The 288,358-nt window shown below is 44.8% G+C and overlaps 1 protein-coding gene across 1 annotated transcript; it reads left to right on the forward strand.

Annotated features, from left to right (window-relative positions):
- Nucleotides 1-3,183: 3,183 nt before the first annotated feature.
- On the forward strand, nucleotides 3,184-229,668 carry LRRTM4 (leucine rich repeat transmembrane neuronal 4; the record flags this gene model as incomplete). The annotated part of the gene is made up of 4 exons (XM_082495845.1): nucleotides 3,184-3,187; nucleotides 5,285-6,831; nucleotides 148,919-148,993; nucleotides 229,447-229,668. The coding sequence occupies 4 exons, from the start codon at nucleotides 3,184-3,186 to the stop codon at nucleotides 229,666-229,668; spliced, it is 1,848 nt and encodes a 615-aa protein (XP_082351971.1).
- Nucleotides 229,669-288,358: the final 58,690 nt, after the last annotated feature.

Here is a 288,358-nt window from a genome sequence, read left to right on the forward strand (position 1 = left end):
TCAGGTTTCTCTCAGCGGCGGGCAGAGATTTGGTACCTCGCGCTGCTCTGAAGAATTGGAACAAAACCACAAACAGGCGTTTTCATCCTCCTTTCTTCTATGAGGTTTTTTTTTACCATTTAGCCTGGTGAAAACTTTCCCATTTCTTCCTCTTCGGCAAATGTTCGAATGGTTTTGTTTTCTATTTTAGCAGAAAATTCTTTAAAAAAAAGTGTGTGTGGCATTTATGCTATTGAGTGAAAACTCGCTGGGTTTTCGCTCAGGCACTAAAGTTTTCTGGTTTGGAATTTGAGAAATTTTCCGTTATGGTATCACAGGATTTTTATGAAAACAAAATTATTTAAAACTTTTTGTAGGGATGTGGGGGTTTGAGTCTCAGTAAGTATATGGCAGTAGGACAGCTTATGGCAGCGCTGCTTCAGCTCTCGTAGGATCAAAGGATCCAGGAAAAGACATCCCCTGAAAATTGGTAGTTTTTTAGACATCACTCTCCTCAGTCCACTCGCAGATCTGGCAACGTTTCAAATGGACTCTTCCTGGAGAATTATCAATACAAGGTATAATAACTGCACACTTTAGCTTTTTACCTTTATTAGGAAATTCTATCATGAATAAATATGAATGTTAGCTAAAGTGATACTGACTGTAATGCAGATGTAGTTAATAGAGGTATGGAAAAAAGTACTTTCAACATCATTTATGGTAATTAAGTTCTGAATCTTGTTTGAGGGAGGTGTGTATTGCTGGCCAATTCGGAGTAAAAATAGTGATTAATGATGATTTTTTCTTATGCAAATTAACCTGTGATCTATAGATAGCAACAAATTCTTCTAACAGGACAAACAGAACCAGGGGTTTTATTCAGAAGCTTTGAGATGTTGTAGTCTGGATGCAGATATAGGGGATGGAAAGTTGGCTTCTGTGGATTTTGCGGATTCTGTTTGTTTGTTTATCTTTAAAATGGAGTTGGACTACTTTGCCCATTCTGCGTCCCGAGCTTTTTGCGCCGATGGAGTTCCTGGAGGGCACCGGGCACTGGGGCCGGGCAGGGATGACTTCATTTGGAATGGATTGCAGGGGGAAGCTGTGGTCTTTTTACCTCAGCCAGGAATGAGGAGCTAAAACGGGTCTGAATCTGGCCTTGAGTTTCACACAATTTTAATTTTTGTTATAGCGTGGAGTTCGGAGGAGTAGTACGCAGACACCTCAAGAGATACGGGCTGTAAGATGCTGAGCAGGGTGCTCCTTAGTCATAAGGATAAATATTTAAAAAATATTTTAAAAAATAAATAACACATAATGGTCAGCTCGTGGCAGACTTCTTTATAAAGTACGTCTGCTGGTTTTGGCATCTGAACTCAAGGTTTGGGGCGGGGAATCGTTTTCAGAATACCCGCTGTCGGTGTGGCAGAGGGAGAGGAGGGCGCAGCTGGACGGACAGCACAGATAACCCAGCTCGAGGAACCCCGCTGAAAAACGTTACGGTACAGTACAGTGCTGCCCTCCGAGAAGCCAGAGTCTGCTTTGAAACCCAAATTGGTACACGGGTGTTTGTGTGGGGCTGCGCTGAGGCTTAGATTCTCGGCTGCTTCTGGTTAACAGGACTAACCCGGACCAACTCCGAGGAGCTCCGTGCGGCGCTGCACTGGCTCCAGGTCCCTTTGCCATCCTCCTGTTGAACTGGGTGAGATTGAATCCAAGCCCCCGTGAGCTGGCCAGACGGACAGCAGGAGGCGAAACGCTGTGGAAGTGTCGTAGCCTGGATGGCACCGCAGGGTCTGTGGCTGAACTCTGCTGAGAGCCGGAGCAGCGCTCTCGGCGGCGACAAGTCCCCGCTTTGAAACGGGGGAGAGCTTGGGGGTGGGGGGGTGGGAGGGCTTTAGAAGGAAAAAAGGGGTCAGTCATTCTGCAGCTTCAGTTCTGCATTGTTTGTCACACTCACTGAAAAGGCACTTAGGTTAACAAAAGGAAAAACAAGCTGTTTTCAGTACGTTCACGTTCGGATTTGGTGCAGGCAATTAAATGCCTTTGGCGCGGATGATCAGTTTGTACGTTCCCTCACCTCCCCGACCCTTTCGCACGACTTTCGCTTTTAATCTGCAAGCGTCCCTCTTCCTGTTCTCGCCCTGTGAATAGGGGAAAATAACAACAGTTTAGAATTTGCCCAAGAAAAATATACAGGTCAGGTGGATTACAAAGAGATCAGGTTGCCAAATACCCAGGGAACAGGTGTTTTATTTGGTGTTTTATTTAGTGTTTTACAGGGGCTGCCAGAAAATCCACAATATAAACATTTAATAATCTAGGGAAGGCAGAGGGGTCCGGGGCGGGACGATGGTGGGCAAGGCAATACTGTGTCTTTAATTTTCTTTTCTGAAGGAAGAAAGTCTGCATAGCAATGACAGGCTCAGTTGTTCGTGCCTTTAATGTGTGATCTGTTTTCTCCAGTGGAGGGCACTCAGTGTATCACAAACTAGAACATTAGCACCAACAAGCTCCGAAGCATCCTCGCTCTCTGGAAAGCCTTCCGAATTAGACAAGAGCTGCCTCTCAGCACAGCTACAAAACACTTCAAACCTGCCCAGCTCAATGGATAAACCTGCCCTGCGTAGCGTTTGAAGCGGGGTCTGGCCCAGCCGAGGAGGCCTGCCTGCGCCGGGAGCCGAGGATGGATCGCTGTGGCTGGGAATGGCAAAAGGCGGCGGAATGAGAAACGCTAGGTACCGGCGCAGGGTTGCTCGTTTCTCCCAGCGAAGTTGGTTTGCCTCCGTGGTCTGCGGTAGCTGTTACTTGCCGATTGCCACTTAATGCTGATGGTTCTCTGATGACTTACACAACGGCTCTCAGAGCTTAGAGTCCCTCCCTACCCCCCCCCACACACTCCCCCCCTTCCTTCGTCCTGTCTTCCCCACCCCCAACCCCTTCCCTATCCTTTCCCTTCCTCATCCCCAAAATTCTTGCTTGTCCTCTCTAGGGAACTTTGTGTGGGTTACTGGCATGCACGCTGGATGGCGGTGATGTGAGTGGCAACTGTGCTGTGACATGAAGATTCTGATGGTTTAAAGAAAAGAGACCGGTTTTAAAAAGCGAGACAGAGAGGCAAAGGAAGAGCAGAAAAAGGAAAGAGGGAGAAGAACACGGCTGGAGAAAGGGAAAAGGAGGACGTCCGTGGATGACAAAAGGATGGGTAAGTGAACTTTTCTTGTTTGTTTGCTAGCACGGCTGCAGCTGCAGGGTATGTTTTTCAGTGGGATTATTAGCTGTTCAAGAGGGGGAAACAGCCTAAACAGCAGCGGTGCATTCCTTTGCCAGGTGACTCACTGTACTTGCTATTGTATTTTTAGATCATGTATCCCCCCCCCCCGCCCCAGGCACACACACACCTTTCCTCCTGCAGTGGTTTTATATGTAGTTAATCTGTAAATGCCTGCACCGAGTTAAGGGCTGTAGAGAGTACGTTCGCTGTCTGTACAACCCACCCACACACCTGCACACGTATAGATAAGTACATGTATGCATGAGGCACACTCAGACAAAATTTTTTCTGGGTTTGTATCCATATTCCATGAGCCTGGAGTGGTATTATTTAGGCTGTCAGAAAGGACTGTTAACACTTTGCAGTTTGCGGGAAGCAAAAGGCGGGGGGGGAGGGGGGAGGTGGATTTTCTTGCATAGGTGGTTTTGAAAAGGCTTCTTCGGTCTTTGAAAAGATACCCCTAATATTGCTGCGAGATTTCCAGCAGGCGTTTGCCAGTCTTATTTTTTCAAGTGTGACAGGTTTATTTCCCTCCCTCCTTCCCCCCCAACCCCCAAGTCTGTAACAGCCAGAACATATTTCTAGCTGGCTGCTGCTGGCACAGAGGCAGTCGCAAAAGATGAGGATTTAACTGAAAAATCTAAGCGTTAAAGTGAAAGGCAGAGACACATAGTCAGGGGCGTTTCAGATTAGGGATTATTTTGCAGGATGGCCCCTTGATTTTAAAATTGGATTAGATAACTGCAGCACAGGGTTGGGGTTGTGTGTGAGAGAAATAATAAAGTAATTATTTGTCGAGGAGATACCAGCCCTTAAAATATTCCCTGCTGGACGAATGCATTTTCATTCTTTGCAAGATTGCAACTCTGGACAGAGGCACCAGTCCTAAAATTATTACAGGCTGAGGGAAGTGTGCGTATGTATGTTGGGTTTTCTGACAACCCCTCTGCCCCCTTTCAGAATTATTCAAAGAATGTGGAAAATGTGCCTGTCCCCCCCATAACAGCATTGCTGCTATATGATAAATTTGACATCTCAAATGCAAAATCTTAAAATCAGTATATCTGTGGAAGAGAGAGGGGAGTTAAAAGCCAAATATACCCCTTTAAACTTTCTGGTTTTTCTGCTGCTCCTAAGGCAGCATTTATATGTAAGTATTTGTGTGTATATTTTCGTAGACCATCTAATGTATATGCAGGAAAATAAATGCTTAGGTATTTGCAGCTACATCTAGATAACTATACATGAATATGTGTTAAGACTATGATTCATTTGAAAGAAATATGTCTTCTACCATTATCTTGGTATTGGGGTCCCATACTGGTGCTATATGCTGTACTTCTCTATATGGTCGAACTTTGTCTCTCTGCATCTATAGATGTATTTTAGGTACATAAAGAGAATGAGTAAACCTACTCTTAGATCACTCAATGCAAAAAGTAAAGCCTTTACTTAGCGTCTAATTTTACGATAAATACATGTTTTAAAGATGGGTCAAACTTTATGATAAGTACATTTCTCACTTTTTGCAGTAAATTTTGGAGGAATTGGACTTGCAATTGCTTTTATTAAGGAACACGTTTAGCAGCACGTAAACACCAGCAGCTTTGGCTCATTTCCCTTCCAGCACTATGGAGCATTCAGCACAGTGACTTGACAAATATGTTTATTGTTAAAACCTCAGCATCTAGCGATAAGGATATACCAGCTACGCTGAGAGATGATGTACAGGAGAAAAGCGAATAGAGAACAGGCTCTTGGTTCTTCTAAGGGATCATAAATCACACAGAAGTAATTGAATAACAAGAGTGGTACCGGTGACGGTGCGGGTAGGAGAGACGGCAAGCCAGAAACTCAAAGGACAGGAATTTACACGACAGAAAGTGCAAGACAGAAGGCAGACAGGTTGTCTTCAAAATCCGCTGCTTCGCTAATGCTTTATTTGAAACCCCATTGACGTTAGTAATCTGTTGGCGATTTATTCTGATAGCTTTACAATGCACATTTGTTTTCTTTTTAATATTGTAGGTTTCCATTTAATTAAGCAGCTGAGAGGCATGAGTGTGGTGTTAGTGCTACTTCCTATGGTGCTGTTTGTTATGCTTGCGGGGGCTCAGCGAGCTTGCCCCAAGAACTGCAGATGCGATGGCAAGATTGTGTACTGCGAATCTCACGCATTCAGAGACATCCCTCAGAATATTTCTGGAGGGTCTCAAGGCTTATCGTTACGGTACAACAGCATTCAGAAGCTTAAATCAAATCAGTTTGCGGGCCTGAATCAGCTCATATGGCTTTATCTTGACCATAATTACATCAGCTCCGTGGATGAGGATGCATTTCAGGGGATCCGCCGGCTGAAGGAATTAATTCTAAGCTCCAACAAAATTACCCATCTGCACAACAAAACGTTTCACCCGGTCCCCAACCTCCGCAATCTGGACCTCTCTTACAACAAGTTGCAGGTGCTGCAGTCTGAGCAGTTCAAGGGCCTTCGTAAACTCTTGATCTTGCACTTGCGGTCTAACTCGCTGAAAACCGTGCCGATCCGAGTTTTCCAAGACTGCCGAAACCTTGACTTTCTGGATTTGGGCTACAACCGCCTGCGGAGCTTATCCCGTAATGCTTTCGCTGGCCTTTTGAAGTTGACAGAGCTCCACTTGGAGCACAACCAGTTTTCTAAGATCAATTTTGCCCACTTTCCACGCCTCTTCAACCTTCGCTCCATTTATTTGCAGTGGAATAGGATCCGGTCTATTAGCCAAGGGTTAACGTGGACTTGGAGTTCCTTGCACAACTTGGATTTATCAGGAAATGACATTACAGGGATAGAGCCTGGGACCTTCCAGTGCCTCCCCAACCTGCAAAAGCTGAACCTGGATTCCAACAAACTCACCAACATCTCTCAGGAGACCATCAATACGTGGATCTCGCTCATCTCCATCACGCTGTCCGGAAATATGTGGGAATGTACTCGAAGCATTTGCCCCCTGTTTACTTGGCTTAAGAATTTCAAGGGAAATAAAGAAAGCACTATGATATGTGCAGGCCCTAAACATATCCAGGGTGAAAAGGTGAGCGATGCTGTGGAAACATATAATATCTGTGCTGAAATCCAGGTGGTGGTTACCGAGAGATCGTACCAGACACCCAAAACCCCCCCGAGACCCGTCTTCATTCCTAAACCTACCGTTTCCAAACTTGAAAGCAATCAGCCGACATCTGTTATGCCGAGCCCTTCTGCAGACCTCCCAACACCTGGAGTGGAACCAGAGTATGAGCACGTTTCCTTTCACAAAATAATCGCTGGGAGCGTGGCCCTCTTTCTCTCCGTGGCCATGATTTTGTTGGTTATCTACGTGTCGTGGAAGCGCTATCCAGCCAGCATGAAACAGCTCCAGCAGCACTCGCTCATGAAGAGGCGCAGGAAAAAGGCCCGAGAGTCCGAAAGGCAAATGAACTCCCCTTTACAGGAGTATTACGTGGACTACAAGCCAACAAACTCTGAGACCATGGATGTATCGGTCAATGGATCTGGGCCCTGCACGTATACCATCTCTGGCTCCAGGGAATGTGAGGTATGAACCATGATCCTCCTAAAACCATTTCAGCTGCTGGGAAGGAGAGGTAAATGTTTGAAGCTCTTGAGGTGTCTCTAAACGCTAGAAAGATTCATGAGATTATTATTTTATTTTTTTTTTTGCTTTTGGGTTTGCACAGTGTGAAAGCTTATCTCATTAAATAACAGCAGCCAGGGAAGTGATGGTGATTACTTTGAATAATTCAGACTTATAAAACAAATAGATTAAGTTGAAGTAAACAACTATGGTAAAGGCATCTGGAGTGTTATTCTCCATTTTATTAGCGGGGACTACAAGAGAGTCCTATATTGATGTGTTGGTAGAAACAAGAGGAGTTGAAGAACACTTTGTTTTAAAATAAATGTGGAAACCTCTTTACTCCAGACCTCACATCAAATCTGGAGGGGTTTATGGTCTATTTAAAAACAATGCCAGAGATTTTCTGCGTTTTCTGTCTGGTTCAGGAGGAAACCGGGGGTCAACAGGACCGGAGCACAACCTTACAGTGGGCATGCACTTGTTTTCCTGGAGAAGCAGGAGCATACCAGCTGCCTTGCTCGCTCTTCCGAACCTCAGCCTTGTAAAGGCCTCAAGTCAAACAGTACATTCCCAAATTCTGGGTTGGGACAGGGGGATTCTTGGGGTTTTTTTTATTTCATTTTAGTGATAAGTGAAGACTTAGCCTGAAAGACAACTCTACTGTAGTTAATAGCTTCACGCGCTTAAGGCCGCGTTATGGTTTTGACTCTGCAACACGGGGAATACAAATAGCAAAAGCTCTCAGTGCTGCTTTTGTCTGTTGTTCAACTTTGGCAAAAAAACCCAAACGTATTTTTTCATTGCTGTATTGCCAATGACTCTATTAATGTGTAAGTAAGAACTGTTTTTACTTGTGAATGCCATTGCTTATTCATACCTGGTGAGGAGGATTTGTGCGATTACATTTCAGTACTTGTTACTTAATCCTGCGCGTGATGTGGTGGTATTAGGGGACCATGGTTGGTGTTGCTTCCTTGGTTGTGGAAATCCTCCCTGAGAGTGCGTAATGTACCTGTTGAAATCCATTTATGCCAATTGGGTTTGCCTATGGTGGATTTTGACCCACGTCTTTGGCAGCCAGGTGGTATGGAAGGTGCGCTAAAGATGAGCAGTGGTGAGCAGGCTGCAGTGCTGGGATCCTCATTTTTTAAAAGTGGATGTTTTCACTTTCTGACAATAGGGCACCTTTAAGATATTTCATGCTTGGCACCTACCTGGTTTGGGACCATGGGATAAGAGGAATTAAAAAAAAAAAAAAGGTGTATGTTTTGGGGTTGCTTTCTGTGGAGCAGTGATCTCTTCAATAAAGAGAACCACCTGTCATACCCTTGGCATTTCCACCGCTATCATGTGAATGAAGGTGTGGTTTTTTTTTTTTCCTGTTAGCAATGCAAGTAGAAAGTAAGTGATGCTAACAAAGTTATTTTGGATTTTCCCTGGCTGTCACAAGGAGCATTAATCTGACCCGAAAGGCTGTCTGCTCTTCATGTTCAAGTTTGACACCGCTGAATTTTCATTAGCTTGAATAAAATGCTGATTAATTTACACCAAGATGATTTGGAAGACAGCTGAATCTGCACGCCGTAGCTGAAAGTCCATGTAATGAAACCATAATAGGTAATGGAATTTGGATCATGACTGTAGAGCACAGAAGATAGGGAATATGTGATGTTGCTTGAGAGACTGAAATTCAGATAATTTGGATTATGGTAGATAATAAGTTGAAGAGTCCTACCAGGTAAAGTAGCAGAAGGTCGATGTGGCGTAAGTTCCTCAAGTTGGTGTTGACCGTCACACACAACATGAAACACAAGGGGCCCCCAGTTCGCCTGGTTTCCAGGTGCCATCGAGTACCAGAACAATGTCGATCTGCTGCTATGTTCAGGTCAAGTTGAGCTGGTGCACAGCTTCGCGGAACTCAGGCCGCCTGTCGGGTTGGCTGTGGGATTCTTGGTCACGGTGTAAACCGGTAAGACTGTACCGAACATGACGGTGCTATGGCAGGCTGTGACGGGTAGAAAGATACGCTCTGTATGTGCGTGGGGATTTCGTATGCGTTGGCTATTAGTGCAGAAGAATGCGGAGACAGAAAACAGCAGATCATTGAAGGCACATGTAGCAACCATAAGCCCCCGCTGAAATACTATCTTCAGTGTGGATTTAACATTCTTCGTCTCCATAGCTACAAGGTTCCACTTGTAAAAGGATAGATATGCACTGTACAGTACTTAAAAATGGTAAGAAAAAACAATCCTTGGAGTGTCTTCAGCAGTGGAAAGGTTTTTACGTTTGGGGAAAAAAGAAAAGCAAATGGCGTATCTCGTTATTTACTAATTTACCTAAATGTACGCGCTTGGGGGAAAACTATGATTTGGTCCAAGTGGGGCGTAGCTCGGGCCCGTCCTCCCGTCGGCCTGACTTGCGCCTTCCCTGTGCTCAGACTGAGGTTTCTCCCAAAAAAGGACCACCGAGAGGGCAGCGGAGTGTCTGGTTACCAAAACGAAGGCAGGCAGGCTTTCAGAATTGATTGCTTTTATTTATGGAGTTTATTTTTTTCAGTACTATTTTTCGAATGATTGTCTGATTTCACGTGTCTACCCCCCCCCACCCCCACCCCCGCCTGTAAGCAGCTGAGGCGTCCAAAACCAGTGTGTCTTTCAGGGGGAGAAATAATGGCTTAGTCCCGTTTTAACCTGGGAAAGACACTCTCTTGCTGGGCGTTGGTGACCACGAACCGTTTCCGAGCGTGGCCCAAGGCCTTGTGAGCAACCCTGTTACCTTCACAGTGATGGTTTTATTTTGAGAAGCGTCCGACTCGCCCACGAACCGCGTATTTTCCGTGGCAGACCTGGCCTCGAAACAACACGCTTAGCTATTTACGCAGGTTCTTTTCTTCACAGCAGCTATGGGGGTGAGCAGGGGAGGTCTTTGTTGTTGTTGTTGTTTTAAGTTCGCTGAGATTTCTGGCGCGTAACACAGCCACAGAGGTGTAGGAGAGCTGCCCTGCGTTGGGTCCGTGCGCGGCAAGCAGGGGAGTTGCGGCGTGCGCGGCTGCTTTTTCGCGTCCGGGCTTTGAGTTATTCCTTGTATGGCAGAGAGCGCCAAAGTCAGGCTGGCTGTGAACGGGAGCAACTTTCTTGGCATCGGTGGGATTATAATCACTGACACCTGGCCTATGGTATTCCATTTAGTCTGTTGGCAAGGGTTTCTTAAAAAAAAAACCTGGATGCTTATGATTTTGGCTCTCGCCACCCAGTTAGCAGACTGCTGCTATCTCATTTTGGTATTTGCTTTGCTTTGTGCGCGTGCATCTTATTTCCTCTCTCTTTCGTATTTATTTGTACATTTGCTGAAGATCTGGGAGCCATAAAAAGCAATTTCATAAGCCAAGCTGTAATATGATCTCTTTCCTACACATCACACACCAAATATCGGTGTATAGCACACTGTGAAGGTATACGGGGAGAAGGAAGAAAAAGGTTTCCTCCTTTCCCCTGGAAGGTTATTCATCTCCCGTTTCTCGGGCTGGCAGTTACAAAACAAACAACAACCGACCAAACAAGTGAACATCTTTTCGGTGTTCACTGAGCAGAGTGGATGCGAAGCCCTTTGAGAGACGGTTGACACAGCCCCTGTGAGGTTAAGTTTTACACTTTTGCTTCTCGATGTCTAACTGTACCCCGGCGCTTGCCAAACAGCCCCACCTGTTCACATACGGCCGCGGCTCTGCTGCGATGCTCCTGTGTTTTCCACTGGAGTGAAAACCAGGGCATTTGTCACTTGTATTCATACATGCTAAATCAGTCACGCAAAATTATGTTCGCTTTGAATTGTGCTTCCTCCCCTCTTGCCAGTGGGAAGAAATGGATTGATAAAGGGATGCAGCATATGCAGAGGTGGTGGGCTGCTGTTGACCTCCTCCTTTTGAGCCTAATTTAAAAGGAAATGTTGACATGCCGCTGTTGTTTATTATTTATTTGTTAAACACCGTTGCTGTTTTGCTTTGAACAGGATGCAAGAAGGAGAAAACAAAATCATCTCCGTGGCCCAGATACTGTTTAGTTCGAGGTTCCAGTTCTGTGAAAGGTGTTCATGGTTCTGGAACCCAACTTTGGAAGGGCTGCCCAGGGCTCAGCATGAGCTTATGGGGTATTGTGACCTCATGAGAGAAAGCACTCAATGATTAAATTTCTCTTTTTTTTTTTTTTTTTTTTTTTTTTTGAAGAGCAGTGATCTTGCTTCCTTTGGTCATCAGCCCTATGTTTTTATAAGGACTACTTAGCAAGGACTTTGTGGCAGAGCTGTAAGTTCATCACAGCTTGAGGGAAAGGAGAAGGAAGGGGATTCCACAGGTAGTGCGTTACAAAGAGGAGAATGTGGGAGGTGATGAGTGGGGAGTATGGGAAGCAGTAATTGTTAATTGGATATTCTACTGTCGGCATTTTAGGGCCAAAGCGGTGCGGTTGTCTTTCCGGTGACCATGTTTTGGAACACCGCAGGATGAGCATTGTTAATTCAGCTTTCTCGTGTCCTTGTGTGCTATGGCTCCTCCTCTGCCTCTCTTTCTCCACCTCTCTGTGATTATAAATGGACTTTAAATTTTTGTTTGAGTTGTAAACTGAAGGGTGAATCAATCTAATGAAACTCTGTCATAAGCTTCGTGTTTGTATAGGGAGAGTAAGCAAAGGCTAAGCTGGTAGCGCTTTTCCTCGGTGCAGTATATCTGGAATAAATATGTCAGAAGCGGCTCAGAGGTGAAATCTTTTGGGCGCGGGGCCAGTGAGAGGTTTGAGGAGAAGGTAAATTTTAGAAATGTCTTCAGGGTTAGGAGCAGAGGTAGAAATCTGTGTTTGTTACCGTTCAGAGGCTGGGTTAGCCTTGCATGCTTGTCATTGCAAGTATAATGTCGGTGTACAGAAAGCTGTGCTATAGAAGTACAAGTGATGTAGCAATAAATGCAAAGGGGCACATTTTCCCGGGCTCAGCACTTGTGAAGTGTGAGATTTCCCAAAGATATTCCCAAAATGACTGACCGTATTTCCGGAAGAACTCAGCCAGCTGTGCATCAGCAGCAATTGAGACACTGTAAATTTGAAAAGGGAGCTGCAGAAGGATGCTGAACACTTCTGAAACTCTTACTCAGTCCTTATTTAGGTGCCTGGGTGAGAGATTAGCTTGTCTGAAATTTGGTCTTGCGATACAGGTGCTGCTGAGACCTTGAAAGGGGTTTGCTCCGAGAGAATGCAGATAATCAGTGGTAAAGAAACTGAACCCACATCCTCCAAATTGCCACTTGGGCTCGGGAACTTCCCTAACTGCATTTCAGACATTACATTTGCTCCGCTAGGTCTCATCCAGAGGCCGACAGTTTATCGGCAGAACTCTGCAATTGCACTGAGGATTTGTAGTCTGAAGCATAACATCCAACTGGGAGAGCAACTGATGGACCATCCTCCTCCCTGCCTTCTCTTCGCCTCTTTTTCTACTTCCCCTAATTTTGCCGCTTTCTAGAAACTTCATGGTTTGAGTTACGCGCTGTGAGGACTGCTCAATTGGAGAGCTTGCTGCTTTGTACAAGCTTTCTACAAGAGAAGAAAATACTGGTATTCCTGTTACAACCATCGCTCAGGCCCTGTGAAGGACTCCTGCATTGCTGGGATTGTGACGGATGCAGTTTGCCCTCTCCATCTCTCTTTTCCTTTCTCTCTCCCCTTCTGCTTTTGCTCAAACTCTGTGATGTGCTGCCAGTATTTTAAGGAGGAGAAAAAAAAAAAAAAAATCAATTTTAGTCCATTATGTAGCTCATGCCAGGAGGGAGAACGCTAACAGAAACAGTGAAGAAATCTGTTGAACCTATTCATTTGTGTTGTTTTTTTTTTTTTTCTTTTAAACACACACCAAAAAAATAATAATTAAAAAAACCACACAGTCTAAAAGGGGCAAACGATCTTATTAGTAAGTATCCTGCTGCTGGAAATGTTTCTCAAACTCTCCTCCAGAATAATAGAGTCGATGTGATTCTTGATGTTAAGACTTACCTGAACTCCGCGGGCTGTTGGAGCACCGAGCTGGCTGGGCTGGTCCCCGTGCTGCACGTCGCCAGAGCTCTGCATGTGCTGGTTTGCTGGTTTACTGGTTTACTCTGCTTCTTGGTGGCGATGCTCACCTGCTCCTTTCGGCAGACGATCGGCCCTGGTAGGAGAGCACGTGGCACGTTTCAAAGCCGTTGGGACTGCGGTTGAGGGCTCCGCTGTCTGACGCCCGTGGAGATGCTCTGCCCGCTCCGGTCAGGAGACCGCGGCGTTTCCAGCGGCAGAGAGGGGCGTGCAGCCCTCGGTCCTGCTATCCGTGCTGCAAACATTTTGACACGGAAAATTCCCGTGTGGTTTGTGTTTTGTAGCACTGCTAACATGCTGGTGTGCGGTCAGCTCCCGCCAGGTATTTCAGGACCGACCGCGGATGGGCTGCGGCAGTAACCGTTTTTGACACTAATCAGCTTTTATCACATCTGCCTGTTGCGCAGCCAAATAAGCTTAGATTGCGTTTAGATCTCTCCATCTACTCAAAAAGATGACTGGATCAATTCTGAGGGATTTCCAGGGAGTTGCTGTCTCTGTTCCTAGCTGCAAAATTCCGACTTTGGCGGAAGGCAGAGCGTGCGGCCGAGGGACGGTGTGGAGCCTGTTACTTGATGGGACTGTTGGCCTCTTGGCCTAATGCACTTGTTTTGTCTTTGCTTTTTTAAGTCACAGGGAAATAGAAAGCCTCTCCTGGTAGCCATACCGGTCATTCTGCTGCCATGGGCTCTGGAATGGGAATTGTTCCACCCGCGAGAACGGGGAGGGCAAGAAAGGGCAGAAAACGCTGCTCGTCTGTAATCTCTCACCGTCTGGGGTACGTTGTAGCTACAGCAAAATCTCCACTGTTGTTTCTTAGCTCAAGTATAGATTTATTTTTCTGGTTCTTTTGATACATTTAAATATAATTGGCTGGAATGTGAGAAGTCCATGGATGCTCGCAAGCCAGAGAATCTTTCCTAAAAGCTCTGTGGTTGCGCGGCTGTGTCTCTGTCAGCGGGAACTTCCTACGGAACATGAGAGGACTTTGCCAGGGTGCTTGAACTTCTCTCCTTTGTGCGACAAAAAAAGCAAGCGCTTTTTTGCATCGTAATTTTTATCTGAAGTTCTCAAAACTCATCAGTTAAGTAACGTTATCATAATTTTTACTTCCTCTGTCGTATAGATCATGACTTTATGCAACAGCTCTTTCCTATGAAGGTTCCATTTTTTTTCCCATTCTTTCACCATCGCTGTATTATTCAGTTTCCTCTGAAATGAAAAGAACAACAATAAGAAGAAAGAGAATATTTCTGGGTTTAGCCCATAGGGAAATTCACTAGCGTGATCACTTTGTTTACGCTCAAAAGCGGCGTGTTGATGTTGCGTGCTTGTATGTGTGTTGTTAATGTGAAGACCTAAAGGGGGAAGACTGAGCTTAGTCTTCATTTTGAGACTGAATTTTGTAAGTTCTTTTGTCACATAAAACTACTGAGTATTTTCTGTCTGAACATTTCAACTGCACTGCAAAAGTGTTACATCAGGAGAAAAATTAGATGGTTGTTAAGTCACTTTGTATTAAACGCATTGTGGAATGTGGCGTGTCCTTCATCACAACAGGCAGAGCTGAGTAATTATGTAGTGTACAAAGATCTTTTGATACATTCAGCATTGGGTGCGTGTGCAGTGCTTCCAGCAGCATACTGATATAAATATACATTGTAGAAAAAGCAGTCTCGATCTCCAACTTTTGACAGACAATGAAAGAACCCTTTTTAAAGCAGAAGGTTCATTGCTTTTTTTTTTTTTTTTTTTCCTGTGTAAAGTCTGGTCAAGATTTTTTTTTTTTTTTTTTTCCTGGTGTGGAAGAAGTAGGCTTTTCCTATGCGTTACTTGTGTTTTAATCCAATTAAGCAGCGGGCAATAGAAAGTGAAAGAAGTTAAGCTCAATGTAATGGTAGTGGTATTACTATGACTATTTGTGTTTGGGTGGCAGCTGACAACTCCCAAGTTTAACCTCCGTATGAAGATACTGAAGGAATCAGTTTGTGTCCGGGAGCGTAGGACACAGCAGGTCATCTAAAGAAGCAGGCGCAGAAGGAGGAAACGGAGACATGAAGAGCGAGTTCCTTGCAGGAGAGTTGACCAGTGAGTACTGCAATCTGGGTTTTAAGAACCCTTTGACGATACTCTGTCTATTGGATGACTCCAGCTCCGTCTTGCGCAGAGAAGAGGCCGCCCCGTGTTCAGCATTGCACTGTGCATAGGTTAAAACTCACTCCTGGGCATCAGGCCAAGGAGAGACCTATTTGGCACTGAGTAGAAGCTTCAAGCTCTCCGTGGGAAGGTCATTCTCGCTCTTAGTGCCTTGCGCTCTCATACACCCTAACTCAATTTTTTTTCCAATGCATAGAGTGTCTTTGATGGATAGACTTGAGTTGTGTGTTTTTGCTCATTTTCAAACTCAGTTCTCATTAAAAATCATCTTCTTCTGCATGATGGCCTCTGAAACCCCAGATGATTCTTCACTGCTCTCATCTTTCACTAACACATCCGTTTGGATTATCTTTGTGCTGTGATGGATGCTTTAAAAGGAACCAACAAGGCCATCAAATTCTTGCCCTGGTTCAACTAGCATTTGTTAATCTTCTAAATCATCTTGGGCCTGAAATGTGCTACTTCTTAAATTTAGAATGATGTGATTGCCTGAAGCCTCTCTATGTGTTAATTAAATCATCATAATTGTGGTTTCTTGAGACTGACAGGTTATAAATAGTTTTTCTTCCCCCCCTCCTGCAGCGGTTTGGTATGAATGACGGGCAAAACAGCTATTGTTTAAACTCTACATCTGATACTGTCCTTCCCATTCAGACTCTCTTTCTCTGCTATTATTTGATTGTCCTGAAATAATCGACAGTGTCATTCTTAAAGGCTAGTTAATTACCATGCACTTCTCACATTATGTGAAGATGAGAGAAATGATTTTTCTGGGTCATCATTATCCATTTAATTTAACAGAATGTGTATTAAGGAGTACCGAAGGGCAGGGCAGATGTTCAGCGTCTGTATGTACACACACACACACACACACACACACACACACAAACATAGGTTAGAACACACAAAACAAGTCCTAAGACTAATACATCTTAGTAATAATTTTATTTCCGTCTATAATGGCATGTCTCATCCAAGATTCTGTTGGAACAGACGGCTCAGCGTGGTGGGCCTTCCCCTGGAAGGTGTGTCCTGCTCTGCTGGAACTGGCCAGAGGCAGGACAGCTTCATAACAATACACGTTGTTTGGAAACAAACTCTGATCACAGTCCTTTGCAGTCTTAGTACCGAGAAGGAAAAAATGCTACAAATACTGAAGTTGACCAAGAATTTGTACAAAGCTCTCTACTCGACTTTTGATCTTCCCCAGCTTCAGAGCAGCTCTGTCCCACGTGTGTGAGAATGAGGTAGAAATGATGTTAGTGGGAACATCCTCAGGCTTGCGTTATGCATAATGCCATTAGCAATTCTGCATAATCCATTAGCAATTCTGCATTGCTCCCCTTTAATGTGGGTCTGCACACTGTTTACAGCTCTAATTTGTGGAAGAACCTAAGGCTAGATCTTAGTCTGCTTCTCTGGATCCTCCTTACTCTCCCAGTTATACAAGGAAACCGCACCAAGGTCTTCTACTCTTGAGTATAGAGATGTGTCATGCTGACCGGCATGATTCAGCGTTAAATAAGATTCAAGAATATATAGGAGAGAGCTCCTATGGAGGAAGCTCAACCTTTCTTTCCAAGACTGGAAGATGTCCTTCCTCCTTGTGAATTTGGCAAGCGAGGTGCTCCACCAGTCCGCCGTGGCTGGAGGCCACAAGATTTAGGAGCCGTTCTGAACTCTGCCGTTAATTTATTGTGTGAGCTGCGAGAGAACGTTTCTGTACAAACTGTCGGACTGTCAAAAAGAAAAAAAAAAAAAAAGCAGGCAAGGTCACGTTGCCTTCCATTAGAATTTGAGCATTGAAATCAATCCTTAAAGCTTTGAAAACTTCTCCTGTCTTCTCGTGGTCTTTGCCCTCCCCTCCGCTTACGCCGAGGGCCGGCTGGGGAGGGGGGGCTGTCGCTGGCTGCCTCCCCCGGGGCAGCGCGGGGTTGGGGCTTTAGCTGCTACTTCAACATGAAAGCAAAAAGTATTGTCTGGAGCCTTAAGGGACTCCTACCGAGTCTGTTTTGTTCCTAGCATAAAAGCCGGTCTGAAGTGGTCTGCTCTGTCTCGGGGTGGCATTAGCACATGCCTATTTAGCTCTTTTAAACTGTCTATACTATATTCAGATGCAACAGAGACTGACTTACAGCCACGCAGGTGCTCCCTCGTCCCAGTAGTTTTCTGCGGCGCACTGAAATTGCATGATTTTAATGTAAATTTCTGATCCATTTCCTTCCCCAACCTTATCATTTTCTTTCCCAGAGCCTCTAAATCATACCTTCGGCTTCTGGCATTAAAGGCCACGGCGATGTCATGTGCAAAGTGAAATGGGGAAATGGAGGCAGTTTGTGTGGTTTTGCCGTTGGAACCCAAACTGTACAAATCAAAAAAGGAAGCAGCCCACTGGCGATTTGAATTCTTAGAAATTTTTATGTGAAAACAAAATCTACGGGTATTTTCTTTGCTGCCTTTTCTTTGTTGAATATATTAAGAGTCCCAGTGTGCACAAAGCTTTGACGACCTGAGGAATTGATTAACCTTCTTCTATTTATGATTAGCTCCCAAACATTTATTACATTAGCTTCTGAGAACAAGGTCCAGACTTCTTTGTTTTCCTGTAATAGACAAGGGACTAGAATTAACATTGCTTCGGTGAGTTTTCCACGTAGGTTGTAAGTAAAAGGAGGCGTAACGGTGCGTATTCCACTGCCTCTCCTGTCTAGTGAAGATTGGAGGGGGGATATTTTACCCCGATGCACAAAAAATTTCAAGTGGAGAAGAGGCAGTTAGCCATCTGCTTTGTCTTCTTTTATAGCGAGGGCCACAAAACTTCCCAAAAGTTACACTGTTAATAAAACTAATAATTTATTCTGACAAAATAGTGCCTCCAGAGAGTCGCTTGAGGACCTACAGAGAGAAAACTCCGCTTCTCTGATAATTTGTTCCGAAGGTCAATAACCTTCACAGTGAAAAATAACATGTCCAGCTGTTAAAATCATTCCTTTCTCCGCAACGACATTAAGCTAATCTGAGAGGATGAGGTATCTGATACGCACTACGTGGCTGAGGATAGCTGTGTACGTTATCCGGCTCAGTGAGGAGCGGTTACAAACAAAACCGCAGAAGATGACGTGGAGGCCAGCACGCTGAAGTAGCCCCTCTCCTAGCTTTCAGGAAAATGACATTTTAATTGAGTCAATATCGGAAAACATACCTTTAGCCAAACTGCTGAAGTAAGCAGTTTTCAGCACGTTGCTCCTTCTGTTCCTTTCCCCCTGTTTCTAACTAGATCTCCAGCTGGTGATCTCTAACTCAGGGTCCGGCCGTGCTCTGCGTTGGAGTTCTCCACAGGTCTGTTGTGCGGGGACTCGCTGTCCTACGTGCCCAGACCCAGAGGAGACAAACGGAGACATCTGATGAGATAGATTGATGTCTGTGTCAAGCTCCATGTTTGTTTCAGTGGAAGAGTGATAACAATCTCAAGGTAATGGCATTAAAAATGCTTAGTAGTTTATCATATTATCATACTATGAAATACCGTTTAAAGTACATCACTGGAGTAGTGTGATGTAAGCTTGCATTAACTTGGAAGTCACCAAAAGATTTGTGTATGCTAAAGTCACTGTAAACAAAGCTCAATATTCTGTTACTATATTTTAAGATTAGTGCAAATTCTGAAAGTTGTGTTTCCTTTATTAGTCAGTGTATTTTAACAAGTTGTTATATATATATAATTTATATAATATATAATATATAAAAATATATATTATATATAATATGTATATTATTTATATATATAATATATATATAAAATTCTGTGATTCTGTGATATATGTTATAGCAGCTTTCCAGTGCCCAAAGGGGCTCCAGCAGAGCTGGGGAGGGACTCTGGATCAGGGAGGGGAGCCGTGGGACGAGGGGGAATGGTTTTGGACTGAAAGAGGGGAGACTGAGATGAGATATGAAGAAGAAATCCTTTGCTGTGGGGGCGGTGAGCCCCTGGCGCAGGGTGCCCCGAGAAGCTGTGGCTGCCCCATCCCTGGAGGTGTTCAAGGCCGGGTTGGACGGGGCTGGGAGCACCCTGGGCTGGGGGGAGGTGGCCCTGCCCAGGGCAGGGAGGTGGAACAAGGTGGTCTCTAAGGTCCCTTCCAACTCAAACCATTCTGTGGTTCTGTGACACCTGCTGTCCAACTCTAACGGGCTTTTTTGGCTTGCTTGCTTTAAACCAGCAAAGACTTTTTCACCCCCTACTCCCAAAATGTGGTGAGTTGTTGGTCTCAACTACATGGAATTTTATTGGTTTGCTTTTAATCAACTGCTACAATGGGGATATGAGTGCTAGCGATTTCTTGAGCTAGCTATATACCCATAAGAAAACAGGCTCTTGAAGGATAGGTGGTGTTCTAGAATAAGTATATTTAAGAGCTTCTGTCAATGCAGAATTTTGGTATCTGGAGGAAAAATTGAAGGCATTTGTCAATGATTCCAAGTCTGTCTTGTTCTGCAGAATTAACAAATGTTCCGGTTATAGGTAGTTAATTAAAAATCATTGATGAGTCCAGGAATTGTACCAGTTTTATTTCTCCCATTAATTTGACATGATAAACTGCTGAAGATGGATTCAAAGTTGATGTCAGAAGAGAGTGGTAATTTACAAAACACTTCCTGGAGCTCTCAGTTACTTCAGCAGTCAGGAGTAACTGAGATGCCACGTAGGATCAAGCTCTGTTAAAAACCATCTTGTAGTACTTCTGAGCTGCTTCTGTGCCTAGATCTTTCTCCCTGTCTCAGTTCATCACGCTTTTTTCTCCTTAAAGCACATGTCTTCTACCTAGCTCTCGGCATTGCTGGAATCATACCTTAAGCATTGTGTGATGCTTCGCAGCAGTATAGTTCTGTCTTGATTTGGAAAGTTGGACTCAGCACCCGCCTTACGTGGGCAGCTTTTAACCTGGTTTACTGTTTACAGCTGCTATAACTTCATAAGAATGCCTGTTTCTTTTTCATTAACTATTCCTCTACTTCTGAAAGCTGCAGAAAGAATTTGCATGATGTATCAGCTATTTACATATATATCCTTGGGACTGTATGCATCTCAGTGCATATATTATACTAAGTGGCTTAATTTTTAGGCACTTTTTTCTTTTTGGGTTGGGTGGTTTTTTTTTTGTGTGTGTGTGTGCAACTCATACAGTGTTTCTGACCCAATTGATCATAATGTCGTCTTTAAAAACTTGGCAGTTTGAGGGGAGAGTGGCAGTTGCCATCTTCTGGGAGCAGATGCCATTGATCCAGTTCACGACCTCCCTTTGTCAGCCAGCGTACAGCCGGTAGGTGTACTGTAGCAGCACAACGCTGGGTCTCTCTCCTGTAGATCACCCACTCATTTCAGTCAGTTAATTGGAGCATGCGAGGTTTTTGAGCACGTACCTGTTTGCTGGGAAGCCTACAATTAAAATGGATCCCCATAGAGCAAGTCTACGGACTGTGTAACTCATAATCACGTAATTGGGTCCTATGGCAGCGGAATGCAGTGGAGTGGCTGAAGTGAGATTGGGAAGGGGGAGCGAGCGGGGTGGAAGGGGCTGTGGAAGGCTGCGGCCTTTGCTGTGCACGGCAGAAGGTGGAGGGCCGGAGCAGAGGTCAGCGGTTAAATACTGAGCTTGAGATTTCCTGTGCTGTCCTCCACTACCAAAGGGATGTTAGAATCACAGAATTGTTTAGGTTGGAAAAGATCTTTAAGATCATCGAGTCCAACCATCAACCCAACACTGCCAAGCCCACCACTAACCCATGTCCCTCAGCACCACGTCTACACGTGTTTTAAATCCCTCCAGGGATGGTGACTCCACCACTGCCCTGGGCAGCCTGTGCCAGTGCTCGACAACCCCTTCCGTGAAGAAATTTTCCCCAATATCCATCCTAAACCTCCCCTGGCGCAACTTGAGGCTCTTTCCTCTTATCCCGTCGCCTGTTCCTTGGGAGCAGAGACCGACCCCCCCTCACTACACCCTCCTGTCAGGTAGTCGTAGAGAGCGAGAAGGTCTCCCCTCGGCCTCCTCTTCTCCAGGCTGAACCCCCCCAGGTCCCTCAGCCGCTCCTCACCAGACGTGTGCTCCAGACCCCTCACAGCTCCGTCGCCCTTCTCTGGACACGCTCCAGCGCCTCAGTGTCTGTCTTGTCGTGAGGGGCCCAAAACTGAGCACGGTATTCCAGGTGGGGCCTCACCAGTGCCGAGCACAGGGGCTGATCACTGCCCCCGTCCTGTTGGCCTTCTTGGCCACCTGGGCACGCTGCTGGCTCATATTCAGCTTCCTTTTCTTTATGCTTCTTTATATTCAGGGTGAGACCCTGAATTCGCACATACTGGGTTTTTGGACTGCCAGTTAGTTTTGTACATACAAATTCAGGTCTCCTGTGCTTATCCTTCTCCATCTCTAAAATTAGATAATGAAGACTTCCATTCTCTTTGTAGGTGCTTGCAGATCTGTTTAAAAGTTGAGAATGGCATTTCAAGTTTTATTTTCTTAAATTTTTATCATGAGTTTAATTGCAGGTCATGAGCTGGACAGTAGAGCTTGGAGGAAGTTATTGCAGGACAACAAAAAGACAGGTTTTGTGAACAGTTTTTTTCCAGAAATATCTTGAGGATTTGATATCCTCATCAAAACTTGAACCTGCAAAAGGTACTATGGAAGGTATTTGTTTTCAGGAAAAACAAACCCCTACCAGCCAGCATATCCCTAAGCCAAGAATTTTCTTCCCTTGTTTTTTTTTTTTTTTTAAAGTACTTATCTCTAAAGTTTCATCATGAATGGGTGTTTCCTATGGATGCTTTAATTTTTGAATAGAAAAAGCTTTTTTCACTTAAAATATCAGTGACCGTTTTAGTCGGGGCTGCTAAAGGGAGGAGTTAAATATACTGACTTCTTTCACCCTCTCTTCATTACAGCTGTAGTTCGAATTCCTGTTCGTGGTCACGGTCCTACTTTGTGAGTTATCTTACAGACACAGAACATTACTATAAAGTAAATCCTTACCTGAAAAGGCTGACAATCTCTCTTTTAGTTTTAGATATAACAGCGTGTTAGTCCGTCGCTAAGCAGAAATATCAGGACCTGAAAGGAAAAAATATTATTCCCTTAGAAAATGTGTCAGGTGAAAAAATGGAAATGATTTCTCTTCATTCCTACCAAGTGTTAAGTCCCTTCCTTCAGCCGGGGGATGCGCAGAAGGTTTTTAATCTTGCCTGCTATTAATAAAAAAAGCCAAAGCTTGTGAATGCTTTAACTCTTTCATATTCACTGTCTTAAGTAATGGTTAAATATTAATCAAAACTAGCAGCAAACTGAATTCAGCTCCAAGGAAAGAGGGGCTTTTCTCTCATTCATTCCCCTATGTATGTATAAAACAGCAGTATCTTCATTTACAATTTGGAGTCGCGCTGTTTCCTGTTCATTTATTGCCGTTACTTTTGGCGCGAGCAGCAAAGCGGTTATGTTGCTGTGGGCAGGTTCCGTCCCTCCGCAGCCCCTGCCCGGAGCCCTCCTGCCACGGGGCACGGCCGCGGCACCGCCAGCGCCCGGGCACGCAGGGAGGGAGGGAGGGAGGGAGGCTGTTGAGAGCAGGCTGGGTCAAATACTGCTCCTTGCTATATTAAAGCACTTTCCTCAAGCAGGCAGAGCTCTTCTGGTGCCCTGATTAGTGCCTTGATTGGTGCCCGCAGAGACGCAAGGTTTGGAAGCGTCACCGGTCAATGATAACCCCGTGGTGAGAGGCGGTGTTGGCAGCGGGAGGTGTTTTATGCTGTATGTTCCGGGGGGTGTTGCGTGCGCATGTCTTTAACAAAAAGCAGCAGCAGAGAAAGCTGATGTGTCTTAAATATATTTATATCTGACTGTCTAATTCAAGATCGGGAGTGTAATGAAGGCAAGGCTTTAAGACAAAGAGTTTGTCAATGTGACAGATCCGGTATTGAGGTTTATTACTTTGCACAAAAAGTGTCGTCTTAAGAATGAAGATGTCCCGGTGACTTCACAAGCGTTGCTGTGGCCTTCAAACGTCGATCCGGCAATCGAGTACGCAGGTGATGGGCGCAGTAGAACTTCCTTCAGAGAAACAAAACGAGGAAGAAAGCCAAGTGATGCTCACTGAAATTTCTACTCGTCCGTAGGAAGCAGTGAGAAGAGTGCCACGGGGTTACAGGCGCAGCTATGGGACCTCGTAATTTCAGCAATAATATAGTCCCGGGACTCTGGCAGTGTTGGGATACAGCACAAACGATTACTTGTGAGAAAGCAGCGTAAGCAAAGGAAACAAGGAGGTAAAATCTGTACTTGGAGAAAGTGACCATACTGACCGCTGGGTCACACTGCCCACAGGGTCTCCAGGTCAGAGGATTGAAAATGGGAACAGCCGTACAAAACTGAACTGGGAACACGGGGGAGGATTGTAAGGAGGCAGTAAGTGGAGAGGGCTGGAGGGACTTCAGCAACACTCAGAGCTCTATTTGAGTCGTTGTGGGCCAGTTAGTAAATTCATAGTCTTGGCTCGGTTCAAGCAGAGATTTTTTTCCTTTATTTGCTTAGTTCTACATGCAAAATTCTCAGTAGTAAGATTCTGTAGAAGCTTCCTAATGGTTCTGCCTGACTATAGCAGTAAAGGAATATACATTTCTTAAACCGTTTCATCTACATTTCTGAGTGCCGTGTTGTTGATAGTGTGAGTTTTTGTCACCTGTGAAAATGACTGCCGTATGATGGTCGGTCTGTATATGTTTGGGTTTTTACCTTTGAGCTTCTAGGCAAACCTTTTCCAGACCTGGCTGCTCCGTCGGAAGGTCCTGCCCGCCATCCTGTAGATGCGCAAAGCGTGCTGGTTCGCCTGCAGCTATCTGTGGGAGTGTAAATGCAGACGCAGCAGATATCTGCACCAGCTTTGTATGTTCAGAACATACAACGCTGCTTTTCAAAATTCTTTTCATCCTCTTATCGGCTTTTATTTCCGAAAGTAATGCTCTTGTGCTCGTGGAATGTTTTGATAAATAATTTTTGTAATATATATTACGAAATAATTTTGGTAATATTTTTTAAAAATAATATGGAAATAGTAATAAAATAATGGGAATAATTTTGGTGGTATTTTTAAAAAGCTTTTAATGTCAGGTGCTCAGATGGTTTATCCCTACTGTGAAGAGCTGAGGAACAGAGAGAATGAGTGACCGAAGTCTGGTTTTCCAGTGTGTCCCATTTAAGACCTGCGAGCAGGGGGTTTCCTGCCTGGTTCTCCAGCCCATAAACCATGTTTCTTAGTAGCGTAATAGCGGTAATGTTTAAGTTTTGGTGTGCGCTTATTATCAAGGATGCGAAGTTAAATTAGCACATGAGTATGTTCTTTCACTGACATACTTGAAATTACGCTGCTAAATTCCTGTTCAGATACATGAAGGCCTCAACTGAAAAAAAAACCAACCCCAAACTTTTCCCTTTTATTTTTTTCTCTTTTTAATGTGTTGTTGTTTTGACTCTGCAGTGGGTGGGCGGGTGGGACAGGGTATGGGGTAGCCAGAGTTCAAACTTAACGTAGAAATTAATTGGTTGCTATGTGTACATTTTGTAAGAGGTTTAAAAACTCCTAGTTAATCATTGATGGATTTTAAAACAGGATAAGCTCATAAATAAGAGGTCACATGTGATTTCTGATAGTTTCTTACAGCGGGTATTAATTATTTAGTAATTCTTGATAAACTATTTACAAATGCGTGCCAGATCTGAAACATCCTCAAACGCGCTGTGGTCATAAAGCAAATAAAAACCTCCGAAAACGAATATTTGCTTCACAGAAGCAGCGGTTCGCCGATTCAGGGAAAGCGAGTTGAAACATCCGGTGAACAAAACGTAATTTATAATGGTTCCTATTTGCTACTGAGATGAAGAGCAGAGACACGGGACCGTCAGTTAGCCGGGCCCCGGGCTGGAAGAGCACGGAGAGAGGTGACTTCTGAAAATATTTGCCTGCACATCTCAAATTCCGCTCTGCCCCCACCCGTGGTGGAGGTCGGGTTCACCGCGTCAGTCGGAGCGAGACGGGGTCGTGAGGAACGCGCAGGTCTTGCCAGGAGACTCCGTTTCCCTATAGCCAGGAAAGCTCTGGAAGCGTTACAACTCGAAACCGCAAAAAGCAGAAGCGAAGACCATCGTTCCTCTCCCAAAGAGCAGAGACACGGTGTGGTGGTTTCGGCAGTGACAGAAATGAGTCAGGTGAAGTAATTGCCAAAAATGCCGCGCTCGTGAGCAGCTGCGTTTGTAGAAGAGCCAAGCGGGTGGTGGTGTCCGTGTCACTTAGGTACGGATGTGGTACTTATAGATAACGTCCACGATTTGTTCTTTGAATTCCGGAGTCTTTACAGACCTTTCAAAAACAGGAAAAGAAGAAAAATCAGCCTTTCTCTCTGCTTATGGTTACTGAATCAATATTTATTTATTGTGATCTCATTGAAAGCCGGCGTTTCTGGCTAGTTTTCACCGTGCATCAGGCTGTGGCTTTGTTTCAAAGCGCTGCAATGCTCTTTTCCTTTCAGGTAGGCGCTTAAATATTTTTCCCCTCTCCTTGTGTTGATTGCTAATTATGTGGAGGCAAGGTTTGCTTTGTTTCCTTTTAAAAGCCTTTGCTTGGGACTATTCCATCGTCATCTTTGAATCAGACAACAGCGTGAATATCAAACGGAGAGCTGTGAGGAGCTTTGCTTGCCACCTGTCTCCCTTCCAATGAGTCAGTTCTGGTATTTTTTGTTATTTATTTCGACTTCTTCATCCGTTTGATGTTTTATCGTCTGAAGCACCTCTTTCCTCCCTTCTCCCCTTTTCTTATTTGGTGCGTCTTTTTACCTACCTCTGAGCCTCAGCTGATTCCTTCAAGGAAGGTGCTTGAACTTGCCAGATTTCTTTACAGTAAGGATCCTCAGAAGAGGCTGCTGCTGCTCTATTGCTGTCCGGTTTTATCTTTTTTAAAAGGCGGTTTGAAGTGATATTTCCCTCCTCACGTTTTACAAGGCTATCTTAAATTTTCTAGCAGAAAATCCACTTTATCCGTGAAAAGTTCGATCGTGATTTTCCCCTCCCAGTTTTCCTTTTCATGGCGATAATTTATATTTATTGTAGTGTGGCATCACAAAGGCTCGGCTGAGTTTGACCCCCCCTCTCCCCCCATTCCAGCTGCTGTATGTACTTGTAGACTGTCTCTGCGAGGGTGAAGTCTAAACAGCCAGTAAAGATACTTACGGATTGTAATCAAATTGTCCCTTGATTTTGTTAAGTGCAGGTCTGTACAGGCAAGCGGAGACAAAGCTGAGCTCAGTCCGCGCGCTCTGAGCTGGCGTGGCGCGGGGCGGTTCTACACCGGTTAACAATATTGCTGCGTCAGCACGAGCCGAGGAGCAGCGTGCCCAGCGCTGGCGTGCCTTCCCGCGTTCCCGGGGTACGAGCGGCACCGCTCCTTCTCCCTGCTCTTCTCCCTCCCTCCTTTCACCCTTCCTGCTCAGCTCACCCCCCCCCCCCCAGACAAAGCCATGTTTTGGCAAGAGGAGGGTTTAGCCCCCTGTTCCCACCTCAAACCCACCGTGTGGTATTTGTCCCGCAGCCGGACAGGTCCCCTCTCTGCAGAGAGTCCCTCTCCTTGCGGTTCTCAGCCTAGTGACTGGGCTAGCAGGTTTCTGCGTCTTTCTACAACTTTTTGCTCTTGTGCTATTAACCTTGTGCGTGGGCCTATAAATTTGGTTCTCATCATCTCCTGTCTCATGTGCAGAATCCTGTTGGAGCCGAAGTGCTGCGTAACGGCTTCAGCCATGTAGATAGGCAGCAGCATCGGGACTTACCAGGTTTAAACTAAGTTTTCTCTTTAAGCCATCCAGACGCCCGGTATCTCCAGTCTGATTCCCATTTTAGAACTCACATTATACAAAATTTACCGGAAAATAACTTTGTTCTCTGGAAGATAATATCTTCCAGGACATCTACAGAGCTGCACCGAGAAGTATTGCTGCCTTCCTTCAGAAGCGTTTGGGAAATTCAGATTCAGCACAGCTGAGTGGAGCCCACCGTTCGTATTCGTTATGCCAACAGCGCGGTCTGCCCGTGGCACGAGGGATGCGTTCAGCAGCCGGCTGAGCCGGTCCGGGGGTGGTCGGGGCATGCAGTCCGGTAGGCGTCTGGGTTAGCTGTGAAACTCCAGTGCGTCTGCCCAGTCGTCTTTGGAGAGCCCGTTAACCGCGGGGATGACTGAAGGCTTCAGACCACATGGGAACGTGCCTGAGCTTCGCCTCCGATGCCTTTGGTGCGACGCCGGGTCTCTCCTGCCCAGCCGTTCCTTCAGGTACCCGGGCAGCAGGGTGCGCAGGAGAATCTGTTAACGAGCACACCGTGGTGGCAAGTGAAACATGCCGATTAGGAGATGATCTGCCTACTCCCAAGATCTGAGGAGTGAGTACTCTTCCCCTTCATTTGAACTGCTTTAGAACAGGCTTATCACCAAATTGTAGTTTTACGTATATGTGCGATAGGAGAAATGGGACAGAGGAAGTATTTATGGAAACGAAGCCTAAAATAAAAACTGGGGTGTGCCGTTCATCCATTCCAAATTTACAGAAAGACCTTGAAAGCCTCTTTATAATGGGGGGGGGGGGTACCAGTGTGTGCTGAGCCATTTGGGCCACGGCGTTTGTGTGGTGCTGAGCGTTGTGTGATCAACTCCTGATGGAGTCATGGCAGAGCAGAAAAATAGCTTAACGGCAGCAAAGTGTCAGGCAGAGAGGAATGGCATCAGTCGTAATTGCGGCTGACCTCTTGCAGCGCGTTGAGTCATCACTGCTTTCTAGTAAAAACTGTAGGATTTGGGAGAGCGCAGAGCCTGGTGGAAGCACTCAGCCCCCATCGTAACCGGAGTGGGTGTGGGGTAATCCCCTCCCCGCTGAGGATGGGCGCCTGGGTGTAATGCACCGGGTATGGGTTAATAACACCGTTTATCGCCGGGACCGTTCAGCCCGGCTGGAGCATCTCTCCGGTGCCGGTGCCCTGGCTCCTTCGGGAGCGCGCGGGGCTGGGGAAGGGGGTGGGTGCTGAGTGCCTCTCTCTGAACGGCGGCTCTGCCGCCGGGCGCTCCGTACCAGACCCTACCTCCAATACCAGTGCTCTGTGTGGTGTCCTGCCCTCCGTGGAAAGCACTTGCTGATCCTTAGGTAGTTCCTTAAAGGCTGAACGGAGCCGTGTTTCTGCGCTGGCGCGGCCCCCCCGGAGCGCCGGGTTCCTCGCCCGCGGCAGCAAAAAGCAGTAACGCTCGCAGGAAGAGTCCAGTGCAGAAGCAGCACTTCGGCAGCTTTGCCAGACGTACCAGGAATTAGGGAGTCAGTTATTCCTTCCAGCCGCGGTTCGAAGCGTGCTGGTGGGGGGGGGGGATGGCCGGGCTCCGGTACCTGCCTGGTGGCTCCGGAGCTGCCAACCTGCAGCGCTCCATCCTCCCACACAAAGCGTCCGTCTGCTTCGGTAACGCTCTCCCAACCGCGTCTGCGGTGCGTTGCAATCTCTGCTAAATGACATGCAAATGAATAAACAAAATAATACAGCCTGTCCCGAGCTGTTGATATTCATCGCAACGTATCCAAACAGACGATAGCTATGTTCTCTTAAATACCCCTTATGTCATCAAGGAAGTTGAGAGAAATTTATGTTCCACAGTTTGTCTGTTCTCCCCTCACTGAGGGTCTCACCTCTTCTTTCAAACCTAAAAGAAAATACGAACTTTTTGTTTTCTTTTTTTGTCTTCAGAGAGAAAAACAAACAAACAAACAAACAAAAAAAAAAACAGAATTGGAAAGCGGCGTTGTTCCTTTGGAGAGCGCTGCCTTGGGAGCCACGGGGATGGGTCCGATTCTCACACCCCTCTTCACATGGGACCAAATGGCTTCTTTCCCTGGAGCTCCCCCTGCCCTTTCGCCCTCTGTCAGCGGGACAGCCAACTTCTTTGGGACGGGGCTGTGCGCCTGGGTCTCCGCTGGGACCTCTGAAGGCTACCGCAATAAAAATAATAATAAATTTGCCCTTTTCCCATTAGCCTTTAGCTTTTGCTGCCGTTTAGAAAAGCAGGCAGCGCGTAACCGTATGAAGATGTCATTTGCAAACGTTTACCCTCTCCAGCGCTCGCTGCGGTTTCACGGGATGCTCTCTAGAATCGCATCGCTAAGAAATAGGCATCATTTAGCGCGTTCGTATGCCGGGACTGCCTGATCGGGATTAGAAGAAGGCACGAGGGAACCCAAACTAACAAGGTCTGGAACAAGGGGGCCATCAAAGTTGTTTAAAGGAAAATTAAGGAGAAAAGAAGAGACACTTTAAAAGACTTCCTTATCAACATCACCCTCTTTTTTCTGTCTTCCCATGACTTCTGTGGGCCTGAGCTGTTTTTTGGGTTGTTTTTTTTTGTTTGTTTGTTTGTTTGGGTTTTTTTGTTTGTTTTTTGGGTTTTTTTGTTTTTTGTTTTTTTTTTTTCTTTTTTAATCGTGTGGTGGGCTTTGGCCTTTCTTCTTCTAACGGCCAGTACATTTTAATTGAACAAATCTCATTTTACTTAATGCTTAATAAAAAGATTTAAAGACAATCTATAAATAAAACTGGCGGTTATGTGGATTTTAAATAATTAACCTGAGCGTTCCCTCGAGTGTTTTACACGCTACGGCGCATACCTAGTAGGAAGCTGAATCTGCTTTTCGGAAAGCTCCGAGACTCGCTGGAGACACGGGAGCCTCCAGGGCTCGGGCCCGAACTTTGTGTCACGGGTTGTTCCTGGCCCTTGGGCGCGCTGTGTGAGCAAGAGAGAGCGAAAACTCGGTCTGCCGCTCTGCCAGTTGTTTTCCGAGTTCCGCGTGGGTTTTGTTTCGCTTCGTATATAGGCTAAATGAGCGTATTTCTCCCCATCACGTACTGAGTCAGGTGCGGCTGGCAGAGGGCTGAACTGCAGCGAGCTGCCTGTTGCGCAAGGGAAGCGTACTTGTGCACGGTTGTGACCGCAGCTGAGCGTGGTCGTGCCTTAGCCTTTGCGGGAATTCCATCTTTTGAGAACAGTAAGACTGAGACCTTACAGCCGCGCTGCGGGTAAGATGCCCGGTGAGCCCCCGCACCGCCGGCCGGTACCGAGGCCGTGCGCTCTTCCCACCGGGATGCTTTGGGTGGGAGGTTCGGCTTTTCCAGCAGGGAGCGCGTGTCTGTCGGTTGCATGCCACGCGGGGACGGTGCCTGGCGAGGCTCTAATTCTCCACTGCCTTGTTACGCTGGTCTTGCTATTGGTTTTAGCATTGCTGCCGTAGGTAGCACAAGAGGAATTACGCAAAGGGTATTTTTGGTCTATGTATAAAATTCATTCTGTTTATTCTTCTTCTTATTATTTTTGTAAAATACTAAACTCAATTGCAGATAGAATAAGCCATCTGGTTCCTGTCGCAGCTACTGTATATTACATACGTACGGGGAAATTGCTTATTGATTTAGCCAAGTGTGAACAAGTGCTACGAGGAAACCACAAAAGTATTCGTAATACTAATAGGGACTATCCGAAGTGACGTGCTGCGCTTGATTCTTGGCTAGAGGGCATCAACTTTTAACCAAGGATTGAAAAAAAAATCAGTTACTTCTATATGGATGACTGCACTATTAAAGCTTTAATGAAAAACGTCTTGGAGGAAGAAAGGCAATACACTTAAAGACAATATCGTGTGTGTATATTTTATTGACCTTACTGTACTTTATGTGCTAGAATTAGGTCCAGCTCCTGCAAAGTCTTTAAGTTATATACGTCAGCTGAATCATCAAGAGAGTATCGCTGTTGGCTGCATAGTGTTGTTACAGCATCTGCATACATATATTTAACCAATTATTTGCATGACCTGGATGTTATTTTTAACCAGTTTGACAGATGAAACCACTGCAAGAAAGTGGTACAGGGCAGCCTCGAAATTGGTGTATTCCTGCAGTGATGAAGCATCTCAGTTTTCAAATGAACTGCTCTCGTGGGACTGAAAGCCAAAGAATCGCAGTACTTTTGGGGGAGGAAAATTGGAATAGAGACTAAATTGGAGGAGGCTGTTTTGTTGCGAGACCATTTCAATCGGCGACTCACAAAAAGGTGCGGAGTCTGTAAAAAGGACCAGGTAACAGAAACCCGCTGGGTTTGCTGTGTGGAGTTCCTTAAACATTCAGAGCTGTGACCGGAACTTCCCGAAGGAATCTTTTCTTTGGACTTCTGTGCTTTCCGCTTGTTTCTGCATTTGTGCTATGGCTGCGCTCATCTCACAGAGGTTTATGCGCACTGTGTTCTCCCAACGAAGTGTCATCTCATCTTGAAGTAATGGTCCTGTCGCTGCCGTAACTGGGAGGGAAGTAATACTCACGTGTAAACAATAACGGCATTTTGTCATGGTTGCCAAACGGTTTCTATTTAGACTTTCTTGAGTGTGAATGATTATCAGTAGAATTGCTTATATATCAATATATTTTTCTCCGTTTTAACAAAGTTTGAAAATAAAAATGCCAAATAAAGGTCAGAAACATCACCTGATTGGGTGCCACGAGGTACAGGCTTTTCTTTCAGCAGGGAGGAATCGCTTAGCACAGCGCTACCGGGATTATCGTGCAGCCTTCGCCACCTGTTTTACAAGAGCAGAGATTCTCCATCTTTTTTCCTTATTCTTCACCTTGTTTGGCATTGTCTGCGTTTTACTTCAGAATAAGCTTCAGCCTCGTCCCTGTTAATGTCTGGGGGCCATTTCCTTGGTTGTACCTGAAGATGTGTGCTTCTGGCTTAAGTGTCCAGAGAGATTTTCGGGAGGCCGCTATAAGAAACCTACTTACGGATGCTCTGGATATTTCGTATTTAATTTAGGAAGCAGGCAACTGTGGCGCAGAGTGGCTCTCATCTGATCTGACTCCTCGCAGGATGAAATCTGTATGTTTGTGTAGGATTCTGTAGTGGTTTTGCTCCTAAAATAATGTAATTAAACAGCTAATTAATTTTGTGTTACATTTGCTGATAGAGATTACCGATCTTAGCCTTGCTGTATGTATGTGTAGAGAAGAAGGAGGATGAAGTTTTCGGCGCAATGCTTTAGGGGGCTGCTGAGTTCGGGTCTCTGCTCTCCCCGCGGTTTCTGCGCCATCTCGACGCGGTCCCCGTTCCCCGCTCCCCAGTTGGGTGGTGGCGCTGGCTTTCCTCAAGAGGCAGGGCTGTGCCCGGGGACCGGCGGGGAACGCCGGGTTGTGTGCTACCCACTTAAACCGTGCGACTTGATGAAAGAGATTAGGACAGATTGTAATGCCAATATGGCCGAGCGTGTGTGAATTTATAAATGGGTTTGTACGCAGGCGCTGGGCCGGGCTGGCTGCCGGATTTTTGCGAAGTGGAGTCGGCTCGTAAACAGACCCAAGTAAGGTAAAGGCATTGTTCAAGCTAAAGGAGTAATTTTGACTCCCACGTTAATACTGGTGGTCTGTGACTTAATACCTAAATGAGCAGGGGTGCTGGAGCACAGAGCGGTTGATCCGGGCTCTCGGCGTACGCAGATGCCTGCACAGATCCGACTTCGGACTCACATTTTTCCGTAGCCGCTTTGCAGCGTAGTGGCTGCCCGTTGGCGGGGAGAGCTGCGCTCCCGCAGCGCCGTGCGGCGGTCTGAGAGCGGCCACTGCGCTGCCCGTTTCTTCTGTGCCTTCTCCCCCCGGCTGGGACCAGATTCTGGGCTGAGGTTGGTATTCCCAGCGCGTCCCGAGGGCATCCGTGGGTACCGCTGCTTTGCAGCGTCCCCCGCTGCCACCGAGTGCGCTACCTGGAGAACGGGATGCAGCGTATTAATTGTCCCGTGGCTCTCAAACTGGCTGAGCTAGCGTTGCTGAGAAGCAGGGGGAGTTCTCCTGGCCACGCTTCCGCGTTAACACGGTTATATTCCTTTCTGGAGCTGATCTGGGGTTTGTGCTGGTCGGTTGAGCTTGTTTGGGGGTCTTGAATAAGTTGCCACACTGCAGAGTGTCCTTAATTGTCCAAATGGGGAGCTTGTGATAAGAACAGAATGCGTACGGCTATGTTAGCGTACCGGGTCACTTAATGAAAGTAACGGTGACCAAGGGGCGCCCTACCTGCAGTACAAAGCAGAAATCAAGAATAACCCTAGGAAAAACCCAACAACTCGTGTCTACGTCTTCCGACTTGAGCCCGGGGTGGGGAAGGAACAAAGTTCGATGTGGAAGAGCCTGTTGAGGGGAAGATGCACGAGTTTGCTCATGGTTATGTCCTGGTGAGACTGTGATGTCACTTGATTCATTAAAATGCTCCGTCAATACGTTTTAGCTCGGCTAAGGTGCTGCACCACTGGGTTAAGCACAGTGTGGCTGTGATGCTCTTGGACCCATAGTAGCTGCATCGATGGCTATAACGTATTGATGAAAAATCTAGGGGGAAAAGGAATGCATTTGCTGCAAACATATGCAAGCGCAATTTTCTAAATTCTTAATTTGGCCTTGCAAATGTGCCAACTCATCTCTTTCTTCAAGCAAGAGCTGCGGAGCCATTACTCATTGTTTGCACAGTTCAAACTGAGCAGCTCCGCGCTCCGGGTGCTGGTGCATCCATTAGCTCTCAGTTGGACCAAACCCGCGCGAGTTTGCCTGTTGGCGTCGAAACCGGGACTCGCCAAGGGAGATGTGAAGTAGCCCAATGCGCCTCTCAATTGTGGTAGTTTCCCATACAATTAAAAACAAAAAAAAAAAATACGCCGGGATAAGATTGTGGAGTTAGAGTCCCAGAAGAATCCAGATACAGGAGATTAATGGCAATGACTCATCTAAACATGAAATATTTGATTTTCGTTTTCACACTGCACTTGATTTAGGAGGCATTCATTTTAGCATCTGTCAAGAGTAATGTATGTACACAAATAGACTGTCAGGAACTGAATGTGATTGCGAGTTGTGTAATGAATCTCCTCTCTGACTTCATTAAATGGAGGCCAGAACCCTTTATGAATCCGTGCGAGGTAGTTTTAACAAACAAAGAAAGTGTAACAACTGTCTGTCTTCAACGTTCCCCTCAGCCGCGTGTGGCAAAGGGCGTTGGGAGGTCCGCACTCCTCTCTCCCGGGGTTGCAGCGTGGGATGCTCCCGGAGATGTTCCAGAGGCCACAGCCCAAGCGTTTGGCCTTTGCGGAGGAAAACGGACGCGCGTTTTCTGCTGATCCGGCATAAAACAGGTGTGCAGTCCGTTCTCTTCCGTGGCTCGTTTACCGAGGGCCCAGAACTATTGAAAAACGCAAATGGTGAAAGTTTTGAAAGAAAGCTAGATGGTTTTTGATGAAAATCCTCATGAAAAATAATGCTTTTTTCTTTCAGCACAAAAATGCAGGCGCGTTTGCTTGCATTAGTGTCCTTTGGACTGAGTTTGACAGCTGTAAATACCAATATACTGTCTTCCAAATGGTAGTGGGCTGCTCTGACATTGCAAATTTCCACTACCTTACTTCTTGTCTCTGGAACCGGGGGAAAAATAAACGCAATGCACTATCTGGAACGGCCGTTCGGAGCATATTAACCTGCCGTGTTTATGGCTAAGTTACGTTTGTCTTGTGTACAGCGGAGATTTTATTAAATTAAAAGCCTTTCTTCATGGTGATGCTGCACTTGCGCAGAGTTCCTTCTTTCCCAGTCCCAGAAGCAGATATTAAAGCTTTTAATATCACAGAGTTTTTTGGGGTTGGGTGTGGGTTGGTTTCTTATTCTCCTTTCCGGAGTAATTGAGCAGTAAGTTGGTCAGGCTTGGGCAAGTATAGACGTATTTAGTGGCTTTTGACTTTTCTGATCTAAGTCCCATCAGTCTAAGGTCTGTGTGGCTTCATGGCTTCGGGAGTGTGGTTACCGGAGGGACCGAGCCTCCGCGGTGACACCGTGGCCCGTGGAAGCTTCTGGGATTCTGTCAATCCAGGAGTCCGTCTCATCTTACCCGGTGAGCTTTAGCTGGTGCCATCTCGTGTGGGGCAGATGAAGTCACACCTCTATTTCAGAGGAGGATCCTTGAAAATGGCAATAAATCATCTCGCTTTTAATCTGCTCAGCAACAAGGGAGGCGTTAATACTTCTGCCTCGTGCCTAATTTGTGCTGTGAGTTTTACTTTGTGACAAAGGATCAGCAGATACCATGTTCAACTGATCACAGCTCTTGGAGAGAGTGTAGGTGATATTGCTCAGAGTTACGGTAAAAATAATTTAAAACTGAATGCTCCACTTAGTTAATAATAATGCTTAAGCACATTACATCTTCAAGAAGCTGTACAAACATTAACTAATTAGTACCCCCAACTAATACATAATACTCCATCATGGTATGTAATTATGTATTACTATTAGAGCTGGAGGAATAAATTGTGAATAAATTATCCAGCAAAGTTTGCTTTTTTTCCCCCCTTACTGTTGTGGATTTCCTTGCAAAATATTCCCGGGTGGTGTGGCTGCAGTTGGTCCCACCTTTACCATAACGATGCCAAAGGTGTCCTTCATATTCCATGGGCTCAGTTCCTGCAGCCGCCTGGTGCGGGTTGGCGACGGTGACGTGTGCGGTAGCGGCACGTGCAGGCGCCGGGGAGCGTCGGGGCTCGTGGTGCCGCACGGTTGTACTCCTTCACCCGAAGGCACGTTGCAATGAAGGGGAAGAACGAAACGGTGAGAAGGGAAACGGATCCGGAGGGAGGGAATAAGTGATCGGCCCACGATCGTGGAGCGTGGCGAGTAAATCCATGCTGTGTGATTGCGTTGGAATTAAACGCAGCTCTCCCGAAATCCGTTCCCTCAGACAACGCCTCTTCTTTTAATTGGGTCGTAACAATTTATCGCCGTGTCACGGTAGCTCCTTAAGTCCCCCAAACCTCGGTGTTGTTATCTCTAAAACAGGTCAGTGTTTACGGCCTTGCCGTGGGGGCGTTGCGAGGCGTGAAGGCGCATCGCTTTGGGAACAGAGGGACCTATTCACACGGGGCCCCTGTGTTTCCCAGGCCCGCAGTCGCTGTTTCGTGCGGAGATGGCTTTGCCTCTGGTTTTACAAGCTGTTTGCAAATAGCCAACGTGGCAACGTGCCTGGACGTCCCAAAGCAGTTCCGCTTTACCCGTTCCTGAAGTGCGTCCTCCAGGAGCCTTCCCGTTCCGCGGTGTGCAGTGGTACGCACACACCGGGAGAGAAGTACGATCTGTCAGTACTTCTTTTGCAAACGCCTCTGTATTCATATTTGCTATTTAGTTGTTGTTGCTTTACCCGCGTTTTTCGGAGCACGAGTGAGGTTGGAAGTGTTTAATCTCGGAAAAGAGATGACTAAGACGAAGCATGATTAAAGTATTCTCAATAATGACTGATTTGGAGAATAGTTATTTGGAGCTTCTCTGCTGTCTCGTGACTCAAAAATTTGAAGATAGTGAAACTGAAAGATCTGAAACTAAAAAAAAATACTTTTTTTCACTGAAAGAAGGAAATCTGTGGAAGTCATTGTCAGGAGATGTCCATAGATCGGCATTTCCTTGCTTTAAAGAGGACTGAACAAGAAAAACTAAAAGTGTAATTGATAATGTTTTAAATATATGCACAGATACAAAATGTCGTTCTTCACGTCTAAGCCAGTGTCAGAGCACGAGGAAAAAGATGACTTTCTTGTTTGGTAAGTTATTTTTCATTCTCTTGCTGTAGAGTTTCTTGTGGCCTCAGCTGATCTCTCCACGTTTGTGTGACGGAGCTGAAGGGCTCCGGCACTTAAACACTGTGGTAGTTGTTTTGTGTCAAGCGAGGTTGTCCCTTTATGGAAAATGCCACTATATACGTATTTCTTATCGCACCTCCTCTCCTGTCTGCCATATTCACACTTTTTGTTAACAGTTGCTGTGATTTTGGTCTGCTGTTCAAAGCCCTACACTAAAAATTGCCACTGTAATTTCCTGTGTGGAATGCAGATGGAACAGAGGGTAATGGATCTGCCGGGAAACCTCTCGTTTCTTCCTTTTGTCGTTTTTTCTACTCTGTTTTAAAGAAGAGGAGGTGAAAATACAAATATGGTCCCGATGCAGTACGTTAGTCTGTGAAAGCTGCGGGGCTTGTTGTGGAGGGCAGAGCATCATCGGGTAACCACAGCGACCGGGGGGGTGGGTGGTCTTTGCAGTGGGTATCGCAAAACGCCACTTTCTTGTCAAACGCAGTGAATTTATAAATATCTGCCTGGAACGTACTTTCCAGAATTGTTCCTCATAGTTTGACACTGACTGATTTTAATGGTGCTCCATTAAAAAAAAAAAAAAAAGAAAAAGAAAAAGTATAAAAAGATTTTATTGAGAAAATAAAAGGAAGGGCATACATGCCTCAGAAATAAATGTGTCTGATCTGATTGCAGAATTCATGTTTGCTCCACACAGGTGTAGTTAGCTGTCTGATCTTCAAAGAATTTCAAAGAAAAAGGCATTAATTAATCCTCAAAGTAGCTCTCATGCCTGAATCTTGTCAAGAAGTAAACTGTTAAGTGACGATGGGTCAGAAGTCTCTGTGCCGAGGCAGCTTCCTTTCCCGAGTTAAAGGAATGACATCTGGAACCACATAATTAGAATCCGGAGCATCTTTTTGGCCTTCACCAATTTTTCTGAGGGTTTTGGGTGGAAAACTTGCTGTTTAGTGGCCGAAGAGTAGGATTTGACACCAAAGAATGAGCGCTCGGAGGTAGGCATCAACTCCCGTGCCTTTGGGGAGCCAGAGCTGATGTCTGAGAAGCCCCAGCTGAAAACAGCGTGTCTGGGTGTGAGGGGAGCGGGCTCCGTCGAGGGAGATGACCCAAACCCCCCCGCACGGTCCCGGGGTAGCGATGGGGGTCGTCGTGTCGCTGCTGTGCCCCGGAGCGTGACGCGGCGGGGGCAGAAACGCGGCGGCTGGCGCTCTCCCGCCTTTCAGTTCCACTTGTTTTGGCACAGTGTGTCTGAAAAAGATGTTCATAACTGCCTGTTGCCTTGACAACCACAGGCTAAGAGATGATTGGTCAACTGATAAATATTTTTAGGATTAAGCACAATTTATAGCCTGTTGCCAAATTTCCCGGGGAATAGGATATTCGAGAAGATCAGAGACCTGTTCCTGGTGTTTGCATAGACTACCCAGACTTGTCTAAATCAAAATTTGTTTTGTCTTAGTTTTGTGCTCTTTGCTGGTTCTGGAAGCTATCAAATCCAAGCGCCTTCTAATTCCTAACAAGAAAAAACCTCCCCGTATGTACGCGTGTATGCATAGACACGCTTTGTTTCTTCCACTTACAGTAGTCCCAAAATGATATGGGAATATTACAAAGGGCTCACTCGGACAATGTTAAATTAAAGAAATGGATGCTTTTTAGTTTCCCTGGCTATGAGATGAGAGCAATCATGCTTATTTCTTTTTGTCCATATGGAAATTCACTATTATGTGCATCTGTCGTGGATACTAATGAGGGCTACTTAAAAACTTAGGCTTTTGACAAAATTTGTGGTAACGCTCTGAATTTCGTGGGAAAAAGGAGCAAAGGTAATCACTTGTGCATTTTTTTCTATCCTGTCCTACTCAAATATTACGTTAATAATATCTCTGAAAGTTACTAAAATTTGGGATGCCTGCAGTTCCTTGATTTAGGGAGTTCTTTGAGTCTAGCCCTCTTATTATTATTTAACTCTCAACGTTAAAAAAGCAAAGCTAGCAATAACAAAACCCAGGTGAACAACTCTCTCCTGTCCTTTCCCTGCCTTGTTTTGATTATTGAGCTTATAAGTTACTTGGAAACAGAAAAATTCTTGCTGTGTGAGTGGCACAAAGGGGAGTCCTAATCTTGTTCAGTGATTTAAATCTGCTTTGGTTAAAATGGTGTTTGAATAATCTTTGCCCGTTGTGCTTTTTTCTTTTGCCTTTTTTATTCCTTGGTTTGGTCGTGTGGCTCTGATCAACTGAAGCGCCAGAAAAATACGGGCTGAATCTGCGGCGGTGTCTCGGTATCGGAGTTCTCGTTTGGTTTCAGTGGGCTGAGGAGTGCCAAACGAACGAGGGGTGTTTGCCCGGAGCTGCAGCAGTTCTGGGGTACAGCACGGACTGGAACAGAAATCGTTGAAGTCACGGCTGGGTCCCGAGCGGGTTTAAAAAACTTCCTACAGTAGAAGGTGAAGGGATAGGCAGCTGAAAGCAGGAAGATCTGTAATTTTATATTCCCTTTAACAGGTACATCTTTTTTTTCCGAACAGAAAGCTTTGGCACAAGGAAAGACTGTATTTTTCTTAAGAGCGCAGCGCTATTGATGTTATTGTTGCACTTCATCTATTGGGTCAAGCTGCTTTAACACCTGGCTCCAAATTCAGCATAGTCGAGAGAATACGATCACCTTATTTTCTTGCATGAGCCAACAAACAGATTTTATTAAGTCAGCTGAAGAAACGTAGGAGAAATTCCCGCTGCATAATGTGAAGGAAGACACAGCTCAAACCATCTTCTGTGCTTTGAAGGGCAGGTTTAATCAAGCCTCTCTTCTTTTGGCTTTTTACCTTTCGTTTCATGTGTTTTGGTTTCTTTACCTATCCTAAAGACCTCCGTTGATCAAAAGTTCATAAAAGTGGTCCGTGTTGGCCAAGTAGAGATGTAGCTGAACAGCAGCACTGAAAGGTCATATTAATTAAGGGATGGAACTCGGCAAAGCTGTCTTAAATCCTTTCAAGCTGATAGAGTCGTCGTCGTGACAAATTAAGGCGTAGCTCTGTTTTTCGGTACCAAGCTATCATTTGTAGAAGGTTCGGTGTTAACAGGGAGTTGTAAAAATGAGATTCCTTTATTTGCCTGGTTATCTTATTGCAGATTATGGTTGGGGGATTTCTTAAGGACAGGTTTACAAATTTTGTGTTGAGCGCTTAGGGGGAAGAGAAAAAGAAGCCTCTGTTCTATGTGCTGAGTGCCAAGCACTTGCAATTCAAGCTTCAAGGCTGCAGATTTAATTGACTTTCTTAACCTAATTTTGTTAATAGTTTAAAGTCATTCAGTCACTGTTTTAATTTAATATTTTATTTTTACATTGAAAAATGAGCCTAGCTAGGGAGAAATCTATACAGGGTCTTGTCTCGCTTCTTCCAATTAGTCTATAGCTTGCTGCCCCGAAATAGTCTGGCGGGGTTTTTTCTTTCCCGCAGGCTCTTTTGCACCATGGAAGTGGCGGAAGAGTTAGAGAGAGGGATGCTTCGGTTCCCTAGAATCCCTTGCAGCTTTTGGCACCAGATCGCTAAGGGCGGATGGCGGCAGTTGGAAGCCCAAAGAGAACCAGAGGAGGCCAAGACCGCGGTGAGCGTTGCCTGGGTGGGTGCTGTGCTGACCAGGTGTAGCAAACCTCAGCAGCTCGCGTCCTCAGGGAAAGCTTCTTCACTTCAACAACGAAAAGGCGAACACAAGCGTCGGAGTTGTGTCTTTTCAGTTTTCTTATTAGGCTCGTAAATATGTAAAGTAGATGACACCTTTGGGCTTAAGGAGTATTTATAAGGAAGTCTTAATTGGAGGGGTATGCACGTTTTCAGGCTCCTACGATAAGGTCTTCAGAAGAGTTTATGTGGCTTTGGAGTACGAGTCCTTTTATTGTAACGATCAAGAATCTTTAGCACTTTTTAATTTTGTTTATCTGCGGTTTACTGGCAGATAAGGCCGTCAAGAGTTAGTAATTAAGCAAGACTCCCACGTACGTATTAACTGCAACGGGGAGTAGCCCTGCTGCCCTGCCTTGGGGTGGGTGGCTGAATCTGGATCCCCGTTCCAGACGGAAGGTCAGTTCCTGCGGCTTCTCCTTCCGTCCCATCACCAGCATTTGTAAAGCTGTTTTGTTCCCTTCCCCCCCCTCACGGAGGCTTGGATAATGAAATGCCAGTGCATAAAAAAATCCAGTGACAAGTAGGAAAGAAAAAGCAAATCCGAGAAGGTGGTGTGACAAAAATCCGCCGTGGAAGAGCATCGTCGTGGCCCAGCGTGGGAGCCCTCCCGCGCCCCGCCGCGCCGCAGGGAGTGATTCTGAGGGTTATTGAGCGCTGTAGCCTCCCGGTGCGCGAGCCCAAAGTTATTTAGCCCAGGTCTTGGTATAACTGGGATGCATTTCGAATAAGCAGTGTTCGCTGGTCCTCGTATTTCTGCCGGGCTGTGGTCTCACCCTAACGCCGTTGGGTGGCAACGCCAAACGTGCCTCGGGAGAACACTGAGTAGCCAAAGGCAGAAAGAAGTGTGTGTATTCACTGTTATAGAAGAGAGAATCCCTTTTACAAAGTACAAGAAGAAGGACTGGCGAAAAAAGTTCAGATGACGCACATCCTATTTTTGTGTCCTCTGAGGGAAACGAATGTTTTCGGGTTCTGATGTATGAACGAAATGTTTCGTTTCGAAATGAGCCACAAAGTTCTTGAGATCTGCTGGCTGGCACGTGTGTAATTTGTCGGAGTCTCCCGGGACTTCTGGGAGTCACGGTTGGGATAAAGTCCGGCTGCAGGACGGGACCGTCGGAAGAGGTGGAGGTGTGGGGTTTCCTAACTACAGACTCTAGAAGGGACGGACTTGAACTGAGATGCTTCAGGCATTCTTCAATAGGTTTTTGCTGAAGTTCTTGTTCTTGCAAAGGTTTTCTTTCTTTGGTTTGAATCAATAACAAATGCAAAAAAAAAAAAATGTGAATGCTCTATACGACAAAAATTCTATTTTTCAATCAGCCATAATTACAGTAGATTTTAATTTTAGCTGGTGCTTCAGGGGATGGAGTTTGAAGTTTTACTGATATAAGCTGAATACCGTGATGGGGAGAGACAGGAAGCAAAGCCGGAGTTTCACTCTGTTTCAAACTGTAGAGGATTAACAGTATTCTGTCTGGTAAGATTGATTTCTCTTGAATTTCAGAACCTGAAAACCGTGTTTTATATTGTCTTTCCCTTCTGTGAATATCGTTTAAGGACACTGAGATACGTTCAAAATATGTACTCCTTTACGTTACTGAAAACCACCAAAAATTTGCGTAGATGGGATAGTTTCACATACCTGGATTTACCCTAACAGAGCCGCGGCCGTTCACACTAGCTGTGACCTTGACCTGGAAGTTTGTGAGGCTCTGGCTGGTGCTGTGCTCGGTCTCGTTAGCCCTCTGCTTCTCCGTGGGCTCCGTTCACAGCTTTCCCCGCAGTGACGGCAGCGGATGGTCCTGCCTGTTACACGGCGCGTCACGATGGTGTCATACAGCATTGCTGTTCTGAGATCAGAAACGATGGCCTTATTTCCCGTCAAACTTAAGGTGTTGGGTTTGACCTCTAAAGTCTTGAAGGGCTTGAAATTTGCCTGCGAGTTCACCTCTCCCACAGCTGCAATCAATAGAGGAACTCAAGCTTGAACCCTCCTGATGTAAATAGGAGGGAGCTGCTGGCAAGAGCACATTTTCTCAGAGACACAATTATCGTTAGAATCCATTCCGTTTTCATCTAAGGCAGGCAGAGTTCATTACGAATCGGAATACGCTGCAAGATCTATTTATTTCGCTTGTGCAGAAAGAGGGGCAGGAGCGAGGCTAAATGCTTGTGTTGCTCAAATTGATTTTGATAGTCTTAATTCTGAATAATTATTTCCTGGATATAATGGAACAGATATTTTCCTTCTAGCTGCTCTGGCTGACCCTGCTCGAGCAGGGGGTTGGTCTCGGTGATCTCAAGGCACCCGTCCAACCCAAATGATTTTGTGATTCGGCGCTGTCACCTCCTCTGTCCTAGATCCAGTGTGTTATTTTGGGAGTCTGTTGGAATAAATGTTGCTCATTCTGTGAACTTAGCGCTGCCGGCTATGTGTGCGCGCACACGTTTGTGTTTGGCTGCTGATTCGTTTGGGTATTTCTGCCTTTGTGTTTGCTGACACGAGGCGACCGGTTTCACTGGACTGGTGACTGCACTAATCCCAGTTGCGGTGGAGAAAAGCTAGACCCTTGTACGCGTTAAGCTGACAATGAGGTTGTGCTAACGAGGACCTCGCTACCTTCCCTTCCCTGCTGTCTCTCATGACGGTGTAGCTGAGACCTTGCTTTTCAGTGCACCTATTGCTTTTTCGGTGATGGTTGTTTACCTCCGTCATCATACTTTCCTCCTACTTTTATGTCAGCCTACTGAAGAGAGGCTTCTTTTGCTTTGAACTAATTCTCCGCCTGTGTTTCCTGGCTGTGTAGAACGTGAAAATGAAATCATGTGTCCACGAGGTTTTGTTGCTGGCTGTAATGGAACCAATATTCCATTTGACGTGAGTAGAGGAGCAGTAATAGTCCAGTAGGGAATTCCGCGAAAGGAATTTCTGTGGACAGGAATCGATTACCTGCCTGTCCTGGCTTCAGAGAGAGCGCTTGCTTATTTTGAAGCTGGAGCCAATACCTGTTGGGTGATTTTGGCTGTATTTGCCTCCTTTGATGAAGAGACACAAAACTTTGTTTTATTTCCCTCGTAGCAGCCCTTAAACTGGCACTTCAGTGTTACGGCAGCTCCTCTTTGCACTGTATAAATCATCATTTGCATGTAGCGTCCCGGGTGTACGAAGGAGAAAATTCTTGTGCTCTGAAAATGATGAACAAGTTACGTTTCAGAAGCTCGAGGAGCGAGTTAACGTGTTTACCGACTGCAGTGCGTTACGGATGTAGTTCTTCATTGCTGACTGTAGGTATTGGTTAGACCATCATTTCTGCACCCACCTGTAGCTCTTCTGGCTCATATTCTATTAACTTCAGTGCATATTCTTTTTTTGTTCTGTCATTCTGTTACCAGGAAAATATCACTAAAAGGATGAACGCTTACAAAATCAGAGTGCAAAACAACACAAAAGCATCTATCTTAAGTAGAATATAGTAGAATAATATGTATGACAACAACAACAAAATGTATTTTACTGAAACCCGGGCTGGGTAGCATTTATTGGGGGGCGTGTGAACATATCGCTCAGGTTATATTAGCATTTCAGGGTTCTACCTCAAGTTGGATCACAGAACACGGAAATAACCCGTGCCCTGATATTGCTTACCAACGGCAAAAATGAGAGGACTTGAGCGTAGAGAGAGCACCCAGGCAAGATTTTTAAATTTATTTGAGCAGGAATGGGGGGAGCTGATAATCGGTCCTTCAAAGGATGTAATGCTCTGGCTCTGAGCAGCACCCGTAGCCAGGCGGGCAGCGATAAAGGAGTGTTCCTCCTTCACAGCACATTCATTATTTATCTATTAGCTTTAATTATAATTAAGATTAGCTCTTGACTCAGATTTCTCTTTAATCCTTTTCCAAAACCAAACACAGTTCAAAGCTTGGTCTGCAGTGATTGATTTAGATTTAACATGAATGTGGGGCTACATAGCAAAAATTTTCAGCACTGAGGTCCCGGTTCCTGCTTTTTCCCTTCTGTCTTTTGGTCCCCTTCGTTGGCCAGAACTTGTCATCCCTCTTACAGCTCTCTGTGGTGCAAGAATTGGCTCCAGGCGCCTGTCCTTGCTCTGTCCGTAACGGCCACCTTTTAGTCAAAGCCACTTCAGCTCAACTCGTAGAGGACGCGCGCTTTGTTTCCCCTTGCTTGATGTGAAGTCCTTTATGGGGGGGTGGGGGAAGTGTGAAATTTGTGTTCTGTCAGAAAGATAATGATTAACATCCTGTTTTCACAGCTCTAAAACACAGCTCAAAGTCTCAGGGCAATGAATAACATGAATAAAATAAAGAAATAAGATGCTATCTCAACTGCTGCTGTTCAATGGCCGAAGTGACTGCAGCCAATGCATTACCTACAGTGAAGTGGGGAGGCCAAAATCCGCTGGTATTTGGTGGGAGAGACTGTGGGATTTAGGTCTCGCAGATACTTTAATTCTTTTAGTTCTTAATTAAAAAATAAGTCTTGAGCACATATTGGTGGCCGTATGCAGCTGTGAGTGATGAGGATTCCTTTATGCCCTTTGTGGTCGCATTTCTTTTCTCTGTTGGCGTTCTGCATGTGCCGTTTTGGTAACCGGCTGAGTGTTACGGGTAGCTTGGTCCTAACCTAGACTTGCATCATACCAGCGACCTTTAAAAATCAAAAAAACAAAGCAAAAAAAACCAACCAAACCCCAACCCAACCATATCATTTGTAGGTAAGCCAGGGAAAGAAGCAGATGGAGTCGGTTGGGGTCAACTTTCGTTCACAGCTCTGAACCCTTTATGCCTCCGAGAACCTTGCGCTGATCCCCCGTGCTTCAGTGCTCTGCGCTTGACATAGAAAGAGACACATAACGGTCCAAAAATGGGTGCTGTTAATATTGCAAGACTCTCAGTTGATGGAGCCCATGGAAGTACGGTGTCTTCAGAAACAGGCGAGTAAATGGACTTAAATGAAGGAAAAGGCAAAAGGTGTTTGAAAGCTTCCTTGTGTAAATTCAGACTCTTTTTGGATTTAGTTACGTTTCTAAGGCTGGGGGAGGATAGCTGTTAAAAAGAATATGAATTGTAAATTCCTTTAAAGAACACTTAGAATTCTTTTTCCTCCTTAAGACATAGGAACAGAAAGGGACCCTCTATAAATCTGATATAATGTGCAAGATGCATTCCGGAAAACGCAAGTGTAGTGTTTCATGCCTCGGGATGGCATTGGAAACACTGTGATCATTACCAGTGCTTTTAGTTTTTTCTACTTGCCGTTCTGTTCTAGTAGCAATAGGAAAAAAGACAACCCTCAGACAGGTTTTTGCAAAAAAAATCTGTTAAGTACCCTCCTCCAGTTGCACGGGCTGGGTGTTCCATATGTTCTGACTCAGGCACGCTTTGGAAATGGGAAGAGACTCTTAGAGGGGATTTGTCACAGCTAATAAGGAATATCAAACGTTACTGCAAAACACTGGAAATTTGGAGTTTTGCTCCTGAATCTTCTTTTAGGTTCAATATAACTTGGATTTTTTTCACCAGACTGCCTCTTCTGTGTCACAGGTTGTTCAGAAAGAGGCATCGCTGTTATGAAAGTAGTTTATATAAGGATATTTAACACTGCTAAAATTGCGAAGAAATTATTTGTTCTATGGGATTCTTTAGGTATTTTTGAAACATTAAGCCTATTAAATAAGCTTTCAGAAATACCTTTTGCTCTTCATCCCCAGAGAAATTAATCTGAATAGCAGAAAAGTTTCTATTCCAACGTATAGCTGACTTCTGTCTCATAGGAAGGGAAAGAGCTGATGTTCAGACGTGTTCCCTAGAAAGATCTGCAAAACTGGTATCCCATGGTGCTGATGTACTGGAGGATCAAAGAAATTATCAGCATGTGTCAAAGTAGAAGGAAGTCTTGACCGTACAGTATAGAATCAGATTTTAAGCCATCCTTAATTAATGATTGAGATAAAACATGGGTTGGGAGATCCAATTAAGCAAGAAGAGTAATTCAGCCAAAGACAAAAAGGTGTTGCTGCAGCTTGAGCTCTGGTTTACAGAGGCTCGTTCTCTTTCTAGAGCAGTTGAAAAACAAGTTAGTAAAGAAAATTTGGGATTTCGGTGAAGATTCAAAATGAAATGTGGTGATGCAGAGAATGTCTTCCACTCAGAGACATCTAGTGGGTCAGCAATGAAGTTACAAGTATACTTAATAACAAGCTGGGGGTGTTGAGGGGGGGCTGGCTGTATGTTGAGACTGCTGATGGTGGTGCTGAGGGACATGGGTTAGTGGTGGGTTTGGGCAGTGTTAGGTTGATGGTTGGACTTGATGATCTTGAAGGTCCCTTCCAACCTGGACAATTCTATGCTGGATGCATATGTGACCTCATGTTCGTATCATAGTAGCGTGTGGGGGCTGGTTCCATAAGTCCTAAAAAAGTTTTAAGTCTGTTGAAAGCTTAGCTGAGCTCGTTGTGCTGTCGCCTTGCACTGGTGGTGTACTCTCTAGGGCGCTGGAATTAGTGGCTGGAGGTCTCCCATCCCCAGCCCTACAGGCAGAAGTTTGCGTTTCCAAGACCGTCCAGAGGAATGAGGCAGGTGACAAGAGCGGCTGAAGTGTCACTGTTGGCCATAAGAAAACCTCGCGTACGGAGAATCGGAGGGTACCAGTAGAAGGAGGGGAGAAGTTTCAGGTCTCTGAGGCAGTTAGTGATACTGTCAGACATCAGCCCTTTTCTGATCCGTGCCGTGGGTTACTTTTATTTCTCATCCTGGAAAGGAGGTGTGTGACGGGGCTCCTGATGGGCTCCTGATAGGGAAAAAAAGTAACATAGACTTTTCCGGGTACTGCTTCTTATCCCGGAGCACATCTGCTCCTGTCTTACGAGCTCCTCTCTTTCTCTACGTTGTCATCTTTGAGCTGAGAGTCTCTTTAGCAGAAATCCTGGGCTCAAACTCGATGGTTTTTGCAAGCAGTCGCGCTGTTGCAGTACAAGCAGGAAGGCAGATCTGCTGAACAATGACTTCGTGCACCATTCATAAAAGAAAGCTTTTTCCGCTCGTCCATCTTTTCTTGTCACTGCTTTCCAATACCGAGGCTGATTTTATTTTTGTAAAAGGTACCGTGTTTATGATTTTTATGCATGCATTAAACAATAGGGCCTTTTAAAAGCAAGGTGATAAATTTGTTAGCCCCACGGTTACTGGAGCACTGAGGTGCAGCCGGACGGCCCCACCGGGCAGTGACCGCAAAACGCAGCTCTTGCGAGGGGCTGGGGCTGGAAGGGCAGCGGAGGCGCGACTTTGGAAGGCTCTCCTGGAGGTGAGTATTTACCTAGGTGCTGGCTGGTTTAGCAGTAATTTTGCAGTTCGTGACTTGAAAGCCCACAGGAGTTAGAGGACACTATGAGAAAAATGCTCTTCACAAATGAATGAGAGGGCTGAGAACGTCTGGTGAAGAATAGAGACTGATGGTACATAGAATCATAGAATCAGTGAGGTTGGAAGGGACCTTTAAGATCATCAAGTCCAACCATTAACCTACCCTGATAAAAACACCACCACTCCTAAACCATGTCCCTAAGCACCTCATCTACCCTTTTCTTAAACACCTCCAGGGATGGTGAATCCACCACCTCTCTGGGCAGCTTATTCCAATGTTTAATAACCCTTTCAGTGAAAAAATGCTTCCTAATATCCAATCTAAACCTGCCCTGACATAACTTGAACCCATTTCCTCTTGTCCTACATGAAATGGAGAAACCCCTTTCCAGAGGGGGAAGTTGCTCTGTGCTAAGCCTAAAAGTTGCAGGCATTAAATAAGGATGACGCAGTCTGTTGGTCTGTACCGAATTTACCTAACTGAGAAGCTCCCAGAGGAGTTCAGTGTTCCCCACGGAGATGAGGGCAACCGGTCTCCTAGAAAAGTTTTGCCCGGGTGCCTGGGGGCTGGGGGAGGAGGGGCGGTGATACAGGCGTTAATGGCACCGGGACCCTTGAGGGGAGCGCGGCCAACGGCTTTGAGAGGCTCTTCCGAAGAGAGTCAGGGAGGACCTTTGTTTCTCCCTCTTCTCCAGCACCAGTCTCATTTGGCACTTCAGAAACAGATTTTATCATTTGCTTTTTCCCTTCGCATTCGGGCTGGAAGCCAGGATGGCGTGTAGGAGATCTCCAAGGAGGGAGGTTGTAGAACAGACTGGAGGAGGACAGTTCTACAACGGGATCCTGAGTTGTTTTTTGTTTGTTTGTTTGTTTGTTTGTTTTTAAGATTTATAATTTTATAAAAGATTTCTTTCCAGAATAGGAGGATTCCTGGAGAGAAATAATTAAGCTTCGGATATAAGCCCTTAGATACTTAATGTGTTGGTATGACAAGATACTTTGTCAGGGAGCTCATTTCGTGTCTCTTTGCCCCATGTTTGCCTTGCGCTAATCCCGGCCCTCGGGGGTTTTGTGGGTTCCCTGCAGAGAGCAGGAAGAAGATACCGTCCCCCCCTTCCTCGCTGTGTGGCAGCTTCTGCGGGGGGCTCCGTTTCCTTCCTCTGAAGTACTTATGATCGGCACGGGCACAAATTGAACTTAGGGTAAAATCCCTCAGGTGCCTGTTTGGTGTGCGTTTGGTGTTCGGGGTTAAGCCCGTTGGTGTATTTAGAGTGGAGGAGGGATGTTCCCTCGAGGGTCAGCTGCCAGCAATATTCCAGCCCCCTTCGTAGCGTGGGGCGAGGCCGGAGCGTTTCATTCCTCATCAGCAAACGTCCCGCTCTCCCAAGGGTCCTTGAGATCTTTCGTCACATCTGCGTTTTTTTTCTCTTACTACAACACTCGGGTTTTGTTCCAGGAGCAGCGCGTCGCCTGTGGCATTTGTATGAGCGGAATGGCTGTGAGGTTTTGTCTGATACGGGTTTCTCTTGGGTGACTGGCCTCGGGGGATAAGGGACGACGCTTTCGCACCTCCGGTCTGGTATTGCTGGTCCGAGCATCCCTGCCGCTGCAGGTCCCTGGGATTCGGGCCTTACTGAAGTCAGGCTTATCAACACTATATCGAGTCAAATAGAATCCATGAATGAACCTATACGTATGTATCGTTGGGCTTCCAGAACTAGAAACTTTTCACTTACCTGTGTGCACGGACACGGCGTCTGTGTTGGTAGAATAATTGCCCCTAATTGCCGTTCTAGTCCTACCCGCCTCTCCGGAGTCAGGTCGGCAGTGCCCGGTCTGGGGCTGCCCGGGCGCCAGCGATGTACCTTCTTCCAGTGCCTAAAGGGGCTCCGGGGGAGCTGGGGGGGGGGGGACGACTTTTTACGAGGGCACGGAGTGATCGGAGGAGGGGGAATGGCTTCAGATTGGAAGAGGGGAGACTGAGATGAGATCTGAGGAAGAAATGTTTCCCGGTGCGGGCGGTGAGCCCCCGGCGCAGGGTGCCCCGAGGAGCTGTGGCTGCCCCATCCCCGGAGGGGTTCAAGGCCTTGAAGAAGCGGCCGCCTTCTGTCTCCCGGGCGGCTTTTCGGCCCGATCCCGTCTAAGGGCTCGAAAGAGCTAGGGAGTGTTGCTGAGACTGGGTTTTTGGGAACATCCCCTGAATTTGACAATTTTAGTTTTTCTCAACCCTCTTCAGTTTCACTAAACAAGGAATTTGGGTTTGTAAGGACAAAAAATCGTCGTAAGCAAAGCTTTCTGCTACAAAATACCATTCTTAACTTATACACTGCTAGGCAGGCAATCAAAGCAAAGAAAAAAAATCCCATTTTTAATCTTCTCTTAATAATAAAATATTTTTCCACGTGAAAGGATGTTTATTAATTTACATGAATGTTTGGATTTTAAAAAAATCAGCTCAGCATTTACAGCTTAAAGATTTTTTTTACTTCATGAGATTCTGCGGTTGCTATTCCAATATTGAAAGAGAGAATAATTATGAAAAATCAAATCCCATCAAGAAAAGAATAATTCCCCAGAGAATTCTACTTCAGAGTCGGGAAATTTAGGCTCGATTTCATATCTAGACCTGTTTTTTCTAGTAACCACACTTTCGTCACGATGAGGGGTGGGATGAGGGGTTAGAGTTGTTTGCTGCTTAATAGTGTTTAGGCTGTTAAAGACAGTATTTAAAAATTGGGCCATTATCTTAGTGCTGTCTTCTAAGGGCTATTTCTAAAGACGTTAAGGGGAAAAACATCCAAATTCATCTAAACAGCCCTTGGGGAATAATGGCATCAATTAGCATAGAATTAACAGAGAGCCTGTTAATTGTATTAACAGTTAACTTGCCAAACTTGTGAGGGTGACGAGTGTCAAACAAATTCGGTGCATTTTTTTTTTTTTTCCTCCTTCTCTGGTGCCGCACCTCCCGGGGGAGTGGTGCGTTCTCATCATCCTCAGGAGAACAAAAACCCTTTTAAACTGACTCTGAGGGTCTGTCAGTAGTGTGGGGTGGGATCAAATGCTTTGGTTGAAGATCCAGAAGCGAGTGGTGGTGTGTGGCCGGAGCAGAGCTATTCCCTTCCTCCCAGGTGCCCCATAGCCGGGACACCTTCATCTCTTCATTCACGCGACTGTAGGTGATTAACGGTGCCGTCATTTGTGACGCCTGAGTCGAATCTATTCCGTGCACGTTACCGTAATTAGGTCAGATACAATGCACAGGCAGAACACAGCTGTTTTACAAATTAATCATGGTTGAAAAGAGTCTTTCTTGTGAAAAACATTGTGTGCTGCTTTTTGTAATAGGGGAGTTTTTAATATATATAATCTCAGGTTCTCGCCCGTTCTTTTCAGGGCAGTGTCCCGCCGGTGCGGTTCAGCAGCAGCGCAGTCACGTCTGCTCTTCCCATCCCGCTCCATCCCCACCCACAAATCCAGCTCGAGGAGAGGAGGACTGGGACGAGATGGGGGGGGCCGTGTCGCGCGTTCACCGAGTTGTTTTCAGCTGGTAGTGACTCAGCCAGAAATACATCACCACATCCCAATACCATGGGGAGAACGAGGGGAGCGTCCCTGAACCTAATGGCACTGGGTTCTGCTGAGACAAATGTACGTTTTGTAGACAGGAAATATTTTTGATGGTAATTGGTTACGCTTTTAAAAAGCCTAATTGTCTTCGGAGGTTAAGTGCCCCTAAATGTCTATGGACTTTAGGCTCCAAACCCACGGAAATGCTTAATTTTTTTTTAACTCAAAGTAGAAGTGATTTGCCTATGCCATGTTCCTTTTGCAAAGTTTGTTTATTCACTGTGCAAATGTAGTAATTAATTATAATTTTACCAGTAACAATCACCCTTGGGTCTTATAAGAGAGCCGTGTTCTAGGGAACTTCATTGCGTGTTGTCAACAAGTGCGTTTAAAAAGTCAGCGCGCTCACTCCAGATTAGAGATGTTGCTTAATAAAAGCGCAGTACTTAACAGTTACATAAGTTACCCATTAATTTACTATAGGGAGTATTTTGACTTGCATCTTTTACAAACATTGATGTAATCTCTAAAGAACATCGTGTTTTAGATGAATGTTTTAAGTTACAACGCCCATAGCGCCGTTCAGTGAAAAATGAATGGGAAATGCCGAAGCAGACCTGAAACTGTCTCTGATCCGGAGGCTTTGCCCGGGAATGGACATGTTACGGTCAGCCCGGACCTGCGGGTGAGCACAGTGTGTATGGTCCCTGTCCCTCATGGGAAAGACTGAAGATAAGTATGACTAATCCCAAAATTCAAAGTTTATGTGCTTAAATGTATTCCTTAAGATCCCAAAGATAGTTTAAACGGACGGAGCTGGGAAGCGTGCAGTGCTGGATCTGAGGTTGCCGCCGTTTGCTTTCATGTTTTGAGGGTTTGGGGAACTCTTCTTTCATATTCACGGATTGTCTCCATACCTGTAAAAGTTAGACCCAGAGTCAAGTGTATTATGAGATGGAATAAAAGTTTGGGGGTTTTTGAGGCAGCATTAACCTTTTGTATAAGCCTCGTGTACGGAGTAGAGAAAATGTGGGCACGGATTCACTGCAGTTTCATCGCATGTTTCGCACGTGCAGGTTCCAGCCCGAGTGAAAAAACGAGGCTACAGTTGGCTTTGAAAGTGATATTGCCACCGTGAGTCCTGAATTAAATTGGGGCAGCAGAAAGGAGATGAGTTTCAGTACATAGCAGGTGTGAACTTGATTTATGTTATTCTCATAATGAATTGAAAAGCTCTGTTACAAACACTCGGGTTCCACAGGTGTTAGACTCGAAGGCTCAGATTTATCAACCTCAATCTAATTAAAACCGCATTAATACAATTGGCTTTTTGTATGGAAAAAGAAAAGAGAATTGAAAGGAAAGATAGGGTGGACGTCGGTTGAACAGGACGGCTTCGATAGCGTCGGGCCATTTCCAGAAGTGAAACGGATCCCCGGCCGGGACGCGGTAGGAGGAGTACGTTGGCATTGCGTCGGGGGCTCAGCTCTTGGCTTCAGGAGTCAGACGGATCGTTTTTATTAAGGTCTCTTCATTGCCTTCCCCGGTGAATCGGATCAGGTTAATAAATTCCCAGATCCGGCCGTCAGCTGTCTGCGCTGCCGATGTCGCAGGAGGGCGGACACTGGCATTGCGCTGGTCAGCGCTCTGGGGAAAAGCCCCAAACCCCAAAAAGTAGAGTTAACAGCAAAACTGTGCGGAGTTAACTGGAATTAAGTCAGTTCTGGGCTCAACTGCAGAGGGGAAAAAAAAAAAAAAAAATCTCGTCTTCCCTCCTATTTGAAATATAATGCATGTATGAAAATATCATTTATAGAGACATAAATTTTATAATGCTTTGAGGTGGATGTTGTCTAATTTGCATTTATGGGACTACAGGAAGACATTCTTGTCCAAATTGGAATATTGCTGTTTGGGCCTTACTCGAATCTCAGTACTGTTGTATACAATGATACAGCGAAAAAGATTGTTTTACAGGCTGAGTTCGGGTTAGTATTTCTCAGTGTCAACTATTGGGTTTTTTTTTAAGGGCAAATAAGTTGCTTTTATTTGGAAGGAAAGTAGTTTTTAGAAATAATGGTTTTATCCATTCTCAGATGTTCCTGATGAGCCCGTGATTTCCCATTTGATCACAATGGTACTTATTCCTGAAAAACACATAGAAAATTGTCGAGCTGGACCGGTTCCCTGATCCAGATCACCGTGCAGCTGCACAATCATCTGTGCCGGCACAGAGAGGTGGGACAAGTGTCCAGGGCGTCCGGGAGGAGGAGCAGCTTACGCCAGCACCGCTCCGGTCTCAGCCTCGCGTGGGAGGTCCGGGCCTTCTGCCTGCTCTGCTGTTACCCCGTCTTCTGAAAAATGAGTGGTACGGCGCTGCAGCATCCCTGGCTTTGCTCGCTTTAGTTCTCCTCGCCAAGTGCTGTGTGTTCGTGCTGTAGGACGGGCGGTGAGCTCTCGGGTTCCAGATGCGGGACCGCGTCTCTCACTCTGAAGACAGCTCTTGGTAGTCTTCTTGCATCAAGTTCACGCTGGGGGTTGAGAGTTAGAAGTTTGCAATTCAGCGGCTGTTCAAGCCAACCACAACAGGCTGAAAAACCTTAGACTAAGTTTTTCGGTAGGATATCTGCTGTTGTCTGCTTTTGACCCCAAACAGAAATATCTTCGGAGCCCTTCATCTGTTATTTTTATCTTTTTAGCTTCAGTTCCTGCTGGAGTGATGTGGCCACTGGCAAAGCAATAATTTTTAAAACATTGCGGAGTTTGAAGGGAGGCAGAGGGAACTAAAAGCAACTGCAATTTTAAGTTTGCCTCTGAAAGCGTAAGGACATTGAGGGTATTTCTTGTGATGGAAACTTTGTTATGGAACTCACGAACAGTGGTGTCCAGAGGTCTTTCTCAGGCACAATATGCAGTGAGGTTAAGGGGGGTTGTGAGGTTGCCTTCATTGGACAGAATGCAATGGACCGACTATTTGCATTTGGCAGTTATATGGAAAATCACAGTAACGGGATTTTTTTTATGAGCTGGCTTTTTAAGGTGCGCGTGTACCCAGGTTGTGCATGCCAGGCTACTTTCTGTTGGGAGGAATAGAAGTGGTTGGAGTGCGTGTGCAGGGATTTGTGCTTGAGGCAGATTTCCCCGCATACCACAGGTGGCTAAGCGAGCTCTAGATAACAAGAATTTAAAATCTGAAGGGTCTTTCTACTGCATTTGGTGTGGCACAGTAGAAGTCTGGGCTATCAAGGAATTGCTTGCAATAGCGCTAATTTTTCAGAGGCAGCTAACGATGTGGAGGACATAATTCCCTGTGAATGATCGTAGAATCAGAGTGCATAAATCTTTTTTTTTTTTTTTTTTTTCTTCTTAAAAATCCTTTGTCAAATAGACTTTTTTTTCCCCATTAAATTCTCAAATAAACTATATCCTTTTGCTCAGTTCCCTACTCGGATGCATTGTGAGCAAAGTTTAGTCTGGTTTAAAAGAGAGATAGACTCTCCATTATGCCTGGGGTCAAATAATCTGATTATAGAACTCCGGTCTTTCTACTCCATTGATCCAGTTTATTTTCAGTTCTACCTGTGCTGAATGGGTTGAATCCATTAGTCACTTCAGGGAAGGCTGTAAATGTTCTGTTATCGTCTGCGTGGCGCCGCCGGGGTGGATATTGTACACAAAAATCAGAAGGCGAGGAAGAGGAAACGTCTGTAGGTAAAGATCAGCCATTGCTTCTGGAAAAAAAATGGAAGCTGTTCTATGTGACTTGAGTTCAGAGGTGTATTTGAAATTACCTAATTTGATCGTTTACAGTTCAGCACACAAATTCATTCCTATTCAACAATAAATAAAATATGAGGTTTTGCTGCGCCTTCGTCTGTCGGTGAGGCTCGCTGCACACGGAAAGATCCTGCTTTTGGCCTGCCTGATATTGAACAAATACCACGTGTTAATTATGGTAAATCGTTTATAAAATAACACAGAAAGGGTATAAAATCCGGATAGGCTATATAGAAAGGTTTTGCATGATCTAATTTGCTTTAAAAATTATAACGTGCTAGATCTCATATCAAAATGTACATCAGTTCTTCATCTGACATACAATTTGTGATGCTCTGAATTAAGGGCGAGTCTCTGCTCGTCAAGGAGGGCAGTTAAAGCATTGTGTAGAACTTGAATTCCACTTAAAAGCCCAAAGAATAATGGAACCTTTTGAGAAGCTGACAAGAAGCATTTAAAACAAAAGCTTTTCAGCGTATTTTTTGCATGTTATGTAACATGAAGTCATTCTTTGGAACTCATGACTGTGAGATGGCTTTGAAATCAAGAGAGCAACAAGGTGTAAAAAATAATGTATTTTCAAAAGACAGGTATGTGATTAATGAGGTTACTGAGGATTAAAATTATTATTCAAAGAAGTCATGATTTTTGATAGGGAGGCCATGTCTAATGTTCAAGGACATAAACTAAATAAGAAGGGCTGAAGTCTGGAGGGTCATGGCGTGTGGTAGAAGAATAATAGCCAGTAAATTTTAACACATAACCGTTTCCAGCCAATTTCATGATAGGCCACATGTGTTTTGTGCTAGATGCACTTCGTCAGCTGCGGTTTGGAGAAGTACGGCCTTGGCCTAAGTTTCAGTTCCATTTGCCACCTGATCTCTTTCTGCCTCTGTTCTCTTCACTCTTCTCTCCTTTGCTGCTGTTGTGGTTTGAGACTGAACTGACAACGTGGAGATGAACGGACTGATACCAAAGCATTTTTAATGACGGGTGTATTTAATGTCAACGAGTGACACAGCGCCCTTGTTCAGTGGAAGAGATGGTGCAATTGTAGAATGGGTTGGGTTGGAAGGGACCTTGAAGACCACCCAGTCCCCTCCCTGCCCTGGGCAGGGCCACCTCCCCCCAGCCCAGGTTGCTCCCAGCCCCGTCCAACCCGGCCTTGAACACCTCCAGGGATGGGGGTCCACCATCCTGGAGAGAAGCTGGGCAGGCCAGCGCCGTGCTTTTGAGCCCCATCCCTGGTCTCACAGTGGTGGCCGTGGGGTCCAGAAGAACGTCGGGTGGGTCATGGTGGCAGTTCCAGCTGTGCGGTGTGTGTCCGGGTGGGGGGCTCTGGGGTGGCAGCTCTTTGCTCTCGTGCTCTCCCACTGCCTCTGCTGGAGTCTCTGTCAGGCCTCACCCCGGACCCCATAGCTTGTAGGGCTGGGTGGGCAACGTACAGTTCTGGTGTGCTCTCAGTCCCCCGCTGTCCCTCAGTGTCCCTCTGATGTCCCTCTCAGTCCCTCACACAGCCTGCCCCTCCGGAAGGTTCTCCTCGTGGTGGCAACGGTGCAGCGTTTAACACCTTAGTTAAAAGGAAGTAATTTGAGAGTTAACGAAGGTTAACCTGTCCCAGTGCCGAACTGCTACGGCTGTTCCCGCGGCACGCTCGTCTGAGGCGTATGGCCCAGCACGGGCCTCCTAAAGCGACAGCAGTAACGACCACCCCGTCAACTGCCTCTTGTGAGATATTTTAACATCGCCTCTGGCTTGACACCCTTCATCCAAGGATTTCAAAATAGTAGTAATAGTAATTTTTAAAAATACTATAAAAAAAATGAAGTACTTAGGTGACATAGGACTCCTCGGAGCGAGGCAGAAGATCTGCCTACGTTTTCCTTGCAGGTCTTCCTGACCTGGGGTCAGCCTGGCCAGTGTGTTCGCAGCAAGTAGAGGTTGCTTTGCCTGATTAACTCTTAAGCTCCCTGCTCTCTGTGAGCCGCGTAAGCAGGGTTTTTTTCACAGCATAAACAGAAGTAAACACCGAGGCGCAATGACTGTAAATTTAATTCTAAACTGCTCCCAAACGAAGACAAAAAGGAAGTGTAAAAGAACGCTCATGTAAATGCATGAGCTCCAAACAGCAAGGTCGCCAGAATGAGCCATTCAAATAACCGTCTTAACCGTGATAAAGGTTTTGCTTAGTTCTCATCTTCCCCACGAACGCTTGTGGCCGCTTTCTCAGGATGTGGTACTTGCGAGCCAAAGTGAACCAACCGTCGGTCAATCTCTGCTCCTGACAGAGGACGGCCTCAAGTACTTCCCATCCTCTCCAGAGCCGCGGTAGCATTAAACTTTGTAGAACAAATTGTGCCAAAGGGTAAATGGGCAAGCCAGATAGAAAGAAAAAAAAAAAAAACCACAAAAAACAAAACAAACAAACAAAAAAAAAACCAAAAGAAAAGAAGCGTTTGGCTGGGGCTGAGCACATTCTTCCTCTTCTCTGCCAGTAAATCAAAGAGCTTTTGACAATAATTGTGCAGTACTGTGTGTGGAATAACATAAGTACGTTTTTGCAGGGTTAGTTGTTTATGACAATGCTGTTGTAAAGAAAAGGCTTAATTTGGATACTACAGTAGACAAAACTGCTGCTGAAGTGACCACGTTGTCTTTACTTTGGGTGGCAGAACAAGGCTGAGTGGTAACGTGACTTTACTTGTTTTAGAATAGTATCCCACTGGGAACGTGAGGATGGGACTCAGGGAGCAGAAGACAGGTCCTCTTCCCGCAGAACGTAAAACCAACAGCGGCAAGACAGAAAAGTCCATTATTGTGCCCATTTTACAGGTTAAGAAGTGAGGAATATGAATGAAGAGAGTCGTACTGATTGAGTAAAGAGTGAAACTATCTCTGTCCTTCCGGGTAAGGTACGGGCGGGCGCTGACGGGGTTTCGTGCGTGCAGGCAGACGGGGATGTCTCGAACGCTTGAGGCAGCTGTGGTGCTGCGGCTCTGCTCGCTGCCAACTGGAGTGTCCTGGACACTGCCCAACCGGGCAAAAAGCCTCACACCGATGCTGATGAAGGGTGGAAATAACGAGGAGATAGTTTTGCTGTTCCCTTCCTCCACCGAACCGTCCAGTCCTGGACGCAGCTGGAAAGCGGGTGCTGCACAGGATGGGCTGACAGATCCCGGTATTCCTGTCGTCCGATTTATTGCTATTTTTCAAACATAACATGAGGTTCTCACTGAAATTTCACCCAACGTGTTATCTCAGAGAAAATCACAGGGTTGCATTTTGAATCGCTGTTGAAGACAGACGAGGCCATTTTGAACAGAGGCCAGCGTTTAAACTGGGTTTTGGCATTTACCTTTTATTTAACACGAGCGGACAGGAGGCTTAGAGTGACAGAAGATTTACAGCCATGATAAATGCCTAAGCACAGCCGTGTTCTGTGTCGTTTGAGTGTTTTAGGTACGATACTGTCTGTGCGCTTTTAGCCCTTGGCCGGAGGCTGGACTGGCGGTGCTGGGAGCCGTGGGCAGCCGCCCCCGCCAGACCAGCGGCTGTCGGCCTCCGGAGCAGCGCCGGGATGTGCTGCCGGCCTCGAGCCTGCGAGTGCCGAATGGTACTGATCCTACTAGCGGCTACTTCGTTGGTAAGAACGGGCAAGATAGCCCTTCTCCCCTTCCCCTCCCAAACTGACTTCCCATCGGATGCTTGGGAGGCAGCACTTTTCTGTCCCGTTGCCGTTCTCTTTCCGATTCCCGCGCGGTGACCTGCGGAGCAGTGACTCTCCTCATTCCCAGAGCCGATCCTTCCCCGCGCTCTTCTCCCTCCCCCTGGGTTTGTGCTTCTCCCGCAGCGGCCGACCCCCCCGCTGCCTTCCCTCTCTCCTTGACGTCACGTTGGCCGCTCGCTTCCGCAGCGGCAGGCGAAGCCTGATTGGGATTGCAGGATGTCGCATGCCGCTCCTCAGCGAGACCTGTGGCAGTTGGAGCTATTATTTAATTTCTGCGGGGGAAGTGGTGCCTGCCAACCTTGCCTCAGATTTTTTTTTTTTTTTTTTTTTTGTAATTTCTGCTGTGAACCGGTGAAAATACTGGCGTTAGAGTTCCACTGAATCCTAAGGGCTGCCAAAACTGCGTCACACGGTGCCTCGCTCTACTCTGTATTCATATTAATTTGCACTGAGACTAATTGGCTATGAAGACTTGATCCTTGCAAAGCACTGAGGCCTCTCGGTTCTGAAAATGCTTCTGTGTAAAGTTCATCAGTACTAAGGCCAATGCGTTCTGAGGACCAGTTCTTCCACCATGGTGTACATTAATTCCTCGGGGAGGTGAGTAACTAGGACAGATCTGGCCATTTGCCTGTCAAGGTGGCAGAGACCATCCTTTGATATCTTTTTTTCTTCTTTGGTGTTTTTTTTTTTCCTTCCTGTACGCACTGTAGTAGGTGTTCTGCGCATATGGAAGAGGTGCCTCACAGAACTTACTTTCAGGATATATTACCCAGGCAATAGATTCTAATAAGAACGTAAGTCAGAGCATTTACGTTACTGGTATTAGAGGGAGACAGAGCTACCCGTCTCGGCTACTGTTAAAATAGTTTAATATCTGCTGGAAGACGTTCAGAGATTACTCTGATGGGAAATAGAAGAACCTGAATAGACGATAAACACTTAAGCAAGTGAGTTATTCTCGCTGATGCTATGCCTGATTTGAGAAGGTTTACACTAGAAAATACAATAGCGGTGGGCATATCACTTTGAAGCAGACCATAAAAAGAAAAGCAAGTTTTCTTTCTTTCTCATAAACTGCCAATCTGAAGGCAATTACTGCAAAGTGTAAAGTTTTCCTTGAAATACTTGAATGGAAGAACAGCCTGCGTTTCACTTGGATCGTAACGAGAGTGTGTCCCCCGCCCAGGAGGGAACAGATGCCGGACCTCATCGGAGAGGTCATGAAGGCGATTGGAAGAGAAATGAATTTAAAAAGCTCAAGACGACCAGGCTGCATATTCGTCATTAGTTTTATAACTGGCAAAACAGGGTGCTTCCGGAATAATTAAGCACCTTAATACATAGCATAGAATAAAATGCAAATGTTGTTTCCATCCCAGTGCTATACGCCACCTCTTCTTGGGGAGGGCTTGGATTGAGTGGGAGATAGAAACCTTCCGAGGTCTACATAAAAACAAACCCATCCTTCCTTATGTAATGAAAACAAATGGTGCTGCTCGCATCTGGTTTCTCTACGCATTTCAAAGCACTTGATCAGAATAATTATGAGCAATGGTTAGTCTCAGAGCACTTTGTAGGGAAGAATTGGGGATTTTTCTTCTTTTAGGAAGAAGAGTCCAAGACACAGAAATGTTATGGCCAAAATTTGATTGCTACCCTCTTACAACTAGAGACACAACCAGAATATTTAAAGAGTTAGTTTCTGCTTAGTGCACTGAAGGAAATGACTGGATATGTTTTTTTTTAAAAAAAAAAAAAAAAAAAACCATAAAAAATAGGGTTACATTTTGGAGCTCGAAAGCAAACCATTGCGTGCAGGTTTTTAAATAGGGACCAATGGCCACTTTTGTATATTGAGTATTTGAAAATACAGTTTTTCAGGTTGCCAAGAAGCTGTCCCAGATAATTTCAAAAATGATAAAGCTGGAACTTCTGAAAACCGGGTTGTCACTGTTCCAAGTTAGACCAAACAGGTCCGGTAAAAACACCGATGTTCCCAGTTTGCTGTAGAGTCAATTAGTTACCCGGTCAAGTGCTTAGTTCTATGTACGTGGGGTTTGGTTGTTAAGACCAATTCTGCCCTTAGGATAAGTGGGTGAAGATAAAGAATGAACACAACAGAGATCGGCCCGCTGGGTTTTCTGCGCTCATACTGTGGCTAAGTTTATCTCCTTACGTCTCCGTACGTCTCTGGCATGGCGATGTCTTCAGGCGCATCAGTAGCAGTGCGGCTGGTCTGAAAGAGGGATGATTGCTAACTGAATGCCAAAGGCTACTGGAAAATGACCGTATTTTGAAACCTTAATGGAAAATTAGTTGTGAACTTCTTGGGAAGTCAGTGAGGAGACATAAGTGAACAGATCTACCGACTGGAAATCGTAGATAGTACTCTTGCTAACTCCCTTAGTGATAATACCTACCTTTTGCGATTTATACCTGTACTGCCTCAGTGTTCCTGTGATCTTATGTTGTTTGGTGTATTCAGTGCTCACTTCTGTGGATCTGATCCGAGACCCTGAAGTCGTGGTCTGAGAGCTCAAAGTCAGTCCTCTCTTGGATTTGTTTGGGCAAGAATTCACTCCGGGTAATGCTAGGCGCTTAAGGGAGGCATCTTGGGATCACTCCCGTAAATACGCTCTATCGTCAGAAGAGATGCCCACACCTCTAGTGGAATTACAGATTTTTAGGAATTGCTGAACTCTTCTCTGGAGGTAGAGAGGTTGGAGTAACGCGCTCCTGATGCATGTGCCTTGAGCTCTTCAACCTCGCTCAGCTTGGAGCTGGAGTCGTATCCACGCTCAGGTTCTGTTGGTGGTGTTCATTAGTTTGCAGAGGCTCTGGGTCGAGACTGTTTGATGTATACGTGGTAATACAATGATAATTCGTACTCATTGTAATTCTGGTACTAAAAATGTAGTAATTAAAATATCTAAAACAAAACAAGTTTCTGGAGACACAAATGAATAACCGGCATTGGCTTATCAACTGCAGTGCTGGTTGCGTAAAATCCGCTAGCAAAAATAACAGCCAAATGTACGATGAAGCTAAGCGGTAAGCTGCTCACTTATTATAGAACCATTAGTCATTTCATCACACCTCCAACCTTTCTTTTTTGTTCTTTTAATTTCTTCTGCATAGACTTATTTTTAGAGGAACTTGCTGCACTTGGATTCATGCACAGCAACACAGCCTAAAATATCATCCTTTGAATTAATTCTATTTTTTTCCTCCTACATCAAAACAACTAAAATTATACTGCATGGCATATCCCAAGCATTACTTCTACCCACCCTCTGCTTTTTATGTATGAAAAATATATGCAGTCAATATGCAATGGCTTGACTGGGCTGATTCTGGTTAATGGTGTTGAAAAATACTTTGTAGCTCTCATTTATACTGTGCTTTCAAGTTTTAGAATAATTCCTCTGGATGAACTGCCGAAGACGTGAGGAGGATCTGAAGTGAAGTTCCCTGAAAAGCACCTTAAGCCCGAATCTGGCGGGGATCCCTTCTGGTGGCTCCGACGGTCGGGCGGGTGGCCTCTGCAAGGAGCTCCGGGCAGATCTTTGCCTACCGACACGTGGGGGCTTTGGGAGACTTAGGAGTATTCTTTACTTATGCAGTTCTTTGGAAACTGTCTTGGGTTCCTTTAAGTTGAAATATGTTCTTAGATGTGATGCTCCATCAGTTATTAGTCAGGCAACTTCTGGTGAAATTCTGACCTATGAAACATGAAGAACACAAGCAATAGGACAAGATGAGCAGCATATGGTTTTCAGCAGCTGAAATATTAATTGATATAGCTCTTCATATTAATTTAGGTTACAGTAGCGTTCAGTTTCCAACTGATACGACGGCAGTCTCTTGAGCACTGTGCAAATATGAAGGGACAGTCTTATTTTTTTCTGAAGTGATTTGTATGCTGAAAACACTTTATGCTCCCAACCTGGTAGGAGCAAAACAAAGTACTTAACCTCGAATATTTCTGAAAGAACATCTTTAGAAGAGACACTATTTGTCCTGGGAGCATTTTTCTTAGACATATCATCTCACTTTTGCACTTTTATATAAATCTATAACAAATCTTTTGTCTGATGTTTTTCTAGCTGCAGCATAAACCTGGTACTTTGAGGCAGTCAAGTGCACCATGTAGCAACAGTAGGATTCTCGGACGTTGAAAAGCATCCAGATAGTCACCGAATGGGGATTATTGGTTATCCATCACCTTTGACATCACCTAAGTTCCTGCAGTCTGTCCTATGTCTCTGTTTGTGTGTAATAACAGGCTAAAACTAGTTTCCTGCTGAGATCACAGCCTCACTTCTAGAAGTTGTCCGAGTAAACTTACGGCCTGATCTGAGGAGATTTGTTCCCTCCTCAAATGCTCCTTCCTCTCCCAGTTCTATACAGGATTATTTTTCTTTGTCATAGTCTATCTAAACCATTAGAGTTTTTCCCTTATCATTGGTTCTGCAGGTTCAGTAACACCCCACTATCCATCATTTCTTTGTCTCCGAGTTTAATCGTTGATCATGTAATACCTTGCTTGGCTAACTGTCATTATCCTGTTTTTCCATCCTTCATCCTTGATTGATTTGATTGACCTTGATAAGGGTTTGAGGAAGATGGGGACAAGAAGGCAAGTGGCGGCGAGAACATTTGCACCGAAAGATTTATTGGGCGCTCAGATCTGTCTGAGAATAGTAGAGCAAGATCACTGGGGCATTCCAAGATTGGATCTTACAAAGAGATCTGCTGATCAAAGTCTCGGGTCAGTAAGCAGTCGTCTCTTGATTTTCATTTTCAGAAGTAGCCAGCATCTCCAGCTGCCCACAAGCCAGCTTTGAACAGCCAGCGTCTCCTCCCCCTCTCCTGTTTTTCTTGGATGTTCACTTGGCAGTTGACAGTTCTGATGACTTGCTCCTGCCTCTCCCTCCTCCATGTCATATGTCCCATCCCCATATATTTAAATCGAGTATTTATGTCCCCTGTGTGCATCCACTCTCAAGTAATTAATTCCTGCAGAAAAAAATTACTTAGGTATCCATCTAACTGCTAATTGTTGCACTTTTCAAGAGCGCATCCCTGACAGCGTGCAGCGTACGCCTGTACCAGTTTCTCCCTGTAGATTATTCCGAATGGCTGCTCGCTAAGGGTTTTGCAAATACTGACCACGCTGGGCATGCGGAGATGATGAGGATGCGTCTTGCAACAGTGAGTGCCTTTGCGTTGGCAACGTGGTTCACTGCTTAGGCCAATGGTCTGAGGCGGGATTCGCGTCCCCCACTTCCTTCTGCTCTTAGTGTTTCCCCTTACGGTGCCAGGGCTGGATGCTCCAGGTCTCTCTATATTAGGATGTCTGTGGTGGTTTTCTTATGAAGTTGCTCTGCTATTACCCAGTATCTGTGTGTGTTTACTGTATGTGTTTACTCAAGAGAAGTTGATTTATAGCCTTTGTTTATCTGTTTAGCTTCTTTTTTCAGCTACATAATAATTTCAACAGGTACTGTGAAGCGCAGTCAGTTGACACCTGTGAAAACAGGAGGTACCCACCAGGGCAGACACTCCGCAGGGGCTGGTAGCCGTTGCTTTCCATCTCCTACCGAGGTGGCTCCTTGCTGCGAGATTCCGTATGAACGTGGAACGCTGGGCAAGGCTCTGGTCCCAGTTTGTAGGTCACTGTCATAGAAGCCAAAGACTCATTGGAGAAGTCCTTGGGTGTGGAAAGAAGCAAACGGGCTCACCACAATATTTATGGAAGTGGTAAAATAGGGTATTTGCCCAAAGGCCGCTGTCGTCTCCCCGTGCAGTGGCTTAAGGCTCTGTGAGTTACATCGGGAGCAAAACACGGCCGAGTGATAAAAACCTGAAGCTTCAAGTGAAGCCAATTGCTTACGTTCAGTATCAAAATACGTCGGGCCCAATTTGCTGCGGCTGGTAACCCAATCTCGCACACGGAACTTCCTCGGTGAATTACAGGACCGCTAGTTAGCGGAGCGTGACCGTGCGTCTCGCGCTGATCGCTTCTGCCGGGGCAAACCTGCTACCTGCGACCAGAGACGGCTCGGAAAGAGCCATTAATCACAGCGCGGTCTAACGGCCTCTTTATGCCCACTGCTAAATAGAGGCAGGAGCCCTCTGTTCCTCTACATGCTTTACGTGTCAACAGAAGACGCACGCCGCAAATCAGGACTCTGTCCTCTGGTCGGCGGGGAGGGGCGGTCGTGCTATAACCGCCTTCGGAGTTCCTCAGACTGTGTATTCATGGAGGGACTTCTCTTTTCTTCTCGTGTCCTGAATGTTTCCTATGTCCTCGTTATTCCGGGTGGGAAATAAGTCTGAATCGGTCTGAAATGCAGCACCGTTCTGCAGAATCTGAACGAAGGCAGTGGCTTATTTCCCGTATAAATCTGTGGGCTGAAAGGTAGAACCGCGCCCGAGATGGAGCGCTTCCTGTGGCCTGCGACTCACTGGCCGGAGGGGGAATGCTCCCCAGTTTGGGAAGCCCCTTTAAACCTGTGTGTAGAAAAAGGGCACCTGTGAATACCTGTTCTCGTGCGAGTGAACAACGCGAAGAAGTAGGTAGCGGCACCGATCTGTGCTCTTTCTCTGGCACAACTGAGGCATGAGCTAGACGGTGCCTGGGCTCCGTTTCCGTTCCTGTTTGCCAGAATTAGGCTGGAGAGCAATTTACTTCTGGTACAAGCTAACGAAGAAGAATTACCCAAAGATGTCGGTGAGAGAAAGTGCTTCTGAATTTCTCTGTTGTTCCTGACATAACACATCTTGCACGCATCACCTTTTCCTTTCCTCTCCGCTCTAGCTCCCCGAGACAAAGCCCGGCTCTCCGAGGCGCTAGGGGCTGGCTTTATTGACGGCTGTGACAGACGCGGCGTTTCCCGGAATCAATGGTAAATGCCATCAGTAGAGACTTGAGGATGTGCACCGCGTATCATCTTTTTTGATGCTGCGTTGTCGGGAAGTCGTGATGAATGTATGACTGGAATTGAGGAATCGGGAGTTTCGCGTCTGTCTCTGCCACTGGTCCGCTGACCTTGAGCGAGTAATTATATTTCTTCAGATATCTGTTTCCCCGCTTGTAAAGCGGGGATGATGATAATGATTTTCACCGTGAAGTGCCTGAGACCTGCTAATGCAGACTCTGCCTGGCAGTGATGTGTTGTCCTTACGACTTGGAGCCTTAAAAAAAAAAAAATGTCCCCCCTCTCATCGAGGGCAGCGCGTGGGTTACTTTGCAGCAGGCAGAGCGTGAGCGTAGCGGCAGCTGAACTTTAAGAGAAGAGGCATTTCGTCGCCCTGCGTGTCGGCTGACGGCAGATGCAGGTGGTCAATTAGCTAGATGTGCCAGGGATCAGGAAATCAGACAGATCTGAGGACATGATAAGATATAATTGTAGTGCAGAGGAAAAAGAGCACACAATTAGAAGTGGATTCTCAAATTAAAGCGCAGCATGTGATGTGAAATCCTGTTCATACTCTAAAAGACTATCATATGCCAGTGGGCTATAGCATGTGTTCCTTTTTTTTTTTTTTTTTTTTTTTTTTTCCCCTTTCCTCTTTTTCTTCTCTTTCCTAAACCCTGCTGCTTGGTAACCGCAGTATTTTTGGGACTGATTCTTTTGCTAATTGCTAACCAGAAATAGCACCTAAGTTTGGCAGAGCTTTCAGGAGAAGAAGAATGAAGGCTTTTTGGGGGAGAAAAATTCAAATGTGCATAAAACTTGCATAAAAACCTGTTTTATTCGTCTCTCTGAAAATTCATCGCTCAGGCATATGCAGGATGAATACGATTATGACAAGTGGGAGAAGGTCCCAAAAAGCTGGGCTGCTTTGAAGAGGTTAAAGTTCTAGCTGTTCTCTTTTCGGCATTCAGATTTGGGTGTGATTTCTATCTTCTGTGTCTTCCCAGGCGTTCCCGGCCCGGAGCCTGGGCACGAGCTGACGGCCGTCCCGTGCCCTCTGCGTCCCGTCCCGACGTTGCTCGCGGGCTCGCGAGGCGGGCTGGTGTCGGGCTGGGGAACGCGATGCTGGCGTGTCGAGTCATTAGGGATGGAATGAGGGAGCGAAAGAGGATGGAAGGCCTGGAATCTCTCCCCTTCTTTAAAAGACTTGTAATAAAGTATTCGGAAGACCGCTTGGCCCGTACGAGCGTGCTGGTTTGGTCCAGCAGCTGGACCGGGTGACTTGGAAAAAGGAAATCTGTGATTTGGGTAGTTACGGGGTCTGCCAGGGTGCTGCAGGTCCGACCCCTTTGATGGGAATTCGGGATGCTCCCTGGCCTCTAAGTCTTGGCAGCCGGCACGTCGTGTTTTGTGATGACATAATGAAAGCCGGAGAGCGGCGGCCCCGTTATGAATCGTTGCCCTGCGTCTGTTTCTTTCTGTTGGCGTGCGAAAAACAAAAGCCATAACTATTCAGGGACCACATTATAGCCGTGTCACTGGTACTGGTGAGCGTTTCCTCACGTGAGTAGCCTCATTGACTCCAGGAGTTAAATGAGCCGCGTCGTTGGGCTTTTAATGCTTCTGTCCCTCGCTGCGGGCACAGATCGGCAGAGCCCTGAGAAGGTACGGCGGCGGGGGCACAGAGTTACTTGGAGGGTTGGAAGTTGGACGCAGCGGCGCCTCTTGTTGGAAAGTTAATAGAAATATCTGTGATTAAATATACAGACTGCGAGGCTTTTATCTGAGCCCGTCACTCAGTAGGGAATGCTATAATTATTTTGTACTGTAGGGTGATATAATATATATCCATTTTTATTTTTTCTGAGTCACATAGTTTTTATGGCAACTGCAGAAAAAGAAACCAGATAATGTACATAAAGGAGAAGCTGGAAATGAACCAGCTTTGAGCTGTAGCATCTGAAGATGTACATTTAAAGTAAAAGTAGGGAAGAAAAAGGATAAATGGGAGTTATTTTTGTGTAACATTATGTCCAGGAACAAATCAAAAGACCACACTCCTTTCTTATCCTAATTAACGTCAGATCAGGCAGCACAATTGATTTCTGCAAACTTTTCTCATGTTGAATTTTTTTCCTGAAAGTGGTTTTTTCCTTTCTGAATGGATAATTGCACGGAAACGGGGATTATACTGAGTATGTCTCAGTGTAACTTACCTATTGGCAGCTGTTAGAACGGTGCTAATCCACCTCAACAGATGCTCTATTATTTCAGGCTGCTTTGAGTGTTAAATTTTCGCATTCAGCTATTGTTGTTGTCATTAGTCGGACACTTCGAGTCTCCAATTGGAGAATGAGAGTTCCTGGAAGTGTGTCCTGTACACAAATGAAGAGAGTCCCTGTTTGTCGGGATTTGGAATTACGGCCAGTCAGGAAACCGTTTGGGGTTTTTTTTCTTTCTCCGAGAAAAATTATGAGGAAAAGCAGGGGAGATTTTTCTGATGTCTGCCCTTTTTTCCCCACCCTGCGTTTACAGCCCTAGTCCTCAAAAAAAAAAAAAAAAAAAAAGGCTTTGTGAAGCAAAGGAAAAAAAAAAAACCAAGCAAATCCTGATACCTTTGCCTAATGCAAAGCAAAGGTAATTATTTTTTATTTTTTTAGTGAAATTTTTTCACTGCCACCAAATTTTGTGAGTTCTTGATGAAAATTCTGTTGGATTTTTTTTTGTGAGTTATGATTTTTAATTAAAAGCTTTTAAGATTTATATTAATTAACTTTTTTGTATCTGGGAAGGTAAAAAAAAAAACAAAAACAAAAACAAATCAAACAAATAAAAAGAAACGAAACAGTGGTGGCTCCTGAACTTGCATAAATCCCAAGTCCCCCACGGGCATGAGGACTTTGTCAGGACGTGAGTGTGCTTTTGGGTAGGAGAAACGTGTTTTTGGGTTCCAGCTCCCTGTTGCCTGGTGGCCCAGAGCCGGGCTGTTCCCCCCGGCCTGTGTCGAAGCTGACGGGAGCAGAGGTGGCCCGTTGAGTTCGATGCCCCACCAGGGCCCCGCTGGGCTCAAACTGATGCCCGGACTCCCCCTCCACCCCATCACTGGAGGGTCTGATGGGGATGCACCGGTGAGGTGGAGCACAAGGGCTGCGCGGAGCCGACGTAGTCGGGGGTGTTTCTTGGTTTGTGGCCCTGTCCCCAGCTGCGCCGTATCCCACGTGTGCCCCAGAAAGGTTCTCTGAGACATTAAATGAACAAAATGGTTATGATACTGTTGGAGCTTAGGGAAATAGAGCATAACCAAGTGTCTCTAAGATTATGGCCAAAAAAAAAAATCCAGACATCTTCAGGAGATGGTGGTTTTTAAAAGACCCAGAGCCTGGAGATGGGAGAGAGTGAGGTCATCGGGTCCTCTCTCCGGAGGGCCGACCGCTGGATTCTTAACCGCACAAACAAACGCTGCGTGTTAATTCTACAATCGATAATTATAAGATTGTCTTCTATACACAGTCTCTGTTAGCTGGCTAACTGTTCCTAGTTTGATTTAAAACATTGTGCTGTAGCTTAGCCTTTGAAGCTGGTGTGGCTTTTCAGCAGATGAAGGTCCCCTCCAGTCATCTGGTTTGTAATGTTCTCATTATACGCTCATTGTCCGGCAAACCAGTTATTTGCAAATATGTGTATGACTGGGGTGAAAAAAATCTTTGAACCCAGTTCTTACTTGTAGAAAAACGCCGTTATCTTACTGTGGTTTGTGAAAGGGCCATCATGTGGACAGAGCATTAATTTAAGAGAGTCTCCGTTTAAGGGGGGTTTGGAACTCGGTTGTAGGCTTGTCCGTCTTTTAATCACCTGCGCTTGACTCTTAAGTTTAATTTTTCTTTAAAGATTGAATATAATTGAAAGCCTTGTTATGTTCATATACAGTACATCGATCTCTTCCCAAAGGCTCTGGAATTCGTGTTTGTATTCTGACAATCGGGATTCAGCGCAGCTGCATTGACTTGCGCGTCACAGAGCCGAACAACGCACCGAGTTCCGGCAGGGGAGGAAAGGAGAGGCTGTCGGGTCAGAGCGGGATTCAGGCACTCGGGGCAGGGGACTTCGGTGCCTAACACTGACCTTAAAAATGTATTTGGAAGCCTGATGGCTCGATGGTGTCGAATGTACGGGAAATATTCAGGTCACCTGCCTGATGGAATTTCTGGAAGGACCTGAGTATCTCGACCGTGTAATGCAGAGGGGTTCGTATTTGTCAAACGGGTGTATGGGATGATATGCTACATAGCAAATGACGGATAAACAGAGCCCGGTGTATTCGAATCTCCTTCCCTGAAGCTTTGGTTGTTCCGGGTGGAGGGATGTCCACATAGTATGTTTAGTTAAAATTCCCGAGCGCTCAGCGTTCCTGTCTGCTGGATAGCAGGGGGTAGATGCTGTATGTTAAGCTCAGCTGCTGCTGAGGTCTGCGCATAAGGGATGCGATTGTTTATGGTAAATTTTCCCCTTTTAACGAGGACACACTCTTAATGAGACAGTGTTTTGGAGAAGGGTTCATTAGTCATTTACTATTCCTGTCACAGCTGGGAGTTAAGCTGGGATGGCTGGCTTGGCATAAATGCACACTGTTGTGCCTCAGCGTTAGGACGTCTTGGGAGATGTTGTGACCGCGGGCAGGTAGGTGCGTTGGCCGGGAAGAGAGAGCGAAAGCTCATTTCCCATTGCTGTCGGTACTTCTGCCCAGCAAATGAGGGTGTGACTGGAAGGCAGGGAGTCAGACCTGCCGTCGGCTTTCCCCTGGATAGTTAAGGATCGCAGTTTTAAGAGAGGATTCTCCTGCGCTGGACTTTGGTCTCGATTGGGTGAGCTTGCGGGGTCCCTGGGTGTCTGCCCCAGTTAGTAACCTCGGAGCGAATGGGGACTGTCTATTTGTAGGAGCCATTCACGTGCTGGTTTTAGTCTGGTTAGCGCGGAGGACAAGAGTCGCGAATAGAGGGTTTGGAGCGTAAACCAGAAATCTGAGTATCCGCCTGCAGAATCGTTGTGCTTCTGCATCTTGCACTTGTGTTGTGAGGATAAGTCCAGTGCAGACTGTGACGTCTTCAGTTGCCATGGAAATGGAAGCTATATAAGTAAATTAGAAGGGTCCTTTGGAGATTGAAAACATGGAAGAAATCGGCTGTTGCTGATGGAAAACACTGGTTTTGTACAGCAACTCTCAGCTTATTGTTTGCAAAGGCACCGGTACATTGTTCGTTTCTTATTATCATTATTACGGTGGCACTCAAAGGGAGCGTCTCATCCTGAGCCCACTGCAGCAGAAGCTCTACAAACAGAGATCCAAGAGACGGCCCTGGCCCCAAAAGCTCCTGACGGACATACTTTGTGTCTCTCTGCACAAATATCTACTTGACTCAAATTATTCTGTCGGGTTCCCGTGCCCATCCAAGAGGAGTGTGAACTAAGACGTTTAGAGAGGAACGAGCTAAGGATAAACCAATGGCTGCCTCGGATATATGCGGAAACAAATCACCGAGGATTTTCTCATTGCTTTTTTAGCAGGTCCCACGCGGGAGGGGGAGGAGGTGACAGTCGGGAGAGCCCACTGTGTTCTCAGTGTCCCCGTGCACCGAGGCAGGTAGCGCAGAAGATCACTACGGTGACCAGGAACACAGTGAAGGATGACAAACTTAACAGATTTTTACCCAAATAGAGAACGACAGACTTGGAAAGAGAAGAATCATTCTGCTCCTCTGATCTGATCCGTTAACGTAGTGCTTAGACAATTTAAGGTGCCACCCTGAGTAACGAGCAAAGCCCCTCCAGGTTGCTCTGATGGGGCAGATGCAGCGGATCTTACCGGAGCTCTCACTAAAGGAAATTAATTGTTACGGACCGGTCTTGTCTATATGCACAGCAGCTTGTTGGAGTGGCCCAGAACTTCACTGGGGCTTTCTAGGTCTCGAAAATCACATCTTCATTCATTTGTTTGGGGAGCTGTCGGGGCAGGGGAAGCGTTCCAGAAAAACTTGCCCTTTGCTTCACTAAATTTTATTAAAAACAAAACCCTATACCCTCTAGATTTTTATCTGTTGACGTAATGTGGTGTTATAAATGAGCCAACCCCCACGGAAAAAGGAAGTGCCACACAATATCTTCAGAAAACCGGAGCGTGTTATATGCATCCCGCACTGTTCATCACTTTCATAACAACTTTATATTTTTCGGAGCCCTTTGTTAATTTGCCTCTTTTAAAGTGCAGATTCCAGTTTTGTTGTTACTTTACAAGATACCTTGATAGCTAATAATGAAAATACTTTTTCATCTCGAAAGTGTTTTAATGACAGAACCTGTGACTTGGTGCTTTGCTGAAAGCGATGCTGTGTTCACTGATGTTGCAAGCGAATAGCAACCTCCAGCCATGAAATAGGTTTCTATTAAGATATCTGCATTGTATAGATTGGTGAAATGAGAAAGCTCAACGAGCAAAGAGCTGATTTGAGATGCAAAATTAGAAGCTATTTTCTGGTTCACAGTTTGTGATTGTATCACTCCAGCTAATGTCGTCCCACATGGGACAGCTTAAAGATTACCATGTGAATGGGCTTGAGCCTGTGTTCGTGCACATAGAAGGAGAAAGATGTTGTCTCTACCTCTGGTATAAAGGTGTTTCTGTGGAGACCCGTGTTCCTCTTGACTTGTGTATTGTGTGTCTCATAGAAGTAGAAATTGCCACGGAAGGGAAAAAAATGGCCCCGACTTAAGAGTTGAGAATATCATTTCTTGTAGGAGGACACTGACAACTCTGGCTGAAAACCACTGAACTGGGAACCTGAGAGCAGGGTAGATGAAGTATTCGCTAGAAATCTGTTTTCTTAACAAATGCATGACATTGGAATGTTTAACAAATAGGTTATATGTTGTTTCTATTGCTTTGAGATGTTTTACCTTCAAATCGGTTGGACAAAGCAACCGTTTCTGAACTGAAGGGAGAATGCTGACACAGCAGTCGAAACGAGGCCTTAACTTGCGTGCTTTTGTCGGTGGAAATACAAGCAGTCCCTATTACCTCTGGTTTGTATTGCAGTGCTTCCAAGGGTGTTAATTGCTGTGGACCCCACAAGCCCGGAGTAAATGGTATTCTATGTGCAAGAAGCTGTCGTACCTTAGGAACGGACACAAACTGCCGCTGGGAGGAGAGCAGGGAGAGGGAGAGGTGAATTCGCCAAATCACAAAGATGATTAGCGCTAAAGAGACCAGACCTTTGAAATCTCCGTCTAGTGTGACCTGGGGACCGGGGGCACTGCCTCAGAAATGCGCGGTACTGTGCGACACCCGGCGCTCGGGTGGCCTTGAGGTAAGCGTTACTGCGGCGATCGAAAAATCTGACGCGTGTCCGTGGCCTTCTGCAAACTGCTCTCCCTTTCTTTCTCTCTCTTCCTAATATTGTTGCTGTCGTGATACTGTTATTGACAGAAGCTTCCCAAAATGTCTGGTTTAGCAGTGGTATATGCTGGTGAGCACAGGGACGTAGAGCTGAAAGGAGCAGTGGGGTCTTAGAACCCCATCGCCCATAATCATCAACAGAATGATCCGCGGGACCGTCTGCTCCTTCCCCGGGAGCCTGAGCCACAGCTATAGGGCTTATTAAACCAGTTGGTTGTTTTAATAAGATTACAAGTTTGGTAAATGCGAGAACATCAGTAATGTCAAGGTAACGGAAGACGATTATGAGCTCAGGTTGCAGTGTCAGCCTTGAACGCAGCAGCTGCTACGGGCAAGACCTGGAGTTGTCCTGACCTCACTCATCCACACCCCTTCGGTGGCCGTTCCAAGTTATGACCTGTGCTCTGTGCCCACCGTATCTTGTTATATCCCCGTTAAATGCGAACACCTGGAACCGCCATTGCTTTGGAAATCGCCGTCCTTTGCCAAATAATTTAACACAACAGCGCACATTGTAAATAAGGTGGGTCATGCAGAAAACTAATTGCGTTTCCAGTGGTTTTACAAAATGTTGTAGAGGTGACAGAGATCACACAGTAATTGCCACAGTAATCTCTCCTCTCTATGTTAGGTCATTGAGGGAAATCTTAAATTTACTCTTCGTTGCAGTCAAATATTGGAATCTAGCTGGCATCCCCCAGCCATCTGGCGTGCTATAAATCTGGCCAATAACATGGCTCTCCATCATGAAACTCTTAATTATTATTCAAACCTCTCTGATGAGGCCTAAACAAATAGCTTCAAGCAGGTACAAATCTCAAGGGAAGGTTAGGCACAGTATCAAAAGAACACCAGGTCCGATCCTTGGAAAGATAAACAGAACAAAGATACTTTACCCGGCAATAATTTAATCTTCCTTGATTGCTGATTGATTGGATGGATGTCACTGAAAATATGACACTTTGACAGCACCTTAGCCTCTCATCACTCATTTTAATTTGCACTCCCATATATTTCAAATATGTTCTCAAGGTGACTCCATGGAGTTTTTTTTCTTTTCCTCTTCAGAAATTAGAACTAAAAGAATGACGGGAGGACTGAAATTCAGGAAGTGCTGAACAGATTGGGATTTTTTATTTAAGCCATAGTAGAGAAATGTTGTTAGTGGAAAAATGAAACGCTTTAAATTTGCAGTTTCTGCTGGCAGAGAGAGGAAGAAAGCTTTTTTAGGGGGTGAAGATTCTTTGCGCGGTTTTAGTGTCGTATAATCAGCTTCTCCAAGGCGACGTGAATATAGCAGTACTCCTCAGACCTTTCTTCTTGGGAGTTCAAAGCACTTCTCACACAAGAAGTTTTGTGAAGTCTGAAGAAATACAAAGATGTCTTTTGGGGATCTCGGGCGTGGAGGTATCAGCTAAGGGGGGGTCTTCCTCTTCGAAACAGTATTTAAGGTTACGCTAAATTTTAGGTGTGGACTGAAGGCAGGTAGAAGTCAATGGGCATTTTGCTGAAGTACGTAACCGAGTGTTTCCCTGTGGTGGGATATTGATAGAATATGATATAGGGAATCCTATTTCAGATGGTCATCTTGAGAAACGGGGGTGGAATTAATGATTCAGATCTGTGGAGTGTGGCAATGACTTAACGTCCTAACCACTGCTGGCTGCGTCAACCTGGAAAAGACGCTACCGTGTCATTGGATCACGTTATGGGACTTCAGGAGAGTCTTCCACAGCCAACGCTGGATCGCACCTCCTTCTGGAGGGAGCAGGAGCTCTGGAACAGAGCAGATAACAGCATGGGACGCTTCAAGATGAAACCGCAGAAAGAATTTGGAAAGGAAAGTCCACTTTGATCAGGATTTCGGTTTAACACTTGAGCTAGAAGAGGTGTCCTTACCAAAATACAGAGCTATGAGAGAAACAGGCAGCTCAAGGGAAGAAACTTTCACAGAAATAGTAAAAGTACTCGTTTGGGGAGCAAAATTAAGTCTGTGTCTTGAGCGAGGATTATGACACTCAAGTAATCAATCACTTAATCAACAAGTGGAGCGAGTCAAGGCAGATCTGGGCGCTGCAGCATAATGCGTAACAGAAAACAACAATTTTCCGAGGCCATGACATGGCCATAACGTGTGAGGTGTCCGCAGACAGTGCTAAAAATATAGCGAGGGTTTTGCATTTTGTAAGACTTCCATAACTTGTAGCATATGTCTTCCTCGGGCAACTCCTATTAGCTTCTGACTGGAATATTGTAGCCCGGGGAGACTGGAAAGTCGTTTTCATTATTTTCGGAGTGCTGTTTCGGTGCTAGAGATACACATTTTTTTGCACAGGTAATACAATTATGGAAAATTGCAGCCAGACAGAATTGGTATAAAATGCAGATATCTGTATAGCCTTCTAAATTGTAGTGTTTGAGCACCTTAGAGATGATAGGAAATTAATAACACATTTTACAGAGAAAGTCACTTGATTTGCTCAGAGTATACGTGTCTGACTGGACCTGGAATTGAACACAACGGAGACCTACGCTGGGACTCGAGAACCTTGGTTTCTATCTTCGGCTCACCAGTATGAGGCGTGAGCCTGATCAGCTTATGGCAACGGCGCAATTTCCCCTTTTGTGAATGGCGATGACATTACAGAGCTCCTTTGGACGGCGCTTGGAGAGGGACGCACTGATTGAAATGTAAAAGTGTCGTTATTACTGTTTATTCTCCGAGTTACAAGCCAGTGCTTCCGTCACCTGCCAGCACCCTTCTTGCCACACGCAGAAAGAAGTTATAATTCTAATTCTAACAAAATTCCCGATGTAAATATCGCAAGGCCTTTAGTATTTGCCTCTACTTACTAAAAGAGCAAGATAAATAAAAATTAGATTAATAAGTTTTGACATTGAAAAGAAAACCTTTTCTTCGCTTTCTTGATACGCGTGTATTCATTATGCTGGAAAGAGGTAATTTGCGGTGGAATGTCCAGCCCAGGGCACGGCCGGGTGCTGGTGCAAGCTCTGAAGTGTAGAGATCAGCAGGTGATTTTAGTGTCTGAAAGAGGTTCTTATTCTTTCCTTTCTTTCTCTTGTTTCTCAGGCATGGGTGTTTTTGAAGCTTTGAAATTCTGAAATGCATGCAGCCAGACAGACTTTGAAGTTCTGACATAAACTAGAAGAGAATTTGGTGGAAGATGTGGGATTTCACCTTCCTGAATCTCCTAAGAATCTGTTTTTGAATTGTTTCGTCTGAGGCTCTTTAATTTTTAAAAATTTTCTTGTCTATTTTTCTTGTCCTTTTTAATGAATAATAGATCTAGATCATCCGTGGTGGACATGAACGATCTCTATATAATATGCCTTTTGGGCTGTGGGGCTGGAGCTAGGCTTGAGAATTGGGTAGCTTTGGGGCCAGGACAGAGGAGATGGCATCGATGGGTCCGTTGGGTTCAGGGCACTCCGTGTTGAGGGCACCCTCCTGTCTCCCAGCACGGTCTCCTTAGCGGGTACCTCGCTCATCCCCGTCAAACGATGGTTAGCTATACAGTTCCTTGTTTCATCATGTAAAGTTGCATCTTAAAATTACCTTTTCACTGTAACTTACACACTGGATCACGAAACGGAGTGATCTTTTACGTTGATTAGGACTCTCAACTCTGATCTGAGTTTGCGCAAACGAGTCTGTCTCTCATTCTTGCGAACACTTAACTCCAGCTCAGCTAATGAGGAACGAGGACATCTCTCCCCACTGTAAAAAGGAAAACAAAGAACGGGGATTATAGTCTTTGGCCCTGATTCAGGAAGACGTTTCCGATTACGCTCGCCTTAGAGCTGCAGTAGCCGTGCTCATAAGTATTCATGTGCAGTACAGCCTGTGAGAATTTGAAGTAGTCTTCGTGGGCAACTTTGATCATCTTCAAACTGTAAATTTTTTTTTTCTCCATGCTTCAATAGTCATGCCAGATTATTTTTTTTAAAGAAACAAACGTAGAATCAAGAAAGTCTGGACCAGTTGTAGAGTAACAGACAGATGCTGAAACTCCAGAAGCGCAGCTTTATCGAGCTCATGATCGCTGTTGTGTTACAATAATAATGCTTTGAATACTCCCTTTATCTACTCTCGGGCAATGCATGAAGGAAGAAGTCAAGTACATGAGAAGGTGTCTTCAACCTTCTATGTCTACAGAGCCACTCTGTAGCTCTGCAGTTACTTCTACTTTGCCTTTGCACTACCGGTAGTACCAATGTAATCTTGATCACATGTGGGTGTAGGATTGCGTTTCGTTCAAGCTAGAGCGAAAGATAATGGCCTTACTCCAGCCTCGCCAGCTGATGGACGCCGCTGGCTGTGGAAGGACAGGCGATACCCGGTCTGGGCGAAATTCGGAGCAGCACGGATAGGAAAGACAAACAGCATCCGATCTCACATAAAGTCTGTAAGATTTGTGTGGTTCAAACATCACGTTTTTTATAATCCGATTATACTCACACGACTGAGTTTCTCCCACATCATTGCTTTGCATCGCGTGGCCACTGCGGTTTTCATCTGCTTCTCGAAGCCCTAAAGCTAGATTCGCTCTGTCGTTGAACCGTGGCCTCCGTGTCAGCCCTTCTGCTTCTCTACCAAACCACACGTTATCTCCTGCAGGTGCCGTAAGACTGTTTATGCTGCCGGAGAGAAAACAGACATGATTTTAGCCAGGAGGGAGAGACAGAAGAAGAGGTTTGAGACACAGAAGTTTTAGAATTGTAGGTACAACCTTCCAAACTTTGGGTTTAATTTGCTTATTGTATGTTATTTGTATGGTAGGAACATCCTGTGGTTCTAAACAGACTTTGGAAATCCGTGGTATTTTATGCTGGTCAAACGAATCTCTATGCTTTCAGGAGTTAAAAATAAAAACCCCACCAAGCACTAAGGCAGTGTAGCGGATAGTATGAGAAGCGTGGGAGGTCTGTACCCAGCTCTGCTGCTGGTCTGTCGTACGTCCCTGGAAAAAGCCCTTCACAAATGTGTTCACCTGATTCTTTTTAGATTACAAATGCTCTGGAATAAAAATTCTCCTCTACTAAAAATTGGCACAGTAGCTCTCGTGATAGATGGGCTTTTGCTCTTTAGATATGAGTATTATTTATAAATAATAAATGAAAATGATGTTTTCTACAGTTTGCATTTGTTTCAATGAATGTTCCTTTTCCTCCTATTACAAGAACAAGTAAATAGTAATATCTGATTTATATGGCTTCTGTGTAATGATACATCTGACGGCTCTCTCCAGCAGTCGTGTGCAGAGCCTTGATTTCCCAACCCTGTAAATGAATAATGACGTTCTTTATTAATTAATCCTTAAAATGCAGATCATTTTCAAGATGCCTCGTTGGCTTCTGGTGTTTTATTCCGTTCCTGAGTTTTCCATTGAAGTTTTAACAGTGCGTTGATCATTCTGGGGATATCTGACAGCCTTGTGAAACTCGCTGGGAAGCAGAAAAATGGTTAAGAGGTGTGTTAATGCAGCTTTGGAAGCCAACACAGAAGTGTTGTGAACACAAGTGTGTTGACTAAGGAGAAGCGTGTGGATTGATCAGGCAGGAGTTTTAGTTTTTGACTTGGTCCCTGGCTCCTTGTGTGACCTTGAATAAATAATCTCGCGTGTTCCTGTCTCAGTAGCTGCATCTTTAAAATAAGTGTAAATCGAAGTCGGAAAGGGAGTGACAGTTTAATTACTGCTGGTGAAATGCATGGTAGTATTGCGGAGAAAGGTGCTGAAGAAACACAGAATACTCGGTACGTTCCATCAGTCAAAGTGAGAGGTTGAACGTAGTTCGGCAGTGTCGTCCCAGGGGCGTCGGAGAGGCCGCGGTGGCTCTCTAGGTGACTCGGACAACGCGTGGCCCAAGCGCGGGGTTGGTGGATTCCCGTGGCTGAAGCTCAACCCACGAAGCTGTGGAAGTTTTCTGTGGCTGTCAAAATGGTGCACAAAGCAACAGAAGAAAAGTCAGAGTCTTGAGAGTCTTTCCTTAGCTCTGATTGCACAGAACGCTCTGGTTTTTAGCCCAAATCCCACGTGAGGTCACCGCCAAAACCCAACAGCAGTTGGTTTTATCAGCAACGTATAAAACGGGGGACTTGGGGTGTGTTTTTGCAGTTACCAGACAGCTGCTGCTCTGAGTAGTAGTAGTTTATTGAATTGAATTATTTTTGGAAAAAAAACAACCTGTATTGAAGTAGTCTCACCACACACACAAGGTTTTTCCCTCCTTGAGCTGTACCTGTGTCTCTCTTCTCCTCCCGCCAATTGTCACCCTGTGATTGCTCCAGTGCATTACTACATTTAGCAGCTGAGTAACATATGGAAAATAAGCAAAGCAAGACGATAGTTACCCCGATGGAAAGGCAATAAGAAACTTCTGAGTAGTGAGTAACAAAGTATTCAACGCTGAATTTGAGTGTTGTGCTTCAAAATTCTAAGTTATTTCAACCTTAGGTAAGACGTTGGTTTCACACGCGATGCGTTCCTGCGTCACCGGCGGTATAAAGCCGTCTGTGCCCCGGGGTGGTTGTCTCTGGAGTCTGGAATTTGAGCGGGAGTTTATGTTGTGTGCGTGTTTGAAACCTGGTAGTGAAACAGCTCCGAGAATAATCGTAGAGTCTTTAAAATTTACTCTTCTTTTTCAACGTTGTCAGAAGGCACGTGTGGATATGAAATTTACAGCTCACTCAAGTTTTCCCTTGACGATTTACAAACCACGTACGGACGTTTTACCACTGAGAGGAGCTTACCGGAGCCTGGGGACACATAGAGCAAAATCTGAAGTAAGGGAACAAGAATTAAATCGTGTTCTGACATCATTTAGGAACTGCTGGCGAGGCGGACGTTGATGTTTCTGAGCTTAGTACTCGCCCATAACCAGTAGATGGAGCTTTTAGTAATAGAGTTTCTACGTGTTCCTCAATTATGAAGACTTCTTAAAGCACATTTTAAATGGACGAAAGCATATTAAGTATATACAGCTATAGAAAAGAGAATGCTACTTGTATGACAGCATCGTTATTTGTTTACGCTGAGTCCATCTTATTTTGAGAAGCGGCTCGGGAACTTCCATGCGGGCACGTTGGTAGAAATACTGGAAGGCGTTTCTGCCCAAGTTCCCAGGTAGCAGATAGGCACCGGGAGTTCGAGAGAGCTGAGCGTTCCCGTGAGCTGCGAAGTCCGACATGGTACAATGGTCAGATTTTCAGGGAGCATTCAGATACTTTGAAAATTTGCCTTGTGAATAAGCAATCGGAATTTAAAAACTACTCAGCATTCAACCACTTGTAGGAAAAAAACAAACAAAACTAACACTGTGGTTACGTTTGTTCACTTTGTTTAGATATGGAAACGGGAACCGACTACTTTGAAACCTGTGCCTGTAGTTTTGTATTTTGAGGTCTTTACTGTGCGGTAGCATACGAAAAGGAAGTTTACACCAAATTGAATTCCTAAGCAGTACAATTTTGTCGGTATCATTAGGTTGGTAAGCCCAGGCCATTGCTTCTGTGTAGAAGAAATACATTTTTTTAGACATAGCATGTGATCTGGCATGGAAGGTTGAATTATTTCAGCAGTTGAGCTTCGGTACAGCATCTAACGTCCAGACATTTCTAGCAGTGATCATATTCTGCTTTGCCATGCTTTTCATGATCGTAGGATTTATTATGTTGCTTCCTGACAGCGAAGCGTTCTCGTGATTACCCTGTCATGTTCTCCGTAAGGACATGGCAGAGACCAGAAGTGGAAAGATTTTTAAGACCATGCAGACGTCCTTTCTTTGCTAATTTAATTTAACATTTTCTCTAGCTGCAGTCGAACACATCCATGTATTTCCTGGCTTCTGGGCGGTGGTGAGCGGTGTAGATTCTGCAAACTTTCTGTTGTGCAAAAACATAACAAAACCAACTTTAAACTCAGTGACCTCGAAATGTAAGTCCTGAGCTCATTTGCTCGTGGTTTGATCTATTCTCCATCCTGTTGAAGCTATGAAGATGCTTGCCCATTGCTCTGCTTATATAATTGCTTTTTGGATGAAGGAACAGCAAATTCTACTGTTTATATAATGCTTTGGAGATAGGAGTTATGTGATCCGATGCATATAATTTTTCTAGATAAATTGTATCAACTGATTTTCTCGTATGTGATTTGACAAACGTGGCTACTGTGGCTAGCCGAATGCTGAAGGATACCACCGTTTGTGCCGTGCATCCTTTTGAAGGGGGCTAATTTATCACAAGTGAATGATAAAGATGTGCCCCTGGATTTTTTGCTATACTTTTTTAGGCTTCGGTACAGATCATTCAATTCAAGTCATGGCAGAAGTTCCCGACGGGATCCGGTGTGTCTCGTCTGTGTTTCAGCTGAAGCCAGTGCCAATTCTGGCACCGACTCAGAAGGTTCGGATTTGGCTCCCGTGGCTTGGATCGGTGCTAGAGAGATCAAAGAGGTGTTGCCTTCACAAGCAGCCCTCAGTGCTAGGAGAACTAGTAGCTCATTTCAAGGAGTAATGAGCAGATCTGGGACGTAGTGGTTCCTTTTCATAAATACAAAAGTCCGTGTACGTTCTGGTGTAGGGAACTGAAAGAGTCAGGGGAGAATAGTATAAAATAGATGCGATTTTGTGGAGTCTTGAAAGGGAGCAGGCAGAAGGATAGGAAGACCTGATAGTATTAAAGAGCCAAACAGCAGAAAGGGGGGATAATTTTTAGTCATTATGCACCAGATTTTCCAGAGAGGAAAGTATCTTCTGGATAAAGACTCCTGAAAGCAAATGGGACCTGAGTATTTTGAATCACGTAACTCCACTTTGGATTTTCAAAAGAGTTTAGTATGTGGGATGTTGATTAGAGCCCATCAGAAAATGAAAGGAGGTGGGGAAAAAGGAAATTATTTTCCTCTGCTGCAAGTTTTGATGAAAATGAAAAGCATTTTGCTCTCAGATTTGATTTGCTTAAACTTAGGAAACACAGGAAGGAACAGGGTTTTTTAGGAAGAGGAATAATGTACAAGCAATATAAAAAGCACCAGACATTAGAAGGAGTACATGTTTTGAAAAGCAGAGAAAGTCGATCAGATCGAGTAGACCTTTTTCTTTTTTTCCCCCTGGGTGATCAGATAACATCACGGTGCGGTGTGACCTTGGAGCACCTTAGCCACCAAGCAAGACGTAGCGGCACAAGGACACTGCCAACCAGCGCTCTTCATTTAGAAAAATGCTGAAATATGTAACACCTCAACTTTCTAGGTCTAGCATCAACATTTCACATCCTGCGTAATATTTGTGGTTTATTTTTAATTCAGGAGCGGTATTAAGAGTGTGAGAGCCAAGCTTTAAAAGAGCATTTACATATTCTTTAATTTCTGTGTCATCTCACAGCCTGTCTGCCAGCGACCGATGACAAGGGATGGGTGACTCTGGGCTGTGGTATAGAACTTTCGTAGGCTGCACGATTTATAGATCCGCGGAGATTTATAGTACCATTGGCTCAAATCCTCTCTCCAGGGAACATTTTCCAGAGCTAGGTAATTACCTGAGTTCTGAAAGCAATGTGCCATCATCAAATCCATCCTGATGTTCTCCTTCCCCTTATTCTTTTTACTGTAACTATCTCTAGTTTGAAAGCCAGTTTCTTTTTTTTTTTTTTTTTTTTTTGTGAGCCTGGAATAGCTTCCCTGCGGTGTTTGTCTTGGGTTGTGAAAAAATTCCAAATGCCAGCAAAGAGCATCGCTAACAAGAATTTACCTGTATGACTCAATGAACAGAACCGTCCCGCAACCATATGATCACGTAATTACTGCTGTCATATACAACAAAATACGGGCATGAAATACCAAGTGTTCGTTTCTGCCTGGAATTTCTTGATCCGTGTACGCGGCTCCGAGGGCAGCCGAATCGATGGGCTCGTGGCGTGCAGTCTCGTAGCCCAGCTGGGTGCTTGCCGGGCAGAAAGAGCCAATTATTGTCACGTTGGTTTGGTGGGCTTTTTTCTTTCTTTGCCGAATGTTCACATCGTTACTTGCGTGTTGCGAAGTGCGGTCTTGAAGTTTGTCAGGTGTGTCTTTGTACGTGCTTTTGTACTCCAGGACGTTCTCGGGACTCTGAGATGTCCCATTTTACTACCTGGGAAAATGACCACATGCGGTAGGCACGCGCTTGGCACGGTGTGAATTGAAAGATGTGTGTTCTGCAAGCTAAAAAAGCAGGTCCAATTATTAAAAGCGTCTATTAGCAAACCGGCAACGAAGGTATACGGCGCACACTTGATGGTGATACGTCTTTTATGCGTAACAGTCTTTGTGTTGTCCCTGGCGTGTCCAAGAAAGAGTGTGGAGGTGCTTTATCGTAGTCCTTTCCATCCCTTTCCGCTTCTGAAGCGAGCACGTAGGCAGATTAGAAAGATCATGAGATCGTTCTATTGAGGTTCCCCCACTAGAGAGCTACCGTGTATGGTCGCGGAGAAATTTCACCCAGTGAAAATTCTCAGAATCGAATTTGGAGTATAAATTCTATTTTCCAAAAGGACTTAACGTGCAAAGGGCCGGGATTCACCAGTTTTTATGCTTGTAACCTGCAGATGAGATCGATGGGAAATCAGGAGCGTCTGTTGAATGTGGCCCAGAGGAGTCAGAGCCTCACGAGGAGCTCCCTGGCTACACAGCCATCGGAAGAAGAGAACGTTATGCTGTGTGTGGGCAAGAATGCCCCAAATGGGGAAATCTCTGTCATCCATTTACGGTCTTTCTGAGCCGTCCGGTCACCTCGGACGGACTAGTCTGGCCCTTTGGTCTTTATTTCCGCTGCAGCCATTAGGCGAGCTAATAGAGATAAAACTTGTCCTTTTTGCCCTCTGTTTAGCATTGTGCCTCGAGCACAAGAGTCATTGAGCGTAATGTTCATCCAGTAAATACAAGTGAAAAGGATACTATTCATTTGCAGTTCTATTAGCGGAAGCTACGGTTAACAATTCAAATCTAGGGAGAAAGATAATTGCAGGAGCTGATTGCCAACCGTCCTCCTGTGTTGACTCACAGGGCAAAACGACTGAGAGTGAGAAAGAGAAGCTAAAATTATAGTACAACTCTCTGAGGAATATTAATGTAATAGTTTTAACATGATCCCGCTCACATTTTATCAAGTAATGTTAATAAAAAGGATGGCTCCGGTAATTTTTGCAAGATTACATTTTCCTTGGAATAATTGCGACTCGCCACTCACTTTGCAAACTAATGAAACTTTCACATTTCTGAATGTTTTTATAATTTTTGTTATTTAGGTGAAGATTATACCTTTGGGCTGAGAAAGTGCATTCTGGAATTTTAATCTTGTTTGCTAAAATATTTATGTGCGATACTCTACAGACGCTGTACAGCGAAGGCTCTTTCTTTGTGGGAACACGTACTTACGAAATCTCTGGGATTGCTTTGAGAGGCTCATTAGCTATGCGGAGTAGGTTCATTTGGGGTTAACGCAAATATAAATTTTTCATTACAGCCCCAGTCAAGAATCTGGGCCCCAGCGTGCCTGGCACTGCCCTTGCTTTGTAAGAAACGTATAGCCGCGTCCCTGGAGAAGTAACGGCCTGCTCGCTGGGTGGATTACTGCACGCAGATGAAACACATGAGGAGGCAACAACAGGACCAGCGGAGCTTGGCTAAAAAGCAGAATTAACAGTTCACTGCCTACACGGCCAATTTTTGAACGGTTTGTAGGCGCCGAACGGAAGATGAGTCGTAGACGGAATCTGCATGTCCGCTGCAGTGTTAGTATTCAGCCCGTGCTGGCAGGAAGGGAGCGACGGTGCAGATACTCTCAGCTTCGGCAGCAAAGTGACTGATTTAGGGACCTGAGCCACTTTCTCGGCTGCCTTAGAGGTAGGTCACGTAATAACTCTGTGAGAGCCTACAAGGCTGCTAAAGAAATAAGAACCGTCTGTAAGTCTGATCCGAGAAGCAGCAAGTGAATAACAAAGGACAACGTGCCAGCTACGTCCGACGTGATTGATTACGTGTAGTTGGGCTCTGCTCAGCCGGCGCTCCGTAGCCTCTCCGGTTCCTCCGTTGTGGGGATGTGATGTTCTGCGTGGTTTATTTCTCCAGCTGGAGGGGCTGCCTGTAGGTACAATACTGTTGGCCGGGCATCTGGCTCTTGAGCTAAAGAAGTGCCACCATCCAGCGAGCAACTAATAATAAGCTGCTCTTCTCTCAGCTGACGTACCTACAAACCGTACGCCCCGTGCGGCTCAGACAGACATTAACCCTTCCCTATGGTGGGGCAAGATGGGTGCTTTTTATGCTGTCATTTCCATGTCAGACTATATTTTTCTTCATTCCCAATGCATTTCTAGGTAAGCTCGTTTCGAGCTCTCCTGCTTTACCCCTTATCTTAAACCCAGCTTATTATTTGCTAACGCTTCCCCCCTACACGGCCAGAGCATTTTGTACACAAAACACACAGAACTAAAAATGTCTGTTAGGTTGACTTTCCCCTCCTATGCTAGGCAGCTTAATGAGGCCAGTCCAGGATAAAAAATATTAGCATCTGCTGTGTGGAGCAGCAGAGAAAGCTAATGCAATGCATTCAGGTAGGTCTTATGTATTCTGTCAAAAGAAAGTACCTCCTGGGTGTTCATTCCCGCAAATGAGATATAAAATAGTTTCGCCTTTCCCTGGGGTATCGGCACCGTTCGCTCCATCAGGCTGCAGTGGACATAGATCCATTAAAAGTTTTAAAACTAATCATCTGCTCGGTTATGATAGCCTCACCCTGCCTGGTAAGGTATTGTCAGCGCTCCGCCACTCCGTCAGCAGTGCCGGTTGGCCGTGGTTAGAAGCGTAGCTATTTTTTGCCGCTATTAACAATCTAGTTCTTCCAGTCTTGGTTCCTCCCTGCCACCTTCTGAGCACGCGTTAGATTCAGTTTTGTACCGTGTACAGTACCCAGAGGAAAAAGGTCAAGAAAGGATATTTTTTTTTTTTTTTTTTTTCTTTTCCAACATATATGTTCAGTAGCGGCATGGAGAGAGCCAGCCGGCTGGCTGGGGCAAACTGTTTTCGTTCTCCAGCGTAGCCGCAGTGGTACCTGCTGAAAAGCTGATGCGGTAGTACATTCTATGTTGTAAATTATACACAGCTCATTAGACCCCCCTGAAGAGATGTGAATTCTTTTCACGGGGTACTGAATGCCTTCCAGCTCTCATTGAAGTAAATAGAAATTAGAACTTGTAGGATCTGTGTTACGGGGACTTACTGCGTCTGTTGGTGACCCTCGTGCAAGGTGCTGTGTGGCACAGAACAAGTCCAAGCGGAGAAAAATGGGATGCTGACTGAAGATCATGATAGGTATGAAAAGTACTGTATTTTGAAGGTAATAAGCTTGAAGATAATAAGACTTTGAAAGCTGACCGATAGTTTTAAACAGCTGATATTTTCCCACATAGGAGTGGCCCTTTTATGCTTTTAAGGTGCGAAAGATATCCTGCATCTGCTTTTTACGTTCCCCAAGCCATTATTTTCTCTTCTCGTGAACTCATCTCGGCCGAATCTCAGCTTTAAAAGTCTGCACGTCATGTGCTAAAAACTGCACAGAACACAAGTGCCGATACTGTCCCTGGGATTCTGCAACTCTCAGTGAGACTTTTATTAAGAAATGAAAAGAGATTCTCATTTAAAACAAAGGAAGAAAAAGATGCCTCAGTACAGCATGCATTTCACATGCCGCTTTCCATATCGGCGGTCTTTGAAGTGAAGGTACCGATTCTGATCAGGACAGCAAACCATCTTTTAAAGAGGAGTTTTATTTGGCTGTTATAGGAAGGGATATTGTTAGTTTATGAAGAAATGTATTGTTTTCTCAGTGTGTGCAGGGAAAGGAGGGCAGGAAGCCTTGTTACATCGATTCCCAGTGCGAGTAATCTTCCTGGTTGGGATCCAGTAATATAACCCAAGGTGGTGTTCCGACAGCATCGTTGCAGAGAGTGCACTTCTTGGCTGTGTGGGGACAGACGGGCGCGTTCTAAACCTACACATATAATACATACCTGTGTGCCTGTACAAGACGCATTTGCATCCCGGTCATATAAAATTTCCTTGGACTGCAGTTTTAAAACATCTGCTACCAAATGTATTGCAGAGCCGAGATGCTCTGAGAATTACTGAGTAAGACCATTATTATAATAGCTGGCAGTAGTTCTTACCGCAGTATAGAAATATCCTTAGTGATTTACACCTATATTTCATCAGTTGTACCGGAATAGAGTTTTTTCCAGTATGAGGCCTGTATTCAGAGGTTGGGGGAGCTAAACTGAAATTAGGATTGTTTGTTAAAACGCACAAAGGGAGAGGAAAGCACAACATATTGTTACAACGATTAACACTGTGCACTCCATTAATGCATCCCAAGGCCAGAAGGGACCATTAGCACAGAGAATCATTTAGGCTGGAAAAGACCTTTAAGATCATCGAGTCAAACCGTAAACCTGACGCCGCACATCCTGTCCCGCGTCCTGACTCTGCAGGCTGTTCGTTCCGCCGGGGGCTCTTGAACCCGGTAACTTCTGTTCGATTAATGCAGGCTGCCCGGGCAGTCAGTCAGTCTTGATTTGAGCACTCCAAAAGAAAAAAGATGCCTCCGCTTCCCTTGGCAGTTTGTTCCGGTGTATAAATAACCGCATAAATCCTGACTTCTAGTTTGTATGAGTCTGGCATTGCACATCCAGCTACTGTTTCTTTTGATACTTTTCTAAACGGGATTTTAAAAATCTCTTTGGTACTCTCTCTTTGCTTTCTCACAAGGTACGTGTACACGATAAGCTAGTCACTCGTCTTTTTTAATGGGATAAATAGATTGAGGTTGTAAGGTCTCTTGCTGAAGGACGTTTTCTCGAGCCTCCCCAGTCATTTTTGCCTGTCTTGCTCTACTTTTCCGATTATCCAAAATCCTCTGCAAAATGCACTACCAAACTGGACATCGCTGCTGCATGCTTCTCCTCCATTCGGTACGTGCTTTTCCTACGTGTTCTGGGATCCTGCTGATCCTTCCTGTGCGGGCCGAGCGTTGAAGCCCAGGGTGGAGGGCAGTGGGTAGGGGAGAGGATGTGTAACTTCGTGTTTTAGAGGAATCTGCTCCGAGCAGCGAGAGTGGAGTTTGACCAGCTTAATGGGCTGAAACATGTGAGCCGAATCGGGAGGGATCTACGGCTGCAGTTGCGCGTGTCCGCTTTTGGCGTACGTCGTGTGGGTCTGCATACCGGTGTAAAGAGAGAGGGGGAACTCGAGATGTACACTTCACATACACCCTTCTCCTCACACAAACCCGTCTGCTGCTTCTGCTGGTGCCATCTCACACCCCCTCCGCTTTGCTGGAAAGCGAGCGTGTGCGTTACTGATGGAACAGCCCAACACTGACCGGCTGGAGAGCAGCTCTCTGGAAAGGGACCTGGGAGTCCCGGTGGCCAGAAGGATGCCCATGAGGCAGCAATGCGCCCTGGTGGCCAAGAAGGCCAATGGCATCCTGGGGGGCAACAAGAAGAGCGTGGCCAGCAGGTGGAGGGAGGTCATCCCCTCTGCTCTGCCCCGGGGAGGCCACATCTGGAGCGCTGTGGCCAGTTCGGGGCTCCCCGGGTCAAGAAGGACAGGGAACTGCTGGAGAGGGTCCAGCAAAGCAAAGGGCTGCGGAGATGATGAGGGCACTGGAGCATCTCTCTGATGAGGACAGGCTGAGGGATGTGGGTCTCTTTAATCTGAAGAAGAGAAGACTGAGGGGGGATCTCATCAACGCTTATCAATCCTTAAAGGGAGGGTGCCGGGGGATGGGAGCAGTCTTTTTCCAGTGGTGCCCAGTGACAGGACAAGAGGGAACGGGCACAAACTTGGCCATGGGCAGTTCCATCTCAACCTGAGGAGGGACTTCTCTCCTGTGTGGGCGGCAGAGCACTGGCACAGCTGCCCAGAGAGGGGGGGAGTCTCCCCCTCTGGAGCCATTCCAAACCCGCCTGGAGGTGTCCTGTGCCACTGCTGGAGGTGCCCCTGCTCTGGTGGGGGGTGGCACTGGGGGAGCTCCAGAGGGCCATTCTGACCCTCACTAGTCTGTGAGTCTGTGATTCTTCAGTGCTTTGACCGGTACTTGCAAAGGACTTTACAAATCTCGGGGCTCTGTATTACTTAAGGAGCCAATTCATCTCTAATAAGAGTTTTGCCTTTCAGTTTAGGAAGGACCCCAAACGAGCCCAAAGATCTGGATATCTGCAGCAGTGAGTCAAGGCAGACATTGATTTCAAATATGCTCTCAGCATCCAAGAATGTTTATTTTTGTAAGAGGATGAGTCAATACGATCATCTGATGTGTGTTATTATTAAGAAGGGAAAAAGAAAAGAAAAAAAGAGTAGGGCAAATGTCTGCATGGATAACGGAGACTTTCTGTGTGGGTGATAATGATTTTAAACCAGCCCTGACCACAGTGGCTAGCATTTATTCCCAGCAGCAGCCAAAAAAAGGGCTGTTTTCTAAGGACGCTGACCGATACTCATCCCAAACTCTAGCTGTTTGTCTCAGCACCGTGCGAGTCCAGTTTGGGGCTCTAAGCTGAACTTTTCCCGTGAGACCTGCAAACCTGACAGATCCTCTTAACCTTCCCTTTCCTTCTCCTTTTTGTTCCTTCCCCTCTCTGTGGTGAAGTTGAGTCATCCAACTGAAGCTAGAGAGACTTAATTTGTTTGGACTGGAGAATTACACCGTGGTAAGAGTGATTGTCGCCGAGTAAGTGGCTTAGCGTGCACAAATAGTCCCCAAAAGGTTTGCTCAGAATAAGGTATATGCTTAAATACCTTGCCGAACGAGGCAGGTAGGTCAAGCGGGCGCTGGAAACGGGCACCTTCTTTGATTCTCGGTAGTCATTTGGGCCAAAAGAAACGCTTTGCAGGAAAGTGGCTGCATTGGAGCAGAGAAACCCTGAGGGTGCTGTTGAGGTTCACAAAGTTTATCCGTGTTGTTTTCTGTGTTTAAAAAATTGTATTACTTTTAGCTTTGGTTGCTCTAATCTACAGGTTTTCAGCCAGAGTAGTGAAAGGGAAGGTTGGATGGAGTCGGTGGAGGTGGACGGAGGTGCTGTGCGTCCCTTGGGACGGACATCACGGGCGGCAGTCAGGCCAGGCCCTGCTCGGCGCGTTGCGACGGCGGAGGTCAGGGCTGGTGTCTCGGGGTGCCGGATTGACCAGCGTGCTCTGTCAGCTGGTATCAGCTCAGCAAAGCACCCGGCGTTTTTTCCCTGATGATTTCTTCTCTCTTCGTCTTGTCATGGAAACAGTGAAATCGGGGACATTTGGCAACATTTAGCAATGTTACAGCATTTTTATTTTTGTAAGGTGGGATGCTTTTAAAACATAATGCTCCTATAGCATAAAAATGTCATTTTTATGTAGGTCTTTGCAGAAACCGAGATAGACCAATATTTTCACAGGTGATCTCAGAGGTTTGGAACCTGGTTTTCAGCTCAGACTGCTTTTGTGTTGACATCCGGGTAGAATGAGTGCAGAGAATTTCAGAGAAGGGGTAACTTTGCAGAGAATTCCAATAATTATGGTCATTTGGTTCCAGGAATGTAGAATCCTGCCTGAAACTCAAATAGCAGGTGTCCTGCAGTTGAACATCTCCTTGTTTGGATGTGCGTCCGGCTCTGAGCACTTTGTAACCAGGACAAGAAACCTGGGGAAGAATAGCACCTTCCTCTGTTTATAAAGACAGAATAAAAAGGAAAAAGGGGTTAATGGGAGAGAAGTTTGCAGGAGATACTTTGAAAATAACCAGTTCAGCTGCAAGGTAAAATAAAGAATCCGGGGAAGGGGGTGGAAGCCCTCCAAAGCAAGCTGCTGTGTGCGTTCAGAGGCAGGCGAGAGTCTTCCTGCTCAAGAGCTTAAGCTAAAAAGAGCTTAATCAAAGTCAATGGACAATTATAATATTGGAACAAATGATGATAAAATACTGGATCTTGAAATTGGTCCAAGGGAAGCCAGAGGAGCCTAATGTTTTCCATAATTGATTTCAAGGCTCAGATGGGGAATACTGTGTATTATAGAAACATCAATTGTTCCGTTTTCTTAATAATTTAGACTGGCTGTTTCTTTGATAATGATGTTCTCGGCAGCTGTGAAAATAACATTCTGGGTAAACACAGAGTAGAGACAAATGTAAGTACTTGACATCAGAAACAGTTAAGAAAGGTTGCACTTTTTGCAGCAGTGTTAGGAGTAAACAAAAGAAAATACAAGCATTTGGAGTCCATTATTTAGTAATTTGTATGCGGCCGGTTTCTCAATTACTTTATGACTGCCTGGGACTGCAGGAGACACACTTAGGGATTTCATCTTCAAACTGGATCTTGCCAATAATACCTAACCTTTCTTGATACATCTCAAGGTATTTTACAAAGGAGACCAGTACTGTTACCCTCATTTTACAAACGGGGAAATTGAGGTATAGAGGCACATATTGATTTGTTGCCTGACTTTAGCCATGTATTGCCTATGAACATAGTGTGTCACTATGTCAAATAACTACATACTAATGATTTCTGGAGGTTGCTTTCATTTGTCTCTTAAAAGTAGCACAAGAATGACTGTTTTCCCCTTTAAAGTGACAACTTCAGATGACAACATCCTAAGAATGTGTAAGCAGGTGATACCAAGGACGCTGTTCATTGAAACATATTGGTGCCAGAAGTTGAATATTTCAAATACTTAGCAACAAAAGTACACGTATTTTAGAGCATTATTTATTAAAGAGACAGGCTCAAGGCCTAGATCGTTATCCCCACCCTTGCTGTAATTTGGGAATGGCTGCATCCATGTCACAGAGGTGTCCCACAGTCCAAACCACCTGAGATTGAAATAGGTATCCCAAAAGTTCAGCAGGATGATACCGGGTGTCTCGTTTCAGGAAGAGCTGGAAACTTCAGGGCCGATTATGAAATTGCAGAGTCACACAAAAGTTCAGAATTTGAAGTTTGGGATGTGTCAGTTGAGGCTTTTGTTTGTTCGTTTTGTTTTTAAATAAAACAAAACAGCTCTGAGAAACAAAGGAAAAAAAATCTTCAGTTTTTACTAGACAACATTGCAGAATATGAAACCCATCCGTATTGAATAAATACATGGACAGCAGTCTAATTGCCTTAGATTTTCCAATAAATTATTTTAGAAGTGAACAAAAAAAAAATACCCTTTGTATATTACACTATGCAACCCAGCTCAATATTGGGTTGCTTGTTGCCATAGCTGCAGCTCAGGAAAATGCATTTTTCCTCAAAGATTTATAAACAGAGGTTGCAATGTTTTAGCTCTGTGTAGCGACGCACAATATCCAGCCTCCCCAAGTCGCGTATAAATTCAGACACTGGGGAGTCCTTCAGATCGCATTTGAGCCTGGGTGTACACGCAGCACCACGACAGCGGCTCACTGGTTGTCCATTAATGTATCTTGTACTGTCCACTCAGAAGATGCATGTCGCCGGGGCAGATGCTGGGAACAGAGGAGGTTCATCATTTGAAACCTTAGGCGTTGTACTATTTTGCTGGGGAGTAGCCGGCACACAATAAGCTGATTTTCCCTTTTTTTTTTTTTTTTTCTCTCCCTCCCCACCCCCCCACCCCGGTCAGCAGCTCTGCGCTTTTTGCGCCAGCCTCAATTTTAGAAATCCCAGATACACTGGTGAAGATCACTGTTAGGGAGCTTTGATTCAGTAATGCCACTAACGTGCTTTGAGGTCCAGGGTGATACGGTTTCAGAAGGCAAAGCACATAAATTCAATTTTTTATATAGAATCATAGAAGCATAGAATGGTTTAGAGTTGGAAAGGACCTTGAAGATCATCGAGTTCCAACCCCCCCACCATAGGCAGGGACACCTCCCACTAGACCAGGTTGCCCAAGGCCACGTCCAGCCTGGCCTTGAACACCTCCAGGGATGGGGCCTCAACAACCTCTCTGGGCAACCTGTCCCAGTGCCTCACTGCCCTCACAGTGAAAACTTTCTTCCTAATGTTTAATCTAAACCTGCCCTCTTCCAGTTTGAAGCCATTCCCTCTTGTCCTATCACTACATGCCCCAGTAAAAAGTCCTTCCCCAGCTCTCCTGTAGGCCCCCTTTAGGGACTGGAAGGCCGCAATAAGATCTCCCCGGAGCCTTCTCTTCTCCAGCCTGAACAGCCCCAACTCTTTCAGCCTCTCCTCATAGGAGAGGTGCTTCAGCCCTCGGATCATCCTCGTGGCTCTCCTCTGGACACGCTCCAGCAGGTCCTTGTCCTCCTTATGTTGGGGACTTCCAAGCTGGATGCAGCACTCCAGGTGGGGTCCCACAAGAGTGGAGCAGAGGGGCAGAATCCCCCCCCTGGCCCTGCTGGCCACGCTTCTTCTGATGCAGCCCAGGATGCGGTTGGCCTTCTGGGCTGCGATCGCACGTTGCTGGTTATGTTGAGCTTCTCATCCATCATCACCCCCAGGTCCTTCTCCTCAGGGCTGCTCTCCAGCCGTTCCCCGCCCAGCCTGGAGTCGTGCATGGGATTGCCCCGACCCGGATGTAGGACCCTGCACTTGGCCTATATAAATATATGCCTTTTCTAGTACTTCTCTGAAGTGTATGTGAACAAATCTTTTCATTCGTTTGGGTTGTACAATAATAAAGAAGCCCCAGTAAGGCACCAGTGTCAACCCCACCTTCTCCCAGGAGACTGCGTCCTGGACCGGCTGCGTCTGTCGGGAGGGCAGAGCGGCTGCGGTGCCTGCGGGAGGTGGGGGCTGTACCTGTAGGACACATGCCTCAGCCGTGCCGACGTTCCCACTGGGAAGTGCACCTAGCGGGCCAAATTCTTTAGGAATTGCGGCCAATCAGGCTGAAATTTCCAGAATCTCTGCTCTTGTATTAGCTTCACTCCTATGGAAGTAAATGGGTAGAATAGTCTTTAGTTAATGGAAGTGGACTGAAGTGTTTGAAATCTTTTTAAAATCTTTCCTAAGCGTTTTGTCCTGGAGTTATCTCCGGAGAAGCGAGGCAGGTATTTTCGAGGCGGCCCGAAGGAGCTAACCTCAGCAAGAGCGCGTACAAGTCAGGGGTGCTCTGTGTTCCCTTTTGCAAATGCAAATTTCGGTCATGTTCTCATACCCCGTTTTTCATAGTTAGCCCTTTGCTTCAGCACAAAATTCTCCTAGAGGGAGGTTTCTTTTAAAAAGGAGTTCAGCTTAGCCGAAGCGCAGTTTATTGCTTGTGTCTTGTTTTATGAGTCTGAAACTCGTAAGACAGGAGCGACGCAGAGGTTGGAGTACGAAGGACGAACGGAGACACTGCGCAGAAGGACCCATTGTTTGCCGTGATATACATCACACCCCACTGATGCGTCTCAAGGGGTTTCTCCATTTCTTCCCCCCCTTTTTGAAAAGTTAATGAGCCAGAAGGAAAAAGGCTGCTAATGAGATGTTTATTGTCAGGATGATGGGTTGAGGGTATAGTCTGCTGATTTGTTGAAACATTTATGTTCTGGAGTATCATAAAACGTTGGGTTTGAGCAACACCTTTTGTATGGTCAGGGATGGATTTATTAACAGGCAGTGCACTTAGACCTTTTATGTATCTTCTTAACAACAGCTTGATTTATGTAGGCTGAGACTTGGCACATTTTTACTCTTGCCTTTTGCTTTATTTTTGGGAAAGCTCAGAAAAACATGGTGTGTATTTTTCCCAGGAGCTGGGGATTTGCGATTTAACTCTTCACTGGCTTCTGATTTTACGTGTTCAGGATTAGTTTCTGCTTACAATAAATACGTCATCAGATTAAGTGGATGCAACAGTTACTTCTGGCATTAAGCTCCGGGAATCGGGGCTGGGGCGGCGGGGGAGTAACCTCAATCAAGCACAGAAATGACAAATTAAGAACCAGTATCAGCAACCGTAACTCTTAATGTATGCACTGCAGTTCTTATTTCAATTCTGACGCGAATCTGATTTAGAATCCAATATCGTGTTATTTATGTAAAGAAACAGAGCTTTCTTTTATACGTCTGTGGTTGCACAGGAAGGTTTGAATTGTGTTCCTCTTTAAATTTCCCTGTGCCCAGTTTGCGTTGGTGTTTGGTTGCAGTGGGACCACTCTTGTGAGCTCCGGCTCTTTCCAGCGGTCTTCTTAGAGTTTGCATTTCACATCCTTGACATGAGATTCGTACCACCGCTATCTGTTCAGTCCCTGAATTAACAGCTTAAAGAATTGACAAAATCCATGAAAGTTAGAGAATAAAGACATTTTCTTCCTTATGTAGACATGAAATACTGCAAGATTTAAATAATAGAACATTTCGGGCTGGGAGACCTCTGCAACAGATGTCCCTGTGAAGCTTTTGGGCAGCTATTACTTTGTTCCAGAGAACGGTGGGGTTTTGATCCATGTCCTCAGAGTTCGATAATGTTTTTCCAAAAGCATATTTAAACAAAATAATAGTGTGCCTTCCAATATATTAATAGATTGCCAGACCTTGTCATTTCTCCTTCTTTGCCTGTTAAGTGAAAGCTATTTGTATTATCTGGTGGATACTATAATGGCTATAGAGGGGAAGGGGAAAGCAGCAATTTTTAATTTCAATTCTCGTGTCTCGATGTTAACTGTAAACCTGCGTTAAGTATAGAAATTACACAGAAAGGAGCTACTTTCATTAGTCTATCATATTTTCAAGAAGTAAGTGTTGCTGACTCATAAGCATAATTATATTGTTCTTTCAGTCTATTATATGCGAGGGAGAGAACAGAAAGCAGATCTGCTCTTAGGAAATGCCTGGAATAACCTCCGTGCTAGCTTTGTGCTTCGGGGGCCGCTATGGGATTGCTCTAAATTTGTCTGCCTGTGCCCCAAAGACAAGCCGGCACCTCCAGACCCTCGCAGAGGACAGGGCGTGCTGGCTGCGTACCCTCTCACCCACAGGATAAATAACATCTTCCCTTCAGCATGAATGGCGGTTCTCTCTTCTTTCAGCAGGCGCCTGGGTCGTACCGGTAGCAGATTGTCATCTTTTCCGAGTCAGCACAGACCAGGTCACTCGGCACCAGCGAACCGAGGGCCGACAAGTGCAAATCTTGCATATGCTTTTCACTCTGCCGTCGTTACTGTCAGCCTGCAGATTACCTAGAGCGGTATTTACATCCCTGTAGCACCAGTGAGGAGAGGCAGAAAGTAAGACGGCTGGTTAGAAATGGTTCTGCAAGTTGTTACCTGCTGTCCTCTGGGGTTCTATCAGCGAAGGGAGTACAGGTGACTCACAGGGACTGCCAAGTCGCAAGTAGAAAAGAGAGGAGGGAAAAGAGAAAAGAAATCTTTTTTTAAAAGGACTTTTTGATTGAGGAGAGGGGGTAGCACGCCAAGACCACATACTCTGACTCCCTGACGCAGACACGCTCAGAACCTTCTCTATTCACCTGAGAATGAGAAGCTTTTCTTCTCCAAATTCCGTGTGAAACGGACGTTGGACTGGTCTGCTGAATCAGCACGTGCCACCTGATCTGACTGTGGCTTCCCTTGGGGTAAGAGCTGTTAAGAGAGGTGATAGACACCGTTTGTTAGGGTCCCACTAGATGGTAGGGACGATCACCAGTTGTTTTATTTGATCATCTCTGTGTATGTGCAGCAGAGGGGCAGTGCTGCCTAGTAGCTGAGCATCACGTTGTGCCAGGGGAGGTTTAGGATGGATATTAGGAAAAATTGCTTCACCGAAAGGGTTGTCAAGCACTGGAAGAGGCTGCCCAGGGAAGGGGTTGAGTCACTGTCCCTGGAGGTATTTAAAAGACGGGTGGACGTGGTCCTGAGGGACATGGTTTGGTTGTGGAGTTGGCAGTGCTGTGTTGACGGTTGGACTTGATGGTCTGAAAGGTCTTTTCCAGCCAAAACGATTCTGTGATCAATTCCTGGCTTTGCCCCCTGTAACTGCAGCGTGTCCCTGGGTGTCTCAGTTCCTCCTCTGCATTTCATGTTGAGTCTGATGTAAAACTTTTGATTTCTGTGTGTCAGTGAGCAGTGATAGAGGAGATAGCCACAGCTAGACGGAGCTCTAGAGATATGGTTGCAATATATTAAACTCACCATGGTGGCATTCTGTAAAAAAGTTAATAGCAAAGACAGAAGGTCTTTAGGGAAGTGATCAAGTGTTTTCCATCTGGTGTTTGTATTCTGGTGATAATTGCAGCGAAGTGGTACAAATGGTTTGCAGTGAAATGACCATTATGGCTCTTACTAACTACATGCCCTGGTCTGTTGGCTGTGTTTGGGAGGGGAAGCCAAAATCTCTGCCGAAGTACAGACTGTACCTGCAGAAATCAGCTTGCCAATAGTCTCACTTAGGGAAGAAGGAGGAAACTGTTCCTTCTCTTCATGGATGACAAGAATAAGGTGACTTCTAGGAAGCACAAACCAGAAGTTTGAAAAGAGGTGGTGGACTGAAACCCCAAGTGGTGCTTGAATCCAGCAGCTGGATGAAAAGTTACTTGGGAGCCTAAAGAATATTTAAAAGAATACTCAGAAATAAACTACCAAAAAAAACGTTGCTCGACCCATTCTTGCTGCTGAGCAGGTATAATAAAAGAAGGAGCTTTATGATTATTGCAGTGAATAAATTCTAGTTTCCAATATACTGCTCCGTGGATTTTCTCATTGATTGCACAGCCCTTGTTTTTAACTTCTGACAGCCCGGTCTCCAAAGAAACCCAAGAGGCAAAACCAAAAAGACCCAACCCCCCGACCCTTTTGATATTTCTGAGATTAAATCACTTTGTGTTGAAAATGTCAAAATGGAATGTGTTTATCTTTTCAAAAACATTGTGTCAATTTTTGATGATGAAACTTTTAGTTGAGTTCAATATGGCTTCTAAGCACCCACCCCCTTAGCTATTTAATGATTTTCTTCCTGTAAAAATCTTTATTATCTTCACAATATCTGCGGCTATATCAGCATTTAGGAGCAGAACTCCTTCCTCGCATTTGTCTGTCAGCATTTCAGACTTCCTAATTTTTTTAAGTAATTTTTGTATAACTATGGTAAGAGAATCCTATTTGGTGACACAAGCGGTAATGCATGTACTGTTCCTTTCTTCTGAGGACTTCAGATTGCTTTAGTTGAGTACAGAAAAGAAGTATTTACTCAGTATGTTTGGAATATTGCAGACAAAAAGGTAGCATTGCTATATCTTAACTCAAACTGAACTGGCATGATCCAGTAGTCAACGTGATAGTCATTTAAAACCATACATCACGACAAAAGTAGTAACAATAATGAAAAAGCTTGTAAAATTACATTGGATTCTGTAAACATACTATCATCTTCCAGAAGTTACTCTGACATTTTGTAGTGAAGAACCTCTTCCATAGATTGCTTTGTCCACTGTATTCTGCTTAAGGGATTCATGACATAAGACACTTAATGGACATCTATGATTTAGACTTTCAAGACAGTCCTAAGGAATAATCCCAATCTTTTACTTTACTTCTTTGGGACTTGGCCAGAAAATCCCTTAAATTCTCCAAGAACCTTGTCTGGAAGAATATTCTGTATAATAGTCTGTATATAAAGTGCGTACAGCCTGTTCTCCAGTCTAGCTGTGACGATGCTCCTGTCGTGCACATGTGCATATGCAGCTTTTTGCCACTGTAAATCTCTGACCTTCACTGTAAATTGAGATCTGTATGTGTAAGTGTGTCTTTATATATGCAGAAACTGATCCCTAGCAAGAGTACCTATTGTTATCTATAGGACCTGGATTTAATTCCATGTTCTAGACAAGCCCTCTTGTTTTTTTGTTTTGCTGACTCTGCATTCTGTATCTCAGTAATTTTTCTCTTACAGGTGGGATGAATTCCATCTCCGCTGCTTCCCATGATAGCTATTATTTTACCTTTTAGCCTTAACTGCTTGAGTTTAGTGGGACATCCACAATTTTTCCCCCCTTTTTGCATTAAGCCGCTAAAAGGTTTCACTTTAGCTTGTCTGAAATTAATGTTCCGTTGAAAATAAATTGTCCTCTTCTCGGGTTGATTAAGGTGGCAGATCCTGTAGTATAATTGCCACTGCTGTTCAGCTGTTCTGAGCAGGAATAACCAACGTTAACCAGCTGCAGACATGAAGTTTGCAAATGACTCGACGCGGCGGCCGCGTCTGGCGGTGCCGTGTGGGCCTTGGCTGCCCGCGGTGGGGCGCGACGGCTTTCCTTCCCGAGATGGAGGAGCTTTAAGGTCATCCAGGAGCCACGACAAGTTTGAGCTAATTTATTATTTTTTTTTCTGGTTTGTGGAGTAATGGATGCGAGAGGGTCTCGCTTGCTCAGAGAGGAAGAATTCCTCTCCCGTTTACTGCGCAGACCAAACCTCCTCTCTCCCTGAGGCGTCGCCGTTGGGTAGCCATGGCGGGAGGAAGGACGCCTGCTCGCTGGAAGTCTGTCATGGGGGTATCGCCCTTCCCTCTTCGTGGGGGTGCGGGCACCTCGGGGCCCCTCCAGCCCACCCGTGTCCGTGGGTGAGCTTGCGGAAGGCCGTCCCTGGCGGAGGAGCGGAGGGAAGTGCGTCTGTGGTGGGAGAGCCCCTTCTCTCCCACCTCTCTGACTGGGAGGCCCCTTCTCTCCCCACACCTCCTTTCTGTCACCTCCTGTCTCACAGGGGAGCACGTTTCGTTGTCACGGCAGCGGATTCTTCCCTGAATTTTCCGGGAACTGTGTGATCTTTGGATGGAAGGTGTTGCGTATGGCAGATACGGTTCTTCAGCAGCTCGTTGCCTTCTCTTTAACTGCATGCTCCCTCTGAAGACAAGTAGTAGTTTAAAGGGTAGTCACAGCAATATCCAAGGTGGTTTAAATTGAAATGTCGATGTATTTTAATGATATGCTGAGGAATAGTCACATGAAATCATGTGTTTTATATAAGGCAGATAATAACTTTTCTGTCAAAACCTATTGACACACCTTTAATTTTGACTTATTAGCATCACGTCAAAACTCCTGATTGACTTTTTAAATTCCAGGCTTTGAGCCGCCTCGAAAACAATCCGTAAGACAGAACAAAGTCATTCAGCATCGAACTTGAGGCTTCGAGCTCATTTGGAAGTGTTTGCGTGCAGTCACCGATGGTGTTCCCGGTGTAGAGACAGACAAGAAGATGGTTGTGTCCCATCCGTGGTTGACTATTGCCTGGTTGTTATAGGAGCTGAAAGAAAAGGATTATCTTTGGTTTCTGTTTGTATCTGCGTACTGCGTGCAGATGGATTGCGGTTTCTGGGCAAAGAGGCATTGGGCAAGGCTGACTACCATCTCTCTTGGTTAAACAATTCTCACTCTTCACCTCTTTCGAAAACATTTGGAGTCCGAGCCATGCTGAGGGGAGCATAGAGGCCATTTAGTATTGACACTGACAAAGGTTGATTTCGGAATCCAATTATGATAGCTCATAATTGCAGCTGTGAATCCAACAGTGCCTCTGAATAGCTCCCTTAAAACACTTGGTCCTGTTTTAAACGACTTGGGTTTTATCCTTGTGCAAACGGGTCCACAAAGGAAGATTGCCAAGTGCAGAAAGGCAGTCTCAGCACTCAGGTTCCTCTCAAAGTCGTTAGGAGATGAGGCAAAATTTAATGCTTTGTCTTCCCTAAGCGTTCACTACAGAATAACAGATAGAGGCTACCGAAATCGAGCTCTCGGGGCCACAGGAATTGTGCGGTTTTAATGATATCCTAAAGCATGAAAAAAGTCCTTTCATATTTTTAACTTGTTGCCCAGTTTAACTCTCTCCTGGTTACCCGGACAGGAGGAGGGAATGGGAGGAGGCCTGCTGAGACCTGTCAGCTAGGGCTTGCTGTTGGTAAGAATATAATCTTTTAACAGTGGCTTAAAAATAGGTCTTTTTTTGTCTTTCTCCTCTGCCTATTCTGTTAACTCACCGAAAGATGCCGATGGGTGCTGCGTGCTCGTTACTGTGGAATTGCAAGTCTCTGCCGTGGGACTGGATTCTGCCAGAGCACAACAGGAACGGCTCTGGATCGGAAAGTCACGCTGCCGCGAGAAGACAGCGTATGCTTGCCATGTCCTCACGCTCCTTGGTAGCATGTAGTTCTTCTAGCGGAGCCAGGATATCGCCTGACTTGGCTTTGGGCTTGATTCAGGAGGTCTGTTCTCATCCCGCTTCCGTTCCTCAGGCGGGAAGTTTTCATTCTGGCAATGAATACAGCAAAGCGGGGAGAAAAGCCGCATTTAGAACTCCACATTCCTATTCTTACAGAGTAGTAGCAATTACATGGGTCAAATGTAGTATACTTCCCTCTCCCAGCTGTCCCTGCTTAAGTGGGGACATCATTTGCATCTTTTCGTCACTTGTGTGCTGGGGACTTGTGGAAAACTAAGACCTGGTGTTACTTACTGAACTGTAGTTGGAGATTTTCCCACTCGTGCTTGTCTAGATTAAATTAGCACCACTGCCATGTAGCAAAGATATTCAGCATATGATGTTGGTAATGTGACAACTGCATGAGATGAAAAAAAAAATCTCTTGATTTCCCCATGCATAAGGACACAGACCTGCTGGAGCGTGTCCAGAGGAGAGCCACGAGGATGATCCGAGGGCTGAAGCACCTCTCCTATGAGGAGAGGCTGAAAGAGTTGGGGCTGTTGAGCCTGGAGAAGAGAAGGCTCCGGGGAGATCTTATTGCGGCCTTCCAGTCCCTAAAGGGGGCCTACAGGAGAGCTGGGGAAGGACTTTTTACTGGGGCATGTAGCGATAGGACGAGGGGGAACGACTTCAAACTGGAAGAGGGCAGGTTTAGATTAAACATTAGGAAGAAATTTTTCACTCTGAGGGTGGTGAGGCGCTGTCACAGGTTGCCCGGAGAGGTTGTTGAGGCCCCATCCCTGGAGGTGTTCAAGGCCAGGCTGGACATGGCCTTGGGCAACCTGGGCTGGTGGGAGGTGTCCCTGTCCATGGCAGGGGGGTTGGAAATCGATGATCTTCAAGGTCCCTTCCAACCTAAACCATTCTATGATTTCTTTAAGAAAACACTTACTCTACTGTTCCTAGGTTTTCATTTTTAACATATGAAAGAGAACAAAATGTTTTTATTCAGGAGTTCAAAAAATGAGCTTCCAGAAGAACCTGGACATGTCTGGACTCTGGCGGCATTTGCTAATGATGGTCAAATGGGTGTCTCTGACAAAGGCTTCCATTCAGAATGACCCTTTGATCACTATTTTGTATTCTCTGTGTCTTTTTTAACTTTCAGAAAAGTGCCAAATCTTATTCAGTAGCAATGCCCAAACAGAAAGATCCATGAGACCTCACGTTAACCTCACTGGTACCTGTGTGTGATACACAAGAAGGTCCCGAGCCAGTGGTGATGGCCAACAATACAGATTTGTAGGTTAGAGAAGACTGACCAGAACACTTAGCGACGTCTGGTGGAACATAATTGCATTGATGAGAAAAAGACGTTATGACTAACGAGGCTCTCCTAAAATCCTGTTTTCCGAGGGGCTGTGGAAACTCATCATGCTGCAAAATGTGGAGTACTAAAGGGCAGCAGTGCTGGCGTGTCACTCTCAGCCTGCTGTTACCAGAGATGCTCAACAGCTTAACAAAATGTGCCATAATCTGCACTAAAAGCAGAAAGTGGGCCTTCTCCTTACTCCGGGCCAAATTGCCTGCTCTGTATGCTACAAAGCTCTATTAATTTCAAGAGTATTGCATGGGATGTAAATAGAGGCAGCCCATGATTTTCAGTCTCCAGTGTACTAAATTTTAAGCGTAGCTGAGCTCTGGGATGGAGGTCACTGCCATTACACCCCTTCATTAGCAGTAAATGCGTGTGCCAAAGACGAGGGCATAAGGCATTTGTTTTAAATGCTGGGGCTTAACATTAGCAATCACATAAATAATTCAAGTGTTGTGATGTCTGGACCTAAGTTTAATGTTTGAAACTACAGTTCAGCCCTGGAATTGAGTACCTCTTTAACATGTAGGCCGTAACTGCTGTGTTCCTGTCGAGCTGAGAGATAATATCCGAAATTAGAGTCCCGGCCTATCCAGACACACGTTGCCTAGGCAGTATTTGATCCCAAAGCCCCGAAAAGCTAAATGGATCAGACGTGCGGGTCAGATTTTCTTCCCACCCTCCCCCCACTTTGCCATTCCTGCCCAGCTGGTGGTGATGGGGCATATTGGGCGCTCAGTACTCAGCAGAGCGGTGCGGGGCGAAGGCTTATGCCGATGTCTCTGAGACCGCGGGTAAGTCCCTGTGTGGCAGTGCTTGTTTTAAAGCCGGCTCGGCTGAGGCGGTGCTGAGCTGAAGATGTCCTTTCTTTTAGCAGGGGCAAATGTCTTGCAGGTACCGCTGTGCCGGGGTTACCGTTCTGGAGGTCGCTTGTCTGTGAAAGTAGTGATTCTGCCTATCGAAGGTGGTCTTATTCCCGTTATTTACGCCTCTGAGGTAAGGGAGATAAAAACCTGCAGTGCCTTTCGAAAGCACACATTGTGGGTATGGCCAATGCTGCCTTTTTAACCTACTGTAGAAAAATACTACAGCGCGTTCCCCCCACGTTTTCACAGAGCAACGGTTGATATTCCGTAGCATCATTCAGCTTCAGCTCCTACGGGTTTTTCAGTGAAGACCAAACCCGGTGTACGCAGCAGTTGAAAAATGTCATTTCCTGTTGGCTCCACCCTTAATTCTGCCCTGATGCATTTTTCATTATCTGTTTTGTATGCGAGTCGCTCGGTGTGATAAATGCCTCTGAGCCCATAGGGGTTTACCGGGGCTGGGGAGGGCTGTGGCCGTTTGCAGCTAATCCCGCTGAGGTTCCTCCTCCCGCTACGGGACGGCCGAGCTGGTTCTGCAGCAGCGAGACCGAGTTTGTGCTGAGTCAGCAGCTGCTGCACATGCGGCTGAGCCGTCCGTGAGAGGGGAACAGGTTCTGTGGGAAAGGAGCTGCTTGGAAACTACTGCGCCCACGCTGCTCACGAATCTGAGTCGCGAGTATTTTGGAAAATGATCTTTAGCGTTCCTATTCCTAGCTAGCTCTTTTAAAACCCCTTCGTGAGGGGCTGACTGTATTTTCTTAAGACTTTGTTCTTCAGAACCTGCTTGTACAAATAAACATAATACTCCCAAAAGCAAATGAGATTTATATGAAAGAGTTCAATGAACAGCATTTTGAATGGGATCCATAATGGGCTTTTTAATTAAATGAATATAGTCATTTCATAGAGGCAGTTCTCATTAGTGTGGCAATATTGAGATGACCATTTCCTTCTAATTGCATTGTGTATTTATATAAGAGGCTCGGGTTTAGGTTTGAGTTGAATAGATTGATATGTGATTGTGTCTTGACACCTCGTGCACATAAAAAAGGTAAAATAGCTCTGCTTTCTAAATGAAGCTCTTAAATATTCAGTAAAACAAATGACAGTTGTTTACTGTAGCATGTCTTTGTGCATGTGCCCGTGGCAGGGTGTACCTCTTGCGGTATATATAACTCCGGCTATTAAATTCCTTTGCCCAGTAGAGTGAATATTATTAAATCCCATTGAGTTCCCTCTCTAAAGGAGATGAGACACGTTTTCTGTTGCGTGCGAGAGACTTTAAGGGACCGTACATTTCCACCACAATTCAGAAAAAAATGTTTTTCCTCACAATCTTTTCTCTTTTCCCCCTACTTTCCCATGTCTAACGCTTTCATGGTTTAGACCCAACCAGCAACTAGGACCACGCAGCCCCCCCTGGTCACCACCAGGGTAGGGAGAAGAGGGAGGAAAAGGCAAAAAACCTTGCAGGTTGAGATAAAGACAGTTTAGCAGAACTCCTCTTCTGTGGGAAGCTGAAAAAAAAACTTGACTTAATGTAAGCATTACTTAGCAACAACTAAAACAATATGTGTTATCAACAGTATTCTCATACTAAATTCAAAACACAGAAGCTACGAGGAAGAAAATTAACTCTATCCCAGCTGAAAGCAGGACAAACGCAAAGCGGTTACATCTTTTCCTTTACTGTTTTAACAGAATCATAATTCTGTCTTCCGAAATGAAAATTCCTTCTTTGCCAGCATGTATGTCTTTCTGTTCTATTTTTTAATACTCAAAGAAAGGAAATTACCAAGAGAAGTACTGACCCTCCTTGGATCAAAACCTGTGAAACCGTCAGGAAGTGACTTGTAGAAGAGGGTGAACTGTTGGGAGAGTGGGAACGCACGAGGAACTCCCTTCAGCGGCCCAAAGCCAACGGTAAATACAGTTCGGAGTTCCATACTGCAGCAGCCGCGCACAATTTCTACAGAAATCCGCAGAAAGCCACACTGCTGATGCATTCGCTCGGGTCACAGAGGGAAGGTCTCGGGTGGTCCTTTGGAGCTCACCAGTCGGCAGTTAAAACCACGCTCCGTTGTACGGTTCCGCTTGTGCCACGGGATCGCTCCCAAGGCTCCTGCCTGCAGGTGGGTGTCTTGAACTGGGCATTACTGGCAGCACGGGGAGAACAAGAGTTAATTGCAGGCCCTGTCCTTTCGCAAGGAGAGGGAACATTTATGTCCTATTCCTCCATCTTCTTTCGTACTTCTGCTTTAATTGGGGAGCTTACTTTGGAAATATAATGGGAGCGACGTGCAAAAAGTTCTTGGAGAAGTTTCAAGTCCTTTTTCGTTTCCCCAAAAGATATGTGTGCTATCAATTCACAGAATCAGACTCACAGACTGGTGGGGGTCGGGAGGACCCTCTGGAGCTTCCCCAGTGCCACCCCCCGCCAGAGCAGGGGCACCTCCAGCAGTGGCACAGGACACCTCCAGGTGGGTTTGGGATGGCTCCAGAGGGGGAGACTCCCCCCCTCTCTGGGCAGCTGTGCCAGTGCTCTGCCGCCCGCACAGGAGAGAAGTCCCTCCTCAGGTTGAGATGGAACTGCCCGTGGTCACGTTGGTGCCCGTTCCCTCTTGTCCTGTCACTGGGCACCACTGGGAAAGGACTGTTCCCATCCCCCCAGCACCCTCCCTTTGGGGATTGATAAGCGTTGATGAGATCCCCCCTCAGTCTTCTCTGAGAGACTGAAAAGCCCCACGTCCCTCAGCCTTTCCTCACAAGAAAGACGCTCCAGTCCCCTCATCCTCTCCGTAGCCCTGAATTCGCCAAGGCCAAGCTTACTGTACTTTGGTGTTGGAAGATATTATTTGAACAAACCCCTTACCAACGGTAACACCACATTTTGTACGTGACTTAATCCTGTTTCAGGTGGAGGGGTCTGGTACTGGTGATTGAGTCACCTCAGTAGCTTGTAGCAAGTTCTTTAAACGTTGATATACGTCGCTAATGTTCAGAAATGTACATCTGGATTCTGGGTGGTTTTCTGTTGTCAGAAGTCTAAAACCACAGTCCGCCTCCGGTGGGCGAGTGGTTCAGACAGTTGGAGCTGCGAAGCTGCTCTGCTTTAATGACACAGCTGCACAAGTGCTTTTATAGGAAGAGCTAAAAATGTCAAAGCGCAATTTAGAAATGTTAATTAAGTTTCAATCTTTGTGGACAACATTGTTAATCACAGTAACGGAGTCGAACAGCAACCCTTGGTGTTCTCTGTGTCACATCGTATTGAACAACAGTGTGTTCCCACTCCTACGTGTCACTTCAACTTACTCTAGTCAATCTTTCCCTGAAAAAATAATCCCTTAATATTGGTTCTTTGGTCAGAAACTTTTGTCAAAAATCCAACATTTGTTGGTAAAATTTAATCTTCTTCATTTTTCCTCTTTCTTTTTCAAGTTTTAATTATTACTGTTGCTTTGATGATCTCCCAGAGGCTATCTGCTTTTCAAGCATGAAGGTTCAGTGTTTTAAATAATAAACTAGTCTGGAAGAGGTGTCACGCTCCAGAAGTGACCTGGCGGTGTCTGATCCATACATGTCGTGTTGCTTTGGTGACGGGAAGAGGTTTGAAAAGCTCAACTCCATTTGGGGTGTGAGTGGCACCGATTTCACCGATTCACTTCCCAGAGTAGAGTTGGTTTAGTTGGGCTGAGCAACAAGAACCAGGATGAGACGTCCTTCAGTCTTGGGCAGTTGTGTACTTGGCACGTCTCATTCCAACCTTTGGTGCCTTGGGAACACACAGCCTGTGTGCGTGGTGAGGGGGGGAGGGAAATTAAGGTAAGGCAGTGCAGCCTTGTTCTCTCTTGCATCTCCGAAACCAGACCAGATGCGCTTTATTCCAGGTATCCTCAAGAAACTCCGGGCTAATTAGGAGGAAATCCACAAAATGAAGAGTTGACAGTCACGTCCATCATCCATGGCTTCTTCACAGTAGTGTTCAGGTGGTGGTGTCTGCGCTTCTCTGGCTGAGGCACCCCCGGCTCGGCGCGGGCTCCCGTGTGAGGCGGCGGTAGCAGCGGGAGCCGCTCGCTGTGAGCAGCTCGGGGCCGCACACCTCCCGTCGTGCTGTGCGTACGAGCGGAGACGTTCAGCTGTTCCCTGTCTTCAGGAAAAGCCGAGTGTGATTTCACACCGCCTTCCTCCACGTGTTTATCAGTGTCTCTCTCTGGGAACGCGTTCTCTTTGTCTGGAACGTCTCGGTGATCCGCAGAGGCGGGAGAGGAGGGAGCATGAGAGGAGGGCTGGAGGAGAGCGTTCTGTTTACCTTTTCCTTTCCGTTTCACTCCTCCTCATCATCCTTTTACTCCACTTTCAGTGGCACTCCTTGTGCCTCGGCATCTCAACACGCAGAATGTGGAAACACAAGCGGAGACTGTCGCTCCTTCATCCCTTCCGTGACCTCACCCTTCATCACCAGTCACATATTGGGGATGGCTGGGGTTTTTCAGGCTGCTGGTCTTTATAATGACGCTTAATATCGTGCAGACCTTTACACTGTGCTAACGATTCTTAAACTACTTTGAGTATATTTCACGTTGCTCGTTACGTCACCTCCGTGAGCTCTGAGCTAGGCCTGGATGAGCTTTTTGACATATACAGTAGTTTACTGATGCATCCATTGGGTTTTACTTAGAGCAGTATTGCCTTCTAATGTTTCCCCCCTTTAATTATTTCCATTACTCTGAGCCAACGTACATTATTTCTCTCAGCTGTCAAGCCCTTGCAGAGGGGTTTATCCTGCTAACTGTAATAACATTTCTTTCTTTTTATTTTTATTGAAGTTGCAGCTTAAATCATACTTGCTTTCTTCTCACCAAATAAAGGAGGATGCTAACGAGGCTTCCAGTATGCGCACGTGTATCCCAAATGCATTTTGCATGGATGCTTTTAAGCTGTCTGAAGGATAAGCGGAAGCAATTTGGGGGAACACTGTACTTTGTTTAAAAAAAAAAAAAGCAAAAACAACCCACAAACCCAAAACTCGACAACAACAAAAACTCACACCTTGGATTGTCCTTTAGGATATATCAGGCTTTGATTCACTGGTATATAAAAAGGTAAGTAAACGGCACCGGTGTTAGGGGTTTGCAGCCCCCCGTAGGGCAGGGATTGCCTTTGCACGAAGGTGTCTGCCTCTCCAGAGCAGTGCGCGCTTCTTTCCAAAGCCCGTGTGTGATGGGGGTGGGTGCGGGGAGGCGAGCAGAGCAAAGCTGCGGCGCACAAGAGGAACCTCTGCGACGCCGAGTGCTGTCAAAAGCGGGACACGGGCTGGCGTGGAGGCTGGGGGAGTGTGTGCGCCTCCCCATAGGATGAGGGGGAATGGCTTCAAACTGGAAGAGGGCAGGTTTAGATGAGATATTGGGAAGAAGTTCTTTGCTGTGCGGGCGGTGAGCCCCTGGCGCAGGGTGCCCCGAGGAGCTGTGGCTGCCCCATCCCTGGAGGTGCTCAAGGCCGGGTTGGACGGGGCTGGGAGTGACCTCTTGGAGCTGGTGGGAGGTGTCCCTGCCCAGGGCAGGGGGTGGCACTGGGTGGTCTTCAAGGTCCCTTCCAACCCAAACCATCTGTGATTCTATGACTAAGTAATAGTTAAGCACCGTATCCTGTCCTACTGATTCAGGAATTGCGCAGTCGCCACAGCCTTTCTGCACCTTCAGCAGTTGATCTAAGGTCTGTCTGTCTTATCTAGTTTCTTTCTAAATATTTATTTGCTTTCTATAGTACTTATCACTGTGATACTCAGACCGTAAAAGTGCTCCAGCAGAGAGTTTGCAAAACCTCGTGCACCTGCGCAAATTTATTCCACACTGCAAATTAACTGCTTTTGTAATACCACGACAGAGAGTATGAACTGCAGTATTTTTCTTGCTGGTAAATGCCGTTAGCCAAGCCGTTTCTGTTCCACTTCTTTGAGTGAAATACAAAAGGGTAGATGTATACCAAGAATTCAGACTACTGTTTTGCAAATGTCTTTGTCACACCCAGAAGCAGAAACACCTCTGGTTGCACTGGTGGGCACTGCGGGCAGCGCCTGTCTCTCTCACACAAAATTGTGGAGAGCCTCATGAAGAATTACTTGTACTGGTTGCGTAACGCCGGTACGATAACCCACGTCATGGTTTTCTTTCGGTTAATAAGACAGAGAATATTGTTGGTGGTTTTGTTTTGTTTTTTTTCCCCCTTCTGGTGGGTTTTTTTTTTTGTTCCCCTTTCATTTCCCCTCTCTGTACCGGAGGGTGCGTCCCAGAGCTGGGGACTGACCTCGGAACTGCCCATAGCGAGTGTGTCACTGCGCGGCTGCGTCGTCCCATCTTGCGAATTAAACAGACATCCATAAGCCTCTGTTTGGGAAGGGTTCAATCTTTGAAAATATCAAAGTGTTTAACGTTTGATACGTCAAGCGGGGGCATTTCAAATCAAGGCGTGACTTTGAAACTTTGCTTTTGGTATCAAATCCTCCATACAACCTTTCACGTACCGACCTTCACGCTTCAAGGGAAACGCAAGAGCCGGCAAAGAGTATCCAGTCCTGTGGCTGCTCGTTGCTACCCAGTGACTTCAGTGGGGTTTCCATACTGGGCTGCTGGAGGGTGAGTTTCAATGAGTATCTCTGTCCTCCAGGGAACAATAGTAGAGGAAAGATGGTATGTTAAGCATTGCGTGTGATTTTAGAGGATAAAGTTGAATCACTTAAAATCTGTCTTCCATTTGGGTACGTGGGACTCATTTCTGTATTTCTTCCTGTTTCCCAGGGAGGTTGTGGAGTCCCCTTCCCTGGAGATTTTCAAGACCCACCTGGATGCAGTCCTGAGCGATGTGCTCTAGGCAATGCTGCTCTAGCGGGGGAGTTGGACTAGATGATCTCTAGAGGTCCCTTCCAACTCTGATGATTCTGTGATTCTGTGACACACACACACCCCTCCGGCGTGGAATTCGAGTGCTGTGGCTGGATGGAAATGTCCTTCTGTTACCTCCTGTCTGGAAAGGGCCTGTGAACCTGTTTTTTGCTAGATTTCTGCCTGCCGTTGTTAAAGTAGGGCTGCTGTAAAACTAGGATGCTTCCAGCTTCGCTTATGAATTTCAGAGGTGCCTGTGCTTACCACTCGCCTTACGCGATGGTCACAGGTCTGTCACCGCACTAGAGACCTCGTCGAGATTGCAGCCGTGGGTCTCTCAAGGGTAGTTGCCGTTAACTTGCTCACGGAGCCAAGGGAGAGCAGGTGGGCTTTGTCTGAGGAGGTTAAAATCCCCTACTCGGGAGATTGGCCGCTTCCTCCCTTGCGTGATCTACACACGTTACACAAAGTGAGAGGGGCGAAAAAGGTGTTATTAAACTTTGACATTTCCCACAGCTCTGCCAGTGTAGAACGGGCTCTTCCAGCACGCTGCAGCGTACTTGACCCCCGTCATCGAACTGGGACCAGGCTACTTGCGATGAAATACAGTTCTAGCGCAAAGGTGTCCGTTCTTGCGCCGCTGCGTTCAAAATTTTACGCTTGGGAATTTGTTCCTTTTTTCGGATTGTCCATGGATCCTTTACGAAGTGTTTATGTGTGTTGATCTAAGAATCTAATAGTCAATTCTATATCAGAAAAAAATGGAAAAAAGGTAGTGCAGGTAAAGAACTTCACAGTAGTTAACTGATAAAATTCATTAGAAAAATGGTTTTTTGCAACTTTTTGTTTGTTGTCCTCTTCTGAGGACAAATTTTTGAAAGCTAACTGAATAGAAGGCCTTTAATTAACAAATTTTTGCCTCGCTCTACTGCCGTTCACAACTGGGACCTCGGAGCTGTATCAGCTTTAATTAAATGTTCTCAACACCTCCATAAGATGGCAAGACCTGATAGTGACTATATTGAATATGGGACTTCCAAATCCCACTTTGTTGATCTCACTCTCCTCTGATAGAAGTTGACAATTACCATTCTCAGTGACTTGAATTAGAGCAGATGGAAGTCAAAACTGCCTGTTTTTTGCAAATCTTGCTCTAAAATGACATTTTTAGTGCAGGTGATGGTCAGGGGTGGAACTCAAGAATCCAGAACCTGATCCTTCTGTTCTTACCCGCTTTCTTCTCTTTACGCGACCGTTATTCAGTGGAAAGGAAAGGCAATACGGACCCAATGAGAGCAAACAGGGAATTCCTTCCCCCTTCTGGAAGCACAGAATTAAGAAAAACACAAAATACAGTGCTGAGGAACTCTGAGCCGAAAGCCAGAGGCCGCAGGCAAATGCTACGAGAAAGGTAAATGGATCTTTTGGATGGAACCAAATAGAACTGGTTTTTGTAATGTGCGTTATATTTACCAGTGAGGGGTGGGGAGAGGGTTGCCCTTAGCCGTGTCCTTTCCCATCTCTGAAAAAAGATCTCTGGGTAGTAAATCACTGAGATTTTTGGCCTAACCGGATCTTTTTAATTACAGTAAGTGCTTAGGAAAGTTGGATTTGATCCATTGGTGAAAAACGCAGCATTTCAAGATCATACGAGGCACGTTTAAGATCGCAGAGTTGCAGTCCTGTGTTGGGCTGGTCGTGGCGGTGAACCTCTCTTGGGGGGGCTGAAGTTGGTCGGGAAGGTTCACTGTGAACTGGGGGGGGCAGCTCATGGGGCGGATTCCGCAGATTCCCCGTCCCCGCGCACGCAGCCAAACTTCTGGCAAGAGACCGTGTGCTCCAGCGACGGAGCCGCCGGTGGCAGGAGTGCCAGCGCTCCCCGTCTCTACCAAAAAGCTTTTTGAGAGAGAAGCTGGAATGTGACACATCGCTGTGATAGAAATTCAGTTATTGCAACTTCATTGATCTTATTTTTTTTAAAAAAAGTAATGTTTCCTGGTGTTTTCGGCTCATTTGAAGGACTCTCAACTTACGTTTTCACACCGTAGTTACCAGTGCTGTGTTTACTGTGCTATAAATAACCTGTGGCAACGATAATTACGTTTTGAACAAAACAAAAAAATAGTACGAGATTCTTCTTTAATATAGTTTTTTCGGCTCCTATCAGGTAGTTTCTGCTACAGACGCACAGTCGGGTCTGTGGGTTTCCAGGAGGGGAGCACGCGCCCAGTTAGAGGCTGCTGTTACGTGAGGGGAGACGGGGTCCGGAATAACTAGTTAGCTGATGATAAGGCGGATTTGGCCGTTGCTTGCAATACAAAAAGTATGGATTCTGAAATGATGTAGTTACAGCATCATCTGTGATTTTTATATCTTTTTTTTTTTCTTTTTCAGCTGAAAGTAAACAGTCAGTGGTGAGTGTTGAGTGGTAAATAGCTTTACGGTGCTCAGCATCAATGGTTTGCGGAGAAGTGCTGAAGTTGACTCAGATACTAATAAAATAAACTTGGAAGGTTAGGAGATTGAGGGGCAAACCCAGATAAATTATTTGCCTAACTCCGCTCTTACGGTCTCTCAGATTTTAAGCGTGGATCAGGGGGGTTTGGTCCTGTGATGTGACTGGTAGGATGTGGAACTTCTGTCAGGATTCTGAGCCGGCGGTGCTGGTCCTGGAGCTGTTAATGCTTCGTGTTTCGCTGGATCAGGCACTGGGTGTCACGTGAAAATGAACCTGTTCGTTTTGTATTCTGATTGGATAGAAATACGACTAAAATGATGCTGAAGACACTTTTTAAATTGAATTTAAATGAAGTTAGTCGCTATGAAATACTGGAATTATGGAGAATGAAATTCTATATTTGGTTATTGTGCTATAAAAGCAATAAAGGAAATGATACCAAAATAAAATCAAGAGACTAAGCATCAAATCTATGTTGGGAGTAGATAATGCACTCTAGCTTGGGATGTGGGACGGCTCCGGGAGGCTGGATTTGGAACCTTGATGGCCTCATTGTAGAGACAATATTGCAAAATGGAAAAAGCAGTACTGAGGGCAAACTGATCGCACTTCGTCACGTATAAATGCACGAAGATGTAGTAGAGGAGCCCAGTCCGTGTTTTGGGGGAAATTAAAAGAAGTGCGAATGAAAAGGTATGATGCTTATCACCGGTCCTGCGTGCCTACTGCCGTGTTCCTTTGTGACACGGCTGCGCTGTCGTGTCGGTGGAGCACCAGGAGGGAGGGAGATGCTCAGGGGACATCAGGTCTCCTCTGTTCTGTACGTTGGGAGTACCGGAGAAGAGAACTGAGGCCAAGAGCAGTGACCTTTTGGAATGTGCTATAAAACACAGCTCGGGGGAGTGGGGGGAGACAGGGGGAGAAGGGGGATTGTTTTGCAAAACTGGCGCTTGTATTATTTCCTTCTCATTTTCTCAGCGGGGAGGTTTTGAACTTCCATCGGCTTTTCAATCATCTGAAGCACTGCCATGTGTACAGAGGGGGGTTTATTTGGTTTTCCCCACCCTAAATTGCTTGTTCTGATGTATAATGATGCTGTAAAATGGATAGTAGCAATAATGCTTCCTTGACAGACCCTGTAAGCCCGGCTTTATTTAGCATGCATCCATCATGGGCGGTACGAGCATCCTCCGGCTCGCGCTGCGGCGCAGAAGAGTCTGATGTGCAACGGCCCCAAGTCATCGGTATCATTATGGGCGAAATACAAACATCGCCTTTTTTTGTACTCTTTACAGCACAGAGCTTCCGAAATTGGGACTTGTGGGTCACTGGCAGTTCATGGAGAGCTGTTCCTGCGAGTTCGGCTCCTCCTCCTGACTTTCAGCAACAATAAGACATACATAGAGCTGTATTTATCTTAGCTACTTTCTTAACATCAGCACATAAGTAACGGCTATATATGTAGCACTGTCATCTGATCATCCATAAGAGGAGTGACTGAAGGATTGTGAAAGGAGAAAAGGAACAGAATTGTTCCTAATGATACACCAGCTGGGTCCAGGAGGAGAAGCCTTCCACTAAAAATGTGCACCGTGCTTATTAAAAATACTAAAAGCCTTATTCTAATCCTAGTCAAAGATCAATCTCTTAATCTTTTTGACAGTAGAAACGGACTAATCAGCTGAATAAAATTTAAAGCTACTGAACCACTTCCAAGAATAACTTTCGGTATAATTTGGAGGGGCTTTGTTTGCTTCGGATGTTCTCAGTTGCCCAGGAAAGCTTCCCCTTTCTCTTAATTCATCACTTCTTCCCCTAAAACAAGAAATTAAAAGATCTACGGCAAAAGGTTGTTCTGGTGTTAATTATGAGTGCAACAGCTGGAAAACTGTTTGGAAGATAAAAATGATGCGAGACTTTTTGGTCATATGAGTCTTTGAAGCCTAAGGGCAGTTTTGCGTAAGAAAGAGGTGTCTGGAACCTTAGGCTGCCGGACAGGGGTCCGGTAGCGGCTCCTTCCACGTTTGGGGAAAGAGATTCCTGCTTGTATAATTCTTAATCTGTTCTTTAGGGGGTGATTAATTTTGAATTGGCGTGACTTACGATTTCTTCCCCCCTTCCTTAGGGGAGCTGCCTTTGATCTGGGCAATCGCAGAGAGATGCTTTGGGTGGAAAACCTGTCTCTGCGTTCCCCTGAAGCCCGCTTGCAACGCAGGTGGACCTGTCCGAGCTCGCTCACGTAGCGAGGGCACGGCATCACTGATTTCATCGTTCAGAGAGTTTCTTAAATGCCCGTGAGTGCTGATAAATTTGTACAGACTGTGTTTATTAGCTTCTTCCCAGCGCTGGTACCTTCGTTCAGGTGTGCTGCCCACAGTCCCTGTTTGCAGCAGGGATGCAGCCTCGCAGTGTCGTTGCACACCTGGTTAATGGCAGCAGCTTTATTTTCTGCTTTGCTGTTTCAGGACTATCTGGTTGGCCTCGTTGCTTCCCGTAGCAAAGGTGTGTTTGTATACGTGAGTTTGTGGTAAGTTTAACTGCCAAATGACTATAAGAAGGCACGTTATCAAGAGATAAAGAAGAGGCATGATTTACTTGCTAAAATTATAAGCATCAACCTTTAAGTGACTCTGGGAACCACATAGAATCTCACCCGCCTCATCACCTATTTAACATTAATGGCACCGTTAGGTACTGAGAGGAACTGGTTTCATAGAATCACAGAATGGTTTGGGTTGGAAGGGACCTTGAAGACCACCCAGTGCCACCCCCCTGCCCTGGGCAGGGCCACCTCCCCCCAGCCCAGGTTGCTCCAAGCCCCATCCAACCCGGCCTTGAACCCCTCCAGGGATGGGGCAGCCACAGCTCCTCGGGGCACCCTGCGCCAGGGGCTCACCGCCCCCACAGCAAAGGATTCCTTCCTCATATCTCATCTCAGTCTCCCCTCTTTCAGTCTAAAACCATTCCCTCTCATCCCATGGCTCCTCTCCCTGATCCAGAGTCCCTCCCCAGCTCTCCTGGAGCCCCTTTAGGCACTGGAAGGGGCTCTGAGGTCTCCCCGGAGCCTTCTCTTCTCCAGGCTGACCCCCACACACACACCTCTCCCAGCCTGTCCTCCCAGCAGAGGGGCTCCAGCCCTCCCAGCATCTCCAGGGCCTCCTCTGGCCCCGCTCCAACAGGTCCATCTCCTTCTGATGTTGGGGGCTCCAGAGCTGACCGCAGTACTCCAGTGTTTGGTAAGAAGGTGAAGGACACCATTGAGCATTCCGAGCTGCAGCCCGTGCTGGCCGGCGTGCTGTGGGCTGGCTGAGAGTCTCCCTAAATTATCGTCCTGCGCAGTACTTGCTGTAGGGAGAAACAAAACTTAAATTCGAGCCTGCTCTGAAAGTTTTCTGAACTCAGGATCATTTTAGGAAGATTTATGAGAGTTCTGGTTTCGGAAGGAGAATGGGCTGCAGTATCTTAAGGGAATGGCTAACAGCGTGTAACAAATCTCTCTGCGGAGTGAGTGCTCATTTGACCTTGGCAATAGAAAAAGGCTGCAGACAACTTTAGGGTATTCATTAACCATTTTGCTTTCATAGACTGGGTGATGCATTTCTTTTGGAGTTGAGTCCACATAACTCTGAGTCTGTCTACAGTTGCAGCAGTCAAGTTTTAAAATATGGCTGTATGAGGGAGAGATGATGAACCCACGTAAGTCTGTAAGTGTTCAACCTCTCCTTAGCCCCGAGAACCGAAGCATTGATTCGCCTCTCGTGCCCCGAGGAAGCAAGCAGAGAGTGCCTACTTCTGCAAGTATGTGCAGAGCATCGAATTTATGTTCTTAGAGAGGCTGAAATCCTATTTCCAAATAGGTAGATGAGTCTGCTGAGACGCGGATAGCAGAGCGTGGAATTAGCGGGAACACAGGTGAGCAGGGATGCTCTGAAATCCCCTGCAATCGCAGCCAGCAAGACTTGTTTCTTTAGAGAGTAGAAAGATGATGACGACGATTACTGAGGGAGATTGTATCACTTCACAGTTAATTTAATGTTTCTGATAGCTCCTGTACCAGTCTCACAGTGTCTGTTGTAATTGAGAATAGATGGTGCAAGTTGTAATGGATTTAGATAGTGCTTTATTCAGGCTGGTGTGTAGTAATTATATTATTTTGTCTTATTCCGGACTGACCTAATGCATTTCACTTCAAACGAACACCAGTTTTTCAAAGAGCCACATCCCCCTTGGATTACCTATATCTTTTTTTGACCGCTAGGAACCAGAAATGCATTATAAGAGCATATGGCAAACGCTCTATGTGTGACAACAGAGATTTTGCGTTTGAAATGCCCTGACAGGCTCCAGGCCTGGAGTCCTGCTGTGCCTCCCAGGAAGAGCAGAAAGAGTTGTTGGTACCTCCTTTGTGCTCACCTGTCCCAGGAGGAAGCTGGAGACAGAACTGTAGATGGCGGAGAGCAAGTTCTGCGCTTTTTGCTACTGCTTGTCGTCCTTTGTACCTGCGCAGTTTGTGGAAAGAGCAGATGGAGAATCTTGAAGGGGAATCGTAGGTGTTGGCAAAGCACGAACGAGGCACGTCGCAGCGCTGAGAAGTCACGGTTTCCTGTTTGTTTTCCTCGTTTTCATTCAAACGAGTAGAGTGATGAAATTGCAATTTCTTCCTCTCTGTCCATCTCCAAAATGGATCGATCTCAAACTGTGTTTTGCAAAGGTGGATCTCTAGCCCTGCTGTAGGGCAGAGGAGAAGAAATTGCAAAGTGCATATGGTGAGTCCATATATAGTTCCTAATAGAAAATAGTGGAAACAGGTTTCAAACAAATGCAGATAGGCACTAATGGAGCTTTTTTTTATTACTTTAAAAAAATCCATCGGATAACTTCAGATCTCCCCTTGAAAGTACACGGGAGTTGGACAATTTAAATTGCGTGGTGTCCTTGTAGGTGGTGTAAAGATGTGTAATTACACGCATCAAAATATCTTTGTAAACTTGGCTGTAGGTCTCTTAAACTTTATTACTGATGTGGTTTCATTTTATGTTCTTCTTTTCTTGCCAAAGTAAATAGCTTCCCAGGTTTTTGGAAGGAGACTAGAAAATCGCTGGAGTTGAGCATTTCTAAGGTGTCTTCGTGAATTTACTACGTCTTTCCTTAGATACCTGGAACCTTTTTCTTTTCTCCACTGCTGAGGCCCTTTTTACAGTTACTGTCAGCATTCCCAGTTGAACTGCATAATTTACCCTTTTAAACTGACAGCAGCTGTCATTATGAAAATTGCAGGGCCAAGTTTGACAGTATTCGCACAATGGGGGAACTTAAACTTTTAACAGCCTCCGAGAAAGCCCAGACTTTTCAGCACATCTTGTCAGTCAGTACACGAGCTCATCTCTTCCTTGTGAAAAGTTGGCAGATTAGAAGATTATATCTGACAGATCTGAAACAGCACTGATGACATCCTCCAACAATAATATCTCTGGGAGGGGTGGGGGCAAGAGGGGAAAATGGTATCATGAAAAAAATGTTTTGAAAAAGTGGGTGAGCACTTTACAAAGCGGAAGGCTGCTCGGCGCTCGTGGCTATCTGGTTATAATTCATTCCTCTTGTGTGGGCTAAATATTCGCAGTTCTTAATTATTCGGAGATTTACTGCTCGCTCTCTCTCTCTGCAAAAGAACGTTGCTCGGGTTTGAAGGCTTCTTGCAGTCGAAGAAGTTGTGTCCTTTCGTGTTCATTAGCAGCTAGTGTTTTGACGTTAAGGATTAATGGTGGCAGGCGTCTAAGGCAAGCGTAACGCGGCAGGAGGTACGTGCGGCGTTTTTGAACTGTCTGGCGCTGTAAAGAGCCGCTCAGCGAGGGAAGTCTTTGCGCTGGCAGAGGATGTGCCACTGCGGTGCCTGGCCGTCCCCGGGCTCGCGCCTCGGGGTTTTCCCCCTTTTGGTGAAGTTGGTGCCACAAATGCTCTCTTCTGCCAGGCCTTCCCGCGGATTTATTTGCTCTGCTTGTGAAAGGAAATCATCCCTTGCAACTGAGCATAAGCCAAATATGTTTTATTGTTATGGAGCAAACTTTCCAAAAAAAAAAACCCCAAACCCCACACCTAAACAGACTGATGTTCTCATATAATGTAAATACTGAAATGAATGGATTGTAAATGCTAAAACCAAATTATTTCATCTCAACAAAACCAAATGTCCGGGTATTCTCAGGATGAAATGGGAAACCTCAAACAAAACTTTTTGACTTATAAAGTCGCTCTGCCAGTACAGACTCGTTTCCGTGAAATGTTTTCAGTTTTAATGAAATAGTACATTCTGACAGAAAACGGTTCTCTCAAACGTGTGTGCTTATCCTCACTCAGTGGTGAAGGCTCTTCAGAGTCCGGATTGGGATATTTTTAATAGTTTTCTTTCAAGTGTGTAGTGTGAAATGCAAACCGGCGCCTTCAGTTTAGCAGTTCCGGATAAAAGCGAGGCCCTTTCAGGAATTAAGAGAAGGAAGAAGGATACTGAATCTGCCCCGGGTCTGCGTGCTCTGTGTCAGGCACTAATGAAACCAGTTATGCTGATGATTTTGCTGACTATCTCCATAGTTACCTTTTTCCCACGAGACAGAAGCAGCTGCCTGATCATATCATGGCTGCTTCCCACAACCATCAGCCTTCCTCTCGTTGGGGTGGAAGGAAGAGGAAGGTTTCTCATCCTCCAAAATGTTATTAATTTATCAATCGTTTTTCTAAATTCTATTCCTAAAAAAAAAAATAAAAAATCCATATTCAGTGCAGAATGGTTATAAAGTGCAAAACTCATCAACTATTTGGGCTATTTATGCACGTTTTAAAGTCAGAGACATGATGTGGCTTCCTTTCCTCTAAGAGAAATGGAAAAGAGAATTAAGATGAGTTGAACGTCCTGCTGAGGTTGGGGTTTAGGTTGTTTGGGTTTGCTCTGTGTGTTTCCCCTCACCCCCCTTTACTGATGTCAATAATGGGGTGACACGTTACAAACCGTTGCTGTAAGAGTACTGCAACCCGGGATTTAGGTGGTCTCACCCAGTGGGCAGAGCACGAAAGCGGATACCAATTTTATTCCCAGCTCTGGTTGGTTTTTGCTTGATCAAATGTTTTTTTCTTCTCCTATTTCTCTCTTTGTAAACCGGTAATAAGACTTCGCTGTTGTAAAGGTGTTAAGCAACCTGGGCTGGTGGGAGGTGTCCCTGCCCAGGGCAGGGGGTAGGAACGAGATGATCTTCAAGGTCCCTCCCAACCCACACCATTCCGTGACCCTATAAGCGTAAGGAACGCTGATACCGGGCGCTCGGGTACAATACTGATGAGGCCAAACGGTTCCCTTCTGTGGTAGACTCTGCTTTTCACCTGTGTGCAGACATCTGCGTTGTGCAGAGCATCAGCCCTTGCTAGTAGGGTCGTCGTGGTAATCTACGTTCCTATATTTCTGTCTTCTATATTTGGTAGATTCAAGTGAGAAGCATCCTGATTTCAGATCCTATAAAAGATTGTCCTCAAACCAGGAGAGTCTCCCTAAGGAGAGCAGCTGGAAAGGTGATTTCAGTGTCCTGAAGACCGCTGAGGAAGAATTTGTAACGAGGACGGTTGTTTTGGTATTTACCGTACCCAGAAAAGACGGCTATGGTGGCCGTGTTTGGGCAGAGCAGTGAGCAGAACAGCTAGAGCCCAGCTGGGGACAGGTTGAGCGCTTGCCGTAAATCCAACAAATTTGCACGAGCGTTATCGGAAGCGGGTGACTCTTCCCGACTGCCACCATTGTGAAGTGGCAGCTGTTGGGAACAACTGCGATGAGGGTGCTCAGCACATCGCAGGAGGTGTTCCTTATCCACCTGCCCTGGACTTGAAGTGATTAACATCGTGGTATGTATTTTAGAAGTTTTGTAGCAATTGGGGTGGCTCTGCCTTGGATAATTGTGTTTGTTTCTTTATGTTAAATTTACGAGCGCTTTTATGCCTTCTCTCCGTGTGCTTGCAGACTTTACACGGTAATTTGCAAAATAACCCCGATTGGTCTTTCAGAACTCCTTCCAGCACGCCGTCTGAAAAAAAAAAAAACAAACAAAAAAAGTCTAAAATGGTGTTTGGACAGAGCTTGGAGCTGCCAGTTGACCGTGCAGACTACCGCTGCTTCACCAATGGTCATATTTTCTGTCCTCTTCGGTCTAATCATGAACTTGAAAAAACCCTCTATCGGGACCGTTCTTTTGTGTTGGTGCTTTACCAAAAGGTACCTCGATCATGTTATAACTGCTGTTGCAACGCACGGGGTCATTTGCTAAATGCTGCGAAGCGGTTCGTGTTATTTTGTGAATAATCCCCCAAATATCTGTCCGCTCTGCTTGTGTGGGTCAAGCCAAGCGATGGCCGCACCCTCTCGTGTTGCTGAAAGCAGTGCCTCACGGTCTCCCTGTCCATCCCGAGTCACAAAGAGAAAATGTTCTCTGCAGAACGCCACCGGCGCGTTGCACGATATGACAGTCCCCTCGGCCCTCGGAGTGATGAATGGCTCTACTTAGACTGTATTGTATTTGGTTTAATTTCAGCGGACACACACGATTCATTCTGTTCGGCGCTGCGCAGTCCCCGCAGCACATCGGCAACCCGCGAGTTTCATTTTGGCACGTTGGTAATTGCCTGCCCTGGGTGTGTTTATTGTAGTACCCGGTCCATGTCGGTTCGTGGGGAGAGGGGAGGGAGGGAGGGGAGGAAATGGGGAGCGTGACTGAAATGAGAATGCGGGATGCAAGGAGAAGAAATAAATGGGGCCAGAGCTTCCAAGAATTCCCACCTTTTGATGAGGCCAGAAAGGAGCTCCAGCAGCCAGCGGTCACCCGGCATCATTCGCCCTAGCGCTGGGTGCTGGATTTAAAAATTAAGCGTGCTTCGCTGGAGGTGTTCCATTTGAATGTTTAGGGGTTTCTTCTGGGTTTTTTTTTACTTCGTGTGTGTGTTGTGGGTTGGGTTTGTTGTTGTTTGTAAACCAGGTCATGCTTGGTCGCCCAGAAATACTCCTTCCGCTGCCCCCATTCTTCTGTCCCTCCCCTCTCCTTCCGAAGCCCCAGTTTGTTTCATTTTTCTCCCCCCGTAGGTTGACTCCAGAAGCTCGTGTTCCCACTGCTGCTTGGCTGCCGGGGTAGACCCACTAGGTGGTGGTTTACATGTGTAAAGCTAATCTGGTGACAAGAAATCAATCTTGGTAATAAAATCAGCTGGATCTTTCACTTTTTTGCACATCTGAAGACCGTATCATCCGCATTAAGGCATTTTTATGGGCTGATTTTTTAATGGAGTGTAAACCGGCGTTAATCGTGTGGGGAGGGGTAGAGATATCAAGCATAAATCCCCTAAAAACCTCGAATGGTTTTCTGTGCATCTAACCACATAGAGATTATGAAACACTGACAAACTAAAAGAAATTTTGTAGTGGTTGTCATACTTGTCAGTCGGCTCAAAGAACATTTGCTGATACTCTCTTTGCGTTATTCAGTAAAGAGTTAAATGTCTGAAGGTCTACTGGCTCAGCACTCCTGTAAGAACATTCATATTAGGCGACGTTTTGGGGCACATCTGCTAATTGTCTCTCCTGTAAGACTGTGCTGGGTGACTTTTATTGTGGTTGTTTTTCATACCACGTGCCTCGCTCACGTATCAAAATAAAGTCATCACTTGATGACTTCTACAGTATTAAGGGCTTGAGGGGAATCACAGCCGGGGAATCTGGTGTTGAGTTGGCTGTAGCGTAAGATGCTGTCCTGTACTGGACCGCAGACTCACGCGGATGAGGCAGGAGGAACGGTGATGATGGGCTTGTTAGATTAGGAGTTTTAAAAGATCTGAGAAGAAGAAGAATATTACTGGGCTTCTTTTCCTTGATGATATTGGCAACCCTCCCTTTACTTGAGTGGGTATAAAGTTGGACGCGTTTATTCATCCTGGTGTGATTTATGGGATACAGTAAGCTGTGTGATGGCCTCACTTCACTACTGACTCATCTGCTGACATTGAAAAATCCTTTTGTGCACTTAAAACAGCTGATAATGCTTACCTACCTCCTGAAGTAATCCAGTGTGTGTCCAGTCAGGGCTGGACAGTGCTGCGGAAGAGTGGTTTCAGGTGTAGAGGAAGGTAGAAAAAGATGTTTTCATGAGTTTTCCATGATTTCTAGTCTCAAATGGGCAAGGCTTTTGTGGTGTTTTGAAAATTTCTGTTGTTAGTATGTGCTTTTGATCTTCATTTGCCAAATTATATTTTTTTACAGTTTCTCCTATATATACTTTACAGTCTCTCCTCTTTTGTGATTGCTGCCATGTGTCGTGGGAGTTGATTGAACAACAGAATTCTCTTTCTTTTTATGCTACCTTGCACATACTTGAAGATATTGTGTGTGTGTGGTTCATATTTATGTTCTCTCTCTCTACGAGTACGCATGGCTCCAGGTTTGCTCAGGCTCACTCTCCCTTCTGGAGGTTAAAAAAAAAATCCAAAATAGACTATGACCCATTTTTCTCATAAAAAAAAAAAAAAATAAAATAAATAATTTCAGGGGCTCTGTTTCATCTCATCTTTACGCCCTCTGTTTCCGCCTGTTCAGTGTCTTGTGTTAGGACTCAGTACTCGTTGGGGTCCCTTTTCGTGGCGAACCTAATGGCCACAAGTGCGTAGCATGGAAGGAAGCGAGCTCTGATTTTCTTCTTTTTTAGAGTTTACCTACCAAGGTAGACAGCTTACTTCTGAGCCAGGGCATGAAATGTGTGTGTTCTGGGGCCAATTAAGCATTTTCCATCTAATGTGGGGATTTTTGTTAATTTTTGACACGTCCTATTTTCGGAGAAAACTGAGGTTAAAAATAACTCCTCCGAGGAAATAAAATGATGAATCGAAGAACTTCTTGACAAATCTTTCCGCATAAGTGTAGGGTTTACTGTGAGGGAAATTTTGACAAAACTGAAAACAGTACAGAGCAGGGGTAAAGGACTGGGTGCCCGGGGGATCTCTGTTTTGGATAAGCTATATTTTGCCTCTGGCTATCTTATGAATTGGATGTCAGTTGTCGACCAATATAAGCTTTTAATAGTTAAATGCTGCCTTTGTCTGTGGGGACAAAAATGAACTCCTTAAATCAAGAGGGTAATTAATTTTCCTGACAAGCTTTCAAAATGCTCGATTGAGATTTTAGCCCTCATATATATGACTTGACAGTTTGCATTTGCCTTCTCCCACCGCCTCGTGAAAACTGCATGCCTCTGCTGGGTCGTATTGTTAGCATGTACAAATCCCCATAACACCAAGAAATGAGATTGTGGTTTAATGTGTAACAAAAACTTTGGAAACTACTCCTTCAAATGCTTCCAGAGCTTGGAAATGCAGCTATGGGTATCTGCTTTATGCGTAAAGTTTCAAAATTGCACTGGGAAAGGTCCTTTATTCTAAACCATGTCATTCATAGAGTCATAGAATGGTTTGGGTTGGAAGGGACCTTGAAAACCATTTTGTTCGCTGTGGGCAGGGCCACCTCCCCCCAGCCCAGGTTGCTCCCAGCCCCGTCCAACCCGGCCTTGAACACCTCCAGGGATGGGGCAGCCACAGCTTCTCGGGGCACCCTGCGCCAGGGGCTCACCGCCCGCACAGCCAACAATTTCTCCCCAATATTTCATCTCAATCTCCCCTCTTCCACTTTGAAGCCATTCGCCCTCATCCAATCACTCCATGCCTTTGTAAAAAGTCCCCCCCAGCTCTCCCGGAGCCCCTTTAGGCACTGGAAGGGGCTCTGAGGTCTCCCCGCAGCCTTCTCTTCTCCAGGCTGAACCCCCCCACCTCTCCCAGCCTGTCCTCCCAGCAGAGGGGCTCCAGCCCTCCCAGCATCTTTGTGGCCCTCCTCTGGCCCTGCTCCAACAGGTCCAAGTCCTTCTGATGTTGGGGGCTCCATTAAGCTCTAAAGCCAAGGAAATTGAGTGATGTTTCTGATGTCATGGTAACAACATTTGCAGTTGTACGCAGTGGGATGCAGGGAGGCCCTGGACGGTAACTGCAGTGTTGGCCCTTTGCTCCTCTGATGTCCTCTCTGGGTGACTTTGTAGCTCAATGTCTCTCCTCTTTCCGGGAATAACTACTACAACACAACTTCAGCGATGGTTCCTTTGCAGCACTGGTAGCCCTCCCGCAGGCTGCCCCGCTCTCTAAGCCCGCCGTTCTCAAGTACGGCCACGTGGTTGGGGGTTAACTTGAAAGGCAGTAAAACTGTGCTGGTGTGTATCAGCAGAAAATCTGGCCCTGAGGATTTTTTTGGCTGAATGCTTCTGTTTTGTCATGTATAGTTCCCCTTGAGCCAAATGAATTCACTGACTAATAAATTGATGTGAAAACAGAGATTGAGGCATCTAAAAGTTTTGGTTCTACTCCTGTCGTAGCCCTTCTGTGTTAACTCCTAGGAAATCGGTTGCCTTCTGTGTGCAAAAATATATCCGTTTCGAAAAGGTCAAAAGGAGGTGGTCCGTGGGTCACCCTCTGGCTTGGTTAACCCATTGCTCTGCTAAAGGTCTGGGATTGTTTCGCCGGACTTACTATTGAATATCAGTGTTGATTTCCATTCTTGCAACCTATCTTATTAGAAAACCATTCTCAGGAGTCGGGAGCATAACGGCATAATATGGGCTGAATGCAATAAAGGTGGTACCGTCTTTTTATAATTGGGTTCAGAATAGTTGGGAGCCAAGTTACATTAGGTATATTGTAAAATAGCCTAATAAAAGTGACTTATTTAATGAGAATAGGGAGTAGTTAGGTTGATTCATTTAGGGAGGGAAATCTCGCTAGAAAAAGAATTGTTATTTTTATGTTTAATTATTCATTAAACATATGACAACAGTTTTTCTTGAAAAAAAAAAAAGTATGTCAAAATATGCTATGCAGAAGTACGAGGGAAAGGGATGGGATGATAGATATAACATATGTTAGAATAAAATAGGGACTTTTGCGAAGTAGAAGCTGTCTGAGTCCTATAGCGAATGTCAAGAGGAAGAGAACTGGTTTCCACAGAAATACGCTTCCAGTGCTGCCTTCCCACAACGCTCGCAGCAGCTCTACCTTTGATTTTGGGACAGTAACTTTTGAGTTCTGAGTACAATTGGGCAAGTGTCTTAATTACAGGTATGAGATGTGACATGGGGACGTCAGCTTGTGACGTGGCCCGTGCTCTACCGTGACACACACCGTAGCGGTGTGCCTGCCTCGGGAAGGAGAGGTTCACGGGAGGGGGTGGGAGCGTGCCGCGGGCCACTGAAGACGTTCTTTTCGATTACAGGTATTTTCCAGCAGGCGTATGCATCTTGAAAGATCAGCGTAGGGGCAGGATTTTTGCGTTGGACGGTGCAAGTTCCCGCTGAAGGGTGGCTTTTGTGTTGCGGGAATGACTTAAGATTCCTGGTAAGCGGCTTCAGGCAGGTGCCATCCTGCGTGTTAGCCTGTCGGGGTGTCTGTAACAGCCCTTGCTGTAGTTTAACTACTCTAAAGCCAAAGGAGTCAATATTCCGTCACCTGTGCCAACCGCTGAGGTTCGCGGCTCACCGTTCATAGCAGCGGCATCGCTGGGCACGTGGGCCTCCGTCACGGCAAGGCTCTTTGATCCGAGCGCATCGCTGGGGGAGCCGAAGCAGTCCAGTGACTGGAATTGTAAAAGAGAATCGGGGCTTTGATCATTGACTGGCTGTGTAATTGCGTCACTTATCTCCCTTGGGCTGAAGGTGCCTACTTTGGAGATCCAGGAATTGCTATTCACCACCAGCAGGCAGGGCAGTAAGGCTAAACAAAACTAAAAGTCACTAGAAAATAACTACTGCCGCCTTCTGCACATTAAAAATGCAATTGAGTGCTGCAAGGAGCAGCTAATATGATTTATTTGTAGTGTCAAATGAAGACCTCATCTCCGCAGAGCACTTAGCGTGGCGGCGGTTTGAATGCTAACGCTGAGCGGTGTCGTGCGGCTGAGCACGCGGTGGCCGCACAGCACCGCGCAGCGCTCCGGGTACGCGGCCGTAAAGGGGTTAACTGAATTTACTTCCGCTCTCCAGAGGGCTCCTCTTTCCGTGTCCCGTGAAGTGACCAAAGTTACGTTTCCAATGTTTGAGTTAGGCAAAAGCAGAGTCTGGGATGCAGTCGCGGTGGCCAGGTTGGATCCGGAGAGCGCGGAGGTTTGGGTTTGTTGCCGTGGCGTGTCTTTCCCCGCAGCGGTGGCAGCTCGCGTAATTGCTGTGGGTGAAATCACTTGAAGAAGTGATTCTTCAGTCAGCTAATCCGTAGATCTGTGAATTACGTTACTTTGTCGTTTGTGATCGAGTGTTTGCACCAGGCGCGGTTCTCCGCCGTGCAGATGGTGTGGTGGGGCCGAACCAGGGACAACCTCAGGGACCGTTTCTTCATAACTGTTTGAAAGAAGTTCTGTTGCGAGGGAGGATTTGATGGGCCGGCACGAGGCAAATGAGGTTGAAATTATCACCGGGGGTCGGTGATGGTGGTACGTTTTACACCTGAGCAGCGCTGCAGTGGGGCGCGGGGGGGCCGTGCTGGGAATGGCTCCCTCTGATTCCCCAGGCGGGTTCTCCTGGCTCCGTCAGCACGGTAAATGTCGGCAACATAGATCCAAACCGTGATTACAGTAAAGTAAATACGGAAGAGAAATGTATGACTGTTCCCCTTCAGCTCCACTCGCTGATACCTCAGAATTATCTATGCCTTTATTGTCACTTTTCATTACCTTTCCTGCCTCCCCCCATGCACTGATAAGTAATACCGTAGTCATCATAACAAAATGACTTGGGTTAATTTCATATTAATACTACCATTTTACTGCCGAGGACACTTCACGTGTGTAGGCTACGTACCTTGCTTTTATTTATTCCTCTTCTGTCCATTTTCATTCTAAGCCTGTGGCTATTTAATCTCTCGGATTTTAAAGGAAATAAATTGTACGTGACAGTCCCCGCGTACTGCGTTTGGTGGCAAGGAGCTGCATGCTCAGGGAAGGACTCTAGAACTTATTGTTAAAACTAACAGATAAAATAAGATTATTTTGAAAGAGTAGTCGAATCTTGATGCCTCTGGTGCACGTTGCTAAGAATGTCTCGGGAGTGGGCAGCATGACTCAATCTCTCGGCTAAAAGGTACGGTATATTTAGGGGTCATGTGCCGCCTTAATAACGTGTGAGTCGTCACCGTCAAGCTGATTGGGATCATACGTATCTAATTAAAGGAAAGTTAACACCCATGTGACTACCAGAAACGGATGGTTTGAAAAGCCTGCGAGCGCTGGGGCTGTTCGGCCGTTTTACTCTGGAATCTCAGTGCCGCGGCTGCTGCGAGCGTGGCCGGCACGGGTGATACCGCGGCCGGCTGCGTGCAGGGCTGCCGCGCTTCCACCACAAGTAGATTTAGTCAATGAGGATTAAGTCTCAGTGATATTAATTGGTAAATTTTCCATAGCGAGCGGCGTTCTAGCACGTGGTACGTTCCCACACCGTTGACGGGAGGTTTTATCTCAGTCCCACGCGGCGCTGAGCTCAAAGCCTGAGCCGGCCTGAAGGGCAGGAGGGGGGCTGGAACCGAGAAGTGTTAATTCTCATTTTTTGGTGTCAGAGCACTAGCGAAAGCAGCGCGCAGTTCCTAAGAGGCATTCCTGCCTGGAATCTCAAACTCGAGGCTTCTCTGTCTTGGCGTTCTCTCTGCTTCCCATCTCCACGTGATGAGTCGGTGCGACGCCTCTCTCGCGGAACGGCCTCTCGACTCAGCGTGAGGAGGGGGTGGCACAAGGCAGGGAGGTTCCTTAGGTGGTTGGTGGTATATTGTCAAAACACCCTCGTGGTTCCTCTCTCAGGTCATCACAGAAGGAGCACAGACAGCTAAGGTTGCTTCTTGGAATCCAGTGAATGAGACGAGGTGTAGAGTATTGTTTTCTTGGCCTGGTGATGAATTCTTACCGTGTCCTGTGAAGCAAATGATGCGCATATTTTTCTATGAATTCCAGATATATCCTTACCTGTGTCATCATTCTGACACTTGCCATTATCCGGGGGGGAAAGACGTGACTTATAATTAGCCATACACGTGGACACCTGCTGGAACGTAAAGACCTTTAGGAGAAACACGGTTTTGTTCATAGTTTCCGGTGATGCAGGCTGCGGGTGAATCAGTACAAATTGCTTAGATGTACATGTGATTTGTGAGTATCAGGGGGCTATGCGTATAAACCTGAAATACGTGGTGGTGGTGTTAGTTTTTGTGTTACTCGTTCTTAGAAACATTGAAAACCTTTTGTCTACAAGGGCTGAAACAAGTCCAGATCTCTTTTGCCGGAAGTGGCGGGTGTTTTCTTGTTGCTCTGTTAGAGGAAAATTAAATTTGAAACAGCAGAATTTCCCTGGGAGGGAGATTCTGTCTTCTGGGGGCAGCTCTAATACTGGCCGGTATGTGTTTTCGTATATTCTCTGCTCTGTTTTTTACCTCCTGACTCATGTCTTGTATCTTGACTATAGCTGTTCTGGGTCGAGGAATCGGCTTTCTGGTCCGTCTGTGTATCTCTCGATCCTGACGTGCAAGTGGAGGCTGAGACACTGAGGAGATGTAACCGCTCGATGAGCGGCGCAGGTGGTGTAAGTGCGGAGATAGACTCAGGTGAAATGACTGATGTACACAAATTGGACCGGCTTCTAACTGAAGAAAGACTTCACTCAAAGATTTTGATTATTCAAAGCGGTCCATTACACAGTGAGGCAAAGCAGCGAGTGGAGTATTCATAAGGTAAATATTCATTTTGTGGACATAAACCTCTGCAGGTGGAAACCAGCTAAGTTCCTTGTATGAGGTAGACTTGAAATTCATAGCGCAAATGGATCGAGTTTGATAGAAAGGTGAGTTGTCCGGATTTTGTATTGCTCCTCAGTGAGCAGTTAGTTTCTCGCTGAGATGTGTTACTCGGGATTTACCTTGTTAATGTTGTTGGGAAAGTAGGAATGGTCAAGCTGGGAAAAGAGGCATGCGGTGGGCTGGGGAGAAGCAGTAAGAAAGAAGGAGTGGAAGGATTAGCTGGGAAAGAAGAGACAGATGATGATGATGCAAAGTTAAAGAAGAGGTGGTGTCGGCTCTGTTAACTTTTGAGTTATACCCAACTCTGGTCCATGCTGTCAGCTCACGCGGTCGTGATGAGGGAGCCAAGGGAAAATCTGGGAGGGGTGACTGAGACCTTTGCCTTCTGTCCTGTTCTTCCGTCACCTCGGGCGCAGCCTCCATCACCTCACCCTTTACCTTCGGCGCCGGGTCTGGAGCTTTTCCAACAGCCCCCTGAGCAGCTCGAGCTTCCGACTGCGCCCTCCTTGAACAAAGATCATGACTTTCCTGGAATCTCGACGATGATACTTTAAGGGGGCAGCGCTGTTGCTTCCATGCCCCTTTAAAAGAAATCTCTTCTCCCCGTATGCAGAGGCGTACCTAGATCGTGGCGTGCAAATCTTTTCTGAGCACTTCTCTCAAGTGTGCATTTAGTGACTCAAGGCGTGGATGAGCCCTGCTGCTCTCCCTTCCTCTATTCCCCAGCCACCTCTAATGTGTTCCTCTTCATACAATAGCAGCAGCACCATCTTTCCTACCGGTATCTCCATTTCTTCTCGATAAGTATCCTCCGAAAGTATTCCCACTTCTGTGGATTGTTACTATTCCCCGGTGGCAGACTCCCTCTGCACAGTTTTTAATGTAAAGAATCGGATGATTAAATATTTGACAAGTGCATTCAGCACTGAAATACTAATAAATTGCATTATCTCTCGGGGCGGAGGGTTATTTTTTTGTCATTTTAACAGCAGAATAGAGTAATGATGCTTCTGGAGGTGTGTGGGCAGAAAAGGTTACAGTTTTGCTGCATGCAAATGCAAGCAAGTCCTCCTTTCTTTTCAGTAAGACTTTAATGTAATTTGCAACCGTTGTTAACTTGTCATACTCTCCTCTCCCTGTACCCCCCCTCCCCAAAAAACAGTGGTTTAAAAATTCAGTATGTATGTGTATTAGCCTCATGCATTTAAAATTCAAATGCTTGTCGTTGAGCAAACTTGAATTCAGGGTTCATTATGGCAAGAAAAATAAATCTTTAAATTGATACTAAAAGTATCTTTGGTCCCGCTCTCTAGTTTCTGATACAAATGAACTTAATTTGGAATTAAAAGTATAAATTTACTTTCTCCACTCTCATTCTGCCAGTGTGACAACTGTGTGTGTTATTCTGGTCTGGTTTTCTGCTCCTCCCATCACTATGGTTATCGGAGCGCCTGATGTGAGGCGCGGGAGGGAATTAGCTCACTCTTACTTAACTGGTGCAGAACTAAGGTAGCTGCTGTAGCCACGTGTCATTCAAGGAGAATATTCATAATATTCTGATTGTGAAGCAGCTGTGCTTGCATGGAATTTACTCGTTAGATACTGGATTAGCTGTTGTCCCATACCTTTGTCCCTGTTTCTACCAGTGCAAAGTGAAATTAAAATGTAATCGTTTGACTTCGAAGCCTCAGTCCGCCTTCGCGCTGCTGTGAGTGAGTCAAAGTGCAAATTAACGGTCAGTCTGTCGTTAAGGTGTCAGTCAGCGGGGTTCTGTTTGAAATTGCTATCGACTTCTTCTGTGACCTTGAGAAATTCATTTAGTTTATCGTGTTTTCACATTTGCAAAGCAGAGCAGTACTGCATTAGGATGCCAGGTTAGCTGCTCGCTGAATTTGAGTGCGCTGTCTTGTACGGAATCACAGCACTGCTCTCCGGCGCGCCGTCACACCAAACTCCACTGAAGCTTCAGAACTATGGACTTAACTATCCCTTTGTGAGGGCACACGGGTCAGACTCTACGGAATAAGATGTACAGTCAGAGTCTAAAAATAGGAACATGAGAGGGCCAGAAATGAATATGCATTATTGATGGGGGGGTGGTGGTGTCATCGTGGCAGGTGTGACACACTGACCCGGGCTGTTCAGTCGCATCTCTGAGCGTTAGTGCATTAGCTGTCATCAGAGTTGTTTCCAGCAAAACGCTGTTTCTTCTGTCCACCAGCGTGACGCTGGAGGGGAGGGATGCCATCCAGGGGGACCTGGACAGGCGAGAGTGGTGGGACTATGCCAACCTCGGGAAGTTCAACGAGGCAAAATGCAGGGTCCTGCACAGGGGCCGGGGCAATCCCAAGCACAAAAACAGACTGGGGAGAGAATGGCTGGAGAGCAGCCCTGGGGAGAAGGCCCTGGGGCTGTTGGTGGGTGAGAAGCTCCCCATGAGCCGGCAATGTGCGATCGCGGCCCAGAAGGCCCCCCACACCCCGGGCTGCATCCCCCGCAGCGTGGCCAGCAGGGCCAGGGGGGGATTGGGCCCCTCTGCTGCGCTCTGCTCTGGGGAGACCCCCCCACAGTGCTGCCTCCAGCTCGGGGGGTCCCCACAGCAGAAGGCCCCGGAGCTGTTGGAGCGGGGCCAGAGGAGGCCCCGGAGCTGCTGGGAGGGCTGGAGCCCCTCTGCTGGGAGGACGGGCTGGGAGAGGTGGGGGGGTTCAGCCTGGAGAGGAGAAGGCTCCGGGGAGACCTCAGAGCCCCTTCCAGTGCCTAAAGGGGCTCCAGGAGAGCTGGGGAAGTACTTCTTACAAGGGCATGGAGTGATTGGATGAAGGCAAATGGCTGTGAAGTGGAAGAGGGGAGGTTGAGATGAGATATTGGGAAGAAATTGTTGGCTGTGCGGGTGGTGAGCCCCTGGCGCAGGGTGCCCCGAGAAGCTGTGGCTGCCCCATCCCTGGAGGGGTTCAAGGCCGGGTTGGACGGGGCTGGGAGCACCCTGGGCTGGGGGGAGGTGACCCTGCCCAGGGCAGGGGGTGGCACTGGGTGGCTTTTAAAGGTCCCTGCCGACTCAAACCCTTCTGTGATTCTATGACAATCATCCCCTGTGTAACGGTCTGAGCCCATTCCGGAGTTACAGTAGCCGAAGCAGGATTCCTGACCTAGGATGTGTTTACTGTACAGACCCCTGGGAAACAGCCCAACTTAACTTGCTCTAAGATCCAGCAGAATAAAAGGGATTCCTTCCCATAGCCTGGTTCTGTAATGTTATTAAGAACTGGAAAAAAAAAAAAAAAAAACCAAAACAAAAACGGTCATCTAGCTAGTGGTTTATGGCTGCAAAGGAGCTGAGAGAGAGATCAGAATTACTTAGTGGGGGCAGTATTTTTAAAGTTGGGGAAAAATATTCCTGGGGATGAAGAGTTCATCTTCATTTTTAATGGAAATGGGCTCAACGTTTCTTAAAGTCTCTGTGCCAGAACTTCTGGATGAACGCTGAGGAGGCTCGAGATGGCTTTGTCACGAGTCATTTTTAGGTTTCAGTGGTAGTAGATATCCCTGTCCGCTTAAAGGATCCAACTTTTTACAGGTCCATGCAATGCACCGAGCATCAAATGCTCTTCTGCAGGTGTTTTGTGTTTGAGGTGAGCCCGTTCGTCCCCCGTTTTTGAGCAAAACAAAGAATAAGAGGCCAGATCTGTAATGCGCTTAGGTGAAATTACTCTCACGCTGCACTTGAAGTGAAATATAGACCATATTCTTGATGAAGAAAATAGCTCCTCATTGCTCACCTAAACCATTCTAACAAGTGAGAATGACAACTCGTCGCTGTTTTATGACCCTTGTATATCAGATTTGAATTATTTTAAAATAACGGTTTATGCCTACAGATAGACTTCTCTGTATATCCTGATCAAATGTGTATTACAGCTGATTGGAAGCTTTTCTGTTGAAGAGAGAGAGAGAGGATCTTGAGCAAACTGAGAGGTTTTTTTCTTTACGGTGGCTGAAGAGTTAATTTGAAAATTTGAGCTTCAAGGTAAATTTTCTCCTTTCTCTTTTTGGAGCAGATTGAGATGAACAAGAAACATGAGAGACAGGAATTTGGCCCTGCTGATTATGCATTATCCTGACCTGTTTCACAGGGCGAGGAACACTCACCGTAGCAGGAAATCTTTGGATGATTTAGGAACTTGGTACCTCTTGAAAGTCCCTCTGCTGTGTGTTATACACGTTAGCTAATCAGTTTGGTATGGGGAGGTAATATTTAAACGAGCAGAAAATCATTAGATGATTTACAAAACGGTGAAAACACACAATGAGACCGTGAGGCTTCTTTTGGAATGGGAAATGATTTAATTATTCTTTGCCATTCAAAACATTCGTCTTGGTAAAAATTAAAATGATTGTGTCAGGCAGAAAATTGTCTTCCATGTTAATATTTGCTGTAAATGAACAAATGGCAGTGTCAGTGGGTTTCTTTGCCCAACTGAAAAAATGAAATAAGTTCTGTGGTCTTTTTAACACGCAGTAGTTTTTCAAAGCTGATAAGGAAATTCTATAAGCCTGCTTGGGCTTTAGATTTTAATTTGAGGAAGTCTGTATCTTTGTTGAGTGGAATTATTCTCTCTTTCCTTTCTCCCTCGGTGCTGGAATTCTTGCTTGTATTTGCGTCCATGTCAGATGAGCGTTGCCACTGTGCCTTACCTTACCGGAGAGCTGACCCTGTGTGCGGCCATCGCTTTCCTGAGCAGAGCCGGGGACTGGGGTGGGTTTTCCTGCTGTCATTCCGGAGCTTTCCTGTGCTTGCTCTGGCTGCCTGCCCCCGTGCCACGGGGATGTAAAGGGTGAGAAAACCACCCTGTCTGGGTTAGACAGCGTTTTGTATTCGTTCCACATAGCACAGAAACAATGGAGGGCAATGATAAAACTTTGGCTTCCTAAAAAATTTGAATTACTAGATAGATATGTATAAAGAATATATGTATTTTTTAAGAAAAATTAGCTAAAATTCAGTAGAATCTAATGATGCCGGTCACAGAAAGGACGGAGTTTGCACCAGGCTGGGCGCAGTGGGTTCTGTTCTTACTGAAACCTGTGGGACTTGATTTTGCTGCCAGGCAATTGGCCCTGGGATAGAGAGCAAGCGGGGATGGCCAGCACGCCTAAGGACAGAATTTGTCTGGTAGTGGTAAAAATAAATAACGAGAAACCTCTTGCGTACTGCTGTATTTCCATTGTTTTCGTTCATAAGCTGTTGTTCTGAAATTGTTTCTTCAGTAGCCCGGTGTTTCGGCTTAGGATACTGAGCCAGATAATCAGCTGTCTCTCACAGATTTCTAGATGTATTTTTTTTAAAGCCAGAAGGAACCTTTAGATAATCCAGTTTAGTCTCCTCTCTAACTGCAATATTTCACTTGTTAACCCTAGATGGAGCCCAGAGATCTTTTTCAAGCCTGCTTCCACCTGAGGACCCAGTCAGTTATTTCTCGTCCCTTTAAAAGGAGTGAAGACCTCAGGCTAAAGTTTAAACCCAGCCAAATTGGGATCTTCCCCACCCCCCACCCCCAAAAAAAACCAACCAAACATGCTGCTGTGGAGAGTATTTCTGTCCATCTCTTGCCTCCTCCGGCCGAGCGGGTGGAAGCCGGGGGAGAGGAGGGGGCGATTTCCAGCTGCCGGCACTGCTCTAATCTCACCATTTGGGGTAATCCATGGGAATGGGGAGGGAGGGAACCGGTTATAATTCTGCACATTCTGTGACCTCAGCTCTGACTCATTTTTGAAGAGGACAAATCAAGCCCGGCCAGTGGGCAGGCAGGGGGAGGGAGCGAGGAGGGCATAGGAGGCAAACTAGATTAATGTTTGTGCTGTCCCATATGGCTTTCAGACCTTTATTTTGAATCCCCTTAAGGTGATCAAACTACTCCAGCATAAAAGGAATGAAGATTAAAATGGTTTCTGCTCGTTTTGACCTTGTTACTTTTTCAAATATTATAATAGAATATAAATAAAAATACTATGTGCTGCAGTACAGCCTGCTAAACTCAAGTTTTCAGGATCAATGTGATGATGCTTGAAGGAAAAGGTGGCTACAAACCCTTCCCCTGGTAAAGGGAGGGAAATTCTAACCTTTGTGTGTTACCAGGCATCCAGTTTTAAACCAGGAATCTAAATTGCTACACCTGATAGATAAATATTCTTCTGGGGAAAGCATGGCCCAGTTACAGACTGGGGCACTAGGATTAATGTCTGCTCGGAGTTGAAGTACAGACGTAGAACCACCTGACAATGTTGTTGTCAGCTGTAGTTATCATTGCTTCAAACCTTTAGTTACAATAACTTTTTTTTTAATGAGGAGAGAGTACTTGTTTAATTACAGATTTGATATACTAGGCAGCCAGGAATAATGATATTAATTAAATTTAACCAACAAAGCAATTTAACTAGCCCACCACACCTGTTCTTCGGTATTCATTTAATTGTATACTGTACAGGCAAATGTCTGGTCGTACTTCTTCTCTCTCTTTTTTTCAAAATCACTCTTTGCTGGGGTAGCCTCAGACTTGGGTCCACATGGCACCGCAGAAAGAGGGCTCTGACTCTGAAGGGCGAGGAAGGATTGGGGTTTTTTAGCTTGGAACTGTATTTTTCCTCCCTGACTATGCCGTTGTGTCCTATCGGGCTCTTCACTGACATTTGAAGCACCTTCCCATAACCACACAGCACGTCCCATGGGGAATCTTTCAAGCCGGGCAGATCCTAGCGACGCTATGTGATATTACTTTAGTTCTCTTATTAGCAGTTAGTTAACAACTGGGAAAATGGAGAGTCCTCTTGTATGTAAGTACTCAAATGTGTGATATGAGTAACTCCATATGCGCTTGCTGTCCTTTCCGGTCAGATTTTCATTGTAATGTACACGCATGTAAGGGGCTATGTGTGTGTGTGTGTGTGTGTATAAGACAAAGAAGTGCCGAGGAGTATATTATGTGCATTTCAAGTCATGGGTTTCACAGTAAGTGGGAGGAGGCGTAATTATATTCGGGCCTCATAAATCAGTGAGGCCAACCCTGTTTTCAAGCATTAAACCTTTAGCCAGTGCTCAACCGCAAAAACAGAGATTCCTGATGATGGTGTAATCTAAATCCATTACTGTTATGCAGGACAATATCCCCTCAGCAGATTTGTTTAAAACTGGTAATACATTAAAAGCTTTTATATAATGAGAAGGAGTTCAGCACAAAGCTTTTCTTTACAAAGTGTTTTATTTGTCATACAAGTTCTATAAACAGTGCTGTGCTTGCAGTGGAAGATGAGAGTTTTGCTGAAGTCCCTTCAGATAGGCAGCACCATAAAATTACCGCTACTGTTCTCCTGCGATAGAGCTCATTTATGAATCACTGCAGTGATCAATATAAAAAATCGTTGATTGCTAAGATAAAAGGTGTTTTCTGTAATAAAGATTTTATTATAATAGATGAAGATTAAACATAGTCTGTGGACAGATTGGTTTTCCTCTGTCCTTTCCTAGGGCTAATTTTCTGATCATTTCCTAACCACAGAAATCGTGTGTTGTTTCCACTTCAGAAGCACCTCTGGCTGCAACCTGCTTTAGGCAATGGAAGAGAAAATGAGTCAACAGTAACAGGCAACTGCTGCGATTCTGTTATTCCAGACCCAGGTAGATAGTTTACAGCAGATAAAGAAGTATGTAAAAAGAGGCTACCGGAGTTGATTTCCTTTACCCTTTAAAAACAAAAAATGGGGAGCCATACCTGTCCTGGGGCTTAAGTCGTGTAGAAGGTGCAGGAGTTCATATCGCTAAGTGCGGGACCAGACACCGCATATGGTTCATCCACCATTAACTTATCCCTGAGAGCTTAACACTGGAACTAGAGAAATATTTTTTTAGATGCTCTTGAATAACAACATCTCAATTACCATGGAAAAAAATATCCTAATCTATTCTTTTTTAACTTCTGTCTCAATCATAGTAACATCTTTTTGCTAGTAGTTCTCAGAATTATGGTATTACCATTCCTTACTTTGAGAATATCTGATTATTTACAAGTTTGGAAAGCTTTAAAACTTAGAGATACATCTTTTTTTTGAGGTGTGGCTGACAATTATAATTAATTCTCTGTCCAGGCTTTTTTGTGCTGCCTGCAGGTTGTTTAGAATGTTTAGAATTTTTAATGATATTCTTATAAACTTATGGGAATGAATAGGTGTTTAGTTTATTTTTTGCATAAATCAGGAATGCGTTTTCCCCTGTTACTTGCCCTGTCAGTTTTTTAGCTCAGCAGTAAATATATTCTGTTGTAGTGCTACAAAGTTTGAAACCAGATAGGTACTTTTTTGGTACGATTCCCAATACATTCAGCCCAAAGTGTTGTTTTTTTTCACAGCTAGGAATATTAAACTCATAACAGCAGAGTTTGTAATGGAACAATTCAGTGTTAGCTGTGGCAACACTGCTTATTCACGTTACAAATCTGTAATGTTTGCTAATCATCTGATTAATTCTACAAATACAGTTCAGAGAGTTTTCTGTGAGACTTTTTAAAGAAAACATATGGATTTTGCTCCTAACTTCCATCTGTCTGCGTATCTGCATTTTAAAGGAAGAGTACAATAGTGAGATAATGAATTTGGGTTAGCTTGGCTGTTTTCTCAGTGTTTCTTCACGCCAGGTTTGGTTTCTTTAGACTGTGAACAACGACTGTGAACAACACAGCACCAAAATAGCCTCCTTGCTGCCTTCGTGCAGGCAAATCTACAGGTGTATTCACGTGCTTGCATAGAATTCATCAAAGTCAGGTTTTTTTGGAACTGTTAAGAGTGGAATTGCATGAGCAGCGTCCTACCCTCCGCATTTCTAAATCACTGCTGTTCACCGCCCCACACTTATTTCTGTTCTGATTCCCAATACCCGTAATTCCCCGTTTCCTGGAATTGTGGAATTGTTTCTGCAATAGCTTGCCCATTGAAGGCACAAACCTGCGGAGACAATATTCCATTATTGAGATGTGTTAAGTGGAAGAGAGAGAACGGGCGTTTACAGAGTTTGCCATGCTGTCAAAACAAGAAGCAATGACAGGTTCTGTCGCTCCTGCAGAACCAAACTGAACTGAACAGACTTGGAAAAGTGAAATTTCATCCAGAAACTTCCACGGCATGTTCCTGTGCTCTGCAATGTCCTTCACCTCTGGGGTCAACAGTGTGACCCCTCTCTTGTTGGCGTCTGTTGACCTTCAGGTCAACCTTCTTGTGATGTCTTAAGGCAACAAATAACAGTAGTAGGAACAGATCTTCTGGGAGCTGTTTATTGGATAAAAGCCTGAGCCGTCCACTGGGGAGTCAAAGAGTATTTCTGCGAGATGCTCGCAGGTGAAGCGATTACATACAGTACTTTAACCTCACGTGTGGAGAGCCTACAGCTGGAGAGATGCAGCTGGATGGAGCTCGTGTGTGAAGGGCCCGGGGCACGCGTGTCGTCCTGCAGCTGCATGTCATGGTGAAGGGAAGGAATTCTGTCTCAGTATGTCTGTTTTTCTGTTACTGGGCAAAACATGTCATTTGTTGGCCTGAAAACTTTGTCATGCAGTGAAGTTCAGGCTGAATTTTAGAGCCAACACACTCTTCCATGAGCCTGAAAATCAGGGGGCTGAACGAAACCCGGTGTGGTGTATTTGCGACTGAAGATGGGCAGTCTCATGCCACCACAGAATCAAGAACAGTGTGTTTGACTCAAAGGAGGTGCCGTTTCGGAACTAGTTTGCCTACTCGGTATTTTTATTCTGTGTTTTTGCTATTTCTGTGGGGAACATGGTAGATCACTGAGCCCGGCTGCTTTGAATATTTACCTGTACGCTCAAATCATACTAAGTCTTGCCTTGGCCTGCAGCTTGACTGTTCTGAACTCTGTAATTCAAACAAGATGCATAGGTAAAGCATCCAATAACTTGATAAAAAGGGAAAACCCAAATCTGAACCAGAACTGAAGGGCTCTGTCCTGTCCACGGTCCACAGTGCGGTTGGGACAGCCATTCTGTGCTGCTGGTCTGACCTTTCCATTGCTTGCGGTAGGAGCTCTTGAGCGGGTAGCCCTTCTCTCGGTATGTATTCAGTGTGTATATGTCCTTTTCAAAGTTACTGGGTTGTTTATTTTGTTTCCTTGTCAGAATGATCACAGATAGTGCATCTGTTTGAGTTATAACAGCGAGGGTCAGGACTGATAACAGACTATTTTAAGCTACGCTTAACAACAGCCTGTGAAACTGCAAGGTTGTGTGAAAGATAGCAATGGAGGTTTATGGAACTGTGGAGTGAATTATTAACTGACGCTTCTAGCCCAACATGACAAATAAAATTCTATTGCGAAAAGATACTCAATTGTGTCAAGCATCGATTTTTGAAGATGTCTAACAAATGGCTTCTGGGTAAGCATGCTATCTTTCTTAATTTGTCTGTCTGGTCAGTGAAGTTGAATGGAGAGAGAGCCACCAAATAAAATTAGCATTTGCTTTCAGTCATTATCTGTGCTTTCTTAATAAAAGACTTGGAAGCCCCACGGATTTAAATGTATAATATAGACATATGCAAATTTCAGGTATATTTATTTCAGTTTCCTGGTAGAATTACTGAAGGACCATGAATCGGCTCCAGACACGGCAAAACAGATACTCATCTCAGTGGTGTTGGGTTTTGGTTGAATTTTTTGTTTTGGTTTGGTTTTAATTGGGATATATCTGCTTGGCACACTGTCGCTGATTACCATGTTGTTTCATCTGGCAAACAGCCTTTGTTTTGTCCACTCATCGTAATTAACCAGGATGATATGAAAAGGGGAGGGGAGAGTAGTTGGAAGCTACAATAGCCGAGTTTCTCTTTTGCAAGGCTTGATCCCTGGATGGGGATCAAAACCACGAGAGAAGGAGGAGGTACCAAGGCAGCCAAAGAGCGTTGCTGCTCCATGAGGTAGATGAAGGCTCCCAAGGATCCAGCCTGCCTCCATGAATATCTTCTTGCCGATGGGCGAGATGAGTCCCGCGTGCTTATTGCAGACACCATGGCGTAGGTCGGCTCCTGGAGATGTGTGGTTTTTCACATCCACTGCTACTTCTGGGAAGAGCAGAGCTCTCTCTCGAGCGCTTCTTTCCAAGCCAAGTTTCCTTTGGCGTGTCCCTTGGCTCAGCCTGCCGCTCTGCGGGGTGTCACCTCCCCCAGTTCGCATGCTGGATCAGTTGATGGGGAGATCCGCCTGCTGCTTTTTGGCAGCAGGAAAATGGCAGTGCCTTTAATATATGTACAGTATTTGTGCTAAGCAAGTATATTTACTTCAGCAGGTAGGTCTATGTGTGGGAAGGGGAAGCCTTGCTGCTGTTGGTGGTCTTTAGCCCGCTCTTGTGTAGCCACAGGACTGCGAAGTGTGGGGGTATAACCCCACAGATATGTCATCTGTACTGCGCGTGACGACACAGATGCAGTCTGTCGGGGATGGAGGAGTGCTTTTACCAGGCATAGAGATGTATTTCACAAATGAAATCATTAGAAGCTTTAAACTTGGAGGCATCTTATCCTACAGAGGTACAAGGCATCTCATCATTAATGCTCAATCTGCAGATAATTCAGGAGTAATATCTTACTACAGAAACAGGATGCGCAAGAATTTTTCATAATAGTTTGGTAGATGAGAGATGGACAGAAGTGAGAAGATTAATTGCTTTACAGATAGCATTGTAGTAGTTGCAGTTCGCAGTGGCGTAAGTGAGGGAGGGTGTGCAGAAAGTCTGCTCGGGTGAAATTTAGACGTAAAGGCTGGTTTTCCATCATAGTCACATCTCATTGTTCATTCTTACTGCTGTGCTCAGAGTGTGAGAGAGAATGTAATTCGCTGTTCTGTAGCATTTGTATTGTTTGTAACTAGTGGAATGAATTAAAAATGGAGTGTGTCTTTGGCTTTTCACGTTCAAAGAGGGTACTGTCACAACTTTCTTAATAGCGGTGACTTGAAATCTATTTTAAACTTTATTCTCCTCTATGTTTGAGCATCAGAATAATACTATACACAGGTGTTAGATACTGGGTTAGCACTGACATTTACAATGCTATTTTTTATATGCAATATTCTGAATTTCTGATTTCATCCAATGGGCAGAAAGGGATTGTGGGGAACGATAATATTTTCAGTTGTGACTTATGGACAGGCTTGTACACACATAAGTATCTAGTGCTAAACACGATAGGAATAAAATTCACTCTGATGTAGACTAATTGTTCACAGAGCTGCTTATGCTTTTCGAGCAATCTGTGTTGTGGGAGAGCAGCTCCATATGATAACCCGTCCCGCGTTGCCCAGGGACATGCCCGGCACCGGTGTGGCCACGCGGACAGAGCCCACCGCCCACAAGGTGCAGGGATGGCATGGGCTGAGCTGGTGTTGCACCATGTCGCTTTAAGGCCCTCTCCTGGTTTGAGGTAAAACAGAACTGATTCTCTGTTCAGCAAGTTCACTTTTTAGCCAGACGTCTTCTGACTACTGAAGTGAACAGTACGTTGGGCGGACACTGTTCGCTCTCAGAGTGATCCGACCTGTGTCTATAGCTGATGCCGAGGAACGGTGTGCAGAGAGGCTCTTGCTTCTACTTATTGCTCTAACACCCACGGCCAGTGACCTTTGTTACGTGCCCCGTTGGAGGGTCGGCAGCAGAAAAGCGTAGAGGGCTCCCACCTGCGGGGAGGAGCAGACAGGACAGGGGACCCAAAACTGACCAACAGCGTATTCCATCCCATCTGCCTCATGCTCAGTGTAAAAGCTGAGGGTCAGCCCTCTTTTTTCAATGGCCAACGTCTGAGGAGGACTCTGTCTGTTCGTCTGCCTGTGATCCCAATGTGTGTGTTCCTGAATCCGGAATCGAGCTCCTGTCCGTCGCTGAGTCCAGTCTGGGCCTTACCCTGTGCCAGCCAGTGACACAGCCACATCCTGGGAGCTTGGTCCGGTTTTGCATGTATTTCGTTTTTCCTTTTTATTATTAATTTCTCATTCAAGTATTTTAGTTCCTCGTAAACTCGTAAGTCTCTTTCTCTCTGCCCCCTCCCCTTGGAGAGAGGTGGGAAGCGCAGAGCCTCTGCCGCTGCCTCCGTGCCCGGCCCGGCCCACACCACCCCGGCGCCTGTGGAGCCCGTCCCGCGCTCTGGAGGCCGCGGTTGCCATCGCAGCAGCCAGGCTGTGCCCTCCCGTCTTCCCCGGGGACGGAGTGCCGGAACGGCACCTCAGCAGCTCTCAGCTTGTACGGGATGTACTAACGTGGGTGGAGATCGCTGTGCGCGCCGGAATGGTTTAGCGCAGGAGCGTTGGTGGCTGAGGAGACGCACCACGCGCCCGCGGCTTTGTGGTGAGGGAGGAACCTGTTGCTGCAGAGTGGTGCCAAGGCCCGGCTGACCTGCAGATACGACCGAGTGACCATAGGAGCCATAAATTGACACGACATGGGCTCCTAAGTGCCTAAAATGTTTTTTACAATGACTTTCAGGAGCTAAAGCCAGGTAAGTCCTTTCAGCAGTTTCAGCTGATTTAATGAGATTCTGAGCTAAGGCCATCAGTCAAGAAAGCGCTTATGCACATTCTGTTCAAAGAAGCACTTAACTGTATTTTGCTTAATCTACTGCGTTGCTTTTTCCCTGCTCTGTTTTATACCTTGCTCTGTAATGGCCAACATTTGAGCTCTTTTGTCGCAGAAAAAAGCACGTGACCTCCACATGTTAAGAATTATTATTATGGAAGCTATAGAGAAGTTCATGTACTCTGCAACACAGGATTTAGAGAGAAAAAAAAAAGTATTGTGAGCAAGTTCATTACAAGTTTCATTATAATGCATCGTAGGAAGGCGTTCATGTGCCCTGTTCCCATGATTTAGTTCCTAATTGTTCCTAATCCTAGCTGTTAATCATTCCGTTCCCGTAAAGCAAACCACTTGTCAGATACAGTTCTTTGCTGCTTGGGTTTTGAAGTTTTTGAGGGTGGTGGAAGGGTGTGTCAGTTGTGGCATCCTTTTTGTAAGCTTTTCTTTACAGAAAAGTTGCAAAACATTGTAATAGATGAAAAGAAATATGGGCAATTTCAGAGGAACATGAAAATTGACCTCTTCAGTCTTCTGGAGTGCCCCAGAACGCTGAGGTGAAATCCGTGAGCTCACAAGCATGGTAGTGCCAAATCACCTAAAATTTCTCACTGCTTTCACTTAAATTTTCTTTGGAAGCTACTAATCATGTCCAGTAGCAGCTATGAGAAAAGGTATCACGAAGATGCAAATGAAACCTCTGGGAGTTGCAACCAAAAGAGAATTGGCAGCCCTGGGCACCTCGCATTAGGTGCAGTAGGACAGAAGCAGTAGCTGGAGTAAGGCTGGTTTCTCGGCATGTAGAGACACTCTCTGTTGAGCCTGGTTCATTAAAACTGGAAGCTCCAGCTACTTTCTGCAAAGCTTTTCCATGCAATCGGGGTTCTGTGTGATTAGGGTCAGGATGACAGTCATATTCAGTTTCTGCTTCTGCCTGTTCATGCCACGAAAGAGAGAAATTATGATGATGGAGGGGAGAGAATTAAAAAGCAAATACCACTACCACCACTCCCACCCATGAAAAAAAAAAAAAAAAGAGAAAGTGCTATCTTGAAGAAGCATGAAAACTGGTAAAACCTGAAACTCACTTAACTTACCTTTTCCTCCCCTAACAAACAAACAGAAAGACCTGGTCTCAGTTTTGCTGTAGTGCCAAAAATGAGAGATCTCGGTCTACATGGTTAAACTAAGTGCTGGTTACAATACGGCTGACCATATCCTTTAGAAAGCTGTTGTTGCTGCACTGGCCTCTCTTGAAATCCCATGTCTAAATAGATCAGTTCAAGATGTCATAGTTCTTAGACAAATGGGTGAATGCCAACTGAAGACATCTAAACGCTTTTGCTTCCCAGAGATTACATCTTGTCTTGAATGTTAACAGCCGATATATTCCTTGGTATTTATATTCATTTCTATTCTTGGTTCACTTTACATAATCTCATGAAGCCTTTTTATTTTTATGTAAAAGGAGATTACTATGGTTAGCAACAACTGATGCCAGCACAGATAAAACGTCTTAAAATAGTCAATAGAAAGGACGAGAAAGACAGTAGCTTGTATAGAGCATGTAGAAACTTTCTGTGCATTTACAGCTGCTTTTTAACAGCGGATAATCTGACTTTTCCCCCTTCCCCTAAGGTGTTTTGGCTAAAGACCCTGTGACTTGGGGATTTTTTCCCAGATTTCCCATTGCTTTCAAACACTAAGCAAGGGCCCTTACCCTGTGAAATGTCTCCACAGTATATTTGAAAAATAGTTTGGATGTGATAACAGTCCCTTCCTGTGTAAGACAATTTTGTGTGGAGCTAAGAACAAGAAAGGAAGTCTAAGAGTGGAATTGTTAAATGAACAGACTAATTTTGATGGTTTCTTACTTACCCTTCTGAAGCAGCTTGAAGACACTGTTACCCTCAACAAGACAGTAAGTTGGTGGTCCGTTGCTAAGACCAGAAATTTTCATGTTCCTCTGAAATTGTACATACGCACCCCTGAAACTCCCTATATAAATGAAGTATGCGTTCTTGGGGCTTTGCAAGATCAGCGGTGGGATGGCTGGGCAGTCTCGCAGGGTCTAACCTTGAAGAACGAGCAGTATTACAGATCCATATGTATATATTCTGCAGTACAGGCTTTAGCTTCACTAAAATGAATGGAATTCTCCATTATTTTATTAGCATCACTGGGAGAATTGACACAACCATTTGACGGGATTAAAGCATATATCTGTCAAGCTAAAATGAATCCAACTCTTTTGAGATCCCCAATTGAGCATGCTGCCCACAATATCACATGAAATGTGTCTTGAGTCATGAATTTTCAGGGCTTGTTTACAGGTAACTTCTTGGCTGTAAGAGAAAAGGAGAGAAGTGCTTCTAGATTTGTGTGTCACAGTACTCTTCACGATTTTTAGATGAAAGCTCCTGGATGCTCTCCCTGCTGTTGCATCCATATGAGAGAGAGAGTAAAATGGAGTTGACGGTGATTGTAATGTATGTTTGCAGGTACTTTTTTTTTGTTGCAGTGGGGCTGACTTAATAAATTGGAGTAATGCCAGAAGGTGCCTCTCTCGTGACAGGGGCTTGTAGTCCTGAAGGAAGTATTTATGTTGTAAAATGTAAAGCATTCGTCATTTCGCAGTGATTTTTCTCAGTGCGTGCCAACCTGCCTGCTGCAATGAATTAAATTAATGTGTGCCCCACTGAAATGGTTTACAGTATAGTAATTGTCACTGGCAACACAATGTTGTTTTTAAGTTGTTATTATGCAGGCACAAGCCCACATGTCATACAAAATTGATATGCTGCATTATGTATACTACCTTCAAATTAACTTGGTATAATATTTGTCTTGTTAAGAACCAGCTATTCTGTTGATGTCATAAACAAATATGTCTCCTCAATTTTCCCTATTCATAAGAGAAAAAAAAACAACCAGCACCCCTCCCCCCCCCCCCGCAAGAGCTGAGGTCTGATTTAATTTAGAACAAGATACCTGGACTTTAATTGTTAGCATTCATCCAGGACATTGCAGAGTAGGTCCTAATAATTAAAAGAGAATGAATTAAAAATTAATAAAAGGAAATAGGGAAGGACATAGTAGGCTTTTTTTTCTGTACAATTAATAAATCTGCTTTGAATAATCTGAAAGAGGAGAATAACGAGCTTAGCCAGGTAGGTGCACTTGATTTGCCGAGCCTTTTGGGGTGGTTTGCATACCATGTTGCAGCCTGTGCAGGGCTTCCTTTCAGGCTCGTTCTCCATCATGGAAACAGGTTCAAGAGGGCTGAGCGAAATCGATGATGACTTATTGTTGACTCATGTAGTGTTTCATTGTATTCTTCTTTTTGTGTCTGTTTGCTGTTTCCTTTTCATGAATATGCAGTTAGGAGGGAGCATAGATCTCTCTGATGCGCGCTGAGTAAACGGTGTTTTGGTGTGGGAGTCTGATCCAAACCCCACTGACATCAGAGCGTCTCTATCTGCTGCTGTCGGTAAGGTTTCTATCAGACCAGGCTGCGATGAGAAAGAACCCTTGAAAATTTAAATCTCAGGCACAAATTTCTCCTCTCAATGCCTTTCCTGTTTTTCCTGGAGATCATTCCAGCTTAGATGCTTTCTTCATGCTGACCATTCCCAATTACCTGCTTTAGACACAGATAATTTACAGACCCATTTACAATGCAGCACTTTTTCTCTAAGTGAGGTGGTGTGTGAGGGCTATAGGTTATGGTGAGATTTGAAACAGTGAGATGGTTTACAAGCCTCACGTGGCTCTTTTTCATTAACTTTGCTCACTTACAGTGGGGCTTTTATGTGTTTCTTCTTGGTGATAATACTGAAAATGATGGAGTAAGAGAGAGTCCTGTGTTTAATCAAGAGAGCAGCTCATTCTAACTCACTAAAAGATTTAAGGCTAAGAAATATGGCTGAAGAAAGATTTCTGCTTTCTCTCACTTAAAGAAAGCGACAACAGCAATGAACCAAAAACCAATGAGCGCTGCCGGCTCTGCATACTGAGCAGATGTGCCGCAGGAGCATCAGGACAGCAGGTACCAACCAGCGTCGTGTTACCGCCCGGACGGCACGCGGCCGATGCCGCTTTTCATGCCAAGCCATTACAAAATCATTAACTGGCCTCTGCGTATTTTACAAATATTTGCTTCCAATTAGTTTTGTTGCTGCAAGGCCCTCATTATTATATCTGGTAAATGAACTCCAGAGTCAGAGGAGTGGATATTGGGGTGGGATTTTTTTTTCAATTTCAGGTTTTCCTGTCCTTGCAACAGGGGATCAGATCCTGTTGTTTGATTCTTTTACCGGATCCAATTACACGTAAGCAATGAAAAGGCTCCCTCAGTGGGTAATTTTACTTCTTTGGCACCTTTTATTTTTTAGTTTAGTGGCAGTGTTTGCGTCAGCAAGAGGGAGTAGCTGGGCCTTGCTGTGATTTGATTAATTCCCACTGAATAGGGCAATTTCAGCAGGATAGTTCTGGTGGTGCAATGTAAGACTGAACACCTGTAAGTGACTGTAGTATCGAAGACTGAACACATTGGGTTTGGACTAACAAAGGAGTCTCTGCAACACCTTTTGCCGTGGCGGATGGGTTTGCTGTGTCACAGTTGGACAGCACCGGGTGAGCAGCTGATTGCAGTACAGAATATACACTCTGCAAGGAAAGATCTGCTACAGTGATGAATCACCTGCAAACCCCAGATCATTTTAGTGATCAAATGCAGTATCAAATAGGTTACTTTATTTTCTTTCTGTCTAGTAACCCTTCTTTATTTATTCCAACATCTAGAAAATATGTAACCATGATGTATTCACTGCAGCAGTGAATTCCAGAGGTTGATAGTGCTCTCTGCAAAAATTCCAGATTGCAGGTATAATTATATATAATTACATTGTTTCAAGAGAGGTGTGTTAAAGAGTTCTTAAAATGATCAAAGATGATGACTTTTAAGATTAAACTCTGACTTTTTACATTATGTCTGAGAGACGTTTTAATAACATATTCATTTTATCTTTTATGTTTCCATATAATTTTACACACCTGCAATACGCTGTGTGCTGCAGTGCTAGACAAGCCTTTCTGATATTAAAGGCACCTGTGATGTGGTATCTAGTACAGCTGTTAATAGAATCAATTAAAGCAACAGCCATCTGTGTCGTCAGTAGGGTTGCATTAACAAAGCCAGGAGGGGCAGTTCCTGTTGGTTTTTCGCAAAGCTGACATCACTTACTGCAGGGCAGAAAATGGTTTAGCGTTAGAGTAGAGGAACCTCTGTTTCTCTTGCAGGCTCTGCCAGGCAGTGGTGAGATTTTACACAAAGGCTTTGAACTCTCTGCTCCGGCTTTTCTTCATCCGTCAAAGGTGAGTGGCCATGTCAAAACTCAGCAAATTACTAATGAATGTGCAAAATGTTTAAGCTTATTTCTCTGGATACAGGACAGAGTTCTTTTGCAGCTTTGTTGTCTTGAAAAAGTTTTGAAGCTTACGGCAGAGTTTGATACCTCTAAGGAGATTTCCTTAGCTGAAACGTTTCATCATCCTGGCTGGTTCTTTTGGAACTGATGCAAATACCGGTGTGGTGTTTAGTTAGAACAAAGCTTAAGCTTTCAGACGATAGAATTGACACAATGTATACTCGATGAAAGTTTTGTTTGCTAAAATGTCACCAGTGTTGTCCAGTGAAACGTGATTTTAAATGCAGGCTCTGAAGTTTTCTTTACACTCAGCCAGTTAAACTATAGCTGTTATATGCCTTATCTTAATTTACAACAGATGGAGTATTCAACAACGGAATATACAAAATGAAACAAAGCTATGACAATAATTAAATTGGTTTTGCTTCATCTTTAAAACATACGATCAAAGACGTAACCAGTTTCGGATCTGTTGTATGTTCACTGTAAGAAGTTAAGCCGTTTTTCTGTACCTGTCCTCTGTTGTGTAGAACTGAAGCAGAACCCTTCCTTCTTCCAACCTTTGGACTGGGATACTAAATGAAGGCCTGTGTAGGGCCACCATAGAGAATCTCATCTGCGTGAGGAATGCTGTGACATGCTCGTTGCTTTGTAAGATGAAGACTTGAGCATTTGTTGGCTTCTGTACCTCAGTACAGGAGTGTTCTGATGGCTTGGGCTTCTGAGACTCCTCCTTTTGCATCTCATAGCGGCATGGACAGCAAATTGCCTTCAGCAAGAATCTCGAGTGTTGGCAACTTGCAAGTCTGTGGTTTTATATAGAATATACTCTTTCAAATTGAATAGTTAGGCATGGAAAAACTTTTACTGCTACGTTTTCTGAGGCTTTTTCCCTCTGACTTAGTAGAGCGTAGCCCTAAATATGTAGCTCTTCATGGCAAATGAATTTTCATCTGCACAGTGCCACTCGGTGTACAGAAAGCTTGTTGTTACTGCTTTTGGCATTCTTTGGGAGTTGCTGTTTGTTTTGATGAGGAGAATTCTGGCAAATTGTTTGTATCTGCAGGTGTTGGGGTTTTTTAAACTAAATAAAAATGAAACCTTTGCCACTTAGCGCCTTTCAGCTGTAGAACTGTATGTGAGATGAGTGTCTTATTCCTAATTAATGTATTGAGAAACAACATGAAGTGGCTTGTCTGTGATTGTTCATTAAGTCACTGGTGAAAGCTTGGAATAAAATCAGGAGATCTTGAACTTGCATCCGTTGCCCTTCCAACAGCTTGTTCTTTTTATTTATTTCTTTATTTTTAAAGGTGTCTGTTCCCAGCATCTCTGAGAATCAGTTTGCTTTCAGTGGAGTGGTTTTGACATTATGGCTATTGCTGGCGTCTGAGTACCTAAGATAATACACTTGTAAATAAATGTTTGCATACTTTAGGAGTTAAATCTGCATGAGTTACCAGTGGGGATCAAAGATGCGCTGTTTTCTTGAGCAGACGTGTTGATGAGTTCTTCCCTTCATTTCAAATTACAGGAACGCAGGGTCTTGCACAATTTCGGTTCCAGTTCAGGGGAATGCTTTTGTTATAGCAGTGAACAAATTAGAAAATCTTTTGGCAGCTCTCATATTTTCATGTGCCAAGAATTATCTCCCTAGAATATACAACTGTACTTTTAATGTTTACTGGATTTATTTGGAGAAACAAGTGGAATAGTATGATCTGGGATAGAAGGTGTCTACTTGGCTACCTACAAACTAGTTAACAGATAGCCAGTGTAATCTAGCACTGAAATGTCTTTAGCAGTGACCTACTTCTATAGAGGAGGAAAAGAACTAAGCAGTAGCATAATAAGTGAGGAAACATACAGCTTCCTTAGATCAGAACAGTATTTATATCTCTATTTTATGGCTGCAAAGGCGAGACAGCCTGGAGTTAAGTGGCTATAGCATCTCAATATCCCTATGTGTATGCCGAACGTACAGTGCCTGCGAGCCTGTTGTGAGCCTTTTCTCCTTAAGCCGAATTTTGACTTACCTTTGACTTACATTTGTGGGACAAAATGACAATTATAAAGAGGACGGCACCAGTATAGGCTGCTGAGCGGGGACTAGCGTGGAAGGCGGTGGAGCTGGGTTCGTTCTTGTGCTCATAGTCCATAGTATGTTATCCCCTCCATTTTGGAACGGTTTAAAAAGGGCCTTGAGATATACCGAGCTGTATTAGAGTTAAGGTATTATTGTCATCTTTCTTGGCTTATCAAGTAGCTAAAAGGCTGATGTTAATAGCTTTAATTTCACTGCAAAGTTTAAATGGTGTATCAAGTGACGTGCTTTGTGTGCCACAGTTCTCTCTCAGCTCACTGGCTTGGCTTCCCTTGCGTGTTTTCAAAATCAGAATTACTCATTCTCAGTACTTGCTCCTGAGTCTGTACATATATACAGTGTATGTGTGTGTATATATATGTATATGTAAAAACTGTATTTCCATTGCTTGAAACACAGCATAAAGGAAGATTAGCATCACTGGAAGTCACAAATCAATAGATTGATTCAGCAGCAATAATTATTGAAATCATAAGGACGGTGAATACCTCTCAGCTGTAAACAGTTTTGAAGTGACATCTTGGGAGTTTGTTCTGTTTTCAAAAAGCAAGAAACCTGTGTAGAATTAAGAATTACTAACTTTAGTCCATGAAACATAGATCATTTTCTTGGTCTGCTCTCTAATGGTGGCATTTTAAATTGGTTATAGCAATTTAAAATATTTTCTGTATGCAAAGATGGGGTAGATATAACCATCTGAAATTAGTTTGGGTGCACACTTACGGCTGAAAGCAATCCCTCAGTTCATGTAAACGCCATGGGAAGGGGTTCGTCACAGCAGCTGTCAGTCCCTGGTCTGTGTGGGGCTGAGAAACCTCAACTACAGCTACATTAGAGCAAAGCAGCACCGCTTGGAGCTAAAAACATCACAGTTTTGAGATATGCAACTTGGAGGACAAAAAGCAATGTTTTAGGGAGCAGACCTTTGGGGTTTCTTTCTGTAAGTACAGTCAAGAGCCTGTGTTGCCGGCATCCTTCTCCCTTCCCCGTGTTTTGCCCAGTTTTGCCCATGGGCGCTCTAACATTAAACATTTGCTCTCTGGTGTGTGCAATCTGGAACACCGTTGCAATGAAGGTGTTTGAATATTCTCCCATCTTCTCTACTGAAGGAGAGGCCAAACCAGATCTGCTTATTTAAGAACACCTGAAAATGTTTGTAACTGGAAAAATAGGTTGAATGACCAAGAGCGCTGCCCAAAAAGACTGGCAAACAGCACAGCGAGCATACAGTTATTCATTGCTTTGGGACAACAAAAGATGTTTAAAGCTACACAGACTGCGTTAGAGGGGGAAAAGCTCGACACTGAAAAAGTACTGAGATAACTGAGCGTTTCCGAGAAAGCGGCAGGGCTGGAGCCTGGGGTTAAGGTTGAGCGAGTCGGGTCTTCACACAAGTGAATGTTTCACGGCTTTGATTTTTCCTCTTGTCCAGCCAGATCACGACACTGTTGAGCAATCTAAAAGGAGACGTTTGTTTAATGGGTCCCCGAGATGTATCCTAAAGCTCAGAAAGTACTTTGAAACCTTGAGGTAAAAGGAAGCATATGCTAATTGTCAATTAGTGGATGTGTGGTTCTACACCGATTTCATTACTGCTGTATGATCAGGAGTAAGCAGCGCTCCTTGCTTTCATGGTCACTCCGAAAGCAGAAGAGGCACTGAAGTTCGATAGCGTTTGAGCAGCAAAATCAGACTTTATTTTTGTTGTTTTCTTCTGCAGATGTTGTGATGCTTTGGAGGGCTGATCTCGAGGGGGTAGACAGACATGCAGTTCAAGACAGTCCCCTGTCTGGAAAGAGCTTGCAGCTCCTCATTAGTAGTATTCTGCTGTTTTGCTAATTCATCTTTGTGTTTACACGTAGTAGCAGCACTTACTTTAATAGAGTTAGATTATGAATTACTCTGTGGAGAAGTTCTCAGCAGTGTGGGTTTTAAAAGGAGGCAGGAAGGAAGAAAGAGAGCACAGCGGGGGGGAAAAAAAAAGAATAGAAATTTCCCTCTGTCCTTTTCCAGCTGACTGGGAACGGGTTGAAAGTATTCCCAAGGCATGACATAGCATCTATTAATTCCAGGAGAAACGCTCCACGCATGGCTAATGATCCACTGTACGGATTCATTTCCTTTGGTTTCCACAGCTTAGTTCTGAGCATTAGAATGATGGATTTGTCTTGATCCTGAAGGCTTCCATTTGAAAGTCAAAACTTGTTGTGGAAGAATGCTTAACCCTGTTGGCTCCCGCAGGAAGTTTCCTGCCACCCCAAAGGCAGGCGAGCGGGCAGGGGGCTCCGAAGGTAGTAAGCCCACGTCAATCTTTACCTGGATCCAAGTAAAAGCGGCAAGTTTAATTTGATAGAAGTTCCGGGAAGGTGAAAGAGGATAAAGAGGACGAAAATTTGCATGGGCTGTCTTAGTTTTTGTGTTAGGTTCCACTTGGCCCTGTTCAGAACTGATGTAGGGAATGGGTTAATAGCAGAGGATTAAAATAAAAGCCATACAGTCTTATTCTGTGGTATAAAATACCTTTGTTTGGTAATGCTAGTATAGCCGCTGAAGCTTTAAATTAAATATTACATTAGGCTAGTGCTGTCTATGTGACTGCCTAGTGTTCCATTTGTTTGAAATAAATGTATTTACTAGTTTCTTATTTTTTTTCTTCTTCACTTAGTCTTTCAGTGATGCATGTACACAGAGTTGACAATTGCAGTGGTTAAATATGAAATATATGCTACTTTCCCCCCTGCAAATTATGGGCTTGCATGCACTGTGTCAAGTTTATTGAGTGTCCTAGAATATTTTACAGATTCAAGATGATTGTTCTCGTTATCCATTGTGTACCATTGAAGGGGAAAGCAGTTTTATTAATTTAAAAGTCTAACAAATTGAAAAGCACAAACAGTTTAATACAAAAGCATGTTAGTGCTGTGAACTTGCCAGGACGGCGAGATGAGTATGTGGGCAGGCAGGCAAGCTGCTGTCTCCAGGGTGACCATGGCGCGTGTTTACTGGAGGTCATCTGCCCTGTCCATGCCGTCACCCTGATCCGTAACGAGCACCGTGTTAGTGGCCTGTCCAAGAGAGATACCACCTGGCTGGTTACCATTATGTACAATAAGTTTAAAACTTAATTTGTGATCAGGATTCGTGAATCACATCTGTTGCTCTGCAAATTGCTTTTCAAAGTAACTATGGGAAAACCAGGTAGGTCTTGTCTGGGAGGTTTTAAGGGATGAGTTTGTGTTTATTTCATAATTTTTCTCAGTGTAATGGTGCTTTAACTTAGTATAGTTTTATTCTTTTTATAAAGGAAAATACATTAAAAAACATTCTCGTATTCTAAAACCATGCTTGTTCTGAAAAGTGCTGTCCCGGTTTAACTCTACTGGAATACTTAAAGCAGTTAATTTACTTAGACAAAATCTTGATCTGCTTCTGTCTCTCTTGCCCTTCTTTAAGATGAACAGTTAAAATGCATACAGAGGGAGGTCTTGGAGCAACCACGGTTAAAAACTTGACACAGTTACCATCCATTTCAGTGGTTGTTTTAACCAGGTCAGGGTCTGGCTCAATGCTAAAAACTCACATGCTAGATAGAAGCACCAGCAGCACGTTTTGGGGGAGCTGAAGCTGTGGGTATGATTTTCTATTTGCTCATTGCCCAGTTACAGATATGAGTTCCTTTTTTATTATTATTATTAATGGGAAAATCAGGCCGTGAATAGATGACTCGTTTCACCAATGTTAAATCAAATATACTTCATTGAAGACAGTGGGCCGGGCACGGACCTGATGGGAGAGCGCTCCATATCTGGAGAGCTGCTTCAGCTGTCTGCAGCAGCAGAGTGAGGTCCGTGTGTAAAGTTGAACATACATCCTGGTGTTTAAGGTTGAAGATCTGGAAATTGTACTGGGTAAAAATGGAAATCTTATTGAAAGAATCTGGATTTTCAGCTTGACATGAATATGAGATTCCTTCCTGTGAATGTTTCTACCCTGATTTATGATGTCGTGGCCAGCTGCTACATGGAGGATTTTTTTTGTTGTTTCTTGGGTTTTTTTTTTTTTTCCCCTCTTTTTAGTGGGTTTTTGTTTTATTTTGGGGTTTTTTTGCGTTTGTGCTTTGTTGTTTTGTTTTTTTTTTTTTTAACAGAGCGACTGAAGCAGCTGCTGTCTAGCTGGGAAGAAAATGGATAACTCCTCACTGTAGCCACCAGGGTGCTTGCTTTGCAGTCATTGATTTCCTCCCCACCAGGCAGTGCCTGCTCCAGTAGCTCTGCAGAAGGCAGGCTGCGTCCTTGATGGACTTCATTATCAGGGCAGTCGTGCAGAGACTCCACCAATAGAATATAATGGCATTATTATGGAAAGGGTAGTGTGTGATGGAGCCACTTGGTTTAGAGACCCTGAAGACCACTTCTGTTGTTCCCTTGAAACGATCACTTTTGAGGCCAGAAGCTGTTTCACTAATGGGAAGGTTTCTGCCACTTTCAGGATGGAGTGTTTGGATGCTTTTCTTCTTTTTCTAATTTTTCTTGCGTATTTATGAAAAAGTCAAGAAGCAGCTTTGGCTGTGAAAACCGAGCTGCAAAACTTAGATGAGCTCTTTTAAAAATGTGCCTTTTGATTTGGACATAAAGGAATAGATTCTGATAGATGCTTGACCCCACAGGACCCAAATAGCTCTGGCTATTGCTCTTGCTCTGGCAAGACATGATTGACATTAAAAACATAAAGTTCTTACATTTCAAATCTATATTTGTTTTAAAAACAAATCAAAGCATGTTGGGTTTTTTTCATGAAACAGGTAATTACAAAATATTGCCATTTTGACTTAATTTGATCTCAGTAGAACCAAATGCTTTGAAATTTTCTTGCGAGTGTTTTGACATGACATATTCTTGTAAGGCGCTCTTACTGGGTCAGGGCAGCCCGTTTTGACATGCAAAAAAAGGTTTTGTAGGAATATTTTTGAGTAGTTGAGTATTTTTGAGTGTAAATATTTGCATGAAGACCTTTTGAACATCTGCACCTAACCAACCTTCTAGCACTACAGAAAGTCAGGGAAGGTGTTCTGTGAATAAAAATTTGGGCAGGCTCCTTTAAAAAGAAGGTGTGTAGATGGAGTACAAGGCATTAAATCCTTACAGCGTTTTAAAAAAATACATCTTTTTCAAGGGAATGATTTTTCTAAAATGCAAAAGCGAATCCACTGCCTAATTTCACTCTCCTTTTAGTTGTGCATCAAACCCCTTTGCAGCTCTGTTTATTTCTTAAGAATAAAAATGAATGATATGTTTAAATACCAGATGGGGACATAAAGTATGCTATTCATTAGAAATGTCAGTATTAATTGAATAATATAAATTATTAATAATTGTCCGGCTTTGAAAATTAGAATTCCTATTCCAGGTCATTGATTTTCTTTTGTTTTGGTTTTAAATACCTACCTTGAGTCAGTTAAAACTAAAATTAACACTGTCATTATTAACTTCTAGCTATTAGAGCTGATTGTAATGCTTGTTTTTTATATTCCTCGGAAATACTTCAGGCATAGCTGCTGTCTAGACACTATCATTTTCTATTCGATCCCAAATTGTTCCCAGTGTGGTTTCTGGTTGTAACATCACGGTGGAAGAAATACCATGAAATGAAACAGAAAGCTATCTATAGAATCTTTGTCATAGGAGAATTCACTTAGACTGGCAAACACAGTTCAGATTTTCCTCTAAATTAAATTTTGTGTGTTACTTGTTTACGATCAGAAAGCTACAAGATGTCCAACATTGCCAGGACTCAAGGCATTCGGGTTCTCTCCCTTTTTATAGGGCAAAAGACGAAAAAAATACATCTCAACAACAATCGATCTGCTGAACCGTTGTGAGGACTGCTTCCCATGTGAATCGATATTACTTCAGTCTTTCTTTTTACGTCCTGTCTGAGGTCTCTTGTTCTTGCATGTGAGCTTGCTGAGGAGGGCACTCCTCCAGTTCGGTGCCTGCGTAGCACATCAGCATCCCTGCCAGCAGCAGGGCTGCTTTGGCTGGGAAGAAAGCCAGCATTGCATCCCGGGAAAAAAATAATCCATGGGTTCCGCAAATAGCATTTTGAGCTGTGCCACCACCGAAGTCTGGCTTTTGGGAGGGGTTGTAGCGTTTCATTTGGTGGGTTTTGTTCTGTTGGTTTTTTAGATAACATGTGTCCATCACTGAAATTCTTGGTGCTTTGCCAGTGTCGACAGAGGTGTGAAGGAGTGGATGGAAGAGCTGAGGAAGGGGTAGATTGCGCCTACCCGGTTTCAGACTGTGCCTGGCCTCCTACCTCGTACCTTAAATCCGCTCAGTCCCTGGGGAGGAGTGCGTGCTTTCGGAGGCTAACTTAACCTTTGCTGAGCTTCCTGATTCTCTGCAGATGTCTGTCTCTCTTCTCTAATTCAGGCCTCGTCCCAGCTAATGGAAAAGTTTGTGGTGACAAAGCAGAATTTGGGGAGTTTAAGATGGCTTCGAATCATCCCTCAGTGCAGTAGGGATTGCGCTGTGCTCTCTCTGGGGTAAGCTAAGGACATCGAGGCAGCCTTGGCACTTGGGAAGGGACAAGCAGGATCCAGTGTCTGCTGGCTCTTGAGGTGGAAGTTGGTCTTAAAACATTGTAAAAAGACAAATAAATTTCTCTGATTTATTTAAATTGTGAATAGATCAGAATTTAAGTGTCTCTTTAAACATACAAACAAGCGGAGCCCAATTTCAGGTAGATTTAACATGCCTGTGGACAAGTGAATTTTTAATAGCTGCTCTTACCCTGACAGCTCATGGGAAATATCAATCTATTAGGCAGGATTCGAGTGTTGAATTTTTAATGCACTTTTAGTGATTAAAGTGCTCTTTTTCTCTACTGCTTGAAAGAGATCACAGTGGCTTTAAAGAACAGTTTTAAAGTCATAACAACAATGGAGAATTAATAATTGTAGTTGACCATAGTTCTCTCCGGGAGAGAAAGGCTGTGCCTATTTGCATATGAGTGTTGTGTTTGGAACATTAGAGACAAAAGAAAATCCCTCATTTTGAGAGTAGCAAATGAGCCAGATCCGCTTGAAAAGGATCCTGTGACTTTGTTGTCTCTGATAGCAAGTGATGGGGCACTGTTGTGGACCTCCAGTGAAGGGGAGCGAGGCCTGAAGAATCGGAATGAGCATCACACTAAGGATTTTGGTCAAGGATTTAGGCCCGGCACTCAACTGAGGATTATTCATTGGAAGAGACATGTAAGGACAGAGTCTCAGCGTTATTGAGGTGAAGATGTGATGGACCACTGATGTCAGTGAAACCAGAATTTGCAGGGAGAGAGGCCCAAATCTGCACAGGTAGCTGGATTCCTTGCTGCTACTGCAGCTAAAGAAGAAAGGCATAATAGTGTTAACTGCGTTAGATCCTTGCTGCTGGCGCGTGCTCTGGAAGGGAAAATAATGCCTTACCTTCCTATTAGGGAGGAGAAAAATAAAAGGGGGCTTGGCTCCTAAGCCATTTGCAGGGCTGCGATGTGCAAACCAGAGCATGGCTTCCCGCCACCACAGCATGTGCTTTCCTGACAAAAGGAAGGAAAATAACACTCCTAGTCCAGACTGTTCCACCTGACTTACGCAAGCAAAGGCGCAATTGCCTGAGTTCACCTTGCATGTGTGCACCGTTCATACCCCAAAGCGTTTTCCACCGTGCATTATGCACGTCTGTCTACAGCCCCACTTTGAAATTAGTGGACGACAAATCTAAATTCCTATTGAAAAAGTGCTTTCAGAGCCGCTTTGCTCAGAATTGCCCCATGCACCCTAAAATTGTCTTTTAAAGAAGCTTCAAAATAAGCCATTGCTGGAACTTTTCTTCTCTCACTTTTTCTTCTTGTTTTGGTATTGCTAATGGATGTATTATGGTAATACCAACTGGCCCACGGCAGTAATGAATTACTAAAGTTAATTGTAGGGATTTACGTTGCTGTGCTGTACCTAACAAACCAGTAGCAGACCAGGAGTCCTGTAATCAGAGGAGAGAAGCTCCAAGCAGGCACACTTACCTCGTGTCTGGGGTTCACAGATGACCAGTTGAAGGAGTGTCGGTAAACCCCTTCGCCTCTCCTCTGCTGGCATTGATCACGTATGAAAAGACCAGAAAGTTAACTGAGAGAGGTGCTTGGGTTAACAAAACATTTTGTTAATACTTTGCATCTGGAAAACTTGCAAAGATTTAATTGTGTTCCTTATCTGCCAGCCTCTCGATTCTCAAGCACGAACTTCTTCCTCCATCTGCTTCAGCTCAGTAGTTTGTATAAAACACAGGGTGCCAGTGTGAATTGTCAGATATTTGAACTGACAGAAGTTAAAATATGACCCACTTCCCAGTCAAAATGTTCAGCTAATCCTTTATCTCTCTCTGCCTTCAAGTGACACTTCTACTGTACCAACTTGAATAATCTGATCCAACCTGATCCAGCTAGAGTACGCAAGGGTGAAGGGGATGTTCATGTGTATTAAATCAATAGTATGGTTTAACAGATGAATTAAGGTATATCTAGCTTCATTTAGGATCTGCTTCATAAACCCTTTGAAATTGGTAGGGAAATTCTCTGTTTGCTTTGGAGTTTAATGAATTAGATAAAGGGAAGAAAAAGACAGTTATCAGACAAAGAGAAGAAAGTGATACTGTAAAATAGAATGATGTAGATTTGCAATGGTAGTTTTGCCTTCACTATTAAAATACATCTTGCACGACAGCAGTTCATCCACCTACAGAAGATAAATGCCAATTCCATACCGGTATCCTTTGGGGGGCGATCAGTATAGCTGTGTTGAAGGCGTTAGAGCGGTCCTACGCGCAGCAGGCGAGGGGCCTGGCCTGAAGAGAGTTCACATTGAAATATGTGTCTGTAATGTGGTTTCCTGCTGGTCTCTCTCACACCAAAAGCTTTTGAATGCGTTGGGTCTTTAGCTGTCCTAATGGCAATAGGGAGAGAGAAATCGGTGTACAGCGTCTTTGGGTGTGACCATCGTACTTTTGGGGTGTTAATTGCGTGAGCAATGTACAGCCCATTGTGATGGTAAAAAAAAAAAAAGCAAACAACAAAACAAACCCCGCACAAAACCCAAAACATAGAGGCAGAGGTTAATTTAAAGCAGATGCTGGTATTGATACGAGACTGTTGACTTCAGTGGCTCTGTTTTGTGCTGCGTCATGTGCTTTGGCTTACTCTGTTTAGCACAGCCTTCAGACCCGTTGTAAATCGCGGTGATGAAGAGGGATCTTCCAGCCCTAGAATTCCTTCTCATTTCAACCAGTAATTCAAAGGGTTGTTTTCTGGCACGTGGTGGTGCAAGGAGGGAGCTACAGAGCGGTGAGGGCCGGGGTTACCGGGGTTGCATTCTCTGGTGGTGGTTTCTCTGATTCCCTGTTATATGGAGAGAGCTTCTGTCAGAACTGGGAATAAGGAGCTGATTTGCACACTCAGCGCTCAACAAGAAGAATGGTGACACGCCAAGCTGCAGTTTATAAAGCTGCTTTTGCCATTTGGTGCTTTAAAATAAGAAAATACAAAGCAAGGAGCACTTAAGTTATAGCATTTTTCTAGACTCCATCAGTACTACTATGCAAACTCCAGCTATCTAGTAATTAAAAAGGTTCTTGCCTCTTCAGTGCCAGTAGAAACTGTAAACTAAGCAGCACTTCATACTCAAACAGGTAGCTCCAGGTAATTTATGGAGAGATTTCTATTAAAAAAAAAAAAAAAAAAAAAAAAAAAAGATTTACGGTGATAGTAGCAGAGCAGAGGAGTGCAGCTGGGCTCCGGTATGTCTGGCATCTGGCAAGAATGAGAACACCACTGCAGAGACTGGAGAGGGAGAAACAGAGAACGATGATTTCTCAACCCAAAAGAATGCCTTTGCTGTTGGGAGGGGGGGGCTTCACTGCATCCTGCAGAGGAAGCAAGATGCCATCTGGGAATATTTATTTATCATAAGCATTTCTATGATTCGTCATACTCTTCTACCTTAAAAATGTAGAATATGATGACATTCCTCTTCACAAAGTGCCCAGAACCAGGGCAGTGCTCCCCCAGGGGTCGCAGAGATTCGATGATTTGCCCGGGATCACATTGGATGTCTGTGGCAGAGCACAGAAGCAAATGTTTGCTTTCCCACACTGTTGTGTTTTGGAGCATTGTTTCTAAATCTTGAAAAAAGACGAGTAAAGCCATTATCTATAGATGTTACTTATTACAGGATTTCTTATCGATTAGAATATAACACATTTCTGTAAAACACATTGAAATTACTCTCGCACAGGGTGGGTATGAACTTTAAGTCATTGCTTTAGTGTTAGCTAAGCAATAAAACACTTGAGTTAAACTGTTTTACAAATTTCAGCAGTTTATTTTACTCGGTGTTTGAAAGCTACTTTCATCCTCTGTCCTCAGAACAGTTTTTCTTGACAGCACAGAAGCAGGCAATGATGTTTTTGCAAGATACTAAGCATTAACTTACTTTCTTTTTAACTACTTCAACCTTTATGTCTGTAAAATTTGCTTTGAGATGTTTGGGGAGTGGTATTTCTTGCAATGTTCCCTATCTCTGTCCTGCCTGGGGATGATGAGAACACAATGCAGAATCCCACAGTCGTTCCGTAATCTCTCATCGGGATGTTTTGAACCAGGATTGAGGGATACCCAGTGCGCAGACTCATGGTGTACATAGCCCGTGTTCGGCCTGGGAGCTACTCGGTGGGAATCTCAGAGCGTTTTTGCAGTATTACCAGGTATTAATTAAAAACCCTATACGAACTACAAGCTGCTCCCTGGTGCAGCCTGATGCCCAGTCTCCTGTTCCTCGGTCCCTGTGCTCAGAATCAGTGGGATTCCAGTGCTGTGGCTTGAGGACAGGAGGAGGAGAAAACCCTGTGCCCTAAGGGAAAGTCTGGGATAAACAACTGTCTTGAAGATGTATGGTCTCTGGTATCCTACTGCTGCGGGATACTAGAGAAAATATCCTGAATTCTGCATTGTCCTAGCCAATTTGGGACAGCTAAAAATCCTGAGAAATGGCTTCTTTAACATGAAAGTCAAACTTGAACAAATATTTCAAGGCCGCCAGCAGCAGTGATTTAGTTGGAACATGTTATTGTAGAGGATTTCGGGTGGAAGTCTGGTGTGTGTGTCTGTTCCATTGTGGTTTATGTCGACTTACTTAAGCTGACTCATGCTGATACAAATGGAAATTAGTGCAGTTTCTAATTTCCTGGCCTGGCCTATGCAGAGATGCAGTAAATACTTGCAGAATGCAAACTGTGTTCTTCATGCGTGCAGTACACTGGAATAAACCCTCCGGGGTGGGCATTCATCATTCAGATTGGTGCCTCTTTGTGCCAAGGACCATGTTACAGCGGCATTTCTGGGAAACAGAACTGCCTCCAGCAAGAGGAACTGTTTCCAGAAGTGGGAAGTCAGCACAACAGAAGGCGGGCGGCCCAGATGGCGTGGGTATGAATGGGACTGGAGATCCCCCATGGTGTCAAGAGAGAAGTTAACATTTTGCTTACTCCATCCCGACATTCGAAAAACAGGGTAATTGTCAAGTCTTTCTCTGAGCCAAAATTTTTGGAATGCGGTTGGTATTTGGACTTCTTTTCCAGCCTGATTTTGCTAGAAATGGTATAGTCGGAATTGCACATCTGCAAGAGGCTGGCTTGCTTGAGAACCGCAGAATTCCACCGACTTCGTAAATTCCTCCATTATCCCTTTTGCTGTTAATTTGTCCATCCCTGCAATTCTGTCCTCTCTTGCCCTCTAGCAGTTAAGTGTACTTTCCTCAGGCTCTATGGGAAATGAGAAGCAAAGGTATGTAAGAAGGTGCTGTGTTCACTGGCAAGACCACAGAACGCCCCTCACTGCCTGTGTTTTGTTCCTTTTCCTGTGAATTTCAGTTATTAAAATGGCTGAAAGAGTCGTACATATGGATAAGTAGATGTAATATGTGTGTAGCTCTCTCGTTCTCTATATGTAGTTCCTGCTGATCTATGAGATTCCTACTCCTACCGTGGGCTATGTTATATTGCAAGATGATTTCAGTTAATTCTTAACATAGCTCAGCTTCCAGATTCATTCTTCCAGAACAAAGTGACAGGACAGGTGAAAGCTGATTTTTGAAAATGACATTGGCTCATAACATATGCTTTCATTGAGATTTATCTTCTGGACTGGCAACTGGAGAGGCTCTGAAAATGAAACTTCAGCTCTTTACTTACATTAGTATTCTTTGAAAATGTTACTGCTGCCTGGGATTGGTACCCGTTTCATTAATTTTCTTCGTTATAGAGGGATTTCCTTTCAGAAAATTGACGAAGTCAGTCTTGTCTCTTTGATCCCGTTTTTCTCTTACTTGTCCCTACTCTCTCTCCTATTTCCCCAGCTGGCATTTTTTGATTTTTTTATTTATGCCCTCTTTTCTCCAACCTCTCACCATCTTATTCCATATGTTTATTATCTCTTCCATCACCAAGCTGTGAATAATTTTGTGGGAAATCATGCAGCTGCATGGAAATCAGCTGTTTGGCACAAGCGCTGTGCTGGCTTGCTGGAGAAGTCCCCGGGTTAACAGACAATTGCTACTGGAGTATTTTGGAGAGCGCAGAAGAACATCTTTTACCAGTGGTGCTGATCTCAAGCTTGTAATAATTATGAGTTATTATTGGATTGACAGAAAAATAATGAGTTTAAAAAAAATAACCAAATACACAGAATGTTGTTGTTATCTGCTTTCTGTTTCTCTTTTTTTCTGTTTCAACTTTTTTCAGTTGCGAAGCGCTGTTTGAAACTCCAGGATGAGCTAAACGTTACGTGTTTAATGAAACTCTGAATTCTTACTTAATGAAAGGCTTAAAATGAGGAGTGTAGTGACTTTAGTCCTCGGAGATTTTCAGTGAATAGATCAGATTGGCTTTCTGAGTGTTGCCTTAGGAGCGAGGAAGCCCGGCTCCTACACTAGGAGCAGAGTTAGGTGAAACAAATCCCAGTCCTAACCCCGTTCGTGCTCAGCGCTCTTAACCTGCCTCTCCCAGGTCCGACTCCGCTGCGGGCTGTGCCTCTCGCTCTGTGCCTGAGCACTCGCAGCGCAGCACAGGGCTCCTTTGCCGGCTCTGCTTAGCTCCTTTCAAAAGTTGTATTATTCCTCTTGGCCTGGGGCTAATTAGTAGCACGCTGCCAATACACCCATCCCGTTGCATAGCTGATCCACAGACAGCGAGACAGCATTCCAAATGACAGTTCCTGGCATTTTTCTATAAGGAGCTGAGAGAGCTAATTGTTTTGCTGAACAAAGCAAAGCATAAATTCTGTGCAGTTTGTTTCTTCAGTCTTTCAAAGGCATCAGATGAGGGAAACTGTACAGGCACGGAAAGAATTGTGTTTTATTTCTGCCTGATCACCCCGTGGTTCAAATAGGCAGCAATCAAAGCAAAGCTCTTTCTGGCTGTAAATAATGCTTTAAAGGTTCTGATGGAAGAATAGCATGAAGGGTTATCATTAGCTAGCTTTAATATCTGCTAGATCAGTGAATTATAAAAATTATATGTAAATCTACAGAAAAGTAAAGAGGCTTTCATGTTTGATATTGCCATATCAGAGAAAGTGGATTTCTTGAGGCTATTGAGATGTTCCCAGTGTGTATTGAGAGCTTCTTGCTTTTCTGAAGGCAGTAACAGTCTGCAGGTATCCATTGTTTGAAATCCTGTTAATTTTTCTGGCTTGGTACCATGTTAACTTGTTTATATCGCCGTAAGATGTGATATTTTTCATGGCAACATTAGGATTTAACAGGATGGAAGAACTTAGAGTCATGGAAATGAAGAAAGCTCTCTTTTGGAAGCAGCCTCTGGAGGTAATCTAACCCAACCTCCTGCTCATCGGGGCTAATTTCAAAGCTAGATAAAGTTGTACAGGGTCTTGTTTAGGACACGTCTGAAAGTTGGCAAGGACTCGCCAGCCTTTCTGGGCCATATTTCAGTCTTTAACCACTCTCCTGGTATTTTTTTTTAAATTTTTTGTTTAATATGTACAATCAGAGTTTCCCTCCGTGCCTCTTTGTCTTCTCATTGCATAGCCCTGAAACCGAGTCTGGCCCCACCTTCTGTAGACCTTTACCGTAGCTCGAGGCTTGCACCCCTCCTGCCCGTTACCTTCCTCCTCTTCCAGCTGAACAAGCTGAATCCCCTCAGCCTTTCCTTGTGTGCTGCGGACTCCAGCTGGTGAGATAGGTCCAGTTCTGCCAGATGACTTTGAGCGTGCTGGCTGGGCCAGAAGTGGAAGCATTTGATGTGTATTAATTCATCTCTCTTCCCTCTGTGTCCCCACCGCTGCTTCGTTGCTCTCCATCAACCAATCTTTAGTATTATGCTGTCTCACTGTATTACAGCAGCGTAAGAAAAGGTTGACAGAGAGGACTCTGAAGTGGTTTTCCACTTGTTGTTTCTGTTTCTAATAGTCCCCCTCCATTAATCCCCACCGGAGAGAAAACACACTTGTTATAATGATCTTGAAGGGCAACCCAATCTCCTCCACCTTCCTTCTCTTCAGTTTTTTTTCAGTTTTTTTTCCCTTAGTTTAGAGCAACTCCACGTTACTTCAGCTCGCAACAAATTTGAATGATAGAGTAGTTCAGATAGACTATTAAAACAGAAGCAGCTGAGAACTGTGATACTTGCTGGAAGACTACAATTTGTACAAGAAGCTCTAGATAACCTATTCACCTTCCCCCACAGAGCTGTAATCCATGGGTCTGACCATATGGAAGCTGGTATTCACACAGAGTGAATGTAAATAAAGCTTTTCAATGCCTTTGATATCAAAGCTATTTATGCCTCTCTCAGCAAGTGTTTCCATTCTCTCCCAGACATAGTTAGCATAAAAGAGAAACCTACTGTTTAGAATGCATTTAGGCTAAAAAAAAAAAAAACAAACCAAAAAACCAAACCCCAAACCAAACACACAAAAAAACCCTCCCAAATCCCCAAACTTTAATTTTTTGTTCCCTGACTTCAGAAGACCATCATAAGGCTTTGTCCTACGGTTATTTTTATTGGGCAGAGGATTTAGCAAATGGTAGAAAGATTTAGGCAGTCAAAGCCCACAGTCCATCACTAAGAAAAACCTGATTTGGTCTTCCAAAATTATGTTAGTGAATACTTGCAAAGACGGATCTTAGACGCTTAGACAAACACTACCTACATGTGTGCATCCACACATGCTATAAAATTGGATGAAGTTATTCCTACCCTTGAAATTAATTACTAATAGTCTGAGCTTTGCACACTGTTTTGAGATGAGAAATTCTTAAAGCATTCTTTCATGTAAAAAAAAAAAACAAAACAGTTTGTTTGTACAAATTAGCCATATTTTTAACTGAAGAAATCTCTACCATCCTCCTTGAATGGAATGAGCTGCTCAGCTGAGTTATTGTAAGAGAGGATTCTAAAACCCTGAATAATTCCTACAGCGTGCTGAGAACCCTTTGCAATTTCTTCCCTATTATGAAGTTTCCATGCATATTAAATAGTACTATATATAGACACAAATATACTCATTAAAGATGTGTTTTGCTGAAAAAAATTATCAATCCACATTCTGTCAAAGCATATGAACATTTACATAAAAATACAACAAGGAAAATACCCAAGTGTAGCAGTGCAACACACTGATGGGCTATAAAAAGAAGCAATTTGGAAACTCTGTTTCTTCCCTGAGCCTGCACAGGAATGAATTCTCCGATCCGACCACTGTACAAATTTCCTTGGGTGCTCAGAACCGTAGTGATGGGTAAACTAAAAGTGCTATAGGCAAATGGGAAAAACTTGGCCAGGCATTTCCTAAACAAGCAGAGTTTAGCACAGCTCTGCAGAGTGGTACTGAGACTTCAACAAGCCAAGGATGCAGCACTTGGCTTCATGAGCTTAAAAAAGAAGCGTGAGTTAGCACTGGGAAGCAGTGTCGCATTTCATTGTGCTAAAGGCAGTAAATATCTAAAACCAAACAAACCTGTATTCGCATGGCATATCTGTGAGCAACTTTAACATCCAGTAGTTGCTCGTGACTTTCATGGGACTTGTACCTCTGGCAGTTTGAAGTTTCTGGAGAAACATCAAAGATAAACACAAAACCCTAAAGTTTGCTTAAGCGCATGAAAAACTGCTGTTAAAATAGGCCTCTAGCTTTCTTTATAAATCCCCCCCCCCCTTTGCTTCTTCATTCATTTCTTTTTCTTTTTTTTCAACGCAACATGAAGCTATTTTGCACAGGAATGTAACCTGTGGATGATCGTAAGAAATGCAATGGGCTACTTCAAACCTCTCTGTTAGAGAGTGGACTTCCTATGTGTCTGTTGAGGATGAGCATCTCCCCAGACATCTTTGTCAAGGAAAATTAGCGAAGATCCTTAACAAGTGTAATGTGTTTCAGGGAGTTGGATCTCTTATATACTTTGGACATGATTAATGTTACCTTTGTTATATATATATATTTACTTTATAAGGGTGAAAAAGGGAAAAGACCTTAGTGAACTAAAGGATTCCCTACGGATATATCCGAGGCATATAGGTACAATTAAATAGATGGCAAATTATCTTAAACGACTTGTGCTGTTCCACTTAGTGCTGGAATATAATTCCCGAACAAGTGTTATGAGCATGAGTCAGTGGGAAAGGATCAGAAAGCTTCAAAGGGAGTTCATGTACAAAGGATCAGATTCACCACCGGAGCAGCTCAAAGGGATCTCTGAGCTCTCAGAGCAGGAGGCTCATTGCTAGGGCTATGTAAAATGTGTTTATCTAATCTTTTCACTCTATCAGCATATATAATTAAGCACGTTATTATTTATACTAGAGGAATGCTGAGGTGTCCTGAGATTAGGGCCCTATTGTGCTTTGTGCTTAAGGAGAACTGCTCTGAACTGACGAGTAGATATAGAGGGGAATGGTACGGACCGGTGAAGCGATAGATCCCACAAGAAACAAGTGGCAAAGCCAGGTTTAGCATTGTAATTAGATGCCCCGTCCCCTTGTCTACATTGCTTCATCAAGCTTATATCTGTTCCTGTGTTTTGGAGCGTGGCTGAAAGAGAACCAAGTCACCCCCGGGTTATGGCAAAGAGGGAGAGACTGGAGGTGAGCAGGTACTGTGCGCACTGGGAGAGGGGCTCCCCTGCTTGCTGGGGGCTGCTTTGTCTACATTTGTCTCTTGTGGCCGACTGCGTTCCCTCTGTGTCACCGTGCCTGCTGGCTACTTCGTGTAGACCTGTGCTGCACTCCCTCGCTGCTCTCGAGATGGTCCCGTTGGTCTTTGCACGGTGAATCCATCGCGGCCACACTTCACAGTGGTGAAGGTCAGCGAGATGCAGGAGAAAGAAGAGTGTTCCTGTATCTACTCGTTAATGCTCGGCCAGACTTTCCAGCAGCTGTGGTTGTGGGCAGGGTTGTTTTTAATCAAAAGCGCTCAGCGCCAAGCATCAAACCCCAGAGGACTTTTGTGGGAACTGTGGAGTTCAGAGCGGTTTTGAAAGGCTGACTGCCCCTGTGGGTGCCGGAAGGAGACAGCGATGGGGGTTGGAGCTCTGCTCAGATCTGGGCTGTAATGAGCATGATTCTGTACCTCATCCGTTACAAAAGCAGCCGGTCCCTTCATTTCTGTTAACGGGAAAGGAAGATATTCCTCCTGATGGATCCTTCCACAGCAGCGTGTGTTGCGAGTATTTCTAGAGCTGTCTGAGTGGGAGGTTTCGGGATGGCAGAGAGGGAGGGCAGTGCTACAAGCAATAGCTTTTATCTTGGCTAATAGTAATCTAATGGACAGAAGAGTGGGCCTGTAATTGGATTTTGCTTCAGATCATGATTAGGAAGATTGCTTTGCGAAGTGTATAGAAACTGCCGGCAAGAGTTACATACATCTTTCTGTGGTACTGAGCAAGAGCGCTAGAACAAAATAAAGCTGCCATTATCACATGGATCTGAATCTGAGTAGCGACGGGTAGAGGCAAAGGAGAGGCTTCGGCTCATCCAAAGTTCAAGCACAGAGAAGCGGGTGGAGGGAGGCCTTACAGTAGGAAATCTATGCGAGCAGTAAATTATGGCTCAGTTTGTGCCCTTGTGCGTGCTCTGTCGTGGCCGTTTTGCACAGAACAGCCGTGTTTACTGCAGAAAAGATGCAGTCCCAATATAATCTTCATTAAAACCCTGTTTCAAGAGACAGTTTCATTCCCTTTGATGTTCAGTAAGGGGTATATGTGGGGGTAGTACCAAACTCTTCTGTCTTTTGGAAACTACTTCATCTAGTCTTTTTAGCTTTAAAGTCCATTGCAAAATCACAGCATCTCTGGGGCTGGGGAGGACCTCTGGAGATGGTCTACTCCAACCCTCCAGCTGAGGGCAGGGTCACCCAGGGTTGGGGTTTGGGTGCCTCCACGGACAGAGACTCTAAAGCCTCTCTGGGCAGCCTGCCCCTGTGCTTGAACACCCTCGCTGTAAAAAAAAGCTCTTTGTGAATTTCAAGTGAAATTTTCTCTCTTTCAGTTTATGCTCATTGCCTCTTGTCCTTCCTCCGCCCACCAGAGTGTCCGCTCCAGACTGTGTCTTTACCCGCTCCTTCTGCCCCTCTCAGATTTAAGTACAGGTATTGATAGGATCTCTTCTCCAGGCTGAAGTGCCCTAACTCTGTCAACCCCTCATATGGCAGATTCTCCAGTCCCTTAGTCATCTCTGTGACGGTACACTGGGCTCACTCCAGTGTGTTCATGGCTCTCTTGTCCCGGGGAGCCCAAGGGTGGACACGGGACTTGCATGCAGATCCACACGCTCTCACCAGTGCTGAGTAGAGGGAAGATGCTCTGCTGAATGCTGTTGGCCGTTTGTGCTGCAAGGATGCCTTGTTGGCACGTGCCCACATTAGCTAGACGTTAGGTCCTCCAAAAGAGGACGCAAATCAGCTCTCCATCCCCTCCTGGGAGGCGCTGGGACAGAGGCAGAGGGTCAGCCACCGCCATAAGGCACGTGTCAGATCTCTCAAGCTTTGGACTTGTCGTTAATCACTTCCCTGTAAAACTTCTTAGACAGCACAGCCTTGGAAGGTCACCTGAAATAAATCAGTCATGATTCACAGCAGATCTGATTAATTATCGCTCAAGGTCACACAGATAAATTTCAGCGCGTGTCTGATTGTTTTTCAGGGTAATGTGCGACTGTTTAAAAAGCAATCCTGTGTGTAAACTGGTTTTTGTTTGTTTGTGCCTGTTGCATAATTAATAAGTCACAATAGGAAGACTGGAAATTAGTAAACTAGGGACCCAGCTGGATCTGCAGGGGACTGTTTTCCAAAACTAGAGGTAAGATAATTTCTGGTCTAACAGTGGTGAAGCAAGTTCGTCTTTCACACCTTTTTAGTACGGTTTTAATTGCCCCACTGGTAGAAGTCCAGAGGAGTCCTGATTCTAAACCCTGGTATTTCTCCACTGTTGGGAGAGGAGAAATGAGATCAGCAGAATTAAACCTGTAGTAAAGTTGTGGGAAATACTGCTTTACTGAGCTAATGGCAAAGCGTTGCTGTTCTTGTTGGTGATTTAGTTATAATTTAAGATAAATTAGTAATCATTTTAATTAGAATAGCATACAAAGATGCGTATGTTGTGCTGAGAGGCTCTATATGCCCATTTGAAGACACCCCGTGTGTGAAACAGTCCATGCTGTACGTAGTGCAGATAGCCCCTGGGTGGGAGGAAGGAGGGGGACATCAGTGAATTCCAGGTGCAGACTGAGGCAGGAAAGAGAAAGCTACAAACCGCTTGTTTGCGGTCAAACTTCTATGATTTTTATGTTGCCTTATTTCTGTCGGTCACTTCAAAAATCTCTTTAAAGAGAAAAGGGGTTAAACTGAACCATCTAAATGGATTGAACTGAAAGTTTTATCCTAGAAGTCTTAGGGTAAGGTTAATCCACATTTTCTAAATTCTTTGCAAGCAGCTACCTCGCATGTTATAATTATTTCTGCAGCATAAAGGTACAGAAATTTCATTGTGCACCAGACTTGTGTGGGTTATTCCAGGCTTGTTGACTTCTACGAATGTACCCCAAGGATAACATAGATCCAGTGCTTTCCTCGTGCAGCAGAAGTTAGAGAATATTGTCAGACAATTGCTCTTCCTTTTTAGAACAGTAGGCTTAGTACAGGCGAAATAATAAATATGAGAAGGCTTTTAGGTAGCCAAGGCGGACGTGTAGCCTGCATTGCCTTCAGGCATCTTGAGCAATAGCATTCCACCTGGGGTCACTGCGTAGAGGAATTTGTGCCTGATAAATTAGAAAATGAACAAAAAAGAAATGCATCTCGGGTAGTATTCTGATGTTCCTGCAACTTGATAGAAGGCTGCACAGGTATCATTCCGGTCCACTTGCTGTCAGAGTGAATTCAATTAACTTCAAAAAGCAAAATATTTGGGTAAATGCAGAGTGAGAGCTCCAATGTCACCTTCAAATTAGGGAAGTCTTGACTTGTTTGTAACTTTAGAAAACTGAAGAGAAGGTGAAAATTCATTAAATCGTTTTCTAGTGGTGTTGGGTATCCAAATTCCCCCTTCCCCTTCAGAGAAACATAGATTATATTCAGTTTTCTGGTTTGGTTTTTTTTTTTCCCCACATTCTCTTTAGATTAAACTTTGTGAAAGTGATGGATATTGCCCGACTCTGAATTCTGAATGAGATGTGCAGTAGCACCGCAGTGGCACTCACTGTAGTTACTCGGTGCCCATAAACTGTGTGAAACTAAGGAAAGAAAAACATGGCTTTACCTTTTCACCTTCATGAATAAGTAAAACGGAAGGAAATTGGTGGCATAGGTTACCTCAATGGGAAGTGTTGAGTTTGGCAAAATATGCTTGTTTGGGCCTAAACAAAAGGAAGGTGGGAAGAATCTGGTGGGTGTTGTAGGTGCAACTAAAGGGTGTGTGTTATGGCCACCGACATTAGTCGTGCTTCACGAGGTACGGCCTTACAGGCTTTGTGTGGAGGTTTATGCCTTGATGGCCTGCTGCTTAGAATAAAGCCCTGCGCTGTCAAAAGCTGTGGGATATTTCGTTGGGCTCCGTTGCAACCTCTGGCTTATCGGAAGAGTGAAGGTAAGAGCTAAAATGTGTTTCCCAGGCTGCAAAGTGTACGTATGTTAAATGGTCTTTTTTTTCTCATGGAGTTTTGCTCTCGCTACGAATACAAAGTACTTTAAAGCGCTCGGGCTACCTGCATCTCTGTCTTGAGGTGTGGTGTCGTTGCCTCGGTTCCTCTCCGACTCGTGTACGTGTTAGCTGCCCACTGCATCGTAGCACTTCAACGTCTTCTTTCTGACCGGACCCTTTGTACAATGAAACCTCCATCAGCCCTTTCGTGACATAAAATATATTGTATTTAACCGGCTACTAAAGAAAATTCATTTTTTGATGATCCCATTGAAATGGGATAGAATCATTCTGTGATTCTATCATTCAATAAAGATAGAATCATTCTATGATAATCTATCTATCGTGATGATAGAATCATTCCGTGATTCTATGAGTAGGCTGCCCAGGGAGGGGGTGGATTCACCATCCCTGGAGGTGTTTAAAAAAAGGGTAGATGGTGGTACTTGGGGACATGGTTTAGAAGTGGTTTTGTCAGGGTAGGTTAATGGTGGGACTTGATGATCTTAAAGGTCCCTTCCGACCTCAGCAATTCTGTGACTCTAAATAAGGAAAGGGGTTGTTTTGTCTGTTCGAGTGGAAAGTCTTGGCATCATCTGAATAGCAAAGACAACAGACTGTCTTGTGAAGTGGTCCCAGTTATTTAAGAAGGACCTGTCTCTGCAGCCCTCGGACTGAGCCCAGAGCTGTGCTGGGTCAGAAGGCTCAGTTCCTATTCTGGTGCTCCGCAGATTCATTCACCACATCAGCTGAGATATTTGGGACTGAATTAAAAAAAGAAAAAAGCCAGAATCTGCGAATTAAGGACTTAGAAATTTATACTGGGTTTGTATGAAAGGTATTTGAATCCTGTTCATGTTAATGGAAGTAGCACAGGTTCAATTAATAGAAAATCAGGTCTTTGTTTATAATGCTCTGATTCCTTCGCACCCAGAATTGGTAATAATACAGACTTTATTTTTAAACCTGTGATTTTCAAAGGAGCCTGACAGTTGTCAGTCTCAGCTAGATTAAAATTACCCTACCACCTCATGATTTCTAGCATGCACTTCCTTCATTACCTTGATGAATTTAGGACTCACTAACATGAATTTTAAAGACGGTGAAAGTAAGGTACAGAGGGAAAGAAAGTTCCAGGCTCAGATGTTTGAAGGATTATAGTTACGTAAGTCTCGACTCTTTTACAAGGGAATAACACAGAAATACCTGTGAACATAAGGGCCTACGTGAGCTACCGAAATCAGTTGTGGGCAGACACCGAACCCAACCTTGGTCTCCTGCGTCTTAGGTGGGTGAAGGAATGACTGAGCCGCTTGTCGCATTGAAATGCCATTTTAATGCCATTCAAATTCATTTGAAATTGCCAGCGTAAATTTATGCCTTTAAAACGGCAAAGAAAAAAATGTGTGCGTGTACATATGTGAGGAAACTTATGTTAACATTAGAAATTGGGGAGGCTATTAATAGTGCTAGTCGGTGATGCTAAACACCGTGATAAATGCGTTGTGAATTCAAGCTGGTGCTTTTAAGTGGAAAAAGCGAGTATGGAAAATAAATCCTAGATTTCCACTGGGGCACTGTTTAAATTAGCCTTAATCTTTCAAAAAGAGAAGGGGGGAGAAGGAAATCCTTTTTGTATGTTAAAATGAATGCATCGGAGAAAGCCTGCTACGCTCAGCTTGTCCCTCCAGCGGGACTGCAAAAGGCGCTCCCAGTAACGGACAGCGTTGAAAAGGGAAAAACCCTCCTGCGGTGTGAGACTGAAATACCCACCCGAGGAACGGGACGGTTTGCGTGCGCGTGGGTGGTGCTGTGCCGATACTGCGGAGGCTTCGCAGTGCAATGGGCACTTTTCTTTTGGAACATTTCATTCCGTGCAGAAGAGCTCTGCCAAATTGCATGCACGTTCATTAGCTGCGGTGCATAATTTATGCTTCTACTTATTTAATCACTCTGGAGTTTTGGTATTCACTGGCAGTTGCTAGATTGCTTTATTAAATTTAGGCTCTGTTGAAGGAAATTTATTTTTGTGTATTCCTCCTTCATAATTTTTTTTTTCTTAAATGTTGTCACATAAATTACTGCATTATCGATGAATCTGCATGCAGAGCCTTACTATTTAGTTCTTATGCCAGAATCCTCTAAATCATGTATGGCATATGTATTATATCTTACTTCACGCTATCCTTCTCAATGACGGATTTACTTTCTTCACTTTCTTCTCTTTTATATCAGAAGAAGGCATTCAAACTTGAAAGCAACGGAGGAAAAAAAAATCATCTAGATTTTGTCTCTTTACTTACAAAAGCGTAAGACCTTGACATGAAAAAGGTCTTTTAAACAACATCATAACGTGAAATACAGACATCTTACTACTGCTTCCCTTTCCCAGAGGAGTGTTAGGGTCAGGGGAGGAGAAGGGGGGTGGGGGGGGGGATGTTGGTAAGAAGGGGTTCAGTTGAGGAGCAGTTTAACATTAGTTGCTTTTTGTAAGGAGGAGGAAACTCTAATAGTCAAAGTCTTAATAAAGAACTGAGAAAATACAGATTCTTTTCTCTCTTTTGCATTGCATAGTCTCATATGTCATTTCATCACATGACATAATGAATATGGTGCGGTCAATAAGATGAATCTTAGAGAAATGCTGTAAGACGTGAGATTGCCCATAAAACTTCCCTTGCGTAAAGGCAGTGTGCCTTCGCCGTGGTTTCCTGCAGCTCAGCATTGTACCCTCCTCGGGGGATGCACGGGGTTTCTGTTTTGGCAAGTTCCTGCGGATACCGGTCCTTGTTATACATACTTTGTGTGGCATTTTATTCAGTTAAAACAGTAAGGCGTTAGCAGACCTGCATTTGTGACTGCATAAATCAGAGTTAAAACTACCCAACAACAACAGCCTTAGATGTGCAGGCATATTAGAACATCTGACAAGTCACCTGTGTTTGATTTTTAAGGACAAATAGCTCTATACAAAACTAAGTATTTGTTAGAAAGTAATATTTTTCTTCTTTAAATTAGAATAGATGTATGTTTTGATGCAAATGGAAAATATTTTTCTTGAAAGTTCTTACAAGAAGCGAAATATTTACTGAGTTGGTGTATATTTATCAATATATGCTGATGTGTATGTAATATGGGTTTGGATTTAATTTTGTAGTTGTTATTTGTCTGAACATACTTGATTTATGAATGTATGCATGTGTGTACATAGATATCTTTCAGCTGGTTGAAAACTACCCCATGGAGCTGTTTTTAATGGAAAATTGTTTTTCCAGTTATTCATCTCATTGCTAGTATCTGCTTCCAGTGACAAAATTAAGTTTCCGCCAGTAATTTTTTTCAGACAGGTAGCAACATCATCCTGATTCTGCATTTCTCTGCCAAATTTACATTCTTCCTTAGCAAAATAAATCTCCCACAAGTTAGGGGATTTCTTTTTTAATCTATAAAGCTATCCCTTGGATATACGTGAGCACATAGCTACAGCACTGTAAATCCTACAAAAGGAAAAAAAGGCATTCGAAATTACAGCTTTTTAAGGAGAAAATTAACTTTACAGTAGTTACTTTGGGTTTTGAAGGATTCTCAACCACAAAGATTGCATTTAAGGTTTTGCATCTGTTTTATTAACCATCTGAAGTGGAATAGGCCTAATCTTCCTAAATCAAAGTTCCACAAATTTGAGGGCCATAGTACATGCAAATATTCTTTTGTAGTCTTTAGTAAAATACTCTAATCGTCAGAAAAAGTGGGCGTTAGACTTCTAATACAGAGATACTGTGCCATGCCTTGGTCTGTAGGGATGCTCTGCCTGTGAACTCCCCAAGAGCTGGGGATCGGAGTCGGAACTTCCCAGCCCTGTTGAGGAATATGCCGTTACCAGATGTTTAATCTCAGGCAAATGACTTGTGTATTCACTTGGAAAACTGATATCTAATACTTTATCGATCATATATTTCGTATAGTTATTTGTATGAAGTGTGCTTACATTCATGTCTTTTAAGAAACTAAAATAACCTAAATCCTGGTTGTTATTTTCTAACATAACATTGTGACTGAAGTTACAGACCAAAATTCATTAGGAGTTGTCGAAACCATTGGCCCTTAACTTTCTCTCGGGGTAATCAATGCTTTGCATACAGAAAGTAATGCGGAGTGGAGCTTTGGCTGGCTGCAAGCCAGCAATAAACGATTTCATGGCTGAGCAAGCAGGGCGATCGCTTGGCCTCTCCGGCCCTGGGACCGGCTGGGGTGGGCACCGGCACCGTGCAGCGGGGCCATGTGGTCAGCACGGGCTGGGAGGTGAGAGGAGAGCGGCAGTACAGCACAACGTAATATCATGGGGAGCAGGCTCTGTTGCCACAGTTAGATGGTCCTTTGATGAGAAGCTCCCCATGAGCCGGCAATGTGCGATCGCAGCCCAGCGAGCCCCCGGCATCCCAGGCTGCATCCCCCGCAGCGTGGCCAGCAGGGCCAGGGGGGGAATGGGCCCCTCTGCTGCGCTCTGCTCTGGGGAGACCCCCCCGCAGTGCTGCCTCCAGCTCGGGGGGTCCCCACAGCAGAAGGCCACGGAGCTGTTGGAGCGGGGCCAGAGGGGGCCCCAGAGCTGCTGGGAGGGCTGGAGCCCCTCTGCTGGGAGGACAGGCTGGGAGAGGTGGGGGGGGTCAGCCTGGAGAGGAGAAGGCTCTGGGGAGACCTCAGAGCCCCTTCCAGTGCCTAAAGGGGCTCCAGCAGAGCTGGGGAGGGACTCTGGATCAGGGAGGGGAGCCGTGGGATGAAGGGGAACGGTTTTAGACTGAAAGAGGGGAAGTTTAGATGAGATCTGAGGAAGAAATTGTTGGCTGTGGGGGCGGTGACCCCTGGCGCAGGGTGCCCCGAGAAGCTGTGGCTGCCCCATCCCTGGAGGTGTTCAAGGCCGGGTTGGACGGGGCTGGGAGCAACCTGGGCTGGGGGGAGGTGGCCCTGCCCAGGGCAGGGGGTTGGACACTAGATGGTCTTCAAGGTCCCTTCCAACCTAAACCATTCTGTGATTCTATGATTTGTTGATGTTTTCCACCATTCCTTGTATGAAAGGGGTCTAAAAGTGTAGTTCTTGCACATTGTTTCTGAGTGGAGCAGTTGAAGTGCAAGGCGCTTAGCCTCATCTATTCTCTCCATCCTGGTATTTCAGCAGAGCCTTCTCAGTGACATTTCACCAGGCCAGAGTTAAGTAGATGGCAGAATTAAGGCTTTCTCTGAATTCAAAATGATGGGCATTTTTGTAACTTTGGTATTGCTTTAGTGAATATGAAACCCAACTGGGCTGTCTGCTGTGGGCTTTTTCTGCTAGCGCTGCGAACAGCTTGTGTGTTGTTGAGGGTCTTACACGGACCTATGGACCTCGTCCACATCCTCCCCTCCATACTGACTGCTCGTATAAAACTTGAAACCCAACTGTTCTGCATACACTCCAAACAAAATTTGCTTCCAAATTACAGCAGCAGTGTCATGGAAAATTTCATTTCTGAATTGCACTAATTCGGAGAGGAACAGAAAGTGTCAGATCCCATTACATTTCTTCAACACACTGTTCAGTAGTCAGGGCTCTGTCTGCAGCTGACATGGTTTAGCTCACAAAACGCTGAGAGTGACAGTTTCACTATGACACTTTAATACCACATTATAAATCACTGTCACCTGGTCCCAGTCGCACCATGCTTTTGATATCATGGGTTTCTCTTGTCCTGTTCTCCTCTCTCTCCTTTTTCTGCCTTGTGTTACCTTTCTCATACAGGTTTGTACCCAGTCAGCTGAAACGAAGCACGATATGGTGGCGCAGTATTTCCCCAACGAATTTCCCCTGTGCAGTAAGCAAGTGTTGTCCACTAATACAAATATATTAGGCTGGGTTTAATTTTCTGGTGAAGAAAGAGCAGTAATTTGGAGAATGTTATGTCTTTTCACTCTTTCCTTATGATGGGGTGCTCAGCACTTCAGCCTGGACCTTGCAGGGCCAGTGGCTGTGCTGTTCGGCAGCAGGACGGCCTTGTTGAGGAGTTACGGCACGCGCTCTTCCTCCGCCACCGGGAGAGCGATGTCCGGAGCCCTGCGTGGGCTGCTTTATGCTCCGCCTGGCGGGTTGTGCGGGCGCACGGCGTTCCAGGTGCTGCGCTACCCTCAGGATCCCCGTGAAATGCCACATGGGATAGGAGACTCGATTTAATTTCGGAGGGGGGAATTGCCACGTACATGGCTATTTGCTTGCGCACCTATCCTAACAATCAAACTGGCAACCCATTAACAGGCATCCACAGGAAGATACAGCCAATTAAGGAGATAATAAGATCCAGTTGGAGGGACTGGACTCGTGTTCTTCTGTGGATTGCTTCCCTCTTTGCTGCCTGTTTTTCTAGGAAAAAGAATGAAGTAGTGCTATTTTCAAAACCTTCCAGGTTTTGATAATTGTAGCATGTATTCGACTGAGATTGTCTCAAGGTGCTCTCTAGTTATTTTAAATAAAATTAAAAAAAAAAAAAAGAAAAAATGTCTTTTGTCCTTAAGAGTTTGCAATCAGAATAGTCATGATAACAAAAGTAGTGAAAGTAAGTTGTTTTCTTTTAACAGACCAAGACGGAATAATGAAGGTCTTTTTTGCATAGGAGCTGTGCTATCTTAACTGAGAATAGAATCCAGATCTCTGGAATTAATTAATATTAATTCATTATTTATGTAATATAAATCATGTAATTACCACGTGCAATTTCCGTTTCAAACTTGGTTAATTTATCATTTTATGTCCTTGTAAACTATGGTTGAATACAGCATTTCAGTTTTATCTTAATGTAGCTTTTGTTAATTAATTTTTCTCTAACATAACTTTAGACTTGTTTTCTAGCTGACATATGTATAGTCATGCTTTTAGATCCAGTCTGTGGTACCAAAATGTAACATTAAGGGACTATTAATTGATGGATTACTGGCTGACTTAATGGTTCCTCCAAAGGAACTGGGGGCATCTATTAAGTCAGTGCAGGTTTGGGTAACTTTGATCTGCGCATTAAGCACTAACATCATGAATTTGTGTGATGCAAACACAGTGTTTGTACTGCAACTGCTTTAAAAAGCCTCGTTATTGTGACTACCTCTGTTTTTCAAATGCAGAGCTGCAAATCCTGGCTGGAGGTAGAAAACATGCTTAAACTGAGCTACTTTTGTGACTTCCATACCACAGAATCTGAGCTCCTCCTGATCTTCAGTGTAGTGGCGCAACCGGGTCCCTGTATGAAACGGGGCATCGCTGCATCTCTCGAGGCACAGGCTCACTGTATCTCCGTGTGTCCACGGATTCGTGTACGCTACTTAATATACTGATGTCTTAGTGCTACTGAAGCATCTAATATACAGGATGGTACCCGATAATAATTTGGGTCACTTTTCCATTCTCACCCTTCCTTCAAAGGACAGTTGGCTGTTTTGAAATGAGGCTGGAGTGAGCTGATAAAGGTGTTGTATGGTAATGGGTTTCATCTGGCAGAATTGCAGGGAAAGGGCTCTGTCTCAGTATCACAGGGTCAGAGATGTTGAAGCCAGAGGTACCACTTGGTCTTCTCATTTAGCCTCACCCACAGGGCACAGCATTCTGTTCGTCTAAACGTGCCAAGACTAAGCGCGGGAACCAGATTCCCTGAAGGATTTTTTTTTAGCAGCCCTGAAACTTTCTTTTTCAAAATTTAATTTGGTTTGTTGTCGGTGATGTTACTGCTGCTATGAGCTGTTTTCTGAGCGACCGGCGGTTTCCTCAGCTGCTTTCTTCCCCGGCCTCCTCGCCAAAGGCTCCTCTCTCCCGGTCATACTGCAGTGAGACGCAGAACCCGTGCACTTCTGGTGCTGTGAGTGTGTGGCACAGGGCAGCCTGGGTTGGATTTCGATGGAAATATAGAGCAGCTGATAATTTATTTCATTCTAAACTCACATTTTCAATTAGCTGTCTACAAAGAGCAATATATCGTTATACCGTACATTGACAGTTAGATAGCCAAAGCTGTATTTTTAGTTCTCGTATTCTACTTTTCCCTTGAGATGCTCATACTCTTTTTTTCATCATGTAAAAATATTAATTAATGAGAGACTATCATTCACACAATGACACTAGCTGTCAGTAACTAATGAATGTGATTTAAAAAAACTAAATAACAAAACTGTGAGCACGTAGCAGAGATGGCAGTATGATAAGGAAGATGAGAGTAGTTAATTGGCGGACTTTAAAATATCTAGGGAAGGGAGGTGTTGAAAAAGTTTACAGCAAAAATTAATGATGTATAACAAATTAATTAGAAAGGGTAAAGCTAGAAATGAAATCCTGGTTACAAAAACAGCAAAGACGCAGACTGAAGTCTCGGGGAAAATGATCGTTGTACCCTAACGTTAACAGGACAGCACCAGCCTGTTTGAGGACCTTGTTGCAGGTCATTTGGATGTGTGGAGGCTCAGAAGGGTCCTCTTCACCTTCTGCTTCACCGACGCGTGAGAGTCTGCGGTGCCGCTTGGCGAGTGGAGGTTAAAGCGTTAACTCAGCCCTGCTGAGAGGCAGTGAATAGTTTGGCTGCCGGAGCTGATCTTGTTGACAGGGTGAGTTGTGTTTGGGCGTCCCAGGGGACGGAAGGGCACGGGAATCACGCGCGTGTCAGAGGCGACAGATATGACTGCTTTTTTCTCTGTTTCCTCCTGCAGTCTCCTCTCCCTGGGGCCATATAACGGTGGGAACAAGGCAACGCATAGGTAAAAGAGAGAAAATTTAGATGCAGGGAAATAAAAAGATGATGTTATGCAGACTGCTGTAGAGATCAAACATTGAGGTGCTGTTCGGGGTAGGAAATAACTACGTTGTCCTTAAATATACTATTCTAGGTCTGCTACAAGTAGTTAGAGTTCCTCTTTTCTGTTGTGTGCAGTCAAAACCCTGTAAATGGTGTTATGCCTCTCTTGATGAGGTCACCCGAGGACAGCCTCACTTGAGACATTTCCTCCTTCCTATATTGGCCTTTGGACTTTGCTCCAGTGCAGCAGCAATTGAACATACGATAAGTTCCCTATCAGAGGGTTATCTCCGTCCCTGAAAAAAGAGATCTGAGGAGTATAATGTCTTTTTCATCTCTGAGTGTGATCATGTTCTCTATCAGTCTTTCCTTCAACCCTCTTGGTACCAAAGAGAACAAAAAAATGCCCCTTGATTTCCTCAGTGAGCTCTGGATCAAGGCTGTATTTTTTAGAATATTTTCGATGTGAGGCGAGAAAAATGAACTGAATCGTAACAGAGAACTGTGAGACAGTGTTGTGTCCCCAAGGTGTTTCTTATCTGGGTTTTTGGATCGCACGCTCTATTATATAGGTTATAAAAGATTAGTCAGTGGTCATTAGATGTTTTCAATAAATTACAAGACATTTGAGGTAGGTGTTGCATTCAGCAGGTCAATAATCAAAGCAGTGCTGTTTCTGTGTTAATTTTTTATCTATGCATACAGCTGCCTAATCAGTTCACAGTAAAGATCCTTTCTTAACACACTCTCAAAAACAAGATGTCCCTTAAAAGCTTTTGATAAACACCTTCTAATGGTGTTTAGGCTTTTTTGCAGACACCTTCTGTTCTCATGTGATGAGTATTTTAATGTATTTTAGTAATCTTTTAAGCAGGCACTTTTAACATCACTTGCACCTGATCTTCTATTCCATTACACGTCAGTTCATCCTTTCATCTTCCTTGCACAGCATCCCCTATGGAAAGACTTTTGGAAGTTTACTTTAGATTTGACATTCTGAATTTTATATATTACATTGTCTAGCAGGCTGCTTCTCTCCCTCCATGTGACCTTTTAAAATGGTTTCAGTACTGAGCCTACGGTTCTCAGAATATCTGTGAAATGTGACTCTGTCTGAACACAGATCTTTTTGCTTAGACAATAACAGTATCCTCTATTCAAAAAATAAGTGGTAGGGGGCATCAACCATCCATTTATAGCCTACTTCTTATTGCACCGCAATGTAAATACATTGAGGAAGGTATGAAATTGCTTGTGCCGCAGTGTAATAAGCCACATATGTACACGTAGATTCTTTTTCCAATATCACTTTCCAAACCCCAAGCCATCCCAGAGTGCTTTACCAAGTCAAATTACTTATTTATGGAGTTCTGCAAAATAAGTCTGATGTACAGTACTGCCAGTGTAGCTTTCATCACTGTAATTGTCTTAGTGTGTCTGCTAAGTAGTTACAAATATGATATCTCATTCATTTCTTTCGCCTTGTTCGGCATTTCGTAGCAGCGAGCGCACTAGGATTTAATTTACTGGAATTGCTACGGTCGGATCTTTCCCTGGGTGTTTTCAGCCGAGGCGGTTGGGTTCCGCCGGCAGTGCGTGCCGTGCTCCGGAGCGCGCTGCGCCGGCGGTGGGGAGCAGCCGCGGAGCTCACCCGGCGAGGTGCTTCAGCACTGACGAGGCTGAAAGGACAGAGCCCCAGCAAAGCTGGCCGAGGAGCTTTTATGGAGAAGAGTACAGTTTCCACACACACACACTATGATATTTGCTTTATCTCTGCTCGTGCATTTTTTCTGTTGACTTCTGTGAGGTTTAAAGTAAGTCTTTGAGCTCGGCTGCAATCCCTGGGTAGCTGGAGAATGGCAGAGAGCTCGTGTCGTGTGTCAGTAGAGTTTAAATCGGAATCATGGAATCGTCTGGGTTGGAAAAGACCTTTAAGATCATTGAGTCCAGCCATTAACCTGACACTGCCAAGCCCACCACTAACCCATGTCCCTCAGCACCACGTCTGCACGGCTTTTAAATACCTCCAGGGACGGCGGCTTCACCACTGCCCTGGGCAGCCTGTGCCAGTGCTTGACAACCTTTTCCGTGAAAAAATTTTTCCTAATATCCATCCTAAACCTCCCCTGGCGCATGTTGAGGCTATTTCCTCTTGTCCCATCGCCTGTTCCTTGGGAGCAGAGACTGACCCCCCCCTCGCTACCCCCTCCTGTCAGGGAGCTGCAGAGAGCAAGAAGAATGTTATCTTACCTTTCTGATCAAATCTTTTACTTTTTTATACTGACTAACTGATATAAAAGATCACTGCTTTAGCTTAGGTGTTACTTTTTTGATGCCCTGAATTACCAGTAAAAGCTTACTGGATTGATGTGGCCATCTCACCCTGAGGACTGAAGTTCTCCAGGTCTCTCCGGACTGTTCCGGCATGCCAATGGACTGGACTCTGCCAGTTTACAGCCAGTGTTTGTGCACATGGGCAAATACGAAGGATTTGTACCCTGAGAATGTAGGCTTTGAATGGTCCCCCGAGAAGTGTCCCCTGTGCTGCGAATCCCTGCTTCCCTGCCCCACAGCTGGGGCGAAAGGCTCTGATGGTGTAAGCTGGTTCCTGGCTGGAAGTGGAAGTAGCTCATCAGTGCCGGCGGAGCAGCCGCCCTTAGGGCTGTGTTTTGGGAGCTGCCCATCAGTTGGGAGACAAAATCCCAACATGGACAAGGTCTAAACACAATTACTGTCTTTGCACATGACCAGAGTTGATCTTTGAAGGTGAAAATCAAGTTCAGTGTATCGATCTCGACTGACTTAAAGGAGCTGGTTTTCTCCTAAATTACATTAGAGATATTTTATTAAAACTAGCACAATTTGTGCCCTAGTGTTTTCCATCTTCGAAGCTGATGTTACTGCAGTTTCATTATTCAACCCATCAGGCAGCAACGGTTTCATAAATGAATACGAGGGCATGCCGGGGTGGTAGCGTTACTGAATAAACTGGATTTTCATCCAGCCATGACCATTTGGATTATAACATTTAGAATCCATCGCTTCAGTAACTTCTCTTAAGCAAAGATCATAGCCCAACTTGAGCTTTTAAAACCACAGGAGGGACAGAGGAAAACGTTTTTAAAGGGCTTCGAGTTGCATGTACAGATTAAAGGAAATCCAAGTGGGAGAGGTTAATAGAGTAATGCCTTTGTTAGCAGAGAATGAGAACAGGAAAACAATCCTTCGTGTTTCTTAGGCCCAGCGTTTATCCCAAAGCTCCCGATGCAAGATTTCTTCTCAGTGCTATTAACAGCTGAACCCAAAGAGGTTCAGAACTCAGCAAAGTACAGATGCCTGATTTCAAAACAAAACTTACAGTTTGAGCTTAGGTTTTTCAAAAGGTTGGTGGTTTTGTGATGGACATTATTACTTTGGAGTAAACCGGAAACTCTTCTGATGAAATACTGTGACATCCCCAATCCTGCTTTTACCGATTAATGATTCCTGTGGTGGCTATCAGAATGGTTGAAGGAACCTTATAAGATTCTCCATGAAAATGCTTTTTTGTTGCTGTTCTTTTTTTGCTACAGATAGGAATGCCCTTTTCTAACTTGCTGATGTAGCCAGGAGGATAAATAGGTTTGTCTCTTTTTGTGTGTCTCTTCTTTGTCTCAATTATATTTGATTTGAGTTTGAATGGAGGGCGTTTAGTTACAGTACTTGCTAGTTCTCTGACAGAAACCTGGATAATTTGGGGCAATTTACTGAACCTTTTTGTGCATCAGTTACCTATTTTTAAGGGAAGATAATGAGAGTTCTGTTCTACCTGTCTGTTTGTGATGTCTCCTAATGCATGTTCCTGACCTTGCCTGGGGCCCCTATTTATATAACATTTAGACCGCAGCATAAACAATTATGTTCATATTGTATTTATGTTTACCCGTCAGGCTTGTGGGGATGTTTTTATTTGTAACCCTTTTACCTGTGTTTGTTCAGATAGAAATTACGGATGCCATGGCGTGCAGGTGAGAGTTTTGTTCTACCACTTGTCTTTATCAGACTAAAGGAAAAGGTGAGATAGCCAGAAGCGCCAAAGCATTGCTACAGCTGCCTCTCACCTTGAAACCTCAGGTGAAACCCATAAATTTTAAATATTGGATTTAAGGTTTTGAAGATTCTTGATAGAAATACTACCAATGGAGAGGCACCCTTGGGATTTACACCGTACTTTGATTTAATTATTCTTAGAGAAGCATTATGTCCTGTCAGGGCATTTGTCCTTTGCTGTCAAGGCTGCGAGCACCAATTTCACTTTTCCAAAGAGGACCCATAATAGTCTGAAAATAAGTAAGTGCAAAAAATTGTGGATATAATTATAATAATTTTTGGTGTCATGAAATGATAATCCTTTTTAAGTATGCTCCAAACAGTATATTCATCCATAATTGCACATACTCACACTTTCCCGCGCAGTATTTGATTTGCCTTTGTGTCACTATCAGTATCAGCAGGAAAAAAGCGATACTGTTCATTAAATACCCCGAGGTCTTTGCATGAAAGTGGTGGAGAAATGGCACAGGTGTAAAGAGGGCAGTTCTTCTGCTGTTCAGAGGAAACGTCATTTGCTGTCTTGAAAGATGTGGGTTTGTGTGTGCTTTTCAATCACAGAATCACAGACTGGTTCGGGTTGGAAGTGACCTTAATTATCATCCAGTTCCACCCCCCTGCCCTGGGCAGGGCCACCCCCCCCCAGCCCAGGTTGCTCCCAGCCCCGTCCAACCCGGCCTTGAACCCCTCCAGGGATGGGGCAGCCACAGCTTCTCGGGGCACCCTGCGCCAGGGGCTCACCTCCCGCACAGCAAAGAATTTCTTCCCAATATCTCATCTCAATCTCCCCTCTTCCAGTGTCAAACCATTCCCCCTCATCCCATCGCTCCCCTCCCTGACCCAGAGTCCCTCCCCAGCTCTGCTGGAGCCCCTTTAGGCACTGGAAGGGGCTCTGAGGTCTCCCCAGAGCCTTCTCCTCTCCAGGCTGACCCCCCCACCTCTCCCAGCCTGTCCTCCCAGCAGAGGGGCTCCAGCCCTCCCAGCAGCTCCGGGGCCTCCTCTGGCCCCGCTCCAACAGCTCCGTGGCCTTCTGCTGTTGGGCCCCCCCGAGCTGGAGGCAGCACTGCGGGGGGGTCTCATAATATCTTTGTGCCAGGAGAGCCTTTGAGTGGGGAGAGCAGCTAAGAGTTGCAGGTGGTGACTGGGACCACTGTTTCAGTGGAGGCTATAGGAGGGTTTATTCCTAAGGCCACCGCCTGCCCCGTGGTGTTGCCAGTCAATCTCCCAGTCAAGCGTTACGTTAGACAAAGTGTAAAAGCTGAGCTCCTGACCGCTCTGGAGCCTTTGTACATCACTCAAACGCTTTTGTGAACCCATATAGTTAATTCTGATGTTCTGGCAATTCCAGCTTGGTACCAGGTGGGATTTACGAAGAGGAGGCGAAGGCAGGCAGCACCCTCCTGCGCTGCAGCAGTGCTCCCCTCTGCAGCCGGCGTATTTCTGCGAAAGGTTGAAATTGGAGCTGTCTGTCTCCTTCAAGCACCTGCCTCACCTTCCCAGGTCTTCCTGAACTTTCGGTTGGCTGTGTTGTCACTTTAATTTCATAGCGTCTAAGGCCAGAAGGGACCATTAGATCACCTATTCTGAACTCCTGTATATCACAGACCATTAAGTTTCACCCAGTTACCACTGGGTATTCTTCACTTCTAGTCTTTAAACTTTTATGTGGTGTTCCTATGCCATGTTTCATCACAGAGGTAGCTACATTTTGGTGAAATGTATTCTGTATAGAACCAGTAATGCTTGTAAAGTGCATTAGGAGCCTTCGGAATGATTAGAACTTGGTTTGAGATTTTCAAAGATGCTTAGGGAATTAGGAGGCTCAGTTGCCATTAATTTTTATGAGAATTTAGCATCTAAATACCCTGGGTAGCTTTGAAAAATCTTCTCTTTTAGTGGGAGGCATAAAAGTAACCATTTAGAATTAGTTGAATTGTGTATGTAGTTCGTTAGTGTTAGATACTCCAGAATAAGATGATAAAAAAAAATCCTGTTATAGACAATTATATAATGACCTGCTCCAGAGGTGACATTTTCTTCCTAACTCTAAGCACTTCATTGTTGGCTTGAAGCTTGGCAGTTTATACTTCTTTTTAACTCCTTAGCCCACTTAATATAACTCAGGAAGTTCTTAGGAACCGTAAAAATGTCTAATGGTGTTTTAGGTTCCACTACTTTGTCAATATCGGTATTTATGAAGTAGGACAAAGCTCCTAATTGTTTCACTATGCGCTGACATGTGAACTACAGTTCTCATTAGCACCCACTTTCACTGATAGGGGAACTTGTTTAATAGAGGAAGGAATTTTCTCCCAGATGGTAGTACTGAGTATTTATTACCGTTAGTAATAACGGTTCGGTGACTGATGTTTTGGTAAGGATTATCAGGCATCAGAATTTCAAGAGACTGCACTGGTGGTAGATGTGGTCCCAGTATTCAGGATTTTCTATTCAGACTCAGAAAGATTTGCAAAAACTCAAGTTTGCTTTCTGCGACAATAACTTGTAAGACACAATGACATTTTGGAAATGTACTCGAATATGCTATATGTGTACTAGAATATGATAGACATGTACCGTAATAGCTCTTCTGTATATCCTTCTCCACTTGCAGGGTGCCTAATGCATTGGGAAAATACCTCGGATAGGATAATTCCCTATTGCATTGGAAAAATACCTTGGACAGGATGATTCCGTATTACATTTCAGAAAGCTGCTCCATAAGCTCCCATGAAGTTGTCTCACGTGGTTCGTTATCCTGCTCTTCTCCACTGGGAGCATGTGTCACAATCTCGCAGTCGTTTGCAGGGAGACTTTCCCCACTTACTTATTTCCAGTTCTTCTCCATCACTTCACGTTGCTGTTAATCGTGCCCACCGTAAATAATTTTTTTCCAACCTCTATTTTGTATCCTTTGGGTATTTGTAAGCAGTTATGTTCTGTCTCCACGATCACTTAACCAAGGATGGGCTAATGTAAGACAACAGCTAGTATGAAATGTTGTAGTACGTGGTGAGTACACCTGCCTTCCTAATTATTACATGCCATATTTAATTGTATGACTGCAAATACCGGATCAGACTACTTCCCGTGACATGTTGTGACTAAAACAGCCCACGTTCATTCTGAAGGTACATGTTGCCCGAAACTGAAATATTTGTCTTATTTGTCACAAATTATAATTATCCTGAAGAACCTGAAGGTTCTTCCTCCTGCCATCCCCCTTTTTTTGTTTTCCTAATTATCACTGTAGCTCCTAATGAAAATGGTTGGTATTGCTGCTCATTAGCCCAAATAATTTCCTTAGCAACTCTCAGAAATTTAAGCAGCCAATTTGGAAAAAAATAGGGCGGTGCAAAGGAGAGCTTTTGCCTTTAGAGAATTCCCAGATGCGGATCAGGTTCTCTGTTGGTGTAAATGCAAGAAACTACATTGAAGGTAATGTACCTGCATTCCCTTGGAGTAGGGACAAATTTAGCTCTTATATTTAAAACCAAGACTCCAAATTTTATTGATCGATATTGAAGCTATAAATTGAGCCTGACTTTAGCAGATCTAAGTTTATACAGGGCCAAGTGCTTCCATGGAGAGACAAGATTTATACTGGCCGGGTATCTTGATTGAAATCCGGTGACCTTTCATTATTTTGTGGTGAAATAATTTAAGCGCAGCGCTGACAACCTTGGACATTCCAACAGCAGCCTCCAACCCCAATCAAAAAACCACAACACACTGATTTCTTCTGAGTCCTTAATTTCTTTGGAGCTTTTGAGGGTATGCTTCGTGGTCATGTTTTAGGTGAAAGGTCTTGAAACCTGTTTTTTTCAGTGAAAATTGTGGTAATCTCGTAATTTCATGGTATCAGAAACTGAAGCATGAAGAACATAAACTAGTATTATGAGACATGATAAAACCCTAAGAGCCTTCAGCACTGTAAGCAGACAAAGACTTGGCGCAGGTTGGGATGTCGTTGCTCGCAGGAATGACGGATTTCAGATGGTTTTAGGCAGTTTTCGGTCAACCTTTTCTCATCCCGGGTGGCCCAAGGTGCCGCTGGTTAGAGGGTGGACAGCTAACGCAGGACCTGGGCCCCCGTGGGCCAAAGAGGTTCTTAATCGTGTGAGTAAAGATTGAACAAAAAGGTTGGGTTTGGGTTCATTTGGGTGAGTGGAACTCTGTTGTGACGAAGGATCTGTTTGCTGCTTTGCTCTCAGCACGAGTTTTTAGAATAAGGGCTGCCAGTTTCACAGCTGTACAGAAGTGCTAATGACGGGCCAGTAGTTGTTATAATAACAACCCTGGGAGGGAGGAGGGAAGGCAGACCCTGGAAAACAAGGGCGAAGGGTGTCTGAGGAGTTAAGTTCATGATCTGAGGTGTTGGCTCAGTTCCCAGCTCTGTCACAGTTTTTCCGGGTGACCTTGGACAAGTCGCGTAATCTTTCTTTACCTGAGCGCTGTGTGTGGGAGTAATGATGTCTCCCTGGGCAAAAAGACAGCTTTCCTGCTGCATTTTGATGCCGAAGTGTCTGGAATCCCAGGTGTTTCTCAAAATTCCGGACATTACTATCGAGCTTGTTGTATCCTACGTGCGGATGGAGCGCTCAATAGGCACATAGCTATATAAATACAGATATAATCACACAAAAGCCTGCTGTACTCCTTTATTCACACTGCAGTCCTGACAGATGTGTTCTCAGCAAGATTCCACCATATTCCACAGTTGAGCGGAGACCGTATGCTATTGAAACAAAAGAAGAAGATTAATTAGGCTGTCATTGTGTGAAATTGGGTTTGTGGATGGCAGGCACGCTCAGAAGCCTGCATGGAGGTTGTCCATTTTTTTAATTATAGAGGCAGAGAGAGGGAGAGGAAGAGGGAAACCTGGCCCAGCCGGCGGTCTGCGCGTGGCGGGATCTTCACCCGAGTGGCCGTGCCCTGTTTGCTCAGCGGCGGTGACACAGGGCAGGGTCCGGTGTCCTGCTCCGCTGCCCACGGAGGGCACGCTGCAGGGAGCGGGTAGCCGGAGCGTGCTGGAGTCGAGCAAAGCATCGTCATCTCTATATGCTTCTGCAAATGAGTCGGCTCGTTTCTAGAAGACACCGGTCCCTTAAAACCTAAAATTTCTTGCATGTCAGGTCAGCCCAGGGTCAGGCTCTCTGGGGTCCCCACGTTTAGGGAGGGCTTGACTTCTCTCCCGGTAAGCGTGGAGCCCGTTTTCCAGCAGAGGCAGGTGCAGCACAAGGAAGCGTATCCCTCGGGAAGGGCAGATGGTGTCCACGGAACCTCTGGGCCCTTGGGCAAGGGCTGCTCTGCCAGAATCAGCTCAGAGCTCCAGCTGCGGCTGCGTGGGTGCTCGCTTTTGGGAGCGGGGCTGTCCCTGGGGTCTCCAGGCCACGGGCTCTCTCGTAGAGCATCTCCCACGGGCCCCTCCGTAGGGTCCAGGTTTGACTTACACTGAACAGCAGCTTTTTTCCCAGCCTGAACTTGGGCTTATTTATCTGAGGGCTGAATCATGCTTGCAGGCAAATGAATTTTCGGTATCGATTCATTAAAATTAGACAGCGTCTAGGTAGCAGACTGGAATGCGGCTCCCCTGTTGAAACAACAACAGCCACCTGCGGTAGGAGAAATATCTGCCCATGTGCAATTTGAGACCTGTTGTATCCTAAAGATCCAGGAGATGAACGCTGCATTCGAATTCTTTCTAATTTAGTTCTGCTCCATTATATGCATCGCAGAAATGAGCACCTGTCTTATTCTTTCCTTCCTTTAAAGAGAAGGGAGGGAACTGCTTTTGGGCATATTCCAACCCAGGTCTTAATATTCCAACTCCCTCTCCTCTGCTTTCAGTTTCAGCTGGAAAAGAAAATGTTATTGTGTGCTTCCAGTTGCTAGAAGCAGAGTTAAAGTGTTTTCTGTCGGAGATGAGGGCTTTGTGGTGGGAGAAATGGGTGTGCAGGGGCTATCTCCCCTTCTCCGCAGAAATAAAACCGACTTCCAGACTGAGCAAGAGCAGAACCCGACTAAGAGCGAACCTAACCCGTTCTCTGCAGGCGAGCCAAAGGCCGGCAGAGCGGGGAAGCGCCTTGGGCAGGAGGGGCAGAGCTTGCAAACACAGCAGGTCTTTGCTGTCTGCGGTACCGTGGTGGCATTGAGCCCTACCGGTGCAGCCCGTCATCGTCCCCCGCTCAGATGCGGTGCAGGGACTTTAAGGAATTGCACCGGGGCCATGTCAAGGTGCTTAACAGAATAAATCATTTCTCTCTGTTCCTGTGCTGGTTGTTGATGCCGCTGCCCTAGGAGGAGGGAAACATACAATAAATCCTTCTGTCTTCTTGCTGTATTATAATATATGTGAGTGACAGGATTTTGAACGCTTTTCCGTGCTCCCTCTGATGTTCATTGCCAGGCTTCATCGCTTGCTTCTGCAGCTGGACCGCTGCCCTGGGATGGTCCCAAGGACAGCCCGTCCCTTGGGGCCGAGCGACTGAAGGCTGCGCTCAAATCCCGGAGGGTTTGCAGGGATTCAAGATCCTGAAAGGCAGACCCAAGTGCTTAAGAACGTTGTACGTGTTGCCAGGATCCCACAGCTTGTGTTGGAATTGGAGAGAATTTGGGAAATTTTGCTTAGCCTCGTATCAGGCAGCCATTTGTGTGTCATTACAGGGTGCGATGGGGCACTGTTGGGTTCCTGGGAGCAAGTGTGAGCTCTTTGTGCTTGGCAGTGCTCGGATAAAGAAAATGTAGAACAATGCTACGATTAACTGAATCAGCACTTTGTTACAACTGCAAGGAATAATTCCTTGTTTACTGTTAATTAACATTTGCAGAGCGATTAGCACGATAGTTAGAAATATGAATTATGTGACCTTTTTTAAAAGCGTGGCAAGGCAAACGAGCAGTGCGTGTCGATGGTTGAACAGGAGTTTGCCTGAGCCACAGGCATACAAATTTGCGATCCCAGGAGCTGGGATTTCTTACCCATCCTCGAGCCTCTTCAAACTGCCAGGTACTCCTTTCATCTGTAGGGTTTCTAGCTCAGAGAATACCTTTGCTTGTCACGTGGAAGCAATATATTCTTTATTATCCCTATGAAGAGATTCTCATGAATACTTCAGGAGCCATTCATAAATAGAGCCTTAATTATTTAAAACCGTTTTTCCCCTTACTTACTTAAGGATGTTGCCTTTCATCCACCCAAGCTGAATTTATTGCAATGAATAATAATTTTAGTTTCAATTAAGTTTTGTATGTACACATCTCTGCATCTTGTATCCATCTGTTTGCCATCTGCTGATTGGTTTGCTATTTCTATAAAGCTTCTTTTGCTTGATTGTAGATGGTCATGTACTCATTACCAGTTGCATCATTCAGCTCATCTTGGAGGCAACACATAACTGTATTAGCCTCTGTGTATAATTGGATTGCCAAGACAGTTAAAATCATCAGATTGTTTTAATTCAGCTACTTTTCTGGGCATGCACGTCCTCTGAAGAGGCCTGTGCTTCTTGTTAAAAGGGACTGATTTTAGTGGACTAGAGGCAGTGTATTAGTTCAGAATTCACTCTTTATCAGCTGTGATTATGGTTGCGCTGAGCTGGTTCACGGGACTCGGTCACAGCAGTTGACTATTTAGGGTGACTTAGAGGTTTTACCTTACTGTAGCTGCCAACTGTACTGCCTCAGAGCTCACCTGGACAGAGCCTGGGCCAAAATTCTTCCAATTCACTACTTGATACCTTGATACCTTTTTTTTTTTTTTTTTTTTTTTTTTGGTAGAAAGGATCTGGCTGCATTTGGTAGGTCTGAGGATGGACGATGTGAAGCCAGTCCTCTGCACACACGCAGTATTTCCATTAAGTGGTCCAATTTGTTGGTCTCAGCATAGCTCCGATAAAAAGGCATTTGTTCATTCATACAGTACGTGTGTAAGCTCCCCCCTTTTCCCGGGGGGAGGCTTTGCAGGTAGGCTGAGGGACTTAAATCTCTGTCCGGATAAACTTCGGTTTATGAAGGGGTGAGGTTGGGTGGGAACCGAGGAGAGGGAGAAGTGCTTTTCAAAAACACCCAAACAAAACAAACCAGAGAACTACAGGCACACTCAATATATATTAAATCAGATTATATCTTCTCCATAGTAACCAGCCTGAGCTTACCGTTTCTCTTTTCATTGTTCGCTGCTCACACACAGTCCTGCGTGGGAACGTTTCCCGTGGTCGAGAATACAGTTTAATAGCCGACCCGGCAGTCCTCGACGTGCTGCTCTGTAACGCCGAGCGCTCAGCGCTCCCCCGTCTCCTGCTCCATTGACCAAACAGTTAAAAAAAAAAAATGTAATAAAGATAAAACCCACACCAAAATCGGCAGCTGTTCTGGAGCCAGGAAGAACTAATTAACTTGTAGCAGGTGCTGCTACAGGTTTCCATCCGATTGCAGTCCGGCAATCTGCTGCCCTACCGCAAACCGCCTGGCACGGAGCCGCGGAAGGCGGGGGGGGATAAAGCCTTCCCTTGAAGCAACCACAGCCTGTAGTGGTGGAACTATTCTTTTTTGTAGCTGTTATTTTGGATAACAAAATTTGTGTTTTGTATGGCTGTGGATAACTTTCTCTTTGCGTCCTACACCCAAAACGTCACTCAGCCAGAGGCAACTGTCCCGGGGATGGTGAGAGGACAGGGCTTGGAGAAAGCAGGGCTGAGGGAGCCGCCCCTGGCTTGCTGCGGTTCCAAATGGGGCACGTCACCAGTCAGTCCTCACCGTTGGACCTGGGGACCCCAATTACCATCAGGGCTCATTGTGCCAGGTACTGTAGAAACACCTAAAGGAAAATAGTTAACCTGAGGTGTAATGTGGGCAGTTGTTTGAATGTCCTACATTCTTCCCTGGAGTATTCTTACCTGCCTGTTTCAGAAAAGGCAGAGCTTTTGTGGGAAAAAAAGCTCTTGAGCTTTCAGAAATTCTATTCTAATGTAAGTTTTCCAAGTGTTCAGGATTATAAAGGTTCCTTTTCAGATGTGCTGTAGGCAGTTAGTAGCCTCTCCTGTAAGAAACAACCAACCAAAAAAACCCCTGTGAACTCCCAAACCCTAAAAATCTCGGCTGCTTTCATGCACCTGGGCACTCAAAATTTAAACTGACAACCAAATTCAACCTTTTAAGCCACAAAGATGCTATTTGAAACATCCCAATTTTGACTCCCAGTAAATAAGTTGTTTTAAAGATGAAATCTTACAATCACTAGGGCTTTCTGTGGCTGCCTCTGATTTTTTTTCTTTTCTCCCCAGCTATAAAGCCAAATTATACCAGGGTATATCCCATGTAATTCCCTTTCTGGCCCTATCTTATCTATACCTCTTAGCTGATGTGATTGAAAAACTCTGCCATTCCGTGACATAAATCCAAATAGTGAGTGCTAAAGGCTGTCACTGTTTTTCCAGCAGCAGGTCCAGTGGCTTCAAAATGGTGTGTGTATATATATATTTATTCTTTTTTAAAGGAAAAAAATCTGGTTGCACCTTCTAATGCTGTGCTGGACCAACAGTATGGGAAATGGGCTGAGGTGAGGAGAAAAGAGTGTTGGTTACAAGAATTGGATGCACCTGGATATGGATCTGTTCTGTTTTGCAGGTACCTAAAATACCACAATTGATCTGTTCATTTGTCACTGGGCTCAGGCTTTACTTCATACGCATAGTCCAAGGTAGCTGCGAGTCTCATGTGTGCCTGGCAGCAAACCAGAGCTACAATACATAAAGATTGTAGATGTTGAGGATGGAAATGACTAGTGGAGTGAATCTGTAGAAGGACATATCGGGTATTAAAGTGATTCTGATTTATTTAATGCACTTAGGACAATAACTCTCTGAAACCATGTTTTTAAAATTGCTTTCTCTCGTACGGTGACCTGGGAGAGTTCAAGTGATGCAGCACAAGTTGCTCACATGGATTCTCTCTCTGATGCTGAAGTGCTCGTTGAAAGCTACTCAGGACGTCAGGTGAAATTCTCCTCTCTGGAGTAGTGCCGTCGATATCTCCAACTCTGCATACAGAGCCCTGCTGAAGAGTTTTTGCAGATTCACGCAGATGTAACAGAGACACGAATCTTCCCCGACGTATTTAATAAGAACGTTTCTGAGATAGAATTTACTTAAAGTGAGTTAGATATAATTTTTGCTGGCATGACAACCTAAGATAGAGACGGCATGCCATGGGCAGGATTTAGTGCTTCATCTCTTTGTATTCACCTCACTCAATAAGGCAGGAAATTTATTTACTATCCAGAGGCAGTTAACTGTCTTACTGAGCATTGTTCCAGCAGTCAAAAATGGCAATACATCTATATGTCTATTTTTAAATGAATGACTTTGAATACCCGAGGAGAAGGATGAGAAACCCTGTTTGTTCTGGTATTGACAGAGAAATGAATTTCTCCACCGAGTTGAATCTCAGACTTTGATTTGATTGTTTTTCTTAAGGAATTTTTCTGTTGTGATTGTTAAGTTTCCACTGTTGATCCTAGAAGAAGCGATTTAAAAGAATTATATATTCTAGATCCCTTTCTTCAGCATGAGAATGGTGTGGAGACAATCTCTGTGTCATCAATAGCCAAAATATAACCATCACTTAAGGGGAATGGTTGTTCCCATGTGCGAGACCTGAGGCTCCTGAAAGGAAAGCTCTTTTGGATGAAAGGAGAGGAGGGGGTGGACAGTAAGGAAACATCCAAGTGGGCTAATCCTTCTCACCAGGTAAGGGGAGTGAAGAGCCTTTTGGTTTACCAGCACAGCATTGCGTGGCTCTCCTTGCAGGCACGCTGCCCTGATGAAATGCTTCCGTCCCGCTTCATCACCGCGTGTGCCGCTGCATCTGTTGGGCGCGTCAGAGATCTGAAACGAGAAAATAATCTCGTGCAAACTGGGGTCTGTCCCTCTTTCCTTTATCTCTGGCAGGTGGTTATATCTCTTGGGGAAGCTGTGGCCAGGAATTAGTTTATCCACGTGCTTCATCTCTCGCCCGTTCCAGGCCCTCTTTGAAGCTCACGGTGAAGCGGGCAGGGTACAACTTTGCTTAAGTCTTAGTACAGTCTTACAGTACAGAGTATAATTAATGAATAAAAGCATCATAATTTAATAAATAAACTTAAAAATAAATAGGTTAATTAAGGAAGTGTAATGGGCTATTTAGAGCAGAAAATGGGTATCACCGAGAACTTTGTCTAGAGTTGTTGGTGCGTTACATTGCAGTCGTTCTGAACGTGTTTGTGATGTAGACAAAATAGATACTGTGCTTTGTTTTAACTAGTTTTTAGTGCTGATTGTCCACTTGGGTTTTTTTTTTTTTTTAGAAAGAAACAAAGAAAAAGGACAAAGAAAGGAAGACAACTTCTTCAATATACGGGCAATTTCTATCATATATGTTGTCATTTCATCCCATCCTGCCCCCATTCCCCTCCTCCCGGCTCCAGTACAAGCATTTCTGAGCATTGGCACAGCAAGGAGGGTCAAGTACAGTAGCTGAACAAATCTACTCCTTGCCTGGCAGGCCTTTGTAATTCCACGGTAACGATAACGAGGTCAAATCCTTCCATTTGTCTTCAACTGTGTAGATCTTTCCTGGCTTGTCTTCCATGTAAATCGTATTATAAAACATGAATAAGTATCCAGGAAGAAAGCACGCGTGCATGCATGCATCTCAAACTGTCTTTGCAGCAAGCCCCGCCGTACCTACGCATTAGCTACAGATCCAAAAAAGGCAAAGTAGCACCTAAGTTTTTCAGCTTGAGGGCCATAATTTTTGTGAAAAAATTGGAAAGGGAACATCAGTGGCATGTGCCCAAAATCATGAAAAATACAAGTAAGAGGGTCTTGCAGAAGACAAGGTCTGAGACTGGATTTTCATTTGAAAGAGGTGCAGAAAGCATTGCTCAGAGACACTCTGGTGAACCCTGGCCACGGTCCCAAGGTCTCCAGACACAATTCTACCGGCTGTTGACCCTAATGTTTTCTTGCACAACTAACGTAAGGTTCAGATCCTTGGAGAAGGACAGACTTTTGGTCTTGGCACTAAACCATGTAGGTTCCTATCTCTCGGGTACTCTGTGACATGCAATTAGACGTGGAGTCTTGCGTACAGCAGTTACTTCACTGAGAATCCCTTTAGGTTTCCATTTCCTGCATTTTCGCAGTTAATCTTAATCAAAGCTAAAAGCATTCTGGGTTTTGTGTCAGCCCAGACTATGACACAACCCTTTGCATTGATCTACTGAGAAGTAGCAGGTGTGCAGAAATAGCAGGGTACAGTTTGGGTTGGTGAGTATAATATTGAGGCACAATGAGAAAGTCACATAAAATCATAGTTTGGGTTGGAAGGGACCTTTAAAGGCCATCTAGTCCAGCCCCCCCTGCCCTGTGCAGGGACATCTTCAACTAGATCAGGATGCTCAAAGCCCCGTCCAACCTGGCCTGGAATGTTTCCCGGGATGGGGCAGCCACCACCTCTCTGGGCAACCTGGGCCAGTGTCTCACCATCCTCAGTGTAAAAAACTTCTTCCTTGTATCTAGTCTAAATCTCCCCTCTTTCAGTTTAAAACCATTACCCCGTGTCTTATCGCGACAGGCCCTGCTAAAAAGTTTCTCCCTATCCTTCTTATAAGACCCCTTTAGGGACTGGAAGAGGCTCGAAGGTCTCTGCAGAGCCTTCTCTTCTCCAGGCTGAACACCCCCAACTCTCTCAGCCAGTCCTCCCCAGCAGAGGGGCTCCAGCCCTCGGATCAACATGAGGAGCTGTATCTGGGAGTGCTAAAATCTATTCATGTGGATAATGTTTTTACATTTCTTATTTTTTCTATCCAGTTAGTATATCAAACAGGTATGTTTTTCTTCATATCTACTATAAAAGACTATAATTAAATTAAAATTCTGAGTTTTCTTGATTAAGAAATTAATCAAGACCAATATATTCCAATGAAAGCCTTTGATTTTTGCAAAAAGAATAGGGTTTTTAAATAGAAAATTGTCCTGGTAAAATTCTTAAGTTCTCTCTCTTTTATATTTTGCCCACTGTTTGTATTTTTACGGGGTGCTCAAGGCTACCGGCCAAACAATAGAAATGGTCAGTCTGAATGGAAAACTTGCAGCTACCGAGACCATCTTTCTAAACGATTCATAGAATCATCGAGGTAGTAAAGATTACCAGCTTAGCTCAGGTATTGTAAGTACTGCCCGATGGTGTATTAGGGTTGCTAGGAGCCAAGTCGAAAAAGTTTAAAAGGACTGTTTTGGAATACAGCTTGTGTCTTCCGCGAATATTGGCTTTGATGGTCCACTCCCTATAGCTAGTAAGGCTAAATAATCATGTTCCATAAAAGCATAATTAGCGTTACAATTTATTTTATGAAGCATCTTTTCAAATCATTATCCTCAGAAGTGAATGCAGTTAATTTTGTCTGGTTTGTTCCATTTGACTGTGCTTTATATGTGATGTATCGGTACCCAGCTGGGTAATTTTCCAGTCCTGTTCTTCCAGCTTCAGTCTAACTTTAACCACCTTGACCAATGATGAAATCTTATAATTTCTGTATCATATGTACTATGTATTTTATATGCAGTACATTTCTATAATTCTATATGTAAACCAGAGCGCTTCACTTGTGGCCATGCTATTCGTTATGGCTGGATTATACGGCCTCAAGGGACTAAGTAATCAGTCATCTACTTGCATGGATTGTGTGTAATGCGAAAACATTCCTGGTCCAGCTGGACAAGGAGCAGGGAGAAGGAAACCTAGTTCATTTACCTTTTATTAGTTTGATAGATGACTACATGCAAAGAGGCTTGTAATTTGCTGCTAATGCAAATGAAGGGGGTGTAAGAGAATCTGAAGCGGTGCTTCAGACCCTTCCAAGAGACCGAAATGCCTTGAAAACGGTTTGCTTCCGAGTTGTTCCCAGAGGTCTGAGTCCAGGTCCTTCACAGGTCTGAATGGTTTGTCCAGAAAGGAGAGTGCTGTGATCCCGGGTGTTATATCCCAGTAACATTCTTGAGGAGCTAATGTCCTTACAGGAAAACTTGTCCTCCTGTTGGTTTCTGCAGTTGTGGAATTTCAAGGGCCACAGTTTGAGGGATTTTTAATTACCTGTAACGTGAATAACACTGATGTCTTTTGTCTCTGTTGGTATTGATTCTTATTTTTTTTCCTCTGTGACATCAAACATAACAGAGCAGGGTGTATTGTTAGGCCAAATAAATTCCATCGTATTAAATGCCTTATGACACTAACAGAGGGTAAAAAAAGTTAGTTGGAGCAATGCTTTCCCCATAAGCGTTAGTGCGGGTTTTCTCCCAAACAATTCCTTCCCAAATACAATAGGGACCTGCAACAACCAAGTTTTTCTTCTCCTTTATTGGGTAGTCACTTGGTTTCTGTGCTTACTTAAAGTCCCGGGACAAATTAGCAGCAAAAGAAAACCAGGTTATTTTGTGATAAAACTGTAGAGTACATAATCATTTTTAACAATCGAGACTGGGAAATGTGGACGGGAGTTCCAGTTCTCCTGGAGCAGAGTAGTGCTGTGGACTTCAATGGAGCTGTGCAAGGTTCCGCCATCCGAGAATGTCTCAGTATTTTTTTTATTTTTTTTTAAGTTAGCACTTACGAACATTACATTTCAGTCTGTATCGATTTGCAGATGTGATGCCAGATGAGTTTAATTCCTGATTGCGCTAATTACCCCATGCTGCTGTGTTTAATCCTGCACCGCGGTGAATGCAGCCGCGTAGCTTCAGGGATTATTAGGGCCATGAAAGCGTTACTGGCTTTATAAGTTTTTCACTAATGCAAAAGATAAGCACCGCAGACTTTCTAGCAATCAGGTTCTCTGCCTGTGTGGAATCATGTCTACACCTTCATGCGTTAGTAAGTTCTAGGTTGAAAAAGATAGCAACTGCTCTTTCTGCTCCGCTGGAGCCCTGATTCCCTGGGAAGTTTGAGAGACTTTTTCCTTTGCTTAAAAAAATAACGGCAAAATTAATTGGAAATGACAAGAGGAAAATGATCCAGCTGAATGCTTTGATAAGCAATCAAGGCTTAATAGATTAGAAAATATAATTAATTACTTAATTATACTCAAAGTGGTTGTTGTTGGTAGATTGTTCGTTGAAAAGCCATTGTTGTATGGAAGGATATGCCTATTGCATGAATATCAGTTTCCAGGAAGCCCTTGCTGCTAGCTGGGGCGCCGGGTGAGCTGGGCAGTTGTTGTAGTTGATACGTACTGCTGCACCCTTCCGTTACGCGTCTTCCAAATGCTTTACAAGTGTTTAACAGTTATTTGCCCTCACGGTTGGCTAGAGCGTGATGCCAGTGACCACAGTATTCCCAGAGTTACTATCATTCAGATAGGCACTGAAACTAAGGTCCTGCTGACTTTAATTAGCTGATGCCCTTCTTAAAACAGAAATGCGCATTCTATAAATGCACATAAATATATTATATAGCGTACTGACAACACTCCTGCCTTCTCTCTAGTGACCCAGCGTTGCCAGTTTTGCAATACCTGGTGCCTGGGCTTTACCTGCTAGTCTTGTCAATCATAGAATCATAGAATGGTTTGGGTTGGAAGGGACCTTGAAGAGCACCCAGTGCCACCCACTGCCCTGGGCAGAGCCACCTCCCCCCAGCCCAGGTTGCTCCCAGCCCCGTCCAACCTGGCCTTGAACACCTCCAGGGATGGGGCAGCCACAGCTCCTCGGGGCACCCTGCGCCAGGGGCTCACCGCCCGCACAGCAAAGAATTCCTTCCTGATAGCTCATCTCAATCTCCCCTCTTTCAGTGTAAAACCATTCTCCCTCATCCAATCACTCCATGCCCTTGTAAGAAGTCCTTCCCCAGCTCTGCTGGAGCCCCTTTAGGCACTGGAAGGGGCTCTGAGGTCTCCCCGGAGCCTTCTCTTCTCCAGGCTGAACCCCCCACCTCTCCCAGCCTGTCCTCCCAACAGAGGGGCTCCAGCCCTCCCAGCAGCTCCGGGGCCTCCTCTGGACCATCAGTGCGATGCTGAGCTCATTTTACAGGTCAAGAACGTTTCTTGATTTAATGGCTGCAGAAGAAACCTGAAATGATGGTGTGGATGGATCCCAAAGCTGTCCTCCTGTCCCGTCGCCATCCCTCTCCCCTTAATAGGAAGGGAAGTAAGAAGAATAAAAATAATTGGGATTAGAAATAGTGGTTTTCCCAGGCTAATGCAATGAATTTGGGTGGGTCCAGTTCATTATTTCATTGTCTTTGAGCTCAGCAATACCTGTTATTCATTTATTAAAAAAACCACCTTTTAGTATAAAACTATTGTTAAGTGCTGTTGTTGCAAGCAGCGAAATAAAGAGAATGAAATGAAATGGAGCCTGGGCTGTATAGCCGAGTTAGGCTGTGTCGCATGCGCGAGTACGATGCAGATAGCCCGTTTCCTGCGTTCTGTGGTGCGCGTCGGTGGTGCTGCTGTCTCCCCAAGTGCTCTCCCGTGGGTTTCCCTCGTGTACGCCAGAGTAGCTGCTTCGATGCTCGGCTGCGCCTCATTCTGGGACAATCATGCGCAGGCTGTCCTAGGCAGTGTCTGCTGATGCTGGCAAAGCTGAAATATCACCCGAAGAAGGCTGTGGGGCGTCTGTAGAAAAAACCACAGATATATACAATGAGTATATTTGATGATGCTTTTTTCAGATCGACTAAGAATGCTCACAGTATCTAGCTCTTTTCAGCGGTATATCCCAAAGCACTCAGTAAAAAAAAAAATTGTGGTGTTTTGAAAATCTTAGAACTGAAGAAGCGGTGAGAGAAGTTACCTGTCCAAAGATACCTGGCATGCCTGAGACACAAGGCAGTGTCACAAGAGACAGAAGTTAGGATTTCTAGCTAGTGGGGCCAATAAACTATTCCTTCAAAGCAGAGCAGGAAAGCAGAGCAATTTAAATAGCAACCTTAAAATGTACTTACTATTATTTAAGGAATTCCATATTTTTAAAAGGTGTATTTTGAATAAGAAACTCTCAGATCAGTGTTCCTTTTTAAACTGTCTAGGTTGTTTTAATTCTAGAAATTGTTTTCTTTCCCAGTCTGTGCAAGACTGCTAAGGAGCTACGCAAGTCACTGGAGAGCTGCTTCTTACCAGTAGATAAAAAGTTCATGGGTTAAATTTTTGGCAGTGACCAGAGAATTGGGGTCTTCAGCAGGCAGCTGTACAACAGAAGCATGACTGGCTGAGAGAAATAAATATCACTTTTTTTCTGAAAATTAGACCCCTTTTAAATGTCTCAAGTTGGGCACTCACAGTCAGCCGTTCCTATAGAGGACATTGGTCTTTGTCTCTTCACTGGTCTTTAATTTCCTATATCTTTTTCTAAGTTTGTGAAGGCCCTTGGAGATAAAAATGAGGGAGCAGATGAATGTGAGCGGGTTCATTTGATACTAAGAGCTGTGCACTTGTTCTTCTGAGCGCCGTTTGGTTCGATGCAGCAGTGGCAAGCGGTGCTGGACTGGCACAGACGGAGCTAAACTCCGCTGGGAAAAGTCGTATCGCTCCCCCATGCTGCGGCGTTACCGAGAGAGGACTGCGGAGCCGATTGCTGTGCGTTGGTGTAGCAGAGTGGCAGCAGCCTGCAACAGCAAGAGAAAACTTGTCCCGACGGTCTCTGTTTGACTCCATTAGCTCCCGCAGCGCCTGGGAGTGGAATGGATTTATATCTCCCGGGAGCCACCCGCGCACGCCGCGCAGGGCAGGACTCTTGTGCGCTCGGTGGCATTTTGCCTTCCTGGAAACAGAATGAAATTAGCTCGCTAACAGATTGTCCGATACTTCTCGCTGTACTCTACGCTGTGTTTCTGTCTGGCTGCTGCTGTTTCACTTAGCGATGCTTTCCATAAGTTAAGGTCTCATGCTGGTTTCTTTAATTGTACTTGGGTTTTGTTCTTTGTGTACGTGTCTCTGCTGCGTCTCTGTAAGTGCGTTATTTGCTCCCATCGGCGTAAACCTGAATGTAGAAACACTTTCCTCGGGAGTTGGTCTGGAGTGGAGCGGCATTTTTTCCATTTGCTGCCTTTGTAAGATCACTGATCCGACAGTTGTTAAACAGGCATCAAAAGTCTGATGGCTCCGTAGTAGGGATGTAGTACTTTGACTCAACTACTGAAGAAAAAAATCAAAGATGCAGAACAGTTGAAGCTAACGGTTTTCGTCTTTATCTGACTGTTTATGCACCGCAGAATATTCTTAGCGGAGTATAAAGGAAATTCTTCGCATCACTCTCTTTTCGAGAACACAATCGCAAATCAGCTAATCCCCAAAAGAGACTTTGTTGAGGAGAGGGCGCTTGAGCACCTGCGTGTAGGAAACCCTATGAATGAGACCGTCCTCAACTGGAGACAGGAGCTTATCATCCTTGTTAATATACCCTAGAGAACAGTTCCTCTTTGATAGGAGAATGTCGTGGTTTCTTATCTTTGATTTTGGATTCTGTGATGCGGTCCTGACATCTGTAAGACAGTTGTAGTAATCTCTTTTGTGCCTGATGCTTAGGGCAGCTCATTGTGCTGCTCCCAGAACAGGCTTCGAGTCTAAGACAGTTCCAGATTTAGGCAGGAATTGCTAATCACTCTAATGGGTTTGAGCACAAACTCCGATTCAAAATGCCTTTGAATTTTCAAGTAATTCCTTGAGAACTTTGAGTATGCTCACTTTAATTGAACAGGAGTTCTGAAAAAAGCATTCTGCAATTCCCAAAGTAATTTTACTTTAAGGTTTTCTGTACAGGTCATATTTACACTGAAGAGGCTGTGAGTTACTGATGGTATCAGGAGCTTTTCCATAGGTTGTGGTGGGTGACTAGTTTGTTTCTATTTCCTGAAAAGCATCTCTCTCCTATCTATATATTAAAATGAACTGGAGATAGATATAAGGAACTGTTTACTTTCCAGCTTTAGCTACAGAAGAAGAAAAATAACTTGGAAATGTACAGTAAAACTTCAACAGCACCAAATTAGTATTCTTTTGCCTCGCTCATTTACACAGTGTATTTTCCAGCCAAAGTTGGGGTTTTTTTTGTGGAGAGAGCTTTCATTGCCTGGGTAAGGAATCCAGCACTCTAGGTTAAATCTCCATCAGAGGGACTAACCGGTAGGTGCCACCTCTGTAATTCCTTCCCCCCTCCCTAGTGTTTCGCAGGAAGGCGAGGACTGTCTTTTCGCTGAGTGTTGTTCTAGCTGGGAGCCGGTGTTGCCATATAGGAGAGACGGCAAAAATCTCAGCGACACAAAGATAAGAGAATGTGGTGCCAGGGGATTGGCGGCGTCTTGGTTCCAGCAAGTTGAGATGTATCCTTGGGAGATGCGTTCATCCGCGCTGTGCACAGCTCTTCTGGTGGTGTCAGCAAGAGGAGGGTTTCTCAGGGTAAGCTTCCAATTGCTGTCAGAAACAAGTTTGCTTTTCCCTCAGCTCTGCTGGGGCTGTTGCTGGTTGTGGCACATTGAAAAGTGCAGTATCCGTGAATACGAAATTTTGGAAAGCCTTCAAATCTATTATTTTCCACTTGGATTAAATTCTGCCTCTCTACATCAGCATCTCAAACCTAAAAGCTCTTTCCAGGGTTGTTTAGGGGACTGGGGTTGGAGTTACTTTGCTCATTTTGTTTTCTTCTTGAGTTAGGATCAAGCCCTGGCTAAGGACTGGGAGGAATTTAGAAAAAAAAAAAAAAAAAAAAAAGAAGTAGAAACCTTGCTCCCAAGTTGTGGATTCAAGGCTTTCCAAAAGATGGTTGTGGGACAAAAGACAGAAGAGTGCTAATCTGGGGATACAGACCGTGGGAAGGGGATCCAAGAAGGCCATGGGGACATACAGGTTAAAGATGATTAAAGACAGCTGGGTATTTTGGGTTCGGTATGTGATCTGATAACATCAAAAGAACACAAATTAATGGGAAGCAGATTTTTGTAGGAGGCAAACAGTTGGTGGAAATGAGCTAAACTCAGTAGGGTCAAACTTGCTTTTGAAGGTAATAGCTCAGCTACTTGCAACTGTGCTCCAAACCCTCCTTAAACATCGGTTTGCTGTTAGATTCAGTGATGTGCAGCACAGTTAAAAATAGTTTCAGGTACAAAATTACAAATTCTGTATTCAATTGCATGATCCTGTTTACAAATAGTTGGCTATGGTGATAATAGTGCTAGTATGCACCAGTCCCTTTGTTACTCAACCAACCTCCTATTTTAACACACAATGTATAAGGAAATATATATAGCAATCTAACATAAAATACTGTTTTTCAGGATGATCGACCTTTCAACAGGTTTTTGCATTTAATAAACAATGTTTAATATCAGCTCTGTGAAACCAACACCACGTTACCATGGCAAAGAACAAAGAAATGCTATTGAGGCTGGTTGTAGTTAGTAAAAAGAGATTGTGTAACAGTGGGGAACGTGCAGGACCTCTTGTTTTTACTGCTTACACCATTTCCTACCATCAATACTGGATTTTTACAGGCATCAGGCTTTCATAATGGAAATGTAATGCTGGTTGCAGTTTTCCTTGCATGCATCAAAATATGCATCATGATTCTCTTTTTAGTAATACCAGTACAAAACAGGAGTAAATCTACTGGTATCAACAGAACTAGCATAACTAAAAGGAGTGTGAGCCCCATGTCCTGTCTTCTACATGTGTGTGTAGGGAGCAGGACGCGTACGTCTTACATATTTATATGAGAACAGGTTCAGTTAATTGTTTCTAGTTTCACAGATTCACTAAAGGTAAAGGATTTAAGGCTGTTGTTGCTGTTTCTAATACAATTAAGTACTGATGAGTTATGATGAGATCCAAGCTAAACAGAACAACCTCGCTGAGAATTAAAAAAAATAGACATGTTTGTGCTGGAGCTCTAAACCAGGCGGTTTTGATGCCAGAGTAAATGGCTATACATCCCCAAGCTGTTAACATGGATTTGATAGAATCATTAAAGATGCTTCCAGTTCAAAGAAATTCCTGTTAAGCAAACACCTCTGGGGAAGCGTGGAAGAGTTGCAGTTAATTTCACAGTGATGTCTGAGCAGGGGTTGGCGCGCGGTTGCAGTCATGTACCTACCAAAGCAAGCCTTTGCTGGGCTGAGCGCTTTTCACTTGGTGGCTGTCAGCACGGCCGCTCTCGGGGGAAGGCGCCCGCTTCCCGTGAAGTTTGGCTTCTCACTTGGTTTTCTCAGAAGCCCTGGAGACATCTTGCTAATCAAGAAGGGATCCAGCTTCTCCTTCTGCAGCGGGCTCTGTGCTACAGACTTGAAGAACAGCAGGGCAGAATCTCACTAATAATAAATTTTAAAAGATTAATCTGAACTGCATCCCCTCGTTAAGCACGTGTGATGTCGGAGCCAGGCTTCCAAAGGCTTTCAGGTAGCTTAAAGATCTTCGAAAAGTGGTTTATGGGCTTTACAGGAGTGTTTTAGCAGGCTGGGACCCAACTTCCATAATTTTCAACAATTTTCAGCTCTGAAAACAGTTTTGAAAGTCACTAGATGAATCAGTTTCTGTCTTTAGAGGGCTAAATATCTCACTTCTCCGTGTTTTATTAGTGACTTTAAAAAATTCAGTACAAGAAAAAGCAACCAACCTCTGGAAGGAGAGCCTGGAACAGTAGGCGACCCCAGTGCTGTTTCCAGACAGTGCTTTTGCCAATAGACTCTGTCAGCAGCAAAGTCTGCTGCAAGCCTATAAAGTGCTTTTCAGGTATTTTTGCCCTGAAACAATAAGTTTGGAAAAGTTGGAATTAGTAGGATTTTATACGAGAGACCCAAACCTGCAAACACATATGATATTTTTCCTCTCTTTGATCTTCCTGAAACCAACATAGCTTGAAAGTTCTATGATACAACACTCAGTTATATACAGATGAGGTAGTTCAAAAACAAACAAAACAACAGATAAATCAACAACAAAAAAAAACTTCCTGAAGTTTATTACTGCTTTACCCAGAGCTGCTAAATTAAAAAGGAAAAAAGGTAGTCATTTCAAAATAGATGTATGCTTTCCAAGCCTTCCGTATGGGTGGAGAATATGGAAATGGGACAAGAAATTCACCTTTGCCCAAAAAAATGTAAAGCTGGTATTATTTTAGGGACAGGTTTATAGGAGTGGATTTGCCTTAAGGGGAACAAATAAGTAGCTGTTTGAGAGTAAATGGCACTGAGATTTTTTTTTTAAGACCAGAGACTTCTCTCACATTCTTTCAACAGCTCTGAGAAGTGGAGTTACCAGTAGCCATAGCCTTCTCCTGACAATGAGTGAAGAGGGTTCCTGTTAACGCACCCCAGAGTGCAGAAAGCCCTTGTTTGCCTTATCTCAGTAGGCGAAGTGTTCAGGAGACAAATGCCCTTCATTACACTATGCCAAGAAGTTGCTGCTGTTACGTGGATTGGATTATGTTTTTCAGTGCCACAAAAGATTGTACTGTCAAAGCTTATTTTGCGTTAATTAGTAAACACATGTTTAATTTTACGTGTAGAAATAGGTCTGTTTGCTTCAAGAAGTGATATCTCAATTTACTTTAGCGATGCTGCTTCCCTTTATTTAAAGATAAACAAATTACCTAACTTCAAGAGGGATGAAACATGTCTCAATGAATTGCTCTATCCAGTCCAAGCTGGAAATCGGTAATGACGTTTGGAAGTGGCTGGCCAGAATCCTGAACTCCCTGTAGCAACCGGAAAACTTTGCGTTGATCAAACCTAAGTCGTTCTGCGCTGGGGGCTGGTGGATCAGGAGCAGAGATTTTGGAACAAATCAATAACGTGATTACCAAATGACCGGGACTAGGTGGTGTCCACCCCAGACTTCTAAGGGCTTTTGTAATATGAAATTGCTAAGCTGACAACTGTGGGGTATCTATTGCTTACATCGGTCACTGAATAATAAAAGTAGCAAATATAAGATCTATTTTTTTTTTTTAATAGGGCTCTTTAAAAACTACCTAGAAGTCAGAATTGCCGGTCAAGGAGATGTTGGAATCACTGTGCTGAAAACAGCTCAGTGGCAATCGAAGGGGCAAATATCTAGAAAAAGAGTTGAGAATAAAGCAGAAGACATCACTATTCCATCCCACTCACTGCATGGGAATGTTGCCTGAAGTTCTGGTCACCCACCTCAGAGGAGATTTAGTAGAATTGGAAAACAGAGAGAGAAAAGCAGCAGGAAAATCAGAGGTACGAAAAGGCACGCCTAGAGGGAGATGGTAAATGAAGGACATCCCACACCTCGGAAGAGAGATGACTCGGGGGGAGATGGGATGAGATCTATAATGTTGTAAAATGCTATTCCAACAGTAGCCAAGGAAGGATTACACACAGTTTCTCACAGTACATAATTTTATTCAGATCAATTATTTTAATTGATCTGTAAAATATAAAACAAGTCCTGTAAAAAAATAAAACAGTTGAGCAGAAATGTCTGAAAACAAACTCCAACTGGTTACAGTTCTATAAAAGAAGGTCCTTGCTGTCATAGTGTCTGAGTTCACTGGTCTCTAAAAATCACAAGACTCTTACCGTACCTTTTTAGCATGTCAGCTCCTCAGGGACAGAAGCATGTTTTCTGTAGGGTTTGAGAAAATGGACTCGTAATCTTACTATGGACTCTACATGCTGCTTAGATTGAGCGAGAGATTTATTTAGTCAAAACAATCCAGCACAGGCTAAAATCACCATGGAGTTATTTTGCTAGACAACAGAATAATGATTCCATAACTGTACTAATTATATTAGTGCTCTCGGGCTTGGGTAAACACAGACACAAAGGGAGAGTCAGGGACAGGAGAGAATTGCAGTAGTTTGTTTTCACAGTGAATGTTGAGCAGGACAAGATTTACCCTGTATGTGCTTTGTGGCTGTTGTTTTTATACAAAATGTATTTCCGATTAATACTTGTGACTGAGAGCATGTGTGTGGGTGGGGGGAAGAGAACTTTCTGTTGTGTCCCATCATTAATGTCGTTTATCGAATGAGTATTCTGGTTCAGGAGAGCATGAAGGTCGCGGTGTTGCGGAATGAGGACTTTGCCTCACACCTGGGTTAGGTGAAGTACAACTTGTCAGAACGGAAAAGATGCTGTGGCTCGATAATTGCGTTTACCGCTACTTCAAAGGTCGGATCTCCTTAAAAAGGAAAGGAAAAAGTAATTTGTTCTTCCTTCTTCCTGAGAGAGCATCCTGCAGCCAGGCACATCGATTGCAAAGGTCCTGTTAGTCTTCAACAGGACCAGAATTAATTGTTTGGTGTTGTCCGAGCTCCTCGAGGTCTCAAGCTGGGATCAGAGCTCCAGTGTGGCGGCTTGTGTGCGATGGGCACCAGATCTGGCATCTTCTCTGAGCTTGGTCTGAGCAGTGTCTCCTCCCAGAGCAACCACAGGTCCAACCAGCTGGGCAGTTCCATGGGTATACGGGAGTAAGCAGCGTTAGTTGTGAACTGTCCCTTCCCTCCCTCGGTGTTCAGCCAAAAAAGACCCAAACACGCTTTGCCGTATATTTGTCTTCCTGCAGTTTCTATCTAATGCACGTGTGTATTTGAAGGTTGGTGTAGTACTTAGCCTGCAGCAATAGAGTCTGTCTGAGAATGCTTGGGAGGCCCGTCAAGTGTCTTCTGTGTGGGGGTCCTTCGGTTCTCTTCTGTCCTAAATTTGCGTCTACTTCTAATGTTTATTATTCTGTCGTGTTGTAAACCTTTCTCCCCCAAATTCATAAAGTTCTAGCAACCGTATATGTCACAAAGGGAACATAAATTATTAATATTATATTCTGTTTTTAAAAAGCAGGTTTAGGCTGCAGTGCAGTTTGGGGGTTTGGTTTGTTTGTTTTTTTTTTTTCTAGACTGTCTGGGTGACACATGTAGGAAAAAAAAAAAATGCTGAAGTGATAATAGATGTATAGCCGGCCAGGTGGAGTGTGCTATTGCAGGAGGCTGTAGAACCAACCTGGAAAGCAAGGTTTTTGGAATGAAATATCCACTAGCTTGATATTGAAGGAAAAGGACAAAGACCACTCCCCCTAAAAGAACTCTGAAGGGTCACAGGATTGAAGGGACTGAGTATCACTCTTTCAGCAGAATCTGAGTGCAAGAACTGTCATCGGGGCGTCAGTGGACAAGTTCACACGGCATCAGGTAGGCTGAGAGAACCGCCGTTTATGTCAACGAGTGGCAGCAGAGCCCTCAATGAAAGGACATTTTGTAAGGATAGATGTACTTTTTAATTTTTCTTTTGTGTTGTGATGCCTAGGCCCCACTTGCAAAAGGGAAAAAAAAAGGGGGGGGGGGAGGGAAGATTTAAGATAGTCCCCTGATTTGTCAGACAAAACATATGGTCGAGGCTACAATTGAGCCATGGTTGATCACACTCCCCTCTAATCTGCAGCTGTTTTCTTTCTGATAGATAAATATGTGTTTAAATAATGCATCCTACCTAACTCTGTCAATTTTTTTTTAATGTTCCCTTCGACAACTGAATGTTTCCATTATGCCCAATAAACATCTTGCAGGCTGACCCGTTCCTGCTTTAAATGCACATTAAGACTGCATTTCCTTCGTTTCACCTTCCAAAGGAAACAGTGCAGCTGTTCATTATTTGCAGCACTTACTTACAAGAGACTCATTTTCAGGAGATAATTTTTTCCCTTAGAACTTCATAAAAATGTTTTAGCTCCTGACCACAAAGACACAGTGAATAACTATTGCAGAGGAGTGCGGTGAGCTTTGATGTGGGAGCTGTTCTGCTTTAAAAGGGCACAGAAGTCTGTCAATGGCACATTCTTTTCTTCCATAGTAATAGGAAGAGACTGCATGGCATTGTGTTATATTGTAGTCAGGTTTTGAAGCTGAACTTACTACATACCCGGAGCACAAAAAGGAAAAGGGTAACCATGTCAACCATTGTCCGGCTGGCAACCAGTACATGGCACTGCTATCATTCACCCTACCTCGTCTTACCTTGGTGGCTCGTTTATAACGAGGAGACGAGGGCTCCGAGGCTCTTCCTCGGAGCAGCGGGTATTGTGTCGGGGCAGCGAGTAGCTGGTTATAATTGCTGTATGCGTTGGTCTTTCTGATTGCTTTTGTGTTTTGATGCAAGTCCATGTACTTTATTCCGGGGTAAAGAATAGGGAGGGGAACAACATAATTACTGGGAAACTAATGGATACTTAAATAACCTTCCCCTGTTTTTGTTTATATGAGTGGGAGAGCAAACAGGCCAAGGAAAAAGGCTGTATTTATTATTTAAACTGAGGTGGCACCCGGAGTACTCGGTTTTTCCCAAGGACCCCATTGTTTGTGTCCCTTCTGTTAAGTGTTGTGATTAGTAGTGAATTGCAGCAGATGCTGTAAGCCTTGCTGCGATCCCGGCCCATCTCCGCCAGGCACCGTGTGGGGCTCTCGTTAAGGAAGGGTCGATCACCAGAACACTTACAGCGCCTTATAGGAAAGTCCTATTGATTTGATAAAGGATAAAACCACTTGAATTTGATGGAGATGAAATAAAAGGCTATAAATTGGGCTGCAGAAACAATATAATAGTTTCGCTTTTCTGAATTGGAAGACCATCTTTTAATTGATTTAATGGCCCTTGATCTGCAACGCGGGGGCCGGGTTTTAAGATTCTGAGACTTCTAAAGCCTCTTTTAGTGTGTCGCCCTCCCCCAAAGTCTTTTGTCAATGTGGTCCTTATGGTTGACTGTATTTGGGCCATATCACACAATAGCGCCATGTATCTCGGTATTAAATGAGCATTAGCCGTACCCAAAAGTCCAGTAGAAAATTCATGGGTTAGGGAAATATACAAATATTAAGTATATGAAAAAATTATTCAGGAACATCGTAACATCTATATCAAGTGTGCTGGATGAGCAGCAAGGCCGGTTCTCCTGCTGCCGGGTCCTGGGAACTGGCAGAGACAGCCGAGAAAAGAGACGGAGCTGCCGGGGGTGGCAGCCCATCCACGGGATGGGTTGTACAAGTCACGCCATCAGGAACCTTCCCTTCTCAGGCAAGGTGCAGCAGGGCAGGAAGGAACGTGCTCACAGAAGTGAGGCACCAGGCACACAGTGCCAGGAAACGTTGAGAAACCACGACCAGAAACTCCGTCTAAATATTTAATTCATGTAGAAAACCATCACTTGCTTTGTTCAAACAATATATCAATCAGCAAGCACAGGGGGGTGCATTGAGGTGCAATAAATTATGGTGGTTTCTAGACACATCTGATAGTAGTTGTTAAATTGGGAGCCAAGTCTCAGGTGGGGTTATCTTAGAGACCAAAGATCCAGAGCCAGTTATCTGATGTTGGGCTAACAGCTTCAACTCCTCTTGCCTCTGTTGCCTGGCCTTTTTTGGTAGAAATAGTGATATCAGTCTTTGTTAAACCCTTTGATGTAGGTATTTAACTCTCCAGATTGCCTCGGGGGAGTTCTTTGACCTCTGTTTATTTATCTATAAAGAGAGGGTAATGATATCCGCTCATCTCAAAGCAGCAATGCAAGACTTATCTGAATAATGATTGCAGAGCCCTTGGATGAAAGGTGCAGCACAAGGGCAAACAACTGATGTTTGTTCTTGTTACTACCATGATTTGACTTACGAAATCACGGTTTTCAGTGGCAGGCTGAAAACACGCTCTGTATAAAATTTTGCAAAGCCCCGATGGGTGAACACTGATGGGACTGCAGTGCGCTTGCTGTGAGTCGTGGCTTGTTAGTATTATTACCCATGTTTTGCTTTATGGAAGATACATATGCAGTAGGTCTCGTATCGTGCAGGTCTGAATAATTTCTGATTGCCAAACGTAAACCACTCCACCAGTGTGAAGAGGATGGGTGATCGTCTGCCTCCCGAAATAGCCAATAATCTCATGAACCCATTCTGTTAGTGACTGAAAAACACTATTATGTGTAATGTTAAAGGATATGGAGAAACGGCCAGTGCTTTATGCTCTGGTTTACAGAGCTCAGATCATTGAGATAAATTGCCTTTCTTGTATTCCACATTCATCTTCATAAACCTATTGCTATCCCTCATTTGCTCCATCCTTGTTTTGGGGCAGACGAAAGATAAAGAGTGTGTCTTTAAGCAGTGTGCTCTGGACCTCAGAAAGCCTCTCTGGTCCCCCTGGTGAGAACAGAAACGTTCTCAGAGAGATTTTGATTTGCTTTGCTTTCCAGAGCCCCTGTGGGCCGTACGTGTTTGATCTGACCCCTTCTGCTTATTGGAGGTTTTCACGCTGCTCACTGATGGCAGTGAAAACCCTCGACACAGACTGTGTTCTCAAGAGCGTGCTCTGTGCTCTTGAGAGAGACACCTTAGTGCAATAGAAATCCAATGTCTTTTCCACAACCTTTTATCTGTTTCCTGCTGCAATTACCGTGGGATCATTTTTTTCAGCCTTCCTCTTTCTGTCTCGTCACCAGAGAAGTGCACAGACTGAGGCCTGGAGTCACAATGTCACCTTTGTTCCCTTTTTCGTTTGGAGTCAAGAGACGGGAAAGGAGCAGAGAGGCCTCAACAGCCCTCGGGGCGATGGCCGCCGCAGTGCACCGCCAGAGACGCCTGCAGGACTCTGGTTTGCACGGGTTATCTTCAGTACCTACCCAGTTTTTTGGGCTGCAGCTCCAATTCGGAGGGGCTCCGCAAAGAGCTGTTCTCCTCCTGTTCTGGGATGCTGGGAGATCCCTGTGTGCTGCCTCTAGAAGGAAGCCCGGCATGACCTGGTTAAGCATCCATCTTTGCGAGTGCTGAGCTCTGTGAAGGCTTTATCGATCTTGGATTAATGCGCGAAAGTAACGAAGGCTCTTAAAAGTAGCCGTAGGCAAAACCCCTTCCATGGAGGTTGGCAGCATCACCATAAACTACGGTGTCAAAGTCAAAACCACCTTTAAACTGGGAGGGTTGAGTTCTGTTGTGCTGTCTTGGGACACTGGAGAGCTGAATGGCTTCCCTGGCCCCCGAAGGATGGATTTACATTGGTGGTTTAGTTCCGATCAGGATCAGACTTTTGACACGGGTCTTGAGATTGTTTTTCCTTCGTGTTCTTCGGTAGCAGCCATAGAGAACAGAGACTGAATCTTTTCGAGATGAGGCTAAACTGGATCTGCTGTGAGAGGTTATGGGACCAGACTGGCGCTAGTTTGATGTAAATCCTCTGAAATGTGTATGTTGTGGACACTGTGTACTCAACACCAACTCTTGTGCTCTGCAGATTTGCTCATACTGGGCTGTAGCGCTTACAAATAGACAGACGCAGTCACAGTGGCCACATGATGAGGGAAGTCATTTAGGGATAAAAGATCTGTATTCATGTATTTAGCTCGTGGAAAAATCTGTCCCTCAATCTGTGCATCGGTTTAGAGATCTTTTTCTTGTTTGCTATTTTCCTTTCTCCCACCCTTCATCTGTCATGCCTGTCTGGAGTACAAGCTCTGCAGGGCAAGGACTCTTACGGAACGCGTGAGCATTGGTTACCAGCGCGCAGTTTCAGCTTTGGTCGAGGCCTCTAGGCACTGCAAATAAACAACAGATTTTGGATGATGAGAGGCTTATTTATCTCTTTATATTTCTTCTCCCAATCTGTTTCACTCTCGTGTAGTTAGGGATCAGGTCATGATACCGCCTGGATCTCACAGCTGAACTAGACACTGGCTATTTATTCCAGGGTGGCCGCAACTGGCATAGACCCGTCGAGGGGAAAAGTCCCGTGCAGGATGTTGGTAACGGTTACAGCCCCCCATGTTCCTCCACACCAGTAACGCACCAAAGTAATACTCCACTCCGAAAAACTTGAATCACGTACCTCTTTGCTGATCCCTTCCGACACACTGCCGTTACCTTTCCCAAACAGAACAAGTTTAAAAAATATCGGAGTAGCTGGAAACAATTTGGCTTGTGCTTGGCGGGTCGGGAGCTTGTTCAAGCACGCTGGCTCTTGTTGACGCGAGCTGCAGATATTTCTAACAGCAGCTCCCTTGGTTTTTGAAATGTAGCTCACAGGGCAGATTTTCTTTTCCAGCAGAACTCTTTGAACCTGGTTCTCTTCTTTTAGACCCCATCGCTACTGCTGTGCTCAGACGTAGAAACGGGCCAAGTGGGCAACAGCTATTTGTGCTTATTAATGTTCATTGCGTCAGATTAGATAGGAGCCCGCTTTGTTTGGCTTTCCTGAAATGCCAGCGACTGTACAGTGCAACTAGCCGGCGGGCACCAAAGTCCACGTACTCTACAGCCCTCTCCTGGCTAGATGCTATAGTGCTCAACTGCGTAGGCAAGGCGCTCGAGTTCGGTTTGTCTGAATGTGTCTCAACGCTTTTTCGTTTTTCAGAGCTTGCCTTAAGGTTTCCGGTCAGATTCCCGCGTCACGATCTGTTTGCCGGTAATTACAGCTCTGGCTCTTGCCAGCTGACAGCTGTTTTGGGGGGGAGCGTGGCGGTCTCCACGCGGAGCGGTCCCAACGCTGCTCTGTCCTGACCTTCTCTCTGGAGCGACTCTCTGTTGGTGCTTAGAAATGGGGCAAAATTAAGACGACTTGCTGCTTTCCATCTCCACAGAGGAAAGACAGCTTGGAGCATCCCTCCTTTGCTCTACGTCTTAACCGGCCGTTCTCAGCGGGTTGAGCACTAAACCTTAGTTTCTGGCGTTTCAGTGTTTTTTCTTTGTAGGTGCGGCACTCTCCTCTGACGTGACTCAGGGGCTGTTTTGAGGATTTAACATGTGGTTTCTTTGGGTTGGGTTTGTTCAGTTTTGTTTTCTTTTTTTTTTAATGTCATCCAGACATCCCTTTCTGCTTTATAAGTGTCACTAAACTACGGTTGCTCAATAATTATTTCAGTTGTTTTTGCTTTCATGGAGTAATTGAATTGATGCGCTTGGTTTTGCAGCAGCAAACATTGCTAAGCCAAGAACGTTTTCTAACCCGTCTTTCAGTTTTCTCAGGGATTCTGAGTATGCCTTTACTGATGATTTCCTTGCATATTATAAAACTTGCCCAGAGGAATTAAAAAGCCATTTGTTTTCTGTAGAGTATTAAAAAATAATGCTATCATTGTGAAATGTCCTTGCCTGCAATGCTGGACAATCTTGCATTAATTTTCTGCTTGCTTGATCTCTGATATACAAAGATTCTATAGAACATGACTGCAGCATGAACCCGTGTTTGTTATTAATTTTCTAATACTGTGTACCGAGCGAGCCCCTGCCCTGCCTTTTCTGTTCCTCCCGTTTGCCATTTCAGGAGTCTGTTGAGAAAAGCAGTAACGATGCTGCTCTCGCGTCCCTGTCCCTCCCCTGCACGTCACGGGCTCGTGGGTGAGCAATGGAGAGGCTTCAGGGATACAGTGAGTTGTAGCAATTCATAGCCAAGCTTTTTATGAGCTTTAAAGTCCTTATATTACTCTGTAGTGTCTTGTTTTGGTGGGGGGTGGGGGGGTGAACGACATAGGTATACCCACTGGGAATACATTTATGGCGAGGCAGACTGGGAGCCGTCAGGTAGATTTTCCGTGGAGCTGAAGGGCTGAACAGCATAACCCCTTAGCGCCCTCATTAAGGAACTGAACTTGCTCTCCCATCTCAGTTTGTGTGTTCAGAGGGTTTGGCAGAGGAGCTGGGAAGAGCGCGGAGTGTTTGTTCCCCGTCTCTTCTAAGCCATGCTGTGTCCCCGGGTCCGGGCAGGCTCCAGCCACTCCACCGTCTCTGCCGACATGGAGGAGCCCTCCCACCCCATCCTCCAGCACTGTCACCCGCAACTCACCTGCCAATTCTTCATCCTCATCCCTAAATTATTTTCTCTCCCTCAACCTAAAATAACTGTTTCCCTCTAGCTCTGCCCTGCTCTACCTTAACTTCTGGTGCTACAAGATGCAGAGACTGTTCCTTAACCTCTCGGCGAAGCTGGTGCTTATAAAAATCCTCACCCCAATATGAGTCATATATCAGTACCTTTTGGAAACTGGGGGGTTGCAGTTGCCCCCAGCTTAGGCGCACTGCTCCCATCAGCGCTAATGGAAGTGACATATGCACATCAGGAGGAGAAGCTGTCCCTTCTGCTGCTGGATTAATGTTCTTGCCAGTACATTTGTGCCACCGTACACACTGATTTCTCTGCTAGGAGACAGTGGAGGCAATTAAAATCTTGTAATTTCTCGTGAATAGAATCCTGCTGAGACATTCAGTATAATAGGAGCTCCCTCCCGTGTCCGAGAAGGTCTGTAGTGCCAGCGGTTTCTTTCTTCTCTCCCACTGGAGTGAATTTATCTCACTGTTTTCTCAGGAGAAATGAATAATTCCTTGAACTGGTGCTTAGTTTACAGATGCTTCACTTGCTTGTCGTCTTTTGGTTTAAGACATTCCTGATCAACAGCTCTGGATGTTGATGGTCTGATGTAGACCATCTGCTCCCCAGATCGGGTGAAACAACAGTAGCGTGAACATCTTTTTTCTTTATTTTTCCTACTAGTTATTCTTTTCTTTGGTGCCCATTTTCTGTAAAGGACCCTTCCAAATTGTCTTGAAATGACAGGGGAAAAAAACCAAACCAAATGATCTGCTTTTTCGGTCAGTGCCATAATGTTGAGCACTGAATTTTAAATGCTGGCAGAGGAGGAGGACTGTCATGTTACAGCTTGTTGGGGACGCAGGGGCTGGATACTACCTGTATATTTAATATTGCCATATTAAATGGAGTTAGTGCCAATTATAAATGTGGCTCTAAGCATTTTTTTTAATCAAAAATGGGTTGAGGCTGTCATCTGACTCCAGCCAAAACCTTTTGGGTATAGTATAACTACATAACGTAGAAGGAAGAACTTGCATTTCTTTTATCAGTCTGATAAGGCACCCGGTATCCCTTTCTTCTAGCACGGCTGTGGGTTTTAATCATAAGCCATCGTGTTGCCTTGTTTGTACCTACTCATGTCTTAAGGACAAAATATTGTGCAATTTGAGTCACGTTTCTCCAGCGTTAGGAGGTACATTTTTTGGCCTCTTGATGTACAGAATCCATGCACAACTTTAAATATTATTTAAAAAACTTTAAAGAAGCCATCAATTTCTGGATAGCTCTTTTGCACGCTATAAATTCTAGGCAGATCTAATGAAAAGGCAGTATTTTAATATGACACAAAGACTTATTTCACTCATTCTCCAGTGCCTTCATTTGTCACTGTGGCAGCAACATTATCAGATGTTCATATTAAATACTTATTTATTGTGAGTAATGGATGGAGCAGGTTGCCATCTTTATGATCACTGCATGGAAAAACAGCTCTACCTTTTCCCTTATTGTCATAATTCTTCTTCCACAGACGCAATGTGCTCTGTTTCCCAAATGCTGCACTGGACCTAGGGCCTGTGAGGATGCTTCAGGCTCTTAAGTACCTAGGAAGGTCCAGCTCCGTAGCATTTCAGGCCTGAAACACCAGCAATTTAGGAAGCTAAGTGAAGATTGGGAGTGGTGGAGGTCAGGAGAATGCTCTGCAGAAGTTGTTACCAGATTGTTGACCTGTGCTCTGCTCTTTCTTCTTGATCCCTTGGAGACGTGGCTAGACGGACCTTTGACTTGTCCTGATAGGTTAAGTACAAACAGTCTGTCTTCAGTCTCACTACAAGAAGGACATTGAGGTGTTGGAGCGTGGCCAGAGAAGGGCAACGAAGCTGGTGAGGGGTCTGGAGGACACATCTGATGAGGAGCGTCTGAGGGAACTGGGGCTGTTTAGCCTGGAGAAGAGGAGGCTGAGGGGACACCTTCTCGCTCTCTACAGCTCCCTGAAAGGAGGGGGTAGCGAGGTGGGGACTGACCTCTTCTCCCTGGTGACAAGCAATAGGACGAGAGGAAATGGGTTCAGGTTATGCCAGGCGAGGTTTAGATTGGATATTAGGAAATATTTTTTCACTGAAAGGGTTATCAAACATCGGAATAGGCTGCCCAGGGAGGGGGTGGCTTTGTCATCCCTGGAGGTGTTTAAAAAAAGGGTAGACGTGGTACTTGGGGACGTGGTTTAGAAGTGGTTTTGTCAGGGTAGGTTAATGGTGGGACTTGATGATCTTAAAGGTCCCGTCCAACCTCAGCGATTCTATGATCTACGCGCTGCAGCTCTTAATGCAATGCATAGGGAGCAGAAATTCCAGGTAAGAATATGGCTTTTTTAAGTGTCTAAATGAAAGCTGAGGTGCCTTAAAAGGGGCTACATTTTGGAAAGTATGTGTATTTAGGTACCCAAAGCTATGGCGAGATACCCAAGGGGATTCTTTTGCATCTAGGTAGGTAACTACTACATCGTACTGCATCGCTTTTGGAAAACTAATCTTCTGTCCCTAAGCGATGTAAAAGCTTTTTTGAACCGCCAGCCTTGTGTTGCTATTGAATTCTATAGGAAATTATCCTAATAGAACAGAAAGCAATATTAATGGTTTTCCAATTAGAATATCTAGCTAGTTTGTTTATTTTATCGGCCCTCCACGGCGGAAAATCGAAGTTCACTGTGGATCTCACTTTAAGTTTTTCATCAGAGGGCCTTTTTGTCAGGAGCCAGAAACTCCATAAAAAACAGATAAAGCAATTTAAAAGAAATATTTTGCCCAAGGAACAATAACAAGGCTTAGAAGACTTTCTTCTTTCTGGGAGTTTCCTTTAGGGAGACCTTTTCATTTACTGATTGAAAGATCAAATCGGCCCATAGAGGGAGCAGTGGGGTGTGCATGATTTTTCTCCTGATGTCTAGAAAAGCACACTTAGTTAGAGAGTCCGTTGAGAGGTTCGGTTTTAAAGGCAAAGGCATTTGTGTGATTGGATAGAAGGATTAGGAAGTTATCTGTAGGGAAGGAAAGGAAAGCTTAAAATCCAGTTCACAGTGTCAGTAGAACTGACAGGGTCATGTTATATGGGGGTTTAAAACATGAAATACACTCTGCAAGGATGACTGGATAAATCGTAAAATTCTATCTTTATGGCGTACCCTGTATAGCTTCTAGGTGGTTTTAAAAGTTGGTGAATATTTTAATGCCACTTAAGAAATTAATAGATATGGTTTAATTAACTTGGTTTTATACAAAATCAATCAATTTTGTAGCGTATTATATAATCCCGTATATCCTTAAGTTGCTTATTAACATGAAATATAATTTATTAGGTTAATATGCTTATAATCATATCTAATACAATGATGTTTGCTTAATTCCCATAGTTATTAATTATCGGGTAGCTTTTTCTGAACTATAAATAGACCTTTAATAGGACATGCAGAAGTAACTGATGGCGGCACTGTCTTCTGCCCTGTTTCCCCTGTCTGTTGGTTCTCGACATTTTTCATACTAAGACCTCTCTTCTGACAGTCTCTGTCAGTTCTGGGATCACATTTTCCCGGCCAGAAAGACAAGATTTGAGTAGGATTCATGACCAACCTGTGAGTCATTTGTAATATTTAAGCTCCAAATTTCTAATGATACCAACTTTTTTTACTGGGACGTGGTCTGAGCCCTGCCAACCACAACCTTTTATCTTCAGGTTAATTTTTGATCAAGAACAGGCTTCCCTTCCCTATGTCGAAGAAGCCATCCTGTGCCCAACCCCTACATCCTTCAAAAGATTTCAGGCTTGGTTCTTAAAACCTTGATTTAATCCCTGGATCTGGTTGTCAGAGCAGGCTTTGTCCTGGCCGCTCACCCCTTGTTCTGAGCAGGAACCCTCAGTCTGCGAAATGCCGTGTCCGCTGTGGTCCAAAGCACATGCAGGAGCTGGAGTTTGGTGTTAGGACAAGACGGAACGGGCACAAACTTGAATATGGGAAGTTCCATCTCAACCTGAGGAGGGACTTCTCTCCCATGCGGGCGGCAGAGCACTGGCACAGCTGCCGAGAGAGGGGGGGGAGTCTCCCACTCTGGAGCCGTTCCAAACCCGCCTGGACGTGTCCTGTGCCACTGCTGGAGGTGCCCCTGCTCTGGCGGGGGGTGGGACTTAGATGATCTCCAGAGGTCCCTTCAAATCTTGACCATTCTGTGATTCGGTGACTGGTGGGACACAACTCCAGGACCGCTAGGATCCAAGGCTGAATGGATGTAGGATGCACAATAAGATCAGTTTGTAGGACTGTTATGGTGGACATAAGCATAAGACAAGGAAAAAAAAGACTGCAGAGAAGTGAATTGAAGGCGGTATTGTGCTTTATTTAGAAGAAAAGGTCCCTTGGTACAGCACAGTGACTTCAGAATATATGTGCAAGGTTGTGTATGTAGGAGATGAGAAGCTGACAATATTGGGGCAATGGAGATGGTGATGGGTCTGGAGGACACGTCTGATGAGGAGCGTCTGAAGGAACTGGGGCTGTTCAGCCTGGAGAAGAGGAGGCTGAGGGGAGACCTTCTCGCTCTCTACAGCTCCCTGAAAGGAGGGGGCTGACCTCTCGTCCTATCGCTTGTCACCAGGGAGGAGAGGAAATGGGTTCAAGTTATGCCAGGGGAGGTTTAGATTGGATATTAGGAAATATTTTTTTCACTGAAAGGGTTATCAAACATCGGAATAGGCTGCCCAGGGAGGGGGTGGCTTTGCCATCCCTGGAGGTGTTTAAAAAAAGGGTAGATGGTGGTAGTTGGGGACGTGGTTTAGAAGTGGTTTTGTCAGGGTAGGTTAATGGTGGGACTTGATGATCTTAAAGGTCCCGTCCGACCTCAGCAATTCTGTGATTCTATATTGCCCATCCCTGTGGAACAGGGGAACAGCCCCTCTGTGGATGTTTAGCAGTATGTCCTTGATTTCTTGGGGAAAGCTGCCAGAAATGGCGGTTCTTGTGACGATGGTAACGAATTCAGGGCAGCGGGCTCAGTACTGTGTCACACGGGACCTTTACTACAGAGCGAGGCTTCCTTCTTCTCCCTCTCGTCTCCCAGGGCGAGCTGCATAGACCATTGACCTGATTTGGTAGCAAATAGGTAGAGGAGGCAAAGAAGCAGTTTCTGTCTGGAGGAGGAAGGAAATTGAACATAAAAATTGTGGGAATCACACCCATCATTCAAGCTACCAAAAGACGCTTGCTCAATGCTTCGTGCCTAATGTAGACACACCAACCTCAGGCAGAGTTCCTCGTGGGATCTGTACCTCTTAGAAGAACCTGGGCTAATTAAAGATTTTGAAGACCTTCACATAAAAATCAAGTTGACGGTTTTTCTGAAACGCTCAGATGTCACGCAGACAACCTCGGTAAAAACAGTGCTCATAAAAACCTCGTACCACCTCATAACACAGCACTCACTTCTGAGTTCTGAATGTTTTAATAAGCACAATTTAGATGTGGGTTTTGTTTTTTTTTTTTTTTTGTTAGTCCGAAAATTACCTTAGGAAACATGAATTTCAGAACAAAAGGCTTATTTTAAAAAACAGCCAGGCACTTTGTCTTTGTTCCAACCAGAGACAGAAGAGAACACGTACCCATTCGTGTTTCAGAACTGACTTCAGTGTCTGCGTTTGTCCCTTTTAGTGAGTTTAATAGGAAGTGCATGATTGTGCATTTTCCTGAATAGCAATGTTTTTCTGAGCCGATTCCAAAGAGATGTTCCAGGGTTGTTAACTGTGATTTTTCAGCAGCGTGAAATCCACTGAAATTGTTTATACCAGCTATATCTGCCTAATGTGCCTAATCAATCTGTCTCTAAGGTGAAGCTGTGTGCTTCACTAATCGTAAAGCTATGATAGTATATCTTGCTTATTTTTACTCTAAATTATGATAGGTTTTGAAATGAACTCTGAATTTGATTTATCAACAGCTATGATGCTAATTCAGCAATGAAGTCATGGTGTTCTGAGACTAAATATTAGCACTAATGAGAAAACATAGCTTCCATATTTCCTAACTCTGAGTTTCTACTGCATATGGACAACTTCTAAAGTTGCGTGTAATTTAATCATGTAGTCATTAACTAGGCAAGTATTTACACATAAATCAGTTTACCTGAATTATAAAGTACCAGCAAATGTGAAACCAGATGATGTTCAACTGCCCGAGAATATTTGTGTTTCCGTTTTGTTGCGTAGAAGGAAAATGCATCTAATGGTTACCTATCGCATTTTCCATCGGGATGAATGGAGCATGTCTTCTGTTTTAAAAACAGAGTGTTCCTTCTCTTTGAAAACAGAAGCAACGGAATTGAAGACACATAAACTGCAGTGTGTATACAGTGAAAGTATAAGGCCAAGGTACCCAACCTGAGAGAGCTGAAACAGCCCGGTTCTCCGAAAATACATCACTTCTATCGCCGGGCTCCAGGTTTTAGGTTCTTGCCAAAGCAGTTACTCGTCTGAGGATCCTCTGACAGTTCGTGCTTTTATACGGTTCTCCTTTCATGGGAAAAAATGAAGTCCACTCCATCCCACCACAGACTTTCCTGCAGAAACTGTGCTGGGACTGTCAGTCCTTCCTTATATTACATTTCTGTCTGCTTGCTGATAATTCTGGTACTGTGAGTCACTCAGACATCCGCGGCCTTTCATGTTTCTCAAGAAAGAATTTCCTTCTCTGCAGGGTAATGTATGGTGGGAGATCTTTCTTCAAAATTGAGCACGAAGAAAAAAAAAAAAAAACCTCGTAATATTTCCAACATGAAATAGATCTGTTCTGAAAACCTGCGCTTCCAAAATTTGATTTAATAGTTTACCAGGAAATTATGTCAACCTGGGACTGCTAGTGATTAGATCTGGCTGAGCTGCAAGTGATTCTGCGTGAGAGTTAATCTCTGTCTGATCCCCAGCTTGTCTTCGCTGCAAGAAGTCCGTCGCTGCGAGCGCAGAAGGAAATACTTAAGCAGGAGCTGCAGTCAGGGTGAAGAACTGGGCATTCTGTTAAACTCTCCCGGCGTTACTCGATGGTGTCATACCTTAGAGTTCATATCGGGGCCAAATTTCAGGTTGTCTCCTGTTAGGAGGCAGTGCAAGCGATTAAGAGTCTCGGAGAGTGTTTAACATACCGTGAGAGACGGTAGAAAGAGTATTTTAGAAAAAAGGCCACTAAGGCCCAAATCCAGTGTTATTTAAAGCTCCCTAGATTCAGTGGCTATGTGGTCAGGTTTCACCTATACTTTCCAAGTTCCAGAATAAGGATTTTTTTGTTTATGTTTTGGTAGAAATCTAGGGTTTAATGGCTGCACCCATGAGACGCAGAAGTCCAAGCTGGAGTCTTATAATTTAATTTTTTTAATAGAATTTTCTTGTGTAATAATCATCAGAAATGTACAGAATAAGTTAGCTAATTTGCCTCCCAATGTTTCTGCTGATAAAATTCAGTGCTGTGTTTAAAAAAAAAAAAAAAAAAAAAATCAAAATGACAAAACACCTGAATTGGAACGCAGAGATGTGGATTTGCATGTTGGAATGACTGAGGGTTTAACTGAACGTCATTGCTGAATGACAAAGGAAAAGTGGGCAGGGAATGTTAAGAAATATCTTTTTAATGCAGGCCAGAATGTCACAGAATTTCGGGTAAACCCAGGTTAGCCCAGCTTGTTCTGAAGGGAGCTGTTACTCGGCAGCGAGGCTCTTCAGCTCTGACCTTCTCCACTGGCAAGTCGACTGCGAAAGGGAAGATTTGCATTCTTAAATTTCCCCCCCCTAAATCTTTTGTCTTCCTCCTGTAGCTGGGGACTTAAGTAAATTTTACTTGTAATAGAACCTTTGTTTGAAGTGTGTAGCTGCTAAGATGCAATGTTTATTGCGTTTAGAGTGAAGATCTGCAGAGGTGTGGACTTCAGAGCCAATACGAGCTGACTAATCCAGCCCTAATGGCTAATGCCCCAAACCCACGCGGACGCTTAGAGTGCGTGTAAGGCACTAAGCTCATTGCGCAGTGGAGTCAGTGCTTTCTTCAGAGCACAGATTCGGTCATTGACATAATCAACTATCTGCGACACTGGACAGGCAGGATGTTCCCTTATGATAAGGCATTAGAGCAGAAGACATTCCTACTTGGTGCCATACATGGGCTAAAACCACAACGTCCATCACATGTACATCAGTGACTTTGGAGTGCCGGGCCCCCAACACAAGAAGGACTTGGAGCGGGGCCAAAGGAGGCCCCGGAGCTGCTGGGAGGGCTGGAGCCCCTCTGCTGGGAGGACAGGCTGGGAGAGGTGGGGGGGGTCAGCCTGGAGAAGAGAAGGCTCTGGGGAGACCTCAGAGCCCCTTCCAGTGCCTAAAGGGGCTCCAGCAGAGCTGGGGAGGGACTCTGGATGAGGGAGGGGAGCCATGGGATGAGGGGGAATGGTTTATGACTGAAAGAGGGGAGATTGAGATGAGATATTGGGAAGAAATTCTTTGCTGTGGGGGCGGTGAGCCCCTGGCGCAGGGTGCCCCGAGAAGCTGTGGCTGCCCCATCCCTGGAGGTGTTCAAGGCCGGGTTGGACGGGGCTTGGAGCAACCTGGGCTGGGGGGAGGTGGCCCTGCCCAGGGCAGGGGGTTGGACACTAGATGGTCTTTAACGTCCCTTCCAACTCTAACCATTCTATGATTCTCCTGTTGATTTATGTTTTTCCTACTGCAAAAAAGTTTTAATGCTTCAAGTAAGTATTAGGCAGTGTCATTTTTAGAAACTAAAATAGAAATGATTCAGAAAATGCTGTGATCAGACACATCCATCATCTCCTGTAAAACATCTTGGCATGCTGTATCCCACCCCTGAGCTCCTCTCGCTGCACTGGCCCGTGCTGGCGTGGAGCATCACCGTTGGTGAGCACACAAAGCCAAGAACTGAATCAGATTTTATAACAGATTATATGAAAGAGAGAGTTTTGGATTTAATCTATGGTGTTTCCGTGTGAGCAATCTTTACCTTTATTTACAATTGAACTTCTTCCAAGACTAAATGTACAGAGTTCTGTAGCACACATGGTTGTGGTTAGTGGCATGGAGGAGACAGGGAAGGACTCCGTGCTGGCAGGTAAATTCTCAGCCTGACTCCCACCTTCTAGCTGGTGAAAAACGTGTCTTCCATGGAAAAAGCCTTGAGATAGAGATGACAAAATCCCAGAGTATGTATTTGCTGAGGTATTTAGTGACCTGTTTGGATTTTTTTCACTCTAGTCATCTGCTTTTTGTCTCTCGGTGGCCATGGCAGTGGAAAGGCTCCAGTCTGGGTTGAAGTTGTGTTGTTTTAGTCCCTGCACAAACAGCCCTTGCCTCAAAGAGCTCTGGTCTCCAAGGCCAAGCAGGGGCAGGACCTAATCTTCTCATTTTCCAGCTCATAAAATGACTTGTGCAAGGTCACATCTCTCAGTATCTCAGACGTAGTTCCATGGCAATAATGAAACAAAAAAGAAGGTACTTCAGAACCGGGAGCAAAAATACTTACAAAATTAATTTTCAACAACTTAGATGTCCTTGAATATGTTTTATTGATCTCTGAATGAGAAAAAATATAATAGTATCACCTTTGTTTATAGTAAACAATGTCATCAGTATTTTCTGTCCTTTTTTCTCGCATCAAACTGAGCGATGGTACAATTGCCCACATTTGCCATAGTTCCTACGGTCAATGCTGTGTCCTGAAAAAGCTGTTGTGGTTTTGGGTTTCATGTACAGTCATTTCACTGTAAATGAAAACGGGTCCCTCATGTCTTTCTAAAAATGCAACATTATGTTTAAGAGAAGTAGTTTCAGCCTCTGGAGGCTTTGACTGTGATCAGGAAGGTTCTTTGAGTTGTTCGTATGGCTGTTACCTCAATTCTAGAGGCATCACAAGAACTGACTTGAGAGGGGGGAAATTGTTGCTATTTTTTCTTTCAGTCTTTCCTGGAGGTATCGCAATGATAATGCCTCTTACAGTCATTTGAAATTATTTACTTTTTTTTTTTCTTTTTTTAAATTCCCTTGATGGGATTTAGGACCCAAAAGAGGGAGAGAAAGGGTAATACAAAAGCCAGGCCTGAGAACAGGGAGGTACAAATCCATTGCCGGGGTTCATTATCCTGGAAATGTTTTCTACAAGTTGACCTGCAGCTCCCTAATCTCATGGGTTGCCCGATATACCTATTCTGTTTTCTTTTTTACACTGCAAGGAATATCCACCTTCCCTCCACACACGGCACAGTCACCCTTATTAATATGATTTCGGACATACGCTAACCTGACTTCTAAGTGAAAACAAGCGAGAGATTCCCCAAAACTGCTGAGAAACAATTGAAAAGGAAACGTGTTTATGCACCGTTGGGGGATGTTGTTGAAATCCTGATCCTGTTGACTCCTGTTTGGAGAAGGGGAGAAGACAAGCACACAGTGCTGCGCACAGGACTCGGGTGGTTAATGTACTGTGTGTTATTGCTGTAAAGCCGGGACCTCAATCTCTCTGCTCTCCAGAACACAAACAGTCCCTGGCTTTTATAGAATCGTAAAGAGCTGCCTTAAAGGCTGAGGACAAATTCAAGCCCCGATACGAATTGGCGTAGATATTATTGAATCCAAAGGGAGTTATAGTTTCTTGCACTGTGGCTGAATTTGATCCTCAAGTGAACGCCGTTGTCCCATCAAATTCTACCGAGCAGCTTGTCGTCCGCATTCTTGCCATTCAGCTGTCACGTAAAATGACGTTTTCAGCTGTGGAAGAGTTTTGGAATGTCTCCAGCGTTCTGCAGAGAAGCAGGGGGAGGAATCTCACCGCTGAGGAGATCCAAATGCAAGAGGAACTCTAACCCTGCAAAACTTATAATTAGTCTTAATGCCTTTGCTTTTTTGGTACCTTTTTGAATGAAGGGCACCATGCAATGGAAGTTTTGTGATAAATCAGCTCTGTAGTCTTCACTTAAAGTTCAGCATGGAAAATAAAAAGGCATTTGTTACAAGATTGAATTATGTGTAGGATACCTCCAGCTATAATGAGCTCGGGTTTTCTAGCAGTGTTAGAATAAACTCTCGCCCGTATCTCCCGCAGTGTGTGGATTTTTTTTCCCTAAGAGCGTATTTCTTTCTACTTGATCAGCTCATCTCTTGCAGATGATAAAATTATCTGCAAGGATTAGTATCTGATGTTGTGCCATAAATCATATTTAGTTGTAGGATTAACATTTGCAAGCATAGAACGTTTATGGGGAAATAAAAAAAAAAAAAAAAGGATGTGGGGGACTGGCAGTTTCGGAGTATTTACATGAAGAAGAGAGATGGGATTCAGGATAGATCTTGCAGACTTTTCAAAGTCATGACCATTTTGACAAGGTGTGGATCTGCTCCGCTCCAGCCAGCATCAGTTGAGGCTCTTTGATAGTGTTTCTCTTGGTTAGGTTGTCAGATGAAGGACCCAGGGAATCGTGACCTTGGGCAAGCCACTTTGTCATGGAAGAAATAAACACATGTTCCAGCTGTGCTGAAAGCCACCCACGCTGGCAGCCAGCTTTTCCAGTCCTTTGGCATGCCCGGGCTGATCTGAGCTTTGTAGAAATGGCTGACTCTGGAAGAAGGGCCAATTTTTAAAAGGTTTATATTGCCAGTAGCTTCCAGTTCACCTTTCATAGCCGTGTTGTCCAAAAGAGGTCAGAACTCGGCACGTGAGACCGTTGCAAAACTCTGCCCACAAACATTGTCGCCTGTATGGACAGTACCCCCCTCTGATCTGACTCCACCGCGCTGGGAAGGGCCAGAGCCAGTCAGTGGCTTTCAGCGGGTGTAATGTCCATCCACGAGTGGGGACCCACTGGCTCACCCGAACGTAAGCAGTCCTCTTCACGAGGGGTCTGCAGGTGCTGCAGACAGCCTAGAAGGACCAGAGGGGTTGTCTTGCCACAAGAACTGTGGAACAGTTTTAAACTGAAGAGGGGAGATTTAGATTAGATATTTGGAAGGAGTTCTTTGCTGTGGGGGCGGTGAGCCCCTGGCGCAGGGTGCCCCGAGAAGCTGTGGCTGCCCCATCCCTGGAGGTGCTCAAGGCCGGGTTGGACGGGGCTTGGAGCAACCTGGGCTGGGGGGAGGTGGCCCTGCCCAGGGCAGTGGGTGGCACTGGGTGCTCTTCAAGGTCCCTTCCAATCCAAACCAGTCTGTGATTCTATGAATGTGGATGTGCTGAGCACCCGGTGGGTCTGAGGCTGCATTGCGATAGATGCTGTACAAATGCATGACTAAGCCCGTTATTTACGTGATTCTCTCTTTTGGTCTCTCTCTGGTGCAGGTTCCTCACCACATGAAGACTTTACCCTATTACACTTACGACCAACCAGTGATCGGATACTGCCAAGCTCATAAGCCTCTCCATGTAAATAAGGGGTACGAAACCATGGCCCGGGAGCAGGCTGAGACAACCAACCTGGAACTCAGTCGAGACCACAGCTTCATAGCTACAATCGCGCGTTCAGCTGCTCCGGCCATTTACATTGAGAGAATACCAAACTAGCGATGGAGACAACTTCTTCAGGGGCGGAGCAAGGAGTTCTTCTGAGGGACCTTTCATCTCGGAAGAGACCAAGGCAAGAAACTAAAATCTACCATTCCAGTTACAAATGTTCCAACACAGACAAAGGGAAGGGGATAACGCGAACTCCGCAGACTGTGGAAATGCTCTCTTGCAGTACACACTGAGAACTTCAGGATTTTCTTTGCTTTAAACTTTCAAACAAATTCCTCAATGTAAATATTAAAGAGAGATTGTCAAGTTCTTATTAAAAAAAAAAATAGATTTCACTCTAGCTACATAAAGGGATGGATTAAGAGTTTTGTTTGTATATTTGATTTTTCTACATTGCACGGTTCCAGGGAAGGAGAACCACAGGTAAAACATAAAGGGGGTGGGGAAGGGACGGGTTTGGGTGGGGTGAGTCAGCCATGTTTCCTTATTAAGTGTTTATTACTCTTCAAAGATTCATTTAATATTTTTGTTCTTTTTAAACAAACAAAAGATAGAGATATATTTTCTTTTTTCTTTTGGGGGTTTGGGTGTTTTTTTTTTGGTTTTTTGGGTTTGGTTTTTTTTTTTGGTGGTCAAGCGCTAATATTTCAAACTTCAGACATGGGCATTAAAGCTTATGTTGAACCAAAAGGACATTGGCAATTGATGCAGCAGAAACAAAGAAACTCGGGTGCATGTACATTTAAGACACAGGCTGTACACTATGGAGGGTGCTTTTGATTTTTACTATCTTCATTGTGCTTCATTGTTGACACTATAATTACTTTTCGGGCTCTAAAAAAAAAAAAAGGGAAAACATGCAACGGAGTAACGACTCTCATATTTACAGTCCAGCGGTGCTCGTTTAGCAAAATTAATGGACGTTTGGGAACCAAAATGGAAGTGATGTGCTTGAAATGGATCGGAAGGAAAATCTTTTAAAGCAAGAGTATTTGGTGAAACTCACTGGCTGACACAATTTCTAAAACACAGGAGAATGTGTAACATTGGTTTTTGTTTTTTTAATTAATTATTATGATCAGTTAGTTTTTGTGTAGTTTTTATCAATAAAATGACAAAAAAAAAAAGTGGTGGCAAAAATAAACATATTATTTTGTGGTTGGGACACCACAGACAAGTTACTGTCTGAATGATTTCTCTGGATGTGTGACACGGTGACTCGGTGGACTAAGGGGACAAAGCTTTGTCCCGTTTCACCTCTATCTCGTCTCTTAGAAGGAGCTTAAAGGAATTGTTTTGAGGTTTAAGAAACCTGAGTCTGAAGATGCTCAGTTTATTTGGCTTGTCTAAGGAAAGGTTAAGAGGTGATTTTATGGGAACGCCGACGTGGGCCTGGGGAGGGGAAGAGGGAGAAGCAGCCTTCTATTTTTACTAAAGTGGTGTTTTTTTTCTCTTCCGTCAGAAGGCAGGCTTTTCCGATGCAAACCGTGAGCTGAAGATAAACCAATTCAGATTAGAACACAAGGTATAATTTTTTAACAACAATAATATAACAACGGGGTTGAGGACGTAATGAATTTCACGATTGTTTCACATATTTATATTGGGTGTTTTTATGAGAAGTGCACTTGGCCACAAAGTGAGGGCTTAATGAATTTCTGGAAGTGCCAAGTCTTGTATCGCGTATACAATATTGTATTGTCTTCTGTGTTTCTCGCCTGAAAAACTCACGTATTTTTCTCTGAAAGGGAAGGAGGAATATGGATGTGCACATTCTATGCGCTAGGCAGCTTGCAGGGAAACATGGACGTGCAAAGTCAACTTGATGCATGGAAGGTAACGTATTTAGAATTAAGTGTTAGACAGGAAATGAAAAGAAAATGGAGCGAAAGGCAGGGGATGAGTTTACCGCCAGCTCTATTAGACATCTTGATGCCTGTCAGCTTTAGCCCTGCTGCAGACGGAGGGAGAAAGCTGCCTGAAACACTAGTTTCCTTCAAATTGAGTTTAAAACATTGACCCACAGCCTATTGAGCTGAAAATGGAAGAACTCCCATTGATTCCTGTGGGCTCTGTATCAGCACTGGAACGCGTTTCAATAAGCATCAGACGTGTAATGGCATTCCCCTGTTCCTAAAAGCTTAGGATGGTAATGTTTTTATTATAAGGTTCATTAAAGACAGTTCTATAATTCTGGTTCGGTTTTTAAGAGGGCACTTATGTCTCTGCCAACCTGATACTAACAAAACCAGAGAGGGAGATGTCAAGCGGGAATACTTATTGTCGTCTTATATGTTTTTTCCTTGAACCCCCAGCTGCTGGGCTCACATGGCTATTGGAGAATAGCTCTTTATTTTTTTAATTCTATTTATGATCTTTATCAATACAATTTCCCCCCACGCTTTGGGGAAAAAACAACTTTGTAACTACTGTAAAATTAAACAAACTCCCTTTTTTCATTTCCTGATTTCAAAATACCTTAAGCTAAGTAGTGTTTTGAGGGGTGTTTGGCACTAGCATTAGACTCGGATTACGGATTTTCTTTGCAGTTGTTGGGAATTGTGCTGCCCAAGAAGAACCAAAATATACTACTGTGTGCGTGGTCTCCTGGACGAATTCGCGCTTTTCTGCCTGCAATGTCGCTGGGTTTCTGCTGTTTATACGCTGATGCCAGTTTGGGCAAGAACCCTATAACTTTTCTTTGTATTCTTGACAATTAAGGAGGTAATGTTCCAAGAAAGTTTTGAAGCCATGAAGTTATACCTTACTTAAGTGCTAAAGGCCACGAAGAGCTAAATATTTGTGTCGTGGATTGCTTTAGATCAAAGCAGAAGACATTGTGGCACAGACTGAGCTACCTGAACCAGCGTCGGTTGTGGTGATCAAACCAAAAGGGCTCGATACGAGCCTGTCTGGGACGCTCGGTGGAAGGGAAATTGAAACCTAAACTACCATGGCTGCAGTAAAAGCCAAAGATATTTGATTAAAACTTGCTCTTGAACTGTAATACAAAAAAAACCCCAGAACTAATACCTTCATTTCCAGTCTTTCGTTATTTCATATTTTTTTTTTTTTGTTTTTAAAGTGTCATTTCCTGGAATCATGTGATTCTATCAAAACTTCAACTTAAAAATATGCCCGCGCTCTTCTTAGGGAAGGTCTGTCTGCTCCTCTTCACGCAGTTCTTGGGAGGGCAGTGACCGCTCTGAGGGGGAGGATGGAGCGACTCACCAGGTCTCCAGGTAAGAGCCAAGAAATACGAACTTTCTGCCGTGTCCCAAATGATTCCTCTCCTAGCAAACAGCAAATGGGGCCTCACTGACGAGAACTCATCACTGAACGTTTGCTTGTGGTGGCACCTCTGTGGTCCTGGCGCAGTGCCGGGGAGGCACCGAGCTCCCAAGAAGGAGCCGTGTTGCTGCGAGAGTTCCTGGTTGCGTAGAATCCGGACAAGCAAGAAAAAAAAAAATCAGGCTGACCTTGGGACCAAAGCTGTTGAACTTTGCGCTGTGCAAAAGACAACAACTGATGTGGCCAAGTAACAGGTTCTGGGAGACTTTGGGAAAAACTGACTGCTGCCTGTCTCTCTAGCTAATAATTGCCTTGCAGATGTCAGTAGGGCACGGAAATTACACTGTCCTGATAACGCCCTGGGTAGGATCTGCAACTGAGGAAAAAGAGCCTGTAAAAGCAGTCCGCCGCTCGGAATGATTTCCAAGGCTGGCAATATTTTGCTCTGAGATTTAGAAATCTTTTGGAATAAGCTGCCCTTTTCCGTAATGGATTGGAAGTGTTCTGAAGATGGATAAACACAATTTTATCTTGACTTCCCATTGGAAAAAGTCCCTGAAGGAATTTGGCACATTGTACATGGGAAATTTATAGATATTTTTAAGCTACATGAAGATTTAAGGGTCTAATATATGACATAGTGAAGGGAATTAATTTTTAGGTGGTTCCAGCAATTGGGCTCATTTAAATGTCACTAGTCACTTTTTTAAACCTATGCAAAGGAAAGGGGGTTTGATAAGGCTGGAGGTCCATCAAGCTGGAACCTTGCCTTAAATTAAGAAAAAGAAATGACCTGTCTGATGTTACTGCCCGTGCGCAAGCATTGGATTGCCTTCCCCATAACATTAATAGCAGTAAAGAAGGCTCTGACAGACTTTGTTCAGTTTGGGCATGTTAGAGGGCGAGAATTAAAATTTCAAGAAGTAAAATCTTACTTAAAAAAATTAAGGAATCCCAAACCCACAGCAGTTTTGGAGTATCAGAACCATATAGTTCTTCATTTGTTTCTCGTGCAGTTGCTTCACTAGTCCGTAGTGCCCATTATTTGCTTCGATGCCCCGCTGGCTGGCATTTTAATAATACGTAGGCAGGTTAAAGTAAATTAGTCTACAGAAGAGAATTATATCAGTCATTACTGGAGTCGAGGGATACGTTATACCTTTGTCGTGACCGTGCTAAGACATATTCCAGCATGGCAAAAATCAAACTACGTTAGAGGCAGGCAAATCACAGGGTTCTCTCCCCCAGAGTCGCTGCCACGCAGCCCTCCAGCGCTGGCTCAGCACTTCTGAGGTCTTCAACGAGCTGCGGAGATGGATGCGAACATTATCTGCTCGCTTCGAAGACATGATGAGCTTCAGCAGCTTTGAGATACATCACCCTAGGCAATTATTTAGGTGACTTATAAATTTGGCGAGCAATATATATACATTATTTCTTGTTTATTTTTGTCGTATGGTTGAACTGTAGGTAAGACAAGTTTCCTAAATAGCTGCAAATAAGCTGCTAACTGCATTCATGCATCTTTTAGTAATTTTTGGATCTTTTTTTTTTCTCCAGGAAGTAGCCAAAATTGGGCAGAAAAGGAGGAGAATCGTTGCAGACTCGGTAGCAGCTGACACATTGTGCGTCTGCAAGGCGGCCGTGAGTAACCCAGGGGCACCTGCCTCTCGGGCAGGCAAGGGGCAGGTGACGAGCTGCCGCCTGGCCGGGCAGTACAGCTTATTCCTGTTGCATTCTTGTGGCCGCGGTGGAGAAAGGCCATGTCGCTGGTGAAGCGATGGCCTTTAAGACAGCTCATTGTATTAGCAACTGCAGGAGCTCCAGGGGGACCTGCTGCCTCGGCTGTGCGGAGTCAGGTGTTTCTGACCCTGCTACAGCTTCACTAAATTAATATCACTTTGGTTTTTTTCTCCCCTCCTGGTTGGTAGTGCGTCTCGTTTAAATTGTGAGCTTTTCGGGGTAGAGCCTGCATCTTATACCCAGCATTTTGCACCAGCGCAGCCTGGGCCTCTGCAATAACTGTTGCTGCAAGTGAAACAGAAATAAATAATAAAGTCAAAAAAGCCCTCTGTGTCTTCCCCCTTCCCTGCCACCCCCCAGTGATATTTTGCGTATTAAAAAGGCAAGCAAAATCAATTTGATAACACAAAAACTATGGTAGCTTGTGACTTTCAATCAGTGCTTTGGACTCCCCAGTGATCTGAAGCACTCTTGTTTGCGAAAAGTGTGTTCTTGGAACAGCAGGAATTAGGGGATCTTGATAGGCTGATGAAGGAGGAAAAAGAAAGCATTTTCCTCCAAAGTCCTCTTGGGATTGAGGGAGCAGGGTAGCATATACAGTGATGTTAGTGTTCTGCTGGGGAAAAAAAAATAAATAAAAAGATGCATATCCCAACAATTTCGAGCAAAATACATCTTAAGTCACCATCTTATGAGTCGCGTGTTTATTCAGGCTGAATTTTCAGGGAAAGATTGAATTTAACTGCATTTGGACGTTTCATTCATTAAAAGCAAGAGGGCTGGCCAAATTAAACTGTAGATTAGTAGGAAAACGTGCGTTGGAAAGGTCCTCTGGAGGTCATCTAGATCGGGTTCCTGCTGAACACAGAGTTGACTTCAGAGTTTAAGGAGGTTGCTCGCAGTCTGCCTTTTCGGGCTGCCCGGCGCCTTCCGTCAGAAATTCCCGTGGTTTCAGTGATGCCAGGTTGGGTGAGGTTTGCTGGCCTGCCTTCTGCAGGAGGCTGGACAGGCTGAGCACAGTAGCACTTTCTGACCTTAAAACCTTGGGATCCGTAATTTCATCTAGATATACGTACCTATAGGACATTTTTGAGGTTATGGCAGACACGGAGGAAGTTTGACTGTTTTAAGGCATATTTCTCATGTGTTCTCTGAAGCTGGACAAGTTGGTGCACTGGGCATTTAAGAGATGTAGTAAGAAAATGAATCACGCCTTATTTGAGTTAATACTGGTGTTTACTCCGCACGTGAGCCCCGACCTGCTCCAGGGTCCATAGTCCCAGCTGCCACAGGGAATGTAAGAAAAAGGTAATCTTTGCCTGAAGAATTTTTTGTCTGAGGATCATTCAAGGGAAAGCAATGGATGCAGACATAGAAAAGAGCGCGTGAACACAGTATCGGCCGTAAGAAGTGTTGGAAATAGGAACGTTTAGTAGTTAGTGGTTAGTTAAAAAGAAAACAGTGCCGAACCCGATGCACTCTGAGTAATGTCAAAGAGTTTTTTTCCTCTTAAACTCAGGTGGAGGAGCCTATAGAAAATGCACGTTGATGAGGAACTCCCATCAACGCTTGGCTGATAATACGAACGGAGGCGTAGGAGAGACCAGCATCAGGGAATAACCAGAGGCAAGGCTTGTATTTCATAGTGCTACGCACCAAGCGTGGGGCCAGGTTCCCTTTTAAATTCCTCATATCGGGCAAAGGAATGAACGTTTCTATAAGCCGTAGTTGATGGTATGCAGGTGGTAATTGATAAACAGCGTACTCGAGCATTGCAGTATTTGCGATGTATTTATATCATATTATGTAAGATAAATTGTTGGCAAACATTCATAAAGTATTTATTGGACACACCACTGTTTGTTCAATGATTTATAAATCAATGCTGTAAAATGTAAAGTGGTGACAGAGTTTGAGATAAATTCTTTGCAAAATATTTGCTGTGCATCAATAATTCTGATATTAATTAGTTTACAGTTTATCTGCAAGTGCCTTGGGAGTGATTTACAGTTCGCTTGCTCGCTAGCCCAAGTGGCAAAGGGCTTGTGGGCAGGCTGTGTGCTAGACCTGGTGGTTGCTCACGTTCGGAGTTCAGTCGAGAACTGAGTCTGCCCTGTTTTGTGGAGCTTCGTGAAAACCCATTGTAATAGAGTTTGGGAACCAACAGCAAATGGAAGTAACTAGAGATGCTGGGAAAGAGTTGGAAACGGTTAGGGTGTAATCCTCAAAGTTAAAATAACAGAGGTGCTGAGCCTTCTGAAAAACCTGGAGCATTTTCAAACCTGTCCTGTGCATTTTTGGGGCGTATAAGAGGTCTTAGAAAAGGTTCTGTAGAAACAGTGGATTATTAATACATGTTTGAAAGAAAGTCTACAGTTAGGTGTTGCCTTCGCAAGGAGTTTTCACGCTGATTAACCCCCCGCCAAGGCACATTTGCAGCAGCTGGAAGGTAAGACAGAGCTGAGGGGAGGGCTGGGATAGTTTTAGTGGTTGAATGCCTTCACCTGAGGGTAGTGCCATGCTCCTCGCTCTGCCTGGGGGGCTCTGCTTACCGTGTTCTCCTTCAGTTGCTCTGTGGGGCTTCCTAACAGCAGATCTCAGCAATGAACTTCCTTCCGCACACTTAGAAGTGAGTACCTAAAGCTCTTAACTCTTAAAATACACCAAAATAAGGAGGTCTTAGTCTTCAAGGAACTGAAATTGCACCTGTTGAGATGCAAATGCGTGCTAGTTTATATTTATCTATGCAAATAAGTTTTGAAGTAGTGCTTGAAATTCATTCCTGTCCAGTAGATCAGCGTGTAGTCGTCTTTTTGCTTGAACTCATTGAGCTTGAAAATATAGTTGGGTTTAGAATTGTAGAAATTAAAATAACTTGTATTAACCGAGCGTTTGTAAAGCGTGCGTCCCTATCTAATTATGTGCTCGTTTATGTAGGTAAAACAGCCTTCTTAAGGTATGAGAAGTTACTCTTAAAGAAGTGTGGAGTTAGCTTTTTTTGATGGATGACCTCCCTGAGGTGGCAGAAACATTTTAGACATGTGTTAGTGCCCTTGTGAAGATAGATAAATAGAATGAAACATATTAACTGCTGTCAACCGGAGGATTCTAGGGTACATAGCTGCATACCTGGACACTCTAGTATCTTTTGGTTGATGGCAATTAATTGATATGTTTTACTCACATTCAGTAAAGGTTTTGGTGAACGGTTGCAGCGTGCTCTGAGTAAATTGGGGAGTCTCAGGTAGGATTTGTGCAGCTCCGCTTTCCTCCGGCTTTCCCCTTGGAAATAGCCTTGCGGAGAACGGCTCTGCAGAGGTAAAGCCGCGTTTGAGCTAAATAGGGCCATCTAAATGCATTACGGCTTATTGTGCTTGCGCTTCCTCAGCTCCGTTACCACTAAGAACAACCTTTCGGCAACTGGATGAAGTGGGGAGAGCAGCACGCCAGACTGGTGTGATGGGTGCGCGTTACCGGGCTCCTGTTGGCAATAACCGTCGAAAGGAAATGTTGAGTGATAGCCCTGGATAGTACGCCCAGGAAATGTCAGGTATTTCAGGCAAGGAAAACGAGTTTGAAATCTGGATGCGGTGAGAGGTGAGGCTGCAGGAAGCGCCGCAGGGAGCCGGCCCTCCGCGGGGAGCGTCCCTCACCTCCCCTCGGGTCTTAGGTTATTAGTATAATACCTTTACGTTTATCGATTGAAAGGCGGTGAATTTGTCCTAGCCGGTACCTTTTGACAGATGTTCCGTGGCACAGCTGGCTTTCCTCTCCTGTTGTATCTTTTAGATGATAAACTCGTCCGGGCAAGGCCTGGCTGTTTCAGCATGCGTTTTTGGCGGCGCACTGCGCGTGCTGTCAGGCTTTGATAAATAATGTAAATGACGGAGGGTTAAGACAAGTCGATAGAGATGTAGATGAACTAGAAATCATCTGTGCTGTGGCATCTGAACGTTCCAAGTTAAATTAACTGATGTGGGTGATGGAAGGGGGATGCTTGTTAGAGCTGCGCAGGATGGAGTTTGTGTGAACTTGTTAAGGTTTCGGTTGTGCGGTTCTAGAGACCTGCAGGCGGATTGCCGCGCGTGGTAAATCTCTGTCTGTAGCTTAGTAAGTACATGAAAATATACGCAGAGGCCTGAACTTGGCAGAAAGATGTGGTGCGCGTCAGGTTATTACAGCTGTTGTGGAGAGGCAAGCGATGCTCTGCTGGTGCCCGAGAAGGAATCTCTTGCCTGCCCTTGGCCCAGGCTGTGTTTTGGGAGCGAAGTCAGAGGAGGGGGTGCGAGATTTCACCCCAGCAGGAACCATTTGCGGTTCTTCTGCTCCTCTTTTTTAATGTACGAAGTTGATTTTTAGGCAGCAGGCGAGGCAGAGCTGGCTGTGCTGGGCAGGAACGGGCCCGGGGCTGTGTGTGCGTTGGGGGGGGGGGGGGGGGGGTGTTTAAATGCAAAGTCACATTTTCAAGAGTAATTTTACTTGCCAGGTGAGTCAAATGGGGCTACAGAGACCAGCAGGTTTTCCACATCAGCCTTCCCCAGGTGCGCGTGATCCCCCAGTAACAAGGCAGTGAGCAAGCGGGTCTTGCAACTTGATCATATCAGTCTTCACCAGTGGCTAAAATACACTTTTTTTGTTAGTAGCTGTGATGGATTATGTAATGTGAAGAGGGAGAAAGCAGCCGTGATCCATGCTGTCAGGGAAACCGCTTCATCTTATCCTCCCCCTTTTGCTTGTGTAGACTGAATCCATCAAGTCTGTAAGTGCTTTTTCCTCCGAGTTCTGCCTTCGGGGCCGCCTCTTCAGCCCTCCGTGCCTCAGTTTCCCTTGCCTAGCTGCCAGCCTGAATTAAATCCCTGTGGAAAGCACACGTGGAAAACACCAAAAGCGTTCACCTCCTGTGTGCCTTAACAGGGCACGCAGAATTTTAGCGTGTTTTCCGCACTAACCTCAGTCTCGTCTGTGTGCAGAAAAGCCTTCAGGAGATGCGGATTGATAATACCAGTGGGCGGAGATTGTCTGTAAATTCGGATATTTTATACTTTATTACACCGCGCCTGCCGTGCAGGGGCTCCCCCGTCTCGGGTCGCTCGGGAGCGGTTTGAGCGAGGCTGGGATGGCACAGGGAAGCCCGGGAGAGCTTGCGAGCTCCTCTCCCCGGCGCTCGGGTCTCGCTTTGTCATCTCTGGTGTGAATCTCGGCTGTCTAATGATGTGGCGTTCGGCTGGGAGGGCAGGGACGACTGGCAACGCTGGCGATGAGTATTTATGTTGAAATATTAGCGGTTGTTTTAGTGTAAATAACAGCGCAGTGGAATTCTTCCCAACAAAGACATCTATATTCCTGTTAAGATATGTAAATATTGTAAAAGCCTTTTAGACTGCCTAGGGTAAGCTGACTACTTGTCTGTGAAGATTATTTGATACTTGTTTATACCGAATTTTCTTGGTGTGTTCTCTGAAGTAATTGATTTTCTACCCATAGTAGGAGCGATGTTACTAAATTAAAAAGGCTGCTGGCCTACTGAGAAAATTTTTGAACTTACAAGAAATGAAGGTTTGGCAAACAGAATAAGTCCTTTTTGAACGAGGAATTTTTTTGTAGAGAGAAATGGAGCGCAATGGACATCAGCTTTTTAAAAACCATAAACAGCACTTTGTCAATTAAGAAAAACAGGTTTTGCTTTTGTATAGATTAAGCTGCCGTATTTTAGGCTTCATCCATGGAATTGAGGTTTTCAGTAGAGGTTTCAACCTTCTAAAAGACATCAATATTTCAAAAGCTCAAGAAAGTTGGTTTACAAACTGTTCAGTTGTGTTAAATAATGTATATATACTTGTGAAGAAAACAAAAAATCAATAGCTATTGCAAGTTTACCTCTGAAAGAATCCAAAGGAAATGTCAACAGTGCTTTTCTGTGCTATTTCTATGGTGCCCGTCAAATGGTTTGGACGCTCTTTTGAAATGATTTTTCAATACCGGCTTTTACTTTGTGGTAAGCTTTATGCTGAACATTCCTGGAGGAGCCTGAATTCGTGTATTTTATCCTCAGTAATGAGTTTACAGAGACCTTTAAACGTTTCTCAGCAAAGTGGCAACAAAGTGATGGGTAATGAAATGTATTACCCTCTTCATGTAGCAGCAGGCGTAAATCCCAGTTGTTCCCTTACGTTGTCCTGGTTTGAACTGGGGCTGCTGGTTCCCCAAAACGTGTGTGCCGGCGGCTGGTTCCACATGGTCCTGATGCTTAAGAAGTGAATGTGCTAATACAGTATTTCCTCTACTCCGGTCCTTATTTCTGTTGCAGAACAAGAGTGCGCCTTTCTTGTTTGGCTTGTGAAGTGGAGCACAAGTAGGAGGAGAGAACTTAGGTAGAACTTAGGTGGGAACGCTGAGTGTCCGTGGGCAGTGTAGCAGGTAGCGCGTGCAGCTTGTGATTCACCAACTTCATGTCAGACTGTCGGGGGTGGCCAAAAGGTTAAGTAATAGGTTTAAATGGGTTTACGAACTCACCTTGGTACAAACCCACGTCAGTTTAATGAGAAAACTAGTAAGATTTTAGGCTGCAGGATGGCGGCGTCTGTGGTGACGTGACTGGTTTTTTTGCTTAGAATGCTTACAGGTGCTTCTGCATCTATAAAAATAGATATTATTTCAGAAAGAATGGCTAACATTGAGTATATTACTCAATAATCTATTCAATAATATTGTTCAAGATCCTCTGACCTTTTGGGTTTTAAGAGCACCTGCAACACTTCACACTGATCCATAATAGATGCATTTTTTAATAAAATCAGTTTATAAATGAGCAAGGGTTACCAGCTGTGACCGTCAGTAATCTACATTAAAGTATATATGCCTAAGCTTGGTGGGGAAGCTATCAGATTCTAGATTGCAGTGCACATACTGGTGCTGAATAGTACGAGTGCTCTTGGTGAGATTAGTTGGAGTATGTAAAAAGTCAAGCACTACTTGTGGTGAGCAAGGGCATCCTAATCCTGCTCCAGGAGGCAACAGATGCGGTATCCCTAAAAGTAACATCTTTACGGGCTTGTCTGCAGCATTGTTGGTACTTTAATCACAGTGATGCCAGAGGAAGTAATTTAATACGGACCAACAAGTTTCCAAAGACATATCTTGCTTGATTTAGAAAAGCAGTTGGACTATACGGGTTAATAAAGACAGGGCAGGTAATGGCTCGTGTGTTTGGGCATAGCGTGGCAGTATTCATGGTAGTAGTCCTGTGCTTCCCAGTTTTTTGCCTCAACACTCCTGTTTGTGTGGCCAGTTGGTAAATCCTGCTACAGGTCATGGGATGGAAGAGTGGTCGGGAACGGGAGACGGGAGCTGCTCTTTGAGGGAAAGTAGAAAATGAGAGCAGGGTAACCTGGCGTAACCTAGCGTGATAGGACAAGGGGGAATGGCTTCAAACTGGAAGAGGGGAGATTGAGATGAGATCGGAGGAAGAAATTGTCGCCTGTGCGGGCGGTGAGCCCCTGGCGCAGGGTGCCCCGAGGAGCTGTGGCTGCCCCATCCCTGGAGGTGTTCAAGGCCGGGTTGGACGGGGCTGGGAGCAACCTGGGCTGGGGGGAGGTGGCCCTGCCTGGGGCAGGGGGTGGCACTGGGTGGTCTTCAAGGTCCCTTCCAACCCAAACCAGTCTATGATTCTATGATAACTAGCACCACAGCTGAATCTTCAGCTTCAGCCTTAATATTGATAACCGCCTTCCTGCCTTGTGACTTTAAAGAAGAGATGATGGGGAATTTCAGCTGCTTTGCTACCTACCCGTTAATGCCTAATATCTCCGTATGAAAAATGAAGTTGACATAAACTGGTAGTTTCCAAATGATTTGTTAGTATGTAGGCTAATGACTGAGTTAGAGCTTTGTAAATATTTGCAAATAGGGACGTGGAATTAGCTTGTGTAATGCATGCAAGCGATGTAATTTTCAATTTACTTATCAATGTAAACATTAATTTAAACCTGATGCTAACGCTGGTTTACATAACTTTACTTTCTGGGAAAGCAGCGAAGGTTATAATTTACGTACATGTTCCGAGTGAGGTCTGATCACAGGTATCCCCCTCTGAGGCTTAAGATTTTCCGGCCAGCTTTGCAGAACCCCGCTGAGCGTGTGATCCTGGATGTGGGAATGATACATCGATACGTCGCTCAAAGGTGGTTGGAAAGAGGCGGCGTAACCTGCTGGAGAGTGCTGTATAGAGGAGCCGGGGGAACCTGGGTTCTCTTTTCCAACCACTTTGATCTGTGTGAGCTGATGGGTTCTTCTCCTCTCTCTGTGCTGGGAAGAGTCTACAATTCAACCACACAAGAAAGGCGAGGGCCTCTTCTGGTTTGCGTATGTAGTGCCTCACGTAATTCACCGCAGTATTGCTTGGAGTCTTCAGGCATTACTGTCACAGAAGTAACATTAACCGTTTTATTTTAATGCTTTGTTTTGCTATGCAGAACTCTGTTCTTTCAGAAATGCTATATCAGACTCTTGCATCCCAGTGGAAAAAGACTTGACACGTTATTCCAAATATTTTTTTTTTTTCCTTGTGTGGTGTGTGCTTTTTCTCTGAGAATAGAAAGAAATCTTTCACAAAGCAAATCTTTTTGTCGCTTTCTGTTTTTCTCCGTTATTGTTTAGCAGATCACAATCTTATACATAATGTATATGTGACTGAAATATTCAAGGTAGTTAACATTTACCATTGTTGCCAAGGGAAGTAATTCTCTTGCAAAGATACAACTTTAATATAAAAGAGTAATAGCTGATATTTCAGTGTTCAGATACAAAAACTGATAATGGAGCCCTGTTGATATTTAATATCAGCTGGATTCAATGAATCTTGCACTGTGATACTTTTTGAAGGTTGGATTTGTGGTTCTGTGATGAATGGCTAGGATTATTACATCCATAGAAAATATAGTGCCCAAGAACGGTATGGCATGAAAATACACCTCTGATAGACTGCTTTTCAATTTTAATAAAATTGAAGAAATTTTGTATTTCTGGAATACGACTTGAATTTAACTTAATCTGGTAGAGAAGTTCAGTTTATCCTGAAGTTATTAATGCGGAAGAACAGAAGGGGTTTTTTGGATAGCTGCTTAAATCAACATTCCTTCTTTGTATCTCGGTTAATGTTCTCCGGGGGAAGAGAAAAAATTGCTCCCATCAAAATATGTTATTGTTTGGATACCACAGCTTGAAGTCTTCCTGATTGGGCCGAACGGGGAGAGGTGAATTGTCTCGTGTCTCGCTGCACACCGCAGACACCACCACAGCGTTTCTCCTCTGATGCCGTGCTGAGTTCCCCATAGCTTTCGTTTTATGGAAGTAACTGGCATACTGGTGTTACTCCGAATCTCAGCCCTGATGAAATTTTACTCAATGTGAGTGCATCGAAACCTGCTGAAAGCGTTCTCCCCGACCTTCACCCCGTGGGTGGACTTTCTGTTCGCACAGCAGCGAGGTGCGAGGTGAAGGCTTTGGTGTGCTGCCGGTTGGGACAGGAGTAGGCTTGGGCAAAAAGAAAAGCAGAGCTGGAGAAGGGAGCGAAATAACCTTCTTTCTCAAGGTTTTTGCAGTTTACGCGAGAGGTGGAGGGCTTCAGCGTTCCCACGTGAGGAGGCAGGAGAGCAGGAAGGCATCCTTCTGCCCGTGACAGAAGGGAGAGCCGGGGGAAGACAGCCTGGCTCAGGGCACCAGCTGCTGCGGTGAGGCACTTCAGAAAGTAAGCGGGCATCAGCGTTCAGCATCTGTGCGGCGCATAAACCACGGTGGGACGGGGGACAGGGACTGGCAGTGAATCAAGATCGAGGCACCACTCTGGGATAAACAACTGTTCATTTTCGTGCCCCCTTTTATGTCCGTTTCTGAGTACAAGTGAGCGAAGCAGCAGGGACAGCGGTGAAGAAGCGGTGCGAGGGAGCGGAGCATCGGGTGGTAGAACTTGCTGGCGAAAGAAATGTTTCTGAGAGCAACAGGGCTGCAGCAGAAGATTGCTTGCAGGCTGCCAGCCGGTGTGTTAGCAAAGGCTGAAGTTCTTGCCACAGGCTTTGCAGCAGGTTTCTGAAAACATTCTGGAAATGTGCTCTGCAACATGCTTTTCTGCTTGTCTAACCTAAGAAATCTGTTTCTTTTCATGACCATATATTTTTTTTCCCCCCCTTCAAAACAGCCAAGGATGTTTCCCCTTTGCTATTTCATCAAAGCTGGAAGAGGTCATTTGTCCCCATCTTCAGATGTGAGACTGTTCCTTGATCTTCAAATCCTTTCCCTTGAGTTGATGCTTATAAAGGTGTATGAGAGAGGTTTGCAGCAGGATTTTGGGAGCAGAGCAGCGGATTGCTCCCTGTTGCTGTTTGATCAGCAAGTCTCCATCTATTTCCCTAAAGCATTGAGCCAACAAGTGGTTGAGTCTTGTAGTTTTAACAGCACCTTTTGTCTTGGGACACTGAACTTACTCAGAGCTTTGAAGTGCCTCTTCACAGAACCGTAGTCCAGCTCCATATTTAACCGTTGAGATGAAACCCAGAAGGGCCCAACACCCTCTAAAATTGCCTCTGCTGAGACCTTCGGGTATGATGGCACCTCATGCACAGTTCCCCGTGTAAGCTCAATACCGCGTGTCTTCGCTGCTGAGATGGTTTCCATCCAGGATACGTTAATTACACCACATTTGTTTGGAGCAGAATGTGTCGGTTGCTCAAGTGGCGTTGCCCGTAGGGCAGCTCTGTTTGAAAGGCTGCACATGCCTCACCCCCACCCACCTCCTATTTTGCTTACTGCAGGCACACAGTGATCTTAAGGTGATCACTTAAGGTGATAAATGAGTCCAAGGGCTTATGTATTCTGGCCTGTTGTTCACCAGGCCCTTGCAAGATCAGCACGGGATGACCAGGAAGGATTTCTTGCTTGCTTTCCCTGGTCAGGTTTGGTTTTTACATGGAGGGGCTGTTTTCATCCTTTATTTTTGTTTTCTGGGTTTGACAGAGAGACAGGAGGGAAAACGTTTTTGTTGCTCTCCTATTCTCCCGCTTCTCCAGATGAGACATTTGGCGTGCATGGTGCCGGTGTCGAAGCCTCAGTGGAATAGATGCTGCAGGAAAAACATTGCGGAGTGGAGCTGGGTGCTCCTGCTGGAGGAGGGAGACTGTGCTCGTCACAGCTCACTGGAATGGCAGTTTGATTCCCCCTGGGTTGTCGCAGTGACTTCTTCATTTGCTCTACTGGATGAGTCAAGCAGAAAAGGAAAGACCTGAGTTGTTGTGGAGCATCTGTAGTCTACCTGCATGGCTTGCTGCAGGAGCTGCTCCGTGTTTAGCTGGTGGCTTCCCTGCCCCTCCCAGAGCACTAGTGAATTTTGAATTCACATCCCATAACTTCGTGGGCTGAGAAGCAGTCCTGAGAACAGGACTCTCACAGAAAAGTCAGCCCCCCTTCTTGTGACACTATTATCCCAAGGAAAAAGCCTAAATCATTTTTCAAAAATCATTATGGCACTCGGGAGGTTTACCGGAGAGCTACAGATACTGAAACTCCTGCTGTATTTTGTAAATTGAAAGTGGCTTCTAAGCCACATAGGTGGGCTTGGAAAGTATTGTTCTTTGTTGTTTGTTGTTTTTTTTTATTAAAGCCTGTAGCTGTGTCTGCAGGTACAGATGGTCGTTTACCAGGAGGCAAAGGGTCATGTGCTTTGTCCAGCTGGTACTCGCTGCAAGATGTGCGCTGAAGTTGCGTGTTGTGGTAGCAGGTACTCAAACATGTGCGCTTCCCGGTCGGAAGGAATTGAGCAAATCATCCATCTGTGATCGGAGCAGAGGATGAACCCCTACCTACCTCACAATACCATCAATTTTCCGATTGGGAAAACCAGCCACTGTTTCTGCATTTGCTTGGCCACGTTCTGGCTGAGCTTTTGTGGAGTCCCAGCACAGCACTGAAGGCAGTCTCAAATCTTTTAATGGGAGAGAGGGTGCCACTGCTCTTTCTTTTCTGTCTCCTGTAGAAGTTTTGAAGAGCCTTCAGCCATTCTTAAGAGAGAAAACCTTGAAGTTTTCTCCCCTTGCTAATTGTACGGGCAAGAGGGGAGTAAGAAATTAGCTGGTTCAGATTTATCAATTTTAAAATGCTATTAAGCTGCTCCAGTTTAATTTTGGTTAAGAGCCGTTTCATTATTAATGCAGAGAGGAAGTCATCTCTAATGACCCTTGGGACATGCCAAAGTGCTTTAAGATCAGTTTGTGTAGTCAGAGATGTGTGAGTAATAAAACGTCTGCTGTGTGAAGGGCCTTTGCCCACCCTTGGCAAGGGAAGCTGGCAAGGTGGTCTGTGCCGCGTTGCTGGCTGATCGCTCCCAACCTGGTGCCCCCCTCGAAGAGCCCCCTCCAGCTTTCCCTTTTAATCTCTCCTATCACTTCTCTGCTCTGGGGAAGAAAAAAATAAAAATCAGAAACCTCAAAAGTTAAGGCACCACAAGATGCAATATGACATAATCGATGCAGTAACTTTTCAAGCTTGCCAAGGCTTTGGATTTTTTTTTTTTTTTAAGTGTCTTGCTATCTGTCAGCATGTGCTAATTGAGCCTACATACCCATATGGCATCTGCTCTCTGGAGGAAAGTGTTTCAGTAGTCCTGGAGTGTACAGCAAATAGTGGTTGATGTGTAGGTAAGCATTTGCCTGTGAATATTGTATTCTTATAGTACAAACTTGGATTAGTATCCACAAAGCGTATACCTGCACTAAAGGCAGAGCTTGTGTTAGAACCTTTGGTGTCATTGCTGTGTTACGGAAGAGTCTTGGGGCACTGGTACTGGGGGGATTGTGTTGGGTATCGCACAAACTTAGAAGTATTGAAGAACTGTGTTCTGAGGAGAGTGAGACAGATGACAGGGGGCGATGGTGAACAACCGCAAACGTGTGGCCCGAGGAAATGAGGCAACAGCTCTGTTGAACATGAGAAATGGTGGTGGTACTTCAGCCGTCGCGCCCGAGCGAGGGAATGCTCCTCTAGTGGCTTGATAACAGATGCATCTGCTTCACTTGACTTAAGAAGTAGACCGGGATTTCACATTCGTAACCTCTCCGTGTGCCGCTACACGCGCACTACTTGCGTTTCACCAAAATCCTCGAAATAGGGTGCAAGTGCTTTCTGGGTCCTGCGCTGGCTGCCTGCAAAGGGGTGAATTTCACCCGTAGAATTAATTAAGCATCTGCCACTGTGGGGAAGGTAGATGCTCTCTCACATTCACAGATGGATAAACAGAAGGAGAATGGGTTGCCTGAAGCCACGCGCTGAGAGGAAGCATCAAAAAAAAAATAGTCGTGTCTTTTGCTTTCCTAAAGGAAAGCAGACGTCGGCAATCCAGGCCTGTGTGGAACCGGCGTGCTTCCGAACCAGCTGACCAGTTTCAGTCAGAGATGACAAGAGTCCCAAAAGCTATGAAATTCTGACAAATTTGTGAAAAGGGGTGATGTGGAGCAGAAGGTGCCTCGTGGCGAAGCGCTGAGCTCGCGGCAGTGCCGGTTGGGTGGGCGAAGGTTCGGAGTTGGTGGAGTTGGGAGAAGCTGTTGGCGAAGGCCTTGGGGAGCGCTTGCTCTCTCCCAGCACCCGGGAGCGCGGGCGCAGCGTCCGTCGTGGCCCTGGTTCTGGTAGGCAAATGGCTGGAAATTGGGATAGAGTTTTTGTGCCACTTAGGATGTGTGACACTGCGTAAATCATACCGTAGTTACAGGGCTGTCTGACTCTGCAACCCGCATTTACTTACTTGAAATCAATATGGCTGGGGAGGAGAAGGAAAAGGTTTTCTCCCGCTGACCTAAGGGCGAGGGCAGTGATGGTCCCCCCCGTGCTCGGCATTGGTGAGGCCCCACCTCAGATACCATGTTCAGTTTTGGGTCCCTCACGGCAAGACAGACACTGAGGCGCTGGAGCGTGTCCAGAGAAGGGCGACGGAGCTGTGAGGGGTCTGGAGCACGCGTCTGGTGAGGAGCGGCTGAGGGACCTGGGGGGGTTCAGCCTGGAGAAGAGGAGGCTGAGCGGAGACCTCCTCGCTCTCTACAGCACCCTGAAAGGAGGGGGGAGCGAGGGGGGGGTCGGACTCTGCTCCCAAGGAACAGGCGATGGGAGAAGAGGAAACGGCCTCAAGTTGCCCCAGGGGAGGTTTAGGATGGATATTGGGGAAAATTTCTTCACGGAAAGGGTTTTCGAGCACTGGCACAGGCTGCCCAGGGCAGTGGTGGAGTCACCATCCCTGGAGATATCTAAAATATGGGCAAACGTGGTGCTGAGGGATGTGGGTTAGTGGTGGGCTTGGCAGTGTTGGGTTAATGGTTGGACTTGATCTTAAAGGTCTTTTCCAACCTGAATGATTCTATGATTCTGTGACTCGATTCAGGTCTGAGTGAAGGTGCTGGAAGCTGTCCCCTTGCTCTGTCTTATTCCATGCGCTCTGTGTGCAGCCATGTCAAGAGGAAAAAAATGAGCGTCTGTGACTTGAAAAAGCAAAAATATGGTGTATCCATTGAAAAATCTGGGAGGAAAGGGATGGCAGCTGCTCCATTTTGTGCAGTAATGTTCATGATTATCTCAATATTTCAAGATCGTATCCCAACATCCAGACACCCTGCAAAGTTGGGGGGTTTTTTGTGGGTGGGTTTGTGGGTTTTTTTCCTTCCTGCCAGGTCTGTTGCTGACATATTTTTACTTCACTGGGTGCTGTATTAAAGAGTGTGGAACACTGGTTATTTCTTGTGTGCATAGGGAAGCTATTTGTGTGTCCATGGTCTTCAAAATGACTTTTGAGGAACATTGATGACATACCGTACAAATTTGACCCTTAAAATCAATGGGTTGCTCTAAAAAGGAGAGATCAGACTGGACCTAGGTCTTGTCTTGTTCCTTATACTGTACAGGGTATTACTTGGTGCTCGTTGAGTGATACACTGAAATTATATGGATGTGCCAAAAGCACCGTGTTTGTATAAGAATTGCTGTACTTTCAGTGAATCAAACTGTGCCTTCAATCCTTAAGGTCTGTTTTGCTGAAGAAATGGCACTTATTAAAGTTTGTGTAACGATGTGCTTATGTTTGATGCTGTAGCTTGAAAGAGTAAGGATTATCGCCGGGTTGTGTTGCCTGAAAAGCTCAGGCTTTTTGTTTGCTAAGCGCAATGGAGACCTGTGTGTGAACAGCAGCGTGTACGAACCGCTGTGTTTGCTGAGATCCGACATCCGTCTGATCTTTGATGTTGACCGGGGCCAAGGCTCAAACCTGCAAGAGGCAGGTGAAACGAAAAAATCCATCCCACACAACAGAGCTCTCTGTGACCAGCCTGAGAATAGCTTAACCCCTGAAGGCTAAGGCTTAATAATGTTATTTTATGATAACTTCAGATCTACTCAAAATCCATTTAGTTTTCCCATGTTCCATTGTATATTTTTGCCTTGCCAATTTCTGTAAGGGTGAGGTCTGCGCTTGTAGGTATTGTTCAAAATGAATGTACAGGCCTGTTAGTTTTCAGCGGCTCGCAACTGTTACTGAGTGGACTGCTGTGGTTTTTAGACGAGGTTTCCTACAGAAGTTGTGGGTTTACTGTAATACAGTACATTGTGAAGTATTTGTATCATTTGCTGCAAAAATTGAGACCAGAAAAAAAAACACTGATGAAAAGTACCAGCACATATGGGTGTAAAATACAGGTTAGTAAAATGCACCCACCACTCTGTTTAATGGATTGTCATCGGAAAATCTGTCGATCCTCATCTTGGAGTAACAAAGTCTTTTGCCACTGCTGTGACGTAAACGCTCATCTCGGTCAGTTGGAGGGGAGGGTGGACATAGTCTGCCCACGTGTACATTTGTATGGTCAGGCCCACACATGCATAGAAAGAGTCGTTGTTCCCCTCTGGGGCTTCTAAAAGGCACTTGACACTCATGTTTGCGAAGTGGAGGGGGTTCGGTGTGGTGTTATCCTTTCAGCTTCATCAACAATGTTGATGCCAAGAGGTGCGAGGTCCTCGATTCGATCCCTGCTGTGACTCACGGGACCATGTACTTGCTGCTATGATGAGGCTGCGTTGTGGAGGTGGAGGCTACCGATCTACCTGCCGCTCTTTCCTTGGCCTGCCGCATTCTGGGATGTACAACCTGCTGCAGTTAGGTTTTCGATTTAGAAGCATAGGATTGTTTAGGTTAGAAAAGACCTTTAAGATCACCAAGTCCAGCCAACGGGTGAGCTTCAGCTGTGATGGGACCTAACTCTGTGGCCGTACGGAAAAGGAGGTTTGCGTAGCAAAGAGCGAATCTCTTACTGAAGCCAATGGGAGTTTTGTTTAAGGATTGCTATTCACACAAGCACTAGGAGCAATCGCTGCTTGCTTCCGCAAAATTGCCAACTCCTCTTCAGTCTTCCATAACACTCAAGATTTTCTCTCCCCCCTCACCTGTCTGAATAGCAGAGCAGTTTGCCAAAGCCGTGCCGTTGGCTTCTCCCCCGGCCTGTTTTCTCATGCACGCATGCAGTCTGCCTTACATCTGATTGGGTGCCCTTGACACAGTTTAATCTATATAATAATAATCTATAATCCCCCCCCCCCCCAAAGTCAGTCTGATTTGAACAGCATTTCCCAACTCCTTGCCTTGGCCCTCCTGCGTGCTTCGTAGTAAGCAAAGCCTCCCATACCCCAGGAACAACTGTCAGGTTAATTGAGTTAGCCTGTTAATTTAGTTACTTGTGTTTTGTCTGCAGGGGATGAGATATGCAGTGTGCTGCATGATTGTTTTCCAATTGTGTAGTAAGTAGGCTTGTTTAAAGCTGTCAATTAACTCGTTCGGTGGGGCAGGCTGGGACAGACTGGGGTGCGGGAGCACAATTGACCATCTCTCCTTGGAAAGGAGCTACCTGAGACCTGGTCGTGATTTGGAGTGACACTTCCAGCTGGTGGTGACGGAGGGAAACCCTCCAGGGCAAAGCAGGCACCGCTGTGAATGTTGGCGCCTTCCTTCTGCTTGAAACTGAGCTAAGTTTCATCGGTGCGATTTGCTGGTTTGGAGCGTTACAGCATTTTACCCAGTTCATGCAAAAGTATTGACTTTTCAGCTGCTGCTGGCTTTAACTGGGGTAAGTCCCCAAGGGAGGAGGGAGGCGCTCTCGCATCAAGGTGAGACGTGGGTTATGGGACTAAGGCAAGAGCCGGGCTGAGCGTGTAACTACCGGGATTTCCTTTGCGTGTGGATGGAGGGAAAGCTCTGATCCTACAAGGGCTGCACACATGAGAACTACCACTGGAGTCAAAGTGGTGATTCATTCGAGTTGACGTTTACTGCCTTAGGCTGGTTGTGTGTATCCTTCAGCGCAAAACAGAGGGGCTGAACCGCTGCTTATCTCCTCTGTAGCATTTGCTACACCTGAGAGGGCATATCCAGATGTGGAACAGCCACGCTTAATGGGATACAGGCAGCTGCAGTGCAGAGATGATCGGAAAAAAATAAAATAATCCCAAGCCCTAGAAACTTCGCTTTGCTCTCTGAAGTTTATTTAGGAAGGAAAATGATCATGACCAGATGTGTGTGGGTGCAGGGAGGAGATGCTGTGGGTTTGCAGAACTGATGGCAAATAGAGAGTGGGCCTAATCAGATTAGAGTAACTTGGATGCCTCTGTGCAACAGTGGGTGTTTGCTTGCAGATAAAGCTTCACAGCGCTGCCTTGGAAATATCCTGGGACTTCGGAGAGGAGCATCCGAACTGCCTTCGATGTGTTGCAGAAAGTTCAGCGGTATCCGCTCGGTGTCTAACGTGCTTCAGCTCGGGCACGTCTTCGTTACACAACGGGCTGAATGGCACTTGGAGTGAAGCGTAGATGTTTGCCTGCCGCTCCGCGTGGGTGGAACGTGGTAGACAGCGATCCTCAGGTGGGGAAGGGGGAACAAGTGCCTGGGGTAGAGCGGATGTGTTAAACTCGGGTACTAATGCGGAACCGTGGCCTCAGCCTGGCTATAAATTCCCCCTTTGCAAAGTAATTTCAGATTTTACTGTGTTCTCACTTGTGATATATTTGCTAGGAGCTGTAGGTGTTTCGCCTATGATTCCTTGTGCTGTTCTTTGAGTCTTTTCCAGGGTTTGGAGAGGGTATTTGTCTGTCTTCTGTGCACGTGTACACCGCACGTCTCAGACTTGGAGACCTGAGGAGGTAGTTCTTAGGGAAGTTTTCTTGTCTTGCAGAAACAAAGCTTGTCGGGGAAGCATCTTGTTTATGACTTGGCAACTTTCCTTGATAAAATTTACAGCCTGATGCAGGAGGCAGGCAGACAGGCTGCAAAGCAGCCGGTAGCTGTTGAGTGTTCCCCTGGCCTGGGGAAGTACTGGGGACTCCACTCCTGCTCTGCTCGCTCCCCGTCTCCCAGAGAAGAGTTTTAAGTACCCAACTGTCGGCTCAGACACGGAGTTGTTCTGACCAAGCTTGTTCTGTATTGTGTATGGAAAGGTTTACAAAGGCAGATCCCACAGCTTTAGGAACAGGGCATTCCCTTGGGATAGCAGTGATTGAGCTTCACCATCTTACCGGATAGAAGAGAATGTGAACTTAAATCTCCTGTCGTTTCAGGCGGCTTCTCAAACCACTGAGGGGCTGCGTCTTCTGGGTTGGGTTCTTGGGTTTGTTTTAAAAACCCTTTCTTAAGGTCTTGTTTTGTTCTGCTGTGCTGTGAAAACAAGTTGCAAACCACGACTTTTTTCATGAAATGTGACTTGTGTTTTTTCCAGCCAGCCCACAGGGAAGAGGTTCAGCACCCCAAAGAGTCGAACTGACATCCTCTCTGCCAGGAAGGCAGGCTATCAGTTTAAGTGACAGCTTTGTTTTGCATTTTAGCATCTCTCCGAGGATGACTGACTATCCTAGGGAGAAAGCGTCACCTGATTTGAAGCCGCCTTGTGTGTGGCTGCAGGTAGGCGAAGGATGATATCTGAGCTAGCTATGAAGACGTACCCTTTGCAGGGAAAACATTTGTTCTAGTCTGTAATCGAGCATGCTGTTTTCCTTTGCTGATGAAACAGGTTACTTCAAATATCTGAGATAGTTGGGTGCTTTATTTTTGAAGGGTCTTGCTATTTATTTTAATTTGGCAAATTTTTCCTATTTTGGATGGTAACAATCAACAGTCTTGGACAAGCCAGGAGAAACAGCCGTTTCATGCAGCTTTTCTAATGCAGTTGTTACTGGGTGGCACACCTCATCACAGCTGTAGAGTGGTCTCATCTAGTCCCACTAGTCATGTCCTGTCGCTAATGGCCCTGAAAAAGTTCAGAGTTGAATAATAGGAACAAAAAAAAAAAAAAAAACTTAAACTTCTGCTGTTGTATTTATCATTGCACACGTGTCCCTCAGCTGATTTGGGACTACCGTATTCTGTGAAGATGTTACGGTCCCCAGCCGTCTACCCTGTCGTCAGATGCTGGCTTACTTTAATATGCTAAGCTGAAAAATGATTGTTTAGGAACTGAATGAGGAGGAGATGAGATGGCCCTGCTCTTCAGAGCTAAAGACTTTAATCCAGTGCCACATGGTGAGGGCAGCGATACAGTTTTAAGCTAGTAAACGGAAAGTTGATTACAGCATCAGCTGGAGTGTATATTCTGCCTGTTGTCATATCTTGGCAATTTGGTGAGTCCAAAGGAATAAAGTAAGGCTTAATTCTTTGTTGCTTTCTCTGGTATCTGGCGGGTGACATCAGTGCTGCATGGGTGTCTAAGACCACTGCTGAACTGGTGTAGTCTGGTGCTGAGGGAGAGGCGCGAGGCAGTGGAGAATTGGCCGTGCGGTACGTGGCATCACTGTCTGGTCACGGCCGTGTTCCCAATCCAGGTTGTTTCTGGGCTTGACAACAAGGTGTCTGGCTCTGGGCAGTACACTTGAGCAAGCAGCTCTATCTCTATGGTGTTTTTCATTTCTTACTATCTTCCTCTGAGTGCTCTCTGTAGCCTTTGGGCGTAATAGTCACCAATGAACAAGCAGGAAAAAGTCTCTTTGAAGACTTATGAAATGGGCAGAGAGACGGAACCAGTAGAAGTGATGCACTGATGCAGCAATAACCCTTGCTGCAACAGCTCCTTACGGTGTTTGTTGAAGAAAAAAATTTAAAAATTTAACTTCCATGTCCGGAATCTGACCCAGTTGCCACCGAAAGCAGTAGATTTTCTTGCCGAGTTTAATAGAGGTTGCATTAGGATCCAGCTACGTAGGTTCTGCTTAGGAACCTACAATCTGTAGGTAGAGCAGAGGGAGCAGGGGAACGGAAGATTTTAAAGCATGTAAGTACATAAATGAAAGCATTAATAACATTCTATGGTTTGAATTTATTTTTTTTCCTAAAGGTTTGAAAAAAAAGCTTAAGGAATAAGACAGGATCTTTGGTTGGTAATGTGCTGTTAGCTGGAATTGCCAGCTGGAGTAACAGGGCACAGAGCCGCTGGAGCCTGGAAAGAGAAGCGTGCCAGCCGGATGCACGCAAACGTTTCGGTACATTCAACAGACTGTGAGCAAAGCAAACCTCTGCGATCACCGCAAAATCTTGCAGTGAGAGGTACCAGTAAAGAATTTGAATCAACAAAATAGCAATGTTTTGTTTGGAATAGCAAAAATAAAATAAAATAAAAGGGCCGGTCAAGTTCACCTGAAGCACACAAGAGGTGAGGACCCCCTGTTCTGGTGTCTTCTGAAAGAGGAGGTAAACCTAATGACTCAGCTCACCAAGCTCCTGGAGCTCAGAGTGACTGGTGCCAGCAGAAGCAGATGGTTTTATGCTTAATTGTGGCTCAAATTAAGCACTTGTGTCCATGATTCAGGCTAAGATTAGAACGAGGTTCAGTTTGGCTCTTGGAAATCGGAGAGGAACTGGGAGCACACAATTTCCCTTTCGTTCTCAGATTCACATACCATCTTGGTCTACCTGCGTGCTTCCCAGCTGCCGTGACAGGTTTGTTTGACAGAAAGCATCCTTGAAATCTCAAAGCACATAAAAGCAACTTGTGAGGCAGCAACAGATGCGTAGATGTTAGTAGCATCTGCTGAAGGCAGGGCAGGGAAGAGGAGTTGGGTAGAGCATGTGTGATGTGGGTGCTCCCAAGATTAGCACGCCCTGCTGAGCATATGGAGAGCTTGAATAGCTTTTCTTTAGCACTTAGTAAGTGGAGTTCAGATTTGTCCGGATAAATGTGATGATTCTTCATGCTAAAACAGAAGTTGTTTTGGGTTGGGTTGGGTTTTTTGGTGGTTTTTTTTTTTTTTTTTTTTCCCCACCAGGCTAACGGGTCTTGATGGAAGAACAGTGAGCAGATTTGAACTTGGCTTTCAATGGTAGGAAGGAAAAAAAGTAACTTAAGTGCTTGGCTGCTTGGTTTTGTGTGTTTTGGGGGAAGGGTGGGGATCTGTTTTGAACCTACATAGGAAGTCTCAAAGTAAGGATGCCAGATTGATAAAATATTTTCATTTCTAGGACTTGTTTGAGACCTCAGAGTTCATAAATCTGGGGATTGGTGCCCAGTTCTCCACTGAGCTTCCTCATAGCTTGGCTGGAACCTCTACTTAAGGAGCGGCAAATATTTTCTTAATACGTTTTGGGAGGAAATTGAGAAACGTTTTTCTTTTTTTTTTCTGCATTGTTCAATATATTTCTTGAAAATATTTGCCTGCCTATACTTTAGCATTAGAAAGTCCTCTGTGTGATCCAAGCAATGTAGATGAAAACCTCTGAAATAGAGGCTGTGCACATGTTGATTAGATTGGTCTCCAAAATCCCATCTGGAGTCGGTAAGATATTAATCAGCAGTAGAACTGTAGGAGTAAAAAGATAAATACACACTTCTTTCTGTTTTGCCAGTAGTTTCAGAGGAGGTACACAGTTGCTTTGATTCAAAAAGTTTATTTTTTTTAACATAGGTCAAAATATTTTTAGATTTCTTAATTCTCTTTTCTGCATTACAAAAAAAAATGAATAATTAAAATTGAAATGCATAATTTTGAAATGTCAAAATGAGATATCACACAGTTATGTTTCTTTGAACCTCCCAGCCCCCAACCCATTACAGAAATCCAATTGCTGAGATCAGTGCTACTTTCACCACTGAAATCTGTTTTTCGGTCCCCGTTTGGCCCTCCTTTCCCTCCACCTTCTGCACCCAAAAGGACTGAAGGTAAATTTTACTGGAGTCCTTCAACATGGATAAGATACTGTGATCCTTTAATATTTTTTTCTTGTTTTTTAAAAAGGGGGAACAATCGCCTTCTCTTGCAGAAGTGCAGTAGGAGACTTCCACATCGTTCCGATCTAATTGAAGTTGTCGCTTCAGCCTTGTGCTGGTGTCCAGGGGAGAGCTCACCTTTGCGCGTGCTGCTGACGTCTGAGCGCAGACCTGCACCGGGCTCTAAATCACCCTCCTAAGTCACCTCCTGCTAGTTGGCACTCTTATTAGTGTAATGGACAGAAAAGAAATGAATGTGCCGCAGGGAACTGCCCTGGGGATAGGTGCCTGCGGAACAGGCGTGTTGGGAGAAGGTGCTGCGTCACCTCTGTACCTCTTCTGTGAATACAGAGGACTTCTTTCTTTTGTGCTCTGTTCCTACAGCTGTCGGTCTGGGATGCGGCAGCAGCACCGGATTCACTAATGCAAGACAGCTCACACCGAAAGCCAATGCTCTGGAATGGCACCAGCTAAAAGTCAATTTTAGTTTTCCAGTGGAACTAACAAATAGGGTCCTTGGCTACCCCGAAATGCACAGAGCGTTAGCTGGAAACCTTCTCTGCTTTTTCTCTGCTTCCTGCCCTGACTTAAAAGAAAAAGTTGAGATCAATTTAAAAGTATTTCTTTTGTTCTGTTTCTGTAGAAAGTGCGTGGAGAGGCGGGGTATGCAGGATGTTCGGCACCGTGTGTCACATAAGGGTTTGCGTTGATGCTTTTTAGCGATATCCTGAGAAACCGCGGAGCACGGGGTCTGAACCGCCGGGGTCTGCCTGGCTGTACCCGAGAGACTGCCCCATGCTGGAAGTACTGGCTGAAGTGGTTGCTGCTGAAGGCAGCGCCTCTCCCCAGGATCCCAGGGAAAGCTTTGCCAGCTCCCGTGAAGCCACTGCCAGCAAGCAGTTTTCTGTGAAACTGTGGCCTGAGAGCTCAAGTGACTTTTCCGCGGTCATGGGGTGACAGTGGAAGTAAGTGCAAACACGTCTCTTTCTAGAGCAAACTCCTCCCACGTTCTACAGATCTGTCACCGGATCTCCTGCGTCTACGGGCAGCGTATGGAGGGGACAGTTTCCATCGTACGGAAAGAGACCTGGGTATTGAGATCTCTTCCTGAGCTGAAGCTGCCCCATTAGATCCCACAGCTGCTAGGGCCAGAGGGTTTTGTCTTGATCCAACAGGAGATTCGTTTCACTTGGCTTCCCAAATAAGCTATGAATATCTGCACCCAATACTGGTAAATAATGTTTTTGCGATGGATTAATTTTACCCTAACAGCGAAATGGGTTTCGGCTAAAGTGGTAGCCAGTGACAGCAACACAATCCTTATTTTTTGGGAGTCCCAAAAGTCCCTCTTTGCTCAAACCCTTGGGACATTGGTGGGGTTTTTTTTCTTTCAAATCTATGTCATTTTTGCAGAAAGTTTCTACTCCAGCCAGCACGCTCTTGGCTGCTGCACGCCGTGCTCTTTAGAGGTAATGCATGCCCACAGAAAGTATCGTGTGTGCTCAAACAATATTGGTAATGTTGTCAAGTTCACTTCTGTCATCTATCTGCCTCCACCTACGGGAACGCTTCAGTAAGCAGGCAGAAGCAATCTATTAATACACAGTGTGGAAAATTGGTGCCTGTTAACGTATCATCTAAATTTAACTCCGAGAGCCATGTTCGTCTTTGGTATGTAAGTTGGTTGACGTCAGTGGTCGCCTATAAATTAGGAATCCATTCTTCTGGTTTCAGGCCCGTTTTAGCTTTATACAAATTCAGAGTACTTTTGAGTATATATGTGTGAAAAGGATTAAATTAAATAACAGGTACTATGCTCTTTTGTTGGCCTGTGAGTTGTCTGTTGCTATAAATAGTGGAGAGATCTGAGCTGAAAATGGAGAGGGGGGTGTCGTGGTTTGTGTTGGGATGAACTGCCGAGGCCCGTCGTGTTTGGTGACTGTGCACTCGGTAGTTATTGACTAAAGCTGAGTGTCTGCAAATGTCTTCAATTTGAGAATGAATATTTACTTTGGGTTTTTCTTCCATTTTGAACTGAAATTGTATTGCAAACCGCTCTGATTCTTACAGAGCTGCATATTTCAGCAGAATTACATTTTCCAGCAACGAAAATTGTTCCCAGAACACTGTCGACTGGTTCTTAGTGTTGCGTGTCTTCTGTCTATGTCCATGGAAATGAAAACATGTGGCAAGCCATCCGGTGAGCAGATAGGAGATGTTGATCAAATTTCAGTTTCCATACGGTCAGTTATCTTTACTTTTTCCATTAAAACGTGCATACCAAGTACAAGCTATGTTCATCTCGAAGTGTTCAAGGCCAGGTTGGATGGGGCTGTGAGCAACCTGGTCTAGTGGAAGGTGTCCCTGCGCATGGCAGGGGGGGTGGAACTAGGTGAGCTTTAAGGTCCCTTCCAACTATAACCATTCTGTGATTCTATGATTTTCTATACCTATCTACATTGCCAGTGCTTGTAAATGGCTGCAGTCACTGGGCTATGCGTGTTCCTGACAGGGAGGTCAATATAATTTTAAAGCTCCGTTCTCCTTTCAAGTCTGAAGGACTTGACTTGCCAAATTGCTCAGCATGTTGCTTGCACTTTGCATTTTGCCCACAAACAATGTTGTCAAAAGCATTTGGTGCCAACATGCTGAGCTCTGCTGAAAATCTGGACTTTTACATTGGTTATGGTTACACGTCTTTGGAAGGATTTCTGGTTTCCAGGCTCAGCTGCTCAAACAAGGCTCTTTGCGCTGTGGTTCATGGGATGGCACTGTAGGTTTTTTTTCCTAGTTTTCATCCTAGGAGAGCAGAGTAAGCAAAATACCTCCATCCACTGTTTTTCCTGTTTAAAAAACAAACAAACAACACCCCCCCCCCCCAAACCAAACAACTTGTCAATCACTGCAGAGTTTTAGCGTAGATTTTTAGATACCTTTCAAAGCACCTCAAAACTCAGCTTTATTAGTTGCGTTGTATGCGGGATTTGTAGCTTGGAGGTTTAACTTTAGGTTGGTTTTATTTTAAGACCGTAGCTTTCATGAAAGATCCTTTGGCAAAGTGGAATTTTTCCCTTGCCCACACTTAATAAATACACAGTGTAATATATTGTAGATGTAGGGTAACACTTTCAAAACCACCTGTAAGTTTCTTAAATGTTAATGTTTTGTCATATCTAAGGGGAATTCAGACAGTTTTGAATACTTGAACCATGTATTCTCCTTTAATACAGTGTGTATTTGCATCTGCGTAGTGAAAGGGCATCTTCTGCAGTGCGACCTAAGTCGTAGCTGCAGAGTGTTCAGGGCACCTGCGCGTCTAGCTGAAGTTGGGGTCTTTAGGAATTTTGAGTAGTGTGATACGAAAGCCTGCTCTATTCTGTGTTGAAGCCTGGCTTCTGCTTAAGCATCCTCGGACCCAAGCAGTTGTGTAAATGTGGCCAAACGTCACGTACGTGACTGTAGTTAGACATGAGTAAATCGAGTTGTATGATTCTTCGACCTTCTCAAAGTTGAATTCCGACGAACCTGTGTCGCCTGCTCTGCTGGCTCTGTGGATGCCATTGCTCACCCGTGTTCCACAGTGAGTTTGGGTTCAGGTATGGCCATCTCATGCTGCAGTTGGAAATGTTATACCTGACTGATTCCTATTGACAACTATTAGGAGCTGCTTAATGCTCAATCCCTGCCCATCTCAGAATCCTTCTAGCTTAATTCAACCTAATAAGATTTGTCTAGTTTAGATAGTGGAAGATCTCCTAATATGTACATCTGTGTTCCTTTTCATGCTTTTGCATCTTTTGGCAAACCCTTGGTATTCTTCAGGCTTGTCGTTGGTACAGTAACATACACACCCGATTCTGGTATGGTCGGTCGGACTGTCTCCCTGATGACCCTTGAATTGAGTGCTTGTAACGCAAGGAGAAGTTAAAAATAGAGCTGTGGCATGGCTACTGCTGCAGATGGTTTCACTCTTGGAGAGTGCTAGAAGTGAATGGGTTTTTATCCCCTCCTGTGCAAGTCGTGGAGAGAACTTCTGTTAGAGCACGGCCAACACAGGTAGCAGCAGATGGATTGACTGTAACTCCTATTTATGAATGAACCTTTCTCCTGCCTCCCCACTTTCACTAGCACTGACCATGGGGAGAGAAGCAAATGCCTTACCATGGCCAAGATTAAAGTTAAACCTGCAAGTAGGATCTTCTTGGTCAAATCTGCGATGGTATACTGGTACGGAATTTTTTTCTCCCCCATTGCCTACTTATTCCCCTCCTGTACTTGTATCTAACATTTTAAAATCTGTCTCTGTCGTGCGTCTGATCTCAGTATCGTGTTGGAAATACAAGCAGTTTTCCACGCTAGAAATCAGTGCCTCGGGTTGTAATCCCTGCTGGGGATCAACCTGGGTTCCGTGTCGCTTCCAGAATAGGAGCTCTTGATCCTTCTCATTCGGAGTCTCACTGAAGCTTGCAAGAAGCAAGCGTCTGCGAGCATTAACATTCAACAGGGATGCTGCAGGGACATGAAAAGAATGAAATGACCTCTTGCCTTCCGCAAAACCCTGAAAAGAGGGGATTCTTTCAGGGGCAGTAAAACCAGTCCCAACATGGAAAAGCTCTGGCTTGCTGGAGGAAATTAATTCGTCTTGATGTTTGAGCCCTTTAACAGTGGTCCTCTCGCTGTGTAACCTGCTCTGGATTCTCAGTCTTTACAAGTTTGACACTCCCGTGGCCTGATTTCCATAAATGCTGCCCATTTACAATGCAACCGGAGTTTAATAGAAGTACGGGACAGCCTGTGCCTCAAAGGCCGTGTTCAGGCAATGTAAATTCTGCCTGATCTTTTCCAAGTGACAAGGCCTCGGGCTTCGGCAAAACCTTGAGAAATATGTTGGTGCATAAAGAAAGCACCAGCAGAGCACCGCCTACCGTGGACTGATAGGAAATAAGTTTCTGGACTTGGCTTTTAGTGGTTTTTTAGGTGCCTGAATTAATAGCATGCAAGTAGAAGGAGAGATAGGGATGGTGAAGGAGTAAGTTTGTTCTGGAGATGGGGGGCAATGTTCGTTCAATTACTGCTGTGGACTTCAAATCTGATTAGGCGCTGTGGAATTAGTGTGCATTTTGCTACAGCCCAACATGCAGCATCTCCGGATTTGTTTGCAAGATTTTCTTATTTATACTTTTTGTGCAAAGCTCTGTTGTTGAAGGTCATATTTATGGGTCGTGCTAACTTTTAGTCCTGACTTTCGCTCTTCGCGTGACAGAGTTTTGCCTTTTCTTCTGGTTGTGGAGTGCTCATTCCATTGCAGATAGTTTCAATGGGCTTTGTACTAAAAGAAGTTGCCGCAGCCCCTGGAATAAGTGTAGCCAGTATTATCCGATAATATTTCTTTCCCCCGTGCATCTTTGTGAGCACTAATTTCTGTCTCGGGGAGGTGAGGGGTTTTTCTTGGAGCTTTTCTTGACCTCCTGACCCGCCTGACAAAACTGGGTGCTGTGCAGCTGTTAAAGCCACAATAAATGAAACGGAGCCGAGGTCCAGAACAACCGAGCTTTTCCTTCTCTTAAAAGAGTACGTTCAAAGCTACCCAAGAAAGAAGATGGGACTGTCTGACTTGGATGAAAAGGCTTGGCAAGGGGCCTTGAAGAGGCCACTACAGAGAGAACCTAAAAGTCAGCCTTATGAAAGGTAGTCGCAGCTCAGAAGTCAGCGCTTCAGAGAGCGAGCGCGTGGCACGCCCGTCGGTAGACTTTCTATGGCTTTGTGCTCATCCTCAGACTTATCCAGAGAAACTGTGGAGATCCACAACAAGGAGAACCCGGCTGACCTCGGCAGCCTTGGAGGGCAGAAGATGCACGCGGCGGATACAGTAATGAGACTTTTACCCTATTGTCAGATCCTTCTCATCAACAGCAGGTGGCATGTGCTCTCGGGGCCGTTGACTAAGGATCAGGTAGTAACAGAGCAGAGGTTGGTGAGACCGGTGTAACTTTGTAGAACTTCTTTTTTTTTTTTTTTTTTTTTCTTTTCTTCATCCAAAGTTGCACAGTGAGCTCAAAGCATTTTGATACCGTAGAGGCCGAATGTTGGCTCTGATGCATCGGAAGCAACTTGCTGCCCAGCTAGTTGAAACACTTGCACAACTTGTCTTTAATCCCAAAACATGCAGCCTTCTCTTAAACCTGCATCAGGATGGAATTCCAGATCCAAAATGAGACCAGCAGTGTCCTCTGGCTGAATTAGTGTGGAATTAGTAGATTACAGGGCAGCGGTGTTAATATAAGGCGTAGGTATTGCCTGCTACTGACAGCATCCTCTCCAGAAAGAGACGGCAGTAATGCCTTAATGAGAGAGAAAGAGCAAGATAAGAGATGTTTATCTCATAGGACAGGTTCACCTTGACTTGGTTTTGCTTTGCGCGTTTTGGTGGAAACACAGCTGTTAAGCATTAATTTTATATTTAGTGTTTGTGCACTCCATTTGTTTGTGCAGCCAGTTGCGATTTAGCTCAGGTTTTACTTCTTGCTGATGTGTTCCTTGAAGCTCAAGTCTGACCTTTAGAATTTTTATGAGGTTGTCATGTCACAGCACTACAGCAAAAACCAGAGGAGGAACGGCCTTTGGTGGAAATGCTGAGATCAGTCCCGAGCACTTGACCAAGGCACTGACAAAGGACCGTGTCAGCAGAAGGTAATATTTTATGAAAATACTTCTTTTGACCTCTGTAACGGTCATTATATTTTGTGGCAGAACGGCCAATAAAATGGCTTTTTAAGTCTGCGAGCCAACATACCTCCCCAGTGATGTCTTTTGGATATAAATAGACTCGGTGAGCTCTTAAATGAATACGGCTGATGATCCCCCTAGGTGCTTTGCACTTCTTGGGGATGTGAGGCGCTCGGGGGCAGAGTCACGCTTGGTTCCTCTTGATTTGCAGGAGTGAGGAGGGCTCAGTTCTCGGTTCGTTTTTATCTTATCAGTTGATATCGTGCCCTTTGCAAGATTGCAAAGGAATGACCACAGACCAGCAGCGGACCTAAGTGCAGGGAAGCATTTGTATCTTAAAAAATCTCTCATGGGAATTAACGGTGGTCAAAATCTCACGAAGTCTAGCCTGAAAATTTGATTCATGGGAACAGGTATGTAAGGCAGGGTTTTTTTCCTTCGGCGTCTCCTGGAAATAACAGGTTAGGAGCCAGTAAGGTAAAAGGCGGCAAAACCAATTCAACAGCGTTCAGTTTCTTTAAAATTTCTCTGTATTCTCAGTGGCACAGGAGCCTGGTCTGCTACTGACCATCACCAGTGAACTCGGCAGGGGATATTTCGAAGGCTAGTTCCAGTTTACCTAGGCTACCGCTCTAACTTTCTTTACACTGTAAACTTTTGAGAGGTGTCCATATTTCAGCAGTAGATTACATCACGTATAGCTGCGGATATATAATCTGGTCTATAAAACACTTGGTACGTAGTTATGTAAAACATCGAGGGGTTTTTGGAAGGAGAAAAGTAGTGAGTTGCTAGGAAAAATTCTGCTTTTAGTAAAACCAGCGCTTGGTTAAATTTATGCTTTGAAAAAGTAAATGAAATTGCTCTGGATTTACGTTGATGTAACAGTGCAAATTGGTCCATTATCGGTTCTTCCTTACGGACACGGTACTTAGGGAAAAATTACGTAGGTGCAGTTCATGGTAGCGGTGGCAGAAACTACGTCGGAGCTGAAGCAACTCAAATTCAGCCTCCAGGTAGGAATGATGATTTGCCACTTATTTCTCTTTCAAACTTAAAAGCGTCTGCAGGGTATCCTGCAGTGGTCTTTTAAAACTCATCAGCAAGTTTAAAAAAAAAAAAAAAAAAAGGAAGTTTTGGGTCTTTCCCCCCCCCCCCCCAGCATGTCATCCAGTGGTGGAACTCATTGCCACAGGGTGTTTTGGAGGACAAAATTTCAAATGAGTTCAGAGAGAAAATATACTTACGAACGAACAGCCTCTAGGGACCAATAAACAAAGATGATAATGGATGTTCTTCTGCTTGGAAAACCTACAAATTGCTGTGTCTGTGGAAATCGGAAGAGTATATGAAAAGAAGGATCATTAGTTGCCTGTGTTTCCTACATGCGTTTACTATACTAAGCATCCGCCGAGATCAGAGAAGTGGTCTCAGGATCTCTGGACCTTCAGCCCGGCCCACGACAGCCCTTCTTCCGTTCTGCTGCCATGAGCAGGGGAATGGGAAATGTTTCACAAAAATAGAAGACTCAGACTGAGCAAAATCGGTGTTTAGATAATGCTGGTTTTCAGGTAAGGGGAAAGGTGCAAGGAAATTTTTTTTTTTTCACATTATCTGAAGGAAACCTCTTGTGTTCGTTGGAGTCAATGTTTAGTTTTGACTGGGTGAAATGCTGTAGCATCTTGGAGCTGAAATGTTCTCATTTGGGGAATGGAGGTGACTGATCTTTGCTCTTTTTCTCCAGAACTTTCAGTCAGCCCTTTCTTTGAATATCCTCGAGCTTTTGGTGAGCTGGGAGGGAGATAAGAGGGTATGTGGATTTTTTTTTGTTGTTGTTCTTCGACTTTTCTTCTTTTTTTTTTTTTTTTTTTTTTGGTGAAGGCACAGTGACTGATACCTTTCCAAATGACAGTCCTCCCTCAGTCTTGATGCGGTAGCGGGATCAGACGATGAACATAACTATAACACAGCTTCAAAAAAACATGAGCTGGAATGGAGATTTGATTTATTTATTCTTGTGAGAGTCACAAGACTGAGCTCTCAGGATCCAAAGTTCCTGGCATTATTCCCTCGTACAGCCATCAGCTTTTCACTGGTGCTGAACAAACTTGTTTATTTTTATACCGAGCGATATTGATGGTAACAGAGAATGCACATTCTTGGAAGATTAGGAGCAAACAGCAAAATTTTGTTTTGTAGATTTTCCTGGCGGTATTGTTCTTCTGCACTCCCCTCGTTGCCCATGCAATTGAATAGTCTCTTAAGCTGATGAGGAGGTTCTGGAAGTACAGAGTGGTTCCTTTCATAATAACTTGAGCGTGTCCTAATTAGAAATGGAAGTCGTACGCCTGTTTTAAAGTGACTTTTCTGCAAAAGATTTACATTAAAAATTAAGGTATTTCATTGTGACAATTTCTTGCTCTTGCTGTCCCCAATATCCTCTGAACGGCGAGATTAAAGCATGAGGACCATTAGAATTGTCTACGTTTATTCAGCTTCTGTAATGAGTGATTTAACTTAGTAACTCTCATGTAGCCAACCTGGATAACACGATAAATATCTGCTTTGCTAAACTACTGTTATTTCAGACCATTTATTTTCATTAACCCATGACTCACTCTTGCGTTTCACCTCCTACCAATGTTGCCCTGGAAATGAATTTTCATTTTTTAGGTTGCTTGCTGCTATTGAAATCATCAGCAAAACTGCTGTTATACCCGGTAGTACGGGATGGGCTCCTCTTGGCACCCCTTTGGTTTTCATTACGCCGTCCCTCTTTTCATTACTGCATCCCCACATGGCTTTTTAGTTCACTTGTAAATAACGAAAATGGAAAAATCGGTGAACTGCAGAGTACCCTCGCCTCCCAGGGAAGCTCCTCAGCACTGTTGGAGGATGGGTCCAAGTCTTATCTTAGACACTGATGTGATACTGATTTCTGTAGCCTGAGCGAGCGATCTTCAAAATATCACAAAATCTAACTAAGAAAGTGGTGTCATCCTCCTTTACTCTGGGCCCTCCTGGATTGTTGGTACACAAGGACGTAACAAAAGAAATCAAGACTTGGGAGTTTGCATGTTTTATGACAGTCTTGCTATTGTTAGCATTTTTTCCCCTTAAATTTTCTGAAATCCATTGACTATCAGGGGCAGCCCAAAGTCTTTGTGACTGGGGAAGGCACTGCTTCAAGTTAAAGAATTGAAAGTAATGTATAGAAATGCTTCATTATCATTTTGACAATTTTGTGATCTTAAAAATGAGAGGGGAAAGAAAGTTAAATACAACATTTTTGCGTTTTCTGAAAAGGACGACTGTTTTTACCAAGATTTTACCAGAATTGGCAGGTTTCCCGAAACAATTCCATGAAACGTCCTTTTTCTAGAGCAAAAATATTTTATGAAAAGTATTGGGATAGAGATTACTCCTTTTTGGAGCTCAGGTGCTCTTCATACGTCAACCCATTATTTCTGTATTACATTTGTACTGTCGGAGAACATCATCTGTGGGGTGGTGAGGCTCTGCAGGTTAGATCAGCTCAAGCGGCAAGTTGTCAGTGATACAAGAGATGATAGAGTAGTCCTTTGTGAGCTGGGGTGAAGGAAGGAGGAATTGGTTGGGAATTTCTTTTTATACTTTTATGGTCCTCATTAAGAAATCACGTCCTTGGCTCGTATAAATATCTTGTGGCTTTGTCGATTTCAGTAGAGCAACTCCATGATGTTCTACCTGAGATGTGGTTGACTTGCTCCTGTTTCTGAAACTTGTAACTAATTATTCATTGTCATAGTTGAACGAGCAATTCTGTTTAAATTTAAGAATTGCTGTCTGTCTGAGGAACAAGTGAATTTTTCAACAGGTGGGCTCTGATGGGAAGCAGATCCCTGCCAGTAGGATCGGAGTCGAGTGGCTGAAACATTTATTGCATGGGACAGAACCAGCCTGTGAGGTTTGAACATCCTTCTGAGCATTCTGTTTCCTAGTTCAGCGCAGCAATCTGCTCAAAACAAGCTAATTTTAATTCTTATATGATGGAAGCGAGCCATTTTCTTCATCTTAATTCCAAATTTCACATTTGTGTTATGTGAGAGTTTGGGATTGACCCGTCAAAACTTTCACAGTATGGAAAATAGCCAGATTGGTAAGATGCTTCAGGGGTTGTGAGTTAAGCCTTTGTTTAATGGTAACTGGGTGGACTTTCTGCCGCGTTATCTTTTGGTTTGTTTCAAAACACAATGGAACAGGAGGATCGGGAATGGCTTGAAAGAAGTTCAGAACTGTTTGCACGGGCTGCGGTGTTTGACAGCGAAGGGAATAACTGGGTGCCTCGATGGGAATGGCCGTATCATTCTTGAAAGCATCTTTTTTTCTCTCATTAGCTGGAGATGGAGCGAGTAGATTAACCCCACTAAGCTGGAGGTGGTGTGTGTGAATACTTCTCGCGGCAGCGCAGGGGATGTTGTGAAAGCTCAATGAGTTCGCTGTGAAGAGGTGGGGAGGCTCATGAAGCAGCTCGCTGTGTCACCTGAAGGGTAGTGTGTCTGCTGGACAGATATTTCTGCCGGCAGTGGCAAAGGAACATGGGAGATTGGTGTTTTTTTTCAGGAGTAGGCATTTCACGAGGCCGCAGCGCATCCTATCGCCCGCCACTGCTTCTGGGGGTGACTCCTGGCATTCATCGTGGACAGATTGCTGACCCACTTTTAAGGGGTGGAGAGTCCTACTGCTGAAGAGGCTGCACGTAGGATTGTCATCCCAGGTCTAGAATTTCAGTACAGAGATATTCCCAAGCAGTAATGATTTTAAAAAAAAAAAAAAAAAAAAAAAAGTCCCCCCCAAAATATACATACCTTTTTTCTTCCTCGCCTGCCCACGTGCACACGTCTGCATGCCCACCGCTGCAAAAGCTGGCACACGTTTCCGTTGGCGTGGAGGGGTCGTCAAGTCAAAGTGCATTTTGCATCTGTTCGCCTCTCACTTAAATAGCAGCAGGCTGGAAATACAAAATATAAAGGAGGGGGGAAAAAAAGTTTGATTTGTATCAAATTGGTGCAACTCGGACCTCTTTGTAAGTCCACTGAGATCTAATGGAAACCCTCATGCGAGATCGTCGGAAGTGTCTTCTGCCTTGCTGATGGAAGAAACTCCGTGAATAGTAAACCAAAAATTTTAGAAGGCTGTGAAATTTTGAGCTGTGTTTTTTTCCGAGCGTGTCTCTTGTGTCTATTTCTGTGCTGCATTTTTCCCCTTAACAGCTTTACTAGTGGATTTTGCAGATGAATCTGGAATTTGCAACGTGACCCGAGCCTAGGTTGCTTTGAAGCTGTTGGGTACTTCCAAATCCTTTTATAATCACTGGGACATGAAGATGCTTAGCACTTGTGAAAGTAGGGGGTTGTGTTGCTAGGGGGTTGTGTTGAAACTCCGGTTGAGAACTATTCTTCAGTGTTGCGCCTAATTAGATTCCCTGAAGATGGCTTCAAGTGGCAGGTGACCCTGTAAAGGTCAAATCAATTGAGTAATGAATAAACAGGCTGATAAATTCTGAGTGGTACACTGCTCTTCATAAGATCAAACTTGTTACCCTGAACAAGTTGAAAATACATAGAAAATAGAGAAATAGGGCAAAATAAAGCTTTCGTTTAATCCATGGAACAAGTTCCGTAGGAATGTCACTTACTCTTGATCAGTGAAAGTCTATATGGTATTGAAGTTTTATAAAATCCTATATTCCAGGCTGGTATAAATTTGATGGAGGAATGGCTGAATGCTCTTACTTGCGTTATGTGGTTACTTCGTAATTCTTTCTGGTCTAGAGAAAATAATTTGTCGGTTGTTTAGGATCAAGCATCCTTAAAAATAACAAAAGGTTGTGGATAAAGATACGTTTCCTGAATTACCACCTGAAACATTTTTATACTTTATTTCCCCAGCTTAAAATCAGTCAGGAGCTGAAACGCTACCGTGTGGCTCAGCCTGCAGTGCAGCTGAAGTCCGGTGTATTTGTTCGCAGTGGGCTTTTTGGTGAGCTCAGTTTACAACCCCTTAAAAAGGATACCTGTTTTGAGGACAGGAATAGAGTTATTTTGCGGAAACTGAGTACAATTAAAGCATTTCAGATTGGGTGCTCGAGCGTGGGGGGCCCTGAAGTCTTCTGTTTCTGGAACCTTCAGAAAAGTTCACCTGAAACTGGAAAGTTAAATGGACTTTTAGGTGAACAGTTAATTAAGGGACTATTCCTGGTTGGTGTACCGTTTTGCTATGTTGAGCATTAACCTCTACAGCGCCCGGATCCACATTCCTTACAGTCGGAGTACTGGAGCATAGGTTCTCTTTCAAAAAAGGCCTTCTTTTAGGTGTGTGGGCTGGGATTCAGCAACTTTTCCAGTCCTTAGGCAAAGATGAGTCTTCCCTTGCATATTTTATACGGTGTTCATTTGTTGCTTGTCAGGATTCTTGGGGGAGTTGGCTCGTTCACGGAAGCGTCGCTGGTTAGTTTGAATCATGACTTTTCAATTTTATTATGCTTCGGGGGGAAAAAAAGCAAGGTGGGTGCAGACAGATTCGATTTATTTGGTTCTTCAAGAGGTGCCAGTGGCTGTGATGGTCAGCGTCTGGCTGGGGGGGTAGGTCGGGTGTCTATTCAAAAGGGGTTTTTTGTTAGTGAATACGTTTTGTGATCAAAATTGGGATGAGTTCTTTTCTTTTCTGACACCTGACCCTACTGTCACTTGCGATGGAAACTAAGCCCAGATGACTCTGCAGATGCAGCAGCAGATTTTAACATGGGGATTTTGCATCTTGCAGGTCAGAGAGAAGTGCCGGGGGGTTGTTGGGAGTTCGTCTTTCCCTTTTTCAAAGAGGAGGGGTGAGGTGCAGGGAGCCCCCGTGAAGCCTTCGGCATTTATCAGTTGTAGCAGATTCCAGGGTCAAAAAAGGCTGAGAACCGCTGACTTGGATTAGACGTGATGGATGAAAAAGTTTGTCTTTGGGTGAAGCTGCCGCCTCCCAGGGCCGGCAGAAATAGCATGTATTTCTTGAGCCTGCCCTCAAGCCCTCTGCGAAAGCTGTTGGGCTGCTGCAGTCCAGACAATTTCCAGGAATACCTGGGGCCGCCTGCAGCGCCGAGCTCTCTTCGGGATCTGATGCTTATTATTCATCACCCTTTGTTCTGTCTCCTTTCTCTTCCTTTCTTTCCTTGCCCTGTTTTTCTCTGCGTACGACGCTTCTCTTCTGCGCCTCTCTCCCCAGCTGGGGCTGAGCCGTGCGGAGGAGAGCCGGGGCGAAGGGGAGAGAGCGCAGACAGGCTCTCTCGCCTCGAAACTTAAAGAAAAAACTGGAGCCTGTCCTGGTGATTTGCATGAAACTCTTATTTTCCGTCACATTAGAGAAAGACCCGTTTCTTCTTTTGCCAGCCAGCCGCTGCGAAAATAGCAGTGAGGGAATCCCACTGATTCCACCTAAACCTTTGTTATTCATTTGTAGGATTGTGATGCGATGCTGTTCCTAACAGTGGCTGAACCCAGAAGAATATATAGCATTTAATCTTTGTTAAAAGCAACAAAATTCTCTGAGAATTCTTTTCCCCTCTGTGGTATGCATCAAGCTACATAAGATCAAAACTTCTTTTAAATGTTTGGTGCAGTGGAGATATCTGGTCTCCCTTTCATCCCAGCTGAGGCTTTTGTTATTCCAGGCACTGTCTAAATCTGCTCCTGCCCTTAGGAACTTCATTTAATTTTTTTTCTTTTTGTCATCATAAATATGCAAACAGTATTTTGCCCATATTAAAAGTGGAAAATGAAGTAGCGACAGGCAAAATGCGTTGTCACGTGTCAAGCGATAGCCGTGGCACCTGGTCCGTTAAGCACAACGACAGACCGGTGTCCTGGAGGGAGAACAACTGTGGAGGAGAGAGGAGGTCACGTCAAGGTTTTCTCTTCTGGGTATTTATCAAAGGAGGTTTTAAATTTGGAGTTTTATTTTGGTCAGTGCTGTTTTCTGTACAGACATCTACTAAATGGGTTGTTGTATTCTATCAGGAAAACACATTGTTGCCGTTGTCCAAATGATTCTCAACAATCAATATTATCCTTTCTGGGGGGAATAATAATAATGTTTTGTGAATGTCTGGAGTTAAAGTGATTTTCAGGGCTTATCTACACTTTGTTTTCTCTCATCCTGAAGTAAATTCATTCACTCTTTACTAGTGTACCAAATTGATCCATAAACATTTCATTACCAGCAAACGTGTTGCTACTTCCATCAAGTATTTTATTTCTGTGATGTTAATTGCATCCAAAGCCGAACACGGGGATGGCAGATAATGAAACCAAAGCTGCTATTAACAGACAAAAATTGGAAACTGCGTTTTCTTCCTACTTTTTTTTTTTTAAGTAGTTTTTCCACATATAGCAATCTGCTGTGTCACTTTTCACCCCAACAAATCTTGTATCATTTTTCCTGCTAAACAGCACAGGTCAGCCATGGGGGGGGGGGGGGGGGCGGGGGGGAGGTACTTCCATCCATAGGAGTTTAGTTTTATGGATTTCCCTCTGGCAGACACGGAAGAGGAGCTTTGATCTCCCACCTCTCAGGCATGTGTCCTTACTACAAAGGTTTGCATAAAGAGGAGCGATCACTACTGCTTCTGCCATATCTTCAAAAGAAAATTAGGTCCACTGTGGCATTGCAAGGAGAGAGCATCTCTCCATAGAGGTGTGGTGGGTTTGCTGCAGGAACTCCCAAGCAGAGAAACACGTCCTTATTAAACTTGTTTCAACTTGAATGTCCCTCTCAGACCCACAGCTCAGAGGGCCCACAAAGCTGGAAACTCATCCCAACACCGTTACCTGCCCCGGGGAGGAGCTGAGCAGAGGATGCAGGTTCAGGGCTGTGATTTAGAAACCCATCCTGGTTCTAACGGTGCTGGAGTGGTATAACGGAGGTGCCGCGTTAAGGTAGGAAGGAAGGAGGTTGGATAATGCTCAGCTTGCCCTTGAGCTCCACTCCTTTCAGGTGCAACATTCAGAGTTAATCTATGTGGACGCTGAGGGGTTGGTCAAGGTCCGAAGACCGCCCCAGGAGAAGGCGTTGGGTAATGAAGCAGATCAGTTGCTTGTGGGCAGAGTGCCCGGAGGACCTGGTGTAGCAGAGGGCTGTGAATGAGCTCGGTGGTGGCCTGGGGGCGACAGGTCTGGGCTAGAGCGCGCGATGCAGCGGTCTGCGGCGTGAGTCACGCGGAACTGGGATTGCTAATGGCTTTGTAGATGAGACCCGGGGCTCTGCACTGGGGGGGAACAACGAGGGGGCTGTGAGGGGACTGCAGCCTTGAGCCGTAAATCAATAACTACCCTTAGAAAGTGGGTTGCCTTTTTTTTTAAAGGTGGGGGTTGCATTCAGCTTGTGTAAATTGTGATAAATTACCCTGGAAGTAACCACTGTATTAGGTGTGACAGTAATATTAAGGATATGTTTGGATCGGCAAATCTCCCCTTCTGCTCAAGAGGTAAAGGACAATGTGCGTCCTTTTTAGCTGCATTTTGTGTATGCTTATCGTTACTGTTCTGCTCCCTTTATTGTAGGTACTTGGCATTGTCCACATAAGAAATAGCAATTTGCATTATAGAACAGCAATGTCGGTTTTGATTAAGAACAACACTTTCCCCTTCTATCCTGTTCCCATGAATATTTAAATTAATTAAGCCCGGCAAAGATTTTATTTCAGCTTAATGACTTATAAATGTGACTTCTTATATCTGTGGAAATGAGTGAAATGCGACAGATACAGCTCTTAATACACCTAATTACTGAATTGATGCATTCCAAGAAGATGGAGCTTGCAGTGATTACTTGTGCACGCGTGCGTCTTCCATCTGCTTCACTATTAGATTTAATATTTAATATTCTGCTTTGATATTAAAACCTCTCGGTTTAGAGACAGTAGTCCTAAGAAAGCAACGCAATCTGTGACAAAAGGTGTTTGACACACTTTGTGCAGTGCTGCTGCAATCCTGAGACCAGCCGGGGTCGGTTTTGAGGCGCGAAACATCACCTTGGTTAGCTGAACGTCAGCTCCTGTGTGCTTCAGGAGACCCGGATAGGGAAGAGATCAGAGGTGTTCTAGAGATATTCTTAGGTTTCAGTAATTTCTGGGAGGATGGTTGCAGGCGATGATATCGGCAGAGAGATTCTGGTTTGTAGCAAATAAGTAGAATTGGATTTGCTGAAGCTTTTTTTGTCAGATAATTAAACATCTAGACCAACTTTCGAAACTGTGCATCAGAACTAGAGCGAGAGCCTGGTTTGGGAAATTGTTGGATACGCTCAAAAAGTCGGTCTCTTAAGGGTTCTGTGTTGGGGCACTTTATTGAAAAAAAAAAAAAAATAAAAGAACATAGGCATAATTATTGACTGCTTTTGAAGATCTTACTCCTACTTCCTTAGGCATACCTGAACCTCAGACACGCGTAATTTAGAGAAGCTGATATTACCGGCTGGTAATGTGGATTAAATACAGAGTCTGTAGTTACACTAGTGGTCACACTGGCATCAAAAGAACTATCCAAAATCACCGCTCCTGGGAGTAGTGCAGGAACCCCATCCGTGGCTGGGCAATCTTTGTGCTGGATACTGCAAATAAGAGACTGACCTGCCCCAAGGAGGTCACACGTGTGTGAGACAACGGGTAACGATGGTGATGGTGGCTGGTGTTAGAGCTCTTAAGGAGCTGAAGAAAGGAAAGCGTGGAGAGAAGGAGCTTGAGAGTAGTACTGAGTGCCTCTTCTTCACATGTTTTTTGGCCGCTCCTTACAAATTCCTGCTGCTGTTCTTCCCAGGGAAGACCTAAGTAATACCCGGTGGTGACTCCTGGGCTGGGGCAGCAGGTGAGAAGATGGCACGTACCTCTTATTCCTTGGCTGCTCTTTGATAGAAAAGCTGGGGCAGCTTGTATTTAGAAGGATGGTTTTGAAAATAACGGCCTGGAATGATAAAAGCTTTTTGTCATTTTGTGAGAAACTTGTGTTTCTGTGGAGCGGGTTCAAGGAGCGGGGAATTCGGAGGAATACCTTGGAGCCGACCCTTTCCTAAAGAAGCTCGGGCAAGGCTGCGTGGTCAGGGGAGCGTAGCGGCACCTGAGACTTCCAGCATTAAAACTCCTTCTGTGCTTGGGCAACGCTCACATTTGGTGAATGAGGCAGGGGAACGGACCTGTCGTGCTCTGAATTCTTGAATGTTCCCAGGTTGTAGTAGTATTTGACTTTTTTTTTTATCCTAATCCTTTAAAGGCGGGGGGAGGGGAGATGCAGATTCTGTCTTAAGCGGATCGGTCTTGACTCAATTTAAATCCAGCTAAGAGTGCTAAATTGACAAGTAAGTAGGTGAGTCAAGTGCTAACAGTCTCTTTCAGAACAAGCTGGAGATGTGTTGTGATTCTAATTTATTTCTTTATAATTCTTCTAATGGAATAAAATGTACAAGAGGGAGATAAATACTTGGATGACTAAGGCGGCGGCGATGGGATATAGTTTAAAGTGAAGTCTGCATCCCCGGAGGTAAATGACAGTTGAAATTAAGGAAGCTGATTAGAAGGATGTTCTCACCTGATGGAAGGTGGTCTCCAGGGGACCGCACTGAAGGGAGTCGGGAGCAGTGCTCAGCCTCTGAGCTACTCTGATTTGGATTCTCTCCCCGTTTCTGCTTCCATTTCTGCTGTGCGTTTTTAGGAATGTTTTCTATTCCCTTTCACCCCTTCTGCCCCCCAGTGCAGTGATCTCTGTTCCTGCGGACACCGAGAATTCCCTCCCCGCGTGGAGCGTTCCCCCATCTTGGGAGAAATGCCGTTTCAGGCGGTTCGCAGGTGGAAACCTTGGGGCTGCTTCCCGCGGACGGACAGACATCCAGAGCGTGAAGCAAAAAGTAAACTTTGTGCTGTCTTCCCCCTGCTCTCTGAAAAGTGCTGTTCCGTAATGAAGTGAGCAATTTGAAATCTCGGAATTTGCCTTGACAGCGAGCAGAAAAACTTGACAGGCTCGGCACGAGCACCGGCTTCTGCCGTGATGAAGGGTCTGATGGACCTTTGGGATTAACTGATGTGTGTAAAATAATGGAACACCTAAGGATCATTTTTAGAGGGTGAAAAAACATAAAAAACTCCCCAAATTGTTCTTTGCTAAAATAGATTTTTATTTCTTTGTGGATGGATGGATTAGCAAATTTCTCTTCCGAAGCAGTTTCAATATAAAAATTAGAACTTGATATTTTGCCCTTAAAAAATCTTGTCAAGAGGCTGACTTTTTATCCAACTGCTGGTTCTTAAAAATTCTTTATGGTCTCTGTAAGTCGTATGTGCAAAATCCTGTCATGTGTCATAGCGAATAGCTGAAATTCTTCCTTTTTCTTTTTTTTTTTTTTTTTTTGAATAAGATCTCTCTCTCTTTTTGGCTTAAAGGTATGAGGAAGATGAAAAAATGAAGTATTCTAAGCCTTTGTATGGAGAACTGTCTAATGAGGCAGCTTTATCTACAGCATTGAGAAGATTGGTCTGTGAATATAGGTTGAAAAAGCCTAAAATATGTCATTATTGCTAATACAGTGTATTTGATCTAGCCTAGAATCTTAATCTTCAGATATCTTACAAGGACTGAGACCGATTGATATACCAGATTGTCTAGCCATAACTCTGTTTCGCTACTATAGTGATGATCTCTGAGCTGGTGAGTTCAATTAACTTATTGAAGTTGTATTCTAGAAATTCAGCACAAAATGGTTTTAAGCTGCTATAGATTTTGTGCTAATCTTAAAGGAGTGCCTTAGATTATGATGAAACAAATGAAGCTTTTTCATATTTTAAAATCATTTTATCGCCAGTGGGGAGTACCATGTCTGAGACTTTATAGACTTTCTCTTAAGATTATCTTGACATGTTTTTAATTGCATTTTGTAATATGTTTTCTATAATAATGGGTGGAAGAACGGAGAGCAAATGAGATTTTTAGCAGCTATCAGTGAGATTTCTGCAGGAGGGGGTAATTGTGATTTGGAGTCCCATTGTTTGTTTAAAGAATAAAGAGGGAGGTAAGAGGGACACTAAAAAGAGAAAAAAGGTGAGTTGGGTGATAGGGGATATTTTCAGCCAGTGCACTGTACCATTTGAGCATCCTTCAGGGTACCACGGAGTTTGCAGGCGGTGAGTTTTGCCTATAAACCCCTCTGCCCTCTCATTGCAGTACAGCCAGGGCGGCTGAGGGCAGTGGCCTGCTCTGCCGAGAGGATTTCCATCCGGGAGGTCAGGACACCCGGGCTCGGGAAGTGCCGTCATCTCTCTGCGCTCGTGTACACGTCTCTGTTCCCGTGACTGAGCAACTGCACAGTAGTGTGAACTACACGCGAGTGTAAGGATTGCCCAGTCCTGACTCAGTCTGATACGTGTGCTGTCCTGCTGCCTGTGGGTACAAATGAGCGTTAAATGCGTAACTGCCAATAGGTGTATAAATGCACTTGTGAAGATTTAGGTTAGATATCGAGAAGAAATTTTTCCCTGTGGGGGTGGTGAGCCCCTGGCGCAGGGTGCCCCGAGAAGCTGTGGCTGCCCCATCCCTGGAGGTGGTCAAGGCCGGGTTGGACGGGGCTTGGAGCAACCTGGGCTGGGGGGAGGTGGCCCTGCCGGGGGCAGGGGGGTTGGAACTGGATGATCTTCAAGGTTCCTTCCAACATAAACCATTCTGTGATTCTATGAAGTCGGGCAATGTGAGAAGCATCCCTTACAGAAGAGAGATGCTGTGGCTGAAGCTTCGCTGGAGCTGCCCGCGTAGGTAAATGAGCCTCCGTTCCCCTCTTCGTATCCGTGCAGTGAGCACAGGCGACAGTATTTCCTTTCCTTGGCACAGTACAGTAGATGATGATGATGACGACATTTGCTCTTCCCTCCTCCCAGCTGCAGCGGGGTATTTCCAGGGTTGGGCTCTGCTGGGGCTGAGCCTCGAGAAGGTCGTTCCTCCTCCACTCAATGGACATACTGAACTTGAAGATGGAAAGAAACGGTCATGGGAACTGCTATTAAAAAGCAAGTCCAATAGCTATTGAAGCGGGAAGATTTTTATTTAGCTGAAGTCAACTGAAGTTAAATCAGGCCTTAGTATCAGAGCTTTTTATTTGTACCTAGCTGTATGCTCGGAGAACTCCTGTCCGAAACTTCCTTGGCTTTTTATTATGAAATGCGATTTCTGTGTCTTTTAGTACTCTATCAATGTGAATAGTAGATATTTTTTTTTCTTGTTGCTTGGAGGACCTAAAAATACACCAAATGCATTGTTTGGCATTGACAAAAACTAAACTTACTTATTTGGGGATGTTTCTGCAGTTCTGTTCACAGGCTTGTTTGCTTGTCAGAGCTGTCTTTTAATAGCTTTTGAAATAGTCCCTCTGTTTGCTCCCCAGGCATGAGGTATTTGCTCCATATTAGACAAAATGCATATTCCCTAGAGCAAGGCACTGTGCAAACTCATCAGCTTTGCTATTTAGATTATTGCCTTCTTACACGAATTCTTTACAAGAAGCTTGTGTATTATCAGAAGCTCTTGTTCTATTAGTTAGCACTGTCAAAGGAGAGTGGATGGGCATAATTACCAAGGAGTTCTGGACTGGTGAAGTGGATAATGAAAAGTGCTACTGACATAGTCTTTGCATGCCATTAAAAAAAATTAAGATAATGAGTCACCGTCCAGAGTTTCACCTGTACTGTTGGCAGCAGCTCTTTGTTCTGTGATCTTCCTGAATATATGTAGTGCTGCCCTGAGTCAGATGCTGTTTCGTAGAATCAGAGAGTCGTAGAATGGTTCAATATCCCCTTTTTGACAGCAGTCAGTGCCAGCAAAAATACCCTCCACTATGCAGTCGTAGAGTAATACACCCTCAAGGGAAGATTTCCTCCTGGCATCAATTAATTAAGAGGCTGCTTTGTTCCTTGGGAAGGGTTTTATGGTTTCTGAAAGTCTTGTTAGGTTGCTGGGAATGGGGGGTTTATATGCAACAATTCTGGGTGGTTATTTTAGCCCTGTAAAAGCCCACTCCTTTGGTGACTTTGGCTGAACTCTTATCCTCAAATGATATCCCAAAGCAGTGGTATTTGCTGTAGTTGACTGTGTTGTGTGCTAGTGCCCAGAGTATTTTAAAGCTAATCGCATTCATCTAAGGGTAAAGGCTATTTCTCAGCCACTTCGTAAAGTTCTTAACAGTCTGGACCCGCTGCACTTAATGGGGAAGGTATGACACACTTGATACCTGCTTTCAATTTTGCTTGTTAACTGAAAGAAAATGAAAAGGTTTATTCCAGAAGCAAGCTACTCACTGCTTTATGTAGGAAAACCATTTATTTTTTAATGATGCTAGAAATTTCCAGCTTATGTAGTAGCCAGTGGATAACTTCCACTCTTGGAACATTAAAAATTGAACGAGTATTTGGAAGTGATTTGGTCCGGAGTTAATGACACTTTTGCTTTTGACTTCGGCAGAAATGGATGCAATCATGTAGGCAATAAAAAAAAAAAAATCACTGAGTCCAGTAAGAAATCAAGGGTTGCCTTGGAATTGCTTTTAGAATAGGACAAGATCTTCTCTCATGTTAATCAACTTAATTTACACCAAGCATTTGATTTATAGACTAGGTGAAAGGCCTTTTCCCCCCTATACCTTTAAAAACTCAACAGAATTCTTCATTAAATCCAACAAGGAGGTTCAAAACACTTAAAAATGCATGATTAATTTCTCTCCTGTTCTGTAGGGCTTTTACTGAATTGTTCATCCTTGACTAGGATGTCCTGGGAGACTTGTGACAGAATTACTCAGAAAATTTCATATTCAGGGAGTTTTTATGCTGCATATCTTCTTGGTATGAAACATGCTCGGAGAATGATGATAAGGAGGGAAAATTGCACAGGGAGTGTTATGCTGCAAACATCTCTCCACTGCTAATGTGATTAAATGCATTTTGTAATAGCTGATGAAGATCCATCGCAACCTACCAAATTCTGAAAATTACCAAGTATGTGCATTAATATGACCAAAAAAAATAAAATCCAGATTATTGCCTTGTGAAACATCCATTGTTTCAACTACTGTGGCTTAGCTGTCATCATTGAAGCTGAAAATAGATGAGGCTCCGGACTGATCCTTCTTCCCCTGAAATAAGTGTTGGCTTTGATGACTAATTGCACAGATGATCCGTTTCGCTTAGCGAGCAGGTATTTGCCGAATAATTCCTTTCGCTTCTGTGTTTAGTGGTTTCCGGGGATGGTAATGAACGCAAGTGCTAAGTAGGTTACTGCTGTGGCCCCGTTTGGGCGCAGTATGGACTGGGATGAGGAAAAGCTGCCGCCTTCCCGTGGTGTCCTCCGTGTGTCATGGCACGGTTAGCCAGGGCTGGAGGGGTTTGCTTTACAGTAAGGGGCTCAATCGCACAGGAACTTGGAGCCTTTTCTTGTTCACGTGTCAAAAAGCTGTGTTTAACTAAGACCAAAACAACCAACCTTACCCCAAAAGATAAGTATCTACATGGTGAACCTTTCTGAAGAGAAGACTTATTCTCTTTCTTCCCAGTTGCTAAATCTCACTGTTGTCCATCTCTGCAGAGCAGCATCTGGTGCTCTGCCTGAAGAACAGATTTATCTCCTCCCAGGTCAGTAATGGGTGTTCTGTCCCTACCAGTCCTCTCCTTATTTTCAGTTCATGGCAGAAAGTAGAGATGAAGTGTTTTGAGTCGGGCTGGGTTCTTACAGCTCTCTTGCCTTTTGATAAATCCCAGCCTGTGTCTCAGTCACTTAAACACGCCCGGTACGCACCTGCGTGGAGCGAGTCTGCGCTATAAACCGATATCCTGGCGGTATGAAAGAATGTACTGGGGATGTGGCAATCGGCTGTTATTTAATAAAAGAGCTTATTTTATTTTTGGCACTTTGTGAAGATCTCCCACACGGTTTCTCGATAGCGTTTACCGGCGAGTCCCTCGGCTGGGAGGAAGGGGGTGATGTCAAGTAGGTCTCCCAGTAGAGGAGAGAGGTTTATGAGTCATTCAAGTGGGCACTGCAAGCAGGGCATGCCAAATTTTGGCAGCCAGTCTACTTTGGGAACAGAGGACGGGGTTTTTTTTTTCCCCCCTCTCTAATGAGAAAGCAATATGTAATATTATGCATAATGACAAGGGCCAAATAAATATCTGCAGTCAAGTCTAATAAGATTAAAGACTGCAGCAAGAAAGAGCTGTTGTGTATGGAGTTCACGTCCATAGCCGAGTACCACAGCATCTATAAAAGATGATGCTTTGTTCATGCAAAACTGTTTGACACTCTGTTATTGAGTTTTTGTACAGAAAACACTTTGGTCAGGTTTGAATTCTCCAAGGAGGACTGCAGCGTGGTGTTAACGATGGTGCGGCTGTTCAGAACAAAGATCTGCAGAAGGAAAAGTAGCGCTGCTGGTGCCTTCCCTGCTTTCCCGGCCTTTCCCCGCTCTCGATGGCTGTTGCGCGTATCGTAGAGACCCTGCGGTCAGTAAACACCTCCAGGTCTTTACCAGCATTGAGAGGTTTACTGGCCTCCCGTGTAACTCCGACGGCATATGCTCTTTCTTAACATCTGGAGCTGACGTGCCGCACTCTGCTCAAAGCAGCTGATTTACTTTTATCAGAGAATTATGAGTGTATTGTACTCGTACTCCGTCGTAGCAAAAGTAACTTCTCTACTGCGTGCACGTCTGAATGTGATGCCATTATCTGCACTCTGAATACATCTTTAACTTCCTCCTGTAGGAAAGTTGTGGCATAAACCTCTTTTTCTCAGCATGTACAGGGAGTAATATTTACAAGGAGGCTGGTGGTATTTTTCCTGCAGCTTAAAGTCTTGGACTAAATTCGGACCGTGTTTGGAATTTCAGAGTAAAGTGCTTGGCCAGTTTTAAAAGGCCCAGCCTGCTCGCACCGCTTTCCTTTGTGTTAAGGAGAGGAACAGGAGCAGAAAAAGGTTAGGGAGTGCATTAGACTGACGCGACGGAGACGGTGAGCTTCCTTGATGGACTCGTTGCGGATGTATAAAATATGTTCCCTGTATAATACACAGCGCGAGACGCCAGTTGCCGGGTTGAGAGCGAGATGATTGTGTGCTGCTCTGACATCTGCCTGAAACCGTGGCCTCGAAGCCGCGACACGATAGTTTCAGCCTCCTGAAGCGGGACGTTCCTCTTCGGGTATGGTGATCTTGAACAAGACGAGCAGGGAGACGGGGATGGTACAAGCCTTCAGGCTTCATCTGAACACGCGTGCAATTACTTACCGCCTTGTTTGTTGGGTTTTGGTTTGGGGTTTTGACAGCTTCAACATCTGCAGTGATTTGCCTCTGTGGCTCCGATCAAACACTTCAGAAGGAGGCAGGTCTCTAAAGTGGAAGACATCTGCATAGTGTGGTGTCGGCACTTTAAAGATCCTTTCGATTCTTTATGCTGGAAGTCTGTAAGAGATTCTGCAACCTGATAACGAAGGGGCTGGCTCGCGTGCTTACTGTAAGCTTTGCACACTTCAGACTCTGCAAACTTTATTCATTCTCTGGTTTTTATGAGAGGGTTTTCGCTGGCTTGCATACACAAGGCTTTATAAAGGTTATCTTGGTTTCTGTAAATGAAATTCTGGCTCGGGTTGGAACACTTGAGCCAAAGAGACGGTGACTGGTTTATAAGCATTTTCATCTCGGTGTGAATGCTCCAATCTCTCCTTTAGACAGACCCTAATCTCCCCGATCTTTCAGAAGGGCTGAAGATCTTCCTGTTCCTGGGGAATCGTTAGGGGCTGCGGGTACTCGGTATCTCTGAAAGCCAGCCTGCTTCCACTGAGATTTCTAGCTGCAAACTCAGGTGCCAGATTTGCCAGGGTTTGGGGTTTTTTTTTTTTTTTTTTTTGCACGTACTGGCCTTTGCTAGCGGCTCCTTGGCTCTATCCCCGAGATCATGTACCGCTCCTGATAACTCGTATTTGTCTGCTTTGCTCCAGTGGAGCAAACGGCGCTGCGGATGCTGGTGGAGTGTCTTCTCAAAGTGCTGTAGCTCAGAGGGATGTCACTTGAATGGCTCTTAAAATTAGGTCTGTCTGGGGGAGAATCATTTAAATTCCACAGTTAAAACTCCGGGTGATTGAGAACAAATGAAACTGCTCTGAAGGCTTCAGAAACTTGCTAATGGCTAGAAAGAAGAGGGTCAGGGTCTTGTTGGGAATCGTTTAAAATCCTTCCCTCCCCATTACTCACTCTTTAAGTGACACCTTGGTAGTTGCACTAGGGCAGTTAAACACACGTCGTTAATACCACAGGCTTTTGTAGGTAGGGCTTTTTATTCCAAAATGAAACCGATTTATTTTCATTCTGGTTACCACCAGTTGTCCAGGCTATTGAATATTCTTAATTACATAGAAATGGATTCACATAATAGAATCGCGGCAATTCGCCGAGATCTAGTAGATGCATTGTTGGGGTATCGTTCAGCGATCGCTCGGAAAGGATGAGCCTGAAATCCCCCGGCGTCGCTTGGTCGCTGACTTCTGACGGAGCGGCGCTGAGGAACGCGTGGTTGTGCAGCCTGGCTCCTGCCATAGCTCCTAAAGGAGCGATTCTGCACCCGGCGCCCGGCTGAAGAGCTCACCAGCAGCGTTCCCGTGCGTGCTCGTAGCTCATCTGAAAAAAAAACCACTTTGGTACCTCTGGGATTAGAGGTCGGAGCAGTCTTTTAGCTGTCGGTGACCCAGGACTTTGGGTGCGTTGAAGGTTTGGGCTGAGGGATCTCGGCTGCCCGGGGCCCGGGGTACCTGTGAAGTAGGCAGTGTCCTGAAAATGTCAGCAGCGGCTGTAAATGCAGAGAGTTCAGACGGCACGTTACATCTTTTTGTGAGTTTTCAGTGCTCGGAGTCTATTGGAAAGCGATTCCAAGACTGAGATGATTCTAGAAAGCGTGAGATAAGTATGCCTGGTTCTATTGTGTTTTCTTTTATCGCCCTGGTTTTTTCACCCGTGATGTAACTCGCTGGCGGACCCAGCACTGATTCTCGCCGTCTTCTTAAAGCTCAATCTTCAGGTGTCCTGTGCGTACGCAGAGACCCGAGCGTGCTACTCTGGGGCGTGCAACCTCGCAGAGGGGAACCGCTAAGTGTATCGTGTTAATGGCTAGAAAACAAATCAGAAGCACTCGAAAGTTACCGTTTGCCTTAAAAACCAAACTCGTAATGTGGCGAGGGTTTTAATTAAAATTTACATTGTTAACTGATAACCTTTGGCATGTTTTGAGTGCTGCTTCGGAGTCGTGGTGTCTCTGGATACTCCCTAAGAGCGTATGCTCTGGGGACCCTGCGCTGGGGCTTTTACAGCTGGGTGATGCGGGCAGCCCCTCGCAGACACATCTCCTCGGGTACCCGCTCCGCTCTCGCCTCGGCTGAGGACGTGCCAGCTTTGCGAATCCCCGTTTCTCCCCTGGACGGCTCTGGCCTTGCTCTTCCAGGTGCAGGAGGGGGTTTTGGTGTCGGGGCAGGGGCGCTGGGCACTGCCCGCGGCGGTTCTGCGGCACAGGGCGGGCGGGAGCTGAGGAAATAGAAAGGGGAGCGGGAGGAGATTAGTTCGGGATAAACCCTTGTCTCAGTGATTCCTTGCAAGCTGTGGCTATTGACGTCAGCGGAGCAATACCGGTTTCCATCTGCCGAGGATCCAGCCCATTAGGAGTGCAGCAAGCCCAAGTCTCTGGGTAAAAATAAATTCTTACAGAGAAGCCAGAATCCTCTGCGAACGTGTGTGGATGAAGCCTGGGGAGTTCTCACACCAAGCAGGATAGTAACACCTTCAAACGAGCCTGCGCTGTGTTACATCCCTCAAGACCGTGCGCAGCAATCTGTGGGCCGGCGGAGTCTCCTTCTTTTCCCCTCCTCTCCCCTTCAACTGGATCTTATTTTCTTTTTCTTGAATGCTGTAGGCACTTCCATCGCTTGTTATGCAGCTTTGATCCAGTAATTAGAGACGCCCTGTGTGCTTTAGAATAATCCTCGGAAAACCTGGGGTAAAGGGGGTGGGGGAAGGACATGAGATTATGTATAATCGTCTCCGCTATTCTTTTTTCTTTTCCCATTTGGGGGCCCAACCAACTGACGTAAGGCGGCACGTAAAGCACTGGAAGGGGCGCAGTTTGGAGACATTATTAATGGTGGGGCAGCTGCTTTCAGGGAAAGATCGTTCCTAACCTCGGCTTTGCCCCCCCCACAGCTAGGGGCAGCCCAGGCTTACGCGTCCCTGCGATAAATGCAGGAGAAGACTTCATTAAAGGGGACTCATGAGCTGCGAAGGTGTCTGTTATCATTGATGCTGTGTGTACGCGCACGTCACTGTTGGATGTACAGCTTGCCTCGGCGCCTGGCAGCTGGTGGGCAGAGTGGGAGAGCCGGCTGGGACGGAGCGCGTGCTCCGCGCAGACAAGTCTGGTGGGGTAGACGGAAATCTCTTGCCCAAGTTCCCCCACCACGTTCCCGTTAGGCGGGTGGGAGGCATCAGCAGGTGTTTCCCTGTTGCCCGTCCTCGAATATCGTTGCCTCCTTTTCCAACGGAGGATGCGGGGGTTATTTTTTCTTTGCAGCTCAACATACCAGCCAGCCAAAGCCTTCCAAGCAGACTGCGGTGGCCAGTCCAACGCTTCAGTACAGGTTTTCTTCTCCCCCTTTTGAACCTGGACTTTACACGAACCTATGGAAGTCAGGGGTGAAGCATTTGGAGTGATGGCTGTATTCCGCCGTTGGAGGAGATCATTTTGTGATGCTTTAAACCCTGCTGTGACATTTCACATGTCTTTCTGTGCAATGACTGATCTTGTTAAGCTTTCAAACAAGAACTTGGTACCCAAAGTGAGTTTAAAAACACAGTTTGTATTATTAAAAATGAAAACATTTGTCTTTGGGGTTTGTATAAACCTTCTCTATCTTTTCTTTTTCTTTAAGAATTTTTTTTGCTCTGAAATTCATGCCAAGCCTAGTTCGCTTCAATAAAATGAAAATTTTGGCCACAACACCACCTTCCCCTGGGTCTGAGCATCGTGCTTGGTGGCCCCCAGCTGTATGGGTTTATGGTGCTGAGCTGGGTCAGGAGTGTTTGGAAGGTGGGTTGGAGACCTCCAGGGTACTTCCCAGTGTATGTTGGTGATTCAGTAAATGCTACTTCTCCAAACTGTTGTTAATCACGTTTATTGCAGCCCCCAAGAACAAGCCCCTGTTAGGCTAGCTGCTCTACAGAGGTACGTAGTGAATTCATACCAGGTGGACTTGAGGAAGCTGTTAGGAGGAGGAGAAAGCCACAGCATGACATGACACTGCTGTTCGGAGCAGCGCCAAGATGCTGCCAAAACCTACAGGGAAAAGGGTTACTGAATTGCTGACAAAGAATAAAGGAGCAAGGAAAATCTAGACAAATCTAAAATCTGTACAAAACCTAAAAAAGTTTATCTTTTCCAATATTAAAAAAAAAAAAAGCTGCATTAACTGCACAGATCATATTCCAATTAGATTAGGATCTTTGGGCTTCCCGAGAGTGCAGCAATGTCCTTGAGAGAGAGATGCTTTGACCAAAGGCTGTAAAACAACGCGACTAACGGGAGGAGCCGCGGTTCCCCTGTTTCGGCAGCCCTGAGAAGGACGAGCTCACTGGGGCTGGCCGGAGCCGTTAGGATGAGCACTGGGCAGTAACGATGCCCGGCACTTGGCTTTCCGGACGCGTGGAGAAATCCCACGGGAAGGGCACAGGCTCAGCTAAGGAAAACGTACGACCTACGTGTGTGTGTCTCAAACTCTGAATCGCTTTTAGACAGTTTTTAGGTTGCGTTCATAACAGTAAATCTTGATCTTAACCTGCGACCTGCATCTCTCAGTCGTAGCTATCTGATGGCGTGATCCATCTTCCTTTGTTTAGATTGCCGTAGACTGGTTCCAAACGTCAGGTGAAAAAGAATACCTTGATTACACCGCTTAACTTTTGTTCCTAATGACTGATGTTCACTCTTGGCAGAGATGACTGATTTGATTCCCATTTAAATTTGTACCTACGGGTGAGGACCCAATCATAAAGAATAGCTTTTTAGTTGGTTGGGTTTCTGGGTTTGATCAAAATCAAGATTAAAATTGAGGTATGTGTATGGCAATGTTAAAATTCTGAAAACTGTTTTCAAGAGAAGTTTGCTTAAAGTGATAAAACTGCTTCTGAGAGCTGCTGATCATAAAAGATCTTCCTGTAGGCGAGTGGATTCTTTGGACTGGCTTCTTGTTTCGGAACAGGACACATTGGGAACACGTTTCTGGTGTATTTGTGCGTGTCCAGTTTGTTTCCGTAGCCTGGGGCTCAGGAAGCTGACTTGGAGCTGCCAGTGGGATCTGACAAATTCTACCCATGTATTATATTAAGTCTAAGTATATATTTATAGTACTTTTTAATCCAATATGTGTACATATATACGTGTATGTTGGGACTTGGCATCTTAAGCAGCAGATTTATCTTCATGTATCCATTTTATTGTTAGATATATTTTGCATGGAAAAACATACATATTTTTGAATAGAGGGTTATGAATTTATTCAGAATGGTATTAGAGTTTGAATCCTTAGCTGATTTCTCACTTATTCCCCAAATTCCCTGAGCTATTAGTTTATTTACGAGGCTAATGAATGCCCTATTTTTTTTCTTTATCCTATGTCAGCAGCATAATATTACTCTCTTTTTTTTTTTTTTAATTAACACTTTGCCTATGAATCTTTTAATAGCATCTTGTTCTTCTAATCAGTAAATAACTGCACTAGTAAGTCGGACTTCGAGCTGTTACCGTAGTCATCACCATCACCATCTCGCTGCCGTGACTTTTGTCCGGGTCCCACCTAGAGCAGCGCTGACGCTCAGGCGGTGCAGTGAGCTGTAGCGGTTCTGCAATGTTCTCAGCGTGTTGGAAACCAGAGAGCTGGCTGGCAGAAGGTTTGGAAAAACCTGTGCTGATAAAGCCTTCCTGTCCAGTTGGCAGAAACAGGAGGTCTGTTTAGATAAAGCGCTGCTGGAAGCGTGGGCATTTCAGGGCATTTATCTAAACTGGGCCAAAAAGTCTGACACTTTTTGGTTTGTGTTGCATTTTGCATTTTGATTCAAGTACTTATTTTGAAGCAGTAGCACACAGCGTGGATCAGAATAGGGATTGTGTTGGGCCAATACTTTAGCCATCAGGCAACTGTTAAAATATTGTTCTGAATGTTCAGTTTAAAACAATTAGGCAGCAGGAACAGACTTTATTTTTTTTTTTTTTTTTTTCTTTCCTGGGTTGAGAGGAGCTGTTTGTGGTTATTTTAAGCTTTTGTTTTGTGTGTGGTCACAGACCTGCAGCTTGCCTCGAATGCTGTAAACATGCAGAGCAGATACTGGGGTTCAGGAAAGTTCGTTAACTTTGAAAAGAAATGTCTTTCCCTTGAGAATGGTTTGAGGGTTTGTGCGATGTGCCTATATAGAATAATATTCGTAGTTGGAAATAATTGCAACAAGACATACTTGACATTCGAAGTCTAAGAGAATAAAAAGGAATTTCAATTAATGTGACATAGCACTTTTGCTGCCTGGAAGCTAGTGGAAACAATAAAGAACTTCAGGGATTTTAATCTTGTTTGTCAAGTAATTTATCACAGTTGTTTTCCGAAATCT

The sequence above is a fragment of the Vanellus vanellus genome (assembly GCF_965231255.1).
Source record: "Vanellus vanellus genome assembly, chromosome: 26".
Classification (NCBI taxonomy): domain Eukaryota; kingdom Metazoa; phylum Chordata; class Aves; order Charadriiformes; family Charadriidae; genus Vanellus; species Vanellus vanellus.